Below are 262,443 nucleotides of genomic sequence, written 5' to 3'. Positions count from 1 at the left end.
TTTTTTGTCCTCGGTACAGTTGAAAAGCTTAAGATTCTGGAAATTGTGAGTTCCGATACTTTCACCTTTTAGATTATGTAATACAGCGCAATTTTTCAATAATTTAACTGCTAAAAACGGGCCGGTATAGACTTTCATCCATTTTGCTGACTCATCACTAATTGCCCTTCTTGCAGATTTATAGCGTTTGACGACTGTTTAGCATGACTTTTTAATTTTACCTCTACTTCAGGGTATCGGAAACGGTTTTCTATGGAATCTAACTCTTTGGGCCATGGGAACACTTTCCTATAGCTATCAACGGCAGAATAACTAAGAAAGCGTTCCGCAGGCGTACAGCCAATACTGGAACAATATGAATTGTTCAGAAGGTCCTGAATTTTAACTAAGTACTTGTGCCAAGTGGTTTGATCCTCATGACACCATAATCTAACTAATCTATTGAGTTCTTTATGGCTACGTTCTGTAACGCCGTTAGCCTGCGGGGAATAACTGGAAGTTTTCTTATGTTTAATTTTATATTTGTTACAAAAGTCCTGCCATAACTTAGATTGGAACTGTGGTCTTTTATCGGATAAGAATTCCTGTGGGTAAGGCAATGGATGAAAGTATCGTCTCTCTAATACTGTGATTATTTCCTTAGTATGAGCCTTTTTCAGTGGAAGGAAAGTAACGAAACGAGAATAAATATCTGTTAGAGATAAAATATAATAATATCCCTGACTGGGTGGCAATTTTCCAGTAAGGTCCACCCCCAGAGTCTCATGGGGTACGGTGGCTTGAATATGATATTCCTGCTTAGCTATAGCACGGTTTGTAAACTTTGTTTCGGCACATTCTATGCAATTTCGTATAAAGTTTTTAATCGTGGTTTTTTGATTCTTCCAATAAAATATAGCTCGACAAAAACGATAACACTTTTGAACTCCGAAGTGACCGGTAGAATGGACAACACTGATAATTTGGGGTATACAACTCTGCGGTATCACTAGGAGCCATTTCTGAATACGCAAAGGTTTAATATAAATTAACCCACAGTACATTGTTACTCTGTCCTGTCACGGTCGCCAAAAATTGAAAGAACACGTTAGTCCGTTGCCATAGAAACCGCCGTTTCCGGGGCAACAGTCCTGTCACGGTCGCCAATTTTGAAATAGAAAAGAAAGAACAGAAAGTAGAAGGGTAAAAGAAGGAGGTAGGAAAAGAAGAAAGAAAAGAAATAGGGTATTTTAATAAGAAACAGATTACTGGATAATTCCGGAAATATAGTAAAAGGTCGGGAAAGTCGTTGAAAGATGAATCATTCTAAATGTTATTAACGACTAATCAATTTTGGAATGCTTCGAAATAGACACATGTTCCCTCATACCACCCAGACCTAGCTCCAGGCACCACGATCGTGGGGTTGCCCAGACCTAGACCTGGAAATGAGAAAAGTGAAATTTAATTCTTTGTACTGTTATTCCAACCGGTAATTGATTACCATCCAGCATCTGGACTCTGTTTTCTAGGATCGACCACACATATGAATTAGCCAAGGGAAAAAAAAATCAGACTTATAAACTCAATATAAATTTATGTATCGTATCAACGAGAATTTTAACTTCCTGGAAGAAAGATGTCGTATTTAGGCTCATCCTGCTATTTTTGTTTCACTCCTAGAGCCGATTTAAACCATTAGTAGCGGTCCTTCATAACCTAGGTTATTTACCTTAACACATATATTAAAACATGACACATATGTTGCAGATGTTAATATGACAAATGACATCACTAAAATTACTTAAGTTAAATCTATCATGCATTCACTCGCTCACTCACTCAGGACAGTGTATATATGGTTAAAGGAAACCAACTAACTACAAAGATACAAATAATTTATTACATCCATAGTGAAAAGAAAAGACAAACAAATAATTATGAAGAAAATATTAAAAGCACAAGTTCTTGGTTATATATCAATAGAATACAAAGAGTTATATTTTAGTAAATTTTTATATATTCAATCATATTGACAAATGAAAAAGAAAGAAAAAATAATAATTACATGTATTATATCTTAGGCATGCTAAAGCAAAATTATGATTTGCGACATACGCAAAGAAGACACTTATTTCACTTAAAAAAATATGAACAAAGAGGAAAGAAAAAAAACTTTTAGGTGTATTAGAACTTATATGAGTCTCTACCTCACATTGGGTAATAAGATATTAATGATTTTGAGCGTTCAAATCACAAATCACGCACTACTCATAGTGTCCAAAACATTTCGCTCCATTTAACTTCGTTCGTGTTTATATATATCTCTATATGTATATATATATCTATTGGTTTACAAAACCATTCGTCGTCTATACTTGGTTTATAACTTTTAACAGTTTATATCTGCAATCGCACACTGCGACGCTTTATACCCATCCAGGGATTTCGAAAAATCACTATCGCTAGAGGATGTTTCTCCTCTTAGACGGTCCATTTCCAAACTTATTAATTGAATAGTTTCAAGTTATTTATGCAACACTGGGACACGTTATGAGGCCTTTCCTTAGGATCACTTTCGTATATATTTGTATATAATTCGGATTTTTTAAAACGATCTCCCGCAGATGTACGGAGTATGAAGGTTCAAATTGAGGATAAAAAAAACTGGTCAAGTCACAGGATACATATGCAGGTGAGAAGGATTCAAGGTACACTTTCCACAATGGTTTTTGGTTGGTAGTTCAGGGATAATATGCGTTATGAGGTGAGTTATGTTTAGACCTGCCGTTACTTTTCAGTACATGCCATTACATAATTACAGAGGTTATTAATTACATTTATTCAAAAGAAAAGGAAAATTACTTGAGTGGACGGCGGTATTCTTGACAAAATCTACATTCTTATATACGTCGGAAAACTTACTAGTAAGCTATAGCAACCAATACACGTTTAGGGGGACAGACACGAGCGCTCTTACATATATTCATAATACATTTAATATCATACTTTTACTTTAAAATAATATTCGTATACTAAGTACATATACATCTCGACGTATTCATTTCTCTATATATATATTTATATTCAATAAATGCGCACACATTTAAATTAATCACCCCAATAATAATATTTTTACAAGGTTGCAAACATTGTCCAAAACAAATGACTTCCGACATTACATATGAAAAAAGAAAATTGATTTTTTACTTGATACCGCGCATCTATAAATTTTCACTTTTATATAATCAGTTCGTGCTTAAATCATGAAGAAAAAAAAACTTTGGAAGGCAGGCACGTAACACAGAGCATTTCTAAAGATATAACTAGATAACCTGAAATACAATTTCTGGGCCCAGGTTAACTACAAAGTAATCGAAAACCAACACAGAAAAGGAAGTGACCAACGGATTACAAAAAAAAAAACTTAAGAGGAACGACGGTGAAAGAACGTAATCGAAGTGTCGTCAAATACTAAGTCTTTGTTCATTTCAGCGATAGGTCAAAATGTGATGGAGGACCCGATCATTATCTACTTTATCCATGAATCGTGTCTTGCAACGTCTCAGCTGGTAATTTCAGATCAGAGTTGTACGTTAAATAAATCGTAAGTAACAAGTTCAAAATCTTGGGGGGGGGGAAGGTTGAAAATTTGAAAAAAAACTTGAAGAAATGAAGACAGAGAGAGAGATAGAGAAGAAGGAAGACGAAGAATAGGGGCGCCAAAGACTTAAGTGAGAAATAACTAACGCTACAAAGATAGAAGTCGAATTTCGCTCTCAACAAAATCCATAGCCAAAATATTCTTAACATGCCAAAAAGGGTTCGGCTTACCAAATAAATAGCCGATAAAACTGTCTGCGAAGATGAGACAAGTCTGTGTCCACAATGGGATTTTCGGAAAGACAAAGGCTTTAGGGAAATCCCACCACTCACCGTATCCGGTCAACACCCTTGCAGACCCCGAAATCCTCCGGAAGGTTAGAGACGGCGTTAATTTAGGATTTCAAAAGGGAGAAAAAAATCATCCGACCTCTTGGAAACTAGAAGATTCCAGGATAGTAATGAAATTAGAGTAATAGTTAAGATATCCCTAATTAGTGATTTGCCAAAATAAAAAAAATTAAATAAACTGAATTTTGGATCGGTGATTTCTATGGCCAAACCTCACCGATAGCTACCCTGCGCAGACACGCCACAGTCTGGGATGTCGTTAATTTCCCTCATCTAATTAAACTAAGAAAAGAAATGAAAATACTTAAAGGGACTAGGGGTCGACATCCGGGTACGCTAATAAATTTCAATAATTAATTGTTTTGATTCTGTAACCCTATCAGAGCTGTCGCCTCCATGAACATTGTAAGCTAGCCCGAGTAGGTAACGTGAAGGAAAAAAAAATCTCACGGAGCAGGATATTCTATTTTAAAACCGACCAGAAGATATGATTCACTACAGCCCTGTTGTATAACTACTATTGTCTTTTCATAATTTATTATTCAATATGTCTAGTCAACGATTATATGATGCTACCCCTTCTATCAGATGGTTACTATGGTTGATTATTATTATAACACATTAAACTACAAAGTATTACCATAGTCCGACTATATATCGCCCTCCGGTCCGCGTGATATCATGGTGCAGGGGTCAGAACTTGAGATGTTTGTAGCTACACGTATTTGTTTAATATCTATATATCAACACACGGCGAAGTACTCACTGGGCTACTATATATTTAACTATATGGGTGTCCTATATTCTATATTCATTTATTACAATATTCATATACTTTATATTCATATTCACATTAATATTCATTTGCCACGACGCTATATTCTACAAACACCCTGTTTCCTCTATCTACGCCCAGCCTATATACACATTTCATCATAACACTTCAAAATCTATAGTCACTACAAACATTTCCCATTCCGATCACCGCACGACAACCTCACTCGAACTCAAGACTCTTTCATCCCACACACAATACTATGTAATACTCGGTAGCTTTATTAAGAAGAAAGAAAAAAAATCCTACGTATGTTCACTGAAAATAGAATTATCTGCGATAATGTTTAATGTTTATAAAATTCTGCAGCAACAATGTACTTCTGCAGCCACGAAGAAAAATGAACATCTAATATAATTCCAAAGCGAAGAACTAGCATCATATCGCCCGACTTCTGTTAAAAAGTTACGTATTGTTTATTTACTTAAATATCTCGATTTCTAGACTATACAGAATGTTGAAACTTTCAGAATACATTAATTTTGGGTCACTTGACCTAACTGTACATTCATATGGGCTGTGAATTATACCTTCTAGGTTTTATTTCGGAAAGAAAGGTCAATTTCATGGAAACTAAATCACTAAGCACCTCGACGGAAGAATGGCGGTTAGTACTAACTTTTGACACTAGGGCTAGCGACGATATAATCAACCCTTGAACAACGGAATGTGACCTTGTACACGGAATTATTATACCATATTACGTTCACTTAATGACGGAGTAATAAAAATTTCTCGCATAGTAAATACTACACTGTCCGTATGTAATTATCTCACACACTCTTTCATCACTTAACTACCACTACCACTGATACTACATTACAAATATACACATACTACTTAAACTACAAGACACATCATGCCAATACACACCAATTATCACTATCATTAATACATGTTGTACTGATAAATACACACAGAAAACCTTCATATTTTAACATTTTAAATCGGCTCTATGAAAGGAAAGGGGAAGAAAGGAAACAGGGCCAACTGGCCCTGTATTCACTAAATCACATTCTTGAGTGTTTAATTAATGCCCTGAGGGGACATATCGGAGTATTAGCTAACAATAGGACCCCTGCCCTGAAGGGGCAGGAACCCGGAAACAAACTAAATGTTCAACTCATCCCGCTGGAAGCCGTACTCCCAATTTGGGAGTCAGATAGGAGCCCTTACTGTAAATTTACACGTACATTGTGATCACTATTCTAACTACAACAAAATTAAATACCGCCATGTATGCTAAAAAAAATCACTCGCTACCTACATAAACAAATCTATATATGGACAGGTCTTACGTAACTCGAAAGGAAATAACTTTAAGGATAAAAATATTTTAAGGGGAAAACACTACTCTTCCGAAACTGACTGTGGATATTTAAGAACCACTAGCAAACTGATGCACTTCGTGGAGCCTGTCCATCACTATCTATATCTGCACCTCCTATTTCAGCTTTTTTTAAAACCAGTTTTACTATGGAATTTAAGAGTTCATGGCTCCTCGAGACTTCCAAAGGTTTTAGAGGTTAAAAAAAACTCCCAAATATTACCTTGTTTGTAGTTTCTCTCACTCCTTTCGACTTTTAAGTTAGACGAACAAAAACCAGTGTCTTCAGTAGCACTTTCCGGCGTGGAATGGAATAATTGCGCCCTAATATCATAGCGTGGGTTTATCAGCCAATCAAAACTAAGCATTTTGGCGGTGGGGCTTTGAAACGAATAAAATTTGGTAAAATCTGGATTAAACTAGATTTTAGAAGGACCTAGGTATCTAAAAGAGAGGTGAAGGGTGGTCCTGAGAATTCTGTCGAATTTTAGATTGGTTATTTGATCTGGAAAGTTCCGTCCAATAGTGGATCTATATTTTCGGATAGCACTGACACCGTAAGAATTGTAATAATCCATTTACATATACATATGCAAGACTTATAACTAATTTAAAATATAAATAAAGATATTGATTCCCAAAACTATAATTCCTAATAAATTTTTTACAGTTTTCCATGTTAATTTGAAATAGAATAATAAACAATATTACGAATTATATGAACAGCCAGAAATTTTTTGTTAAACGTCAGGTACAGTCGGTGCAAAAAATTTCGGGCACCCTCCTATTAAGAACATAATATCATTAGACTGTAATGGCATATTACACCCGTGTACGAGATAGAATTATTTAGTCTTTATTTTTCTCTCAAAAAATTGTCAAAATATTTAATTGGCTCCGATTTTACAGTTCTAACCGATTCTAAAGCGTTAGTTTCCATCTCTAGTACCGCTAAGTTTACAGCGAAACTCGCGCGATGGGTTTCATATATCAATTCTTTTACATTTACCATTAAACACATACGGGGCCTCAATAACTGTATAGCTGACTTATTGTCACGCTACCCCCAGCCTGTTACCCAGGAGACCCTTGACATGTTAGAGGAGGATGATAATCAATTTCAGCTCTTAACTTTGGATGCTAGCATCGACATTTCACGGTTGCAACGAGAGGACCCGTTTTTTGGAGAAATTATCCGCACACTCCAAGCACCAGACCTCAACCAACCTAGATATCACCAGTGGGAAAAGTATTATATGTTTATTAATGGAGTCTTGTATCGGAAAGTACCTCCCCGTGCAGCACCGCGCCAATTGTTGTGTATTCCCATCTCACTAAGAGATTCAATTTTTCACGAGCTGCACACACAATGCTTGACACACCCAGGTTATACAAAATTATTTTATCTCATCCGGCAGCGTTATTACATTCCAAGGCTGTCCAAGTGGTTATACAATCGTATACAGTCATGTGTTGAGTGCGCCATGTTCAAACGCGCATACTCTCCTACTAATGACCCAGTACAGTGCCATCCTCCGGCCACGCTCTTTTCCCATATTTCTATTGACTTATGTGGAAAATTGATGCCATCAGAAGACGATGGATTTTGTTGGGTTTATGTTGCAACAGACCATGTGAGCAGTTACGTCATAGCCCACCCCATTAAATCTCCCACTTCCGAAGAATTTATATCCTTCTTTATGGATCAAATTGTTCTTCGCCTTGGCACTCCTACTAAGGTATTTTTAGACGCCCAAAGCTCTCATACATCACAAAAAAGTAAAGATTTTTTACAGAGTCTAGGAATTCAAGTATCTTACGCTTTGCCACAAAATCACAAAACTTTAGGCCATGTTGAATCAAGGATTGGGAATTTACAGGTCGCTCTTAAGTTTTTATCACGCGATAACCATAGTCACTGGCCACGTTTTTTGCAAGAAGCTGTCGCTTCTCTAAATTTCACTCCTCTCTTTCATGGCTTTTCACCGCACCAAATTTTACACGGCGAGTCACCACGGTTACCTCTTGATCAGATATTTCGTACCCCGAGGGATCACTCTGACCTACATACACGGCTCGCCGCTGCAATAAAAATGCGTCAGCTTGTAGAACTTAAACGACAGGAAGTATTTTCCAATTTCAAACGGAAACAAGAGTCCAAACACCCTCCCATCTTTTTCCCCCAGGCCCTGACGTCATGGTCTCCAACTTATACGCTAAGCCTGGTCAGTGCCGTCCGTTGATGCCAAGCTATAATGGGCCATTTAAGGTCATTCGTCGACTTGATGACAACACGTACATTGTAGACATCCAAAACAAGCCTACGCCCATAGCACAATCGCGTCTCAAGTTATACATACCTCACACTCACACTGACGTCATGTTTCGTACCAAATACAAACGTTACATACAGAATCACAAATCATGATGTAACCCTACACCAAGTAGCAAGCTGGTTCCCCTTCCCCTCCTATCTCCTTGATCCCGCCCATAATTTTTCCCTTCAATTTTCCCTTTTCCCTTGTGCCTTACCAAAAAAACAGGTCTAGCTTCCATCCCATTTACATATCATTTTCCCCATGTTCTTTCGACGTTGTCTTTCGAACATGCTTGTAACTTCTCCGATCTTACTTCCGCCACTTCCTCTTCAGGCCCAGTATGCTAACTTTTAGATCCACCTATTTTTGGTTACAATTTTATGTATATTTTGAATATATATATATATATATATATATATATATATATATATATATATATATATATATATATATATATATATATATATATATCGGTGTCGGTTGTATTCTTTTTTTCCCATTTAAAAACACAACCATGTTTTTTTAATCTACCATTTATGTTATTTATTTTTTTTCTTTCTTACACTGTAGCGCATTTATATATATACATAAGTATCTCCCTTTTGAGAGTCACATAAAATTGCTGAACGAATTTTTTCATCACTAAAGCATTGGAGTTGCCTAATCGGAGCAAGGCTGAACATCCTCTTGTTTATCCCAGCCCCTCCTACACCCTGTATTAACCTTCCTTCCCGGCAACCTGGCACCTCGACGACATCTGCAGCACCGTTCCCGACGTCATGATGCTCATCATCGCAGTCTCGACTCTAGAGAGGATGGATGGTTTCAGAAGCAGGTTCCTGCACTCCCGAACTCAGTTATTCGGGTATGGACAGCAGATGCCCAGCGCTGTTTGTTTTTTTCGCCGACTTCAAACTATTCAGCTTCCAGTGTTTCAACGCCATAATTGACAATGTGTCTGGCAGTGTAGCATATGGACTCTCTCCTAGGCGGCTTCTAAGATATTGATCCCACGGTTCGTCATGGCGATCACACATGCTAAGTTTTATGGACCAGCCGCAGTGTAGGATAACCAATAGTGCATTATGTTCCACTATAGTGAGGTTATCTTCTATGTTAAGTGCAACGGCTCATTTTCCTCGTCTCTTTGGACATTAGAGACCGAAAGAAACAAGCTTTGGAGACACATGTCGTAGCTTTTTTTGAAGAGACATGCCATATTCCTTTTTTTTAATTTTTTAAACATACAGGTGGCAAAACCATTTCGAAGAGACATGCCATATTCTTTTTTTAATTTTTTAAACATACAGGTGGCAAAACCATTTTGAAGAGACATGCCATATTCTTTTTTTTTAATTTTTTAAACATACAGGTGGCAAAGCCATTTTGAAGAGACATGCCATATTCTTTTTTTAATTTTTTTAAACATACAGGTGGCAAAACCATTTTGAAGAGACATGCCATATTCTTTTTTAATTTTTTAAACATACAGGTGGCAAAACCATTTTGAAGAGACATGCCATATTCTTTTTTAATTTTTTAAACATACAGGTAGCAAAACCATTTTGAAGAGACATGCCATATTTTTTAATTTTTTTAAAAAACATACAGGTGGCAAGACCATTAATCTCTTTGGAGGATATGCTACATATATATATACATATTTTTTAACGCAGATGAAGAACAAAAACTTTTTTAAAATTAGTAGGATGCACGTATATGTCCCGCAAGTAATGTAGACATCAATAAGTAAAAGACTTGCACTCTTCCGACTACTACAGTTTTTTTTCTTTTGACAATATTTTTTTCTTGTTTTCAAAGTCACAGGATACTTATACCCACAATGGCTGTTAAACTTGCGTTCCACACTCCATGCATAAAGTTTTTATTATTATTATTTTTTTGTTGATGCGGACATTTTCAGTAGCCGCTCAATAAACCCCAGAGGGGAATTGTCATATAATACTCGGCACCTGGAAATGCATAAGTTTTTTTAATTGGAATTATATTTTAGTGTACATTTTCGTACACAGTAATTAGAAAGTGACAACATGGTCAAGGTTGTGTGAATAGGGAAACAAACTTTCTCATCGAAGACAACAGCCAGGTGACCTTTACATAAGCTTCTCGGCCCGTTACTTTTTCCAAAACAAACATCTCGTGACGTGATGGACTTTCCTAGAGAAAAATAAGAACAAAAATACTTACTGAAAACAATTTTTGGATTTTTCACCATCATACGTCACGAGATTCAATAATATAAAAAAGCACGGGCAAGAGGCAGAAGGGGAGAAAACTGATCCATCCTTCGTTCCATACAGTTTGGGTCAGAACGTCAAGAAGCAAACATCGAGCTTGGGACTTGTACCTAGTAAGTATCCTTTCTTTACTACAATATCCCTTTCCACTTTTGGAGAGGAGATTCAGCAAAAACTCGGCCATCTGGCTTGTAACGAATCATTTATCATTGTGGGAGTAAGTCGCATTCATGGACATAATAGTCTGCAATATATTTTTCTTGATCTTGTTTAGTTTTGCACCAGTTAGGAAATCCTGAAGACTCCTGTTTCATTTTTAAGAAGGAATTGACATAATCTTTAAATAGGTTATTTTCTGATCCAGATAATTTGAATTCCCAAATCTCGATAATTTGTAGAATTTTGTATCCGATATCTAAAGCTACATGAAGTTCAATAGTACAGTATGTACCAGTAAGGACACGCTCAGTATCATTATGAATGCAATTGTTGTCACTTTGTTCCATACACGTACGACATAACCCAAACAAAAGGCGTTCATTACAATTATATGATATAATTGGAAAATATAAGTCTTTGGGAGGTAAGATACTACATTTGACTAATCCATGAATACTTTTTACTTGTGGAAAGTCAGGCCCCTTGTATATTATAGGTTTACCTATAGGCAATGGCTTACGTGCCATTACCCAGGGGTAAAGACTAGTAACATCATAATATGCCACAAACTCTTCGCTGGTACATTCGTACAATGCATTAAAACATTCGGTACATCCACCATGAAAACTATCTTTAGGTACCAGATGATCAACAAGATCATGACACTGTGTCTGAATAAACTGCTGTAATTTTTTGTCATTTTTTACCATATGGTCCCATTCACACTCCCACATTTCAATGACATTAAGATTTAATTTTTTAATAAATGCTATTTTTATGGTGGTGTTTTCATACCAATCTTGTAGTGATGTACCCTGCTTAGAGGTGAAATTTAGGGACACGTGTCGTAGTGTAGGATAACAGTTTAAACACCCGTGATAGTAACATCCATGAAATTCGTAAACTGTATTTGTTTTACTTTCAAATCCATCAACCTTATACCTCCCAAATCAGTTTTCCAAGTCATGTCCAGAATGAAGAATTTTATTACCAGTAGTACGTTCTAAGTATCGCAGCCAGTACATTGCCTTTAGACTTTGACGATCACGATGCTCAAAGCCATAGAGTGGAATAATTGTTATAATTTCTTTGGGTAAATATAAGGTACGATACGTTAGTATTGCTAAACTAGCAATAGTTGACGCGACAATAAAACATTGGATACCATTTGTTTTGTCTTCAATTAAGTTTGAAAATTTAATAACAGCCTCTGCTAAAATTTTAACATCATTCCGGCAATATTCAATCATTTCCTTTTGGAGATTATACTCCTCATTACTTGCATCGCGTTCTTTGTGCCATATAATAAGTTGGTTTCCATCTTCAGTGCTCCTTGAATCAGGATCAAAATATTTTATCTCAGGAATTTTACCTATATAATTTTGGTTTTCTAATGTATTAAACAAGTATGGGAAATCTCCCTTTCGTAAATTTGCAGAAAGACCTAACGTCTTAGGTTATTTAGATAATTTAACTCCCATATACAAATATGTGTCACGTAAGTAAATCTTTTGTCCTAAACGCATTTCAACAATTTTTTGCCCCGACATTATTACTTCAGGTGTAAAATGATGGTTTATTATCAGTTTTAGCACAGAATTGCATATCATAATTACTGCCATTATGGGAAAGTACAATGATTTTTTTAAACATTGGTCGAGTTATTAATACATGATTAACAAGTTCATCAATGTTGTGGAAATCAAACGAACGGAATCCATTTTTATCGCCGCATACAAAGCATGTATCATCAAGTTTCATGTCCTTACACTTGTAGCAAGCATGAATACAATTTACGAAATTTACGTGATGTTCTTGTTCTCCCTGTTCATTTTTAGGAAGCAACATTGTTTCTACATCAAAGATAATGTACAAAAAGGTATCTACATGCTGCATCATAGCTGCTGAACAAAACAAATATGGTCATCGCTTACATATGTATAACATGTTTTACAGTAACGTTCACCACATTTATGTTCAGACTTGCGTGAACGCATGTCAACCATAGTACCACAATGGACACAAATTTTCTTTGTTTCGCATAAACTTTTCCCGCAAACATTTATCGTTTTATGATTAGCAAAACATTCTTTTGAAGAAAACAGTCTAGGACAATCAATGCACTCGACTTTAATATTATTATTATTACAAATATTGCGATACTTTTCACACATTGTGCATTTGAAGTTACACTTATGATTTTCTGTATGATGATAACCTTTCAAACAATACTGACAATATTTCCGTTTGTTTAATAGTGTTGTAATGTTGGTACTTAATTCGTAGTGTCCATCGCTGTACCAAATCAAAATTTTCTTTGTTGCATGTATTCCAGGATAAATTACAGTATAGTTTCGAGTCAAACCATTCTTTTCGTAAACAACAATTTGATATTGAGGCGCTAGCTTATTTTGAAACTTTTTACATCATTAATAGTACACCCATTACGGATTTCAATGTCAACTTTAGCACTGACACACAATTGCTTTGCTTGTTTCATCAATCGTTCAGGATGATTTTTAATTCATATACATAGTTATAACGATGATCAGCCCTACCCATTCCAAGAATAATACTCTTGGGGAGACAATACACATCCTTTTCTACAGGAATAGTACATTGTTCCAGGTGTGTTACAAGATCAACAAATTTTGATGAACCCCTAGTTCGTCCCCTACCTTTACGTGAATCAACAATATGAATTTTGACATTTACTTTATCACCTAATAAATAATTTTCATTAGTATTTAAAACATTTTCAATATTACGAAATAAAATGTCGGAGCTTAAATCCGACTTTTGACGCCACGAAATATATATTGGTTTATTAATCGTGGAAGCAGAACTTTCTATTGTTATACCAACATACATATCATCATCGGCATCATTTAACACATGGTCCTTTACAAATTCAAATAATAACTGAATATATTTTTCAGGATCATCAATTCCGCTAGTTTGCATACGTTCAATTGTAACTTCCTTTCCTGTAAGTCCAAAATAAGTATAATGTTTGGTTGTACTATTAACAATGCGAAAATATTCATTTGTTTTACCACTCCCATACAGAGTAGGTTGTGATACAGAATTTGTATTAGGACTTGGAAAGTTTATAAAATTTTCCATGAACAAGCTAAAGTCATCTGTAGTTAAATTATCAGCTTTACCTTTAGATACAAGTTCCATAAACTTTTCACGAGCTAAATTCCTTATATTATTTTGGTGAAAGAAGCCTATATGATATAAATCTATAATATCTTTTGCAGACTTACATTTTTTCAAAACAACATGAGGATCACAACCAAAATGCATAAATAACGCCTGCAATAGCTTGGAATAAGCTTCATTGCTTACCCTTGCACCCGTAGCATAACACTTCCCATGTAAATAAAACTTCATTTGGATTTTCATATCCACGTGCTTCTTGTGCTGACAACGTGGTACACATGACAGTGTCCTTCCATTGTATTAGTGACGCACAAAATATGTAATTGCTATTTGAATTATTGTTTCTTAAACAGTAAATATTTTACACAATGATGTACTATAAATAAATTAATAGTGTTAATTACTGTACACACAGAACTTTGATAATTGTTTTCGCAGTTTTCAAATAACAAGGTTTCGTAAGTAGACTTTTATGATATGATTTACAATGTGTTGACCAAAGATACACTTTTTAAGAATTTTTACACTTACCAGTAAATATAAATTACAATGTTCCGTATCTTTTTAAGTTTACCGACAGTACACTTGAAAGCTTGTCGGCAATTGCACTAACACTTGCCGTTAACTATAATAATAAAACTTCCCGTAACTTTTTTCAGTTTAGTATCGGTGCACTAACACTTGCCACACACTATATTTTTTTAGTTCACCGAAGATATACTTTTAAGTTTATCGGTTAATCCTTCAGTACTTTCTGGTAATTGTAATTTACAAATTGCCGTAATGAAATTGTTTTAGACTAATTGCACCATTCAATGTAAACTAGAAATGTGTTTAATTTTTCATTGATTGTTTATTATCAACACTAATAATTGGAAATTCCAAGAACTCCACACGAAGATTTCCGAAGATTGCCGAACTTTACCGAAGATTCCCGAAGTTTTCCGAAAATTGCCGAACTTAACCGAAGATGAACATAAGAGTTTATCCACAATTCCTGTACATGATGGTAAATGTACCACACGAATGGTTCCGAAAACTGCCGAACTTAACCGAAGATGTACATAAGAATGTATCAACAATTCCTGTACACGTTTAGTAAATGTAACTTCCAAAAGACTTGTAACTTTAAAGATCACCAAAGATATACTTCAAAGTTTATTAGATATATGTGTACTTTGCAATAATTGTAACTTGTAACGAAATTAATTGTAATATGAACACAGAGTGTAACGATAAACAGCTTTACTTTAACACTAGTAATTTTATAGTGCGCCGCGCGGCTTGTTGCGATGGATTTATACTTTTAAAATTTAATCTCGTACCCAAATGCATTTAGTTTGTAGTCTCGTACACAGGCGCTTCAATTTTTTTAAACCAGTAACACAAGAGAAGAGCATAGTATATACAAACAACTAAAATTGTTTGAAGTGTTACAAACATTAATACTACAATTACAAATTGTTCGAGTAAATTATAACACATTTTGCAATATTACTGTTACTAATTTAAAATATTGTATAAATATTGTATAAATATTTTAATATAAACTAAAAATGACAAAAAAATTACAGCAGTTTATTCAGACACAGTGTCATGATCTTGTTGATCATCTGGTACCTAAAGATAGTTTTCATGGTGCACGTACCGAATGTTTTAATGCATTGTACAAATGTACCAGCGAAGAGTTTGTGGCATATTATGATGTTACTAGTCTTTACCCCTGGGTAATGGCACGTAAGCCATTGCCTATAGGTAAACCTAGAATATACAAGGGGCCTGACTTTCCACAAGTAAAAAGTATTAACGGATTAGTCAAATGTAGTATCTTACCTCCCAAAGACTTATATTTTCCAATTTTACCATATAATTGTAATGAACGCCTTTTGTTTGGGTTATGTCGTACGTGTATGGAACAAAGTGACAACAATTGCATGCATAATGATACCGAGCGTGTCCTTACTGGTACATACTGTACTCCTGAACTTCATGTAGCTTTAGATATCGGATACAAAATTCTACAAATTATCGAGATTTGAGGATTCAAATTATCTGGATCAGAAAATAACCTATTTAAAGATTATGTCAATTCCTTCTTAAAAATGAAACAGGAGTCTTCAGGATTTCCTAACTGGTGCAAAACTAAACAAGATCAAGAAAAATATATTGCAGACTATTATGTCCATGAATGCATTCAGTTAACGGAAAATAACATTGAATCAAATCCTGGTCTAAGATATATTTCAAAAATATTCCTCAATTCCTTATACGGCAAATGGGGACAGCGAACAGATTTATCTCAATCTGTAATTGTAGATACTCCAGAAAAATTTTTAAGTTATCTATGGGCACCACAATATCAGGTACAAACTGTATTGCCTATTGGAGAGCAACATCTCATTGTATCATATAAAAACATTGAGAACAAAAACAAACCATGGAAATTTTCCAATGTTGTCCTTGCAGCATTCATCACCTCGTGGGCGCGTCTAAAACTTTACGAGTTACTAACAGCTGTACATCCTGATCGTGTATTGTACTGTGACACTGATAGTATTATGTTTGTACAACGACGTAATGAAAAGCCTCCACTTTCTTTGGGTTCATATTTGGGTCAACTAACTAATGAAGTTCCTGATTGCTGGGAAATTGATGCATTTATAGGCTTAGGGCCAAAAAATTATGCATATAGAATGAAACAAGTTCAAACAGGGAAAGTAGATTATGTATTTGAAATTAGAGGAATAACTTTAAATAATCGTACACGACAAGAAATTAACTTTGAACATTTTTATCAACTAGTTCGGGATAAAGCTGACAAAAAACAGTTACACAATCCAAGAAGAATTGTTCGTAAGCCAGGGTTTGTAATCGTATATAAGTCTGAAACTAAAACGCATCAAAAAGTTCAAAATAAAAGACGACGATTAAACCATAACAGTATTACTGACTATAGGACATTGCCATATGGTTATCAAAGTATTAAGTGTGTTAAATGATTCGTATTCTGTATATAGAAGTAAATATGTAAATAGTAGACTGTCTAAAGGTACCATGATGTCGTAACATAGTCATAATATCATCAAATATGTCCATAAGTTTTTCACAAGACATATCAGTTGGTACTTCTACGTATATATAATGTAAATATGGGAATAAGTTATTAAGAATATTCTAAGTATAGTAAATATCTTATTTAAATATAGAAACATATATGCCAATATTGGAAATAGAATATTGTAAACTATATAAATACAATAAAGCGTTACAATTTACGATAATATGTTTTATTCCTATGCCTATATCCAAACAAATATTGATATATTACGAAGTATGTGTATTCTATATAAGATAAAGGAAGAATACCTATGCTTCATATAAGGTTATTTATACCTATTTGGTCTAGGAATTAATTCGTGCGGGTGGACAAGAGATGGCGCAACGAACGGAGCGTCCCACAGTTCCGTGTATCCACACATGTGTTGCAAACCCCTGTCATCGCGAATCGTTCGTAGTATAGGGCAGTGAATTAAAGCGACAACAACACCAGTTTGTAGTTAAGTGAACATGGCGTAATTTGTGCCTGATAAAGTGTTTTTGCGGGGTGTCCTGCTGCATTACTTGAACATGCAGAAAAGTGCAACTGAAAGTCATCGTATTTTGGTGGAAGTGTATGGTGACCATGCTCTAGCTGAGCGAACGTGTCAGAAGTGGTTTGCACGGTTTAGAAGTGGTGATTTCGGCTTGGCAGACCAAGAGCGAGCTGGACAGCCAAAAAACTTTCAAGACGAAGAATTGACAGCATTGCTCGAGCAGGATTCGTGTCAAACGCAGGAACAACTTGCAGCAGCATTAGGCGTTGATCAAACAACAGTCTCCAAACGCTTGAAAGCCATGGGAATGATTCAAAAGATGTCACATTGGGTTCCATATAAATTGAAAGACAGAGACGTTGAAAGACGAAAAACCATTTGCGAATTGCTGCTTCAACGACAGAGCAGAAAGGGGTTTCTGCATCGAATTATTATGGGTGATGAAAAGTGGATCCATTACGAGAACCCTAAACGAAAAAAGGCCTGGGTGAAACCAGGTGAACCAGGTCCATCACAACCAAAACGAGATATTCACTGTGCAAAGGTTATGCTGTGCATATGGTGGGATATGAAAGGTGTGGTGTACTATGAGCTGCTGCAACCGGGTGAAACTATGAATGGAAAACATTATCGACGACAATTAATGCGTTTGAAGCAAGCTCTGGCCAGAACACGACCAGAATGGGAGAACAGACATGATAAACTTATTGTTCAACATGATAACGCTCGCCCACACGTCGCAAAACCGGTCAAAACCTATTTAGAAAATGTCGGATGGGAAGTTTTACCCCACCCGCCGTATTCACCAGACGTTGCTCCTTCGGACTACTACTTGTTCGATTGCATGAACAACGATTTGATTGGACAGCGGCTTACTTCTTCAGAAGATATCGAAACATGGGTCTCTGGATCGCTTCCAAGGATGAGGACTTCTTTCGCCACGGAATCCGTACATTGCCTGACAGATGGGAGAAAGTGGTGGCTAGCGATGGACAATATTTTTCTTAAGGTATTTGTGTATTTTGTGTTTGTACTACAGCTTCAATGTGTGCGTACCAACCGCACGAATTAATTCCTAGACCAAATATTTATAATACTTTATCTTCCTACAATAAATTATTTCTAAGTTGGAAACCATGTTCACGCCATAATGTCTTCTACAAGGTGAACAAGCATCTTAGAAGTAAGTAAAGGTACCAATATTTTCATTAGAATACTCTAGTTAAAAGATATCTATAAGTAAATGGCTTATACTACAGTGATATCCTTTGTGCTTCAAATACCACTAGGACATGTCTAACAAACCCCTACGTACGTAAAAGTCACAATATATATCCTAACATGCTATTCAAGGTAATCTAAAACACTTATATACATAACTAGTCACAATATATAAGTCTACAATACAAACACTTCAGGCGTTTGCATTCACCTAGCATATCACCAAAACAAGATATGCAAGCCTACATTACGTTAAATAAGGCTACATGCATAAAAAGTCACAATATATAAGCCTACAATCGAATCCAATATTAATACAATACAAACAGTTCAGGCGTTTGCATTCACCTAGCATATCACCAAAACAAGATATACAGCTCTACATTACGTTAAAATAAGGCTACATGCATAAAAAGTCACAATATATAACCCTACAATACAAACCAAAAGGTATGAGCTATCCATACTACCATAGCGCCTAAAGCTATGCAACGCAACAACAAATGCTTAAAACACTTACATGAAAACGAAAGATAATATGTCTACAATATGATACATATATTCCTGTCCACATATCAGAACCAATATACATACATACATGTGCCCACTTACAAACTAATCATATATTCATATATACATGTAATTTGTCATTCATCTAAGCTTCGTACACCATTAGACCCATACAGTATCCAAAAGATAATATTCTATGCTAAAATCCCATATCAGCTAATAAATGTACCATATCAATACATAAAATACGTTTCTTAGAGTTGTGTCCGTTTCCTCCCACAATATCTGATACATTTATATGCAATATGTACTACTCTATATTACATATACCCCAATATACCTCTAAATATACGAAAAACACGAAAAAATCATTCTTTCTTACCCCTTTCATTACCACCTCATTAATATTTATAAATAATTAATTCATTAATTTAGTTTTTAAAAATTAAACTAATTTATGCAAAAAATACCTTAAAGAAATCTTCTTTCAAGTCTTCTTCCAAAAGCAAAAAGGGAAAGTTGCCTTACGTAAAGATTTCATTCATGCTTTATTCCATTGAAACTCAGGTAAAAAGGGTCACTCTTTCTCTGCTTCTAGGTGTAACAAGTCACAACCCCAATTAAAAGAAGTTCACATTTCACCCCGACCACCTGGACCACCCAAAATACTAACAACTGCATGTCTTTCCTTTTCTTTACATGCCGTCTTACATTTCCTCAGCCTCCCACCAGTTAGCTATCATTCTCTGTCCTTTTAAACAATAGTGCATTTCTATACAACTATGTTGTTTCTAAATACATGTAACTAAGTTATGTGACATGTTCAAAATACTCTTTTCTGACTTCCAACAGTTAGAGTATTCACCAAAACCTATCTATCAGTTTCAAGTGTCATTATCTTGTATTGTATTAATGACACAATGATGAAAATTATGTGACAATTACATAATGCTTCTCTACAACGAATTCTAAGGTTCTTTGTCTCCCACCCCCCTATTTCCGGGACCCCTGGGGAAAATTTTGTTCTGATTTTCCTATATCCCTACTGTATTTCCCCCCCTCCTGTGCCCTTTCCCCTGTGGTTACCTCATCTTACGACCTCCCATTCTTTCATTATATGTGTCTTCTTCCTTAGAATTAGTTTTTTGAATACCAAGACCAACTGTGGTTATGATTAACAAAAAAAGACCTCTGTGGACATCTTCTGAAGTTCCTTCAGTTATTGTTCACCATTTGAGGGAAGAATAAGAAAGGAAGAAACAAGTTTCTTAAAGGTTTGGGGGAAAACGGTAAGTAATCAGCATAAATTGTATGAAAGCATCATAAATTGTATCAAAATATGTTATAGAACATATCAGAGGAAATTTACACCCATTTTCGTGAGAAATTTGCACTGTTGACCAATTCTTGTGACAATGAAGGAAACTTGTACCAGTTTTCGTGAGAATTTTGCACTATACATTAATTCTCGTAAAAAAATCAAGGAAATTTGCACCAATTTTCATAAGAAATAAGGGGAAATTACACCGATTCAAGTGAGAATTTTGCACTGTTCTCCAATTCTTGTGAGATATGGTCCGTATACTACTCAACGAGATTATGAAAGTGTTTGTTGCATTTGATGGACAAGAAGTACTGTTATTGGAGCGTATTGGTAGCAATAATGAATCATTATAATAATTACTCAAAGTATACATCGATGTTTCAGTTGTAATTAATTTAATCTGCAATAACTTGCAATTAAAAATTTGTGGGCCTTTATTCCAGACTACTGGGCCATAAATACGTACACGAAGACTTTCATTTGTGTTATTTTGTTCCTGTTGCGCGTGTTAAGCGGATATATATATGCATTTATTAACTCATAGGTTAGGTTAGTTTGGGTAGGTTTCAGTTGTTACATACATTAATCACAACGCAAATATTTGCCCCTTATACGCATACACAAAAATAAATCTCATATTTCATTTACTAGTACTTATTTATCCCACGCAACAATTACGGTTACAAGAGCTTCTGACATTTACAATCAGGGTGAGACACTAATAGGACTAGTTACGGGTAGTATTCACTACCATAGCATGTGCACATGAAATTGATGTCGAAAAATTCCAAACGTTCTGCTTGGACACCGTTCAATCCTATATCACTATATCCTTGATTAGTGATGGGCAGTGGGAATATTCCCGGTGGGAAGGAAAACAAACCAGTTGAGAATGCTCCAAGAGCATTGCCAAAACGAAGTTAAAAAGAATGGAAAGTTGGAGCGGAAAAGATAACTGTGATTGTTCCTAGATGTAAAAGTAAATCATTTTATCCGCACCTTCTCCTCTTTCTCGCAAAAAATCGCAAAATATCATCTCTCTTTGAGTTACAGTTCTCGAGATATGGCTGCTTAAATATCTAGAAATTCTAAATTTTTTGGCCAATATCTGGGGAACGGTGGCCAATTGCCCAGTAGACAGTTAATCAGTGGCCACCGGTTACTATTTGGTACCAAAATGTTCACCATCCTCTTAGGTATTGATCAACACTTAATGTGTTGATCTATGTGACTATGATCTCTTTGTTACTTACGTTTCCCGAGACTTGGCTCCTTAAATCTCCCGAAATCTTTTGGCCACTCTCACGGGAAAGGTAAGTCATAGAGAGATGATATTGGTGTTGATCAATACCTAAGGGGATGGTAAACATTTTGGTACCGATATTAATTGGTGGCCACTGGCCAACTGGCCATTGACCAAACCAGTGGCCAGTTAAACAGTGGCCACCGGTTACTGTTTGGTACCAAAATATTTACCATCCACTTAGATATTGATCAACACCAATATGATCTCTCTATGACTTACGGTTCCCGAGATATGGCTCCTTAAATCTCTGGAAATCGGCCATTGTTTGGCCAATATCTTGGGAACGGTAAGAGTGACGCAAAAATCACTTTTTCTGATAGTTTTTGATGCTCTATCGAATGCAGTGTTCAAAATTGAAAAAAATCGAAAATAACAGACAGACAGATACACAGACATAGAGAATTCAGTAAGGAACTTTTTAAGTTCGTTGAAAATGGGAATATTTCCGGGTTTTTTCCCTGGCATATAAATTCCCACTAAGGAATTTATTTCCATTTTTTGACTTTATCTTCCAAATTATAAGAACCATATAACTAATTACCTTATTTTCATTTATTGTGATTTACTTCTAGGTTTCAAATAATTTGGAGGTTAAAAAAAATAAAATTCGTTGAAATAGGTAGGAAGAAAGATCGTGTGTGGCAATGTTAGGTGCAAAATTATAAAGATAAGTCAGCATCTTGCAAATATTGAGAACATAAATATGTATGCGCAAATGTTGATAAACTGGTGAGACATGTCACGTCTGGCAGTTATCCAACATAACCTGTTTATAACATTTAAAAATTTAATATGTTTATAACATTAGTAATAGAGTCAAGTTTAGAAAACCCATTTACGTATAAATTTAAACTATATATCGGTGTAAAAGAGTGTGGACTTGATATACCATTTTTTCCCACATATTTACTTGCATAGCACATATTGCAATTAAATATACATTTATGCGTACTCTCTAAATATAATAAAATATTAATAAAATAACGTAATACCGTTCAGAATGTACAGTTTAAAGAATCCTCTGGAGACAACATTAATAATATACTGTGATTTGAAAAAAACGAATTTAACTTTGAAATCATAATATAGTCATAGAATGCAATTCTCTTTGTACATAAATTCCCGGAAAATTAATATTTTTGGGAATCTTCCCGGGAATATTCCCGAAAAATATATTCCCGGGAATTTGCCCATCACTATCCCTGATATTACGTGCCTTACAGGTTACATAAAATATTTTAGGGACATTTTAGGGTCATTTTGACACGCTAAGAAAAACTTCGACACTACTCTGAAAGTTACGATATAATTTTATTCTGCAAAAGCAGTAATGCTCAACAGTAATCCTTGCCCTAGCTATAAAACACAAAATCTTCCCGTTGAATGCAGTTCTTGCAAATGCAAGAACATATAGACGAAATGGTGTGGATCAGTAGATTTTGGTAGTCTTGCGGGAGAAATCGACACTTACTATGGGAGATGTCGACTCTATATAAACAATGAAATCCTTCACACCTTTGAAAACAGTGTCGTTTACAAAAAACATAAAACGCAGTGAAATTCTAGATGTAAGGTTTCTACTATCTACATATGACTTAGGAGAATTCGAGGCGGAACGGGCTAGCGGGGTGGAATGGGGTACTCCTCCTATTTCCCCGCTACGGTTCTGCAGCCTTGCAGAAGCAGCAGGAAACTGAATGTTGACTCCCAACCGGTGCGTGGAGGAAGAAGCGTCAGTGTTGAAGGCGTGTGGCACGTGCGAATCGTTTTATTGTTGTCGCTCTGGCTTTGGACGTCTGTTGTAACATCCAGAGAAACAAACCTCAAAGTAAGTCAAATAAGAATACGTAGAATGCTGAAGTCGTCATTATAGTTTGAGTATCATAGTTGTTGTATGTTTTAGTGGCTATAGTATGTACTCTTTCCCGCTCAGTTACCGCTGACACTATAAGAAGCATCAACATGTATATCGGGGCGAAACGGGGCAGGGACGGAATGGGCTACTGATATCACATTGCAACCAACAGAAGAAACCCAGAACAGCTATGAGAGTCTACAAACTGTTCCAGGAAGTTGTTCCCTTGCAGCACAGAAACCAGGACCTTCGACTTAATCCACAGAACCACATCTCCCAGACGCGATTACGGTTTCGGGAAGTTGACCTCTTGAACTGGTTCCAGGACCTTCGACGCCAACTAAAGGAACAGATATTTTGGCGTCAACATTTTTACACATGTCACCGAAGAATATTTTACCTTTCCTCAGAGTTAAGACTGGTGGCAGGTGACTGACCAGAAGACGAGGAAAACTGCAATATTTACATCATTGTCGTATAAAGCATCATTGGAATCAAGAGCCAAGGAAGAGGAAGCAAAAGGTGGAAGAAAGAAGAGAGAGCAACAACACAAAGAGAAGCTGGTGAAGAGGACACACCATGCACTTGAGTATTCAGGAGCGCTGACAGCAGCAATAAGAATGAAGTTGAGCGCTAGTTCATCAGAGAACGCTGCATGCCATTACTGCGCTGAGTTGTACTCCCAATCCGACGGATGGATTGCTTATATACTATGCAAACTATGGTCACATAATACGTGTGCAGGTGTAGATAGTGACAACGACGAAGACGTTTACGTTTGTAAGTACTGCCAGCCGTAATTCACTGTATCCCATTGTGCCCCGTGTGTTCAGGTGCATGCCCAAATTCATTACTTCCGATAAACAGGTGCGCGTCCTTAGATTTGGATACACATTAACCAACTACTGGCGCTTTTTGTACCTAAAACTTCAAATAACATATTAACTTCACTTTTAGCATTCTCTTGTCATTTTTATTACTTTTACATCGCCATTTATGTTAAGTACCCCATTCCGCCTCGCCTTCCCCTATTTGCAAACTTTGCTGCAGTTTATTACAACCTGAGTTGAAATACATTAATACTGAAACAATGTAAGCTTGTTAATAACAAACTGTTTTTAACCTGTTTTGCAACATATTGCTTTCAGTATTTCACTACGGATAATCATTAATAATCGAAAATCACAATTTAATACAATCATTTTTGGTACCCATATGCGAAGAATCCAACAGAGGATGATTTCTTCCAACTGAAACTGGCTTTCTCATAGTATTCTTTCACATTTTGCCAGGGTTCTTACGAAGAAAGTTGCCATAAGATAAGTTGAAATTGTTTTTCAAACTGCGGAAGAAAGATAAATTAAAGATTGACAATTTTGAGTACTGTGTAGTTGGGAAATAGCATTTCTATACCAGAATTAGGGGCTTTCTTAATACATCATGATCTTTGACATGTGTACTGTGCTCATCTAACACCAAACGTACTTTACCATTATTTGACTTATACTGGACTAAAGAAGGTGAGAAAGCGTGTTTGTTATGTAACCTAAACCTATGATGTATATATTAAGATGAATCAGACGGTAGTCCTTCTGTTTGATGACTTTTCTTATAACAAAGAAACTACATGTCGAAATCTCCCTACGATCTGTCAGTTTATCCCCTAAATGCACTGATCAACAAAAGCTGGCACGATTTGTCACTTTAAGAGGCAATGGTGTCGGCCTGACACATGCGTACAGAGGGTACAGCATGAGGTATACTCTACAGCATGCAGAGCATGAGGTATACTATATCATAATACCAATCCTTTGAATCCTTTCATCAACATATATTACCGCTATACCTTATTTTTGGCTTACTGAAACTTATATATATTTTTTCTTAAATAAAGCTTTATGTATCTATTTGAGATCCTTCTGCTTCCTTTACAAAAGGCAAAATTCACTTATCTGCACATGCAACTTGTCACTGAGAACCGACACTAACCTTCCACGTACTGAATGTTTTTTCTCGTGTGTTTTTTTGGTCACTAGCTTTGGCAGATCTTAAAAAGTGTCGAAATCTCCTGAGTGTCGATATCTTCCTAAATGCAGGGGTAAAAGTAAGAGGGACGCCGTCCCCCATCTCCAAAATATGTACGACGTCCCCAGTTCCTAAGGCAGGGGGGACGGGGGACGGCGTGACGTCATTCCGCTACATACCGTCCCGCTACCTTTTCAGATCCTCTTTTACCCCTGCCCAAATGACCCTATTCACAGAAGACTATCGGTAAACAGTATTGTGCTATGGAGGAATATTGGTTTTTGCTACCAATGGGGCAAATAACGAAGAGGCTCAAGAAGAGGGTAACAAGGACTTCCGGGAGCATCACTTACAATTCAACCGGCAACAAGTCATGGAAGACATTTTTCAGATGCTTCTGATCTCCTCTGATGTATACATCAATAGTTTTGAAAGGAAAATCATAGCACAACGAAGAGAAACTTTGCCTAAAGAAGTAATCCTAATGTTAGAAACGGCCTAAGAACCCCATACTCAGCGGAGTCAGCGATGATAGTGTTAGCGACATAGACGGATCCAGGGAGGTGAAGGATCGTTCGTCTTCCCTCCAGCGGCACAGACACAGTACTGCAAAAGCCTGGTGAGAGAGAAACTGAGAATCTTTCACCGTCCCCAGAAATTCGTCCCAGGTTTCATTTCAAACACTAAACTTCAATTTAAAATGCATAACTCTTTGTAGTGTTTTGTGATTACACAATATTTAATCATTATCGAGATGGCAATATTACTATTTCTTTCTGTCAATATCACTTACCGTAATTAGTAACAGAAAGTAGAAAGTAATGTTTCTAATTTTAAACTTGAATTTCCATATCATTTTGATTAACGAAACTTAATGCAGTATAATATATTACATTGACAAGAGTAATTTTAATAGTAATTACAGTAGTAATTTCATATTGTTCCAGGCTACCTGAGCTAATATTAACAAAAAGAATAACTTAGGTTTCATGTGAGTAATTTCTAGAAATTAACGTAAAAACTGTAGTTGTAAAAAATAGTGTACAATATATTTGTGAAGCTAGTGTGCAAAAAAGGAGGATGCGCACGAAAAGTTGCAGAGAAAGAGTATTAAGAAAGTGCATCCAGAAAGTCTTAACAGAAAACAAAGCTTCAAGTGAATCCTAGAAAATTGAAGTAAATGTGTTGTTATAAATTACGCTCTCGTATTTGCTGTAAGAATTAGATCATTTCTGTCACCGATGTAGACAAGCCTTGCTCTAAACCTACATCCATTATATGCTCCAAAAGAACTCATAAACATATTTCATCAATGGGAATGTGAACATTTTACAATGAAGCCCCAATTTATCTAAATTGATCATTAACGCTGGCTCCCTGACAATGGGGATTCATTCAGATGGATTTCTCCAGCATGTTTTGACAATGTTGACGGAAATGTGTGAATTTTATAGCAAAGGCACTTTTCGTATTATTTAGGGATTCATTGTGTCACGCCATATACCTGTGTCGAAACTCAAATAACACTTATCAGAATTCCAATTGAGTCTTTTATTAACACCGTAACTATCCGAGAGTACTTATATTGAATGAAAAAAGGAAATACAGGTTTTTCTTCAATGGCCCTGAAGACTTAGGTGAATTTCAACAAATAAGATCTCTTACGGCCCAATCTTCACAATTTCTGTTTCCCCTCAACCTTATATGGCTTGTAGGATTACAGTCGCAACGAGGATAGAGTGGATTTATGACTACCATAATGAGAAATTCGAGAAAGTGTCCAATCATATTTAGTATAGCTGTATTGCAGTTGATCAAAGCAGAAAATGAAATCAGTTGTGTTGTAGTGATTGAAGGAGGATTTCTTATTTATTATGTTCCGTGTACTTACGGAAATATTATTCAAAACTGTAGCAACTACACTAAGTGTTCACTGAATTACGACCACCTACCTAATACTTTGTTGGTCTACTTTTGCTCAGAGGACGGCCTGAACACGGCGTGGCATGGATTCTGACAGTTACTGATACGTTTCCATGGGGATCTGACACCATATATTCCTGCTGGCATTCCACAATGAGCCCACATATGCTGGTGCAAGAGTCATGATGCGAAGAGCTCGTTCCGCAACATCCCTTACATGTTCTATAGGATTAATACCCGGTGAGTTAGAGGATCAATTCATACGCTACAATTCCGTGAAATGTTCCTTAAACGAAGCAAGTGCAGTTCTGGCTTGGTGGCACCGTGCATTGCCGTCCTGGAACATGTCTTCGTGTGGATAGAAATGTTGCATTATAGAGTGTACGTGATTCTCTAACACCTGCAGATATACAACGAATGTCTCGCTATGGTCCATACACACGAACGGTCCCAGTCCGTGCCAACAGAAGTATCCCTAAACCATACAGCCGTTCCCATCTGCCCGTACAGTACGCACCATACACGAGGGATTCATAGCTTCGTACTGTTGGTGCCAAACATGCCACAAACCGCGATTTATCGGACCAACACACCTTTTTCCAATCATCCATGGTCCAATTAGCATGTTCCTGCGCTCGAGCGCGACGAAGTCTGGGGTGACGAGTTGTAAGGAGTGGGTGATGAGGTTTAGTCTGCTGTGGAGCTGCATTCCTGTCAGTGTACGCCATATAGTTGCATGGGATATGGGTGTTGTGCACCCATCATTGTATTTGTCACATAATTCCCAGACACAGATAATTCGTTTGGCTGTCACGAGCTGTTTGACGCGACGCTCGTCCCACGTTTTGAACTTCTGTACGCCCCTGCGGTTCTGTCTCTTGGAGACTATTACGCATTTTCTTCCCACTCCTTGTACACCTTCACTACACAGGAACGGACGCATTCGACAAGCATTGCTGTCTGGGTTATTGACGCATCTATTGCTTGGGTAACCACAATCATGACCTATTAAAATGCTTATAAATCCTGCCCACCTGCCATTATAACAGTGTGCTGTCTGTTAACATGTAGCCTCGAGTGTGTTCTTTCTCTGCAATACTACCAGTCGAACAGTGTTGCCAAAATGGTGGCACAAAAAATCGCTAAACAAGAAGTGAAATGACTCCGATTTTGAATGAAAAGTCGCTATAAAGTTATTCGTGAAATTCGTTGTTTATAAGCATTGTTTTAAAATTTTAGATATTAAATAAACAATGTGTATTACTCACATCTATGTCAACAGAATGCAACCAATCCTTGAATTCAGAGATCATATTTTGGAATCATAATTGTTCCGAAATAAGTAACACTATAGTACATGTGATATACTTTTTAAAAAAAAGGAAAAGTGCAGATAATTAAAAGATGACACTGGACATTTGCCACTATGACAAATACCTACTCCCCTTTTATTCACGCATCTATAAATAATCTCACTGCTATCGATAATGTTGTATTACTTGTTCCTCTCAACGGACATGAAGGTTGTAATAATTGTTATCCGTTAGAGGACAAGAATAACAGATAATGCAGAATAGTGGAGGAGTGCTGTATTTTCAAACTCATTATCACTTTAACTGATTAAACAAACAAACAGAAAAGAACACAATAACTGCTTAAACTAATATAATAATGCTTCTCTACGGATGGACAGGTTGTTTCCAGCAAAAAGTCGCTAGATTTACAGTATGAGTAAGTCGCTAAATCGTCATTTAAAAATCACCAAAAAAAAAAAAAAAAGTCGCCAATCAGGAAAAATATTTTTGTCGCTATCGTGGAGGTTGAATCCCCTAGAATAAGCGACATTTCTTTCAAATTAGCAACACTGCAGTCGGGGTGGTCACATTGCTGTTGGTCACACTTCCTTGTGTTGAGGGACGGTCGCAATTCAGTGAGCTCTCAGTGTACATTGTAAACATGTATAGAAGCAAGCTCGTACCCAGGGAGCGTATAGAGGGGGCATTGCCCCTAAATTATTTTTCTCCCCTCTGAAACGTTACGCTGAAGCGAATTTTCAAATTAACTCAAAACCAGTGAAATCCTTGCAATTATATTTACCAAATCAAATTCAACTTTGCGAATTCTACTCATTTCTGTGTAAAATTTCTTGCTAGATGCACAAACACTTTCCATTGTCTTTACCCATTTCAAGAATTTCAAACCGTATACTATTATTGTAACCATCACAAGCATCTAAGGATATCAGGTGCACTTCCAAACAACAGTATCATAGTCCACAACGTTAGTTGTGATGTGAATATAAATAAACTGTAGTGTCTCGTTTATTTTGGAAGGTAGAATATTGAATGGAAACGTTGAATAAAACATATTATTCATTTTGTATTGATATAATCTAAAGTTGCTGTAATATAATTTTGTTCTAATGTTTAAAAATTAAATACTTCAATTTTAATTAATATGAAATAAAGTAGCTCATAAAGAGCTTGTATTAAGCACACAAAAATGAAACAAAAAAAAATCGATTATACGTATATAATAATATTATTCTCTTAAGTTTTTTTCTATTAATAAAAGAAAGTGCTTTGGGCTCAGTATTTATATCTTATCATATTTAGGCGTTAATAGAACAAGCTGCAGTAAAGGCTTACGAGAAATTAATAATTTGTACAAAATAGCCCTTACCGCTAGTCTAGTGAATAGAGCTCGTGCCTTTGAACGTGATCTTGTGTTTGATAGCCGAGGAATTCTTGAAATTCGAGAGCATTGTGGTGGTTCGTATTCTACTTTAAAATGTAAGTGTCGCGTTTTTTATAGCCTCGGTGCTGAAAAAAAGATGCTAAATTTTAACAAAATAAGTTGGTCTACTACAAAATATGAAATAAAATAGTGTTTTAATGTAGATAGAGACATATTAAATCAGTTTTAATGAACATATAATTATGTAATAATACAGTAAAAGTTAATTGTTGAAAGTTTCATTGTGACAAAAAAAAAAAAAATAATAAAATAAAATAAAAACGTAAGACGTACCGGGTTACTTTGCACAAGATTTAAGGAACTTTAAAGAAAATCGCATGTAACTTAAAAACGTAATGATTTAGAACGCTGTATTTTAAATATATAATAGGTAGATATATAAGGAAAACATTTGTACAAGTGCATTAGTAAATATTCAGTATGACCATAGTTATTGCAATATAAACTTTGGTGCAAAGTAACTCCATAGGTGGGGTTACTTTGCACAACTTACAAAAAAGTATGTTGAACATACGAACATAACGTTTCTGTGCAATGTTTCCCTTCAGTATTTATACATTTTACTTCCTACACAAAACTGCAAGCAGTCTACAAGTATTTATATTAGAATGAGGGTACTGGTATCGATACTTAGTATGCATTACCAATATTTGTAAAGAAAATTATGTATTTTCAGGTACCGGCACAGGAACCACCTTCTAATAGTTTAGCATATGTCCTAAAAAATGCCGACTAAAGAACAGAAAACACAATCCCCGTGAACTGATTTGCCTTGGTTATTCCCTATGTCCAAAAATATCATCCCAACCGTAATCGGTGGAAGATTTACGGGGTTTGGTACTTTCAGGCTGAAGCCCACCCAAATTGCGTGATTTCTTTTTTTTAAAAAAAAAACAAATGTTAGTCATTCCTATACGTATAAGCTGCAAGCCCCCACACGCCAAAAAATCGAGTGATTTCTTAAAAAAAAAAAAAAAACCGAAGTCTTTGTGATTGAAGCCACTCTCAAACTATTTTTCTGGATCCGCCACTGTTCATAATTTATTTTCCAACAAGAAATTCATTCCGGCATCTACCTACATAGGAAATTTACCTTACTTTAGAATGCATGAGGTTCCAGTAGTAATAATTTCCTTTCTAAGGAGTAGTTTGGACCGGTGCAACGTAACCCCGAGTAGAGGCTGAAACCGCCTTCTCCCAGTTTTACTTTTTTATGACTATAAAACGTTTCACATTTCAATTTCAACTATTGCATCAAAGTCCCATTATACACAGTAGTATTCTACGAAACCGAATTAACATTGACGGATATCTTTCAAATTTTGGCTGTTTTCCATACCTCTGCAACAACAAATCCTCCCGGTAATTAGAACTGATGTTAACCGCCAACATTATGGCCAAAATACAGTTAGATGTTCTATCTTACTGTGGCAGTTGAAACTTTCTCTTTATAGTTCATGGTTTTACCAACAGAGAACTGTGAAACTCTTTTCATATTTTGTGCAAAGTAACCGCTGATGTGCAAAGTACGGTATATCAAAATATTATGTTTATAATATTTTGTTTTCTGCAAATGGAACAACCATGATTAATAGGACGTGTGCTCACTCTAACGTTCAGTTAATCAACTTTTGTTTAGTCTAAATGCGACTTAATGACGTTCCTCACCTACGTTTACCATAATACTATATTGCCCTGAGCACCTTAATTGTATATCATCCCGTTTTTTTTTCTTTAAAATCTTTGTATATTAATGATAATGTTCTTAATCTTGAATTTGTGTAATGTAATATTGTCAATATATGATATTATGTATAAAAGAAGCTATAGTTGTTACAGTTCTATAAATAATAAATAAATATACAATTTCACGATAAATATATGATATTATTATTGTCAATATATGATTGTCAATATTATTGTCAATATATAAATATTTATTCTTCGGTACTTTGTTCTCATAATGTTCGGCAGGTCTAAATCTTCTGCTTTCAAAGGCTCCAACCTGCCATGGTATGTCACTGTCTTGACGTACGGTACAGCATTCATGCCGTAATTTTTCATATAAACTTATGGACTGTGAGCTGTCTCTCCATACTCCTTGTTCGGTTGCTACATAAATTGATGCACCAATGATGTCTGTTTTTACTCCTAACCTCCTTTCTCCGCAATTACAGAAAGACTTCTTCTAGCTCTTTACTAGTGGGTAACGTTCCCATTATAGCCGACACGTTCCCACGTTGAATGGCTATGCTTATGCGTTGAATCAGGAAACTTTTTGCTCGATTATCTCCTGATTTAATTGATAGATGGTGGGCGATTTCTTTTATAAATTTGAGGCCTCCTTCTTCCCAAGAACTGCTAGACTCAATTGCTATTTCGACAAAGCAATAGTTATCGAGTAGGTTGCTATATTTATTCCTTTTTTCTTTCGCTCTTCGAGTAGCTACGAGTCCAGCTTGTACTGAGGCATATTGTAGGTTGGAGGGGGCATAGGTGTCTGAACATGTGAAGTCCCAAATCAATGCCTTTCCTTTCTTCCAAGGTACTACACTGAGAAAATGGAGGGTTTGCTAAGCCAGGGTTAAATGAAAACTCGTTTGACAGTAGCCGAATTTCTGTTAAAAATACTCTCATTGAAGAAATTCTCTGGGTTATTGTAACCTAGCAGTGTTCGGTTAAATCATACTTTGCTGTTTTAACCTAATTCTAGGCTACTAATTTTGAAAAATTACATCTAACTAATTTACTCGGCTACTTCAAATAAGGAGAGATCGGTAAACACGCAACGCATTTGATAATTACCGAGTACGTGTGGTATTTTAGACAATGAAATTGCCGTTGCAGGGAAATTGGCGCTCTGCTTTATGATAAAGAAAAAATAACATCGCTGTTCTGTCGCGGTTATCTGTAAGGCGGCATATGTGTATGCAATAGTGTAATCACAGAGGAAAGTGGTGTAATATTTCCGTTAAATCGATTAAGATGGAGGAAACAAGAACATTATTAACAACATGGAGATTGGAACAATATATACCATTATTCGAAGGTAAGTTTGTGTTGATCATGTAGGTATGTATCGTTACACCCGGCTCATAGACCTTCGAAAAATAGCAGTGTCTTGCTAGTTGTTAACATAAACTGAAACGTAGCTTTCACTTTACGTCTGTACGAGACACCTCACACATAAATTTGATGTGATAATGCTGTTGAATTGTGCGTACAGGTTTACTTTTGGCGCACCACTAGGAAGGATGGGTTAAGTTTAAAGGTTAAAAAAAAAAAAAAAAAAAAACAGGAGAGAAATTAAGTAAGAAATGGTGATTTGGAGTTCTTATGTGTTATTTATGTGTGTATTCTTGGCAGTAAAGTTATGTTTAATAGGCTAGAATACTAGAAAGTGGGTTTTGGCAAGGGTACGAATTTCATTAACACAGAGAAAATGCATGTAGAAGTTGATACTATCTGCAATACGAGGAATGTTCCGATGATCGAGGAGCATGATAATCGTATAGGATGGTTAATCGGTACGTTGAATATGATATTTCCGCTTTGACTTTTACAGAATTACACAAGAAAATAGAATCTATTATGAAGTGAAAACCAACTTTTGTGAAAAGCGGCTAAAGTCACAGTTCTAGTGTAAGTAAAGTATTACCGGGAACCCTAAACTAACCTAATCGAAGAATTATTAATGGTTTAACTGCATTTTTGAAGGTTTGAAACTGGACGTAAGCCGAAAGAATTGTTGCAAAAATTAAAATTCTTTCACTAGTTTTCTTCTTATTGTGTCCTAAAAGGATTCTACTGGGCAGTATAAAAATATTTCACGTGGCATAGATAAAATTAAAGGAGGCAAACAAAAAAGTTCTTAAAAAATTACAAGTTGTGCATAAATACGGCTTTCGGATGTGTAACGTAAAAACTATAGTGCACAAAACACAAACCAACTTATGATAGGCGGCCACTAAAAGCACGAATCGTATCTAACCGAGTGACGGAAGGGCGAAGCTGACTCGCCGTCCCATTAGCGCGGGTTGAATCCGAAGGGACGGCGCGTTGGCGATGGTGGGTATACGCGAAGGCAAGGGTAGCAGAAAGTGGGTTTAGGCCAGGATACAAGTTTCATTAAAGCTTGTCATGGTTTCATACTAGTATAATGCTCCACTTTTAAACATAACAGGATCTGTACACGGTGGAGAAATATGCAGCCGGTGGAAAATAGAAACTTCAATTATTTTATCGGTCGTAAAGAACTTGTAACGCTATTACACTTGTAAACCTGAAATATAGTCGTATTATTTTGTTTCATTCTGTAGCCTGCAGAAATTTCATCCTGATAAATGGGTCTTTTCATGGAAAGTATTAAAAATTTGCCTGTAAATCTTTCAAAATGTGGTGCTCCAAAACTACTACAGCACCGAATTTTGGCTTATTTTGTTGGCTTCATGACAGTGACGGCGAATATGGTATTTAATGCAGTATGTAATGCCGAAAGTCACGGCATGTTACAAACTGAATTTCCCTTTGATATCTATTTCATTTCTTTTATATACGATGTGTAAATGAATTTGATTACTGATAGTATTTGCAATGCCTATTTTTGTGTTTCTTTTATGTAGTAGATGTAGCTTAGTATTTCAATTTAATTGGTATATATGTTTATGAATCTTTTACCCTGACGAGTCTTCTTCACTAGCACAAATACGTGCAATATGCATGATTATAAAGACGAAAGAAAGTGAATGAATGAGTTTAACCAGAATAACAATTAATTGAGAAATAGTTGGTGTAACTGAATGACAAGATTTATAATTTGCAAAAGCAATGCAAGGGAGGTATCATAGTGTTGAAAAATCAAATGTATTAGCACAAGTGAGGCTGTTCGTGAAAACTAGCGAAATTTTTAAGATCCTTTTCGGCATTATTGAAATGAATTGAAATGTAATCTTTGTTTTACGTCCCACGATTATGCCGGTTAGGCTAAAGGAGACGGTGATGATGAGTAATGAATGAAATGGTGGAATGAAGAATGTGGGAGGAAACGGGAGAACCCCGAGAAAACCCACGCACATGGTGTTGTCCACCACAAAGTTTACTTTGGGGGGGCTGGGATCGAACCCAGGACCTCAAGCACCAGAGGTGAACGCTCTACCACTGAGCCACCGCGGCCCCTTCCGGCATTATTATTGAGTGACCCTTGAATTTGAAACTTCAAATTTTGACAGTACATATGATTTGTGGCGTAGGATACCGCTAAGGAAGAAATTTTGGAAATTTGACGGCGTAGGTGTGGAAAAGAGGGTGGAAATTATTTTAATAAGATGTCAATATCTCTGAATCCCTTAGGCTTAGAAACTTGAAGTTGTTTGTTTCGACTTCTTATTTAAAATAAGTTGACAAGTGTTTAATTGTTTTGATATTTTAGTGAAAAGGAGGAGAAAAGAGGCGGAAAGAACAAAATCTAGTCTATTTGAAGAGGCATTTAGCTATGCAAATTTACGAAAACCTTAAATATAGTTGATTTGATGAAGCTCTTTTGCCATTTTTTCCCTTTTTTGTTAGCCCTTAAATTAATTCTAAAAATACTGTTTCTTTGAAAATAAAGTGTAAACATAAAAAGAGAAGAATATTTGTCATTATATACAATCGCATTAATTGATTTCCCATGAAAGGGTGTTTTATTACGCAACAAACTCTTAATTTTTCTTCTTCTCTCTTCCTACCTACAGCTTTACAGGTACTTAACAATAATTGTCGACTGAGAAATAATTTTAATGTCGCTCCCGTAACGGTGAAGTGCTTTTAAATTATTTTAAATTTCGCATTTCATTGCAAGAATGAGAGTTTCCTCATACAAATTTATTAACTTTTTCGGTTCTTCATGCTACGGAGATTGTTTTAGTTTATTAAAGAAAACAAATAGGACTTCTAATTAGCTTGAAAACACTCAATGCAACCATGATGATTCGTGTGGGTCTGCGGAGAAATTATACTGTTGTAAGGACTATATCTGTCGAAAGAAATACTACTGAAAATTGGGAGAATGGCAGCCTACACAAAGAAAAAAAAATCTTTGAGTTTTACGACTCACAAATATGCCGCGCCGCATAGGTTAAAACTACTTGTTATGAGAAATGAATGAAATGGTGGAATCTAGAAAGTGGGAGGATACTGAGAAAACCCATGCACACGGTGTTTGTCCACCACAAACCCTACTTGGTACGAGCTAAGATCAAACCAGAGGCTACGCGCATGCTCTACCACTAAACCATGGCGCCCTCCAGCCTACACAACCAATACGCAATCCAACGACGGTGCATCCAGTTCCACACCTCTGCTAGCTGCGACGTCATCTATGATTTATTTATATTCGACTGATAATTCTGGCTGTCTACTTTCACAAAGTAATTTGTTATTGAGAGTCATATGTTACCTGTTAGTCTTCACTGAATAAAATTCAACATTTCAAATTTTACTATAAATTACTTTTAATCGCACACACAAAAATTCATTTAGAATCTATAATTTAGGTTAGCAGCTCAAAATCTAGTTATATATATATATATATATATATATATATATATATATATATATATATATATATATATATATATATATATTGCATAAAAAAGCTTACTTGTTAGGGCCATCTAGCCTTTTTTCTTCAGAGGTTGTTAGCAACACTGATGGTGAAAGGGGCTCTTCTGTTTGACGCAGCGAATCGAGTACGTTCAGCTAATATATATATCTTTGTGTTGTAAAGTGTCAATTTTGGTTAGGAGTTGTTTTATTCTTGCTTTTAATATGAAAAGAAAGCGAATATAGAAGAGGCCCATAATGTGAATCTGCTCGTTTACTGATAGAAAGTCTCAGGTTTTGTATTTTCTCCCCTTTTGCTTTGAGTCCTTTCCTCTCCTCCGTGTTTATTAAATAAAAATTAGTGTTAGTGTACGATGTTGCAGCTCTGATAATTAACCGTGTCCATGAAATGTTCAATAGCTTATGCATCTTTATGAGATTCTAGTAAGTGCAAGTGAAAAGTTGTTGTGACTTAAATATAAAATACCGGTAGTAAATCTACAATGAGTTAACCAGTGTATATGTTATCAAAAGTTGCATCCTCTCAGGTTCCAAGATGCTAAAACGCTACGACTGGACCGAGAGCGCGGAGAGTCTGAAGCTTTCTGTCAATAATCTATTTGCTTAGGTATAATGTGGGTATTGAAAAGAAATATAAATAAACAGAGAATGCGAAAGTAAAAGTAATGAAAATCAATAATATAAGTTACCTTCTCCAACGGTATAGATATAAAAATAATAAATATTGTAGAAATTGAATATGTTATTATGTGTTCTCCGCAGATTTTTAATTGGATATGATACATTCACGACTAGCCTCCATAGTAGCTGTTTCCTTTTATTAATATTAAAATTAAGGAATCAGTAAATAGCCGCAAAATTGTAATAACAGAGCTTTTACTACATGTATAATGAAGAGTCAAATCGCTGCGCAAAAAAAAAAATCTTTTGTAATGCTTACAATAATCATTTACAAAAATTTAAATAAAAGGTTTCATGTAACAAATTCAGTTTATACACCGATTTCTTCAAATGTTTTCTGATAGCTTAAAGAATGGTTGTTCAAAAACAAGATTTTCTAACGAATAACTCGCACTCGGAGGAGCAAAGAAGAAGGGAGTGGGGTGAGATCATGTGATAAAATTTGTTTCTTTGAATTTGTCCTACTTGTCTGCAGGGCAATGTTAGTCTTCTAATAATTTAATATTACTTTTCTTAAATCTTAATTGGAAGATCAACAAGTGTAAATTTAATCACAACTAAATTTTATCACAATTTGAATTTTTAATAAATGCTAAACGACATGAAGGTGAAAGTTGTCTTTAGAATCTAGTAATGTTAAATGTGTTAATACAATGTATTTTATTGTTATTTAACTATTATACGTACTATACGTCTCAAGATGGTAGAAATTAGGCATAAAGTCTTTCAGTAAGTCATACTATAGTTTTAGAGTGTGAATATTGAAAGTATCTTAAAAAAAAAAGATATTTTTGTTTTGTACTAAGGTCAAAGTGTTCAGTGCTGCATGCTCCTTTCAGATATTGAACTTACTCCGTATTTGATTTCCGGTATTTAAAAAAGTTAAATTTTAATAAGTGGAAGTTTAAATAGATTTTATTAAAATCTTGTTGTGGCTGTGTCTTAGTCAAAATAATAACCAGAGGACAAAGTTAATAGTGCAAGACCACAAGTCCCCACTGTGGTTCATTTGTTCGATGCTCGATAATGGTAGTTATTGGCTTTTGCTGTAAGTGCTTGAGACGCAGCACTCATGATAGTTATTGGCTTTTGCTGTAAGTGCTTGAGACGCAGCACTCATTACCAACGGAAGTAGTACAAATTCATAGCCTGCAACTTAGTTTATTCGATTTTGAAATTATTACAAATTTTAAGGCTGTGTACATACAATATTCTTTATAATGGAGAGTGATTTTTTAAGCGATTCCCTTATACTATATGGTGATACAATTACTTTATACGAAAGCTAATATTAATTTGGATTAAAACCAACCTCTTTTGAAGTATGGTGCCATCGTGCAATGGGTCAATATCAGATCTTTATGTATAAAATGCAAAATCTCGAGTGGCTGATTGAATGAATGACTGACCCTCGCACAAGCCAAACCGCTTAGGCTAGAAACTTGAAATTTGGTCAGTACATAGGGTTTGTGACGTAGGGTAGTACTAAAGAAGGATTTCTGGAAATTCGGCGGGTATGTGAGAAAGGGGGGTGGGAAATATTGTAAAGATGGCCGTATCTCCTAATTCTTTAAGGTTAGAAACTTGACGAATTGTATTTGGACTTCTGATTTAAACAGTTTGACACGTGTTTCAGTTTTTTATTATATTTTATAAAAAATGGGAAGAAAAAAAAGAAAATGAAGAGAGGTGTGTGTTTGTAAGTATTATAGTAAAATATCGATATGTCGAAACATTGAAGGTTAAAAACATGGAATTTGGGGTTTGGACTTCTCATTTAAAATAATTAGACACGTGCTTCGGGGTTTTTTGACATATTGCCTAGAAAAAAATAAAAGGATGGCAGGGGGAAAATGGGGTGGGAAATATTTTAATAAGATGGAAATTGCTTAACTTAGAAACTTGAAGGGACGTAGGATTCGTGACATAGAGTATCTCTAAGGAATGATTTATGGAAATTCGACGAGGAAGAGGGGAAAGTATTTTAATAAGATGGACATATCTCCCAATCATTAGCATTCTTCGGAATACCCTTTTGGGCCATTAAGTTAGAAATTTTGAAGTTGTGTATTTGGAATTCTGATTTTAAATAATTTGACACGTGTTTCAGTGGTTTTTGATATCTTAGTAAAAATGGGAATTTCGAAAATTCTGTTTACTAGGGTGGAATTGTTGGTCAGACGCAGCGAAGTGGGTATGTGAAGCTACTATTATATATAAGGTGAGGCATTTAAAACTCTATCTGGAAATATCTGAAAAACTAAGACAGAAAAGTTGAAATTTTGCACCATTCAAACATCGGCACAGATGATTAATAAACTTTATAATAAACACAAATACAGAAAATTTATAATAAATACAAATACAGAAAGCTTATTACAAAATAATTACAAATATTATTTAGAAAGTAGTTAAAAAGGAACCAGTACATGATAAGTCATCAAATATCCTTGAGTTCTTTCTTCTAGTCCTGCCTTAACCTAGATTTTTGGGTAATTCATATTCACACTTTAATTTCTATGGATGGCAACACTGAAAATTCTTCCGATTCATATTTCGGGTGTAGAATAACATTATCTATTATTGTGGTAAGTTACATTTCATTATCTCTTTCCACTTACGAGAAACAGGCAGAAGAAAATATGTTAGCTTTTGTATCATTTTTAGTAGTCTGCCCCCGTAATCACATCACACCTTGCAGTCTTATTTTGTCTTACAGAAGTGTAATTATTTAATATATTTTCCAGAGAATGAAATTACTAGCAACATAATGGCCATGCTCCAAGGCGAAGACATAAATTCTCTGTTTCCAAAAGTGGGACACAGAGCATTGTTCAGGAAACATTGGAACATGTGAAAGAAAGATATGCATCCACTAGTAGACTGTGATTCTGCGGTTAGTTGTATATTTTACTTATTCGTAGTTTTATCATTACTAACATATCTGAAGTATATAAATGACAAAGCTTCCGAAGTATTTAAAGGTATCGTATAGTTATATTACACTTCCAAACGATACTATGCATAAGTGTAAGAACAGAGTTCCTACTTCTCAGAGAGAACTGAGAGAAAATGTTGCAGTTCAGGGGAAAAGACTGGAAATCAGGGAAAGTCAGGGAAATTTTATAAAATATATTTTTCTAACATTAATTGTACACCAATTTCAGCTTAACCAACCATTATAATACCTATTTGGTTTTTATTTCTATTTTCTATTTACACCTGAGCTATTGAGATGTTTTAGAGCAGAAAAGCTCACCACTGCTGGAACATATAATGTTAGTATGTTAATTTAGAATGTGTTTTATACCTTTAATTACTTCTGATTTGAAATATAGTTAACTAATAACTCTGATTGCACAATACTATTCCATTTGTGATAAATTACCTAATACATATGTTCCAGTAGTGATGACCTGCGCACATAGGCTATTTTTGTCATAATAACTTTTACATAATGGCATTTTGGGATATTAAATTCCAACAAAGGTGTTTGTGACTAAATATAGGTTTAGAAATTATTATTGTAAACCTAATAAAATATAGTACCAGAGAGCAAGGAGCATACGTGCTACCCTAAAGATGTTCTCATTTCCCCGTTAATGATTGTTAGACGAGACATTCCCATTGGCGAATAACTGTTCCCTTTTAGTCGTAACAGCAGAAATCAAACAGGCTCCTTATATAAACAGTTACTTTGAAACAGAGTTGCATAAAATTCAGCTATGATACCTCCCGCTTCTCTGCCGATCACAGTATACAGTAAGCACAACAGAAAATAATAGCATAAATGACCACACACAGGGAAGCATAAATGACCACACGTCTTCCTTCTATTTGACATCCACGACAAACGGGATAAGTTGATATTAGAATACCTTGAGGTTTTTGGACTTATATTTAATATTGAATGTATTTAATGCCTTAAGATCTTAATTTTAAAAATGTAATAGAAAATGATGCATAAAAGAACATTTGTTAACAGAAGTAACCATACACTTTTCATTTGGTCTTGGAAATATATCAAGGTATTCTTGTCGTGTTATAACATCTACTTTCTGTTGTTCGCTATCAGTATTTCTCGCAGGATTGCTCATTGGAATAAATTTCATATCTATCTCATTTAGATTTTGGATGCATGCTTACTAACATCATTTATTAAATGTTTCTTATTGTCGAACTAGTAAATGTGGAAACATATACAATATTCACTCATTGGCAGGCCTTTTGTAAGCAAGAAAGAATCAAACATACTAGTATTCTGTATTTTAACGAAGTAGGCGTAATTTCTTCAGGCACGTTTCTTTAACTAGCTCAGGTACTGGCAGCGAAACACCGTAATGATAATATATCTTAATGTCTTTGTAAGTAATATTAATTTATATTGCAATTAGCTACTACAATAATGAAAATAATTACTTTTTTCTTTCCAGCTCCTTAAGGACTATGAGTACATGTACTCAGACAACACAATCAGCTTCTTTGAAACTTTCCCAGTATTAAAATCAAAACTTTTTGACGTTGCCACAAAAAAGAAGAAACCACGAAACTCTGATGGTCGACTGTTTCATTTCCTACAGTACAAGAACGGTACGTAACTTTTCCCTGTGTAAAAGTATGTAACAAAGCAGAACCTTTAAACAGTGACCCCAAAAAAGGGTATTACTATGCTTTGACAATTAACGTAAGTGTGCATCCAGAGTAAAATTAACTGATGAAATTGTTTCATTAATTCTATTGAAGTAAGTTCATGGAAATCCTGAAACGAATTGCTTAAGGAAAGAAAAGTTTCTACGCTAAAGATGAACTTTCTTTTTTACATATCATTTAGGAAAATATGAAAAAAGATTAGAAAAATATCTGTACTAACTAGAAAGCAAGTTCTATGGTTTAAACCAGGTTTTTAGGGTTGAAGTAAGTTTATATATATATATATAGAGAGAGAGAGAGTTTTAAAGTTTTTTTTTTTTTGTCTGTCACAGCAAAAACTGTGAGAATTATTGACAAACGGCTTTCTGAAATCGATTCAGCATCCAAAGAATTGGTTGCATCTCCTTCAACAACCATTCACTTATACCGAAAATGGTGGAAATGGACCATTTTTGGTTTCAATACTAATGGTCATAACTCAAAAATGGTAATGCCTAGCGACAAACGGTTTCCGGAAATCGATTAACGATTTCAAGAAAATAAACCATCTCTACTCTTGCGTTTATACTAAATCCGAAAACGGTAGAAATTCACTACTATTTCCGGTTTCAACATTAATGGTCATAAATAAGAAATGGTCAGTGGTATCGACAAGCGGCTTTTGGGAATTGATTTAGCATCGCAAGATTAGATCCCATTTCCTTGAACCAGAAGTGGTAGAAATCTACTACCTCCTGTTTCAACAGTAAGGACTACAACTCAAAAACGGTAATAGGTAGCTCAAACAGTTTTCGCAAATTGATTCAGGGTTTTACTATTGCATTTGTATATTTGAAGTATACTGTACCTTTAAATTGTGGAATAATACTTACTTGTTTACATTATGTAATTCGTCACTTCTGTCTCTGCTTGAAAAATATGGCTATAGATAACGTTGATATAAGAATTTAGAAGCTTCATTGGTGCAACTTCATTTTCATGTAACGTGATCTACGAGGGTCAGCTGAACATTTCGAGGCGTCAAGTGAAAGAATGTAATTGCGTCTTTGAAGTACTTTTATTTCTCAACGCATCTGCCACCCATGCGGCATTTGGGTAGGTCGAGCGTGGGAACGAACCCTAGTCTGCTCTGATCGCCCTCAGCTATTCCAGATAAATGCCTGGGTAGTACCTTATCTGAGGGCAGGCGAACTTCGTTCCTCCGTCTTAGCCTCACTTTAAGGGCTGATGAGACTTAGTAGTTGGATGCCCGAACCCCTCCTTATGTCCTTTCCTTGAATAAATAAATAAATAATAATAATAATAATATAATAATTTTACATATCAAGTAATGTGGTCTTCTTTAGCTACAATAAACACAATTCAGTCGGATCTCAATGCTTATATAATATCCAAAACATACGTCTAGAAAGTCCCGAAAAGCAGGAATCTTGTGTGGTTTTCCGATCATTAGCTGATTAAAATTCCTGTCCAGTAAGATTTTTTCCCTTTTAACTTTGGGAACAAGTTGACTGGAAGACATGGGAAAGAGTATTGTTCTTCAGTCGCGGTACGGCAAAAGTAGATCTGCTGGATAATCGTTTACTTCTCTGGTTCAAATTCCAGCAGTTCTATATGCTTTGTATTGGACAAGTATTTTGTGTATATCTGGTTTTGCTGAGTAACCAATTGTTTATTGATGGTGTGTATAGGTTTCTTCATGGTACTTCAATTTCCTCTTACTCTCCTTCCAGCAAGTCTATTATTATCATTCATCTGTTCTTTTCACTCAACCTACAGTCACAACAGCAGGAAATTAAACTAGATCAAGGCATCCAGTTCCTGCATGAGAAACATATTTCTTCAATAGCTATTATGCTATCTTTATTTCTGTCGACAGTGTCACTGTTCAATCCCTTGGTAAGATCTTCAGAAACAAGGTTTGTCTATAGATGTACCAAACAAATTATGGGACAATACCAGCAAAGATGGTTCAGAACGATACTTCCCAGCCCTGCTTTGCCTCTGCAGGGCAGACCTTTTAGTCATTGGGGTTTTAACTCTTAACTGGATAAATACTTATATAGTTGTATTTTCTTAAACAAAGTCCTTAAAAAAACTTTTTTTTTTTTAATTCATCTGATTTAAATCTCAACCCTGAACATAGCTAGAGCCCTCCCAAAAAGAACAATTTGATTCTAACTTGCTACCTACTTTCATGTTGTTAAAGGCCTTTACACATTCAATCCAAAACAATCATTTCTACGGTGAGCTGGGATGCGGGAAAAGGACATGGTTGGGGGGAAAACGTTGAACATTTCACAAAGTGTAGCATGTTCACATCTCGCTGATTTTTTGCTTTAAAAATGTCCTTCCGGTTAAAAGCGCTTGAAATATTATGGAAATTGCATTAGTTTTTTTTTTTCCATTCAGTCAACATGTTCTGCTCACAACTTATTTTGGACTTTTTCATTCTAAATTGAAATATGGTATTATATTCTGGGGATCTACTGCACTGCTAAATTCCATATTCGTTTTACAAAAGAGAGCTTTAAGGTTTATGACCGGAAGTAAACTTCGAACTTCTTGTAAACCTCTATTTAAATTTCTTGAAATCTTACCTCTTCCATGTTTATATATATATGAACTTCTAAAATTTGTAAGAAAAGATATACAGATAGATACAAGCAGCTTCCGGTTGAACACAGATATTCATAGAGTCATTCGTGACACGGCAATAATAAAGCCGAGTTATGCAGAGAATTCGTACAGTTTCAGTAGCTGAGTGTTATAGCGCTCACATTGGTGCGTGGAGTCACTAGTTTGATCCCACTCATGCTAAGTGAAACTTGTAGGGGACAAATACTGTGTGTGATGGTTTTGTCATTGTCGTCATCAAAGAATATTATATTTCTGCAATGGAACTAAATCTTATTTGTAAGAAATTCATTTATAAATTTATTTACTAGTACTTTTCAACTTTATTCCAGATTCGGAAGAAGTATCAACATTAGCCGCTTTTCTACCCATACCCTATCTTATGAACGTAAATAGCGTTCATGTGAAAACTTCGCAGAAGATTTGGAGACCAACTAAGGCCGAAGTATAAGAGGGCTTCATCTCAAGAATACAAACGTGTACAGAACTAAAAGACAGCATAAGTGCAAGGCAAGCGAAGTTCAAAGATCTGCATTTAACAGTACAGCCATACGTCATGGTTGTAGGAAGAGAACTGAATGAAGTAAGTGGCTTTCACGTAATAGTCGATGATGTGGTATATGCGTTACCAAATATAATAAGTGCCGTGGACTGCTGTTTTAAGATTATATGGTCCTTAAATGCTAGTTATTCGGTAGAATCTCATGATGTGTGGGCATTTCTTCAAAGATCATGTTACCATTTATCGTCAACTCACGACAAGGAATCAACAGCCATCAACACTCTCCTTAGTGACATTGGAGTAGCTTAATATACATGTTATATATTCTGACTTTTATCTTTTACGAAACAACAATTCTTAAATAATTACCATCCAAGTATATTTAGTTTCATAGCTTTTGTAATAATATGTATAAAAGTGTAACTTGAATGTAACAGTCATTAATTGTTATAATAACTTTTCAATATGAACGGTAAGCAATATGTGATACTTCGTTGTCACTTATAATTGTCTTCTTATTTCTCCTAGCCCAGGGATGGAAAACATGCGACCTCCACCCCTGGGCTGACAGAAATAAGAAGCTAATAAATTCAGTTCCTTTGAGTTTTCACTCCCCTTCAGCAACAAGGCTCTATGAGACGTGGACCTACAGCTTATCGTAGCATCCCGATGGAAATCGAACCCGGGTGTCCCGCGCCAAAGGCTCGTATACTATTTACTTAGCTATGAGGAAGATCTCAAAGTGCGGCCTTCAGTGTCTGTTATGAAAAATACTAAATTACAGTATGGCGTCGAAAATTCGAACTATTTGGGGCCACAGGTAGTTCGGATTTTCGAAAATTACCAGAAGAAAGTCATTTAGGCTTAAATATACTGTACGGTATGCACTTTTATCGATACAGTGTTATACAGTACATACAGTAATTACAATACCGTACGTAAGACTATTTACATTTAATGTTTCTGAAGAACCTGCTCGTACACTAAATTACACTGTTCTTGTAACACTCTTAAAATTATCTTTTATAGGCCTAAGGGAAAATAAAAATATGTATGCCAAATAATTACATATGAATGAGCTTTTGTAAAATCATTGACTTCAGACAAAGAAAACTCAATTAGTGTACTGTCACTAGCTTCTAGGGACCACGTTCTGATTTTTGACGTCCGGATTATCGACGTCCTACTTTATATAAAAATATGAAATACATGAGAAATTTAATTTTGAAGTTAAATATATCAAATAGTTTCATACAGTTTCATGTACATTATTAATGTAATTGAGTTCCCTCCATGGCTAAGCGGGTGACATATACGTCTTTTGAGTGGGAGACCCGAGTACGACTCCCGATGGGAGCTCATGTTGCTCGGATTCCAGGTTAAGCTGTAGGTCCGTGTCGCATGTAGTCTTGTTGCTGGTAACTCCAAATAAAATAAAATCAAGATCTATTCAAAATTATCATATGCGACAATTCGGGGAAATGGTGTTCTCAGTAAGGCTTTCAAAACAAATTCCCCAGCTCTTTTGAAATGTAATTTTGAAAATGAAGGGGAAACGTTGTACTTAAAAATAACATTATGTTAAAATGTGAAGTTCATAAAGACGAAACTGTCCATATTGTAGAAGTTAACATTTATCAGTTTTATGTGTGGGTAGTCACGTAAGAGACACGTCAGGAGATTTTTCTCGAGTGACTTTTCATTGAACGTGTTCAATAGTGCGTTTGAGAATTAATGTTCATTATTAGACAGTTGTTTTGTTTTACCTTTATATTCTTTAGGAAGACCTTCAAGTCTATATAAATGTTATGAATGTTATATTGATTTTTTTTATTATTAGGAAGTTTTCATATTTGGTAAACATGTTAATTATGATCGTACTCCGTAATTTTAGGTGTAAGTAAATAACTGTTCCAACTCTTTGTAATCGCTTGAAATGATGACATGTCTAGTTTAACGTCCCACGTTTCTGCATTGATGCTAAGGGAGACGGTGATAATGAGCAATGAATGAAATGGTAAAATAAAGAAAATGAGAGGAAAGGGATAACCCTGAAAGAATTCACAAACTTGGTGTTTGTCCACCAGAAAGCTCACTTGGCGCGAGTATGGATCGAACCACGGACCTCACGCTCTACCACTTAGCCAATGCCACCCAATTTGTACTCGCATTAAAAAAAACTATGCTAAAGGAAAGTAACTAGTTCAGTGCTCTCCTATGCCATTGAGCGTCTTTTTATTCTTGAGTCTAGAGCCAATACAGACCCTACTTGGTCCAGTGGCTAGAATCCTTACCCTCTGTGTGCGTGGTCCCTGATTCGATTACCGGTGGAGTACAGTTGAACGAAAAAGTGGTTCGTATTCATTTTAATCAATAAGTTCACGCCTCTTTTAGCCATCAAAGTACAAACGTAGGACGTCAAACTACAACCAATCTCGAATCAATGCGGCACAAAAAGAGAATAAGCTATAAGTGAGCATAGGTGGTCTGCAAAATTATTTACTTGCACTTACAAATTCGGCCTATATAAGATATATGTGTATGTTCAAATATTTTCTTTTTCTGTTAAAAGTTATAAGGGTACCAATGTAAATAATCAGGTACTTGTTTTGAAAGAGAGTATTGGCTACCTAAAAATAAGAAAGTAAGCTTTGAATTATCTGTATTTCTCTTACGAAGAGAGATTTGTTTTGTTGAATCTTATCTATGTCATAAATGTGCTTTCCTTTGTTTTCTTTCTTCTCTACTTAGTAGAATTCATGAAATAAAGTGTATTATATAGCATAAATAATTGATTTTCTTTCAATAAGTAATACGTATTTCCCTCTTGCAATATCTGAGTGTCAGAAATTCCTAGAGTTAGCTACGGTTATGTTCCGTAAATATCAGGAAGAAATTTTTCTACTCTTTTGCGTTTTTGTCATTTTTTGAACTGAAAATAGAACCGTAATCTTGTTTATTTCAGTTCAAATTAAATGTTTTCATATTTTGATTCCATATTTTATTTCATATTTGTTTTCATATTTTATTTCTTACGTCGCCTTACGTAAATGCGTATTGCTATTGACAGGAACTTCTGACAACATAGTGGCCGATCCAGAGCTTTTTTTTTTCCTTCTTTGGTTAGCGTTGCTAAGGTAGTTGGTATTTAAAACATCTCTGCTAGTTGATAACTGCTTATAAGGTAGTTGGTAAAATTATTATCTCTGCTACGATAATTCGTAAAATATTTTTCAGAACTATAACTCTTATCCGCACCATTCTAATCGCAAAAAGACGCGTTTCTCGACATAAATCTCCTTAAGGAAACAATCAAAACTTGAATTCACAATAATTTATGTACCTATCTTCTGTCAACAGATTTATGCTAAGAAACGTGTCTTTTGGAGATTAGAATGGCGCGGACAAGAGCTATAGATCTGGAAAATATTTTGAGAATTATCTTAGTGCAGAGGGCATTTTTACCAACTACCTTAATAACAGTAAACAACATGCTCAGTTAAATCAGCCGAGTTAGAAGGTTATTTCTACCAACTACCTTGGTAACAGTAACCAACATACTCAGTTAAATCAGCCGAGTTAGAAGGTTATTTTTACCAACTACCTTGGTAACAGTAACCAACATGCTCAGTTAAATCAGCCGAGTTAGAAGGTTATTTTTACCAACTACCTTGGTAACAGTAACTAACATGCTCAGTTAAATCAGCCGAGTTAGAAGGTTATTTTTACCAACTACCTTGGTAACAGTAACCAACATGCTCAGTTAAATCAGCCGAGTTAGAAGGTCATTTTTACCAACTACCTTGGCAACAGTAACCAACATACTCAGTTAAATCAGCCGAGCATAGACGGTTATTTTTACCAAGTACCTTGGCAAGAATAAATAATACCCGGTTAAGGCAGCCGAGTACAGGGGGTTATTTTTACCAAGTACATTTGCTACATTAACGAATTTTGCTCGGTTATTTTTACCCTGTACTACTTGGTTGATTACCCCCTCGGTTGAATTAGGCAACTACTCGGTTAAATGCACGACAGTTAATTAACCGAGTAGCACTCGGTTGCAGTAACCGAGCTCTGGGCATGCTCTATATTGACAAAGCAACTTGGTTACTGGCAACCTAATTTTGGCTAATTTAACCCCAAAAATTTTCTCAGTGTAATGTCATACCATCGGGTCTTTTTCCGTCAGATCGGCTGCATCCAATTGGTTCCCTCACTGCTGGGACTCCTGCTGATATTAATGCTCTTGATATTATATCATTTACACTTGAATGACGTGGGTGTCTGCCTGCGCTGCTTTTGCACGACAAACCGTGTAATACTTTTTTATCTACAAAGGTATTACAAATGGGGCAGTGGTGTGGTTCACATATATCTGCTTCCAACCGTAGTGCAACTGATACTCGGAAGCTCTCATTGGATAGGTGTAGGCCCAGAGATGGTGATGGTAGAGCTTGAAGCCATGCTCCGTTTTCTGGGGACATAACCGCTAAAAGTCTGGCTTTATCTTCAATGTTATTTGTAGTCTACAATAAAGAAGCTGCCTGGCAATTAACGATGGGTTCGTCCCAAGCCGACTGATTGTTACGATTTTCGAGAGCCGGAGGGTCTAACCCAACTAAATTTGTCCATTTAGCTATGCAGTCCATCACATCTGGATTGGTGATTTCGTCGTTATCCCATTGAAGAAGAGAACTAACTATTTGACTTGCACCGTAGAAAGATGCTAAAAAAAGACGGAATAGCCATATCTGTGGCGCGACGGATTCCAAGGCCTCCATTTTTGGCTGGTAAAGAAGCTTGTATCCAAGAGTTGTTATTAAGAGAACAATTGAGGATGGATTCCAGACCAGTTTTAAGAGTATCGTCATACTTTTCCAATAGGGCATCTTTTTTCCAAGATGGAGAGCATCGGAGGAAATAAAATAATCTCGGCATTCCAAATGAAGCCCTTAACAGGTAAAAAGCAGAATGGGCTGAAAGCTTGGAAAGTCGTGACAAAAAGAATTCTAGTTTTGAGGTTTTGTCTAGTAACATTTTGCTCCGTGCCTCGGTTGAGATAGCTGAACGTAAAAGCTCTGCATTACTTGGTGTAAGGAGCTGAATACCAGGTGCTGATTTATTAAATATATCATAGAGGTTCTTAATTTGTTCTTCTGTAGCACCGAGGAATCCTACTTCGCATTTGAAGCAATTTAGTTTGCAAGGTACGTCTTGCGACCTTGCTGATATTAGATTCAAATATAAATGATATAATTTAAATATTGCTCTATTTAATAATTGTGTTTAGTTATAAGTTAGAAATCCAGGCCTGGAGTATATTAATTTATTGATATATATTTATTCATTTATTTTATTATTATTAGTGTAAGGAAATATTTAATCAATTTATGTTGTATATTTATGTATATATATATATTAGAGCATCATCCCTATTATTTAAAATTATTCATATTTTATTTACAGTTTAGCTAGTGCTAAATCGTTACTTTTTCCATGCTAACTTTTTCTTTTAGAAGCCTGTCGAGGAGGCTAGCTGCTAAATCCATTGTATTTCAGTCTCCCTTACTGGGAATTTTCCATTTCGAGTAGTTGGCGCTAAAAAACTTTCTAAAGAATTTTGTTGCTATTTTTTTAGCAGGTCAAAACGTATAAAAAGGCTGTCTCCCCTATCTTCGTCGCTGTGCGTTTTGAGGATTCCTGAATGTAGGATCTTGGCCAGCCATTCCGCTGCACTGGAAGTGAATAGTGCAGTTTGGAGAGAGTCCCCTCTAGTTAGATACTATATGTAGAGAGAATAGTGATTCTACTACATTACAGATGCCCGCTTAAGCAATTGAGCTTTGGCCGTTAGATAGGATATTCAAATGATAGGGAGTTAGGAAATAAGTTGTTATGTTTAGATGCTTAATCCTACGCCTATAACAGAGGCTATTGGATTACTATTGCTTGTTTAGAATGGGAGTATATAAGCTTCCTAAGGGTCTATGGCGGAGGTGAGTGACGCACGTATAGACTTGAGGTTTTGGTTCCGTCCTAGTGGTGGAGGAACATTTATTTTGAAATCCAAAAGCGTTTTGGGTTCGATCCCTGCTTATGTAATTATAGCATATTTAGGTGCTGTAAGAGATTAGAGATTTCTCACTGCAACTTTCATTTAAGAGAGTGTTAGAGTGAGTATTTAACCAAATTCCTTTATTTCCTTGAGTGTAAGGAAATTTAGAGCCGTGAGTAAAGGCTGACAATCCTATCCCTAATACCAACCTATCCTATATAATTATTTGCTTAAGCTAGATAGAATCCTTTTGTGGACTTAACTTGGAGTCCCAGAGACAGGTTTAGGCCAGACAGTGACCTATGAGTCAAGGTCCCGTCTTTAAAAGTAAGGAGTACGGTCCAGGAATAACTGAATTCTGTAAACCGTATTTCCACAGGTCCCTGCTATAATAGAGAGTAATTTGATTAATAAGGAAATTAGGATTTCTAAAGTTTAGATTAAAATACTTCCTTTCTCCATTAGTTATTGGGGAAGGGTAAGAAGGAAGATAGAGTGCATATAGGGCGGAGTGGCGTCCTGAATTAAACTTAGTACACTACCTTTTAATTAGAGTATTCTATTTGTAAATAAACGATTAATCTCCTATTTAATTTCTCGATATTTCATTTAATATTCTTTGATATGAGCCAAAATACCCTAGACATTACGAGCAAGTACCTTGTAAGGACGTAGATAGAAAGTTATGAATATTTAGAAAGTTGTTAGTTGTTATCGCTAATTATACGGAATTGAAATGCATACTTGGAAGAGATATAGAGAAACGAGAAATCGAGTATACGTAAACGGAACGAGATAGGACTTTTTTTTTTCTTCCAAGCGATAAGCCAATTGATGATGCATGTGTACGAAATATATGGTTGTCAATATATGATATTATGTATAAAAGAAGCTATAGTTGTTACAGTTCTGTAAATAATAAATAAATATACAATTTCACGATAAATAAGTATACAATTTGATGTCTCTGTCATTGCCATCTTAGTATTCATTTCTGCTCCCCCTAAGAAATCAGGCTGGCTACGGGCCTGTCCAGAAGAAACAGCACTGTCGTTTTTGACGGTTATCGTGAAGATGGAACGTGTTAAAAGAAAGCTTTGACACGGTACCAAGTTCTAAGCCTTCTTCACCTGGTGATCTTCGTCTCGTTTCTCACAACTGTGAATACTCTTGCGCCAACTATACATAGAAATGTACCTGGAGGGTTAGATTGTTCCCCCAAGAGGTGGTGGATAAGGAACGGCCCCGATCTAAGTTAGGAATAATTTCCCAAACCAATATTGGCAATATTAATTATCAATAAAGCAAGTAAAAAACAAATTAATAAAATATAGTAAACAAAATTTGTAATAACCGTTATAAATAAAATATTAACTTATGTGCGTATTATAGAGGTAACCAAGAAATTTCTGTCGCTTTTTGTGGAGGTTTGTGTTCCATTGGCCCTCACACCGTGAGTTGAATGCTAATGGAGATAAGGCGAAGGTCAATTGTTGATGCAGATATATCCAACATACTACCTGGTTATGACAGTTCAGTTACACCGTGAACTTGCGTAAGGACAGAGTGAACATGGGACCTTCACATAGCGTCATAAGGGAGTGTATGCTGTACGAGTTCATACTGGGGTCAAACGCCGCTGCAGTGGGGCGAAAGATATGCCAGGTCTTTGGTGAGGATGTCGTGACTACGCGGACAGCGCAGCGGAAGTTTAACAAGTTTAAGAACTGTGACGAAACACACAAAGACGCACCACGTGCCGGAAGACCAACACATGTGCAAAATCAAGATCTTCAGGCAGCAACTGAGGTGACCAGTGGCCAGACATGTGAGGAACTGGGACTACAATTCAGTGTGAGTGGAGAAAACATTCGACACCACTTCCATCACGTTGGGAAACACTACAAGTTGGGTCGATGGGTCCCACATGATTTGACTCCGAGCTAGAAGGCACGCGAGCTGACACCTGTGTTTCTTTGCTGTCTCGTCTGGGGAAGGAGCCATTTCTGGACGGAGTGTTGACATGTGATGAGAAGTGGGTTCTATACGAAGCTCCACGGTACCGTCATCATTGGTTAGCATCCCATGAACCGGTTCCAAAACAGCCGAAACTAAAACTGCACCAGAAGAAGATCCTCCTGTGTGTTTGGTGGACTGCTCGCGGCATCAAGAATCGGCAGCTGCTACTAGTTGGTCAGAGCATCAATGCAAATGTTTACTGTCAGCAGTTGAGACGTGTTCTAGAAATCTCAAAACTCTGGAGCCAGCACTTCTGAATCGGAAAGGAGTCCTCCTGTTACGAGACAGTGCTAAGCTCCACGTGGCTAGGATGACCCGGGACACCATTCTACTCTTTGGATGGGAAACTATTGCATACGCCATACTCCCCGGACATTGCACCGTCCGATTATCGCCTGTTCCATTCCTTGGATAATCACCTTAGTGGACCGTCAGTTTAAATCTCTAGTAGAGGTGCAAAAATGCACTTGATACCTTCTTCACTACACGGACCTCCAAGTTCTACCGCAATGTATGTACGTTGGCAGAAGATCGTCGATGATGATGGAGGTTGTTTTTGATCTTCCAGGTACGTCTTAGGTGACATATCGATGTTCAAAGGTGGTGGGTGGAAAACGACAGAACTTTCTTGGTAACCTTTATAATAGTGTATATACATGTATAACTTATATTTTAAAGCTAAAAGTTATATTTCGTTCCGTTTGTCATATTTTCGTGGTATATTGGAAGGGTAAGAGTGCTGTTACTGAATTCGATTCTCTGAAAATATCTTATTCGAAAGGTATCGTGACCCCTTTCGAACTCACGACCCTTTTTATTTAAAGTATTACGTAGTAATGAAAGAAAAGTTGGAGACTGATTTTACGGTAAAAGAAAATCCTATCTCCCCGTGGTATTCCAGGGCTTTAGGAAAATAAGATCCCCTTAAACCGTGAGAGCAAGTGAAGATTTATTTTATTCCTGTAGCGCATCCGTATATGCACATGCTGCAATGCTGAAAACTAATTTTTCTCTAATTTCTGGTTTGTAGGGACGAACTAGACTGATTTTCACTTTCAAAAAATAAAAAAAAAAAATAAAAAATAAAAGAATTTTAAAAAGAAATAAAATACAAGTAAACAAATATCCTGAATTTAAAATTTTGACTGAAAGTCATGAAAATCAGTTCAATTCAGTCCATGGTAGACTGAATTGGAAAATTGTCTGCATTGCCTTATTATTTTAGCCTAACAAACCCTTTAAAAGAAATGTTATTCTTGAGGTCAGGGATAAAACTTGATCATAAAAGAAAAAGTTCACGAATTTAGGTTAACAGTACAGTAGAGCGTCGATTATCCGAAGTAATTGGGGGACATGTGTGTTCGGAAAACTGGTTTGTTCGGATAATCGAACTGTACTGCACTGCACTGTACTGTACTGGACTGTACTTCTACAGCCAGTGCCAAACCGACAGAAGTATGCTGATTGTTGAAACACAGCGACTGGCGGCTTGGCCGGTCAGCAGCACCTTATGAAGGCCCCATTAGAAGCAATGTTCCGCCAGCGGTGGCTCAGTGCGGCGACTACTGTGGGAAACTTGGTTTGGGAGTGAGGGAGATGATGGACGGTAGGGTGGGAGAGTAACAGGTGCGAGCGAGTACACAGTTCGGTTAAGCGGTCGTTCGGTTGACCAACGTTCGGATAATCGACGCTCTACTGTATAATAAAAAGCTTTAATAAGTAAAAAAATAAAAAATAAATGTTTTTAAAAAATCAAACATGACGAAAATTAACACTGAATCTGGAATTTATGATAAAGATGAGAAATAAGGCATAAGGCCTTACCACCAAAATTAATTTAAGTAAATTACATTTTGGTTTTCTTTCTTGACCTAAAGATTGACTAATTTTTTATAAGTGATCATACACATAAACAAAGTAATGAAATTGTTTTTCATAACCAGTCCTAGGTGAAATTTATGTTTGTTTATCCTTACATAATGAGCTTTCATAATCATGTACAATACAAAAAAATGGTTACTTCACAACATTACATTTGACAATAATTATTCACGAGAGATGGGTTGATAAACATATGATTAACGTTGATCATCAGCTGATACTTTATGATTAGTGACATTACCAAAATTATGAATTTAAGAACGGTATAGTTTTATGGACTCTGAATTTAAATACATACGATTTAGGCTGAGTGAAATTTAGAAAATAAGTGGAATAATCTAGAATACGTGGAATGAGATGAAAGGAGTCATGATTTCAATAGAGATTTAGTGAGAAATTTTGAAAGAAAATGGGCTGACCTAATGAAACTAAGTACGCCTATGGCTAGCTTCTAATTGTTTATAATTATAAACTAAGATTAGGAGATAATTACACCATTTATGAAATTTACCACTAACATGAACAACAAGAGTACATCATACATACATATATCGATGCGAGAGGTATTGTTATTTAACCAAATAATAAATATAGGCATGCATACATAGAAGACAATTAATACTGAAATATTCATATTAAATGCAAAGACGTCTTTTAAAAGATTTCTTTGACAAATGTACTTGTTTATTATGGTTTCCCTTATTATGGTTTATTATGGATGCAACAGTAATATATTAGCGTACTCGCCTATGGCTTGGGAGACCCGGGTTCGATTCCCGGCGGGAGCTCATATGGTTCGGATTCCACGTTAATCAGTAGGTCCACGTCTCATATAGTCTCGCTGCTGAACGGAACGTTACACTAAAAAACAAAAAAACAGTAATATATGTATATAGCAGTAGGTTGTCGTCATTATTGTGATCTATGCGCATAGAATTTGATCTCTTTATTGTTTAGAGGATCAGAATGATACATTGAATGCGGCTTTGCTTAGCCTACTTTCTGGTTTCTTGTCATTACGTATTCATCGGGACAAAATACAAAGTCTGTTCCGTCTTATCGACGGATTCCGTACCTCTAACAAAAATGACTGCTCATGAGATTACTTGTGTTTTCTAATCACTGATTAGCTTTAGATTACCATTGACAGTACACTGTCAAAAGTGTACACCCGTTCTTTCCCGCTGCCACTGTACTGACAGAGGCGAAAGGTCTACTTTGACCAGCGACACACCGGTTGAGAACCAACGTTTTTGTTTCCTTTCGCTATGGACTATCTCCTCATACAATAAGGCACATCATTTTAAAAAATAAGTGTGCTATTCCTACTTTTATCTAGTTTTAATAGCGATAAGAATTTAGGTTTGTGATTTTTAAAAAGAATGGCTTTTAAATTTTAAAAAAATCTGCGTTTCACAAGATTTTATAAATGTTTCGGAGGAAATATTATCATGGTAGTTCAATGTATACTGACTTCTTATTTTCCAAAGGAAAAGAACACTCTTCTTTTTTTCTTACCACAGCTAGGGGTGATGGCAAGAGGGTAGCGGGGAAGAGGGAATCAGGGAATCATGTTTTCCTGCTAGAGTAGACTAAACAAACGTCACGACAGAAGGTAATTTATGACCCCGAATAGGAAGTTGATTGTGTTATCGTCATTTTGTTTTAACAAGTGGGCGATATACACAATTGCCCTCGTACCCTCCACCCCTCAAAACCACGAGCCCAAACTGGGTTGTTTGTTTTCTTGTGTGAGTCATGTTCCGTTCTGTGATGTTAGCTGGAATGAAAAGTGTTCATTTACCTTTTGAGAAGATGACATCAGCAAGCTTTGCGAAGAAGCAATTCAACAAGCAAGCAGTGTGGCACGAGAGTCACAGAAGATGTAGATGATTTGGACGCTGTTGACAATGCCCAAGGGCAAAGGACCCCAAAATTTTAACCAGGGACTTTCCTTAAGAATATAAAAGTGATTTCATAACTTAGTCGCATTTCGTAACGTCAGAAAAAAATGTTTTCTGATGCACTGCAATGACATAAAGTTTACACATTTTTTTGGAATTTGCAAGGTGTCAGAAAATAATTTCATTGTAAGACCTCAACCAAAAAGATTTCCCATTCGGAAGGATGTACGTACATTTTCAATACAATTCTTTACAAACAAAATTGAAAAGAAGGGGGTTGGGGGGTGTTTTCACCCCAAATTTAGCATTTTTTCTAGATTTTTTTATTCTTGGCGCCTTGTGGCGCCCCCCTCGGTTTGTACCAAGTATGTCAAAAGACCCAAAAATTATACCAGGGACTTTCCTTAAGAATATAAAAGTGATTTCATAACTTATTCGCATTTCGTAACGTCAGAAAAAAGTGTTTTCTGATACACTGCAATGATATAAATTTTACACATTTTTTTGGAATTTGCAAGGTGTCAGAAAATAATTTCATTGTAAGACCTCAACCAAAAAGATTTCGCATTCGGAAGGATGTACGTACATTTTCAATACAATTCTTTACAAATAAAATTGAAAAGAAGGGGGTTGGGGGTGTTTTCACCCCCAAATTTAGCATTTTTTCTAGATTTTTTTATCTTTGGCGCCCCGTGGCGCCCCCTGAGTTTGTACCAAGTATGTCAAAGGACCTAAAAATTATACCAGGGACCTTCCTTAAGAATATAAAAGTAATTTCATAACTTAGTCGCATTTCGTAACGTCAGAAAAAAATGTTTTCTGATACACTGCAATGACATAAATTTTACACATTTTTTCGCATTTGCAAGGTCTCAGAAAATAATTTATAGAAACATTACTATTTCATTCTAAGATCTCAACCAAAAAGATTTCGCATTCGGAAGGATGTACGTACATTTTCAATACAATTCTTTACAAACAAAATTGAAACGAAGGTCGTTGGGGGTGTTTTCACCCCAAATTTAGCATTTTTTCTAGATTTTTTGATCTTTGGCGCCCCGTGGCGCTGCTCGGTTTGTACCAAGTATCTCAAATGACCCCCAAAATTATAGCAGAGACCTTTGGCAACAAAATGCTTTTTACTTTATGTCTCTATACGCAATAGTAGTTATTTTAGAAGCTTTTCTTTCATACACTACAAACTATTAAAAATCATTTAAATTTCCCGCGGTACGGAGAAGCGTACACCCTGCTGGCCGGCGGTAAAGTAAAGCTCTCCGCGTTAAATGCGTTTATTGGGACATTACTACAGATTATTCATTAAGCTCTTATTAGCATATTGATTGAAGTAGATTCATTAGGTTACCAACTCTTATTTGAATAACTTTATAAACATAGCTGTATTATACAATCCAGACAATACACTGAATGCACTTCTAGAAAATATATCAAGCTTTGATTTTAATTATTTTACATCCAAAGAGTGCCTGTCAATAGCATTGATGACGCACTTTCACTCCATGTAAATTTAATCATTTTAATTTAAATACTTTGATTGCCTTCTTTTATAAAGAAATTAACAATTTGAGCTACTAAAAGTCTGCATGTTATTTAGTTTACATCTAGTTTATCTTTCTTTATCCACAATTTTGAATCATATCTAACAAAAAGAAAAATTACTGGAATTAATATGTCTTTAATGAAAACGTTACGGTTATTAATATCACATAAACATTTAAATAGAATTGCTAGAGTGTCTCTATAGCTCAATACGATGAAATTACGTTTTTGAAATATCAGCTATTTTGATCATCACGGCCAAATTGCAAAGTCAAATGAAATTAATTTTGGAATATACAGGGTGGCCCAAAAGTAGGTACCGGTATCCAGTCCCGTACTGATTTGCTCACTGTATTTGATATTATTTCTTATTGTTATAAAACAGGGAGATCCAGCTTCTTTATTATTATATTCTTAATGTCTCTCTACTCATACCTTAAACCCGGAACAGCTGAAGCAAATAAACCCATAAGCTAGAATGTTATACTTGATCAATGCAGGTGTGTTTACCTACTTTTGAACCACCCTGTACTTAGGCCTTAATCCAAACTGCGATGTTATATTGCTTTCATTATAATACATATCCTAAGGAGGTAGAGAAGATCCGAATTTTTGCCAAAAAAAAAAAAAAACTATCTCGCAAACCATTAAATTTACGGAGCTGACATTCAGTGTATTAACTCTTTATTGAAAATAAACAGTATGTCTCCTAGCTTTTTCTTTTAATTCTCGTTTATGGGGGGCGGGGGAGTTTCTATACATGGAAAATTGGTAGTGAGTTGGTTTGTAAAAATAATCGAAAACGATCGATATTAGTTAAGAAAAAAATTCAGAAACAAAAAATACAGTGCTTCGCTTCATATATCCATTGCTTTCTACTATAATAATTGCTGAAGCTTATGTTTATTATATGGAGCGCTTACAGCATAGGGCAATCAACCTATAAAGTTGTGAGAAAAATAGACATACAATTTGTACTGTAAGCTTAATTACACGGTAGTTTGGATTGTACGCATAACTATATGGAAAATTTTATACTCCCCCCCTCCCCTTTGCGTTGGTCTACTTATCTTGATTTGGGACTTTCAAATTTTATCCTTTTTTCCACTGAAAAGTATAGATAATTCAACAAGGAAATAATTATACTATGATAATTTAATTGGAATTCATCGTAATTTGCCCCATGACAAACAACAGTGTGGTAATTGAAGGGGAAGAAGGAGAGAAATTTCAATTCACCTATGAACACTTCCCCGGAACCTCGTTCCCTTTTGCTTTCTAGGGGGGGAGGGAACTTGGTAATGACATAAAACCTTCATGTGTAATTACAAAAATTAAATTTATAAACAAATAAGAAATCACCAATTTATCAGGCTTTTATTGATATTTTTTTGCACAGGATTCCCTATCGAAGGTGTGGTAAATGAAGTTTCTGTTCTCCATGAGTCGACATTGCCAACTGACATGGTCGATATGGAAAAGACGTTGTATGGTGATAGAGAGGTGGTACTTCTTGCTGAGTATTTCAAAACTGACCGAGAAAAATCGTTATCAGACTTGAGTCTAACAAGCAGATTATCGACGAGGAGTTGCAGAAATTTCTACGTCGGGTAGACGTATTATCAATTTCCACGACAGAGTGCGGACGGGGATTTCCCCTTATGAATTTACAGATGACTGATATTAGAAATAGACTAAGTGCTCAAACATTGTCTAACTTGTTCACCAATATTAATGGCTCACCGCTAGACAAGCTCAAAGTAGACGAGCTAGTTATTTCTTGGCTGAAGGATGGACATCATTCCGCTGCGGTTGATTTACCACGAAAAAGTTCTGGAGGCCAACAGGAAATAAACCCGATTTCAGATTTGTTTTATGTTGGCAAATTACGAGTTATGAAAAATGTATACTTATATTACTAATGGCTTATTCAACTTTGTAACTAATTTTCAAATAAGTCTCTTCTTTGCTTTTATAAACCAGAAGGTAAACTATGTTGAATAAATATTCTTAATAATTGCAATTATGCATATTTGTAACTTAAATTTAACGTGGTGTTTTAGTGATTACACAAATTACAAGTATGAGCATACTTTATGGAGATGCTCTCACATAGGGTACCCGAGAGCACCTTTATACCCTATGAACAACTGATTTTTCAAGTCTTTTGTGAGAAAAATACTGTGAACTGATAAATCATAACCTTTTCCATATTGTACAGAGTTATTTTCCTGCGAATAGAAGTTTCTTTTGGAGTGCGTTGAGAAAATAACACTTGCAAGGATACTATCTTAGTACAAGTATATGTTAGGCACACACTAATTTCCCCCCACCTCAAAGTGCTTCAATTTCCTCACTGACATACACTTTACCATTTTATATCTTAAAGGTCAGATCCACCGTTATTGTAACAGAGTGGTGATTGAGCGATTGACCGTAGAAATTCAAACTCCGATTAGTGACAATTTTAGTCTTGTTTTATTACAAGTGTAAACTCTTTAGTCAGTAGAGAAGAAGCCGTGGATCATGTGTCAGAGTTGATGACGATGGATTTTGGTGAGACAGAGTAGGTCACAGTCGATGAGAGTGGTTCATGGTGGGTAGTGGGTCAGAGTGGGTCACTGTGGGTGGTGGGCCATGGTGGGTCATAGTGGGTCACGGTGGGTGGTGGGTCAGTGAGCCGCGGGTCACGATGGGTGGTGGGTCAGTGAGTCGCTGGTTAAGTTTTCATCGACCCACGCCAACTCTGGATGCAGGCACTGATGACGTCACAATAAAATATATGCCGCTATATCTCAAGAACTGTGTGACCAACCTTGGTCCCACTGCTCATCCCGCAAAGAGATCTCCGAGTTAGCAACACTGTAAACAGTGAATAGTCTGTGCATGGTGAAAAGAAAAACAAAGGTGCTGCTGGCAGAAACTCTATGTGCGAAGATGAAATAATTGGTTATCTGTACCAATCCGTCTTAGCAGTGCTTATACAAGCGCGATATAGTATTCTTTCAGTGACAAAGGTTATTAACATATATATTTTTACCATATTACTATACATTAGCAGTTTTAATTCTTGATGAATTCACGAAAACATATGGTGCCGTGAGTTGGTTCTCAGTGTAGCGTTGTATTTATCTGCTATCATCGGGTGTAATAAGTGATAATCCAAGACGCAAATGTGAATAGGCCTATATTGTACCTAACAGTTTATATTATACAAGTGATCTTATATATTACTTGGAATTGCAATAGTACAAGCGGATGGCTTACAGTATGTGTGATTGGCGAAAGGTCCCATTGTCATAGGCCAAGATACAAGTCATCCTGTACTCTAATTATTCTTATGTTATATTGCATAGTCTAAATATATTTAAATACGTTCCAGTGTATATCCTATGTTCTTTTATTAGCACTTATAATCTGTGTGCATGATTACGCTTATATGCGCGTTATCGCTACCAGGGCTCGTTTACTAAGTTTGTGTTGTGTACGATTACTAATCCTCACACACCACGTATACTGTTAAACGATCCACCTCTACAAGGTGAAATAATTACCGTTACAACTGTTTGCATATTAAAGTCAACCAACCAACTGTACTTCATCTAAATTAACCAACTATAATTCCTCTTTTAAATGTGAATGAAACGTTTCCCTCAGTGTAGTAATCACAGTTTCCCGTACCCCACGACACGACACCTCAGAACCTTAAAATAATACCCTAAGTTTTTAATAAAATTTGGTTTGGCGTTTGGGGTGTCAGTCAGTTTGACGTAACAGAAAAAGACTATAAAGGTATACCCCCCCCAAAAAAAAAAGTAAAAGTAGCTTGGAGAATTTGAACCTTCAAAAGAGTAGGCCTATGATGCTCTTTTAAAGAGTACAACTGGTCACCCCTGGAAAATTTGGAATGACGCTTCTGCTTGAGGGTACGATGAGAGCAGCGAAGAATACTCTTTTTTGAATAACAAAAATTAATTTCTTTACTATACTCGTGGCCAATCTAAGCTTGCAGTGACGTAAGCACTGGCCCACTCATAATTGGAAGGAAAGTATTGTATTCATGCGCCCGTTCAGGAGAGTTTTCTATAGCTGACAGCCAATATGTGACGTGATGCGTAGGAGTGGACATAAAGCTTCTGATTGACGATCACGTAGCAGTCAGTCACGTTCGAAGATCAGTTAACAAACAGTATAACAGAAACAGCCGAAATTTCTTTATCCGTGGGATCCTTGTTCCATTACACCAAAGTTTATATACTTTCTGACCCCAATCAGAAATAAGGGCTCTACCACTGACCCACCGTGCCCCATATAGAATAGAAGAGAATAAAACTTGCCTATAAATCTCAGATCTTGAAAAAAAAAAAACCCCTTCGTTAGTTTTCGTCAAAACAGCGCAACAATTGCATCTTAATTTGCGATAATAAGCATTGCAGTTATAACTGCTCATTGTCCTTTTACGTTGCGTTGTGATCAGCAAATTGTGTGATAAAACCTGTCTTTAATAGGCCTATATTTATGGGAAACCTCATGGTAAATAGGAACATTTTAAAGATGCGAATTACAATCGAAAATTGGATATCAATAAAGTACTATCCCTTGTGCTTCTGCTGTGTTTATATTTAAAAATGCATAGTTGTTTGGTTTGATCTGTGTTCCTTTCAGCACTGAGGGTAAATGATGCGTGGACCAACAACTTTACAGGGGTTCCCAAGAGGAAATCAAAGGTGCCTCTCCCACACTGAAAGCGCTAACTATATAATCAAGCAAGCTCAAGAACTTGCGTAGGTTTTAATATATTATTTCTGTCATTCACATTGAAGTTTGAGGAAAGAGGTAATGCAAATTGTATTCTAAAGTTTAATTTTTTTTTTTTAATCAGGATCACTGTAGATTCCAGCCGAAATTTAATTTCACTGTGGGAGCCTCGTTGCTTCCATTGCACCGAACTTTACGTACTTTCTGATGGACGACACGTTTCATAAAATCGTCCATTTATCAATCGTGTGCCTTTATTTTTCACCCCGTCTCTTGTCTTTCGGGTGTTGATACTTTCTCCTCTTCCAAGAACTCCTTATTCAACGAAAAAATCACGCACACTGACACCTGTCATATCAGCGGTAAAGCTAACATCAGTCACACACAGGGATCGGCACGTCGTAAATATGAATACACGTTTAAAACAATTTGCCTTACTCCGCTATTTAATGGACTGCCACATCTATATGTAATCAAACATCTATATGTAATCAAAAATAATACGCAGGTGAACAGACTCTCTGAATTTCCCTCGCACAGGACGCCATATTGCACCTGTACATCAGAAAAGAAGATATTTTATGCATATATATATATATATATATATATATATATATATATGAATTATTGTACTTCACAGATATGTTGTACTTCTTTCATGAAACCATAACTGCATAGTTTGTTCTACATAAAGGGTAATCTTTAAAATGTGGGATTATTTGTTTGCGTGCATCAATAAACCGCATTGCTTGCTACAGAAAATGCTCTCTGTTCGTTTCTATAACTTAAAACCATTGCGTATTCTCGAGTATGCATTATGTATATAGGCTATTAACAATTTGTTAGTTCAAAGTACTAATTTTAACTACGTCCAGTAAGTGCAAAAAATCTGGTTCTGTACTAGGAAACTCTTTGGAATTAGTTATGGTTAGTGATTTGGAGCTACTGAAACAGTAGCGCAACTAGAATTTTTCTCAGGGGGGGGGCAATGAAGGGCCCAAGAAAATTTTGAGGGGCCATCTCCAGTGAATGAATTTTTTTTCATATATATATATATATATATATATATATATATATATATATATATATATATATATATATATATATATATGTGTGTGTGTGTGTGTGTGTGTGTGTGTGTTTTCAAGATGGATGTTTTCATCTTTGTTGTTCATGATTTTACTCTTTTACGGTGAAAATGTATGAATTTATTACTTCAAACAACTAGGATACATTAATACAATTGATTTCCAATATAAGTAAGTAGTAATTTAATCGCTGCATTTAAAATATGTGTGGCTGGTAGATTTAAGTGGAAGCAGAGAAATACACTTTTACAGGTCAAGAAAATAACTTAGAGGTTCATGCCTCTACTTAAAAGAGGATTTTTCTATTCTTGTGGGCAGCAGCAAACTTATCAACAACTTCAAGATCTAACGATTTAGCAATTGTTTTCAATATTAAGTAATCCTAAGTTTTTCAACCTATCAGTCATTGAATTGCCTATATATATATTAATCTTTTCAAACATGAGAATGGCCTTTCACATGTAGCACTAGAAACTGAAATGGTCGCAGAGATTATATCTAACTTGTTGGTTTCTAGGAATGCGTTTTTGTAGACGCAAAGATCAACGAAATTCACCAAGGAATCAACTTTGGTTTTCTCTCATCTTCATAGAACTTAATTGTGTTTGGGAGGATTTTGAGTTTACATTTAAATATTTCCAGATCACTTTCATAATACTGGGCTATATGCTCCACAATGTTGTAATTTAGAAAGTTTTCACCTTTTGGATGTAGAGTGGTGATTGATCTAATGATTTTGTTACATGATCCAAAGCGTGTTTCCGTCTCAGTGATTGCCTTATCAATAGTAGGCAGAAAAATGTCTCTTAGTACATTATCTTTAGAAAATTCTTTTCTGCCTCCAATGAAGAAAGAGATTAATCCAAAATGAATTTGTGATATTTCGATGGGAATGTCTAATTCGTTTCCACGAGGAAGCCCTATAGCCTATCTGTTTCCGGCTCTGGAATTTCAGGACTATTTTCTATGCAGATCCACAAATATTCTTGATAAATTTGTTCGAATGTTGTTCGTTGAGAGTCATATTCTCCAGACCACATCTTCGACAGCGTTTGAACTAGTGAATCTACAAGAATTAAACCTTCCGACATGTCTGTATCTACTTAAAATAAGGCGAAGTTTAAAGTTAGAGCATGGCAGCAGTCATATTAAATTTTACCCGAAAACATTCCATCTCGTACAGATGACATTTATTTCCCGGATGGAATGATGGAAGTAAATAAATATCACAAGTTCCAGATTTGGTTTAATACCGCATAATAATATAAATAGTTGTTTGGTAGATAAACTGTATTATTAATAATAATAATAAAGTAAAATGTGATCTACGAGGACAAAAGTGCTTACGAGACAAACGTCACACAGAAACAGGAACTGAACTCTAATAGGGCAGTCATTTGCCGTTCCACCCCACCTTAAATTATAAGCCTTGCTCTTGAAGCTTAAGTTTCACTCTGAAGTAAACTGCCAATAATTATCATGTATTCTTAATATTTCAGAAAAATGTCAAAATTTCACGCTCTAAAAATGGTAGCCTAATCAGTGACGAAACTAGACATTTGGTGCCCAGGGCAAATTTTGCGATTAGTACCCCTTTCATCTACATCCACACCAATAAACACACATATTAGTTTGCTGGCGCCCGGGCAACTGCCCCGGTTCCAGGATCTTGTTTTGATCTGGCCGTAGTTCAATTACTTTTGGTTACTTTTACCCTTGAGCTCTAAAACTGAGTAATGAATGTGCCTTTACGTTATTAAAATGATGAAGTGAGCACTCTTTGAAGCAAAAAGAGGAAATGTGTTTTTCTTTCCCTAATATCAAACAGTGTTAGAACTAAAATATTAAAATATGCAGACGCAATACATTGTAAATAAGTAAACTGTGTTTCTTAAAAGTTAGGCTGTGCACTGCAACTTAAACCCATTCAAATTAAGTATCAGGGCTTAAAATGAAAACATGAAGCCCCATTTAAACTGCAATTTATTATGACTGAATTTATAATAATATAAAAATAAATCTTTAGAACTGTAATGTACAGTGGGTCGCTTGTCACAGGAGACCTATACCCACAATGATGAATGACTCTTTCTTTCTCTTCCAGATGGCAGGGTTTTGCTGAAGCTCCTCCCCAAAGTTGGAGAAGGTATACTATAGGAAAAGAGAGGGTACTTATATGGCAAACGTTCCAAACTCCATTGCGGTTACTGGTGATTCGATCCAGAGCATATGATTCGTTGATGTGAATTGTTATGCTCCATGTCTCTTGCCCGTGCTTTTTATATTCTTCAATTTCGTGACGTATCACGTAGAAAAATCCAAAAAATTGTTTTTCTATAAGTGTGCTGCTATTTTATTTTCTGGGAAGTTCATACGCTCGTCGTCAGATATGTTTATGTTTTGAAAAAAGCAACGGGCCGAGAAGCTTACGTAGAGGTCAACTGGCTGTTGTTATTCTTGATGGGAAAGTTTGTTTTCCTATTCACATAACTAACCTTGACCACATGTTGTCACTTTCTATTACTATTCTCACCTTCCGTGTACGAAAATATACACTAAAAATACGTTTCCAACAATTTCAGTTTTTATATTTAAAAAAAAAAAACCTTATGCATTATTATGTGCATATTTATTATATGACAGAACAGACATTTAAATCGGGACTCCTTACAGCAAAAGAAGTATACGTGGTCCTTTTCTTTCTTTCGTTTGTTTACCTTCACTACTTTTTAGAATTTGACGTGAATTCAAATACACAAACATTTCACACCCACACCGAATGGCCAAAGCTCAGCGGTAAAACATCAGTTTAAGATTCGGAAGATGGTGTGACTGATCCCTCGTGGATACATATTTCAACTGAGCAGATTACCAAGATTCTTCCTCGGTGGCCCTATTGACTAATTTCTCTTATTTCTATCCTCTGAGTCTCGGAAGTTTCAAAGCCTTAAAATAAATTCAAAGTAGTTGAAATAACGCTACTATCCTGTAGTCGATGCTAAATTAATATTGTAAGTTTTGAGATTAGATTTGAAGGAGGGGCATTAATTAGTATATCCTGTTGAAAATCCATGCCACCACTGATTTACTGTTCTGCATAATTCCTACAATGTAATTTTCTCAGAAATGCATATTTTGACGCAGAATTAATATAAATCTGTGATAAAAATTGGTATTCACTGACTGAACTTACTGAATGGAATATCTGTAGACCAGTCCCACAAACATCAGATAACAGGATGATACAACCTAAACATGGGAGTAACTACACTTTTACACAAAACAGCATTACTGCCGCGACCAAGTTGTATCATCTCGGTATCTTACCTAATGGTTAGTAATCAGGATATTGTAGCACTGGCTCTGTGATAAATTTCGGAATTTCTCTAGTAGTAGCAGTTTTGGGATTAATCTACAGTTAAAATAGCAGAGCAGAGAGAATGACAGAAATAATAAAACCTTCTGCTCTCTTCTTTTACTGTATATTAAACAAGACCTCTCGATATTATTTGATGATAATAATAATAATACCAAATTATTTAATGATGCTATGCATTTGTTCTATGTCGCCATAATCGATGGAAATTAATTACTTAGTGTACGAAGACTTCTTTCGTCCAACACGAGTGTAAAGTTTTACTGCAGTGCATGCTATTTGTAAGTGAGCATCTCTTATTTTAATATGACTTTCAACATTGAAGCAAATCAGAATGCAGACTGATTTTTTTTGTTTGTTTTTTGTTTTGTCGAAAACAAAGAAGACAACCAGATAAGGGACAGAGATTAAAAGGAACGTTCAGATGCTGAGGTCAATACATGCACCTTACAGATTTAGATAAATTAGATCTTGCTGAACTACAAACAAAAAGGAGCCTCAAGATTTGTGTTCGGAACGCAGACTATTGCAACATACGATATTCTGCAGTTGGTAACTTTGTTGTCGAGATATATTTCGGTAGTAGTTTAACTTGCGGCCACTATTAACTCACCGTTTGTCGACCTATAGCAGTATCACTCTGTGTGGGGGGGCCGCTAGGGGGGCCAAGATTTTGAGCAAGGGGACTTGGCCCCCCAGGCCCATCTTTGGCTCCGCCACTGTTCTGAAACTACGTCACTGAAAGCCTGTGTTGACCATGAGATTGTCTGTAATTCTACATAGGCTATTATATTTCTAAGCGTACAGAGCCACATAAATTACTATATTTCTAAACGTGCATCTCGAATATCTTCGGCGTTTCCCCTGTCTACGCCACTGATACAGATATCCATAAAGCATCTTTCAAGACAATTTTACGGGAACTCCTAGCACGCTTAGGCTCATAGAAAGAGCATGAGTAGATCTGCCTCGGTAGGAGTACTTTTATGTATTTAAACATTTCCAAGCGAAATTCGAAGAAAAAGAATCTTTGTGGTGGATTCCTCGCAAACATACAACAACAGTTAAAGACTACTTCTTCGCCTGAGCACGTGAGCGGATGATGATGATGCAATGACAGTACAGCGCTATCAGTTGCGATTAGGGGCTATTCACATACACCGTCAACTCACGACATTTCAAACGCCATCAAAATTCGCTTCAATGTATTTTAAATGAATACATCCACATATAGCCAGGGGTGGACTGGCTATGTAAAAAGGGCGCGGTCACATAATCTGGGAGGGCGCCGTCCATCCGAGGCTTTCGCTTGAATGGAATACCCCCTCCTAATAAAAGGAAGTGCCCGGGGGCTTCCCCCGGAAAATTAGTACACAAAAAAACAACAAAAGATTAAGTAGCTATTGCAGTTAATCACGATAGAATTATACAAATTCAATATTTTCATAAACAAACGAAGAAACTTTGAGTACTAAATATATTAGGCCTATATACATCTGCACACTTTAACTGAGACTAGAAAAATCACACCAGTTGTTTAAATCTTCGGCTACATTTGTTAACAGTCTAATTATAACTGAAGATTTGAGTTAAGTTTGGGGCTTATGCTATTTTTCATACTTCTGTCCTTTCAAAGGTATGATCATAATAACAGAAACTTATTTTTCATCTATTTTTAAAACCGTTTATAAAAAGTATACATGAAACATTTACTACAAATTAACAAAAGTAAATTTAGAATTATATACCTACCTAGCGAAAAAAGAAATTCGAAAACAAAACTGGAAAATGAAAGTAAAGTCACTGCTTTATGCTTGAAGGAGCCTTCGCATCTCCTTGCTTTTCTCACACATTTTGTCAATAATAAGACTGTTGTATATTTTGATCAGAATGTCTCTTTCTGAGTTCATCAAGAACAATGATTTCAGATGTTCATATGTAAGTCTTGAACGGAGTCTTGTTTTATGTATCAGAGCTTTGAAAATGCTCGTTCGGAGGATAGTTGTGTTGCCGGTAATGTAAGGAGATACTTATAAACTTTGAATAATTCTGTGTAGAGTCTTGAGTACATATTATACTGCAGAATCACATCGAAGGCGCACTTAAAGCAAGAATTACACTTCACTCCATCACATTTTATAGACCTTAAATCCACAATATCGTCAGTCGGCCCCAAATATTCCTCCTCATCCTCCATGAAATCTTCAGAAAACTTGTCCTATTCAATCAAATCTTCAATCGTACGAACCTCAACAACTTCTTGATTATTTTCTTGGTTCTCATAAGGGGAAAGAAGCTCTTCTTTAAGTTTTCCCTCTTCACAAACAGAAATTAATTCAGTGATTCTTTTCAGTGACAACAAAGCCAGACTTAAACTCTTGAACTTCTTAGGATCAAAACAATCTAAGCATAGGCTTTGATTTTCAACAAATCATCTCTGCATGCTGTTAGAAATTTGGTCTAGAACACAGTTGAAAACGGTTACTTCAAATCTGTATTTACTGTCTTCAATTACTTCATCAGAAGCTGATTCCCCTGTCATTTTCTTTCTTTTTCTACATCTTACCTCAGGCAATTCTGTTTCTATAATAACTTGTTCTATAGAGCGTCCAACTCTTAGATTGCAGTACAGAGTAAATGGAGCGCGCTGTTGCCACATTTCTTCCGCCGTATGTTTTCTTTCGAAGAAAGAACAAGAAAGACAGAAAGAGTGATAAGTCTGTAAATAAATCCTTCTTAAATTCATATATTTTCAACTCTTTTGTCATTCCAATCACGCAAATTCATTTAGAACGGCGAATTGGAGGGTACGAAATAACAGTCTAACAATTGTGTGTTAGAAGTTTTTTTTTTTTTTTTTAATGGTGGTTTATAAATCGTTGCAATGAAATTTTGATGGAAGCAATACGAAATCGAGAGAACAAATAAAACGAATAGAAAACATATGATTGAAATAAATGGCAGGCTAAACAGTTCTAAACATAAATTTCCTGCACTGATTGTGCGGCAAACCAAGGAACAGCAATGGTAAGATACTGCTACTGAAGTTGGATAAGAGTGAAAACTGGAGCACGGTGTTAGTGATAAGTGACGAGAAAATGTGACGTACGAGAACGCTCATTCGTCTGTGTACGCAAAATATTCGCTAATCCAATTCCGTTTGTCAAACAAGTTACATCATAAAGTATATTGTGAAGGCGGCTTCTCCCCACTTCCGATGTTTAAGACTGTATCATGAAGGACGTACTAGAAATATGGTGGCAGGAAAAAGAGGGAGGGGACGAAAAGACTACAATTACTGGACGATATCAAAATAGAAAAATCATGCGTGAAGACGAAAAAGTTAACCGAAGACCGTGGATCATGGAAGCTTCGGAGTTGCAGCAAGTGGTCTGCCAATAAAATATGATGATGATGATGACAAATGCAATGGTGAAGTGGGAACTGAACCTCCCTAGTTTCTATACTCACTTCTGACACCTCAGACACACAATATCAGTCTGGAAACAGAAGAATGAAAATAAACCCCATTATATCCGTTCTAAACAAACGCGCAAGTTGTGACTTTAAATCACGTATAGTGACAGCCAACAAGATACAAATCATTGGGCGAGGAAACAAAACCAAACAGAATTATCAAACTCTGCTTCCTAAAGAAGCATGGGGGGGGGGAGAATAAAGAGGCCTTTCATTCTGCTTTGTGAGCTCATAAAGTTATTTGTTATGAACGCTTTTGTCATTTTTATCTGTGTATTCAAAGTAAATAAGAGAAGTGGAATTGCAAACGAAACCAACTTTTATTGTCAAAATTGTCAGCATCTAAAACAGCATTAAGGACTACATGCGAACCATAAATGAATCAGTTACAAAACTAATAACTTTTTATCACCAGGAATGAGGAGATTTATTATTAATAAATATTTGTCATAATTATATATATATATGTCCGTGTAACGTGGGTTCCTGTCACCACGGCATGGCGCGTCCTCAGGTTGCGGATCGAGGAGAAGGCCTCTAGATATAGAGGTTAGCTGCGAATATACTGAATAAGCAGTCGCGGACAGCCGACTAGGAGTGGTCCTCCAGCTTGGGGGTTTGGGTAAGGCTAACACCCTCATCCTGTAAAAAAAGGTACTTGTTCAGAAACATTCACAAAAGCCTCGGACAAGGACTGATAACTTGGCACGACCTCGGCAAAAGAAAATGGACATGAGATTTGGAACATGGAATATTAGAAGTCTTTATAGGGCAGGCGCGTTAAAATCTGTTACGAGTGAGTTAGAGAAATACAGGATGGACGTAGTAGGAGTTCAGGAAGTTAGGTGGGAAGGAAATGGATCTGAGAATTCCGGAAATTTTACGTTCTTTTACGGGGAAGGAAATAAAAATCATCAGTTAGGAACAGGGTTTTTCGTTCACAAACGAATATTACCAGCAATTAAACGGGTTGAATTTGTTACTGACAGACTTTCTTTTATTACTCTCAAGGGACGGTGGTGTGATATTATTGTTTTAAATGTACATGCTCCAACTGAAGATAAGGGTGACGATATAAAGGATAGTTTTTACGAAGAAGTGGAACGGATATTTGATCAACTCCCGCGATACCATATGAAGATTCTATTAGGGATTTCAATGCGAAGGTAGGACGAGAGGATATTTTCAAACCGATTATAGGGAACGAAAGTTTGCATAAGGAAAGTAATGACAACGGTGTTAGACTCGTGAACTTTGCAACATCCAAAAACCTAATCGTGCAGAGTACAAAATTCCCACATCGCGACGTTCATAAATACACTTGGACATCACCAGACGGAAAAACTCATAATCAAATTGATCACGTTTTAGTAGATAGAAGAAGACAATCTAGCATAATTGACGTCCGGTCGTTTAGAGGGGCTGATTGTAACACTGATCACTACCTGGTAGTAGCGATAATACGGGAGAGATTATCGTTCAATAAAGGTAATATTCAATGTCCGAAAACGGAGAGATTTAATTTAAAGAAATTAGAAGAGAGCCATGTAAAAAAGGAATACCAGATTGAAGTTTCGAATAGATTCTCGGTTTTAGAAGACTCGGAATGCACTAGTGTTGAGGATACTTGGATTGAAATTAGAGATAGCATTAAAAGTTCAGCAATAGAAAAATTGGGACACGCGGAAATACGTAGGAACAAACCATGGTTCGACCAAGAATGCATTAAACTAGCAGAGAAGAGAAAACAGGCAAAATTACGGTGGCTACAAAATCCGAATGAAATAACTACACAAAACTTGGCAGATATCAGGCGGGAAACTTCCAAAACTTTTAGAACAAAGAAACGCGATTTTTTGAAAGCTAAAATTAAGGAACTTGAAGAAAATAGTAAAAATAAAAATATTCAGGACATGTATAAGGGGATAGGCGAATTTAAGAAAGGCTATCAACCTCGTGCTTATATATTAAAGAAAACTGACGGAACAGTTCTCACTGATACGGATAGCCTCTTAAATTGATGGAAAGATTTCTTTGACGATTTGCTGAACACGCAGCCAAAAACTAATGCGCGTGGAGAAAAGAAGATACACACCGCAGAACCGTATATTCCAGAACCCAATCGAATAGAAGTAGAAGCCGCTATAAAGAAATTAAAGAAACACAAATCTCCGGGTGTGGATGAAATTCCGGCTGAGTTAATTTTGGCTGGAGGCGAAAAATTGTGGAACAAGATACACAAACTCATTCTCCTTATCTGGAACAAGGAAGAATTTGCCACAAGAGTGGAAAGAATCAATCATTGATCCAATTCACAAGAAAGGCGACAAAACTGACTGTAATAATTATCGAGGCATTTCTCTTCTGTCAACATCCTATAAAATCCTTTCAAATATTCTATTAGCAAGACTGACCCCATACGCAGATGAAATTATTGGAGATTATCAGTGCGGATTTAGACGAAATCGATCAACTATCGACCAAATATTTACCATTCGCCAAATACTCGAAAAAAAGTGGGAATACAATATCCCGGTACATCAACTATTTATTGATTTTAGAAAGGCTTACGACTCGGTTAGGAGAGAAAGATTGTACAACGTTCTTACAGAACTTGGAATACCGAGAAAGCTAATTGGATTAATTAAGATATGCTTAAGTGAATCCCAAAGTAAAGTCCGGGTAGGAAAATTTTTGTCCACGAGCTTTCACGTCCAAAATGGCCTGAAACAAGGAGATGCGTTGTCGCCATTATTATTTAACTTTGTGCTGGAATACGCTATAAGGAAAATCAAAGATAGCAACCAGGGCCTAGAGTTGAACGGCATTCACCAGGTTATAGCATATGCTGATGATGTAAATTTAATAGGGGATGATAGGAGAACAGTAGAAATAAATGCAGAGATCTTATTAAACGCTTGCAGGGACATGGGTTTAGAAGTAAATGCAGAGAAAACTAAATACATGGAAGTGCGTCGGACCGTAATACTGCAAATTGTGGTGGCGTTAAAATATTAAATAATACTTTTGATAAAGTGTATACTTTCAAATATTTAGGATCAATATTAACAGATGAAAATCATACTCACGAAGAAATTAAATGTCGACTAAAAGTAGGGAATTCGTGTTACTATTCGGTTCAAAATCTCTTGTCGTCGCGAATTCTGTCGAAAAATTTGAAGCTTAAAATATATAAAACGATAATCATGCCTGTTGTTCTGTATGGTTGCGAAACATGGTCACTTACTCTGAGGGAAGAACATAGACTGAAAGTATTTGAGAACAGGGTCCTGAGAAGAATATTCGGACGCAAGAGGAACGAGAATGGGGAATGGCGGAAACTTCATAACGAGGAACTACATAGTTTATACGGTTTACCCAACATTGTTAGGGTCGTCAAGTCTAGGAGGCTTAGGTGGGCAGGTCATGTAGCTAGAATGGAAGAAAGTAGAAACGCTTTCAAAGCCTTGACTGGAAGACCCATAGGAAAACGACCATTAGGAAGACCTAGGCGCAGATGGGAGGATAATATTAAGATGGATCTCGCAGAGATAGGAATACAAAGTAGAAACTGGATGCAATTAGCTAAGGATAGAAGTCAGTGGAGAGCTTTTGTGAACGCGGCACTGAACCTGCGGGTTCCATAGGCCATAGAGTTAGTTAGTTAGTTAGTTATATATATATATATGTCTCTCTGTGTGTGTGTGTGTGTGTGTGTGTGTGTGTGTGTGTGTGTGTGTGTGCTTGCGTGCGTGCAACTCAAGGAAAACAAGCGAAGTAAGTAGTGGAACGTAAGATTGAGTGGAGTTGACACAATGTTTATCGTGGCTGAGGTCCAGGATTCGATTTTGCGAATATGCTTCCGTTAAGCAGTAGATTCGTGCTCGCATAGCATCAACAGTAAACACTCATCGGTATAGCACAATACTCTACATCAGTAACTTTAAAACAAACATTAAAAGGAAAATAGCATCGGCGAGATTTATCACTGCTTTTCTTCTGGTCAGATGCGCGCGCTTTGGAAAGTTGATGCTTAACACTAAAAGTCATAAAATCTAAATGAAGAAAGATATTGACCTGCGAATTGTTTTAAAAATAATTTCAATCTTTTCTCAATATTTTTCTCGCTTTGCACCCCCATCTAACCTGAAAAATAAAAAAGTTTCTCACTATCAACTTTTTAGATATTGCATTGGAATAGTATATGCACTTTCTTTTACACTTTATTTTTTATTTTAAAATTCAAAAAGTTTTTTTGAATGCAAACTTTTCCAACATTGGCACCAAATATGGTGTTAATAGCTGTATAAGTTTCAACGTTGTATCTCTTAGAGTTCCGAATTTATGACGTGATATATTTAACGCGACGTTAAAATTTGCCATTGGCAAGATTTCACTCTTTCAATTTATTTCAATACTTGAAAATTCTTCTCGATGTGAGAAAAACGGATTATTTGATAGAGAATACAATGTTCTACAATAATTTATTCATACCTAGTAAAATAAACTATTTCTAAAATTCAGGCTAAGTTTGGCAACAATGGGCATAAGGAAAAGCATTGCCATTTACTCCTGTACTGCAATCTAAGGGTGGGACGCTCTATAGACTAGGAACATCTGTAATGAGTCCTTCAATACTATTTGACATTTCTGTTGCAAAGTGTTCTGCTGCTTTGTAGACTTTGTCAAACTGGTCCCTAGCTTCTTTCAACTTATTTTGAGTTGAGGATATCAGGCGCCATGCTTGGACATAGTCTAAGTTTTTTGTTTGCAAGTAGTCTGATAAAGGTGTGGTATGCTGAAAAATCAATAAAAACATCATAGCAACAATGATAGTCTCAAAGTGCACAACTTTTGAAAGAGAGAAATTGCATCATGTCTGACTTTGGAATTGAATTCTAGCGAGTTGCCAATCACACTTAAAGCTGCTACGAGTTCCACATACACTGGTTTTGATTTTCTTGATCTGGCATCCTTTGAGTCGGGTGCCCAGTAATGAAGGTGTCCAAATATTTTTACAGCAGCGTTGCTTTTTCTTCTCCATCGAGTTATCCCAATAGCCTCAAGACGGACGCTTGGGTTTTGTTCCAAGTACACCTCAAGTCGTTTCTGGGATTCTTTCAAAAATATCTGAATTTCCTGGAGAAGCCCAAAGAAAGATATACAAACACCCAAACTCTGAACGGTGTCAGTTATCACCAACTTAAACACATGTGAATAGCACCATATGTGAATGTGTTTCGGGTTGATCTCTTTCAGCTTTGCTGTCACACCTTTATATAGTCCACTCATATTTGACGCTCCATCAAAAGCGTCTGCCACACATTTTTCGATAAGTATTTTTACTTCAGCCAAAGACTGTTCGAGGATTTGAAAGAGGTTCTCTCCTCTTGTTGAAATCACATGTTTGAGGGCAATAACTCTTTCCTGAACAAATCCATTGTACACATACCGAAACACTATGGAGCACTGTTCATATGAGGAGACATCTAGGGTCGTGTCCATCATGACAGAAAAAACTCCAGCTTGGTTAACTTCTTTGGCAATTGCTGTTTTGATTTCAAGTGCAATTAAGTTAACAATGTTCATCACAGTTGTTTTACTTAAGAAAGTAGTACTGCTTCCCCTTTCAAATTTCCTGTTACCACTTTCCTGCCTCTTCAACAGTAGTTCTTCGCTTTTTTCAGAGATTTTCTTTATGTGAGAATAAAGATTATTATTGTGCTGGGCTAATAATAACAGTATTGCTAGGAAATTTCCATGATTTAGTGTAGGATCATTCAAATTGTAAGCAGCTTCAGTTTTGTTCCTTAATGCCAATCCTTGTTCCCCATCAGTTTTATGACTTCAATCATAGCCATGACAACTGATCTCCTCTCTAATACTTCTGATTGTCTTTTACTCAATTGTGTTTGAAACAACAAGCATTCGACGGTCTTTTTCCTTTTGAATCTTAAAAATGAGTTTGCACAGTCACTATGAGATTTTGAATTTTCGTGTTCAATAATTCTTTGTGTTAAACGTCTCCATTCATTAAAACCTGTACAAAATACTGATTTTCCTGAAATGTTACTGAAACCTAGACAAACACTGTATTACAAACACTGATTTCCACGGTTCTACGACAACCATTGGCGACTGATATTTTCTCCTTCAATAAAAAAAATGTTTATTGAAAATGGAAAGTCTTTTAGAAGTAACTCGTCATCTGATGGGAGCACTGGATGATGAGAAAAATAGAAGCTTAAGTACTTTTAATTGGAGGTCTGAAGAAGTCAAAGTCACCAATATTAGGCCTCCCTAAAGAATCTTGATTATTACTTTCTGCACACATTTTATCAGATCGAGATTCCTCAGACACAGGCTGTACCACGTCCACAACGTTATCTAAAGAATCTTCATCCTGAATTTCGGTCAATATTTTTTTAGAACCATATTCCGATAGTTCAGGAACCGCCTCCAAGTGCAAACAGGATTTAGAAACAGAAACTTCCTTTTTCCCATCGTCACCGCTTTCTAAATCAGCATCAGGTTGAAATTCACGTTCCTCGAATGTATGAGATTGAGGTTCCTTCTCCAACGTATTTTCAGATTTTTGCCAAAAATGCAGTAATTTTAGTGCATGAAAGGACACATTCTTCACGCTTTTTAGCTGCTTTCATCAAACGATATTCATGGCCTGATTTTCTTTTCTTTGCTCCTAAGTTTTCTGAATTTCCTTTTTGGCTTTTATTTTTCATTTTTTTTAACTAGAAAAGGAGAGAAGATTGATTGACATCGTGCAATAATTTTGACATTTTTCGAAAATTTTTATTGTGATAATTTTTGAACTGCTCCAGATTTGAAATTTTGGGATGTGGAAAATGTTTTGATTTTAAAAACAACTTACAATAAATTTATAAGCTTTAAGTTATGTGATTTTACTCAAATACTCGTGTAAACCAATAAAACGAACATTTTAACCACAAAAAAATCTGAAACATTTGGATAAAACAACCAATTTGAAAAATGTTTCAAATGGAAAATTTATTCCTAGCTTCTTCCATGGCTAAAGCAGTTCAGAAGTATCACAATAGAAATCCACTGCCGATAAATTACTGAATAAAATTTCAAATAACTCAAAATAATATTAAGTCCTACAATTAATAATACAAACAAATTTACTTTGTATTTTTTTTTTATTTTTATGTGGGCCCGTTAATTACTTTATCTACGGTGCATTTATTGTGCGAAACTTATTTTATGACATTATAATAATTAATGTATTAAATAGATGTGCTTAACGCTAGCATTAGCAAGGGTATGGGTTGAGGGGGAAGCTCCGAGACCCAACAAATTTGTTTTGATTTTTTTTAAAAACTTTCCTAACAACTGACAAAAAATCTGAAAATATTGGTATTGTCAGGCTTCAACTCATTGATGATACAGCATACTTGGTTTATTTTTAATGTTTATTTTTTAATAATTATAAATTAAATAATGCTTAAAATGTGCCTTTTTAGTAGTAAAAGGCTATATACGGAAATATGTAAATGTTAGGGAGCTGAGCCCCACTTCCATCTTACCACAACTGAAATGTCGCAGGAAGGTGCCTTCGTGCATATAGTATACTATACTAAACTGCTTTTGACCTGTTTAGTTATTTTTTTAATAAAAAAGATAATAAAAAAGTTATAGTCAATGGCATTGATAAAAAAATCCGAGGAGGGCGCAAAGGCACTGATGCGAGGAGGGCGCAGCGGCCATCGGGCCGGTACTTATGGTCAGTCCACCCCTGCATATAGCCGCCTGTAATTCTGTCGGTTGCCAACAGTCAGGTATCGTGAGTGGATGAGTACGTGCTAAGAAATAAGGAAATCAATATTGATGGGTCTGACAATTTCCATGCATAGTAACCTAAGATAAAGTTGAATTTTTATAAATATTTCACCGTAGTATGATTGATAATGGACTTTTTACTGAAAATGTATTATTTTCGTTAATCTAACAGAACTAACTTATTATAAAATAACAATTGTTCCGTAATTTTAGTCAGAAGATATACATACGTAGTATCTTGTATCAACCTATGTAACATAAATATTTTTATTAACACGTTAAGTGCCGCGTGAGACCACGTTGGTCTCACACAAAATATTTCCTTACGGCCACGTGGTGCCATATTGGTTTTACATAACTTCTTGTTAGCTGATGTCCTGTGGTGACTTACTGATCTCACTTTTAGAATTAAAAGTAATTGCAGTGTATAGTAGTCGACCTGGTAGCAGGAGAAACAGCCTTATCTGTGGAGTTGTGAGTCCAATGTCCGGACACAATCGACTAAAATTTGTGTGGTGACATGTTAGTCTCACGCGGCCACTAAGCCTACTCCGAATGACGGTTTATCTGGGGCCACATGAGACCAACGTGTCACCACAAGAAAGAATCAACACTACATAGTACCGATACTACAGAATTACCTAAGATAAATAAGTTATTACTTAGAAGCATGGGCGGCGATTAGGGAGGGCAAAAGGGGGCAGTTGCTCCGCCAACTTTTTTGAAGTAGCCCATTAAGGTATATAGTTTCATTTGGAAATGTAAAGTTTTTGTATGTATTACTGGTTCATAGAAAAAATTGTCATATAGAATAATATTTGCCGTTGCGTGAGTACGTATTGGTTATCTTTATGTGGAGTTAAGAAAGCTACTGGAATTGGGTTTTAATTGCCACCTAAAATAACCCCAAAATTAACCTATTGGAGCACAACAACTCCAGCATACTTTCATTTCTTACAAGGGCTCAATATGTTAGTCAGCCGCTTTGAAACTAATTGAGAGAACATTTCGCAAAAAAGAAGTTTCTCACAAGTTCTTCTTTAATTGCACAAAAATTAACACTTCCTAAAATGTATTTTCTTCTTTCTAATAGCAAGGAATATTGATTGAACAAAGAGTAATATGAAACAACTTCTACCTTTTCCATTGTTTTGCAGTGTAACACATGAGTTAAGTGGTGTGTATAGGGGTTTACAAGTGTATATACAATTAAATTTAGTAAATTCAACATAATTCTAGGTTTTAGGATTTACATAACTGGGGTGTGGAGTGACGCTAAGTATTGTGTTTTGATGTGGTCCAAAAAAAGTGAAAACTGCACCTAATGACAACGAACATGTTTCGGGAAGCTACAAAAGTAAATATTTCTTTAAATGCAGCATATTCTTGCAGTATTCACTGTCTTTCATTTTCTAAGAGTAATGACATACATTTAATAGCATGTGTGAAATTAAAAATTAAGTTGTTCATTAACCCCAGTTTCAATGTAATTTCTACAAAAAAAGCCTCATTATTCATTACTATGATTAATATTATCCTTTCTATTTATTTGTTTCGTAAATTTGTTATTAAATAATCTGATCACACAATTTTCCAGACAGATATTCATGAGCAAGGAATCAAATCTCTTCTTACACCTTCGTTGTTTAAGAGTACAAAGGGCTAGTATCTACTTGCGTTGCTCTTGTCAATTTGCTTAATAAAATATGGAATACGATATACAGTATTTTAACTGAAAAAGATAGTATCCTATTAGTTTTACAACCTTTCGTCAAACAAAGTATTAGAAACAACCAGGGAAACTAAGATTGATTCACAAATATTTAAATCATGTTTTGCCTCCCCCCACTTTTAACGTCCAATCGCCGCCACTGCTTAGAAGGACACACAGAAACCAAAAATGAAGAAAACATACTTTGGCTATAGGAGATGTTCTGTTGCAATATAGGTGGCACTTAACCTGTTAAACAGAGATAGTAAATGAAATCATTCGGAAGGAATTGCTTGATGTATTAAAAATCCTGTTTTCCAGATTTGGAAGTGAGGAAGTAGTGTATAATTGTCTGGAAAAATATTAACATATCTTATCATAACAACATGCCTGAATTCATCATAACTAACTTTTGAAGCACGTGATTTCCACGTGATGATCTGCCGTTACTATTCTCCCATCCGTTCCAGTCCTCGAGCGTCCACTGCGTTGTTTGTCGTGAACAGATCCATAAATCTGTAAATTTCTGCAAAATTCCCAGCACTGTGGTATGTGGAATATTGTTCCGCTATGGATGCCGGACATTGAAGTCATTAGCGATGGCTTTAGCACTATGTTCTCCACTGATGAAAGCAATTTTAACCCTTTCTTGGCTAGTGAGAGCCATGTTATATCACAAAATGGTTCAAGAGAAGTTGATAAACTTAGTACATACTAAAGAATGTGTATATATGTTGCGCAGAGATTACTGTAATGAGCCACTAAACAGTAAAAATTTCGCAGAAGGTAGGACAAGATTGCCAGGTAACATTATTATCGTTGATAAGATCGAAAAATACTTGTATATCAAAGCACAAAGTATATATTGTATATATGTGATTCATAAGATACCTATTTTTAGTTTATAAAGAAACGAGCTTTCAGGTTTGGAGACGTAGTGGGTCAGGGTAAAGTCCTCATCTCTGGTGCGTGGAGTACCTTGTTCAATTCAAATTCATGGAGTGGGAGACCCAGATTCGATTCCGGCGGAAGCTCGTGATTCGGATTCCACGTGAATCAGTAGGTCCCGTCTCATATAGCCTCTCTACTGAAACGAACGTTAAACTCAAAATCAACTCAATTCAAATTTACGCCAAGTGAGGTTTCTGATGGACAAACACAGTGTGTGTGTGCTTTCTCGGAGTTTTCGGTTTCCTCACATTTTCTTCACTCCACCGGCCCCAGTAAAAACTGCGGGGGGCCAGCCAGAACCCAGACTATGATTGGTATATCATAACTTTACTAGGGGAGATTGCTCCAGTGCCGGACACCTAAGCATTTTCCATTATTTCTCAAAATTCTCTCAGAAAATAAAAAAACAAAACTTACATAAAGAATAAAATGAATCATAATATACTCTAAAATGAAGTTCAAGTCTGCTTTATTTCCTGAGTTATTTATGAATTTCCAAAGATGACTTTAATGATAACAAAAAAAAAAAAAAAAAATGCTGTTCCCAGTACCAGACCACATAATTCTTTGTGTAACAGCAGTAAGTAGGATAAAGTTAGCGAGTTCAGTTATTTCAGGAATACATTCTCAGTCATGGTTTCCAGTGTTCAAATACAAAATAAGCCACACTATCGCTATCAGCACATGTAATGTGAGCCCAACCAGACAGACGCAACATTGGACCCAGTCCTCTTCAAGTGTCTCCCCACATATAAGGCATGTAGTCTCCTTGGATTTGTTTTCTTTATTTTCGTATTTGTATTCTTCATTTTTGTCCTTTCCAATGCCATTTCGAAACTGAATTTTTCTTCTGAGAAATATCTGTGCTGTCCGGTACGCATATTTATTTTCGCGTTCGACTCTAGCCATGTGGTGATGTTAGATTTACAACTAAGTTGGACCACCCGAGGGTGACGTATTATCATGGGGGTCAAGGTGAGCAAAACGAGTCCTGAGGGTGCTTTTAATCCCCTTCGCTCGCTGACGCTCTCTCAGCTATGTTTCGTAACGTAAGTAAATCATCTTTTTTTTATCGATAAAGTTGTGTGTGCAAAGTCTTCTTCCCTCCTGGTGCCTCTGGCACCTCCCCCTCTCTATCTCCAAATTACCCCCAACAACCCCTTGATTGGCGAGGTTTCCATTTCGTACTTTCCTGTTGGTTTATAACGTCATTGTTTATAAGGGCTGTGTCCGGTACTGGGTACGCATATGCTGTCCGGCATTGGGACCACATCCAACATACGAAAAATAATGCACCTCTTAAAACCTAACAAACTATTCATTTAAATAACAGTGTTATTCTTCTGTCTACATGTACAGAATATTTACTAACAACAAGAAGCTTGTTTAACTTATTTCAATTAACCACACACAAGAATCCAAAATTAATTTTGTAACACACTAGTAGAGCAACAAAGACTATACAGCGACAAACTACGTACTGGTTTGAGCCAGTATGAACACGCCGTGCCAATTACGGTCTTTCGTCTCCCTCTTATTGTGGATGACCACCAAATGCTGGCAGATAGCGTCGGGATGTCCGGTACTGGGAACTTACACCTTATAGCCTAAATTAAATATTTCAGAATTTTTTTTTTTTTTTTTGTAGAGTTATGCGGGATTGCACTGGGACATTCTTGGTGATTTTGATGTTACGCAATGTAATTTATCTAAGATCCGGGAGAATAAGCTATTCTAAGAGTATACCTGAAGAGACCCTGCTCATAATAATTAAAAAAAAAAAAAAAACTTAGAAACATTTCTTTTAATGTATAATGTCTCTTGAAATACACCTGAAACGCAGAAAACATGCTATCACTTGTAAAGAGTATTTTTTTTTCTTCAATTCGTTCACAAAGTTTAAAAAGAAATAAAAAAATAAGCACACAGACAGTTATATTTATAGAATTTAGATACAGTTGCTTTTGTATTAGTTATCCGTCTCTCCATGGTCGTTACTAAAGGAAGCAAATGGGACGATTCATGTCCTTTCAAGCTGACGGTTGTTTTACATTTTTTTTTTTTTTTTACTTAAAATGAACAAATGTTTCATTTTCGTACTTTCAACTCAGAGCTATGCACTGCAGCGCCGTAACTTAATTTTTTTCTGGGGAAGGGGCAAGCATTAATATTTGGGCCCCCTAGAAAAAGTTGTATTGGACCCTCCCGCAAAATTTGAAAGTAGCCCCTTTTTCCCATCTTTCTTTTACTCTTTGTGGGCTCCTGGAGCCTGTGGGGCATCCCGCACACCTCTGAGCTCGTTCCATACATGACAAATTAATTAAGGGGACAATATTGACAAATCTCAAAGCCATACGAATAAATATTATTTCTAGGGCCTCAAATAGTAGACTTTTTTTTTTACTGAGATGGGCCCACGACTCATTTTTGTTTTATTTACCTTTTGTATGCTGTTTTGTTTATGTAATGTAGTGAACCTGTTTGATGCTTCATTTATGATTTCATGTTCGTATCTTATACGGAGTAAGAAAATTTTGTCTTTGTCTTAAATGTATTTTCATTTCCGTTCGTAATGGCAATTGTCCCCTCGACTTTCAGAAGTCCATACCTTTAAACAGTCGATGCTGCTGGTTAGTGTTCTTGATTCAGAATTGGGGTAGAATCGCGAGTCCGACAGTACTGATTGTAGGGTTGCCAACTGGCCGGTTTTTCGCCAGCCTGGCCGGAAATATTGCTGTTATTTTGATTAAAGCCGGTGACCGGTGCAAACGTCTTACCAGCCCATTTATGACCGGTTTTTCCAGACTTGTATCTAGTTTGAAGTACAAAAGTAACTTTCATTGTGTAAATCCAAAGCTGTCACCGGCTCCGTGGTAGAGCGTTCACCTCTGGTGCTTGGGGTCCCGGGTTCGATCCCAGCCTCCGCCAAGTGAACTTTGTGGTGGACAAAGACCGTGCTCGTGGGTTTTCTCGGGGTACTTCCGTTTCCTCACACTTTCTTCATTCCACCATTTCACTCATCTCTCATCATCACCGTCTCCTTTAGCCTAACCGGCATAACCGTGGGACGTAAAACTAGAGATTTCATTTCATTTCATTTCCAAAGCTGTCACCTTTCACCATCTATCAACAATTAATATATTTTGTTCATTTGTTTACATAATTTTAAAGAGGTGACAAGGACTGTATCACGGAAAATTTTAAATTTACTTGTAAGGAATTTTACACATTTATTGAGAGTAAAGAAGGACTTCTTAAAGCAATTTCCTGTAGTTGAAGTATAAGTTTAAAGAATAAAATTCATTTTCCAAATTCAAAATTGTTACTTAAAGATTAATTTGTTCTCTTTTTTTTTCTTTCTTTAATTTTAAAGAGGTGGTGATAAATACAATAAAATGATCAATGCCGATTTCAGTTTCTTATTTATAGTAGGGGTGGCCAATTCCGGAAAGTGAAATTCCGGAAGGATCTGCAGAATACAGGTGCTAATGCACTTTTGTTCACGATAGTATTTTCCTTCCCATGGGGGGGGTTCGAACAGAGATACTTCACACTTAGACCCATACCTTAGGCGATATTGAGGGGGCGCCGGTTTTTCTATTTTCCATAGTTGGCAACCCTAACTGATTGAGAATTCCTAATGATGATGATAATAAGTGATAATTACTCCAGATAATTACCTATTATTCTAAAAATGTTTCCTGTCCACCAACTAGTTTCTCCGTATTTACGAAATGCATATTTTAATATTTGAAAATTCTATTTTTATTTAATAGATTGTATTTGACCCAGGGGCATCATTTGGGAAGGGCAAGAGGGCAATAGTCCCCCAGAGTTTTTTCGGGTTGGACCCACTTGAAAAAAACCACCTTAAAACCCACCTGGGTTTTTGAGCTTTTCGTTAGTATATTACACTAGTTAACAAAGGTTTTGTTACATAAAAGGAAATACCTGTTCTTAAAGAAACTTTTTGCGCTGAATTCGAATATGCACTCGGTTTTTCTCCATCACGTACGATTTTCCCGTAACAGAGGGATTTTCGGGAAAACCCCTCAAAAATTTCCCTTTTCGTTTATTTTACACCCCAAGATCTTGTCCCCTTGCATATACTAACATAGAAATTATACCTAAGTATACTTTAATTTATATTTAACAAACCCTCCAAGTTTCGTAATAATCGCTTTATTCTTTCTAGAGAAATAAATATGTTTGTATGTATACTGTGTGTACTGTTTATTGCACCTTATAGTAATGCTTTCAGATCTCTTAAGTTGAGGTAAAACGTTTTGCTTTATTACCACAAACACATATATAAAATATAATACAATATAATTTACAAGTGTGACAATTTACAATAAACAATAATACAAATATACCAAAAGGTCATGAAAAGACAATCAAAACTATCACAATATATGAAACTTCCATTGGGTTACAAAAACGTACACTACTTCCTTCTTTTGTAAGAAATGTTGCATTCTCTAACAAGACCCCAACAATAGTCCCCCATCATTGAAGGATCCCATCGTCCCTGGTACCTTTTCTCCATTGCCATTATATCTTGGTGGAATCTTTCCCCCTGTTCGTCGCTGAGAGCACCTAGGTTAGCAGGAAAGAAGCTGAGGTGGGAATGCAAAAAGTGGATTTTTAAAGACATCCTACAACCCAACTCTTTGTATTTCTGTATCATGTCCTGTACGATTTCTGTGTAACTCTCAGCTTTGTTATTGCCCAGAAAGTTGCGCACAACACACTTAAATGCTGTCCAGGCAGCTAGCTCAGCACTGTTTAACTTGCTGTCAAAGCTATCATCAAGCATTAATTTCCTAATTTGGGGACCAATAAACACTCCCGCTGAAATCTTAACATCACTCAGGTTAGGGAACTTATCTCGCAAATACTTGAAACCTTCACCAGATGTGTCCATGGCTTTGACAAAGTTTTTCATAAGTCCTAACTTGATATGAAGTGGCGGTAGTAATATCTTATTAGGATCTACCAAAGGAGCGTATTTGACGCATTCCTTCACTTCATAATGTTTGTCATCAGCTCGGCTATCCCATAAACATAAAAAACATTGGTACTTCGTGTAACCGCACTGCAGTCCTAATAAAATACCAACTACCTTGAGATCACAACATATTTGCCAACAATGGTCCTTGTAATTTATAAGATTTAGCAAAGTTGACATGGTGTCATAGGATTCCTTAATCTTCACTGAGTGCGCAAGTGGTATAGAAGGTTTTTAATTTCCATTATGTAAAAGGACAGCTTTAAGGCTGACCTTTGACGCGTTGATAAATAACCTCCATTCTTCTGGAACGTAAGGAATTCCTAGCTCCGCCATCAACCCATTTATATCCGTACATACGCACACATTATATTGCATTGAGAAATAGCTTGAAAATTGAACATGTCTTTTCCTGTACACTGATATGTTCGTTTCTGCATCCAATAAGTTCCACTGCTGGAGCCTTGATCCCGGAAGTTCCGCCTCTTGTTTTGTCAGGTGCAAATCACGGACTAGGTCATTAAGTTCACATTGCCGGATGAAATGTGGCTCGCGAACACAGTCAGGGATGAACGTTGGATCCTTGGATGTACATGTTGATGTCGATGGTTCATCAAGGTCATGATCATCATCAGTCTTTTAGCCATATCTCTTCCCAGTTGGTAGGGGGCTCGGGAAGTGGAAGTTCATCCCCGTGCGGAATAGGTCTAATTGCGGATTTAACGTTGGGATAACTTATTGTGTATTTGCTTTTTTTAGAATGTCCCTTAACTACTGTGAGACAAAAATAACAATCATCCAGATGGTTGGTGGGTTCTCTCCACACCATTGGTACAGCAAATTTCATGAACCTCCGTTTCCCTTTGGCCCATGCAAGTAAAGTGACGTAGCACGACGCACAAATTATGTTGAGTGCCCAAGTTTTGTCCTGATCTCCCACACGACATCCGAAATATATATAATATGCTAGTTTCACCGATGGCGTAATGGATCTACACTGTCCTTTAACTACAAACTGGCCACACACATAACAAAAACTAACACACGAACGGTGAGTTAACACACGAACGCCGTCCTCTTGACGCCATTGTACTGATCACAAACTAAACTTCTGGTCTTAGTTAGGTATAATGCCGTTAAGATCAAACATGAAAGCACTCTTAGCAGCAAAGACAACTTTGAAAGTGAAGTAGTGTTAAACCACACGTCAATATAAAAATGTACAAAACTCCCTCACCAGGAGAAAGAAATGCGCGGGGGGAGGGGGGAAACGATACCGTAGTGGAAAATTCAGACTGCATTAGTTCATTGTTGTCAACAATGAGTCTGTATTCCATTCTTTCTTTCTTTTGCATTCTGTTACATTTGATAAAAAATATTGATAACCATTTCATGAACAAAACGAAAAAACTTGGAGAATTGTATATATATGTATTAAGATATACATATACTGTACGTTTAAAAAAAATATACGTTGGAAGTACATTCTATTTTTATACACGTTTCTAATTTACAGAGAGCAATACAAGTGTGTTGTTGACTATTGTAAATATTCATTTTTATGTCTGTGTTTGTAGTAATAAAGCAAATCGTTTTTACCCCAACTCAGGAGATCTGAAAGCATTACTATCAGGTGCAATAAACAGTGCACACAGTATACATACAAATATATTTATTTCTCTAGAAAGAACAAAGCGATTTTTACGAAACATTTACGGTTTATTAAATATAAATCAAGGTATACTTAGGTATAATTTCTATGTTACTATATGTAAGGGGACAGGAGCTAGGGGAATAAAATATCTGAAAAAGGGAAATTTTTGAGGGAATTTCCCGAAAATTCTTCTGTTACGGGAAAACTGTACGTGATGGAGAGAAACCGAGTGCATATTCGAATTCAGCGCAAAAAGTTCCTTTAAGATCAGGTGATTTTTCTCATGTAACAAACAAAAAGTTTAAATTTGTTAACTAGTGCTATTGGTGCAATTAAGGTGATCACATTGGAAGTGATTTTTAGTTTGCGTGTTACTTGCCACGGTGTTAGTTGCCACTATTGGAATTTCGTGTTACTTGCCACGGTTACCTTATCACATATTTATTTGTCTAATACAGCGTGTTCGTTGCCACGCACCTGCATCTAGATTTGACCTTGAGGGGGTGGGAGTAATTTCCCAAGCAATTTTCAAAGCAAGGCAATCACCTGAAACGCAAGAAACAAAGCAAATTTCTGATTTAAGAAATAGGAACCTTGTTACAGAAGCGTCATTTCAAATTTTGCTTGGGAGGTAAGATCCCTTGAAATAAGTAAAATTTCGCGTTTTTCACTGATTTGCTACTATTCGGTTGATAAAATCTATATAAATCTGAAACTTAGGGGGGCCAAATGCCCCTCCCTGCCCCCCTAAATGACGCCCCTGCCTTGTTACATTTATGCGTGTCACAAAACTCGCACGAAATACAAAAAACAAAACAAGATTCTGATGAAAGGAGTATTCTTGCAAATCTACACAAACAATTGAAGTTCTTCAGTAATTCGAGCGCTCATTTTGCCGCCTGAAAGCATGGACGAAACGCAGTGATTTATATATTACATCACATTCGATCCATACTCCTAGGTGGTTCCAATAGGAACCTCGTCACTTGCGCGTCGCACGTCATAATGATTATAAGTGGGGTTTGTGGTGGACAGACACCGTGTAGATGGGGTTTCCCATTTCCTCCCACTTTTTTCATCTTGCCATTTCATTCATTCTTATCATCGCCGTCTCCTTTAGCCTACCCGGCATAACCGTGGAACAAAACTCCAAGGTTTCATTTCATTTTCATTTCAAAATGTAATAGACTCCTGTGTAAATACCTGTGTTATTTTTTTCTTGGCTGGGAAGCTCATTCCAGTTTCTTACAATAGCGAAACACACTTTCTCCCACAATTTCTCCTCTCAATTTATATCTGAATATTCTTGCAAACTTTTCTTTTTATATAACGCTGGGTGTTTCTCTATTTCCTCAATTTTTCATTGTCTAGACATACATGTATTAGCTTCCATTGCGAACACTTCTTTTCATACTCTACACACGGAGCGAACTATTATGTGAAAAAACTTGTAGAAAACATCTATTTTTTTATCTCTCTGCTTGGATGTACCTCTGCAACTTTTCTGTCGCCTTCGCCGCAGTGAGCGGACTCCCGTAAGACTTAATGCATTTTTAGATGTTGCCCAACTGTTTCGTCGTCGGCTACCGCTCACTGGCAACATTTTGTCGGGCAACTATCTTGTTGCTCTGGCTAAATGCATTGAGTCTTATGGGAGTCCGCTCATTGAGACGACGGCGACAGAATATTTGCCGAGGTGTTGCTAAACAGGGTGACAGCAGGGCAACAGCTCGGCGACGGAACAGTTGCGCAACACCTAAAAATGCATTGAATCTTATGGGAGTCCGCTCACTGAGGCGACGGCAACAGAAAAGTTGCCGAGATATCTCCAAGTGGAAAGGTAAAAAATAAATGTTTTCTACAAGTTTTTTCACGTAACAGTTCGTTCCGTGTGTAACGCGTGAAAAGAAGTGTTCGCGATGGAAACTAACACATTCTTTGATTAGTGACTAGCATGTCTTTAATTAGTGATAAAGACTATGAAAAATTAATTGAGGAAATAGAGAAACGCCCAGCATTAAAGAAGAAATATATATAAAGAAGAAATTGTGGAAGGAAGTGTGTTTCGCTGTTATAAGAAACTAGAATGAGCTTTCCAGCCAAGATAAAACAACACAGTTAAATTACTCCCACCCCCTCAAGGTCAAATCTAGATGCAGATGCGTGGCAACGAACACGCTGTTATAGATAGATAAATATGCGATAAGGTAACCGTGGCAAGTAACACGAAATTCCAATAGTGGCAAGTAACACCGTGGCAAGTAACACGCAACGGATTTTTATCAGATTTTGGACTTACCTTGGGTGAATTAGGTGCTTTCACGTTAAGGTATACAACATTCAACGTAAGACCTTTATAAAGTTCTGAATGCACTGAATGCATAAAAAAAAAAGCCGTACCTTAGATTGAGATAATTATAGAACAAATTAATGTATGGATTGTGCTCATAGGCTATTTGAAGTAAAATATGCAATTTTATATTTTAAAAAACACTTTCCGTGACTAGTGTGCACGCCCACTCGGCGACGCCGAAGGACATTATCCCTCATACGTCTGATGGGTTTAGGGCCATAGGTGCTGGTACTACTAGTAAATATGTAGTGTATTAATAAAACTATTAGTATTATTTTTTGTTACCTTTGATGGCAACACAAGTATTCTTCAGTAGAGTTTGGTTTTCCAACAATAGTTTAGTTTAGTTATTTGTTGCTACTTTTCAAATAATCATTCTGTACAATCAACAATAGCAATAGCGTAAAAATTCTTGTCAAATTTAAGAATCTTAATGCTCGGAGTTTCGAAGAGTACGTAACGCTTACTATTTCAAGTTCTGAATTCAAACTTACGTACTAGTGGAAGTTTCGATGTACACTAAAGAAAGCTTGCATTTTCGGAAAATAATAATAATAATAACCTTCGTCGCGAAAGAAGTGCTCGGGAAATCTGCGCAATTAACACAAAGCATCGGAACTGAATACTTCAACAATAAAACTATTTGAAAAAAAAAAATGAAATGAAATCTTTTAGTTTTACGTCCCACGATTATGTCTGTTAGGCTAAAGGAGACGGTGATTATGAAAAATGAATGAAATGGTAGAATGAAGAAAGTGGTAGGAAACGGAAGAACCCCGAGAGTGTTTGTCCACCAAAAAGTCCACACGGCGCGAGCTGGGATCGAACCGGGTACCACAAGCACCGGAGGTGAACGCTCTACCACTGAGCCACAGTGCCCCTAATAAAAGTTATATATTTTACGCTGTAAGATATTTAGTTTCATTTAAGACATATTGAAACATTTACTTTATGAAATATAAATTATACAGGGTGTTTCAAAACAATACCGACAACGTTTAGGGAATGATTCCTGATACCAAGATAAGACCAAAAGGATAGACCAACCTGGGTGCACAAATGCTTATATCGGAGTTATAGGCTGCCTAAAATATGAAAATATGAACTTTAAAGGTCTATAGCGCCAAAACTATCGGACCTACCCTAGTCGGGTCGAGACTTCACTTAGGAACTCAGATGTGCACTATCCAAAAATACACGTTTTGAGAATCCTGCGGTACTCACGCAACAATTTTTATAGAGGGAGTTTTGCTACGGGCATGTAATTTGAAGTACTCACCAACTACCTCTATAAAAATTGTTGCGGAAGTACCACAGGATTCAGAAAAATGTATTTTCGGATAGCGCACATATTAGTTTCTAAGTGATCCGACTTTGATAGGTTCCATAGTTTTGAAGCTATGGACCTTTAAAGTTCATTTTTTCATGTTTTCGGCAGCTTATAACTCCGAAAGGAAACATTTGTTCACCCAGGTTGATCTATACTTTTTGTCTTATCTTGGTGTCAGGAATCACCTCCCAAACATTGTCGGTGTTGTTTTGAAACACCCTGCATATTTGTTAATTGTTTTAATTTTCTGGGAGAATGGTCTTGCAACAAGTGCTCGGGAAATTCCGGTAATTGAACACACAAAGTATCGGAAGTAAAGTTCAACAATAAAACCATTTGTATTACGCTTGAAAATATTTAATTTTATTTAAGACGTTTTGAAACGTTTATATTATAAAACGTGAGTTATAGATTGAGTTGTTCTAAATTAAATTAATATATTTGGAGTTCATATTTGGCGAATGTCACTGAGGGTATTGGGATGATTCAATCTACATTTGTTTGTTCGTCTGCCTGTACCACACATACTACAGGGTATCACTTTCCGTCTTTTAAGTTTAAATTTTCAGGGTAGAAGCACGAGACACACTAAATTTGCTGTACAGATTTTGGCGGCTTATCAACGTAAAATTTCAAAATGGCGGCGATTTTTTCAAAGTAGCGGGTATCCACGCCGCAATTTTCGTTTTTTTTTTTTTAAGTTGAAATTTTCAGAGTAGAAGCACAAGACACTCTAAACTAGATGTGTATATTTTGGCGGCGATCCAACGTAAAATTTCAAAATAACTGCCATTTTTCAAAACAGCAGTGAATAGAAAATTGTTGCAAAATGAAATTTCTGAGTTTTACGTCCCACGGTTATGCCGGTTAGGCTAAAGGAGACGGTGATGATGAGTAATGAATGAAATGGTGGAATGAAGAAAGTGGGAGGAAACGGGAGAACCCCGAGAAAACCCACGCACACGGTGTTCCTCCACCACAAAGTTCACTTGGCGGGAGCAAAATTGTTGCAAGTTGTGACAATGATTATCTTGAAATATAAATCAGATTTTAATACTTTTTCCCCAAAGGCATTGAAATATTTCGAAAAAACCCAATTAAACCCGAAAAAACCCAATTAAACCCGAAAATACCCGAAAAAAACATATGAGCCCAGGTGGGTTTGGTTTTTTTCAAAAAAGCCCGGAATTTTTCAAACCCTGTCTGAAACCCATACTTTTTAATCGATTGTATGCTAATATTGTAATAAAAATCCGAAACTCTTTATGCCGTTGGAGCACATTGCTCCTCCTGACATAATCTGAAATGGCACCCCTGATTTAACCTTATCATAACGTTAATAATAATACAAAATGTCAACTTGTTTATAGTGTATATTTTTATTCCTGATTATTATTCTGTCATGAAATCAATAGCATTTTACATTTTCCCAGAGGGAGCAAGATTGTGCACTGACAAAGACTTTCACTTTTTTTAATCAGTATATTAATATACAATTTTTAGAAAGCATATGTTTCTCAAACCCATGCGGGCTATTGCCCTCTCCTATCCCCAAATGACGCCCCTCCCAAAATGACGTTCAAGTGAGTAACTCTGAGCGCTCGCTCTCGCTGGAGAGAGAAAACACCCGTGATAATTTAAGAAAAGATACAACCCATCAGAATCAGCTTACAAGTTAGTTTATAGAAATATGGCGAAATGTAATATTTTACGATCGGCAATGTTGTCGGTGCATTTGCCTAGTCCCTAACGTTGCTGTCCGTAAAAGCGGGAAAATCCCGACGAGAGCTGCAAAGGAAACAGTCGCACCATGCAACTCCGAAGTAACTGCTGACTGAATGGTCATTATCAGACTTTCAGCGCCACGTAGCGGAGCAGAGGAGACTGGATTGCAAGAGCAAGTGATGACTAACATTTCAAGGACGTGACTCATTGTTCCTCATATCAGGAACAAAAGTGGACTAGAATTAAAAGATAGTATTTAAATTTATTTTGTGTCTGTGTGTGTTTTCTCCAAACAGCATCTGATCAGGAAAGAGCCACTGTTATTCTGGTAAGTTTTGTCTTTTGTTGTTTTGTAACCATATCAAATTTTCACATTCTGTTGGATCATTAAAAACGAACGATCTTTCTTTCTTTCTTTCTTCTTGTTTTGCTTTCCTTTCTCTTCTTATACTGTTTCTTCTTCTTCTTTGAAGGGAAGGGATAAGATGGGAAGAAAAGGAGAGAGAAAGTGAAAGAGAGAAAGAAGGAAAGTTATTTTTCTTTTATCTTTTTTTATTTTTGTTTTTTAGAGAGAAAAGAAGAGAAAAATAAAATAGAAAAAGAAAAAGTACTCAGAGCCGCCAGTAAATTTATGTTTCCATTTGGGGTTGCGATTTGTCTCGAATTAAGTGGTTCATCCCTTACCTTTTGGAATCTGGAGTTAGGCCTACGTCTTAAGAGGGATACATTATATAAGAGGACTCCAAATTGTCTAAAACACTTACAAAATATGCCACAGAAATTTTTAATAACATTTGTAATTTTCTACATCAGTACTTATGCAGTAGCGGATGTAGAAGGTAGCAACTGGGGGGGGGGGCAACCAGACCCCACACTATGATCGGTATATCATGAGTTTACTATGAACTTCCAAAAACATATACATAATAGCTTAAATTACTTTTGTCACTCAGAAAACTGGGGGCTTAAGCCCAGTGTTTCTTCGACCCATGTTTTTGGGGGACACTGACCCCTCGGAGCTCTGAGAGTGTCCCCCTTAGGACACCAAAATAATACGTATATAATATAATAATAAGTAGAACAGTACCGTCCGCTCTCCAAATACTAACTTATTCCCCCCCCCGGAACATTTTTTCTGAAAGAAACAATGGCTAGGCCCCCGGTCTCAGGCTATATCTCCCTCTGTACCTATGACTAATCAAGTTATTTATATGGTACTATCCAGTGAAGGCAGCAACTTTATTATCTTGGGGAGGTGGAGGGTAAAGAAATTTTTTTTTTGGGGGGAGAGGTTTTGTTTGTGTATGTATGTGTGTATATGTACCGAAAATAATACATTGATGTTACTTGACCAAATACAACATTCAGTTAGAGGCGGACGATGCCACTCTAGGGGTGCTAGACCCGTGTCCGCCCTGTAGCCTCGTCAGTGGTTCTATCGCAAAAATTTTTCATGTTTGCAGAAGTAAAATCACCGACAGTTATGTTCTTTGTTTAGACTAGTGATCTTCACATGCGTGATAACTGCATCCACCTTTAGCCTTATTAAACGGTGACAACCCAATTCTCACCTCAAATTATTACAATTATTATTATTATTAGCAACACAACAGTTACGAAGAATTAAGTGGACCAATATGAGATGAAATATGAACGTCATATACGTAGTTCATGCTTCTGTATAGTTTCTTTGAGACACGATGGCTTAGTAGTAGAATGCTTATCTGTAATGGAGGAGTCTCTGGTTCAATTCTAAGCCATGGGTTTGCCAATCGCATTCCAAGCCAAGAGTTCGTGGTGGCCAACATCCTGTTTTGTGTGTTCTCTGGGTTCTGCCGTTTCCTTCACTCCCAATTTGCCAATTGTTTCATAATCGTGTATTTACAATAATCAAACGCCTTCTTTAGTCTACACGGCATATGCGTCAGACGTCAAACTAATGACTAGAACAACCCATATTATGCTTTATTTATTTTTTTTTTCAAATTTTGCTTTAGTATGCTTTATTGTTAATTTCAGTTATTGTTTTACATAAATCGTGTATAATGTATCATATTTACTATACATTAAATATTCTAAATATCTTAATCTATTTTTTAATATTTTATGCAACGAGTTCCTTTCATATTTAATGCACTGTAAAAAGATATACAATGCTTTACTCGAGTCAGTTTTTTCTATCACTTGTGTGAGCCTTAGAGGTACATACTGTATATGCCGAAATCAAGGTGACCAGAACTTTTACTTTCAAAAACGGGACGCATACGAATCTGCTAGGGGGGGGGGGTTACTTCCACATTACATTTTGGGACTCAGCAGGGTTTTCAATTTACAAAATACACAAGTAAGAATGATAACACAGCGTTTCTAACTTAAGTACTACCCAACAATAGTTTTAATTACTTCAACACTCAGAATTCCGACTCAATTCCCACTTGAAGCACAGAACACTGAATTCTCATTAGTGTTGCCACGAGACGAGACGAGACGAGACTTCAGGTTGTCTCGTCTCGTCTCGTGCAAAGCGTGTCCCGTCTCATGTCTCGTCTCGAAAAAATGTGCTCGTCCCGTCTCGTGTCTCGTCTCGAGAGGTTCTGTCTCGTCCCGTCTCGTTTGTCTCGTTTTGTCTCGTCTTGTCTCGTAAAAAATATAGCAGCATACCATGGGAACGAAAGTAAAATATAGCAGACTGCACTATGCTAATCAAGATACAACTAAGTTACAAGTATTACCCAGACCACACAAGACAAGAAATGTCACGCCTTCACCTCTGGTCTATGCGGTAGTCGGTTCGATCTCGGTTAGTGCCATGTCAGCTTTATGATGGACAAACATTGAATGTGTGTGGGGACCTCGGGGGCTCAGTGGTAGAGCGTTCACCTCTGGTGCTTGGGGTCTCGGGTTCGATCCCAGCCCCGCCAAGTGAACTTTGTGGTGGACAAACACCGTGTGCGTGGGTTTTCTCGGGATTCTCCCGTTTCCTCTCTTCATTCCACCATTTCATTCATTACTCATCATCACTGTCTCCTTTAGCCTAACCGGCATAACCGTGGGACGTAAAACTCAAATATTTCATTTCATTTCATTTCATTTTTCAAATGTGTGTGTTTTCTCGAAGTTGCCTAGTATCCTAAAACTTTCTTCATTCCACTAATTTCCCCATCATCATCCATTCGGCCAAAGTTGCCTAAAGGTCTTAAAAATAAATTCAAATAAGCTCACAAGGCAAGGACAAATAGTTTACAAGATAATACATCTCTGCTGTTAGTTATCTGAGGCTTCTCGATCCTGGCTTTTTTTTTTTTTTTTTTTTTTTACTATTCTGAAACATTGAAATTTGTTTCACCAGTTTCAATACACGAATATACAGCAAATTGCTCATAAGTACGTCGAAGATGAAGACACTAATGTCAAATAATGTTTACACGACAAGGAAAGTTCGATGTAAAAGTGTCACTATCCCCGACACTATCGTATACTATCAGCCCACTTGCTTTATGTGTACACTTTGATTTCATATATTCCAGCCTTTAGGTTTCACAGTGTTAACCCATAACAATCCAAAAACTACTTTCCATTTTAGCATGTTTAGATTTGTTGCAATTATTATTTTTTTTTTTTTAAGAAAAGCTCGGAACCAAATAATTTTATTGAGTAATGGAAAGTATTTGATTGAAATTTTATATGTTACTGCACAGTAACCTCTACTTAAAGTGCCATAGTAATGGGAGCTGAACGACACATCGGACGAAACAATGCTTGGGGCCAGTCTTCACCTCCATGGTTCAAATCTGTTCCCATAACCGCGGGGTGTGTGCTACTATGTGGTGGTTGCCCCGTTTGTGTAACAAACTCATGTCAGTACACCCAGATTAGCTAGTGGCTAAAAAAAAGTTGATTTTTGGCTGGCCATTTTGGATTAAAGTTTCTTATATTGTCGTGATCTATTCGCAATCATACAACGTACCTCTTCATATCAAGCCGAGCGGTCTGCGGCGATAGACCATGGCTTGAAGGCCCCGGGTTGAGTCCTGGAAGGGTCATGTGTATGGATTTTAACAGCATTTGTTTTTTCGTTTTGTGTCAGGGGGCGAAATCATACGGGATAAAAGGATTTCAGTCTGAAAAAATTGGAGAGAATATCCTCCCCAGGATACTTTCATGGGAGTAAGGAATTAGTAAAAATATAATATATACATTTTATAGCAGGTTTTAAAATATGGTTTGGGTATCCTATTTTTTTTCTGTTAATTATGTTCTCCCATGTTCGAATTTTGATCATTCTCATGATATTTTCTGCTTTCAACGGAGTTCCATGAATATTATACCAAATGTTCTTTAAACTTATCAAGTTCGAGAGGTTTTATATGCCTGTAAGAAACAATTTCTGAAGATAATTCAGGTCCTAATGATTATTATTCACTTTAAAGGGAAGTATTCCCCTCCTCTCAACATGGAAGCAAAGGACAATTCCGCACTCTGGTCAGATCAAACATTTCCGCGTAACAAAACGAAGGTCCCCCTGTAAAACCCTTCACCTGGAGTGTTATTGTTAGTATCATAAATTTGCTGAAAGCAAACAATTTGAAGAGTTCGTCGATAATATCTTTGCTTTCTTTGTCCTTCGCCTGCAAACGAAGAGGTGAATTTTACAACATGACTGCTGTATAATAAGCGAGCGATTGGTAAAATGGTAAAAGTATGTTTTATTTGTATGTGTGTGTGTGTGTTTGTGTGTGTGTGAGAGAGAGAGAGAGAGAGAGAGAGAGAAGACAAAATTTTAGTTGCAAGATGACATATTTCAATTGCCGTTTTCGGTTCATATTGCAAAAAGAATACCGCCACCAGAGAATAAAGACAAGTGTGGTCTGTTCTGTTATCTTCCACCATCTCAGCCAGAACTTTCAACTACAGCCTGTAATGAGTGTAGACCTTACCCAGTTTTCAAATTGAATAGATGGTGGTGGTAGTTCGGTTTCTTGATCTTGTAAAAATCTTCCCTGTCTTTGATTTTCTTTGTCATCATTCCAGCCAGAAATAAAAAAAGAGAGAATTCCTCAGTTTACAGCAAGGGGAATTGGGGACAAGACATTAAGGATGATATCCCTGGAAGCTCATGTATCACGATTGTTTCATTCAATAGACAGAGGACACTTTTCTATCAAGGCTTTTCAACATGTTTTCTCACAAAGGGGATTTTCTTTTTGCAATCTATATGACCACTGGCAATTTTAATCTTGGTCATTTCCGCCAGCGTTTTCATTTTCGAGACACGAGACGAGACGAGACATTTCACGAGACGTCCCGTCTCTCTCGTGTCTCGTCTCGTTTTCGAGACGGGACAAGTAGTCTGTCTCGTCTCGAGTCTCGTCTAAAAGGGTTCTGTCCCGTCTCGTGTCTCGTCTCGTTTACGAGACGAGACGAGACACGAGAAATGTCTCGTCTCGTGGCAACACTAATTCTCATTTTAATATTCAGAAGTTCTAGGCACGGCTGAACCTTTCCAATCCGTGTTGGTACGGAAGAGTGTAGAATTAGCATTGACCATTTATATTTTGAATCATAATTACGGGACACCTGGGTCATGTTTGCTTAAAAACGGGACATTTAGGCGTCCCGTTTGAGAATCAGAAAAAGACGGGACAACGGTTAAAAATAAGGGACTATCCCGGCTAAAACGGGACGTCTGGTCACCTTGGCCGAAAGGGAAAGCAAAAAATGCCACCAAAAAGTACAGAAAATGCTCAAGTTCAAGAGTACGCATAATAATATAGTGTGGAGTTCTTGTGAACTATTCAAACTTTTCTTCTTCTTTTCTTTTTTTCTTTTCTCCATATCAAAGGAATACACCGAAAAGTTTACAATTATAAAAATAAGCTTTTCATTGTTACATTGTTATGTTCTCAATGATTTTGCATTGTAAATATTGGTTTTAAAAAATATTAATACAGTAAGTTAAACTTGCAGTTAAACAGAATTTTCCTGTGCTATATATTATAAATTATGCTTTATGCTTTATTTTCTAAAATTATGCTTTATTATGCTTTTAAAATTAGTTTCTTCTGGACTCTTAAACATCCACAACCATGTTCAAGGTAGCAACCACATGTGTAAATTGCTGTTATGCTTGTTATGCTTTATATGCTTTTGGGTTGCCCTACTAATAAATCACTCAATTTCGTTGATACTTCATTAGTAACCTAATGTTTGGAATAAGTTAATCATAGTTTCAAAATCCACAAGAGGTGGTTTACTTTTTGGGTTAGCTTTTTTCGAAATAAAATTTTCCGTAAATGCCTTATAGCCAATTTGTTCGTATTTCAGTAGTAATTGCAGCATAACATGACTAGTTGAAAAAAAAATGAAGCAAAAGGCTTCTTAGCCAGGGGCTGCTTTACGATTTTAATTTTGGGTAGGCTTGTTCCTTCGCGTATGGATACATAAACACATTTGATTGATTAATGACAATAGGTATTTACTTTTACGGTAGTGGTTGATGCTGTTTATTAAATAATTATTTACCATTAATATAAAAAGTGGAAAATATATTTACTCTTTATTGCATCTTTTAGTGTTTATATTTTTTTTTTATAATTTTTGAGTATGCCCGTGCCTACTCGGCCTACCCGCTAAAACCGCCACTGACGGTAGCCCGTGGGTACCAGTTGAGTAATATTTAGGCGTGGTAGGCCGTAGCTTTTATTTTCTCTTTGCTAGAGATTGTGAATGGGGTGAGAAACACTAAAGATGTCAGTTTTAATTTCTAAAGGGGCAGATTTTTTATTTTACTTTTGTACACTGAAAATAATTTTATATTATGTGACGTACCGTACCTAACCTTACAATATTACATGTCGGGGGAGGCAAATAATTCCACCTCTTGCATGGCCGCCGGTGGTGCATAACAGTCGAAGTTACTGGTTGGATCGTATGTTTAAACATAGAAATGAAGTAAAATCCTTCAATTGAACGTCCCATAATTATGCCCTTTAGCCTAAGGGAGAAGATATTTAAGGCAAGTGAATGGTGATGGAAAAATTGGTGGAATGAAAATGTGCGACAACTCCAAGAAAACCCATGACACGATTTTGTCGAACTTAATTGGCTTAGGACCGAACCAGGACTCCATACACCAGAGACAATTACTCTACCACTGAGCCACCGTGCTTCTTGTTTCAACATGACGGTTAATGTATTTGAGCACTTATAAATGTTGAACCATGCAAAAAGATTAGGGATACGGCAAACCACTAGTTCACCCAATACTTAGGTATGAATTACTGTAGTTATTTTCCAAACTTCAAATAATATTGTCACGTTAATCACCCCGCATATAAGTTATCAGTGGGGATTTCACCCCAAGCCCTCCAGGATTTCGCACCTCGTTGGTGACGACACTCGAGGAGGTCCTTGGAACTGATCATGTAAATAATAGATTTGATTCATAAGTTTCCAGTACAGTATCACCAAATCCATCCTGGCTAGTATAGCCAGCACCAAACCCGGTCCAGCTAATACAGCCCACAAAGAATAGGACATACTGTACGTAAAAAAAATAATGAGCCGAACATATCCGCTTTGTTTTCTTTCTTAGCGATAGGAAGTAATTGTGCGATAGATGGCTCTGGCATTCTCATTTGTGAAGGATGACTATTAAAGGAATTTCATATGCAAGAGTTTTTGTTTCTCTTATTGGTGGAAATACAATGGAGCGGAATACAGGAAATGTGTGAGCAAACTGAAACTCGTAACTAAGTGACCTTCGCCGAATACACGTGACGTTATCGGGTAAGCACATCCGAACAGAGCCAAACGCGCTTATACAGTACATGTTTCATTACAAGATGCTAATAAATTATAGTTCAATAGATCAACTGAACTCTTTCCCATGGAAGACTTAAGCATACTATTGCATAGAGATACATTCCGGTGTAAACTGGCATTCAGTTGCAATTAGAATTATGTTTGTAAATGAATGATTAAAAATTGCATGTAAATAGCCAGGGGCGGTTTTAGGGTTTTAATTTGGGTAGGCCTGCTCTCTCACATAAATACATATACACATTTGATTGATTAATGACAGTAGGAAATTACTTTTACAGTAATGGTTGCTGCTATTTGTTAAATAATCATTTACCATTAATATAAATAGTGAAAAATATATTTACTCTTTATTGTATGTTTTAGCTTTTGTATATTTTTCAAAATTTTTGGGTAGGCCCGTGTCTACCAGGCCTACCCGCTAAAGCCGCCACTGTAAATAGCGCACAGCCTAAAGTAGTAAAATCTCGCACATATTCCCCCTTTTGAACCTCTGCTGACATATAATGAATCGGTATCTACGGCATGATTAAAAAGCTACCGTATTATAAATATTATACTTGAGTGCCTAAGGCCTAGTTTTTTTTTTTCGAAACCGACTAATTATTTTTCTTACTTTTTTCTAAAATATAGATATCTTTTCCTTTCTGTTTCTTTTAAAATGAAATGAATCTTATTTTCTCTGTGGTAATACGTAGAGTACCTGAGCATCGTGTGCTAAGTACGGTTGAAAAGTTTACTATAGGCTATAAACTAAGACCGTCTGAACATGCTAAATTATGTAAAATATTTTAACAAATATTAAATGATTATATATTTCTAATATTTCACGTGACTTGTAATCGAAAGTCTACTTTTTCTGTTTTTGTGTTGCAATAATTGGAAAAAGAAACATTTTTGAATTCAAAGAACAATTTCATACTCAGTAAAACAAAACAAAACAAAACCAAAAAACAAAAAAATCAAACAAATTACCCTTATTCTAATTGCACATTCAGGCTTTCGTTATAGCAGTTATGTAGTTCTCCTCTCAAGCACTTCTGATTTGAATATAGGGTTATCGGAGGAGACGAAAATTCTTGGGATCTGAATCGATCGCAAAAATCCTCATTTTGTTATCTCTAATTGTTTTTACTTTATGAAAATCTGATTCTCGCCGGGAGCTCATGCGGTTCGGACTGCACGTTAATCAGTAGGTCCCGTCTCATATAGCCTCGCTGCTGAAAGGGTTACTGAATCAACTCAACTCGATGGAAATCAGTATTGAAACCGGAAATAGTGGTAAATTTCAAACAGTTCCAGTTTCGGTAAAGCATTGCTCGTTGTGATGATATATTCTCCTGAGACCCTAAATCGATTGCTTAAAACCACTTCTTGCTATTATTATATTTGTTCTATGGTGATAGATGTTTAAACCGGAAATGCTTCATTTTATCCTCTTCTGGTTACAATAGTAGGCTGGCGGAGGAGGTGAAACATATTCTTGGGAAGCTGAATCGATTGCAAGAATCCGCATCTCCACATCTCTGACCTTTTTTGCTCTATCCTTTTAAGATTTTATGGTACAATTTGTACCATGCGGGTGTTTTATGGTACTTTGCGTTATAACTAGGGTAGGGTGACCAAATCGTCAACTAGAAAAAACGGGACACCTTTTATTTCTGGATAGGTTGCTCCCCTAAACATATTAGCCTCTCCATTCTCTCTCTCTCTCTCTCTCTCTCTCTCTGTATCTCTCACAAAAAGGTACAAATTTACACTTTTTCTTTTTAAACCTATTGAAAAAGTTGTGGAATTAATTAGATAACAAGTAACTATCAGCAGCTAACAATACATGAAATATTTGAAAACATTACTAAAAATATATGAGCGCTCAAATCTGTCACCCACAGGATTTATAATTACTGTTAGCATCTGATTCCAACTCCTTATATTTGCATTTTCTTACTTTTAAACATTTTTTCACTTACAACGAGTTTTCTTTTTTACTTTCACTTTTATAGTTCTGTACCTTTGTTCCCCTTTCGTAATGTGTTACACAGCGGCACAAAGCTGTCTTCAACATTGCGGGGGGAGGGGGGGTAGTTCCCACAATCTTTTTTTTTTTTCTTAAGCGATGTTCAACAATGCTGTGGAGGATCAGGAGAGCAGTTGTCTTCAACATTGGGAGGCGGGCAAATTTGAGGTTTATTCTGGGGGACATCAATTTCATCTCACTTTCCTTTGTGGCAATCGGACACAAGTCATCACATTAAAAAAAAATCTAATCTAATTATTGGGGGTGACGTCCCCCTAATCCCCCCGGGTTTTGCGGCAGTAAATCACGGAAACATTGTACTGTACTGGTGACAGCGCCTCAACCTTCCACCGCCCGAAACAGAGAGTAAAAACAGTTTGTTTTTATGAGACTTTCAGCCCCTTGCACTGTCGTCTGCGAAGTGGGAGTCTTAGAAGGGGAGGCCTAGGAGGGAAAACAGTGCAGCCACCACATCCAATATCGCAAACGTTGTAATGACGTTGGTCAGTAATTAGACATATTCCAATATAATCACATAGCTTAGAAAATAATAATATAAATTAGGAAATTTTAGCGATTCGAAAGCTTTTTCGTACCCAATGTATGTAAATACGAGACATTTCGGAACACCGGGAATGGTAGTGAAAAAACGGGACAATCTCGTTTTTACGGAACGGTTGGTCACTCTAAACTAGGGCAACCCAAAAGCATATAAAGCATGAAAAGCATAACAGCAATTTACACATGTAGTTGGTACCCTGAACATGGTTGTGGTTGTCTGATGGTCCAGAAGAAACTAATTTTAAAACATAATAAAGCAACATTTTAGAAAATAAAGTATGAAGCATAACTTAAATGTATAGCACAATTCTTGGAAAATTCTGTTTAACTGCAAGTTTAACTTACTGTATTAATATTTTTTAAAACCAATATTTACAATGCAAAATCATTGAGAACATAACAATGTAACAATGAAAAGCTTATTTTTATATCTGTAAACTTTTCGGTGTAATCCTTTGATATGGGGAAAAGAAAAAAGGAAAAGAAGAAGAAAACTTTGAATAGTTTACAAGAACTCCACACTATATTGTTATGCGTACTCTTGAACTTGAGCATTTTCTGTACTTTTTGCTGGCATCTTTTACTTTCCCTTTCGGCATATATTTACCTCTAAGGCGCACACAAATGATAGAAAAACTGACTCGAGTAAAGCATATATATCTCTTTACAGTGCATTAAGTAGAAAATTCATTAAATATGAAAGAAACTCGCAATAAAGCATAATAAAGCATAATTTGGAAAAAATAAAGTATAGTTAAAAAAATAAAGCATAATGTGGGTTGCTCTAGTTATAACTCTCCTATTTGAGCTTTTTCGTCCGTTTTTTTCTTTTTTCAAGTCTAGAGGCATTGTAGGACACGTTACATATTGCTTCACGCTTTCCTGCGTCGAGACATACGAGGTGATGTATTTTTGTTTGTTAGGCTTATTTTCATTATTTTTTGACGGGCTTACTTTTGCACCTAGAAGATTGAAATTTTGCACAAATATTCAGTCCATCGAGTAGTATTTATCAGAATTTTTTTCCAGATCTCTGCGTTAGCACACGGGGTGTTCAGAGGGTAAGGGGAGGTTTTTAAAAAGGTATATTTTGTTACCAAAAAATACCTTTTTCGCTATTTCTACGCCTCAGATACATAATGGAGACATGGGAATGGTACCGTCTGAAAGGCAGTTTTATTCTGAAGACAATGGTGGTTGAACCATGATCCTAGGGTAATTAGGGATGTCTCAGGAAATTTTGAACAAAAATCCTTCCTTATACGGGAATTTGGGGTATTGTGGGTGTATATATATATATATATATATATATATATATATATATATATATATATATATATATATATATATATATATATATATATTTGGCGGGCTTACTTTTGCACCTAGAAAATTGATTTTTTTTTTTTACAAACATTCAGTCCACTCAGTAGTACTTATCAGGTTCTTTTTCAGATCTCTGCGTTAAAACAGGGGAGGTTCAGAGGGGCAGAAAGTTTAAAAAGCGATATTATTTTTTAACCAAAAAATTCCTTTCTTCGTGATTTTCCCGCCTCAGATACATGATGGAAACATGTGAATGGTACTGTCTGAAAGGCAGTTCTATTCTAAAGATAATGATGGACGAACCATGATTCTAGGATGAATATGGATGTCTCAGGATTTTTTTTTAAATCTGAGATCAGGGTCTTTTGCGGTAATATGGGACATTGTGGGGATTATTGATACAATTTTTTTCCACCCTTACTATTCAAGATAAAAGCTTGAAATTTGGTACACACATTTAGTCTATCGAGTAGTATTTTTCAGATTTTTTTTTAGATCTCTGCGTTCACACAGGGTCGTTCCAGAGTGGACCAAAGTGTGACAAAAAAAAATTCCGGATATGTCCCCTTTTCCCTCAATTCTTCCCTCTCCTGGTATATGGTATGGGCATGTATGTGGTACCATTTGAAAGCCTGCTCTATTCTGAAGAGAATGAGGTATGAATCATGATCTTAGGATAAATAGTAACGATGCAGTAGCTGCTTGACTGAAAGTCTAAAAAATGCCCCCAAAACCCAAGATCTTAAAAGGGCTATAGAAATCAGTAAACTATTGAGACCGTAAGTAGTAGTAAATTCCAATCACTTACAGTGTTGCTAGATTGATGCGGGTTGTGATGATGTGTTCTCCTGAGACCTCGAATTGATTGCAGAAAACTGTTTGTCACTATCTATTACCGGTACCGGTACCAATTTCGGTCTATGGCGAGAAGTGTTGGAACCGGAAATTTATAATTCAATAGAATGGAATGTAACGTCGGAAATATAACCTATTCTTGAGGCGCCGAATCTATTGCAAGAAACCACATCTCAGTATCTCTTACCATTTTGAGTTCGTGAAAATCAGCATTAAAACTGAAAGTAATAGTAAATTTGAATCATTTACGGTACTGGTAGAATGTTGCAATTGTCCACGATATGTTGGCTCGAGACGTTCAATCGTTTGCAGTAAACTGCTTCTCGCCGTCTGTTACCATTTTTCTTTGACGATAAATGTTGAAACCGGAAATGGTTAATTCGAACCACTTTCGGTTTTAATGAAGCTGTAGCGTAGGAGATGAAATATCCTTGGGATGCTTAAAAGTTCTTTCATATCTTTTACTGTTTTTGCTCAATTAAGACCATTATTGAAACTGGAAGTAAAAGTAAATTGCAACCACTTCCGGTTTCAGAAGTGTATTGTGGATAGTCATGTCATGTTATCGTGAATCATTTGCAAGAAAGCTTTTCCTCTATTACCGTTTCGTTCTATGACGAAAGAAAACTTGAAACCGGAAGTGGTTATTTGAACCACTTCCGGGTTGAGTGGAGAGCGAACGAAGCAAGTGAAACTTATTCTTGTGGTGCTCAATCGATTGTAAAATAGTATCTAGATGTCTCTTACCGGTTTTTGCTCTATGAAAACCAGTATTGAAACCGGAAATACTAGTAAATTTGAAGCACTTCCGCTTTTAGTAGGGTGATGCGTATTGTCATGGTATGTTACCTTGAGACGCTGAATCGTTTTTAGAAAACTGCTTCTCGCTGTCTTTTACCGTTTTCGTTCTATGCTGATAAACGTTGAAACCGTAAATGTTAATTTGAACCATTTCTGATTTGAATGTAGATTTAACGGAGGAAATCGGATCAATTTTTGGGACGCTGAATCGATGCAACAAAACCGCTACTCGATATATTTTAGGATTTTTATTTCTGATACCTGTCGACAGACGAACAGACGGACAGATCCATTCTATAAAGCTAAGCGCACACTGCGTATTTTTTCGACGTAATCATAAAATTTTACACGGTAGTTTTGTTAGCCTCTGTCTATACGTTCGTGTACGGGACCCGTCGTAATTTTACATACTGAAATTTTATATGGTAGAAAAGTTTGGCTGGTTTTAACTTTGGGCGTAGAAACCGTGCGTAAAAGCGACTCAGATGAAAGAGTTTTCGAGCCTTTTCACGGCCTTCTACCCGGTTTGATCTTACTGTTTTTAGAAGAGAAAACCTATTCTTGAGTTGTGTCCTCGCCAATCGTTGTATTTTTATGAGGTTTGCTGGTGGACTCGCCAGGAATCGTCATTCCAATCCAGTGTCAGTCTTTCTTGCAACACAGACTCTCGGCTAAATTAATGTTTTCTATGGCACTAAACGATACATTATTTCTCGAATTAAAATTCGTTAATAATTTACATTGCATGGAGAAAAAAATACACAAATCTGATACTTCCTGATCAGAATTCACAAATAATGAGAGCTTCTCCGTGGCTATATGGTCAGGGTACGCGTCTTTGGCGCGAAACACCCTATTCGATTCTCGGCAGGAGCTCATGTGGTTCGGATCCCACTTCTCATATAACCACATCGCTTAAGGGGTTGTTAAACCCAATCCAATCGAACCTAACGTTGCCCCTGTTGTGATATTAAAGAAAGAAGTTCGTGACATGACTTTTTAATAATGTGATCAGTTTCCGCCAAATTGAAAATGATCTACATTATTTACCAAAGAAAGGGAGAGAGAGAGAGAGAGAAAAGGAGAATAAGGTTAGGGCAACCAGCAGCAATGTTTCTTCCAGCCATAATTCCAGGGTATTGGTTCCATCCGGCCGAATATGAATAAATATGACCCTAAGTAAAGATAAATTACATTTCATTCTTGTGCAGGACACTCCTGTAAGACATAATGTTCAAGTGCAGCTCCCTCATATTTTATTTTGTCCCACGCTTCTCGGATAAAATTTTTGGAAGACAACATCACCAGCATTGAGGCGTGTTGCCACGTTTGGCCTAATCCTCGTTTCGCCTAACCAATTATTTGACACTTTTATGACAGATAAATGATAAAATTTGTGTCCACCATTTTAGGCGAAAAAAGGATCCTATCCTTGTTACGCGTAAAATGGCGGACAATAAGAAAAAATCGTGGAAATTCAACTAGAGGGAAATTATATAAGAGAAAATTCCCTAGTATATAAAGAATTACGAAATGCAAAATATATAGATTAATATTATATTAACTATTTTCGAGGAGTTAGGATTACCAAAACTCCTTTATGTATTTACTAGGACCATAGATATATACGAATATATGAGTAGGCGAATAGCAAAACCCGTTAAATTCACATTTTAAAATTTGTGACAAATCGAGAAAAACGGTTTAAACACGTCATAATTGTAAAATAACATTAGCAACTTGAGAACATTAAAAAATTAAGAATAATGTAAGTGTTGGTCTGTCGAAAGCTGTATAATCACACTAGTCTGTGAATTGCGTTATTGAAGAAAATAGTTTGGATTTAACAGGTTTTGCGTATGTAAATGGAAACAACAGCTTTTGCATCCTTTTGCGGCCTTTTTTGTTGAGGCTCAAGATACAAAACCTATCAAAAAGAAAGGGAGTCAGAATCAGAAATCAGTATTATGCCTACTAAAATATTGGGGGGGGGGGATGTATTATCAACTATACATTGCACAAGGTTGGCACAAATGAATATATCTACATAAATGCTATATTAATTTTGTTCTAAATTGAAAACAATGGATCCAAATGTGCAAAAAATTGAATTATGTAACCTCCTCTCCATCATCATCTACTAAATGGAAATCCATATCGTCGTCGTCCTCTGATGCATCACCATTTTCTCGGTTTTCTATTCCTCAAAAACCTCTTTGTAAAACGTGAGCTTTGAGCTGCTTTCAATCGTCAAACCCTTCGTAACTACAAGCGGAGTTAATTATACCTATCCGTATACATTCCTAAACTGAATGACTATATTTTGGAAGAGTTTGTAACCTTTTATGGACTAACATAGGGTGAATATTAATTTGCCAATTATCCCAATATATGAATTTGAAATATAGCAAAACAAAATGTGCAAATGTTGAGTTTGAGCAAAACAGTGGCAGAAAGAGAATCAGAAATGGTAAATAAGTGGCCAAATTTTTTAACATGTTGTACCAGAAGCATGTTATAATTTTGAATGATAATTGACACGAGACATTTTAAGAAAGAGTAGGGATGGTACCGAGACCGAGACCAGTCTCGGTCTCGTCTCGGTCTCGTCTCGAATTATCGAGACGAGACCGAGACCGAGACGGACTTTTTTACACCGAGACCGAGACGGACTTTTAAAAACCGAGACGAGACCGAGACCGAGACAAACCTCTATAAATCGAGACGAGACCGAGACGAGACTTAGGTCAGTCTCGAAAGTCTCGGTCTCGTCTCGAATATTGATATTGATAGATACTAAAATTGCCTTCACTTAAAATTTGTTTCGTTGCTGTGTTAGATAATATGAGAGCGGTTGATTGATGTACATTGGCGTATTTAGGGGGTGGTTATCGGGCTCAAACCCCCTCCCGAAATAAATTTGTGATAATTTTTTGCATTGCACGTACAACGCAAATGTTTCTTACTGGTTCCTCAAGCCTTTCCATAAACTAAATCCACTGCTGATGCAAATAGAATTCTCTCTCACTCTCTCTCTCTCTCTCTCTCTCTCTCTCTCTCTCTCTCTCTCTATATATATATATATATATATATATATATATATATATATATATATATATATATATATGGTCGCGGTGCCACCCAGGTGCGCCCTGCATAGGTTCCCGGGGCCCAACTTTAATTTTAAATAGAAGCCAGGGGTGAGTGGTACCTCATTCGATAGATCTTGAAAAACTAAAAAGCGTTGTGGCAAAAGATCTTTCATATCGGGCACTGTATTCAAAATGGGCGACAAGACATGTTGCCTCTATCAGATACAGTTAAAACGTGCAGTACCACTAATATGAAAACGGTTGAACATAAATGAACCGAACAAAAACTCAAATAGAAAATGTCATGTGGCACATCGATTGATTTTGTCGCGGAGGCTTCCAGGGCCACACTTTATGGGGGCCCAGGGCGCAACCTCAAAATTGTAAATGGAAACATGGGGTGAGTGATACCTCGTTCAACATATCTTTAAAAACTGAATAGAGCTGTTGCAAAAGATTGTTCATATGGGTCACCGTTTTCAAAATGACCACCAAGACATGGTACCTGCATCAGGTAAAACGTCCAGTATCACTAATATGAAAACACCAGAACAAATATTCGAATAGGAAATCACAGAGGGTATTTATCATTCTATAGCTCAGGAATGTTGCAACAGTCGAAAAGATGATTAGAGTGAAAGTGCCATAATGGAAAGGAAGAAATTTAACTCCTAGAAATTTATCCTAACCTCACTCCGTAAGTGAGTGAAGCGGGAAGGATCGGTGAAATTGCAAATGAGAGCCTTAGTTTTTACAAATTGTATCTACGAAACAAAGTTATTTGAAATGTGTTTTAATAAGAGATAAATGTCTCTGTAATGGGATAAAGTATGTAAAATTCTTGTTAAATGGTACCTTCCATTTTGATTGCAGGCAATAGTTTAATGCAAAAATGAATCAACTGAAATGCGAAACCAATTTGTCGAACAATGCAATTTTAGAACAATGTTTACAAACGTTGGTTTTGTTCAACAGTCGTCTGCATGATATTGGTTCGCTTCTTTTCCTTCATGTCTTCTTGCATGTGATAGCAGGGCCTAAAATTCAACGAAATCACAGCTCCACACTGGTAAAAATTTTATATAGTATAGAAAAACTAGTTTATTCAGCATTTGTTTAGACATATAATCAGTGTTCTGCCCAGTACATCATGTTTACCTGCGACCAAAAAAAAAAAAATATTATTATTATTATTATTATTATTATTATTATTATTATTATTATTATTATTATTATTATATTATATTATTATTATTATTATTATTATTATTATTATTATTATTATTATTATTATTATTATTATTATTATTATTATTATTATTATTATTATTTAGGAAAATTTTGGCATCCAGAGCAAACAAAATTAAAGGCACATTAGGATACATATTTAATTGTGTTGTATTAAACCATAAAATCCAGGAAAAAAACCGGTAAGAAAAATAGTCACAATGGAAGAAAAAAAGTCACTTTTTCTTACATAAGAATTTCACTGTCATTTTTCCGTGACCATCACACTGTCTCAGTCTGTTTTCTGCCAAGGCAAATACACCGTCATACCAGGGCTGTTCCTTTGACTCCCTACCAACTTCAAAACGCCTTTTCTTTCTGACCAGTCATTTCATAATAGCAGGGGTTGAGATCTTCCAACGAACCCATATTTATATTAACGTGAAGGTAATTTTTCACAGTAGTGGGAGCTAAAGACAGTCTGCTATCTGTTTTCAATATGTTGTAGTCACTTATAAGTCTTTCAACATCGGAAGAAGACTGTTTCGAAGCAACAACTCGGGCTAGACTTGTTGACGGAGCATGAAATGACTGATTTCCACAGATTTTTATGAGAAGGCTTTTAGCGTCCAGACCTTTCAACATACTGCACGATGATGCCTCTGTATATTGCATTGCGAACTGCAGAAGATCTGTATCAAGACAAATAACTTTGTGGCATTCGCTTAGGGCATCATCAGTTACATACTCTTGCAAAACACGCAAAGGCTCCAAAGCAACAATACTGTCTTCATGCAGCAAACGCTGACTAACAAAGTTAATTATGGAATCCAGGACTTCGTAGCCTACTACAGTAAAATCTCTTTTCTCCCTGACATATTTGTTATGGGATTTATTGCGACGTGTGTTACGATGAAGTTGAATACCATGTAATGAGTACTGTATTTCTCCGTTGACGTTCTCTTGCACACGTTCGTTTAAAAACTTTTTTCCCCACCCGTCTAACAGGGGTTTCTCTTTCATACTCTCCAATTGTGCTATAGTTCTATTTTTATTTGTTATTATGTCCAAAAGAAACATTTCATCACTCTCAAACTTCTGCTGGCAGTTCTTGAAAACATATAGAGCGTCTGTCACTCTGTCACAAGACACAGAAGATGAAGGCGATCTACTTCTATCCATTTACGCAGATGACCATTGGCTTCATTACATACATGGCTTTCCGTTTACAAGTAAAGGCAGCTTGGATACCAATTTTTTTAGGAGAGTAATGAGCATACTGAATGAAAATTTTGTCCACCTGACGTCAAAATATTCTGGGTAGTGCAAAACTTCTAAATTATTTTCTAAAGCTACCATCGTTAAACCTTTCGTTCGCTGCCCTGAAGAGTGATGGAAAGCACACAGTTCAGATGCTGCTTGTATGAGAGATGAAACTTCTTGGACATTCTTGGTGACATCTTTCCATGCTAAATTAATGAGATGGACAGCACACCAAAGTTTTAACAGGCAACGTTTCTCCTGAAGCACTCTTTCATCAGTTAACAATTTCCACATTCCTTTGTGTTCTCCTGTATTCATGTTTTCACTATCAGTAACTATCGAAGTCACTCTGGGAAACATTACTCATTCTACTGATTTTCGTAACGCTGTGCTTCGGCTAAATTTTTGGCGGTTATTGATGTATGTTATCTCTGGTAGTACATATTTCTATAACGGGTTGTAAGGATCGTGTAATTTTTATCTACAAAACATTGGAAAAGTGTAATGTCCTATTGAAACAACAGATAAACGTGTAGTTAGTTGCATATTTTAAAACTATATGAATGCAACCGAAAACGTTTGAAAACTAAGTTAAAAAGTTCCTTCACGTCAAAATTGGCAATGGTTTTCCCTGCCATCTAGGAGACACCTATACGTATTAACTCTGGCTTAATGTCATATACTGGCAGTTATATGGAATTGAGTAACCCTCATTGCATAATGAATGTATTGAATCAGTAAGACTTAGTTTGACACACTAAACGCGTTTAAATGCATAATCCGAGAACAGTAAGGTACTCCACATTTACTCCACATTAATACCACTCCACACTTTAAGAATTATAGTTCCACACTCCTTTTCTACAGTTCCACAAAGTGTGGAGTGCTCCACTCAATTTTAGGCCCTGTGTGATAGAATATGAGTTTCACTGAGATGTCCACAGTTACATACCGAATAACTTTCAACGGTAATTTCAGTTGTGATCCTTAGTAACGAAACGGTACATACTGATGCAGATATGTCCCAAAAATCTTGCACGCATTGCGTTAAATTATCAGGGGCGAAGGGGCGGGCAAAATGTTGTTAAACTTGAATTTCGCCTTATTTTTTTTTCACCTTATTTCACTTTATTTTTATTCATTATAGTACCAGTCATTTGTACACACAAGTGCTTCAGACAAACCATATCTATTGCAAATAAAAGTGAGGTTCTCATTTGAGATTTTACCATTCATTCCCGCTTCACCCACTTACGGACAGAGATCGGAAAGATAATTTTCTATCATTTCCTCTTTTGCATAATGTTAATTATACTTTAATAATCTTTTTCTCCGTTGCATTATATTCGAGCCGTGGAATAATAAATACCCTCTGTGCTTTCCTATACGAGTTTTATTCTGTTCATTTATCTCCAACTATTTTCATATTAGGGAGGTTGTGGTACTGGACGTTTTATCTGATACAGGCACCATGTCTTGGCGGCCATTTTGAAAACGCTGACCCATATGAAAAATCTTTTGATACAATACTGTTTAGTGTTTCAAAATTTATCCAACAACGTATCACTTGACCCATATTTCGGTTCAAAATTTCTAAGCTTGGCCCCCTTGAAAGGCAGCCGTGGAGCACTGCGAGAACATTAATCGACGCGCCCCATGCCTTTCCTCTTTCACTTTCTGATTGTTCGTTTACCTGCAACTGTTTTCATATTAGTGGTACTGGACGTTTTATCAGATACAGGCACCATATCATGGCGGCCATCTTGAATACGGTGACCAATATGAAAAATCTTTTGCCACAACGCTTTTTACTTTTTAAAGATCTAAGGAACGAGGTATTACTCGCCCCATGTTTCCATTTAAAATTTTAAAGTTTGGCCCTGGTACCCCATGAAGAGTGGCCCCGGGAGGCGCCGCGACAACACCATTCGGTGTGCCCCATGGCATTTCCTATTTGAGTTTTTCTTCGGTTCATTTATGTTCAACCGTTTTCGAGATATCTCCGTGGAAAGATTAAATATATACATATATCCGTGGACGCAGTATATGATCAAGGGAAGGGCTAAACCATGGTTTGCCGCTTTATCCATTGTAAAGAAAGTAGGATTGAAACTCATTTTATACAGTGTATACCTGAGCGTTAAGGGGGGCTATAGTCCCTATAGCCCTCCCGTATGATCTGCGAAAGATATATATATTTAAAATGCTGAAATTTTGTACCAAGTTGGGAAATTCTTCTAGATACTCTGCAATATCACTAGATAAACAATGTTGCTAAAAGCAAAATAAAGTTGTATTTTCTCAAATTGCGCTACATAAAGTATTACATATTTCTAATTTAGTTATTTAACAAAACCACAATAGCCCATACATTATTTAGTGTAACAAAGGACAACACAGTATCATTAACATCAACATTTTGGAAATCTCTAATAACTCAAATGGCATGGACGGTGCAATGCGCATGAACTGTATCTTAGCTTCAAATACTGTGATCATGGTATAATATATTTCGAATGAATGAGGGAACAAAGTTACAAGAAACGAAAAATTTAGATGTTTCTAAAGACTTTACTTCGAAAACGCGCTGACATATCACGTCTCATCATGCAGATGCTTCCAAAAGACTTAAATGCTTATAACGCCATTTACAACAACTGTTATTTCACATCGTTTCAGAGATACCAAACACTTTGGTAGTGATTGTTATACTGCTTAAAATGACGTATTTGTATTAAATTTTTATAATGATTATTGCTTTCCTTTGCTTCTATAACATTACAACAATATTTTTTGGTGGTTTTAATTACAACAAGCCGCAGCGTTGCCCACTTAAATAAATTGCTAAATATTATTCTAAATATGTACAAATAACGTAGATGAACTGCAAGATATTTTAAAATTACTCGTAGTTTGTTTTATGGTGCAAGAATGCTTTCAAGCGGAGACGTTTTTCATAGTCTTTGGGCTACTTATAATGTTGATATTTAAGTCTTCGTTCCAGCAATACATGTAAATGCAAATTGTAACTGAAATTAAATGTAACTGATACATTTTCAGTAACACTAGTTGTTCCCCCTAAGCCTTAGGCCTGGTGTACACTTCAGATTAAGACAGTGTTTAATTAAAAGTTCTAATTACACACTAATTACATTTCACTTGCTTTAGTTTGACCACCGATCACATCAAACTCGACCCATACCACATAGCTATATGCAATTATTCAAGGACTTACAGTTAGTAATACACAGTGTTCACTTTTGTTTTGTTTTGTTTTAGTTTAACGTCCCACAGTTATGCTAGGGCGGCTAAAGGAGACGTGGAGCTAATGATTATAAGTGGAATCCGAACCACTTCGGTCGTTCAACTTTACCCCTACCGGAAATCGAACTCGAGACCACGCGAACCGAAATCAAGAGTGCTAGACACTAGACCAAATGGGGGTTCTCACATTATGTTGATTTAAATCATTCAGTCAGTGTTGCCAGATTCGAAGATTAAAAAGTAGCGTGTCTGTACTCCGAAAGTAGCGAATTCGAACTATTTGTAGCCCAAATATATAGAAATGAATATTGATTATGCTAATGAAATAATTTAATATGAGCTGGAAAATGTGCTGGACGTATTGCAAGAAGAAATTATGATCGACGGACGAAAACAATTCTAGACTGGACACCACAAGACAAAAACAGCCTAGGAAACCCCCACATACAAGAAGGTGTGACGAAATCAAGAGCCACTGAGGAGTAGCCTGGAAAAGAATTGCCCAAGTTAGATAGTTGTGAAGACTTGGAAAGACCTTCATCCAGCAATGGATTGATAATGGTTGATTATGATGGTGGTGATGATTTTATTATATCTAAACCTTGGAGGTAAACTAAACCAAGTCATAATTTCGTAATTTTACAGAAGCGAAAAACTGGTTCCTCAACTAAGACTACAGTTGTATACATAACTTTTACTAGGTAAGGTAGGGTAAAAATGGATCCAAAATTTAATGAAAGTCGTAGAACGAAAAAAGTATTTTTGACTATTCAATCCATCATGTTGCAGCAAAACTACGAAAATTAACACAAAAGAAAACTAAAAAGTTAAGAATCACTTGTTTCGGCGAGTGAGAAAAAAATAGATACAGATAACTCGAATTACCTATATACTTATATAATATGTATGTCCATGTTTCGCAAGTAATTTTTAATCAATATAAAATTTCAACTTAAGGAAAGCAAGATTAGTTTTCTCGAATAAAGATTGCATGCACCGTTGAGAGCTCAGGAATAAGATTATTCTATGTTACGGCACTGGATATGTGCTTACGTAATGCATTACGACCTTATGGACTTGTATAATAAACAGAATGCACTTAAAATGAGACGCGAATTATGCGAAACATCGGACTTTGAATCTAACTTGTTTTGTGATCCAACTCGAAACCTCACATAGCAAAGATGGGTGTAGTAGCTCTCACCACAAGGTTCAGGACGTTCGTGTTATAAAGTGTCAATTAAACACGGAGATGTGAAATGATAATAAAGCATTTCATCAATTTCAAACAAAATACGTATATTGTAGTAATAATTTACCCTATTTGTTAAGATAATGAACGTTATATTCTGTTTCTAAAATGACAGTCAAAGCAGAATGTATTGAATAATAAATGAGAAATTGTAAAGCTTCAATTTCGATACGATTAAATACATTCGTGCTGCTATGTGTTACGTTATTCGTTAGGAGGTATTGAACAATTCTGATTCAAAGGAAGGAAATAAACTACTGTATAGTACTGGAGTTAATTTAATAGAGTTTAATTGTATAGGCAGTTCTGAGGCTTTATGAGACAGTCTATTGCTGAAAGTGAAACATGGGTTCTATTAGGGTTTTAGGGTGATATACCCACTGATCATTGAACCTGGAATACGCGCATGGAAAGCATTAGCACTAGCAAATTAGCTATGAAGAGGTACACCATATCATAATTCTAAGTCAAAATGAAAGGAAAAAATAAGGAAAGGAACGACAGACTGTACGAGAATAATACTTTCACTATTTTAATTTCATACTATTTATTTCGAGACTTTCGAGACTTTCGAGACGAGACCGAGACTTGGTACTTGAGACCGAGACCGAGATCGAGACAAGCATCTGTTGACCGAGACGAGACCGAGACCGAGACGGTGATTTTTTACTCGAGACGAGACCGAGACCGAGACCATTATTTATCAACCGAGACGAGACCGAGACTGTACAAAGTCTCGCCTCGTCTCGTCTCGATACCATCCCTAAGAAAGAGGTTCTGCTGAAGCTGAAGAGACCGTTTAGAGAAGAACTTAATCCAACAATGTTCTGTTCAAAGTAAAGAGTTACCCTGAAACACAAAACAAACGACTTTTAACCATAGATAGTCCACTCACCTTGTCTTGTTGGCTACATTTCGTTTCCAGTTTTTCATGTGTCTTGTACGTTTTCTAGACAATTTTGGTGTTGTCTGATAACAAAATTATGATCATCGCTGCTTAGAGTATCGTTTTCTTTCGATTTTGCGTGCATTTGTCTAGTAATTATTGAAAAAAAAAAAGCAAATAAGCACAGAAAAGTTTCACGAACAGTTAGGTTAAGATGTATAGTGTCTCCATTTTTAGTTCAGGGTGCGCGGTGGCTCAGTAGTAGAGCGTTCATCTCCGGTGCTTGGGGTCCCCGATCCCAGCTCGCGCCATGTGGACTTTGTGGTGGACAAACACCGTGCTCGTGGGTTTTCTCGGGGTTCTCCCGTTTCCTCCCACTTTCTTCATTTCATTCATTTCTCATCATCACCGTCTCCTTTAGCCTAACCGGCATAACCGTGGGACGTAAAACTAAAGATTTCATTTTCTTTTTTTTAATTTTCAGCCCAAAAATAAAAAAATAATGAAAGCATACACTTCAAATTCTGCCAAATAAAATTTCGAATGATTTACGAAGAGTTGCAATAAATATTCAGATTACTAAACTAATCCTATACAGTATGAAACCTCAAATTGTTTGAAATATGGAATTAACCGGGTTTGATTCTGCTTTTCTCATGAGGTTATTTGCAGGTTTGGGATTTAACAGTTTATGAAACTGAATATGGAAGAGGGATTTAACTGGTTTTGCATCTGTTGCATGATGGATTTAACAAGTTTTGGTAATTGGCACATATTTCAATCTCAATTTTCAACTAGTTAAAATGGCTTTTTCTACTGAATACTATTTGGAAATAACAGCTTTCCAACCAAGGTTTCCAGAGCAACCACTATCTCATTTTTTTAAAAAAGTGAATTTAACAGGTTTTGCCATTGGCCTACTCATATATCGTATATATATCGACACGTTCTCTAACGATCCAAACGATTTATGGTATGGATTCCAAATCTTAAGAATATATTTCATCCCAGCTTGAGTCTTCTATTAAAGTAAGAACTAGTACAACTTTCGGTTTCAATATTGATTCCTAAATATTAAAAATCGTAAGAGATAATGAGAAATCGTTTTTGATGAGAATTCAGTTTCCGATAAACAGGTTGCATGTCTCACATTATCACTCTATTCCTGCCGTAAGTTATAGATATATTTCCGGTTTCAATATTGAATCTGCATAATTTGGAAATCTACAGTAATTTAACAATGTAAAAAGAAACTCACATGTAAGGGAACAAGGTATAAATGTTTTCATAACTTTGCTTACTGCACCGAACAGCAGTAAACCTTAGCCAAGACGGACACCCAAGGGTGAACTGAATAAGGGGTTCAGCCGGATAGTTAGTAGACAACGTTCGCTTCATCGTATGGACTTTAGAAGCCGATAACCCACGAGGTTACTACTTGTCATTATATGTCACTACGGTTAATGTTTTACACTGGCAACAGCAACAGAATGCCGTGACTGGATCATAAAAATGAGTAGCATGGTGCTGATGCAGGGTTGGCAAAAACCATGTTTAAAAAAATAAATAAACCCGCTTTAATTTGTTTAAACCCGGTATTTTTTTGAGTTTAAACCAGTTTTTTTTTGTTTAAATAATTTGCTGTATGTATTTATATCACATATGGAGAGAAATAAGTTTGTTTCATCTTGGTGTTATTATGCAACAACCGAGTTATGCTGGAAGAAGTCACATAAGCTTAAAGCGAAATCAAACCGCTTCTCGGCTTACATACGAGAGAAATTGTCCTCCATTTGAACTCGAAACCGGGACAAATTGACCACAAATGCGATATGTCTGCCGACTCACTCATGAAGGACTCCTGACAAAAATACGTTGTGCTGATCTTTAGGTACTTGTTAATGTAACTGTCAAGAGTCATTTCAGAAGGACAAAAAGATAACCAGTTGCACAAGTGAAACCATTATACAGAATTACATATGGACAATTTCCAATGCTGCAGAGTACAGAAGAACTAATTTCGTCCAAGTTAGTTCATTACGACTTTTATTAGTCCAAGATAGAGAAATACAACGAGAAGAAGAAGAAATAGACTTAATTTGCATATCTGTAAGAAAAGTGAATAAAGATACAAATTATTTGAGTCCACTTTGGCTCTGACCCATTCATACATAAATAAATAACGAAGATACTTCTGATTTCAATAAATGCCTCTAGTGTGATTTGTATGAATCTTCCTCTCCCCAAAAAACTACAGCATTTCGATGTATTTTATCAATAGGAAAGATTATTAAAACGAAACAATATTTATAATTTTTCTTTGATTGAAATTGCATAACAATAATAACAAACTATTTAAAAAATCACAAAAGAAGCATTCATAAACTTATAAAAAAAATACAAAAGTTGCTTTTGTAGTATAATCTTTTTGAATAATGAATGGGAAATTTAGGTCTGAATATAATACGAATAATATACGGGAGTGAAACGTGATAACCCATAAATGTGTGTTCATCAAGATTTTACGAACACTTACACTTTTACGAACATTTTTCGTTTTCTGGTTTAAACCAGTTTTTTTTTTTTTTTTTTTTTTGAACAGCTGGTTTAAACCAGCAAACCCTGGTGCGATGAGTCTCGATTTCAATCTCATTACGCCGATAGTGATCTATAATTTGATGCCAGCCCAACGAAATCATGTCAGGTTGGAATTGTACAAGATAACGGAGACTATCTATGTTGATTTATAATGTTTTTCTGTAAGCAATGTTTTGGACCTTTGGTACCTACTATTCACCCGTATTGTATCAAAGTACGAAGATCACCAGAGTCAACTATATTTCTGTCATACGAGTGGAAATGGAGTGTACCAGCAGGACAACCACCCTCGTAACAAATCCCGGTTGGCCACCATCTGTTTGGAGGAGCATTCAACTTCTTCCTGCTGAAACAACCGCCGAGGAGCCCAGATTTCAATCTCATTGTGCATCTGAGACTTATGCTATGGACATTCCCGGTAGTATGTGAAACGAGTGGAAAATCAACTCAAAAGTTGTAATTTCAAAAGTAATAATAAGAGATGAAATATATTTTTCTTCTTTCTTTGTCAGTAACACATTGAGATGTTTGAATTGTGGAATTATCCAAAGAGCAATTTGTCAGCGGAGCGATTTGTCACAAATCACTCATTGCAATCACAATTGTCTATTGTTAAGTTATGAGCAAATTTAGGGATCTTTTGTCAGATCTAGCTCGAAATAGTTACAAATTTCATACGAATTGTAATTACAATAGGATCACAATCGGATCTCTTATAATGCATTAACAGTTTCAAAAAAGGGTTGAAACTGGAATGAAATCGTATGAAAGATCAGCAAAACCTACAATAAAATAACTTTTGCACCTACATAAGAAGAAACACACAAACTATATTTCCTTTAACGTACCGATTAGCAGTACCATTTGACAATATCAGATATTTGGAAACAAACTGCAAACTAAAAGTTACTTTTGAACAGCACTCACCTTTAAACAAAATTAATAACAGGTGTAACTTTTTGTGTTTCTCTCATCTCAAATGTAGTCACTATATACCCTATGGGGGCATTATATTCTCAAAATGGAACGGAAAAGTAACTGTACAATTGTCGAAACATTTTTCGAAAGCAAATAGTCCTATTACAAATTAGTTATGGGAAAACTAATTTGTATTTCTCAGTTCTTCACATAGTAGGGAATATTTTTTTTTTCCGAAAAATTTCCCTCCAGTTTTATCTCCACGATTTTTTTTATAGTCCACCATTTTAGGCAAAACGAGGATTAGGCCAAACGAGTATCCTTATTTCGCCTAAAATGGCGGACATAAAGCTTATCTTTTATCTGTCATAAAAGTGTCAGATAATTGGTTAGGCGAAACGAGGATTAGGCCAAACGATGCAAGATCGCATTGAGGCTATGGGTACCTACTAGGTAGGTTTCACAATAAAGTAATAATCCGACCTTGAACAAGATACTATCCTAATACCTACCTGATAAAACTAAGCAAAGAAATTGCGTTTGAGTATCGAAATTCACTTATACTTAACACCTATTTTGACAATCTATTGGTTGTTATTTTAAGTATCTTTCCAATTTTAAAAAGAATTTGTAGCAAAATAGGTTCAGAAAGTTACTATTTCTTTTTCATGCGATCTTGACGTTACTCGTGACAAATAAAATACGATAAACCACAATAGATAACGTTTCTTTCTTCCTGTATTATTCCAAACCTCAGATTGTGCACATATTTAAATCTAATAATAGTCTTATTTCCCTTGTTCACCATATATGTTCTATTTCACCATTAATGAATGCCAGTGTTGCGACACTTAGTACAATTGTACCAAATTCAGCCCTTTTTGTCATTCATCGGCCCATTGGTACCACGCAGGCATTTTCAGCCCCTTTTGTGAAAAAGTTGGTACCAAATTTCACATAAGTAAATCCCCACGCTAAGCGGGTTTGCATATCCAGGCTCCTAACTATGAAAATATTTACGATCACTCCAACCCCAATCATTTCACAGATTCAACCTGTTGTATATAAGTTATTAGGACGTAAAATTGAATGTAATTTATACGAAAAACCCTTTTATGCATTGCAAGACCTGTAACGTCCAAATATTCACCACAAACTTATAGTTGTATCGACATAAACAAACAAAAAAAAAAAAAGTGTGGAGCACGAAACCACTTTACACAAAAGTCAAAAGAGGTCATTGAAGACATAACAACTGGTCGAGCGGTTTGTGTCACTAGTCTATCAATCAGAAGTTTCTGTGTTCAAACCCTGTAGAAAATATTCGTTTTTTTTTTCTGAAAAGTGTGTTCCTATTTTCATCAGAGAACTGAGAACATTTCTTTGAATAAATCTTTGGAAACTACTTTTCTCTCAAATTCGATTAGAAGCGAACATTATATGAATTGAAAATCTAACATCCACAGCTGAGAACAAAATATTAAGTATGTTCAATATGTCATTATTATCCTTTGATTTGTAGTGAAAAACTAATTATAAGCATTGACAATTTCAGAAGATTCTCCCCCGGTAATGGTCAATATATGAATGAGAAAAAACTGATAAAACATTATTAGTCCATTTGAGCATGATCGAAGATAACTTATGGCCATGAAGGGGAAATTTATGTCGACAGGGTCTCAAATTCTCCGACGGGTCATGACCTGAAATTATCATTGTTTGAAAGATTTCCTTAACAAATAGAATATTATATTTATTTCTCGTTCTACGTTTTGAAATGGAAAAATCATAATTTTAAATAGAATTATAATACGATAAGCATAAAGATTTATACAACTAATGAAGTAAATATCCTTGTGTAAGTTATCGATTTCTATTCGGATTAAAACTCGAATACTCGTTTGCATCACACTTTAAAGTAATTCCTCTCTCTATATATATTTCCTACTGGAAAGCATGTTTAACTCCAATTACTTAATCAATATTTTTAATAATATATTTTTATTGTAATACTCTTACTATTCAATGTTGTATGCACTTAATTTCTCAAAGCAAAACCTCACAAATGTATAATTGACTAGTAAATATTATCAAATAAATTATCATTTAGTTTACGTAAATATTGCATCGCCTGATTTGAAACTTCGTATTTTAAATAATAATAATAATAATAATAATAATAATAGTAGTAGTAGTAGTAGTAATAAAATCATAGCCATATCTTTATCAGAATTTCAGGCTTAGTCAATAAATGAATTCAACATAGTCTCTATTCGAAGCTCTATTTAATCGAATCAGATAGAAATACGAAGAGGAACTTCGAGAACAGGTAAAAAAATGTCACTTTGGTGGGTTTGGAAGTAACTTTTAAGAGGTTTTTTTTTTTTTTTTTTTTTTTTTTTTACAGACAAATGCCTTGAACACTTTTTTCTTTTCTTTAAGTTAACTGATTCACCGAACGTATCTGACATATGAGTAACTTGTCTCTATTTTCTACTCGGTTATACACTCTTTTCCATTAACCTTGAACGACAAGAACACGAACACAAAAACATCCACATAGGTATGACAGTTAAAATTCCTAACTTCCCCCACGGGGAATCGAACCCGGGACCACATACACCTGAGGCACACGTGCTAGCCACTAGACCAGCGGGAAGAGCAAATGAAATGTATTTTGTAGTGTCTGAAGTTTATAGCTATTTCACCCTGTTGTAGTATGTCTATTGATTTTTTAATGTTTACCGTATTCGTTACTTTGAGGAATGATATATATTATTGATATAGGTTTTATTACATATTTGGCCATAAATATATAAATTATCAGAATTATTCATGATCTTCCATGGAAATTCACTGGTGTATGCGCAGTAGAAACAGAAGAACACAACTTTCTGATGTTGGTCAGAACACAAATTTCTAACAGGATGTCTGAATTCCTTGGTGGAAAGCAGTAGTTCCCAACCTAGGGACCCGCAGCTTCCTCCTGAGTAAGCATGAAGAGCGAGTAAGGTGGCGAAAGCTACTGGCATAAAAGAATTGTGCAATAAATAAATAAAGCACTACTTATTATGACTTTCAAATTCAGCTTGACAATTTTATAATTGCTGTTTTACAAAAACATATTGCACTAGGAGGGTATGCAAAAGTCTTGCTGGAAATAAATATAAATTCCTGGGATTATTATTATTATTATTATTATTATTATTATTATTATTATTATTATTATTATTATTATTATTATTATTATTATTATTATTATTATTATTATTGGTCTCCTACTTCTTGGCCAAGATGTGAAATATTCACTACCTTCTTCATACCGCTAAATCAATTTCTTCACTGTTTTCTCGTCACAGCTCATACCCCTAGCTATCTGAATGGCAATTTGTCTAATTGTTGCTCGACCTATGATTTTCCCTCGCATAGTAACAGATAGTTTTCTACAGCTTTTAGAGCGAGGTATTTTGACAACCTGTAGAAATTTGCATTGTGATTCGTATTAGCAATGACAGTAAAGTGGATATTTCTGTTCCTACTGTGCATAATCAGTATCATTATATCAGAAGTATTCCGCCATTACCAGCGGGTCACTTACCGCAGCTGAGAAGCTGCCATGCTCCACGATCCTCTGTTAACCTCTCCATCTTCACATACGATTTTTCTGTTTTGATATCGCCAATAGCCTAATTCTGTTTCTATATAGTCTAATTCGTCCTCTCCCTCTCTTCCCTGCCACCATACCCTCTAGCACATCCGTCATGATACAGTTCCTTCTTAACAGTTTCTACAGTTTCGTCCATGTTTATGTCCTATAAATACAGTAAAATACAGTAAACGAAGCCTTTTATGAGTCTTTTTCTTTACAACTCTATTCGTGGTCCCCTCAAAATACTATTTCCTCCATCCTAAAGGCTCTTTTCGCCATTTCTATCCTTGCTTTTATTTCACGTTCGCATGTCATATCATCACTAGTAATAGTACTCAGATATCGAAAACTAATCACTTGTTGTTTTTTCCCGCTCCTACTTCTATATTTCACACCGATCGCTTCGTTTCAATCACCATGGATTTTGTCTTTCTAACATTTATTTTCATCCCATATTCTTCACAAGCCTTTCTCAAGCTTTCTACATCTTATTAATTTTCTTTTTAGATTCTGCAACAACAACCATATCAACCCCAAACCGTATACACCTCACCATTCTATCTTCTACGGAAATTCCATCTTCATTATGTAGACTCGTTTTCGTTATCTCTTCTAAATAGTTATTAAATAAAATATAATCGGCGGAATATATAATCTCTGTTGAACTCATCTTCCAATTACACTGTCTGTCTACTGTGCATGCACCAGTGAATTTCCATGGAAGATCATGAATAATTCTGATAATTTATATAATATTTATGGCCGAATATGTAATAAAGCCTATATCAATAATATATATCATTCCTCAAAGTAACGAATACGGTAAACATTAAAAAATCAATAGACATACTACAACAGGGTGAAATAGCTATAAACTTCAGACACTACAAAATACATTTCATTTGCTCTTCCCGCTGGTCTAGTGGCTAGCACGTGTGCCTCAGGTGTATGTGGTCCCGGGTTCGATTCCCCGTGGGGGTAGTTAGGAATTTTAACTGTCATACCTATGTGGATGTTTTTGTGTTCGTATTCTTGTCGTTCAAGGTTAATGGAAAAACGTGTATAACCGAGTAGAAAATAGAGAAAAGTTACTCATATGTCAGATACGTTCGGTGAATCAGTTAACTTAAAGAAAAGAAAAAAGTGTCCAAGGCATTTGTCTGTAAAAAAAAAAAAAAAAAAACCTCTTAAAAGTTACTTCCAAACCCACCAAAGTGACATTTTTTTTTTACCTGTTCTCGAAGTTCCTCTTCGTATTTCTATCTGATTCGATTAAATAGAGCTTCGAATAGAGACTATGTTGAATTCATTTATTGACTAAGCCTGAAATTCTGATAAAGATATGGCTATGATTTTATTACTACTACTACTACTACTACTACTACTACTACTACTACTACTACTATTATTATTATTATTATTATTATTATTATTATTATTATTATTATCATTATTATTATTATTATTTAAAATACGAAGTTTCAAATCAGGCGATGCAATATTTACGTAAACTAAATGATAATTTATTTGATAATATTTACTAGTCAATTATACATTTGTGAGGTTTTGCTTTGAGAAATTAAGTGCATACAACATTGAATAGTAAGAGTATTACAATAAAAATATATTATTAAAAATATTGATTAAGTAATTGGAGTTAAACATGCTTTCCAGTAGGAAATATATATAGAGAGAGGAATTACTTTAAAGTGTGATGCAAACGAGTATTCGAGTTTTAATCCGAATAGAAATCGATAACTTACACAAGGATATTTACTTCATTAGTTGTATAAATCTTTATGCTTATCGTATTATAATTCTATTTAAAATTATGATTTTTCCATTTCAAAACGTAGAACGAGAAATAAATATAATATTCTATTTGTTAAGGAAACCTTTCAAACAATGATAATTTCAGGTCATGACCCGTCGGAGAATTTGAGACCCTGTCGACATAAATTTCCCCTTCGTGGCCATAAGTTATTTTCGATCATGCTCAAATGGACTAATAATGTTTTATCAGTTTTTTCTCATTCATATATTGACCATTACCGGGGAGAATCTTCTGAAATCGTCAATGCTTATAATTAGTTTTTAATTACAAATCAAATGATAATAATGACATATTGAACATACTTAATATTTTGTTCTCAGCTGTGGATTTTAGATTAGCAATTCATATAATGTTCGCTTCTAACCGAATTTGAGAGAAAAGTAGTTTCCAAAGATTTATTCAAAGAAATGTTCTCAGTTCTCTGATGAAAATAGGAACACACTTTTCAGAAAAAAAAAAACTAATATTTTCTACAGGGTTTGAACACAGAAACTTCTGATTGATAGACTAGTGACACAAACCGCTCGACCAGGTGCTATGTCTTCAATGACCTCTTTTGACTTTTGTGTAAAGTGGTTTCGTGCTCCACACTTTTTTTTTTTTTTTTGTTTGTTTATGTCGATACAACTTTAAGTTTGTGGTGAATATTTGGACGTTACAGGTCTTGCAATGCATAAAAGGGTTTTTCGTATAAATTACATTCAATTTTACGTCCTAATAACTTATATACAACAGGTTGAATCTGTGAAATGATTGGGGTTGGAGTGATCGTAAATATTTTCATAGTTAGGAGCCTGGATATGCAAACCCGCTTAGCGTGGGGATTTACTTATGTGAAATTTGGTACAATTCTACCCAATTCAGCACCATTTAACAAATACTTGTCACATTTTCAAAAGTGTCAGTAAGACTTTTCCTACATCTCACGTTACTCATACTGTGTGTTGGACTCTTAAAAAATGCTGGTGAACATTTATTTCTGTGGCGTTGCACAGCATAACGCTACGAACTTTGTGTAGAAAATTCGTAATTCGAACTATACCGGAAAACAAATGACGCTAGATGAGCGCATTCGCGCCGCGCATGGAGACGAGAAAGAAGTAATGTAGTAGAAATTTTAGTCGTCCTATTTGGATGTTTTTTTAAAAATTATTAAAAAAAAACACTTTCTTGAATTAAACTCTTGGAAAAGGGGGGGGGGTGTTATAGAACTCTTACCTCCTGAGTGTAATACATGGCTCTATAACATGAAAGTAACAGAGGTAAAGTGGATCTGAAAAAGTAGGAGGATGCATGACGTCACGCCGTTCCCCGTGCCTATCTTTGCCCATTGTAATTTTTTAGAAGGGGGGGACGCCACAGATATTTTCTGAAAGTTGAGAGACGGCGTCCCCCCACGTTCTCCGACACTTTTCCTCCGATGGTATAAAATAAAGAATTCAGCCCTTTTTCTTTCAATTTGGTACTATATTTCAACCCACTCCAGAGCTAGAACTGTGGCAACACCGATGAATGCTCACATACTAAATCTAAATAGCACAATCGTTGTACCATTCGTTTTTGTGTGTTCGCTTTCATTCGTTCTGGTTTAATCAGGGGTACCGGCTATGCTGAATATTTTTCAACATTTTATTATATCTAATCATAATGGGGACATGTTTAAGGCTGTACCACATTTACGTGAAAAGCAAATATAGACCCAAAAACAGATCATAACTAACACTAAAATTGAAAATTACACCCATTTACAGGAAATAGGAACATACACTCCTGATAATTCATACTAACTTATTAAATATATTAAATATATTAAAATTATATATTTTGGCGGCATAAAATTTCAAAATAGCGTCCATTATTCAAAATAGCGGGTATCCGTGTTACAGGGTGCAATTTTCGGACTTTTAACTATTAAAGTTGAAATTTTGAGGGTAAAAGCAGAAGACATTCTAAATTTGCTGTATAATTTTTTTGGGTTATCCAATATAAAATTTCAAAATGGCGGCCACTTTTCCAAAACAGCAGTGAATAGAACATTGTTGCAAGTTGTGACAATGACAATTTTGAAATGTAAATCATATTTTAACATTTTTACCCCAGACATTGAAATATTTCAAAAAAAATTAAACCCGAAAATACCCGAAAAAACCAACATGGGCCAAGATGGGTTGGTTTTCTTCAAAAATACCCGGGTTTTTTCAAACCTCGCTTTACTTAGCTGTGTTACGCGCCACACTGCAAACCGGCCGAGCAGGAAATTTGTTCACGTGTTCTTAAGTTTACACGCAAGATTCATCACAGTGAAAAACGTTCGTACCAGAACTTAACTTCACAGCAAGAATATTAGTATCATTTAATTGGAACACTATGCTCTAATTATTAGTTTTCTCTACTTTGTTACTAGTTATCATACTTTTTAAAATATAAATATTTTCCAAATTACCGAAAATGTTATAGTAAGCTGAGAAATTGCTGCGCAGATTTTAATTTCTTCAACAGTTTACTAACAAAAAATAAAATCTGAATAAAATGATGATATTTTTTATGTATAATTTATCATATGATGTGGTTTTCCTTATTAGGTACACAATGGCGGATTCTGAACCTGTAATAGGAATTGACCTGGGAACGACTTATTCCTGTGTTGCAATATTTGAGCATGGAAGAGTAGAAATTATAGCAAATGACCAGGGAAACCGAACTACGCCGAGCTATGTAGCATTCACAGATAGTGAGCGTTTGATAGGAGAAGCTGCCAAGAACCAAGCAGCAATAAATCCAGAAAACACTGTGTTTGGTAAGTATATTTTCTCTGGAACTTAATACCTTTTATGATAAATACATAATACGTAATATTGATTACTAATACTATGTAGTTGAGTTTTTATCCCGTATACTTACAGGATGTGTAATTGATTTTATTGATAGCTTATTCAGTGTGCACTCGTAAGAATTAGCACTTAACAATAAAGTCGATTTAAATGATCTGGGAAGTGAATTGTTGAGCACTTACATGATACAGGGTTAACATTAATGATTCGTTCATTTAGAAAAGGCTACATTTTCAAAAATATTACACATACTCACATGAAAGATATATGAAAAGAACCAGAAATTCATCACATTTATACATTCTCTACAGTGCTTCTTTGATGATACGACACACATCTAGACGATACTCGAGTTCATTCTATACATTTTGTAGCATAGGCCTGTCAATTTTCTGCACTGCAGCACTGATACGTTCTTTGAGCTCGACTAAGGATTGCGGTAGTAGGGGTACGTAAACAAGGTCCTTAACATACCACAGGAAGAAGTCGCAGAGTGTTAAATCAGGAGATTTGGGAGACAAGGGGAACAAAGCTAGGTCATTCTCAGCAATAAGCCCAATCCAGCCTTTGGCGTGGAAGACCCGGGTTCGATTCCCAGCGGGGGCTCATGTGATTCGGATTCCACATTAATCAGTAGGCTCACGTCTCATATAGCCTCGCTGCTGAAAGGGACGTTAAATTCAAAATCAACTCGACTCAACTCAACGCCCAATCCAGCGATGCGGGATATGCAAATGAGAAGGTGCCCCGTCTTGTGCTTCCTCCTCGTGCTGCCACCTGGAATACACAGTAAAAACTTCGCGAGTTTGTGGTTCTTTTCATATATCTTTCATGTGTGTACGTGTAATACTTTTTAAAACATAGCCAGGGGCGGACCAAGTGTTCGGGCAACCTGGGCGACTGCCCGGGGCGCAACAGTCAGGGGGCGTCAAAACGAGCCTCAAAAAGTAAATTTTATAACATGTTTTCTACTGACATTTTTGGTATATATTTTTGTAAAGTAGTGTCAATTACATAATCTTTTTCCATTCTATCATGAAACAAGAGAGTTTCATACTAGGGGGGACTGTATTGACAAATGGAGACATGGCATATAGAAGAGTGGATGGGGAGTTGGTATTGTTTATAGCGAGCCATGTTCTTGGTGAACTTTTCCCAGGCAATGAATGTTATTGGATTTTATATATGTTACGCTTTCAAAGTGGTAGTAGAGGGGTATACAACACTTCTGATTTCTTAGAAATGACATCGCTGCGTCAAACTGTCGGCCTTAGTTGAAAGTAGTGTCTAGGATATGTTATTGTTTCGTTATGTATAGCTCGTGTCAAATAATTCGTTTCGACAATGTTTGTGAAATCGAATATAGACCTACCAATCTGCAAAAATATAGGAGGAGTTAGAAAAAAATATCAGGACTACCTTTGAATCCTTTTTCCCGCCACGTAAAATATGTTCAACATATCTGAAATGTATTTATTGGTATTTTACGTTATTAGAATAGATTGTTACATAGTCGGATATATGGTAGAATGACTCCTGATGTTAATGATATAACAAAACAATTTACAATATAGCAATAATCATGTCACCATTAGTAGTATTCAATAACTGCTGTTCCATATTGCTTTTGTTTATACAATCGATACATAAATAATAATAGTAATAATAAAAAAACACAATGTAATTGGTACCATATGTATATTTTTAACTACTAAATATATCTATATCATGTATTTGAGTATTAATTTTTTCGTAGAGATGCAAGGACTCGGAAAAAAACCGTTTTTTTAAAACGGGTTTTTCTGCTTCGCTTTTTTGCTTGAGAAATTTTGGTCTTTTTCCAAAATTTTGCTTTAAATTGATAAAACATACTTTGTTTCGCTTCTCTACAGCACAAGAAGTCATTTGATTAGTGGTTGATGTAGATAATAATATAGAACCTCTAAAATAAACCATGAATTTCGAAAAGATTTTTTAAAATTCTTAACATATTTACATTATGAATTCCAAAGGATTAACCAATATATATATATAATAATTTTTTAACTTCTTATACACAAAAATAAGTATCTTTTTTTAAAAAGAAAGATACACAAATAACTAGCAAAATTGTATGTAGTATTTTTACTTCAAAATATCACACACCCTCTTTTTGAAACAAAAAATAAAACATGAGATAAATACATTTATATGATAATCTTAAAAGCTGCACATCAAGAGCTTGGTTTCGGGTGGTTCTGTACAGTCTTGAAATTTTTAAGTTTTTTTTTTTTTTTTTTTTTACTTTCATATACATTGTATGAATATTTCGAACAAATTTTTCGTTCATTGATCACATACGTAATAATGTTACCACCTATCAGGTGCTTGGAATCTGCAAAATCGGTAAAATTCTGAATTTTATAATGCGCTGACTGTTTCTTAAGCTTGTTCAGAATCGGGAAAGTACCAAATTTTCTGTTAATGGATCATATGCGTAATAGACTGTTAATCTGATTGTACGGTTTCCTAGACTTATAACCACCATCACGGTTTACCCAGTCCTGAAGGTTTCTGAATTTTTAACGACAGGAATTCAACATATCATTACAAAACTTAAAAAAAAAAAAGAAAAGAGAGAGAGAGAGAGAGAGAAAACTATGGAATACATTTAAGAAGAGTGGAAAGAATCAATCACTATTCCAATTCACAAGAAAGGCCACAAAACTGAATGTAATAATTATCGAGGTATTTCTCTTAACATTCTATTAACAAGATTGATTTCATACGCAGATGAAATTATTGGAGATTATCAGTGTGGATTTAGGGAAATCGATCAACTATCGACCAGATATTTACTATTCGATGAATACTGGAAAAGAAATGGGAATATATTACCCATTACATCAGCTGTTTATTGGTTTTAAAAAGGCTTACGGCTCGGATAGGAGGGAAACATTGTTACATTCTTACAGAATTCGGAATACCGAAAAAGCTAGTTAGATTAATTAAAATGTGTTTAAATGAATCCCAAAGTAAAGCGCGAGCAGAAAAAATCTTGTTTATGAGCTTCCACGTCGAGAATGGCCTGAAACAAGGAGATGCGTTATCGCCATTATTGTTCAGCTTTGTTTCGGAGTACGCTATAAGGAAAATTAAAGATAGCAACCAAGCCGTAGAGCTGAATTGTATTCACAAGGTTACGGCGTATGCTGACGATGTAAATTTAATAGGGCATAATAGGAGAATAATAAAAAGAAATGCAGAGTCCTTATTAAACGCTTGCAGCGACATTGGTTTAGAAGTAAATGCAGAGAAAACTAAATACACGGAAGTTCACCGGGATCGTAATATGGCAAATTATGAATGCGTTAAAATATCAAATAATACTTTTGACAAAGTGGATACTTTCAAATATTTGGGATCAATATCACCAGACCAAAATCATATCCACAAAGAAATTAAATGTCGACTGAAATTAGGAAATGTGTGTTATTATTCAGTTCAAAGTATTTTGTCGTCACGAATTCTGTCGAGGAATTTAAAGATTAAAATATATAAAACGATAATAATCATGCTTGTTGTGTTTTATGGTTGTGAAACATGGTCGCTTGAGGGAAGAACGCAGACTGAAAGTATTTGAAAATAAAATCCTGAGACGAATATTCGGACCCAAGAGGAACGGGAATGGGAAAACTTCATAACGAAGAACTGCATAATTTGTACGGTTTACCAAACATCGTTACGGTCATGAAGTCTAGGAGACTCAGGTGGGCAGGTCATGCAGCCAGAATGGAAGAAGCTAGGAACGCTTTCAAACTTTTAACTGGAAATCCAATCGGAAAACATCCATTAGGAAGACTTAGGCGCAGATAGGAAGACAATATTAAGATGGATTTCGCAGAAATAGGAATACAAAGTAAAAACTGGATCCAGTTGGCTAAGGATTGAAGTCAGTGGAGAGCTTTTGTGAACGCGGCATTGAACCATCGGATTCATAGGCCATAGAGAGAGAATATACATATTTAAGTTAAGCACAACTGCACAACAACCATGAGTGAGTGGTTAGCTTTTGCGCTTATGTCGGGAAGTCCGGGATTCAACCCCGCATTCGACCATTTTGACAAATTTTTTTCTTAATTGTATCTGTGAATGTAGAGATAATGCGTGTACTGTGAGTTCTGGCCGATTTCCTTTCTTATCGTTTTTAAATCGTTGTTATTACTAATTACCAGCAGTGACGGATTTGCGAAGGGGGTTAGGGTAGGGATGTTTTACGGGTGAAGCTTGTACCCCGAAATTACAGAATTTCTAAAACAAACGAAATATTTGTTATTATGCCTTTACTCATAAACTTTAAGCTCTTTTCAAATAAAAATTAGGTATTGTTAGAAAAACTACATATTAATAAGAAAAACCCCTCCCAAAATACTTTTCTAAATCCGCCACTGATTATCAGTATAAAATGGTCTTCAAGGTTGTATCCGGAAGGTTATTGCTGAATATACAAACAAAACGAAATATTAGTTATGCTTGTACTCATAAACTCCCAAATAAAAATTAGGAAATTTTAGAAAAAAAAAACAAACACTAAGCAGAGAAACACCTCCCAAAATACTTTTCTGAACCCGCTACTGATTATTTGTATAAAATGATATTCAAGTTTGTATCCGGAAGATTATTGCTAATAAATCATTGCACAGCTACCGTATAAAAAGAATGTGTAAGTACGCTTTGATAGATATACTGACAAACGTACGCTCTGACGGATATATTCAAAAACAAAAGTTTAACTTATGTGCTAAAAGCTAGAGTAGGCCTTTTAATCTCTAGGAAATGAAACACGGATGACTAAAAAGAAATTATGTAGAAAAGAAAAAATGTCGATAACTCAGAAGTTAAAATAAAGTTAAATAATTATCTTCTACAGTTGCCCTCAAATACTACGTACTTTATGTTTACTTTAATTCATAAAACATTAAATATAAACTAATTATTTGTTGAGCAAAACTATATATTTTTTCATTAAAATTCAACACGTATTACAGTTTCGCCAACTAACTCTTTGGCTTAATCAGTGATAGAGGATGTGATACGTGTTGAATTTTAATGAAAAAAAAAATATAGTTTTGCTCAGCAAATAATTAGTTTATATTTAATTATAACAAAGCAAAGCTTCTATTTATGGGAAATATCATAAAACATGTGTTCCATCCATCATGATGGTGAATTCCAGATCGAAATATAGCATTTAGGTCATGAAATCTTATTTAACTTTAGAGTATACTATAAGCAGCCCTGCCCACGGCGAGCAGATAGTGGAAACTCTCCTCGTGAACGCTCACGAGCATTCTACGAGCAAATACCATTGTTCGTGCTTCGTGGATCTTCGGGTTTTGTCCTTAGAGGAGCGGAAGTGTTGTCAACCTTGGCGGTAATCACTAGCTTACCAAAAAAAAAAGTATGTATGGTAACTGATTGCCATTTAGTGTAAAGTGTTTTTTTACAATGTGGTAACCGTTAACTATAGACAATACAAACTTGTAACAGCAATCAAATGATAAACTATGTACGTTCCTTTTCTTCTTTTTTCTTTCCTTTTGTTAAAGAGGGATGTGGGTTTGTTATATCCGAGTGTGGGTTTGTTATATTATGTTGTTTCGCTTTTTAGGAAAAGAGATAATCTGTTGATAAGAAAAAACTGTAGCACTTGTTTGTAATTATCTAAGTATATCTCCAGAAAATTAGCTTATGCATGTATGTGTGTACGAATAGGCTTAGCAAGGGGTTGGTTGTGGAGATTAGAAGCCACTATTACACTATCAATAGGAAGAATAGTATTTCTTACTCCACTTTTAAAGTTACTTTGATCGCAAAGAATCAAACAAAATATTAAGAGAGCCAAAGAGATTTTCCATTTTTAAGTGTGACCGTTAGTGACTGCAATTAGTTTTTTTTTTTTTTTTTTTTTTTTTAACAATGAGTGTCTTTTTAATAAGGAAAAATGTATTGTCCCTGGCTGGTTGCTTGCCGGTGGCTTGTTAAAAGTGAAAAAGAATGTTAAATCATTTCAACGACTGAAGCTACACGCTTGTCTTTCTTCGATAAGTTACTGACTGATTTTGAAAGTCGCAATGTTGTAGGCCTACTGTAATAGCGTAGGCCTACTGTAATAGCGTAGGTCTACTGTAATAGCGTAAATTCGAAAGGAAACGTTCCAACTGAATGATACGAACAATTATTCCCAATGTCTTGAACATGAAACGTGGGTTGCACGGATAACGCTTAAAGTAGGCTGGACTGCACTGGAATTTCCTTCCGGAAAATTAGTGTTTGGTCGAAACTCGGTTCTTCTGTGTAATTGTCTCTTAACAACATTTGAACATTTCTTTTAGATAATAATAACTAACTAACTCTATGGTCTATGGAACCCGAAGGTTCAATGCCGCGTTTACAAAATATTTCCACTAACTTATGTCCTTAGCCAACTGGATCCAGTTTCTACTCTGTACTCTTATTTCTGCAAGATCTATCTTAATATTGTCTTCCCATCTACGCCTAGGTCTTCCTAGTGGTCTTCTTCCAATTGGGTTTTCAGTTAAAATTATGAAAGCGTTTCTAATTTCTTCCATTCTGGCTACATGGCCTGCCCACCTGAGCCTTCTACACTTCATAACCCTAATAATGTTAGGTGAGCAGTATAAACTATGCAATTCCTCGTTATGAATTTCCTCCAATCCCCATTTTCATCCCTCTTTGGTCCGAATAATAATAATAATAATAATAATAATAATAATAATAATAATAATAATAATAATAATAATAATAATAATAATAATAATAATAATAATAATAATAATGCGTATTATTATTATTATTATTATTATTATTATTATTATTATTATTATTATTATTATTATTATTATTATTATTATTATTATTATTTTCAACCTCCCGTCGTTCTCCTATCAATCTAGCAACGAAAGGCGTTTACAACTTAGCAAATGTGAAGCGAATGACAAATTACAGACCGAGTGCTAATGTAATACAACGTCACGAATTGTGTAAGCAAGCTAAAAAGGTCTGAAACAATTCGTTTCCGATTTTTGCAGTCGTTTTTACGTCTGTAAGATGACATGTTTAATATTAGTTTCTTTCTTTCTTTCTTTCTTGTTCATTTGTTAGTTACTTCAACGCTAACTGTAACCTCTATCATGCGTCTTCCTCAACCAAAAAACGTACCAATTTTATTTCCTGCAGTGTTTTCGCGTCACTGCTTTCGAAATGGGGAGGGGGAGAGCACACCTGCACATTTCACGCTTGCGTCTGCTCAATGCTTATCATCGTGCGAATTTCTGGCCAGGCTTGGTCATAGGTTTTTTGCCATCATGTGTGGTTGGCAACACTTATCGGATGCAGTGGAAGAAGCGAAGCTAGCAGCACCTGTGCTCACCTGTTCTTATCTTCGCTCGTGCCCGCTCACGCTTTGGCTCCGGGAGCCAATTCATGGACAGGCCTGCTATAAGGAAGCTATTTAAATAGAAAAATCATGAAAATGAAAAAAGCCAAAATTTCCAAAATTGTCGTTTTTTCCCCAAAAAAGCCGTCATTTTATGTGCAAAAAACCATCGATTCAAAAAAGCCGACTTTTTTTGCATCTCTATTTTTTGGTTTTGAAAAATAGTATTAAAATATTAAAATCAGTGTAGTAAAATGTAAAATATAGGCTAGGACTAGAGGGCGCTAAAAAGTCACCTTGCCCGGATGAAAATTTTCCCTTGGTGCGCCCCCGAATACAGCCTTTTCAAAACGAATGAGTCATTTATGCTAACCCAGCCCACTGATTTATATGGGAAATTATTTTTCTCTGTGAAGTGAAATGGAGTTGAGTTGATTGTGAGTTCAACGTCCCTTTCAGCAGCGAGGCTATATGAAACGGGACCTACTGATTAACGTAGAATCCGAACTACATGAGTTCCCGCCGAGAATCGAACCTGGGTTTCCCACGCCAAAGGCGCGTATGCTAACCGCGTAGCCACGAAGGAGCTTAAAGAAGTGAAATGGAATTGAAATGTTAATAGTGATTTTGTTAATTTGTCTTTCGGTTAAGTATCATTTGTTAAATATTAAAATTATCTCACAATATTTATTTTTCATGAACTAACGAACATTCCTTTTTTTTTTAAAAAAAGAGTTAAATCAAAACATTAAATTTCCAGCTTAACTTGAAAGAAATTAGAAAGAAAAAAATATACCATATAAATCGATGGACTGTCTAACACAAATATGGTACTCTGGAATGCCTGGAGCAATTACAACCAGACTTGGTAGACGTATGACTTAAAATATTAAAAAAAAAAAAAAAAAAATGGGAGTAAGACATCCAAGAGTGGAAGTTTTAAGGGGTGACACATAAAAATAGCAATAAACGATCGATATTAGAATGCAATCCATATTTGTCGGAGTTCTCTGAAGTGAATACTGATGCTGATTATGTTGATTACGTTCAGCCCCATCAACAGAAGGGAGGGGGAGGAGGGGAAAATTATGATGTCAAAAATGACTGAGATTAAGTCTTGAATTCATAGATTTCGGAGTCGGGAAAACGGCTGACCCGTTTCAGATATCTTCTGGAACGAGTTTTTTTGATCATATGAGTTTGATTAAAAGGCGTATTCTGTGAGAGTAGGGTGTTTTAAAACTTACGCAAAGGTCATAGTACGTACCTTCTCTATTTTTATCATTACATGTTCTGTGAGATGCTTAACCTAAGGGGAAAGGGGGATTTAAATATTTTCAAAAACCTATCCTTCCCGTGGAAGAACTGATATGTCAGCTAATCTTCTTTGTACAACAATGGATGAATATGTGTATGTCCAGCATAATTCTGCAATGCCTGGAGCAATTACGACCCAATGTGGTACACGTATTACTTATAGTCTGAAAAATCGTATTATGGGGGTAAGACCCCCTAAGCATCTAGATTGGAGAGTGGGAAGGAAGACATAAAAATGATTTAAGTCTATCAATATTAGTGTCAAATCCATTGTTTTTCGGGTCTATGAGGTGATTAGTGACAGTTTCGTGCCGTCGACCTTTAAGTTCGGCGCACAGTCGGGGTAAGACCCACACACAATAATATCAATGTAGGTATCATCACAAGCAGAAAGACAAAATTCACTTGTCACATATTCTTTCGGGGAAATCTTAAACCTCTGAATGCCTTCAATATACATTTTATGGCAAACTGAAATTTCACGGGAAGTTTCATGACAACCGAAATAAGTTATCCAATTAACTCGACATTCAGCAGTTTTTAACATGATGTTTGTGATTGAAATTTCACGATACGGTTCATGATTTTTTTTTTTTTTTCAAAGAGCTCGAGTGCAGTCGTATCATATAACTAGTGCTTTTCAAGAAAAGTTTCAAGACTTTGATTCCACTTAATGGATTTGAGAAACAATGGAGTATACACTTATTGTTTCTAACACACAAGTTGCGCTTATTTTTTTGTCCAATTCTCACTATCACAGTACATGATCATTACTTGATTAAAATAAACATTTAAATTGATTAAAGGAAAATTAATCAATCTATGAAAATAAAAAAAAATAGTGTAGGTTCACTATATGTCCGCATATTTCCCATAGCCTTTCTCAAACAATATTTTCACTAAAGTAGGTCTGTAGTCAAAGTCCTATACAAGATCCCGGAAATGTTCGATGAAGTTCCACATAATTACAAACTGATATCCGTGCTTTCTTCTATATATTTCTAATAATTCCTCACGCACTTCAGCTTTTATTGTTGTATCTATCGCTTTTCGTTCAAGAGATTCCGTATCCCAAAAAATAAAGTCATACTTCATTGACTAGCATCCCCAAAACCACAAACGAAGCAAATATATCCGTCGTTCGGTTTCCAGTACACTAGACAGTCTTAGTACAATCCAATAATGAACATTCAACTGCACACTCACTCAGTAAATTCAAAAATTCTTCCAGTTCCCAGTTCTGAACCGGGGAATTACTGTTGGTGAGGGTGTCTGGGATATTTTTCTATTTCATGATTTGTATCTCGCCCTCTTCTTTCCTCAAAAAATTAGATATCGGGAAAAACTGCTCCAGGTACCAGAGGATGCTTGCTTATCGCTAGCGAAGATAAATCCTGTATCCCCGGAAAAAATTCTGTTTCAAATAGCTGCGATTCAGTTTCTTCCAATTTGGGTGGAGAAAACTATGTTCCGTTAGCGGAGGTTGCATACTCGCCATCGGCAAGGCTGAAGACTGTTTCCGACAAAGATATTATGGGTTGTCTCCCACACTCTCAATTCACAAATTATTTTTTCGCCATTGACTTGTCTTAATCATAGGTTCCCCTTAATCTGAGAGACATAATCGTAGGACGTTAAACTGAAATATTTCATATTTTGTGTGTGTCTATGTACGTATTTTCCAGTATTCATCTGGAACGCTGGAGCAAATTAAACCGAATTTACAATGTAAGAAAACATGCTGTGGGAGTGAGAGACTTTAATCATTCCTAGGGGTGCATGTGGGAAGGGTTGACATATAAACATAATCGAAAACGATAGATAGTAATGTCGAATCCATAGTTGACTGGGTCGCTGAAATGAATAGTTACACACCCGATGCCATTCAAGTATAGGTTCAGCCCGCAGGGTAAATACCTCTAGGGGGGATGGTAAAGGACTGACGTCTAAACAAAACCGTAAACGACCGATGTTAGTGTGGAATATATAGTTTTCGTTATATGCTGTTAACTACGAGATTCTACCTACTCCTGTTAAGTAGTAGGAGGAGTAAGTTAAATATTGCAATCATCCATCGTACATTGCAATTTAGAGTTTATATAAAGGATAAATATTCATTATACATTTTAACAAACTATCATAGAGTATTACTCTTATGGTTATGTTTATACTTCCAGATGCTAAGCGACTAATTGGAAGAAAATATACAGACCCATCAGTCCAAGAAGACATTATACATTGGCCGTTTAAGGTTGTGCCGTGTAACGAGGGCACAAATATCGAAGTCAAATATAAGAATCAAACCAGACAATTTTATCCTGCAGAAATTAGCGCAATGGTGCTCGAGAAAATGAAGGAGACGGCCGAAGCCTATCTAGGGAAAAATGTTCACAAAGCAGTTGTTACTGTTCCTGCCTATTTCAACGATGCCCAAAGATCTGCAACTCAAATGACGGGGAAATTATGTGGTCTTCACATCCTACAGATCATAAACGAACCTACTGCAGCTGCCATCGCTTATGGATTTGATAAAAAGGTAAAGTTTCAGTAGATAATAAGAAATATGTATATATAGGTGGTTATCAAAATAATAGGAACCTTATGTAGTTTGCAGTAGAAGTCTGAGTTTGTAACACTGAGAATGCATATGCTCCACCTGGCTGTTGCTAGTGATGTGTTAGTTGATCTGTGTTGTCCGTCACGCAGGCTAGAACAAAGTCGTGTTGAAACAGACGGCAAACGGTGGTGATGTTCTGTTTCAAAAGGTGAAATTGTGGGTGCGTGGTTAGTTAACATCAGTATGTCTAAGATACTCAAGAATAGCATCCAAAGTAATTACTGCCTACGGTAAAACATCGGCAAGAAGTAATAGTGGACTCTAAAAGATACCTTAATGATAGGAATTGCCGACCTTTTAAGAGCATTGTCACCTGGGACTGTAGAGTGAATGCGGCAGACGAAGCTGTTAAACTCAATAAATATCTAAACACCTATTGCGACAATCACGATCTGATGTGAATTGCTTAGTTTGAACAACCAAGGTCGGGATGCAATATAAAAACCGCTGATAATTCCCAGCAACACTTTAGTGCGACAAAATGGTATGTAGAGTACAAACTGACAGAGTGGGCTACCGATTTGATTGGAAACGCATAATATGGTCCAATAAGTTCTCTTACACCTTGTTTGCAACAACAGGTCATATTTTCATATGGCGGCTATTGAAAGATCCTAATTCTCCGATCTTGTTCCTCTACCGTGAAACATGGCTGTGGCTTCTCTAGTATTCCATAAATCCTGAGATTTAAGTTCACGACATTCATTACTGCCAGTGACTGTGTGGACACGTTACTGCTAATGACCGTGTTACCTGCTAATGGCTTCTTGTTTTCCAGGATGACAATACACCAATTCACAGTGCTGAAGCTCTTGAAGTGTGGTTTCATAAACAACTGAATGAACTACAACACCCTCTGCGCCCAGACCTCAACATTTTATGGAAGTGAATACTACACTACATGAAGAATGATACAATATTACTCTGTAGACCATCCATGGCCTACATACCTCAGTTGTACAACGAATCAGAGCTGTTCTTGAGGCGATCGATTGCCCGCCCATGCCGTATTTATCATTAAGTTGCATTTTCTGCAGGCGTTTATATCATTTTGATAACCACCTGTATGTCTGTGACTGTCTTTAGAAAAGTCAATTAGTATTAACTTGGTTTTCAATTATTTTAAGAATGTGTTCTTGATCGCTTCAGGCGAGCGGTAGCTCAATGGTATAGCGTTTACTTCTAATGCAGTCTTACCTGATTCTGTTGTTGGTCATGTATTAGTGGTGGACAACATTGTATTCACGTGTTTTATCTGCGTTTTGCCACTTCCTTCCACTACCTTTATCCCCTCAAAATTGCTTATCGTCCGCCTCCCCTACTAAAAAGGCATAATGGATTATGTTAAACTAACAATTTCATTTTTCTATTTGAGTATACATATTTTTCTTATAATGGCTTTAAATATTCAGAATCAATTCCCACAATTAAAATAAAATAAAAACTTTCTTAAAAATAATTAACTCAGTAGCTGGGCATAAACTACGGTCTATAAATCACACAACCACTTTCAATAGCGGGGAAATCGGTTCTGGCCATCCATTCCCTGCCGAATTAAAAACCAATGCCTCTGCCCATGCTAATCAAGTTTCGTAACTTGAGAAGGCGTTATTGCGATCACTGATCACACTATAAATATCATCCATGTACCACATTGTTTTTAGTGTTGATTTTATAGGTGCCACTTGATAGTTCATTCTGATTTTGCTAATAAACGGAAAATGGATTAATAGTTTCACCTAGTGCGTACGCAAGCAGAATCAGGGTTATAAATCCAATCTTGAGCAAGATAATATGCAACAATAAACATTTACCATATTGAAATTTATATACAAACACCTGAAATTATGTGAACTTTGGAGCTTGACCTCCTTTGACGACCTTCTGCGTACGCCAGTGTTTTCATCACAGTTGCCCACAATTGTCATGTAGTAGGGAGGACTTGATTTCAAATTTACATCTCATTTAAGTAGGCGCTTGTATATTATTCATTATAGCTTTGGAAATATTCGACAGTATTAATAAAACTGACCAAAGTACTAAATACAAGGATAAGTAAATAATTATCCGCAATTTTGAAATAACTCTTCTTACATTGTTCAGAACTCTGTCCTCATTTTTAATGTTATAATGTTGTGGTCATGCTATGAAAGTCTGATCCTAATTCCTCTATTTTTCTTCCTTTGGTTGCAGATAGATCATGGACACTCCCTTAGAAGTTTGCACCAAAGAGGAACAACTAGCAGTAATCCGGTATTTGTTGTTGGAAGGTGTATTAGGAACCATGACTAATTTCCAGACGATGTGCCACTTCATTAATAGTCACTCGTTTGTCTAGCAGAACCATGTCACGTGTACGCTCAATGGGCGACCATTTTGGAATATTTCAATCCATTCGTGGACACTCTGTTGCGGCAAGACACTGTTCCCGTATTGTGGCGAAAATCTTTGATGAATTACGGCCCCTGATACACCTTTGGAGCATAAAAACCGGATCACTGCTCGTTGTTCCTCTTTGGTGCAAACTTCTATGCACATGCAGCGGCCATGATCTATTTGTAACAAAGCAAGACAAATGAAGGAATTTGGATCAAACTTTCATAGCATGACCACAACAGCATAAGAATAAAATAAACGAGGACACAGATCAGTATGAACAATGTACGAAAAGTTATGTCACAATTACGGATAATTTTTGACTTACCGTCGTATATGTATTAATAACACTTATGTAACAGTTTCGGCAATGTGCCATCGCGTTTGTTACATTGTCGAAACTATTACACGAGTGTTAATACTATATTTCACAGATGTTATTAATATAGAAGGGGATTGATTGAAACTTTTCAACAACCTTTTATAACAGAACAATTCAAGCAGTAACGGGTACAAAGCTATCCATTATAATTCATACCAGCGGTAGGTTAGATGCCTACTACCAGGGTTGGCCAAAACCATGGTTTTTATTGAAAAAAAAAAACAAAAAAACTTTTTTTTTGTTTAAACCAGTTTTTTTTTTGGTTTAAACCAGGTTTATTTCGTTTAAATAATTTGCTCTATATATTCATATCATATATGGACAGAAATAAGTTTGTTTCGCCTTGGTGTTATTATGCAACAGCCGGGTTATGCTGGAAGGGGTTAAGCTTAAAGCGGAATAAAAACTCCTTCTCGAGTTACATCCGAGAGAAATTATCCTCCATTTGCACTCGGAACCAGGACTAATTGGCCACAAATGCGATACGTCTGCCGACTCACTCACGAAGGAATCCTGATAAAAATACGTTGTACTGATCTTTACATCTTCTTAATATAGCTGTCAAGAGTCATTTCAGAAGGACAAAAAGATAAACAGTTGCACAAGTGAAACCATTATACTGAATTACATATGGACAATTTCAAAGTACTACGGAGTACAGAAGAACTAATTTAATTCAAGTTAGTTAACAACGACTTTTATTGGTCCAAATTAAAGAAATACAACGACTTAATTTGCATATCACAAAGATACGAATTATTTGAGTCCACTTTGGCTCAGACTCATTTATACATAAATGGATATCGAAGATACTTCTCACTTCACTAAATGCCTCTCGTGGGATCTGTATGACCCTTCCCCCCACACACACAAAGTACAGCACTTCGATGTATTTTATCAATAGTAAACATTGAAACAAAACAATATTTAGAATGTTTCTTTGATTGCAATTACATAACAATAATAACTACAAAAAAATCACAAAACAAACATTTATAAACTTACATAAAAAAGTTGCTTTTGTAGGGTAATCTTTTTGAATAATGAATGGGAAATTTAGGTCTGAATATAATACGAATAATATACGGGAGTGAAACGTGATAACCCATAAATATGTGTTCATCAAGATTTTACAAACACTTACACTTTTACGAACATTTTCGTTTTTTGGTTTAAACCAGCCAACCCTGCTACTACTACTGCAATTAGAGTACTACTGCAATTTTTTGCAAAACAATCTGCGAGCAGCTGTAAGACGAAAACGACGTCACTTCCTGACGAACCCACCCATCATTCAGCATGACAATGCAAGGGCACATTCAGCAGGTGCGGTCACTGATTTGTTGCATCGTTGGGACTGGGAAGTGCTGTATTACCTCCCCCCCCCATATTCTCCAGATTTAAGTCTGCGGTACGACCTCTTCCCAAAGATGAAGGAACCACTTCGTGGGATACGCTTCCGTACAGTTGATAATCTTCTCCGGGCGACCGATCGCTCCATCCGCACTATCCAGAGATTAGGGACTGCCAACGGCATCCAGCGGTTTCCACATCGCTGAGAACGCCTGAGTCACAATGCTGGTGATTATATCGAGGGTCTGTAAAACTTCGAACCTTGTAAGTACTCTACTTCTGAAGATATATCGTTGTTACCATTACTAAAAATCCAACCCTTGTATATTTAAATGTACCTTTTTTCCCTTTCTAAAATTATTTTTATTTTGTTCTATTTATCTCGTACAAAATAGAATTCTGTCCATCAATCGAATCAAAAGCACATACATGAAAGAAACAAATATATAGTCAAAGTGTCTAGACTTTGTTAGTCATTTGTCTTTCATTGATCTTTCTTAGTTTGGTTTTTCCTTATATTTTTGATATCTTTCTATTTCTTTTCTGCTTTTCCTTTGGTTCTCATCTTTCAGATATTTCTGTTTCTGGTTTCTCTTTATAATTTATCAGTGTGGTTTCTTCCCGTATGAATGGGTATTCTCATACACATTATGTAAAGCTTACTTCCTCTTTGGTTTTCACGGGGGCCGCATTGGCTCAGTGGTAGAGCGTTCACCTCTCGTGCGTAAGGTCCATGGTTCGCGATTCCAGCTCGAAGCAAGTGAGCTTTCTGGTGGACAAACAGCGTGTGCGTGGGTTTTTTCGGTGTTCTCCCGTTTCTTCCTACTTTCTTCATTCCACTTTTATTCATTTCTCATCATCACCGTCTCCTTTAGTCTAGCCGGCATATCCGTAAGACGTAAAACTAAAAGATTTCACTCCATTTTTCTTTGGTTTTTACTTGTTTCTGTTTAAGTTAACTGCTTTAAAAACATATTTACACTATTCACGTTTTACTTCAAGATTATTCACTATATTTTGCCCGTAGGTTTTCACCTTCTATTTTTTTTTTTTTTTTAAATATTTTATTATTTTGCTGCCACCATTTACACATTTAACGCTGTTACTTGTTATGCTTTTCACACATTGTCATTATACATTTTTAACTAATTTCCTATTTGCTTTTGGTTTTTCACCAAATTATTGGAAAGATTTACAACCACTTTTTATCTCTCACACATAAACCCAAAACTAAGCGTTATTGATCTTAAAATACACACACTGAATTCAAACAAAGTACTATTTACTACACAAACACTAATATTAACACTTAAAGAGAAAGTATTCATCCGGTTCTTAGTTATTATCAGAATTGTTTTAATTTTATTCTGAAACTTGCTTTTTATTGAATTTTCTTAGTAGCCAATTTTAAATTTGTGTATACTTTTCCCTTTTGTATCATGCTCTTCTAAATATATGGTTAAATATTTTTCCAAGTCCGTCAATATTTTCTGGGTGTTAGAGTAGGGAAGGAAATGACAGGAGAGTGCAATCGGAAGAAGAGTTCGACAGGTATATTGTATCTCTCCAACATTATTTAATATCTATCTAAAAGAAACTGAAAAAGAGCCTATATAATGAAGACGGCATTTCGGTAGGAGGTACAATGATTAGGTGTATACGATTTGCACATGATATGGCGCTTATCACAGAATCTGAAAAGAAAATTAATAACCCGTTAGGAAACTTGAGGAAGTGTTGTGAAGAATAGGGGATGACAATAAATGTTAGAAAGATAAAAGCCCTAGTGATTGGAAAGAAACGGCCGCTGTCAAATGTAGAAATAAGAAGATAGAATATAGAACAGGTGACTTAAGTTTTCGGCACCTGAATAGTATCATTAGTGACAATATGAAGTGTGAACGTGAAATAAAGGCAAGGATAGGAATGGCGAAAGAAGCGTTTAGCAGAAAGAAAAGTCTGTTTTGTGGATCTTCGAATAGAGTTGAGAAGAACTTATGTAATGCTTTACATGCAGTATTGTACTGTATCATACAGAAACATGAACATTACACAAAAGTGATTAAAAACGACTGGAAGCTTTCGAAATGTGGGAATGGAGAGAATTAGCTGGTTCGAGCAGAAAGGAAATTGATGTGTGTTAGAAATTGTGAGGAAGAAAATACAATTTTAGATGTAATGGAAAAGAGGAAGATAAACTGGTTGAGACATTGGGTAAAAGGTACTGCATCATGAGGGACTTATTAGAGCGTATGGTGGTAAGAAAAAGAGTGAGGAGGCGAAGGAAGCTACAGTTGATGGACGGCATCAGAATAGAAAAACCGTACGTGAAAACGAAGAAGTTAGCTGAAACCCGTGAAGTTTGGAATTACAGTACTTTATAAGCTATAAGTGTAACAAGTTTTGTTGGAATTCCTCCAGGCGTTCCAGAGCTATGCTGGAACATTTATACATATAATATGAGAAGTTGTTATTCATTGTATTGATTATCTTAGTAGACTCTTGTCTTAAACTTTAAATTCATATTTACGTACTACTAATTCTATTGATTATAACATCTATTGCTATGTATGGCTTAAGACAAAAAAAAAAAAATAGTATTATTATTATTACTCATCTACACACACAAAACGCATCTATATTGACTATCTCGCGCAGTGAAATTGAGGAGGAAAGATCAAACGTCTCTCCTTGGCGACAATATAACATTCCACGATCATACCCGTTAGGCTAAGGGAGACGATGGTTGAGGCAATAAATGATTATGGGAAAATTGGTGGAATGAGAAAGTGGAAGAAAACGGGAGTACCACGAGAAAACGCACGATCACGTCACGATGTTGTCCACCACAAACTTATTTGGCCTGAGATTGAACCAGGGACCCCACGCACCAGAGGTAAGCGCTCTACCACTGAGCCACGTGACCCCCAAGTAGACTACTGAAAACGACTTTATACAAATAAGTCATCGAGTCTAAAAATTCAAAAAAGTGTTAGTGTAGGAACTTCGGTCGTGTCTAAGGTACACACAAGATACTGACTGGTATGAGCTGAATACAGAATGAAATGAACCTAATGAGACGAAGACAATGAGTTCGAAGACGAGTACCTCAATTTATATGATTGAAACGGAAGGTAAGTGTGTGCCACTAACGAATTTCGGTGCATACGTTGCTATAGAGACAACAAATGAAACTGAGAATCTTGGGCATCTACTATTGCAATATCATGCGGCCAATATTTTTTAGTTTGTAAACTGTCGTAAGATGTGCTTTCTTTATTCCAGCTATATCAATATTACTTCCTCTTAGAAGCCATATTCCCGTCTCGGGTAAACAGTAGTAGGTTAGCACTCAGAAACAAATAGAAATTATTTCAATTGGTCTAACTTAAAACTATTTGACTCCGGGTAACGTTATTTCAAGTGATACCCAGTATTATTTATTTTTTAGGCGTAAGACATATAAATAATTTTCATCTGCATTTTAAGTTATTCTCATTAAGTTCATAATCGTCACGAATATCACCACAAGATAAGTGCCAGAATCAATTTAAAACTTACTCCGATCAAGAGTAGAATTCCACAATACATTACATCTCAACGTTTAGAACACAATCCTGACCGGCGCATATAAGGATACAGTGTATATGCTGGTTTATTGAAGATCTGCGATTCCATTAAAATTGAAACTTACGATCTGTTTTAAAATATATTTACGTAGCAATGTTGTTAATATCGCTGATATGAATGTGTGTATGAATCTGTATCGCCCTGTACCCATATGATGAAACTGATTCCATTACATTTTCGTTCCGTTTCAGCTTAAAAACGAAAGTAAAATTCTGGTTTTTGACTTCGGTGGAGGAACACTAGACGTATCCATTCTCACAATCAATGATGGTACTTTTCGAGTAAAGGCAACTGCTGGGAATACGCATCTTGGCGGAGAGGACGTGGATAATAAAATAGTGAAAATTTTTGTTGACGAGTTCAAGAGAAAACACAAGAAAGACATAACTCAAAACAAACGAGCTATGTGGCGACTTCGCTCAGCTTGTGAAAAAGCTAAACGTAACCTATCCAAAAATAAACTCGCCAATATTCATATCGATTCCTTGTTTGAAGGCATAGATTTCAGCTCCTCGTTATCTCTTGCGCGGTTTGAAGATATTATCGCTGATTTCCTTCCTCAGATTTTGGAACCTGTCAAGAAAGCTCTGGCCGACGCTAAGATGGATAAAACAGAAATTAATGAAATAATTCTTGTGGGTGGATCTACTCGCATTGTAAAAGTTCAAGAAACGTTGAAGAAATTCTTCAATGGAAAAGAACTCAATAAATCAATAAATCCTGATGAAGCTGTTGCATACGGAGCGGCTATACAAGCAGCCATCCGTGGTGGTAACAAATCAGTCGAAATTAAGGACATGGTTTTACTTGATATTACTCCCCTTTCGCTGGGCATGGAAACTTCTGGTGGCCTCATGACGGTATTTATCAAGCGTAACACTCCAATACCCACAAAGGAAACCCGATACCTCAGCACATTTACTGATAATCAGTCCACAGTAGAGATTAAAGTGTACGAAGGTGAACGTTCTATGGTACAGGACAACAATTTACTGGGCACGTTCGAACTTTCTGATATCCCTCCAGCACCACGACGAGTGCCTAAAATCGAAGTCACCTTTAGTATTGATATAAACGGAATTCTGAATGTAAGAGCAGTTGAAAAGTCAACAGGCAAAGAAGGTTATATTATTCTGACCAACGACAAGGGTCGTCTGAGCGATGAAGAAATTTTACGTTTGATCGCAGATGCAGAGAAGTTCAGAGTAGAGGATGAGAGACGCAGAGAGAGGGTTGAAGCAAGAAATTCTCTGGAGTCCTATTGTTACAATATGAAAAGTACCGTTGAGAATGCATCAATCAGGCATCATGTTTCGGCCACAGACAGAAGAACTATTGTAGATAAGTGTAACGAGGTTCTTCGCTGGATTGATGTCGATCAGTTTGCCACTAAGAACGACTATGACCATAAATTAAAGGAGCTAGAGAAGATTTGCAATCCTATTATGAAGAAAGTATATGAACGTACTGGTAGGAGAGCTGAATGCTACAGGAACCTCGAAGATATCGACTAATTGCTATGAAAAAGAATGAAGAACATACTGCAATAGGTAACAAGATTGAGAAAATTAAATTAAAGCAGGAGTATGAAGCTGTTTGAAAAGACCAATTTTAGGTGCATTTTAATTAGTATAAGTTACTTAACAGTACAGTAAGGGATTGAAATAAAACATTAAACGCACCACAACTGTAGGTGACCAAAAAGTTGTTCTCTGCCAATCTTGGTCAGTATCAGCTCTGTAATAATACGTAACTAATGAATATGACTGACTACACGAAAATAAAGTAGCTGCTTTCGATATATTTTTCCATGGAATTACGTGAAATAAGACATACACCTGACTTTGGATGTTTAGAAGAGTAACAATATCTAACGATGGAAATGAAAAATAACGGAAAATATTCAAAAGCCACAAAACATGTGTAAGGTGAGACAGTTTAAGTATTATAGGCTTTGACGTGAGGAACGGTTCTCTAACTTTACCGAATCGAAACAATAAAGTGGTGTTCAATAGTTTTTTCACTGCACTTTCCCCTTTCGCGTGACAACTACGGCAGAAATTTGGTTATAATTAAGTTTTTGTGTAGTTTCTTCTTCCTTCGTTTGAAAAGGAAATAACGTGATTTTTCGTACTATGACAATGAAATATGACTTGGAGAAAAACAATAAATAAATATCCTTTTCTATCATTTAGGGAAAAATCGCGCAAAGATTTTTTTTTAAAAAAAAAAGCTGTCCAAAAATTCATATTATTATTAAAATATTTTTTCTGAAAAAATATCAATATCTAGATAGAAAATAAGCACATTTTTGAAACGATACCGGAAACTCACAGTTTGTTCAAACATTGCGAACACTCACAAATTGCTAGAAATCTTTCAGTTTAACATCCGTACTGATTATGGCCGTTGGGCAAAGAGGGGCGGATGATATAGGTAAGTGAATGATGATGGAAGCATTGACGGAATGAAAATGTGGGAATGAAGGGGAAACTGGAGTACCACGAGCAAATTCACAAACATAATGTTGTCTTCCGCAATTTTTTTTGTCCAAGGATCAAACCAGGGACCCCCACATGCCAGAGGTAATCGTCGTACCACTGAGACACCGTTCCCCTACAAATCGCTAGAACCCCGTATAAAAACATACTTTGTATCTGAAATGAAAACAGTAAAATTATCTTATTTTAGACATGTTCTTTTCTGAAGTTTTATGAAACTTTTCGTTTATATATATATATATATATATATATATATATATATATATATATATATATATATATATATATATATATATATATATATATATATATATATAATCTTTAGCATTTGTTACTCTTCTCATGTCCTATGTTCGGTGTATACTTGTGTTGCTCGGAGAAATGTATCAAAGGGTGGCAGTTTACGAATTGAGCGCAGCTACAATATGTTAGTATTTAGATTTGTGCGTTTGCGATTAAGTTATAATTCTGTTTGTGAACAACGATACTACCGCACTTCGGAATAAACAAATTGTCCTAATGTAATTGCAAAAGAGAGGTAATTTCATAGAATTACTTTACTGGAGTAACCATAAAATATTACATTCTCTACTGAAAAATCACATTGTCATTGTAATTTTACTTGGCTGTACATACATCTTCATATATATATCTTCTATTAACAGGTTATGAGAGCATATATTAGAACATATTCATACGTATCATTGGTATTAAAATAGCGTCAAAAAAGACTCATTATGTCATTAATAAATCAAGGTTATTAACTGCGATTTGTGGTGCCATACTTATTGTTGTGATTGAGTGAAAAGATTGTACTTACCTGTGATTGTTTTAATAGCTGGTTATAAAGAATGAATATTATTTACATTCATATGTTTCTGTAAAGGTACCGTATATTCTTTGTAACTATTTCTTGTGAAGAATGAATTTTCGTTTAATAAAATTTGATAAAGATCAAAAGTGAGTTTGTAGATTAATAAACAAGAATATATATCTGTTTTTTTCATATATGGGATGCATCCTTGTATTTTCCAAATTCTCCATATATGTATTACCGCCAGCAGTTTGTACCAAAAACAAGTAAAGAGCAATATATGTTATATGTAGGCCTATATAAAATTTTGTTTTAACTTTTACTACAAACAATACGAAAACTGAGCAAAAATAGGTTCAATATGAAATTCATACCCGCAGCGTTCGGAGGAACAGCTGTTTTGAGATTTAATAGGCAAATATTTTAGATCTTCCTGCTCACCTAGATAATATACTAATATTGCTCTACCACTGAGATGGTGCTTCTAATATGGTATTCTTTCTGGACTTCAAACTCACTGGACTTCTAACTCAATACTTCATTATTTTAAATAGGGATTTTATTTGTGTTTCAGTGTTTTATTTCATGTATTTATTTAGTAATCGTAAGATTGAAAACCAATAAGGTCCTCTCTTACACAGTAAAACGTATAATACATAATTTGCATATATCAGTGCATGAAATACTCAGAGAATAACCTGTATTCTATATAGATATACACATGTACGGACTGAGTATTTAATGAAAATATTTATTTTTAGCAGAAACTAAACTTTTTCATGTCTTGTAAATTATTTTCCTAATTTATTTTTTTCCTCTAACTAGTTATTGCGCTCGAGCCTTCAGCCCGCTATACTCTATGGACCCTAGGTTAAAATCTTGCTTAATTAGAAGCTCTAATTGTTTAAAATTAGCTTCTTTTAAAAAAAAATTGCCCCTCCAACAAGCATGCGGTTACACAAATATTAATGGCCATATCTAAGCAGGGCCGTCGCGTGGGTTGTAAGCGCCCGGGGCGAGAATTCGAAGGCGCCCCCCCCCCAGTGTGTTATGAGAAAAAAAATATGTCTATTACCTAAGCATTTATTGGACGGAATAGGAATAAAGAAATGCTATTGAATTTTACTGAAGTTTCTTCAGTTTGTACCAAACTGTCTTACGGATCAGAAGTAAGTAATAGCAGATCTCGATCATTTTTCCGAAGGTTGGAGAGAGTTCCAGTTGAATAATCCTAGACGATGTTTTACATTACCGGTAATTTTAGTTCGCCATTGCCTGATTATTAATAAAATATCTGAATTAACATTAATTTAAAAAAAAAAATCATTTACCAAGATGACAGAAGAATCTGAATTACTTGAATTTTGTTTGTCAAGGGCCTGCCCGAGGCCCACGCGAGGGCCCTGTATCTAAAGACTATCCAGTGTTTTAAATTTGTATTTAAATCAATACAATAATTTTTAACTAACAAATTCCCTCTGCACTTACGACATCTATTGGTGTCAGACAGCGAAACATTTGCGTGACTGTTTACAATTAGGAATTAGCACAATACATATACCGAAAAGTTTCCTTTTTGTAGCGTACCACATACGCGACTTGCCTAATACGAATTGGACATGTAAATGCAAACGTCATAAGAAAGAAAAAACTCGTAAAACTTAAAATTTCAACATTACTAATATATATCTATTATCTTGCTTCTAAAAACTTATTTAAGAAAATTACACGATTACTCAAGAAACAATAAAAAAAATCTTCAGTTACAACCAATAGTGCTATTCAGATGGTATGCCCGAACCGGTTAAAATTTCTCATGTTCCAGAATCGGCTAAAATTGTCTTTTGACTACTATCATATGTACCTAGGTATTTTGTACTTTCCAGCTTTTAAGATGACAATTAAGACATAGTACCTTAATTTTCTACAACGTCTCGTCAATCGAAATGTAATTCTGCAATGGATAGGCACAGTTTGTTTCTGTAACAAATTTTGCACTGACGTTTACCGACAGTAAGTACAATCCAGTTCCTTATGATTTTGTGTTTTACCAAAATTAGACAGGTGTCGCTGCTATGTTCCAGTATCAATTTTAGTCGGCGTTTTATTTTTGATCTAATATGAAAATTGTGGTAGTTTCGGACCGGGAGAATTTGCTGTTACGAAACTGACAAAACCATGGCATAGTTGTTACTAGATATTGTCATAATTAAATATAATCATATATTTTTTTCCCTAGTAATATAGAATGAAATGCAGAGGTCTTATTAAATGCTTGCAGTGAATTGGGTTTAGAAGTAAATGCAGAAAAAACTAAACACATGGAAGCGCGTCGGGACCGTAACACGCCCCCGACGTGGATGCGTTAAAATATTAAATAATACTTTTGATAAAGTGGATAGTTTCAAATATCTGGGATCAATATTAACAGACGAAAATCATATTCACGAAGAAATTAAATGTCGACTAAAAGCAGAAAATTCCTGTTATTATTCAGTTCAAAATCTCTTGTCGTCGCGAATTCTATCGAGGAATGTGAAGCTTAAAATTTATAAAACGATAATCATGCCTGTTCTGTATGGTTGCGAAACATGGTCGCTTACTCTGAGGGAAGAACATAGACTGAAAGTATTTGAGAACAAGATCCTGAGGCGAATATTCGGACCCAAGAGGAACGGGAATGGGGAATGGCGGAAACTTCATAACGAGAAACTACAAATTTATGCGGTTTACCAAACATTGTTAGGGTCATCAAGTCTAGAAGGGTTAGGTGGGCAGGTCATGTAGCTAGGATGGAAGAAAGTAGAAACGCTTTCAAAGTCTTGACTGGAAGACCAAACGGAAAACGACCATTAGGAAGCTCTAGGCGCAGATGGGAGCACAATATTAAGATAGATCTCGCAGAATACAAAGTAGAAAGTGGATCCAATTGGCTAAGGATAGAAGTCATTGGAGAGCTTTTGTGAACGCGGCATTGAACCTCCGGGTTCCATAGGCCATAGAGTTAGTTAGTTAGTTACTTAATCATATAGTAATAGCACCAAGTCATCTTACGATACTGATCATAGAACCAATCGGTCGTGCGAGCGAAGTTCCTATTTACTCGACTTAGGCGTTCGTTTATCCGGATACTCCTCCGATACGCCTGAACCATTCTTCACCAAATGTGACATGGTGAGTCGAGTGAGCGCGCTGAATGTCGTATGAGATTATATGTCCCGATCGAATGTACTAATGAGTAATAATCACTAGGGATGGCCAGAACCGGTTCCTGGTGGAACCGGTTCCTGGTGGAACCGGTTTTCGGGTTTGAACGGATCCGGTTCTAGAAGATCCGGTTCCGGAACCGGTTTTTCGGATCCAGGTCTGGAACCGGTTTTTCGGATCCGGGTCTAGAACCGGTTCTTCGGATCCAGGTTGTGAACGTCACATTATCTGTGTTATAAGATGATTTGCATATTTAAATTTTTCGTGAAATTATGAATAATATTTCAATTAATTAGGAATTTGCATATAAAGAATTTTGAGATTTAAATAATTACCAGCGGGAGCATATAACTTTTATTAATATTTCTATGTATAGTTATGGTTTATTGTGTTATGTAAATGAATAGTAATGAACAACAGGGCAGGACTTAAGCGAGAAGCAATGAGAATTTGATATTAATTAATATTAACGTCTAAGAAGATGGCGAATTTTGTATTTTGGTATGTTAGTTTGCATGGATATAGGCAGAGAAAGCTTCCCAGAAAAAAAAAACTCAAAGAAAGCATGTGTACTTAACGGAGCGTTGGACACCCAAGTTGAGAAGATTCTTGAAATCAATATAACCATATGAATAAGGATAGAAAATCTATGAGATTCAGATTTTGCTTAGATGTATTGCTAGTTGAATTTCTTAGTGTTGTTATAGGGAGTAGCATACACTATCACTACCCAGACACAAATCCTAGGGAGACAATACTTGAAAAATCATAAAATTTTTAGCATGTCTATGAGAGAAATCCGAATACAAAGAGGTGTTATTTTTTTTAAACACGCCCATTTTTAGCGTGTTCGACTTGTGAAGCGTCGTTTTGCCAACGGAACATTCTCAGAAAAGGGAAGTTGACTATTTTAAAATTATTGACGAGTCCACTTGAACTAGAGGGGAAACTGTCTAGAACGTTGTTTGTAATGGTTCCATGACATCCGCTAGATGTCTCTGTAAAAATATAGTTATCGTCTGCACCGCTGATATGATTTGAATGATAATATGTGTTATGTTATGTAAATAAACTTTCTGGGTGTTCCCGTAGTATTAGACATATGTAGTTCGATATATATATATTTTGTTTTGTCAAATTGGCTTGTACTAATACCAGTTTAGGCCGAGTTTGTGGTCGTGGAAGGTATGCAGGGAGACTAACACATACCTTTTTTTTTAAATATAACCGAGAAGGCAATACTGTTGCAAAGGAAAAGCGACCTTCCAATCAGTAATATTATGTTGTTTATCATGTGTCAGGCTACTTCAGCCTTATCTAAAGTCATTTTAATTTGGTAGCATTTTGCATAGTTCATTTAATTTGTTTAATTAACATCATTAATTTGTTCAGAAACCAAATCCTTCAATGCATCCGTTTCTGTAATTCATCATATTCAATGTCACTTGTTCAAGCAGTTCCTGGTGTCGCCGATAGGTGGTGTCACCTGACAAAGGTGTTTAAGTAAACATGTCAAGTGACAGAGTTTAAATAATGTTGGTGTTTGTGTTAATATTTCTCGTAATTACGGCACAGTGTGTGCGTAACAGATACTAAATTGAAGCTTGATTATTAAGCAAGTTAACAAACATAGTGACAGACAACGATGCCATTGAAGTGATCGACAAAGTGGAAAAGAACATGAAAAAGTGTGTTTTTTTAAAGTTATTTAGGTCACTGGAAACTCGCAGGTGAGGGATGCACCTTCACCCCTATTCCAGTGGAGCGGGCTACTTTGGTTCGGCCCAACCCAGCAGTTGAAAGAAACAATGAAACTGCAAAGGAATATAACAGTACTGGGGACAACCAAAGAGTTAGTTATTGCTAAATCGCGAGACGGTGCAGATCAAAGCACTGCAAGTCGTAATAGTGTTGACCGTCAGCTATTTGGTACTCTTATCATTCAGAGATGTGTGTACAAGAATAGTGCGTGAGTTACACACTGATATTCTGTGCGTGTGTGCTGTAGAATGGGCAATCATAGATAGTTTACTTCCAGTATTTCCTCGTTTTTCTCCGGACTAACATTCTTGTGGTGGAATGGGAGAGTAGGAGATACCGATTATATATATATATAAAAGTGTGTTTTCTCAAAAGTGATATGAGACAAAGTGCGACATATATCACCATTTACTAGTGAGAAGAGACAAAGCTTTACATCATATTTCGTAAAGTGCTTCGCACCGGTATCAATTTTGTGCCATGTTTACGTCACACGCTATATCACTTGTTCACGCTACTAACAGTGAAATCGAAAGCGAGTAACATTCTGAGTGAAGAAAAAGCATTGCCGTGTTCAGTAGGAAATCCCCAATGCTATCGTATAGTATAGTTTAATTAAAACCCATTCAATACAAGAACTGAGCTATATTTTGCTTGTATTAAGTAGGCGGGTTTTGTGCAAGAGAACGTCATGAGAACTTTCGTCAAATAACAAATGTATTTTATAGTTGTATCACAACAAGGACTACCCAGTTGAACCGCCTCTGGTGTTTACTGAAATTCCATGGCAGAGGAAACCTGACGGTTAGCAGAACCTAGGAAGAGGATGGTCCACAACTTTGGAAGAAACTCGACCCGGAAGCGCAGTCAATCGTGAAACTAGAGACACTTCAAGAAAGAAGAGTGCGGCGTGATGAAAACAAAAGTGCACAAACAGTAATAATTGCGAGCTCAAAGTGTGAGAAAGAAATATTAAAAGAAATATTTTTTTTTCTTTTCATTTGCTCAGGTCTCTTAGCAAGACCACGCGCGCGAGTGCTTTTTGTAAATATAATTTCTGTGTGCTCTGGAATTACGGAAGTGGTGCATTAAAGCAGGATTACCACTGGAATGTTGACTTCTTTTATTGTTGCAGTTGGCCGCAAGGTAATGTGTTACCCTTTTTGTCTTTCTTGTTTGCTTTTCAGGCCGGAAGCTGGGTCTATCAATGGATCGTAATTGCGATGAGCATATTGTGGGTATCTTTCGCATACAGGATGGGTGTTAAAACCATATTAACCTGTAAATTAGAGTGTCATGCTTAGTAGGAATCTTATTTACTTCTTTTCAAAATTTTAACTTTTATTCATTCTAAGACTCTACCGACTGACTAAATTCACTAAATTAACTTTGTGGCAGGAGGTTACAGTAATTTAAAGTAAATATCAGTTTAAATATTAAGATTCCTCCCACATTTGCATATTGAATATAAATGATTTTGGTAATTTATTCAGATTATGCAAACTCACAGTCCTCCGCTCACAAAGAACTTGGCTGCCTTACGCGTGGGGCACGACACACACACCATCCTGGATGTTTGTTTTGTTTTTAGAGATGTCCCTTGCTAAATTTTGCTTTTAATATTAAATTGTGGCAAGAGAATTAAAGTAAAGTCTTGTTTTCTTTTTCATTTTCTGGTCAGGAAAGAATGTTGCCACAAGAAATGAAAGATACCCAACGTTTTTACGATATTTAGTGCAAGCCAGACGCGGGTAGCAGTAGATGTGTTTTTCTTTCAGGTTGTCGCGCTGCCATCCAGAAAGTTTATTATTTCTGTGTGTATTATTGTTGTGTTATATGCATTTATTTTGTTGAAGTGTGTTACAAAATTTTAAACCTTTTGGAGGGGAATAACATTTAGCGAATCAAGTTTAGGCATATTAGAGAACCTAGTTACTTATTTAGAGTTCATAATCACTTGATGGTAGTAACGCGAAGTCAAGCTAGAGCGATGGAAGGCTTTGTAGGCGACAACATTATTGACGATCAATTTGCGCAAGTAATGGAATTTCCATCGGAGTCTCAGGACACCGGAAGCGATTCAGTAGGAAATGTAAACACCTCTCTCCAGGAAGTAGTTCCGCCTGGAGAAGGTACAGTTAGTAATGAGAGGGCTAATGAATCGGAGCAGGTTAGGGAACCGGTTCCTAGCACCTCAGCGCAAGTCACATCGGTAGCTGACCCGTGTCTCGCGTCATTAGTAAATATGATAAGGGAAATGGCTGAAAAACAAGAAAGAACGTTATTAGAGATTTCAGAAAAACAAGAGAAATCATTAAATGACATTTCGAATAAGTTGGAAACTCAAGAAAAGAAGCAGGATAAATCACTTTTAGAGATTGCGAATAAGCTTGAAAACCAGGAAAAGAATCACGAAAAGTCACTTTTAGAAATTTCAAGTAAATTAGAATCTCAAGAAAAGAGGCATGAAAAAACGTTTTCGGAATTAGCAAGTAGGCAGGAGAACGCTAGCAGAACCATGCTAGATAAGTTAGAGGCTGTTGAAAAACAGATCACTGACAGTTTCCGGCGTGAAATGATGCAAAACGTGACAGAGCTAGAAGCAAGGATCGATTCCTCAGCGGAAGCTCTGGAATCCAAGATAACAGCATCCTGCCAGGAACTAAAATCATCAGTTGAGGCAACAGAGAATAAAATTAGTGAATTAGAGGCTCACACTGAAAGCAGGATAGGCGAGATATCTGAGGTCCTTGGTTCGGATCTCGCTCAGGTCTCTCGTGATGTCAACCATCTACGTGGTGACATGGAGAGAGTGGGGGAAAATGTAGCCGCCGTTTCTACTGAAATAGATAGAGTAAAAGCAACAGTAGATAGTTCTGTGGGCCACTTACAATCTAAGTTGCGTAGAGCAGAACTGAGATGGGAGGAACAGCTGGAACTGTTAAAGGAGTCGGTGCGAGAAAACAGTTCCAGTTGTCAAAACACAGCCTCTGTCTCGCATGAGAGAATCGAAACGCCGGTCGCTGGACCGAACCATGCGGGACAATTCCCTGAGCTTCCCAGGCGTGAGAACTCAGACGAGCAGGCTGCCCCTCCCCTTCAAAACATAAACAACGTCAGCAGTAGCAATAGTAGTGTTGCGAATTGCCAGGTAGCGTCAGCCTTAGGGCTGTTACATCGAGATTTGTCACTTCCTGTTTTTACAGGAGTTGAATCAGAAATACAGGCCCATAATTTTCTAGTAGAGCTAGATAATTATTTTGATTTAACGGGTGTACCAGAAGAGAGACGGTTGGCCTTTTCCTCCCACTGCTTCCGTGGCATCTCACGCCAGTGGATGCAGGTGACTTTGAAGAAATGCACTAATTACCAAGATCTCGTTAGACATTTCAAGAACGCCTATCTTAGCGAGGAGAAACTTGCTAATCTCCGTGCCTCTATTTTGACGTCACGCTTCGAGACACGGGGAAGCAAGAAACCGACAGAATACTTGTTGGAATTACTGCATACCAACAGTATTCTCGACCCCCCGTTACCGCCCCAGGTACTTTTGCGAGTTCTTCCACGGCAATTGCCATTCTCAATCTATAGATGTATTGTGTCATCTAAACCACGATCTATAGATGAATTGTTGAACATTGTTGGTGAGCTGCAGTCCACCTATCAGCCACCAAGTAACAACAACAGTAGGAGGGGAATAAATTCACTTACTGTAGAGGAAGAAGAAGAAGATGTAGGACGATCTTCCCCCCCCACGAAACAGTAGGCCGAGTAACCCCACCAGAGACAGGAGGTTCCACAGGGACAATGGGCCTTATTATAATAGGGGTTCACGAAGAGGCAATGTAAACAGAAATGGAAATAATAATGGCAATTGGCGTTCGAGAAATTCCAGTGGTCAGGAGCGTGACACTGGAGATTCTCGAACGAGAAATCAGGGAAATCGAGGACAACGACGTGGAAGGAATAGGGGTCGTGCACAAACTCGTAATAATAATAATAGAAATAGTGACTATGCTGCGGAGGTTAATGAGCTCCGTGTTCATAACGATAGGACTGAACAGTCCTCGAGACAAGTCTCGTCTCGTGGGAATTCACGTTCGAATAGCCCTGGAACTAGTCAACGCCACTGAGAACTGTCCGCATGTTCTCAGAGCGGTTACTTGAATACTGGAGTACTGAATATTCAGGATAAACCGGCGAAATGTATTTCTGAGGATATGCGTAATTGTGTTATTGCATGCAACAATGTTGTAGAAGAAGAAAAAGAAGAAAGTAGTGAGACATTTGTAAAGACTTTAGAGACACTTGAGAATGGGGATTGTGAAACCTGTAGACGTATAATTAGCACGACACATTTCGATCGTGAAGGAAATAACGACATTCGTCAGCCCGAAATTATGCTTTTACAGAGAAATGGGGACAAAATTAAAATAAACAAAAAGTTGTTTGAAGAGACGAATGCGATTTTTAGGAACCTTTTAGATAGTTCGACCGAAAAGCTACCCAATAACAATTTGGTTACACTTCCGGAGGTAGAAGTAGGTCTATTTAATAGCAAAATTCTGGCATTATTGGACAGTGGCGCGAGCATCTCGGCTATTTCACTGCAATGTTGGGAAGAAATACGTAAGCGAGACCCCCCACCAGCGTTCATTAAGTCAGCGAACATTAGAGTCAGTTCAGCGTTCGGTCGCGCCGTCGCTTCGATCATCGGCCAAGTATTGTTAGAATTAGTGATTGCAGAAAAGGAGTACTATACTTCGGCAATAGTAGTGAAAGGGCTGAACCGTGAACTCATTTTGGGTTCACAGTTCTTTGTAGAAAGTAGAGCGATCCTAGATTATGAGAGAAACGTCCTTTCGCTTAACCATCCCCACCATATAGAAGTTTCTTTTCGAGACATCGAAATAGAGGAAGAAGACCTTTTCATAAGAAAATTATCCTGGGAGTTCGAAGAGGATGTGGTCGATTGTGAGAATCCCACACTTAGTAGTATGTGCGTGTCGAGGAGAGGACCGCTGACTACAGAGCAGTTCGCGCGAGCGTCAGCAGGCGGAGGCCACCAGGGAGAGTTGGCTACCCTGCGCAGCCAGTTGGACGATGGGAAGTTCCCAACTGCAGCCGAACTTGCAAACGTCGTTTACTCGCCACAGGAATGGGCGAAGGTTCGAACCCAGGCTACCCCAGAAGAAATAAGAGATCATGTCGAAAAGTATACTGATTTGAGTGGGGAGGAAAAGCAAAAGTTGTACGACGTGCTCTACAAACATCGAAGCATATTTGACGAGAAGCCCGGTACCATTAGGGATTACCAGCATTCCATTGAGGTGACCGATGATCGAACCATGAAGACGAGGATGTATCTTTACCTTCTGTGACCTAGATCCGCCGCTAATAATACGTTTAGTTGATGGATGACGTGGGGATTAGTACAGAAGAATACCACTTCGTTTAAGAGTCCGCTTGTTGAGTGCGAAAGTAGAATGAATTATTGCACCACTGTAATAGAAGAAATTAGCCAGTAAAAATTAAGTTTCCTTGCACGATAGCATAGCGTAGAAAATTGAAGAAATCGTTAAGAGCTTGAAGCCGTGGTGAGCTTCGCTCGTGTGTGTGCCTCTCAACCATCCTGGTTGATGAGAAAAGAAAGTGTCAATAAAATATATCGGAAAATTAAGTCTTAGTAGCTCCTCACAAATGAATATCATTAACGCATTTTCGTCGGTTATGCGCAAAGTTCAGTACGCAGTATTCGAGAAAGCATTGCTGTAAGATAAACGATCCTGAGTTGAGAGAAATAATGATGAAGAGAAACGTGTTCCACCTGAAGAAATACGTTCAGCGTGAAGCCACGCCTCCTCAGGACACAGCTGACCTGATGACGTAGGAAAGGCAGGAAATAAACACAGCACGTCATACAGGATGGAGAGCTGAAGAAGAAAGAATCACTCCCAGACGCACCTCTTTACGTCTGGCCTTCAGAGAGTTGTTGCGCGGAGTGTTATACAACAGCTGAATCAGGATATTACAAAAGAGATGAATTTTGTATAGAATTATGATGATAAAGTGATTATGACATGTTAGGGATTATTTTTATGTGTTATTAGTGTTTAGTTTATTATCTTATGATTGTTAGGACATGTTGATGTGTTTAGGGAAATCTTGTATAAAGTTAGTATATACGGAATATGTATGTGATGTACGTAAAGTAGATTAGTACAACTTCTGAGAAAATGCAACGATTAAGCGATTAACGGTTGCATTTCCTTAAGAGGGGAATAAATGTGAACGTCACATTATCTGTGTTATAAGATGATTTGCATATTTAAATTTTTCGTGAAATTATGAATAATATTTCAATTAATTAGGAATTTGCATATAAAGAATTTTGAGATTTAAATAATTACCAGCGGGAGCATATAACTTTTATTAATATTTCTATGTATAGTTATGGTTTATTGTGTTATGTAAATGAATAGTAATGAACAACAGGGCAGGACTTAAGCGAGAAGCAATGAGAATTTGATATTAATTAATATTAACGTCTAAGAAGATGGCGAATTTTGTATTTTGGTATGTTAGTTTGCATGGATATAGGCAGAGAAAGCTTCCCAGAAAAAAAAAACTCAAAGAAAGCATGTGTACTTAACGGAGCGTTGGACACCCAAGTTGAGAAGATTCTTGAAATCAATATAACCATATGAATAAGGATAGAAAATCTATGAGATTCAGATTTTGCTTAGATGTATTGCTAGTTGAATTTCTTAGTGTTGTTATAGGGAGTAGCATACACTATCACTACCCAGACACAAATCCTAGGGAGACAATACTTGAAAAATCATAAAATTTTTAGCATGTCTATGAGAGAAATCCGAATACAAAGAGGTGTTATTTTTTTTAAACACGCCCATTTTTAGCGTGTTCGACTTGTGAAGCGTCGTTTTGCCAACGGAACATTCTCAGAAAAGGGAAGTTGACTATTTTAAAATTATTGACGAGTCCACTTGAACTAGAGGGGAAACTGTCTAGAACGTTGTTTGTAATGGTTCCATGACATCCGCTAGATGTCTCTGTAAAAATATAGTTATCGTCTGCACCGCTGATATGATTTGAATGATAATATGTGTTATGTTATGTAAATAAACTTTCTGGGTGTTCCCGTAGTATTAGACATATGTAGTTCGATATATATATATTTTGTTTTGTCAAATTGGCTTGTACTAATACCAGTTTAGGCCGAGTTTGTGGTCGTGGAAGGTATGCAGGGAGACTAACACATACCTTTTTTTTTTTAAATATAACCGAGAAGGCAATACTGTTGCAAAGGAAAAGCGACCTTCCAATCAGTAATATTATGTTGTTTATCATGTGTCAGGCTACTTCAGCCTTATCTAAAGTCATTTTAATTTGGTAGCATTTTGCATAGTTCATTTAATTTGTTTAATTAACATCATTAATTTGTTCAGAAACCAAATCCTTCAATGCATCCGTTTCTGTAATTCATCATATTCAATGTCACTTGTTCAAGCAGTTCCTGGTGTCGCCGATAGGTGGTGTCACCTGACAAAGGTGTTTAAGTAAACATGTCAAGTGACAGAGTTTAAATAATGTTGGTGTTTGTGTTAATATTTCTCGTAATTACGGCACAGTGTGTGTGCGTAACAGATACTAAATTGAAGCTTGATTATTAAGCAAGTTAACAAACATAGTGACAGACAACGATGCCATTGAAGTGATCGACAAAGTGGAAAAGAACATGAAAAAGTGTGTTTTTTTAAAGTTATTTAGGTCACTGGAAACTCGCAGGTGAGGGATGCACCTTCACCCCTATTCCAGTGGAGCGGGCTACTTTGGTTCGGCCCAACCCAGCAGTTGAAAGAAACAATGAAACTGCAAAGGAATATAACAGTACTGGGGACAACCAAAGAGTTAGTTATTGCTAAATCGCGAGACGGTGCAGATCAAAGCACTGCAAGTCGTAATAGTGTTGACCGTCAGCTATTTGGTACTCTTATCATTCAGAGATGTGTGTACAAGAATAGTGCGTGAGTTACACACTGATATTCTGTGCGTGTGTGCTGTAGAATGGGCAATCATAGATAGTTTACTTTCAGTATTTCCTCGTTTTTCTCCGGACTAACATTCTTGTGGTGGAATGGGAGAGTAGGAGATACCGATTATATATATATATAAAAGTGTGTTTTCTCAAAAGTGATATGAGACAAAGTGCGACATATATCACCATTTACTAGTGAGAAGAGACAAAGCTTTACATCATATTTCGTAAAGTGCTTCGCACCGGTATCAATTTTGTGCCATGTTTACGTCACACGCTATATCACTTGTTCACGCTACTAACAGTGAAATCGAAAGCGAGTAACATTCTGAGTGAAGAAAAAGCATTGCCGTGTTCAGTAGGAAATCCCCAATGCTATCGTATAGTATAGTTTAATTAAAACCCATTCAATACAAGAACTGAGCTATATTTTGCTTGTATTAAGTAGGCGGGTTTTGTGCAAGAGAACGTCATGAGAACTTTCGTCAAATAACAAATGTATTTTATAGTTGTATCACAACAAGGACTACCCAGTTGAACCGCCTCTGGTGTTTACTGAAATTCCATGGCAGAGGAAACCTGACGGTTAGCAGAACCTAGGAAGAGGATGGTCCACAACTTTGGAAGAAACTCGACCCGGAAGCGCAGTCAATCGTGAAACTAGAGACACTTCAAGAAAGAAGAGTGCGGCGTGATGAAAACAAAAGTGCACAAACAGTAATAATTGCGAGCTCAAAGTGTGAGAAAGAAATATTAAAAGAAATATTTTTTTTTCTTTTCATTTGCTCAGGTCTCTTAGCAAGACCACGCGCGCGAGTGCTTTTTGTAAATATAATTTCTGTGTGCTCTGGAATTACGGAAGTGGTGCATTAAAGCAGGATTACCACTGGAATGTTGACTTCTTTTATTGTTGCAGTTGGCCGCAAGGTAATGTGTTACCCTTTTTGTCTTTCTTGTTTGCTTTTCAGGCCGGAAGCTGGGTCTATCAATGGATCGTAATTGCGATGAGCATATTGTGGGTATCTTTCGCATACAGGATGGGTGTTAAAACCATATTAACCTGTAAATTAGAGTGTCATGCTTAGTAGGAATCTTATTTACTTCTTTTCAAAATTTTAACTTTTATTCATTCTAAGACTCTACCGACTGACTAAATTCACTAAATTAACTTTGTGGCAGGAGGTTACAGTAATTTAAAGTAAATATCAGTTTAAATATTAAGATTCCTCCCACATTTGCATATTGAATATAAATGATTTTGGTAATTTATTCAGATTATGCAAACTCACAGTCCTCCGCTCACAAGGTCTAGAACCGGTTCTTCGGATCCAGGTCTGGAACCGAAACTTTGTGACCATCCCTACGCTAAACCCGAGCAGGCTGTGAACAGTGCGCTAGATGAAATAGTGGAAGCGACAGGCAGGCGCCCAGGCGGGTCTGGGCGGGGAAGGCACAAGCGCATGGTCCTCTTTGCATTTTTTTTGAAGGTGAACTTTGTGCCTCCTTTACGGGCCTTTGGGGGCTTTCGGGTCCAGGTCTGGAACCGGTTCCTAAGATCCGTTTCTGGAACCGGGTTTTCGGATCCAGGTCTGGAACCGGTTCTGAAAACCGGATCTCCAAGAACCGGTTCCTCGCGGAACCGGTTCCATCGGTACCGGAACTTTGTGGCCATCCCTAATAATCACCAAAAAATGGATGCCCATAGACTTAACATTGGAAAAGTATTTCACTCGGGAATTTTCATTGTAAACAACGGAAAATAGAATTTTCAGCTATAGAAATAGAGCGAAGCCCTTTTCGTTTTGTTCTGTGAACACAATTTCTCAAAGCAGTTATGCTTTTCGCTGACTCCCAAATTCAACTATTTACGTGTCATGTTCGTTCACGAAAACAATTGATGCACTAAAAACAATTCTTCGAATAATTAATAAAGGTCGACAGTTTTACTCCAAATTTGCAATTATTGCATACCTAGTTAAATGACTTGAATGACACCACTGATTACAATATTTGAAATTCGTATTTTATGGATATTTGCAGGACGTATTTATTAGGTAGGATCGTGTTGAGTCTAGTGATAGAGCTCTGAGGGTCCCAGGCTCTGGTGTGAAGGGCCCTTGGTTCAATTCTAGGACGTAAATTTTTGTGGACAACATGTCTGTGGGTTTCCTCGAATTCTTCCATTTCCTACCACATTTTCATTTCACCAAACTTTCATTAATCATTCATGAACAACTATTTGACTTCTTTGGTCACGCATAAACATTATTTAATTTCTTTCACTGTTAACTTAAATCCGGTGACTTGGTAGGAGAACAGATCATTCAGAAAAACTACCTTCCACAGAAGAAATCCTTTTCCACCTTAACGAAATTGATTGGATTCATCTCGACTCTTGGATGTATATTCAGCTTGTAATGTACGAATATTGGGATGTACAGCATGTAGACACTATTAATTTTTTTAGCATCTTACAACTTACATATATGGGTGTGTATAATTTTAGAATATAACGTAGTCAGAACAAAATATTAAAGGAAACTAAGTATTAATGCAGAACACAAAACATTTCTCCGGAAGCAGATACAGAATATCCACAGAATCAAAGAGTGTGAGCTGTTACAAACGTGATAATAGAATATGGGAGATAAATGCAAGTTGCTCACAAAGAAAGCATAATGACCCTTTGGCATTTTCTTCCGATTAATTAAAATACACCTTAAATGTAAAGGCACGCATAAGGGATATGGAAGACTGAGATCCGCATAAACTGAATAAGCAAATATGAGAAGGCCCCTCGCTTTACCTGCATCTCAATACATTATTTCGATATTTTAAGGAACGGTGAACCTCAAACTAAAGAGCAAGTTCTCTAGTATTGTGGTACAGAAAGAGGATTTTCGTCAACTCGTGTTCTCCAGTTTATGTAACCGTCACCGCTACTTTTTCAAAGAGTTTCCACATATGTTGGGTCTATGCGAAAAGGTATGAACCTCTAATTCATCGGTAATATATGCCAAAACTTCACAGTTTCTTTGCGCGCAATTCACGTTCATCTACTACCACATTTCATTACAAAATGGTAAGACTTCAGGGTTGAGAGAATAATTTTGTGGATTAATCGTAGTATGTATATTAATGCGTTTTCGTGTATCAAAGATATGCATTATATTTTTATTGATTCGTTGGGGATACGGTAGCTCAGTGCTAGAGCGTACCACGTCTCTGGTTCGATCATCGCCAAGTAAGTTTGTGGAGGATAACATCGAGTCCGTGAGGTTTTTCGAGATACTCCCGTTTCCTTCCATATTCTCATTCCACCAATTCTTAATTCATCATTCACTTGCCTTAATCATCTATCTCCCTTAGCCTAAAGGATATAATCGTAGGACGTTAAACTGAGATATTTCATTTTTCATTGATTTTTGCTGTATTCACGTGTAACAAAAAAAAAAGTAAATTCACGTTATATATCATGCTTTAACGTGAGTTCGTTTTTCGTTGCAGTTAACTCGTGAAACTACTGTTCTGGTTTTCGACTTTGGAGGAGGAACGTTTGATGTTTCTATTCTCAACATTAAAGATGGTGAATTTCGTGTCATATCAACGGCTGGAGATACTCATCTTGGTGGTGAAGATATGGATAACAGAATGGTGATACATTTCGTTGATTATATAAAGAAGAAGTACAATAAAGATGTAAGTCAAAATTTTCGTATATTACGTCGTCTTCGCAATGCATGTGAAAAAGCAAAACGATTACTTTCCAGTGCCACCGTAGCCTCGGTTGAAGTAGAATCATTATTTGGTGGAATTGATTTCTCTTCAACTATCACCCGTGCTCGTTTTGAAGATCTGAACTTCGATCTATTTCATAGGACTCTTAATATTGTTGAAAGAGCTTTACAAGATGCCAAATTAAACAAATCCCAAATTGATGAAGTTGTTCTTGTTGGTGGATCCACACGTATCCCAAAAGTTCAAGCTATGCTCCAAGAATTCTTTGATGGAAAAAGACTCAATAAATCTATCAACCCTGACGAAGCAGTTGCATACGGGGCAGCTCTACGAGCTGCAACGCTCAGTGGAGATCAGTCTGATGAAATCAAAGACCTAGTACTTATTGATGTGACTCCGCTATCGTTAGGTATTGAAATTAACGGCGGTATTATGAGTACAATTGTCGAAAGAAATACAACAATTCCCGTGAGGAAAACAGGAAATATATATGTGACAGTATATGATAATCAAACAGGCGCACAAATCAGAGTATATGAAGGCGAACGCCCTCTAATAAAGGATAATAATTTGTTAGGCGAATTTAGTCTGACTGGCATCCCACCATCTCCCAGAGGTCAACAGCAAATTGATGTTACTTTTCACATTGATGCTAATGGGATTTTGAATGTGAGTGCTGTAGTAAAATCAACAGGCCAGCAGAAGGCAATTACCATCGTTAATGAGAAAGGGCGGCTTTCCACAGAAGAAATCGAGAGACTGGTTGACGAAGCAGAAAGATTTAGAATTGATGATAGGAGAGCAAAAGAAACTATTGAAGCTAGAAATACTTTAGAAAATTATTGTTTGGACAATAAGAGAGATATTGAAAATTATTCTGACCGTGGGTTTCGAAAATCACGATTATTGGCCAAATATAATGAAGTTCTTCGTTGGTTAGAATTCAATCGTCATGCCTCGAAGGAAGTGTTTGAACAGAAGTTAGCAGAATTACAGCAAATGAACAACGCGGATTCCAGAAGAGAGAGAAGAAATGGAAGTTCTTTTCGAAGTCGTAGTAATTACACACATGTTTATGACGTTGATTAGTGATTTCGTTTTCTGTATTTTGTAATGTCAAATACACACTTTGGAATTTTGAATGTTACTATGATTTATATAAAATGGAAGTAGCAACCTATTCAGCGGGCAAATACTGTATTCAAATAAGTTGATATTGGATTAATAATTATTAATGATTGTATATGTAATATACGTCTCAGTTTTTTTTTTTTTTTTGTTTTGAGTTTTAATCGTTGAGTTGGTGGTGTGAGATGTGAAACAGCAACATACAAGTTTATAATTAATATTTCTTTATTAGGTCCTATATTTATGGTAGGTGTAATCCTCTAATATTTGATCAAGTAACGTAATAAAAAATATCTTAACATAAAAGTTTAAATATTGATTCACACACAAGATAATAAAAAACGAAATAGTACTTGTTTTTATATCTCTATAGAGGGATTGCATAAGATTTACATACATTTGTACAGGAAGCAACTTACAAGCTTATGACTTAAATATATATGTGAGAATGGCAAAACACGATATGATATTTTCGCTCTGGTAGTTGGTCACACAAACTAGCTTAATTAACAATTTTCTATATAGCAGCATATATTTCGTTTCACCAGTTCACTTTAAGTATTTTAAATTTAATTCGTAAGACAGTAATTTGCTTGCTTCTACGTACAGTCACGAACATTAATAAATGGAAGCTGAAGCCATTATTTCTTATGGCTCCAACCTACATTTATTAATGTTCGTGACTGTACAAATATACATATATTTTACCACCCTCTGATTCAAATATTGTTTAGTGTATTTGAGAGTAGTGCTGTTGTATACAATTTGAATCAATCAATTCTAATATTTCCTGTACTTACTTACTTTTGTAAACGGACGACTACTATTGTATAATTGTCTATATTAGTGGAGATAATAAAAACTACTTTTCAAAGCTAAACTGAAAATACACTTATTTATTTATTAATTAGAACAAATAGTAGTATCTTCAATTACAGTATATTTACGCCAGCGTTGTGAAGGAGGTATCGAACATCGCAATTTCAGAAATTTGTGGTGAAGAGTAGTATCCTTCTAGAATGTCGTTGTGAATATAACTTTTGTTCTCTATTGTGTCTAATTGGTTTACAACCTTGTAGGAGCTCGTAACAAGCTATACATTAATGTTCACTTGCACCAATTGAGGGGTAATCTGTGGATAGGGCTAAAACTAAAGTTCATCGTCGAACTGAGGATAATGTGTTGCACCAACACTGATCTGAAGATTATCTCCACAATCATCAGATTAAGATAAACCGTCGAAAATGGGAGAGAAAACTGTGATTAGCGTTTTGTAGGGAACCACAGCTATATTAGTTGTTACTGTGATTATTTCAATTGTCCCTAAAGGAAGAAAGAATGATATTTCTTTTAATAATCTATCATTAACCGTAATAAAATTATTAATATAACACATTTGCACTATTTTTTATATTTATTTTATCAATTAGTTTATGTGTTTACTGATGTTTGTGAATTGAAGAAATTAGGTTTTGGTGGCCACCTAGTACAGGAGGACATAGTACTTCTGTTATATTCAAGCTGATTATCTTTAAGAGATTCCACCCTACTGCATGCCACCCTCTTGAGTTCAATTATGTATCATATCCATTCATTCATTTAACAGACATGTTGACATTTTAAATCTTTATAATTTTGCTTTATTGGAGCTGAATATGCCCTTGTATGTTAAATACTACAGTACGAAGCGCCAAAATAAATAAATAATTTCGAGAAGTAAATCTGAACGGCTAACTCTGTATGCCATAAAATAGAATTACTCCCATTCTTACACTAAATTTGATGGAGCCTTCTACAAATGTTACCCAGATTCTAGAATAAAAACTATTGCTCGCTGCTGGACTGTCAATTAAAAACAGAAAACTGTATATTACCATGCTTCAAAAAGGAGAAAGCAGTAACCTTTTGAAAACTACCATGTGTAATTACTTGTGTAAAGCGGGGGAATGCCGATTGGTGAGGTAATTTCGATCATTGAATTATTCAAAAGTGACATGACCTGCTAACCCAGACTATTGTTACGCCTGTAGCAGGAGTCATAAAGTACTATTGAAAAGGAAGAAAGACCTTCGTTCAGTTGTTGTGTGCAAGTGATTTGGACATTTGTGTTTTCTTGCTTTTCTTTGTAAATTTTGGTCTCGCTATTTTGGGATGTAAGTATTTGTTATTTTTCTAAGTCTCATAAGCCCTCAACGGATTATCTTATCTGATTTTAACCCTTGATTGGTACAACTGAGCATAAGTGTAATTGCCTTATGAGGGTATAATACACTTGGTTATACTTTACCGCTATTGAGTTGATTTTGGGTTATATAGAAAGAGTATTACTAAATGCTGCTTTCATTTCATCTTTTGGTAGCGTTGGGAGGTTATATCAGATTGAGAGTGATGGGTAATACATACATGAATAAAAGATTGGATGGCTGAGGTCAATAGACGCACACAGACCTGGGGCGACATAACCCTTAAGGGATCTTGGCTTTTTGGGCTATTTTTTAGACTTTCAGTCAAGCAACTACTGCATCGTCACTATTTATCCTAGAATCATGGTTCATACCTCATTCTCTTCAGAATAGAGCTGGCTTTCAAGTGGTACCACTTGCATGTTCATACTAGGGATGGCCAAAAATTTTCGGATCCGGATATCCCGGATCCAGTGAGATCCTAATCCGGATCTTGCCGGATCCGGACCTAGATCCGGATCTCGGATCCGTAACTCAGATCCGGATCTCGGATCCGAAACTCAGATCCGGATCTCGGATCCGAACCTAGATCCGGATCTCGGATCCGAATCTCAGATCCGGATCTCGGATCCGGATCCGAAATTCGGATCTCGGATCTGGATCCGAAATTCGGATCTCGGATCTGGATCCGAAATTCGGATCTCGGATCTGGATCCGAAACTCGGATCTCGGATCTGGATCCGAAATTCGGATCTCGGATCTGGATCCGGATCTCGGATCTCGGATCTGGATCCGGAACTCGGATCTCGGATCTGGATCCGAAACTCGGATCTCGGATCTGGATCCGAAATTCGGATCTCGGATCTGGATCCGAATCTCAGATATTGATTCGTATCCAAACCTACATCTGAAATTGTGATGATAAAATTGAATATCTAAAATTCGTCAAAACTTTTTTCGGATTCACTAATATAGTAGGATGCTGTGCTTTTAAATGTTTCCATAACACGTTTGTGCTACCTTTGTTCTTTATGTTATTTTAACCTTGCAATATTTACTTTCTTATATAAACTTTCTTATTTTCTCATATACAAATGAAGGGTAAGGGGAAAAAACAAGGAATGTCCATGTGTGTTCTTTAACGGTTGCTTTGTCCTGTCTGTTGGTGACTGTTGGTACTATTTGACTGTATATGCATGCATGCGTAGATGTAGAAATGTCCATGTAAAACGGGGAAAAGATTTGACTAACCCTATTCATTTTATACAGCTTTTCAATATTAAAGTGCCGTTTTCTCGAAAATGTAGTTTTGTGACATTCCTTCTTTTTTTCCCTTACCCTTCGACCCTTCTAATCGCAGGAATACTGGACAAAACAAACTCTTTATTAATAGTAGTTTCTGACTCACTAGAGTCCAACCATCAACAAATCTTTCACTTCGAAGGTACAACAAAAAATATAGACTGGTTGGCGTGGAACAACAGTAGATCTTTAAACATACACACGAGAATTTCAGGAGAGCGATATGGTTGTGTAGTATTATTAGTATTAATAAAAGTGTTCGTTGTAGGACTTTATTACCTAACTTATGGCTTGCCCTTCTGAGGTCAGGAGTTTGTTGAAGGAGTAAATATAAAAGAGATTTCTGTTATTTCTTCTTCACCCTCCAGGTTTCTTTAATCATACATTGCAGGACGTAACCAAAACATATCCATGCATTGAAGCGTTTTGTGTTTTGTATATTAGTGTTCAAAAATATTTAACATATTCGCATTTGTTCATGTGATCTCAGGTTCAATTCTCGGTGGAACATACATGAGATAATTGAAAGCTGAAACAATATGAAAATAGTATTTAAAAGTCAGGAAATTAATATTAAAACTTTAGCTATCTATTGGGACTGTAAGGCTATAGTTAAATTAACCCACACGTTTCGTGAAGATATATTAAGTCGTTATTGTTTATTTACTATAAGCTACCAGATACATCCTCAGAGGCCACTTTACACTGTAATAATCAACAGATGAAAACATTGGGAAAGGAATGGAAGGAAGGTCTCCAGAGCCTTAGATCAAGGTACTAACCTAGCATTTGCCCAGTATAACTGAGGAACAACCCTGGAAAATCCTGTCAGGATAGCTGGTCTCCGAATTCGAACTCGGTATAATCCAATTGCGAAGCAAGAATCCTAACAAGTAGCCTGAGCTCACTCCGTATTATTATTATTATTTAATTAACGTAATGTTCTAAAATTAGTGCAAATTAAACCCTACTTTCTTTATTGCTGATGATATAGTTAATAAGCCTACGTGAGACATCAGTCTCCCATTACATAGGCCTTGCTCAAGAAAGAATACCAGAACTGGAATTCAGGAAGCGGGGGTGAAGAGATTAATGAGGATGAGGAAACTATGTGCGATGCAAAAACTGAGAAATTATGACTTCATCACAGATATATTCACTTACATACGTCAATTAATATTTCTCTGATACAGGGCACTCTACTTTCTATAGTGACAGGGAAATGGCCCGCTTTTGTAAACGAACACATTAAGCACGTGCATATAGGCACAATATCCGTGCAAAGAAAAATAGGTAAAACTAGAAAAAAAATAGGGAAAGCGAGGGGAAAGTGATAAAACGCCATTCAGCTTAAAAAAAAAAAGCTGAAAATAACTTAGAGCTACGAAAGACGCGAGGCGAATTTTATTGAAATGATTGTTTTTCCTTAGTGATTAGCTGTGCTAACTATGAACATGAATTAAAAAGAAAACAAGTAGCTAGCTCTGAGTTTCGCAAACTGGTTGAAAAGAAAATATTGGATAAAATTTAATAATAAAGAAGGCATTTATGATAATTAAAACAAATTAAATTCTTGGCACGACAGTCCTTTGGTTCCTACCATTGGGCTTACGTTCATTTGAAGCGGGATTTGAATGCAAGACATTTACAGTAAAAGGATCCACAGCCTAATGCCGCAGACCACTCGACTATGGCTGTCGGGTTTTCTCGGCTAATCCGTAGCACATTTACAGTAACTGATTATTTTAAAAGTTGCTCCTAAATACTGACAATCTAAGTTTTATGTATCAAATATTTCCTGCGATAATACCATACACTCTCCGACTTCTATAGACGAAAAGCTATAGTTACCCACATTATCTAATACAGAAATAAGTTCTGATTCTCTAATAGCTGCTGATGGTGTTAGTCAAGGTTCACCGAAGCATGATCCCAAACCCAAACTGAGATATTGATGTCACTGGAACGCCTGAAAAGTCATTGTGGGTAAGTGAATTGCCCACTTGTCAGGATGAAGGGCGATGGTGATGTGAAGTGCAGGGCTGTCAGAGGTGCTACTTATAATAATTGGATTTGTAATATTCTATGTTGCCGTAAACCCTCTTCAAGAAGATAACTGTTAATTTTAGCTTTGAAAATGTTACACAAAGAGTTTTATTCCTATCATTAGGTTGCATATAAATCTCTTTATTCCGGAATTATCGGATTTATTTTACCGCTTAACTTTCACATCTCTTCTGATTTACGAATATTTAAATCACGATTATCCCCTTAAGGTCAATTAGTGATATTTTAACTTATTTCGAACCAACTATGTATATGGCTAGTCTTGTTATATGGGAATAATTGAGACTAGAAGCAGTCTACAGGCTACGTTCAAAAGAATCTTGTCCGACCTCCTGATAAACCACGTCTTTCAGCAAGGTGAATTGTGGCAATCCGATACTAACATGAGGAAATCTTCCGGTTCAAGTGAAAGCTTCCATAAGAATCAGCACCCTAATCAGTGGTATGTGCCTTGCTAATTTTTCTCCAATGTGAAAGTACCTAATTTTATTGTTAAAAATGAAAAGGTTTTTATTTCAAACAAGTTGTCATTACAGTTTTCATATTTGAACACAACACTCATGAAAAGTCATGTTAAAGCGCGACTTACTCCTGAAAAAGAATATTTATCTGTTTTTAATTTCTCGTTTTCCTCAAACTACATGCGGAATTAGTGCAAGTGCCTTCCGCTCGCATTACCTAGGTACAAACGCAATGGCGTATTTAGGGGAGAGGCTTCCGGGCTTAAGCCCCCCCCCCGAAATCTTACTTACTATAGTAAACTATATGAAATATCTTGCAGAATTTTCACATTTTCAGGCAAAGCCTCCCCCCGAAACAAAATCGTAAATACGCCACTGTACAAACGGCTACGATCTTGGTACTAGCACATGTTTCGGTTTCCAGATCTCAAATATTTATATTTCAGCCTGATTCTATGTATGAATCCGAAATTTCAAATCTAGATAAGAGGCACCAAAATTCATAGTTTATTCTCGGTGCTCATATTGTGATTTACTAAATAATTATTAAATCTAATTGTAGGGTATACATTTGATATTTTGAGCAGACTGAGCAAGATAAATTTACGTAAAAAGTAGTCAATACTTGTCTTAACTGTTTATGTTTTCTTAACTGTCAATGAAATAGGTGCATTGAGGAATTTTAAATATTCATCTCGGTCCTGCAACCGAGTGGAACTAGATTCGACATTTGAACTCTCATCCGGATCATTTTTTTTTCTTAAGTAAGCCAAACATTTGATCTTTAGAGTAGAATGAAGGAAACAAATAGACTTGTCAATATTCGTCTTAATTTTCTGTTCTCTTCTTCACTGTCAGGACTTCGTGAAATTACTTTCGGCGAATTTTAGATATACATGTTTATCATAATTTGGATGGGATGTGGGTTTGGATAAGAATCAAGATCCGAGATCCGGATTTCGGATCCAGATCCGAATTTCGAACCCAGATCCAAGATCCAGATCCGAGATTCGAGATCCGGATCCAGATCCGAGATCCGAGATCCGGATCCAGATCCGAAATCCGAGATCCGGATCCAGATCCGAAATCCGAGATCCAGATCCGAAATCCGAGATCCGGATCCAGATCCGAAATCCGAGATCCAGATCCGAAATCCGAGATCCGGATCCAGATCCGAGATCCGGACCCAGATCCGAGATCCGGATCCAGATCCGAGATCCGGATCCAGATCCGAAATCCGAGATCCGGATCCAGATCCGAGATCCGGATCCACAGGATCCGGATCTTCGGATCCGGCCAGATCCGGATCCGGCCATCCCTAGCTCATACCATATACCAAAAGCGGGAAAAATGTCAAAGTGAAAATTTCGGAGGGAAAAATTTTTTCCTCGAATTTTGGCCCCCCTGGACCCCCCTGTGTGAACGTAGCCATCTAAAAAAATTGATAAATAGTACTTGGTATACTGAATTTGTGTGCCAAATTTCAAGTTTCTATCTTGAATAGTAAGGGCGGGAGAAATTTTATCAAAAATTCCCACAATGCCCCAAATTACCACAAAACACTATGATCTCAGGGGAAAATTTCCTCAGACATCCCTAATTACCCTAGAGACATGTGTCGCCCATATTCTCTTCAGAATGGAACTGCCTTTCAGACGGTATGCCTCACGTGTCTCCATCATGTATGGCAGGCGGGAAAATCATGAAAAACGGGATTTTTTGTCTAAAAATCCCTTTTTTAAATTTTTCCCCTTCTGGACCCCCCCTGTTTTAATGCAGAGATCTGAAAAAAATCTGAGAAATACTACTAGGTGGGCTGAATGTTTGTGCAAAATTTCAATCTTCTACGTGCAAAAATAAGCCCGCCAAAAAAAATTCAGAAAATTCCCCATGTTACCCTATACAGAAGTATATTTTGAAAAAATTCACTGAGACGTAACTAATTACCCTAGAATAATAATTCGACCGTCATTCTCTTCAGAATGGAACTGCCTTTCAGACGGTATGACTCACGTGTCCCCATCATGTATGTGAGGCGGTAAAATCCTGAAAAACGGGATTTTTTGGATAAAAATATCCCTTTTTTCAACCCTTTGCCCCTCTGGTTCTCCCCCCTGTTTTAGCACTGACATCGGAACAAAAAATCTGGTAAATACTGCTTGGTGGACTGAATGTTTGTGCAAAATTTCAATCTTCTACGTAGAAAAATAAGCCCGCCAAAAAATAATGAACATAGGCTTCATAAGGGAAAATTTCTATTTCAAAATTATGACGTCATCACCTCCTATGTCTGGACGCAGGACGGTCTGAAACCATACGTAATGTCTTCTACAATGTATCTGGACTTGAAACACAAAACAAAAAAAAAAAAAAAAAAAAAAAAACCGGACGAAAAAGCTCAAATAGAAGAGAAATAACGCAATGTACGATGAAAAATGCGTATCGTACAAAATGTACGATAAGATCCCCAAAGGGATAATGCTGTATTGGAAATTACCATATGCTTTATTGCTTTCCGGTTTTCTAAGAGAACTCGAGACATAGTGGTTCGAATTGAAATATTTATTGTTAGAAATGGTATTCAAAATTCCGCGATGTCCTTTATTATCATATCTTTGCACTCTTGAATAGCTATTGGTACTTGTTACTACAAGCCTTCCTTCTTGTTGTTAAAAGAAGTATGAGAGGAAATTATAAAATGTGTTTTTAATATATCATTTCTCAAGCCTCTTTTCTGTATTGGGCTATTGAAATATTACCAATAAAAGCAGTGTCTTTTACAAAATCCTTTTCTTGTAAACTTCTCAACGTTTTGTAAATGTTAGATACCAAACACTGAAGTTTTGTAATTGTAAATATACTATGAAAGTTATTAATATGAATTTAAAACTTCACTCCTATAGCGTTTACATGGGAAAGTGGCAACTTTGAAAACATACTTGTGCTTTAACGTTGAATATTTTTTCATAATGGACAATATTAATACAAACGTTAGTTATTTGAAAATTTCCGTAATTTTGCTTGGAGTGTAAAAGCCAATCACTATAGTTTCAGTTTGTTTATATTATAATTATTTTTCACACCTAACGATATATCTGTGTTCGTGTCCCTGTCGCTCAAGGTTACTGGAAATAACTAAAACGAGTAGACCCTATAATCGAGTAGAAAATAGAGACAAGTTAATCAGATACTTTCGGTAAATCAGAAAAACAAAAAACAAAGATGGTCTGAGGAACCAGATTCCAAGTACCAATTAAGGGTGTGAATCCTCTTACGGCGATTTTTTTCCTTCATGTTCATGCGTGTTTGTGTGTTTTTTTGTTTGTTTTTAAATTTAAATTTGAATTATCTGGGCTACAGGTTATACATAACACTAAAGTATTTTATCATAACCGAAATCAGAGTGTTTCATGATTATTAAAACATTGGATTCATAACCGTGTGCAATTTGGTAAATACACTTAACATCGAGTTTTTTTCCCTTTTGGTTAATAGTGGAGTTTTAGTGGCTTAAATATCAGTTTCGTAAGTTGGGGTCCTAGGTTCGATTTCCGCTGAAATCATTAAGGAATATTTATCATTTGCAATATTGATTCTTCTGTTGTATGGTATAATAATAATGAAAAATATTCAATTTCTCTCGGTCATAGAGTTGAAAAGACTTTGTACACAGGAGAAATACTAATAATATGTTTAGAAAATGATGTCATCCGTATCTTCCTTGATTCGTACTGTCTGAAGAACGTGACGTGCTTTGCAAACAATTGATGAATACATAAGGCTCACCCTTAGTATGGGTCAAAATTTGACTGATCAAAAACAAAAGTTATTGTTTTCTAGCAATTGTGGAATTGTTCCTAACTTTCTACTTCAACTATTACTATTAGAAATAATAACAACAATAATATTTTCGTTCGTCCTTTCAAACACGTTCCATATATCTGTTCAACCAAAATTTGTAAATATGATCAATTCGTTACTATATTCGTATGTACATTTTGTTAAAATATCACTATAACGTATAATTAACCCTAAAGGGCGTTATTACGTATCGTGATGAAGACAACAAATCCTATTTTGTTTCTGTTAAGGATCAGAAGTTGCAATCTTCATATCGTCCAGGAGCTGCCACCTTCTCTTCCTCTTTCTCCTTTCAGACACTAATCCTGGCTCCAAACAAATTTCTTTTTCTTTTTACTATCAACTTCAGTATTCTTTCTTCATTCACCCTTCTCGGAACTTCTTTACGTCTTATTTTCTCTTTTCAACTGATGTTTTCATCCTTCTCCATACCTACATTTCGAACCTTATTATAATATATACAGTTGTAGTAAAACATGTGTGAAAGTACAGTACTGTGAGTATGATTGTGAGTACAACAGACTCCGTTCTTTAGCCATCTTTTCCACAGGTACACCTTGTCTCAAAAAGGTTGAGCGCATTCTTTATTGCTGTTTCGAGGCAAAAATTTTCTAAGTCGAACTTCGGGTATCTTCGGGAAAAAGTAAACCAGGTTCGAACCTCGAAGCCAACCTTTGCAATCGGGAAAAATCTTGCAGATGTGTTTTTCTTCTTTTAAATATAATAAAACTTGTTACCAATTATATATAAAAGAGCAACATTGATTGAAATACTTAATGATACAATATTTCGAAACTGTATTAATGCCAGCACATGCTTGTTTGTCATTTTGCTCTCCATACATAATGGAATATTTAGATACGTAAACGAATCTTTCCATATGTAAAAGAATGGTGAAAGTTAAGACATAGAACATTATTCTCTCCTGAGTACTAAAATAAAAGTCAAAGTAGAACAAAAACAGCGTTTGCAGTGGATATGAATGTAATTATTATCTTAAATACCGCTATATATCGCTAGAAGTATTATTCGAGGAGTGCTTGTGTTAGCTCAGTGGTACGCCGTTGGATTTCAAATTGTAAGGTCGAGGGTTCGAATCCCATCTGAATCAGTATTTTTTTATGAAATTCTATTTTCCGCAATGCATGAAAAATTATATAAAATAATTACATTAAAATACGTCAGTTGTATATATATATAACATATAATCATTGCAGAACATAGTGATTATTATGTTTAAAATATAACAGGTGTTCAGAGTACGTTGGTATTCTATGATATATGTGAATGTTAAATACAAATTAAGAAAATAATATCATGGCAATAAATAAATTATGTAGTGTATTTATTTGCAGCTATTTGTCATATAGGGGTTACTTCTGAACATTCGTATTACAGCATGTCATTGATATTCTTGAAAAATTATCCGAGGCATAAAAAGAGGGTATAAACAGAGAATCCAAAGTCGGAACGTTCGCAAGAAATTCATGAACCCCAAAGGTCACGTGAGCAGACTGGAATTGTCCTTATGAAGCATGCCACAGCAGAAGGTCTTTACATAGATTTTCAATTCAATACCTGATATATATGCTTTTGCAATGTGGAAGTGGTGATGCCTTTGGTCGCTCTCTCTCACTTTCTCGCTCGTTCACTCTGTATTTATATATATGAAAGTGGATGTATGTGTGTGTTTCGACATAATTCTGATATGTCTAGAGCAATTTTAACCATATTTCTTACAATCTGGAAAAGAGTACTGTCGGGATATATATCAAAAATGCTAGAAAAAGATCGATATTAGTATCGAATCCATAGTTTCGTGGTCGCTTAGGTAAACAGTTCTACTTTCAATTCAAGTCCAATTAACCTCCCATTAGCACCCAGGGTGGTTACGTAGCGACAAAAAAATATCGAAATCAACCAATATTAGAGTCGCAGCGTAAGTTTTCCGTGCCGCATTTCCCATTAGTCCAACTAGGCCCGTGCCTAGAGGGCAACATATTTGAAGAGCGCAAAGTTTAAAATTTTAATTTTTTTCGTATGAAAAAGTTAAAAAAAATCGAGAGCAAATGTACTATTTCATGAGCAATCCTCTTTTACTATTCTAATATATTTAATGATAGCGTAAGAAATCTGAAAATAATTCAGAACATGTTTCCCATTTATTTTTTGTTACGTAATTGTAGCTGTAGCATCTAGTGAGTGGTATTTAACTGCAATAAATTCACTAATTAAGCATGTTCGAATTAAGTTTTATTTGTAAGTTAGGGATCAAGGGACGGAGAAATGTGTAGTTATTGGGGGCGCCGAGAGCAAAAGTGCGTAGGGACGCCGAGCTTCTAAATGCAGCACTGTTCGCTAAATTAATTGGTAGAAATTTTAATGCCATTTAAGACCAAATTTAGTCCTAGCAGTGGCAGTATCCGTTTGCTGTCCTAGGAGGAATGAAAGGGACTGACATCAAAATTATAAAAAAAAGACCTACATTAGTGTCGAATCTATAATTTGGGGGTCTCTTAGGTAAAGATTGGAACTTCAGATGCCATGTAAGTTAAGCCCTCATTAACACAATGAAGGAGTTTGTGAAATTTGTGACATGTAGAAATAATTAAAAATAACCAATGTTAGTATATAACCCATATCTTTCGTGGTCGCCAAGTTCATTGGGAGCAGTTCTGATGACCTTTAAGTTTAAGTTCAACTTCCAGTAAGAGTAAGATCCCCCAGCACATCTAATAAGGAGAGCGTAGTTCTGGAATGTCTGGGACAACCTTTACCAAACTTGGGGGACATATTACTTTCAATTTAAGAAGAAAATATTGTAGTAGTATGAAGTTATGGAAGTTGGGAGGTGTGACATGTAAAAATAATGTAAAACAACTGATCTTAGTGTTTTATCCATAATTTTCTCGGTCGTTGAGATGGATAGTGATGTTTCCCAATGGAGATTACATCCAAATTCATCCCCATCTTCACAGGATGATGGCCTGGGAGAGCTAAAATTAAAATCTCAAAAATTACTTAAATATTTGTCGAATTCATAGTTTTGCGGGGTGAGAAAGCGTTTCTAATAACTTTGGAAGGTAATTTGTACCCACGTCAAGATTTGCTTTTTAATCATATCAATTTCTCACCTTAAGAAGAAATTACCATTACAATTATGATATTAAGCCAACTTTCGCAATCGATGAAAAATTATGTGGATGTATGTTTCGTCTTTTAAATGAAACAAGACATGTTAAAATCAAAGATGGAGTGGGTCAGTGGGTCGGTTGGTAAGTAGGTGAAATGGGTCAAGATTTGTGAGTGGATCAGTGGATCGTGGGTCAAAAGGACGTGACTTACTGCGAAACACCACCGTGACTCACACTGGCCCACCCGGTGGCCACCCTTTTAGTCCAAAGATATTTCGTCCAAAGAACATTTCGTCCAGAGACATATAATCCAAAGACATTTGGTCCAAAGGACAATTCGTCCAAATGACATTTCGTCCAAAATACAATTGGTCCAAAGGACATTTCGTCCAAAGGAGAATTGGTCCAAAGGACATTTCGTCCAGGGATGTTTAGTTCAAAGCACATTTCGTCCAAAGAACATTTGGTCCGGTAACGCTTGGGGGTCAAGGGTTTGTTTCTATTAGAAGAGTAAAAGTGATTCATATAACTTTATGACTCAGTAGCTTCTTATTTCTAAAGGAAATTTGAAATAGAGATTTATTCCGCAATTTTCATTTTGATAGAACAAATAATGCTGAGATATTCAGAAAAACGTAAACGCCTGAAAACAACATGGCCGAACAACAGGAGTGAGGGAAAGGTTGTAGTGTGAAGTATGTTGCTGTAATAACTGCTAACATGACATCTAAAATTTTCATGTTGTGAATGAAATAGTTCTAAAATAAGTACCGGTAACTAAAATTAATGGAGTTTAAATTTGAGTAAGTTAAATATTAGGTATTCAAACCCTTGTGTTAGAAAAGTGAAAAATTATGTGTCAAGTATATTTGAAGAAATACTGAGAATAGAAAAATACACATGTGTGAAATATATTCTTAGTGTCCAAAGATAATACTCTTAAACAGTCACATTGTTGGCTGCAACATTGTGAAAAGTGATTGACAAATATAAGATGAAAGTTGGAACATTTCGTGTAGAATATACGTATCTTTTCAGGTTAACCACAAGTCTGGTTTCTATTTGTAGACTATTGATAGTGTGTAACTTCGGCAGACGTTTCTACATAATTAGTGAGTTGTATGACAAACCAGAATTGTTAACTTGTCTTGTATTTTTATTTCAGTGTTACTCCTTATGTAAATATAGTATATACTTTTGCTTTCATATTAATTTTCTCGGTACAGCACAGTACATTTAAGATATCCATTGCAAAGTCTCAAACCAAATACAAGATTCACATGACCATGCGGAGGCAATGTTGTCCGCAAATGAAGAGGGAGTATGCTCTTCAAAGGGTTGTTTATCATTTTGGGAGGTGAATTCCTTAACCAACGAAGCTACAACTGTATTTCTGCGAAGCTAAAACTGTATTTTTGTAAAATTATTAATGAAAGCAAAGAAAGGTGGGCATTTAGTTTTCAGGCGTTTACGTCTTTTCTGAATATCTCAACATATATTTGTTTTATCGAAAAGAAAATTGCGGAATAAATCTCTATTTCAAAATTTCCTTTAGAAATAAGAAGCTACATAAGTAACACTTCCCAAGTGTAACACTCCAATTTTGATAAAAATTTGGCAGGCAGATACTACACATAAAATAAGTAAATACGTGTTTTCTTATTTTGTGCGGAAAAACGGTTTTAGGGGGCAACAGCCCCCACCTAAAATTTTGAAAGTTGTCGCCCGAAAGACAAGAAGAAGTGGACCGAAATGAATGAAATCGTGCACAAATATTGTAGACGAAAAATGAGGGAATACGGGTTTCGTGTTTTTCTAGAAAGAATGGTTGGGTGGGGCGCGGACCCCTCCAAACCTTGGCTCATGAAATATCAAAAGTGCTAGTAACAGTATGTCAGAAGTGCCTAAATTTACATGAAGAATTGCAACGAAACTTTGTGTATGGACAATATGCAAAAAATATATGAACACGGGTTTTTTATTTTCTGCGAAAAAAGAGTTATAGGGTGCAGAAACTCCCACCCAAAGTTTTAAAAGTTGAAGCCCGAAAGCCAAGAAGAAGTGGACCGAAGTGAATGAAATTGTATATATATATTGGATACGGAAAATAAGGCCTTTTGTGTTTCACAAGTGTCTCCATCTGATTTCTTCAAATTTGGCAGATCAACAACAAGCACAAACAGTATAGTGTATTTTATAGCATTTCAGGAGGCACCTTTAACCCTTACAATGTTTTTCCGCATAAACATAAACACTTGTCGATTAATTTCCTGTTTGCTGTTGATGTGCCAAATTTGAAGCAAAACGGATAGGGATACTTCAGAAACACGAAAGACCTTATGTCCTTTGGACGAAATGTCCCTGGACCAAATGTGTTTGGACTAAATGTCTCTGGACGAAAATCCTTTGGACGAAATGTTCTTTGGACCAATTGGCTTTTGGACGAAATGTCCTTTGGACCAATTGGCTTTTGGACGAAATGTCCTTTGGACGAAATGTTCTTTAAACCAATTGTGTTTTGGACGAAATGTCCTTTGGACCAAATGTCTTTTGGACGAAATGTCCTTTGGAACAATTGTCTTTTGGACAAAATGTTCTTTGGAGAAATTGCCCTTTGGACCAAATGTCTCTGGACCAAATGTGTTTGGGCTAAATGTCTCTGGACGAAAATCCTTTGGACGAAATATCTTTGGACGAAACGACCCCCAACTACCCACCGTCCCATTCTGTTCTGCGCATTGTAGACAGCATCTTCTGAACACTGGTGAGCTTGTCTACGTTTTACTTTCAATATCTCCATTTTTCTTCTTCTGAATCTCCATTTCTAATGAAAAAAGCTCAGGCATTTTTGGATTTTGATATTTGCAATTGTAAGAGTGGCAATAGCAATAGGAGTTCAATTTTAAGATACAGCTTGTGAGCTTTTAGAGGAGCTAACTGCTGGAAAAAAATTTTGAATCACCTGTAATATATGAATTATTATACCTAGTATAAAAAACTGAAAGTAACTATGTCTGCGTGATTATCACGGTCAAATTGCAAAGTCAAATAAAATGACATTTGGTATATAATCAGGCCCCAATCCCAACTGGGAAGTTATCATACGCATATCACTTTCATTATAACACATATCCTTAGTGGTGAGTAGGTGTCCGAATTTTTGCGAAAAACTGAGTATCTTACAAGCCGTTCAACTTAGAGAGCTTAAATTCAGTATATAACTCTTTACTAAAAATAAACAGAACGTGTCCGGGCATTTTTAAAAATGTGTTTTATGAGCTGGGCGGGGATTTTCTATGTATTGGAAATTGGTAGTGGGTTGATTTGTAAAAATTATCGAAAACGATTGATATTAGTTGAGAAACTAATTGAGGAATGAAAACTACAGTCCTTTGCATTTTATACCCACTGCTTTCTAATATAATAATTGCTGAAGCTGATGTTTAATATATGGATCGTTCAGAGCATAAGGCAATCAAACCATAAAGTTGTGAGAAAAATAGACATAACATTTGTATTCCAAGCTTAATTTCATGAGCATTTTAAATTAGTACGGCATGCTTAATTGTATGGAAAACTAGTTTTTCTTTCTTTTCTTCTTACGTTGGTCTACTTTATCTTGATTTGATACTTTCAAATTTCATCCTGTTTTCTACTGAAATGTATATGTAAACCAAGAAAGAAATAATTATATATGATAAATTTAAATTCATCTTAATTTGGAAGACGAGAAACACTTTACCATTGTATATCGTAAAGGTCAGATCCACCGGTATTGTAAGAGAGCGGTGCTTGAGCGATTAACGGTAGGAATTCAAACTCCGATAAGTGAAAATTTCACAGTCTTGTTTTATTTCAAGTGTAACCTCTTTAGTCAATGGAGAGAAGGACGTGGATCATGGGTCAGAGTTGATTACGTTGGTGGGTCGGAGTTGGTCACAATGGATCAGAGTGGTTCATAGTTGGTTGTGGGTCAATTCTGTATTCTAGCATTAATTTCATAATTCGCAATCGCCCTGTCCTTTAGCTTAAAGACACAATCGTGGAACGTAGAATTTAATATTAGTGATGTAATAAACCCATAATGGGTCGCTTCTTGTTTTACCTTGGTGCATTATACTTTTGCAATGGTAAGACAAGTGTTTACCTCTTCTGGATAGTTTCACAGTTTCACATTTGTAGAGGTGGTCAAGGAGTTTTCAATGAAGGATTTATTACCATCTTGAACGCTCGCTATTTTGCACAAGTTAGCATAAAGACTCGGGACTATTACCATTTTTTTTTTAAATTTTAGTAATACTTTTAAATGACATACTACTTGATTCCCCTTACCATTTTCAAATTTTGAGTTGCACCCCTCCTGAGACCCACCGGGGAACCTTGGGGCAAATCTTTTTCCTCGACACGGGGTACCTTTGAAATTATAAAATACACGTTTTCCGGTGTTGACATCTGTTTCATCGTTTCAGACTTTTATTAGTGTCAACGGGCTTCATGGATACCATGCTTCTTTATTCTCTTAGTTTTCAGATACAAGCCCCCATGTCATAAGCGTCAGTGGACCACCGATGCGCAACTGGCGACATTTCGCCAAAAGTTGGTGATCCCGCAGCTACGATCCGTGGTGGCCCCACTTCGGTTTTGAAAATTATACCACCAGCGGCAGAGACTCAACGAAACGCCAACGAACCACAAAATTTCTCCCCCAAAATATGTTAAATCGCCCATATGCTTGATTTGTTTATATTCAGGTGAGTATAAAAACACTAGGGGAAAAAAGCAAGTATCCCAAGGTGGGCGCGAACCTTCAACCTTAAGTTTACTTGCCGCATATTCTTCTGACTTCGCCACGGAAACGATGAAGAAAATCTCGCTTGTAGAAGGATAAATTATTGAGGTCTTAATTTAGCCAATCAAACAAATCCCTCTATCTCAAGTTCTGTGAGATGGTACTGTGAACCGTTTCGAGATTTATTGCTTTCTGGTGGGGTACTATCTATATGCAAAATTTGAGAAAATCGCCGACGTGCACCTTCGGAAACTCTCCTCTTTAGTGCAATGTTGACAAGAGATGGTGTGGGTCAATGAAATCTTGATCCACAAAATACTGACCCACCACACATCGTGACCCACAATGACTCAACACCCAACGTGACCCATTCACCCACCATGACCCACTCTGACCCACCACCAACTATAAACAACTCTGAACCATTGTGACCAACTCCGACCCACTAAAATACATCATCATTAAGTTTGATCCATTATCCACGCCATCCTCTCTACTGACTTAAGAGGTTATATTTGTAATAAACCAATTTTTTCCAGTAGTTAGCTCCTCTAAAAACTCATAGCCTGCATCTCAAAAGCCAAGCGGTAAGTCCTATTGCCATTGTTACAACTGGAAATATCAAAATCCAAAAGAGCCTGAACTTCTTTCTTCATTACAACCAAATGAAAAAGAGAAGAAAAATGGAGGTCTTGAAAGTAAAACGTAGACAAAGTTGCCAGTGTTCAGAAAATGCTATCTAGAAGGCACTGAGCAGAATGGGTTGGTGGGTCAATGGGTCAGTGTGAGTCACAGTGATGGTGTTTCGCAGTGGGTCACGCCTTGCTGACCTACGATCCACTGATCCACTCATAAATTTTGACCCATTTGACCCACCGACCAAGTCAATCTCTGATTTTACATTTAGTATATCATTTAAAAGACGAAACATACATCTACACAATTTTTTCTCGATTGCGAAGGCTAGCTTGATACATATACTAGTTGAGATGGTAATTTCTTCTTAAGGTGAGAAATTGATATGATTAAAGAGCCCATCTTGAAGTGGTTACAAACTACATTCCAAAGTTATTAGAAACGCTTTCGCGACCCCAGAAAACTATTACTTCGACAAATATTTAAGTAAGTTTTTACATTTTATTAATCATATCTCCAAGCCCCTCATCCTGTAAAGATGGGGATGAATTTGGATATAACGCCATTGAGTGCCTCACTACTCATCTCAACGACCGAGAAAACAATGGATAACACTCTACAATCAGTCATTTTACACTATTTTTACATGTCACTCTTCCCAACTTCAATCCCTTGAGGTATCTGAATTCCACAATATTTTTTCCCCTTAGATTGAAAGTAATATGTCTCCCATGTAAGGTAAAAGTTGCTCCAGACATTCCGGAGTTTCGCTGGAATATACACGTATACATACATCAAAACATTTAGAGCTGTGTGAGCAATGCTTTTAATGTTGCTCCTGTAAATTCAAAATCCAGGAGGCATAGTCGCTCATACCAAAAGGTGGCATTAAATGGCATTGTGTTTGTAACAGTGTCACGAACTCAAACTATGGATTTGACACTAATCTCAGTCACTTGAGACATTTTATTTTTCATCCTTTATCGCCCGCCATAATAATGGGTTTTGAATCAATTGAATTGATTTTGAGTTTAACGTCCCGTCAGCAGTGAGGCTATATGAGACGTAGACCTACTAACTAACGCGAACTACATGAGTTCTCGCTGGGGGCCGAATCTGGGTCTCCCACGCCGAAAGCGTGTACGCTATACGCTTAACCACAAAGGAGCTTTACGATGAGAGTTAAATTTGGACTTTAACTCTTTCGGAGTTGTAATTATTAATTTCTGCAACAACGAGAACTATGGATTCGACACTAATATCGATCGCTTTTACTTTATATATATTGGCGGAGAGGAAGGGACCACATCCATATACAAAAGCCTTGCAGATTATTGAACTGAAATCCTTTGGAAAGAAATCCTATTCTGCCTTCTTTCTCGAGTATAAATAAGTCTCTTAGACATGACTTCGTGTTCGTAAATTTCCTGTTTACATAGTTTTGGGGATCGGGAGTTTTGTGTCTGTAACGAAGATTGGAGTTTGTATAATAATTTCTGTTTATACCCGAATAGTCTCTTTACCTTTCAGAAAGCGTAAATCACTTACTGTAATGAGAAAATTCAGAAGTAACTTCCGATGACAAATAGTTCCAAATAAATACATTACATAATTTATTCATTGCGATGATATTATTTTCTTAATTTGTATTTAACATTCACATATATCATAGAATACCAACGTACTCTGAACACCTGTTATATTTTAAACATAATAATCACTATGTTCTGCAATGATTGTATGTTATATATATATACAACTGACGTATTTTAATGTAATTATTTTATATAATTTTTCATGCATTGCGGAAAATAGAATTTCATAAAAAAATACTGATTCAGATGGGATTCGAACCCTCGACCTTACGATTGAAATCCAACGGCGTACCACTGAGCTAACACAAGCACTCCTCGAATAATACTTCTAGCGATATATAGCGGTATTTAAGATAATAATTACATTCATATCCACTGCAAACGCTGTTTTTGTTCTACTTTGACTTTTATTTTAGTACTCAGGAGAAAATAATGTTCTATGTCTTAACTTTCACCATTCTTTTACATATGGAAAGATTCGTTTACGTATCTAAATATTCCATTAAGTATGGAGAGTAAAATGACAAACAAGCATGTGCTGGCATTAATACAGTTTCGAAATATTGTATCATTAAGTATTTCAATCAATGTTGCTTTTTTATATATAATTGGTAACAAGTTTTATTATATTTAAAAGACGAAAAACACATCTGCAAGATTTTTCCCGATTGCAAAGGTTGGCTTCGAGGTTCGAACCTGGTTTACTTTTTCCCGAAGGTACCCGAAGTTCGACTTAGAAAATTTTTGCCTCGAAACAGCAATAAAGAATGCGCTCAACCTTTTTGAGACAAGGTGTACCATTTACTAAATATGTAGTGATAACTGTGTGAATATTTACTTTTCATTACATTAATGATGATTATTGCATTTACGATTTTAAAAGGAAACGTTTGCTGTGGGTCGTGTTTCGCCCTATTAGTTCTCACTCTACCGCGGAAGAAATTATTTCAGAGCGGGACTGCCTGGCGCGTATATCATACAATATTTACAACTTTACGAAAAGGTTAATTTTATTTTTCCATTCCTTAACACAACCACTCCAGACAAGTAATATTTCGATTCTATAAGGTTGCTTGCTAGAATGGTTTAATAATATATATCTGTCAGTTCTTCAGTTTCCATTATCCATCTTCAAGAAAGAGTGAGTGAAAGTTGCGAATCTCAAGTTAAAAGACCTTTTAATTTTTTTCTTTTTCATGGCAGACATTCTTTTCGAAAAGACAGCAGCTGATAATTGCTGACTGAATGTCGGATGATCAGTTTACATTTTTAACGGTTGTTTCAAATTTTTCATTCGCACGTTACACCACAGCACAGATCTATTATTTTGGGAAATTTCGTACCCATTTTTATTAGCAAATTACCAAATATTTTTACGTTATATAGGACGATTATTTACTAAAAGCGAAAAGAATATGTAAATTCTTCATAAAACTCTTCGTTTTACAGTAAGTGATGGATAATTATATTCGTGGTGTTAAAGAAAATAACGTTATCTTCATTGCAATGAGTTTACTTTATCTAAAATACAATTGTTTAGTATTACTTGCCGAACAGTGTGGGAACAAAGCTGTGTATGCCAGCTGTTGTTTCTTTGGAAAATATCTCCGATCATGCTATACGGGTAGCAATACGAGGAGTCATGTATGTTAGGAAGCTTTCTGAGGCCAGCAAAACGAAACAAGAGGCATGTAGAACAAGCGAATAAGAAATTTATTAACAAACATATTATTCAAGTAATGGCGTAATTACTCTCACTTTAATTATTGCAATTTTCCCTGAAATATACATGTACTTTTTTGTTTTATTGTTGACATAGTTTTGAGAAAAATCTGCGGTTATTATGTGTGTGCGTACCAAGCCGTATCTACTTCTGTTATTTTTATGTGAATAACTTATCATTAAGAAATAAAATAATTGTATAATTGTTTACTTTGTCAGAATTGTATTTTAATTGTTATCAAATACATCTACGATAGAAATGTATTTTACCATATATAAAATTAGTTCGATGTATAAATTTCTAATTACATGCTTATTTCTATTTACTTCAGTTTAATTTCACACCCATACAAGTGTCACTGATTATCCTAGAGATTTTGAACCACAAAGTCATATAAGTATTTGTTTTTGAACTAAAAGATTAAAAAATGGAATATAGGCAATAAACACCAATTTTAATACCGAACCATTAAACTTGTAATTTACATGTAAAAGTTATTACAGTTATAATTATTTCATCACATCTTCATGTTAAAAAAAAATAAACAAAACACCTGGGACCCAGTTTCAAATTCTCGATCAAGTTTTACAACTTCTTTACGAAGACAGCGCCTCAACACACTTGGCTAGCGTCCGCAAAACTGTATATTCTTTTTTTCTTGAGATTCATTCTCATCTGAGAATAGGCAGGCCGTGGAGGGCAATACCTTTTCTGTGACCGGAGACATTTTAAAGTTTATGAAGTGTTTAATGTGTAGAAAGGTTGAAGACTGTATTATATTATGAGCTGAAGTAGGGACACATGTAGATTGTGTAGATCTTGCAGCTAGAGTCTATATAAAGATCGGAGGGAAAATGCAATTCCCATAGGTATGCGGGAATTGTGATGGATCTAGGCTCACCTTTTTTGGACTTAACCTAGTTTTCAAGTCTCTTAACGAGTTTCCAAGTTAATGTGAACTGGAGTGTACACATTTTGCTAATATCAGCAAGTTAGATATTGCTCAAATATTTTATTTGTATATAGAATATTGCAAATTATACTTCTACACAAATTAAAATAATAGTCCACTAATAATGTGTTTACTTAATATTAGTTCTGTTGAGTAATTACAAACTGAGATTTTTCGGGATTCGGGACGTTGAGAATATATATTTTTTCCTGTGTATTGTTCATATGTTGTCATATATTTATATTATATTAAAAGTTTCTTGACATGTAAAACCCTCAAAGCGTTTAATTACAATACAGCATTGTTCTTGTATAAACATCCATGTGTTTCATTTTCTTCTGATTTAATAAAACATACTAATTACTTATTTGTTTCCCCAAGTTCTAGACATGCAAACAAACACATTACTTGAATTGATGGTGGTCAATTACAGTTACAATTCATTTTGTATGTTTAATATTAGAGTTAAATTATTTGTTAAAGAAAAAAATTAATACCGATGTCAAAGACCATGTAATTTCTGGTGTTAGTGTTTCGTGTATACAGAATTTGTAGTAATGGAAAACTGATATCTTTAAGTTCAGACATGTGTTAATAATGTTGGAACAGTTTTTTTTTACTTACTCACAAATGGCAATTTGATTTTAAAACTAAAGTAACGTATAAGGTAGGTACAAAATCAACTACTGATATATGAGATATTTCCAATATTACATGTGATACCTACCGTCTATCGAGACAATTTGAAAATGAAAATATTACCTTGTGAATACCAAATGGAATACATTCTTAACATGTATAAATCTTACCAATATAAGGAGATTTTTAGATGTATCAAAAATAAGAATAATAAACATGTAAGAAATCCATACAGTCGGAATGTTTAAGTAAAACAGTTTATCTCTCGATTTTATTACAATACTAATGAGAAGACTTTCGAACTTACAACGACTCACCAAAGGTAGTCATCAACCCTGGTTCGGCTAATAATATAAGTATATCTTTTAGTGACAGTAATTGTTTACACCTTAAAGTATCTTCCGTAATTATATTCACTAGTATTATCACCTTTTTTAATGAAATTACAAGTCCATGATAAGTGTTAGATAATTTATTCGTTGATTCTCTTTTAACGTATATTCACACAAACTGTCTTGCAATCATACCTGTTAATTATGTATCCATAAACAACTACATAGCAACCAAATATATAATAATGTATATTTCTTACATATATTAAAACATTCTTCTTTTGTTATTTTTAAGTAACATTATATCAGGTATAGTGCTTGTGTAGAAGCACTTTCTGCCCAAAATACAAGTAATTATCAACTGATACAAAATATCTCGTTGTACAAAATGTCGCCCGATGATGGGACTGAATATAAAAGTTACAAGCAAGCTTGGCTTTTATATTTAAGAACTACTGGTCCGTTTATAATGATGGTATTCTATTAATTGTGTCCTTTACATTTTGATCACCCCTCGTATATAACTTTATTAAGTTTCTTTCATGTAAATACATTTATAATAAGTCTTTTATTTCATTAATATTTATCTTTTATTATAAAAAAACGTCGTCACTTATTAATATAATCAACGAAGGGTGCGAAGTCAAAAACGTAAGAAATAATTTCATTTTAAAACACATTACAATGATCAACAGTTTCAATTATCATTAAGAACGGTGATGTAAACAATGTTTGATCTTTCTAGGGCGCGTTATATAGTAATTACTTTAGATGATATTTTAAAATATACATTATATCAATAAGGCGTCATAATACAGAAGAATCTTATTCGAATAACATATAAGGTGGCGCATGTAGACAGTCGTCGAATAACTAGCTTAATAGAATGAACCTTATACTTAACATAATCCTTGATAATTAAATTTCAACACAAATCAATATAATATAAATAACCTTTGCTTTTAATCAATTATGAATCGAATTATAATTCTTCGCGTTAACGAGAAAGAATTAAAAATCATTTGAAAATTATCATTTATGGAAACAAACGTGATAAAGTATCTGAAAGTCATAAGGGTTGTTTTCATTATTGACATTAACACATAAATTTGAAGATAAATGTTCATAAGAATCTATAACTGATATGGGTTTAACTCTTACTTCATCAACTGCAATCAGTTTAAATTCGTACTTGCATATGATTCTAATAAAGTACATTGTACTGCACAATCGTGATTATGTTCCGCATTATTTTGTACATGAATTGCATCATGAATTTGATTTTGTTACAAAGTGCCATCTCTTGAACTACGGTTATGTCTATCCATAGGATTTATAGCATTTCTAGAATTTCGCCATGTATTTCGACTGTTTTTGAGTCTACTTCGATTAAGTGATCTGACATAATTATTGTCACGATTGGTTAGGTTAGGCGGATTCCCATCATATCTTTGCCTATTTTGATCGTTCTGATTATTTAAATTTGCTCGACTTAGGTTATGTTCGGTATTGTTCACATTACGGATATTTAGATTACGAACAGGTACAAGGTGATCTGAATTGTTTTTAATTTTACCTACTCCCGCTTGATGATTCAGTGCTTGATATTGAGTTTCATAACATTGGACAAGCATTAATCGGTGATTAAAACTCATGCATTGCGTAGAAAACAGGATCTGTTGTAGTTTAAACGGTAGTAAATTTCGAATAGATGCAATCACTCTAGATTCCGATTGCAGTGGATTTACGACTTTTAATTCGTTATACGTATTTACAACAAAATCAACAACAGATTTATGCAAGCGAGGATTAAAAGGTTGGTTTCTAATCGTGGCATCTCTGTTCGCAAGTAAAAAGTCGTTTTCGTAATTTGCAATCAGCGTTGCTTTGAATTCCTCATATGTATTGACGTGATCTCGTACTGCTTTAAACCATAAAGAACAGGGTGGAAGTAATAAATGAGGGATTAGTTTCATATATTGGGATTTATCTACACACATTATACTGCACTCATCCTGAAATTTTTCTAGGAAAGAGGTAGCATTTTCATTACATTTACCACTAAACTTACTCATAGCACGTATTTCGCTCATCTTTACACTTAACTTTACCTTCCTTTCACCATTTCGTGTTCGTGTTGAGTGACAATTTCTACCTACTGCGTTACGTGTGGTTCCACCATCTCTTTTCCGCCCATCTGTATTCCTTGGATGAATTCTTTCCAAAATAATGTCCTCATCGGATGGATTACTTGAAGAAGAGATAACGTAAGGTCCACGTTGATCTGCTGCGGGTGAATGCGAGGTCATCTCTTGTGAACAAGGGAACTCCAAACGATCATTAACCATGTTGTTGTGATATGCGTTGTCCTTAATCTATAACGTCCTAATTTTCTCTTTTAAGGTAGATATCAATTGAGTATTTGCACGTATTTGGTTAGAATTATCTGTGACCTGAATCTTTTGCTGGCGAACAGAAGATTCTATTACTTCCAAATCCTTTTTTACACAATTGACTTCTTGGATTACATGGTTGTAATTATCCTGGCAATCTTCAGATAATCTTTTTAGCTTTTCATCAAACTGTAATGTGATGTCTCTCACCGCCTGGATAACAGATTGTTTCGTCTCTTCTGATTTTTGATCTATTTGCTCTAATCCTTTACTCAATTCTTCTGACTTTTGATCTATGCGCTCCAATCGTCTACTCAATTCTTCATATTGTCTACTGGATTCCTCGGACTTCTGCTGTATCGTCTGTTTTAATTCGTTGGACATCTGAGCCAAATTTTGCTTCATGGTTTCTAAATCGTCTTTTCGGCTTTGTTCCTGTCGCTGTAATGCCATTAAAATTTTGTCTTCCAATGTCAACATTTCGGGTGTAATGGGAGCTATATTTTGCTCGTTGTTAACACTGTCAACAGTTTCATTTTCTACTATCTCACCGATCATAATTTTTCTTGTGATTACTCTGCCACTTCTGAGGATAGTTGAGTTCGTATTCATGAACCTTTTTACTGAGGTAAATTCACCCTTACTTTAGACTTCGGGATATGAATTTACAAGAATCCCGGGTGAGGTAAACCAAAAATTTTACAACGACTCACCAAAGGTAGTCATCAACCCTGGTTCGGTTAATAATATAAGTATATCTTTTAGTGACAGTAATTGTTTACACCTTAAAGTATCTTCCGTAATTATATTCACTAGTATTATCACCTTTTTTAATGAAATTACAAGTCCATGATAAGTGTTAGATAATTTATTCGTTGATTCTCTTTTAACGTATATTCACACAAACTGTCTTGCAATCATACCTGTTAATTATGTATCCATAAACAACTACATAGCAACCAAATATATAATAATGTATATTTCTTACATATATTAAAACATTCTTCTTTTGTTATTTTTAAGTAACATTATATCAGGTATAGTGCTTGTGTAGAAGCACTTTCTGCCCAAAATACAAGTAATTATCAACTGATACAAAATATCTCGTTGTAAACTCTTACATGTAGGCTTAAGTATATTTATTAACAATATATAAGAGAATGCAGTCACGTCATTTTCAACAACTCGTTTACGTTTTTATTGACTTCACAGTGTGTTTTTCTCTCTCTACAGCTGAAGATCCGGAACTCCTGACACTAATTTATAGAAAGTTAAAATTAATTTTCTAAGATGACCTATCGTTTAGTCTTATTCTCCTAATGTTTAGCATATGCCGAAATTCCCTTTGGGGATTTTTAAGCCTCATAGCGTAGTTTTTGAGTCCTAATCGTATAAAGGTTGTAAACTCCCAGCTTTCTGGTGTTTCATGTGTGAGATTACACAAACAGTTTCCGAGCGTAAGAAAGGTTCCTTATCTTTTCTCTGTAGGTACATAATATTGTCAATGTCACAGTATTTTGATCTGTCAGGTCCTACAGGCGTCAGTAGTTCGTACAATAGGTCTAGCCCACGAAGTAATAAATGCGGCTAGTATCACATTGCATAACTCTAACGGAACGTTTTCAGTTTCAATGTCTCTGTAATTTATAATTAGATGATCATCATCAATTGGGAACACACTTTGAATTTCATACTGTGCTGATGTTAAACACCTAAGAAACGTTTCATCAGTAACGATTACACTCTGTGACATATCTGTACATTGCCCCCGCTTACCATATAATGAATTAAGGTACAATTTCGAAGATTGCCTCAATCCCGGGTTAATCCTAATATTTCATAATTTAACTGTATGCAAGGGCGCCCATGTTGTGGTTTCCAAGGGGGGGCAAGTATAAGAGACGTTTCAAGTATAGCTTCAAATTTTGCTGTAATTTATGTAAAATTTCTGTTGGGTTTTCGATATTCTGAAGTACAATTTCCTCTAGAGGGGCGAGCGCTCCACCTTGCCCCCTCTGATGGCCGCCCTTGACAGTATGCCTTAATGGACATAATATTCTTCTATATGTTTTCTGTCTTCAGTTTTCAATTAGCGGGAAAACAAGACGAATCCAGGGACGTAGCATCCATTAAAGTTATAAGACTTGGCCTATCCATCTATTTATATATCAGCTTGAAAAGTTGTTTTTACACATTGATACAATGAGTTTTATTAAAATGGACGTATTTTATAATAGGCTGTTTAAACATCAAGAGAGTAATAATAGATTTTGAAGTGAAACAAGAACGCATTATAAACTATGGTCTGCTAGCCTTCCGCCTGTCTCGTGGAATATTGAGAATAGATCAGTGACAATCACTTTCCCATCACCCTAAGCAGACGAAAACTATTTAAGCAATACACAAATTCAACACGATGAAACGAAAATACACGAGCTGACTAAGGCTAGCCTTTCGGGTGTTTGGGGAAACAAGAAAAAGGACGGTCTTCTAAGAAAGTACAAAATAAAGAGACTATGAAAAATTTAGGAGCTCGCATTCAGTAACAAATTCTGAAAAAGAGATATAGACTAAAATGTTATTATGAATGTATGTCATGGCTAAAATTTCGACCAAACTTTTTGCGGTGTTTTTGCAAACACCCTGTACTCCACGACAAAGTTCTCCCTTGTATAACCTACGAGAATTTGTTTAAATCAATTGTTATGTGAGTATCACCCAGATTTATTCTCAAGCTTCTTCACTTACGAATCCAGCGGAACAACTTTATTTCTTAAAACTCTAGTGAAGACGATAGATGTCTGTCCAGACACCCTTCCCAATTCTAGCGACCAACTACGAGACGATAAGATTATTTTTTTCTCTCTCTCTTTTCCCCTTTTGAAACAACTTCTCTGTTTTCCGGTGAATCATCAGTCTGATATTAATGTTACCAAACCCTCTTAGAGTCTTAGTTCTGATATGACTCCGTATTCTATATTTAGCGCTGACTTCATACTTTCGCAGCTGCTAGAATGACCTTTGAACCGAGCACTTGTAAGAGGTTTGTTTCACCCCTTTCTGGTATAAAGTTGTGTAATTTTAACTGGGTTTAGTTGGAACCCATGTCTGTATTTTTTTCTTTTCTTTGTGAAGGTGTGTGCGTTTTGGAAACTCTATAAGATATCAGAAATGTCGCGCGCCTATCATAAGTAGTATGAGATCACCTCTAGCCAATCAGAATTCACCAAGTGTTCCGAACCATTACATCATTTACATCCAACCAGATTCTAAAGAATTCTTTCTAACGATTGCACAATCTGGCGTAAGATTGAGACACCCTAGCTTGACACATAAAACCTCGGGGATGATCTCTCGAGTTGTTAATTACCACCGAACAGCCGAGGAGCCCATAATCCGTGCTTCTCTCTCTCCCCTCGTCGGGGGGGGGGCCGTCCTCTGCACTCCTTGCAGAGACATAGAAACTCTTTTAGTGGCAATCAAATATTTCTGGACATTCGTGTTATATAGTGAAATTCTTTGAATAGTGAAGTTATAAAAGACTAAACAGTGCTGTATCGAGTATCCGGCGTGACGACCGTTTCCACGCCAACCTTTTGGAATTGATATTGTGTTTTGGGAGTAAGTATTTTTTCTTCACTAGCTCTCCCAGAGAGCCATCGTACACTTACTCAACATTTGAATTCTTCTGTAGACTAAAATAATTACTTGGCCCTACTTTGAGGGAACTGTTTCCTAATAGCTCCAGTCCAACACGCCACACCTACCAACTAAACATCATGTATTTGTAAACATGTGATTTTAACTTCAATCTTAATTAGTGACCCTACAGGATTCTTTTAATGTTTGATATTATGGTCTGTAAATAAACTGAACTCTCTGACAATAAATAACTCGCAACACAATCATAATGCTTCTACATTATTATTACTATAACAGACCAAATGAAACTCCCAATCTCTCTTAGCTATCGAGAGACGCCTCCGCTAAGATCACGCACTGCGATTAAGTGGTAAGTCACCTTACAGTGGATCGTCGTGAGAGTGAATCTACTAGTATTCTAGATCATAGTCCTGTCAGTTCCTGGGGACTCCCGTCGCCCTTTCAAGGGACTACCATTGGCCTGGTAAGTCAAGATCCTGTCTCGACAGAGATGCCAGTTGCCGACCTCCTCTCTGCATCCATCCACAGGTAAGAGTAACATCTTTTTAGCCAATCCGCTCGGGCTATCAACTACCGCTACTAGTTTGCCAACTCCAAGGGATTACTGTAGTGAATGAGTTAATTACGTCATCTGTGATTAAATTGTGTAATTTGATTTGCAGTAGTGTTGTGTGTCGCCAGTGCATAGTGTAAGAGGGCTTTGGTAGGAAAGTGCCTCTTAGTGTACATCATGTGTTCCTTATTCGTTTGTTCATCTCAACGAACCGACTTCCCTTCCTTGCGGCTTTTCAATATGTTAATTGTAATGTAGTAATTCATTTAACCAAGGGGAGTCGCTTCTTCAATTGGCTTAATACTTAGTACATAAATGAATATTCTTAAGCCCTAGTAAATTACTTAATTGAATTAAAATGATCATTGGTTCTAACCGTTTGGTCGTTCAACTAATCTACTTGCTGTAACTGCCCATTTGCTTGAACCCTATCAATACTAATGAGGCGCCCTTTTTATTTTATTGTTTAGTCCGCCCCTCGTGATGTCATCATTGATATGGGGATGTGTTTGCCTGCCCTCTCTTTTGATGCACAAAAGCCTGGAAGTGTTTCTAATAGCCACGAGTGTGGCCCCGCTTTAATTATAGATATTATTATGTATTTCATTAACTATTAATGTGTTTAAGTAAACATCACGGCGGACAGTTAAATACTAAGTATCTTTCTGTAATATTGTAATATAACCTGTGTCGGGTTAATGAGTTATTGCGCTACTCTTAGGTTGAACGACCCCTTCTCGTGCTGAGGCCGTCGTCTCAGGCTTAATATCATAAATCACACCGCTCCCTGTTCAGACCACTGCTATCGGTGTGATCCAGAGAACCATTATTTATTCGTATTAATCGTGTTTATTGCTTTGACACTGTCTCAGGAACCTCGTAATATTTTGTGAGATTGAGGAAGCGACTATTTGACGAGCTTTTGTCTTTTCGCAAGGATAGGAGTAGCTTTATTAAGATCAGAACGTTATCCGAAAAGTCCTACCGGTGGTTTCGCTTGAACTCGAACCCCTTACGGGTTCTCGCGGCACCACATAAAATGGTGGCAGCTGTGGGAATCGATTATTAGCTCGTAATCTAATAATGTGTTAATTGGTATTTGTTTATATAATTCTATGTTGCGTTTGTAAATGACAAAGCAGGAGTTATTTATATTATTACTTTCATTTGTGTTACGTAGTTTGCTTAGGGTCACATTTCTATTCTAAATGAGTTTCGTATAATTTAATGCTCAATTGTGTTAATTGAAATGACAGGTTTCCTATTAATTTGCTTGAAATTTAAATCTAAAAGTAAACATTTTGTGTTGATGTGTTGCGTTGGGCAAATGCCCTTTTCTACCCTGAAAGCTTAGCTATCATTTTGCTTGTTTTCTCGAGAAGTCATGAGGGAAGGAAAAAGAAACAGTCCATATATCAAAAGAATAGTTTGTTCCTTTTTCTTCAACACAGAGAAAACATTTGTTCTCTGTTAGTTTCCCCAGCTGGGCAAAACAAAACAAAACCAAAGAAAATCTTTTTTAAAAAAAACAAAGAAAGAGCGAGAAAAAGGAAGTGTGTTGGTTAGCGTTCCTCGGTTGTGTAATGCCTTAGTATTCTAAAAACTGTAGGGAGAAATATCAACACAATACCCTGAGAAGGTTTATGGCGCCAAATATGGAACTGATACTTTCTTCTCCACCTATCGAGATGAAAGCTATTCCGTTCTGTATTCAAAGCTTCTCAACGTATTCTGAGTTCGATTCTTGCAATGGATTTTCGCGAAGTTCATTTCAAGAATCACCAGTCATAAGGCTGGTGTAGGAACTCCAAGTATTCAAAATTCTGCTTGTGTAATTAATGAACAAGTCAGTCAAAACAAACATCATTGAAATTTTGAAATTTATTTTGAAATTTTCATCCTGTGAGTCCTTATACTCACACGTTGTTAGTTCTTTGATTGTGGGTAAATTCTTGATCTTTCCCCGCCTGGCTTCTCAGCGTTAGTGGTAAATGAAATATTATGTTAGGTGTTAAAGAGATTCCTTACACGAACTATAGCCTTAATATGTTTCGTTTCTCAGCAAAAGTTCATAATGAGATTCATTATTGTGATTTTGAAGTTTTCAAATTATTTTAAAATCTTCTTGGAGGCCAATTTAATTTTATTGTTTATGAGTGGACGTGCTTTTTGTTAATTATGAGAGAATTAAGTATACCAAGATTTAAAGTTTAAAAGGGCAATAAATTCAGTCTAGTAATTTGTTTTAGGTAGAGACCGTTCTTAATAAGTTGTTGTAATATTAAGCCTAACTCGTTATTTTATTATTTTAAGTCGTGTTTGAATAAAGACAACACTAATGTGGGACACCCCTGAATTATAGTACCCTGTATTCTAAGACCGCGAAGTCCCTTGTATTTTGATTGAATGAAAAGAGCGCACAGTATTGATATACGCGTTATTGCTTTTTGAAGTCCATGGCATCAAAGTTTTGTAATTTTAATAAAGCTCTTGTAAATTTTAATTGCCAGTGTAAGGCTGTTTTTATAAGGAAAGAATACGTGAACTTAATGTAGTAGACAGACTAATCCTAACAATTCCGTTTGTGCTTAGCTATTGTTATTAATTAAGGAGACGTTTAAATAATTTATTAGTAGTCATTATTAATCAATGAATCTTTTCTTATTCATTATGTTAGGAGTTGTATTATCTATAAATTTATTACTTTCCGGTCACGATAAATTCGACCGTAGGTAGTCATTGTGTTAATAATTTCATTTGTTCAGGACATAAAACCGTGCTCTGTAGTATTGTTATTAATTTTGCTATCCCTTGCCGAGCGCTAATGCCTCGAGTCGTATAATTATCTTGTAAGTTTTAGCGAGCTATCTATTTCGGAACGTGTCGTTGGGAGACACACTGTCAGAAAATGTTGAGACAGTGACCATACCTCTCCCTTGTTCCAGTAGTAATTCATGGAGTCTATATGAGGTTAGGATGCGTCAATTCCCTTTCCTAAAAAGAGTACCAATTCCATCAAACGTGATAATTAACTATGATAATTATCAGCCCCAAAGCGTAAATTGGTCGTTCCAGAGAATTGCCGCCTGTTTCTATCGCTTGTATTAGCTGAGAATCGCGCAATCTCTGATGTTGATCCTCTGTTGTACCGACCTTATTGTATAATGGTGCGTCCGCGTAATTGTAAGGATGTTAAGCCGGATCTTTGAGAAGGTTTACCCCTTAAAGGTACGGGACCCTCCTATTACACTCCAGGTCGCTATGGACCCCCCTAGGTCCCGAAGCTGTTTATTATCGGTCTGTTTACTAACGAACGACCGAAGAATGTTTGGTTCTTTCGGAAGGAAGCCAAGTGTTTCGTTCGAAAGACACCCTATGGTGTTAAAGTGTTAATTATGTGCTATTCGAGATGGTAATGATATGTATGGAAGCTAATATAGTATTTGTTAATGGTCATAAATGTTCTTGCTCGCGAGTGCCTAATCTAATCAAAGGTGCGTTTGTGTAGACCTAATCCTTCTGAGCACTCTTGCTCCCTAATGAGTCCAGACACGAGTCCTTAAAAGTATAAGGTTGTCCGAAGAAATAATTAAATTCGCTTGTTCAATGTATCAAGTATTGTTATGTTTTCTAGCTTCCGAGTAAATTAGTGATGTTATAATATCATGAGTAAAAGAAATGTTTTTGCAAGTCCAGGAATCGAGTTATTTTCTAGAATAAAATCCCTATCTGGCCTAAATGTCAGATACAGCCGCCCTGTTTAGTAAATAAGTGCATTATTGATCATTTTGTAATTGCATATAAACTCTTCCTTGTCTCCTCCTTGAAATGATAAATCGTTCTTTTGTGCATCTAGATATCCCAAAAGGTTTCTAAAATGTAAATACGCGGCTAAATTCCTCAAAGTTAAAGTTATGAATAAATGCGAAGTAAATGTAAGTCCCAGGGTCGTATGAGTTAATATTAGAAGATAAGCTAAAAGTAATCCTTATTATATCTCTCTTGCCTCCTGCCGTCCGAGTGCCAACTTAATTTATATCTAAAAGTCGACATCATGTCTCCTGTAAGGAATTCGCGTTGAATTGTATTAATTGTTCTTAAATGTATTTAAGTAATTATGGTCTATTCCAGCTCAATTGTATTTCTATAAGGTTGTGGCACATTCTATTTTTATGATTTGAAAGTACTGATTATTGTATTTACTAGGAATAGACATGTTAAGCTGTAATTCTAATAATATTCTAACGTGAATATACATTATAATAAATATGATAATGGCATTTGATATATATTATGCGTTATAATGCACATGATAATTGTATTTGATATCTACTATATGTTATAATTACTATGAATTTTTGGTGAATATCCATTTGAAATTAAGATCTACCAATTGAATGATATCGATATTTTACTGTAAAAAGTAGTTGTTATCATAGTAAGGCAGCAAGATAATTGCCTGAAGTTATATTTAAACTCATTGTTAATTTCTAAACGTCAGTACTTCAGTTATATTGGTTCCTTGTTAATAAAATGACGTAAAAGCGAAGTACATCTGTGCGAATTTGTACAATTAAATATATGTTGATTTAAAATTCTATATTGTAACTCTACCTCTCTTATTGATTAATTAGTTGTGGAAGTTCCTTCTATAAATTGAGATGATTTATTTGATTGAGTTTACTGTTAAGCGTCTGTTCAACTGCGTGACAATAGTCACTAAACAATAATATTGAACCACGCATTAATTGGCGTAATGTTAAATGAAAATGTTGAGAGTTTAGATAATAATTGATCTTGTATATTGATCGTTTGCGTCCTATTGTAATTCAGGTATTTTTAGACGTAACTGTAAATTTGCCATCTAGTTTATGAACACCCTGTATTGAGTCGTGTTCTATATAAATGCTATCTAAAAAGGGTTCATTTTGAAACGTATCATACACTGTTCCGTACTGAAATTCTAATTGTTTAAAGTATGAATGTTATAAAGTGTTTTAAGAATATATATGCGAATTTATTCCTTTCGCGCTAAAAGAATTCAGTCTTCGTTTCATTTAACAGCTTGTATGAAAACATAGAAATTCTTCTTTTGGCCGTTCTTTAGTTAAAGAAAAACCAGACCCTTACCAGACAGGGCTGTAGTATAATTTCTTTTCTTCACACCACCCTGACCTCAGCGTGGAGTGTAGTAGCAAAACGAAAAACATCTGAGCGTCAGTTCCCAACTACCATTCGGTAGTGGATAACCTTTCGACCTCAGGGAGTCCCAGTAACCCAATTTTGGTAAAGACTCGAAGAACATAAAAACAAACTGGCTCCCTTTCTTATCGTATAATTAATGATTTGTTTTGAGAATTTTGGAGTCTGTGATAATGTGTTAATTTTTAACTAAGGTATCCAAAAACAAAACGTAGAGAAAAAGAAAATTCACATATAATAATAATAATGAAAAAAAAAGAATTAAATACTTCATTAACTAATGTAGTTATACTCTGTATACGGTAGTCTTGCGATTCTATGTAGTGTTTATAATCCCTAGAATTTTAAGTAGTTGATTCTTGCACTTTTTAATAATATAGAAGTCATTCAAATCTTTTGTTAAATTTAGTAATTCTGTATATATACCTAGTGGAAATTTCGTTTAGGAAATGTGCAGTTCCTTGAATGTCTAGAGAGGTTAAGAATACAATTATCGTGAATGATTGTAGATTAGTAAAAAAAATGCGTGTAAATATTTATTATCTATTGAAACAGTACGGACTACCAACATTACTAAATTTGATTAAAATGAAACACATGATTCTAATAATATTGAGTGGTAGCAATGAGAACGTTAAAGGAATAGATGGTAGAGCTAGGATTTGCAACTTAAATTTAGAACAGTCTCACCCTAATATGAAGCTGAAGGCGTTGACTTGTAGATCGAGGCGTCTTGAAGATCTCTATGATGACTTGTCCGACAATCGACCAAGGCATCGAATGCCGAACCGAAGGTACGGTGACGAAAGACCAAGTAACGAAGGTCCCAATGAGCAATCCCCAAATGACCAAGATCGAGCTTTCTCAAGTGTATTTGTCTCGACTGTCTCTCTGACGTCATGAAGGAAGCAATGGTAGTGACACTCTCTCTCGATGACATGCACATTCAATTCCCCAAATTGACACAGCCAAAGTACGTATCGATGACACAACATAAAGCAGCTATACTTCCTACTAGGCTGCTAACGTCGTCAGGATCACATAGACTAAAACTAGGAAGAGAGAGACTTCCGAGAGTCGAAGTATTTACTAGTCAACAACAATATTTCCTTATTGTTCCAATGTTTACCAGGTCGATGGTCGAAGCGAGCATTGATTCGTCGTAGGTGCATGACAATGAGAGTCCAGTAAAAACAAACACATTGAGAAAGCATCTGATCTAAACAAAACTGAATTCCAGTTAACGCGTGTGAGACTGTTTGGTAGGCAAAAGGTAATAGGAAGTCACTACCAGTGTTTATTACATATCATTTACAAATACAAGGACTTCCTTGTAGAAGAGCAGACATAACGTAATCAATTAATTATTTCCTTGTTGAAAATCTGTTGTCAGCTGGTGATGTCGAAGTGAGTAACATCTAACAGGCGATGAACTTCCTCTAAACAATACATGTTCGTTTATAATGGATAATGACAGGTTCCAAACTCCAATAAAGAATATGGTCCTTGGTTCGAGCCATGCAGCACTATATATACTTCATTTGTAGTTATAATTGATTTGTATAGCATAATTGCATGTTCCTTGGGTTTAATATCTGATTATATTATTTTAGTATGGGTCATCCATTTCCTTTACATATATGTATATCCTTTGTATATATAGGAACTCGTATCATAATTATAATAACTTTAAAAACTGAGTAAAAAAACTATTTTACATGTGTACTGTACATAATTGAGGTCATTTGTGTTATCCCTCGCTATAGTGTTTTAATAGGTATAATGTATTTATATAAAATCATGTTGTATTGGCCTTGTTAATCTTTGTATATCTTTATAGACAAAGCTTAGTTTTGTAAATATGTAAATTAGTAGGGAATTCTTTGTATTATACGTATATAACCATTTGTAGAGCCATGTAGTAATTTCTTAAGTTGGTGATTCACTCACAATCGAGATTTTATATCTAAATAATTGTCGTAGATAGTAAGTGTATATTATAATCGTACCCGATATTAATCTTGTAAAATTGCTATATTGGTACACTATTATTGTAGCCATTTTAATATATATAGTTGTCATTTGAGGTAGTCACTAATGATAAATTTTACTGTGTATGTGTTTTGTAATTGATGGGTCTAACTACATATATATATATATATATATATATATATATATATATATATATATATACATATAGTTTAAATTTTTAGTTGATATTGATAATATGTGTATCGTAGTGTGATATTGTGAGTTCACTCTGACCTTTTATACATCTTTTACCTAGTATAAATTTGTATATATACTTTAGCTTAGATAAGTGTTTTAAAAGTTATTCTTATCATCATATCTATTTATGTATTAGTTACGTAAGTGTTTTACTCGAAGTTGTAATCATGATCCTAATCTTATGAAATTTTGTATTTAGCAGTGTTGCAAACCCCTTTCAACAATTTCTTACTATTTTTACATTACTGATTATTTCAAGGAAGTGTTGCCAACCCTGCATATAGTTTAATAGTAGTTAACAGTGTTTCCAACTCACTTTAAAAATTTTCTTTCCTCTATTCCAATCCAAATATGACTCTGTAACGAAATTTTGTTAACTTCAATCTAACCTTAAGTACAAAATTTCCTTCCCAAGGGGCGTCGAATGTCGTGGCTAAAATTTCGACCAAACTTTTTGCGGTGTTTTTGCAAACACCCTGTACTCCACGACAAAGTTCTCCCTTGTATAACCTACGAGAATTTGTTTAAATCAATTGTTATGTGAGTATCACCCAGATTTATTCTCAAGCTTCTTCACTTACGAATCCAGCGGAACAACTTTATTTCTTAAAACTCTAGTGAAGACGATAGATGTCTGTCCAGACACCCTTCCCAATTCTAGCGACCAACTACGAGACGATAAGATTATTTTTTTCTCTCTCTCTTTTCCCCTTTTGAAACAACTTCTCTGTTTTCCGGTGAATCATCAGTCTGATATTAATGTTACCAAACCCTCTTAGAGTCTTAGTTCTGATATGACTCCGTATTCTATATTTAGCGCTGACTTCGTACTTTCGCAGCTGCTAGAATGACCTTTGAACCGAGCACTTGTAAGAGGTTTGTTTCACCCCTTTCTGGTATAAAGTTGTGTAATTTTAACTGGGTTTAGTTGGAACCCATGTCTGTATTTTTTTCTTTTCTTTGTGAAGGTGTGTGCGTTTTGGAAACTCTATAAGATATCAGAAATGTCGCGCGCCTATCATAAGTAGTATGAGATCACCTCTAGCCAATCAGAATTCACCAAGTGTTCCGAACCATTACATCATTTACATCCAACCAGATTCTAAAGAATTCTTTCTAACGATTGCACAATCTGGCGTAAGATTGAGACACCCTAGCTTGACACATAAAACCTCGGGGATGATCTCTCGAGTTGTTAATTACCACCGAACAGCCGAGGAGCCCATAATCCGTGCTTCTCTCTCTCCCCTCGTCGGGGGGGGGGGGCCGTCCTCTGCACTCCTTGCAGAGACATAGAAACTCTTTTAGTGGCAATCAAATATTTCTGGACATTCGTGTTATATAGTGAAATTCTTTGAATAGTGAAGTTATAAAAGACTAAACAGTGCTGTATCGAGTATCCGGCGTGACGACCGTTTCCACGCCAACCTTTTGGAATTGATATTGTGTTTTGGGAGTAAGTATTTTTTCTTCACTAGCTCTCCCAGAGAGCCATCGTACACTTACTCAACATTTGAATTCTTCTGTAGACTAAAATAATTACTTGGCCCTACTTTGAGGGAACTGTTTCCTAATAGCTCCAGTCCAACACGCCACACCTACCAACTAAACATCATGTATTTGTAAACATGTGATTTTAACTTCAATCTTAATTAGTGACCCTACAGGATTCTTTTAATGTTTGATATTATGGTCTGTAAATGAACTGAACTCTCTGACAATAAATAACTCGCAACACAATCATAATGCTTCTACATTATTATTACTATAACAGACCAAATGAAACTCCCAATCTCTCTTAGCTATCGAGAGACGCCTCCGCTAAGATCACGCACTGCGATTAAGTGGTAAGTCACCTTACAGTGGATCGTCGTGAGAGTGAATCTACTAGTATTCTAGATCATAGTCCTGTCAGTTCCTGGGGACTCCCGTCGCCCTTTCAAGGACTACCATTGGCCTGGTAAGTCAAGATCCTGTCTCGACAGAGATGCCAGTTGCCGACCTCCTCTCTGCATCCATCCACAGGTAAGAGTAACATCTTTTTAGCCAATCCGCTCGGGCTATCAACTACCGCTACTAGTTTGCCAACTCCAAGGGATTACTGTAGTGAATGAGTTAATTACGTCATCTGTGATTAAATTGTGTAATTTGATTTGCAGTAGTGTTGTGTGTCGCCAGTGCATAGTGTAAGAGGGCTTTGGTAGGAAAGTGCCTCTTAGTGTACATCATGTGTTCCTTATTCGTTTGTTCATCTCAACGAACCGACTTCCCTTCCTTGCGGCTTTTCAATATGTTAATTGTAATGTAGTAATTCATTTAACCAAGGGGAGTCGCTTCTTCAATTGGCTTAATACTTAGTACATAAATGAATATTCTTAAGCCCTAGTAAATTACTTAATTGAATTAAAATGATCATTGGTTCTAACCGTTTGGTCGTTCAACTAATCTACTTGCTGTAACTGCCCATTTGCTTGAACCCTATCAATACTAATGAGGCGCCCTTTTTATTTTATTGTTTAGTCCGCCCCTCGTGATGTCATCATTGATATGGGGATGTGTTTGCCTGCCCTCTCTTTTGATGCACAAAAGCCTGGAAGTGTTTCTAATAGCCACGAGTGTGGCCCCGCTTTAATTATAGATATTATTATGTATTTCATTAACTATTAATGTGTTTAAGTAAACATCACGGCGGACAGTTAAATACTAAGTATCTTTCTGTAATATTGTAATATAACCTGTGTCGGGTTAATGAGTTATTGCGCTACTCTTAGGTTGAACGACCCCTTCTCGTGCTGAGGCCGTCGTCTCAGGCTTAATATCATAAATCACACCGCTCCCTGTTCAGACCACTGCTATCGGTGTGATCCAGAGAACCATTATTTATTCGTATTAATCGTGTTTATTGCTTTGACACTGTCTCAGGAACCTCGTAATATTTTGTGAGATTGAGGAAGCGACTATTTGACGAGCTTTTGTCTTTTCGCAAGGATAGGAGTAGCTTTATTAAGATCAGAACGTTATCCGAAAAGTCCTACCGGTGGTTTCGCTTGAACTCGAACCCCTTACGGGTTCTCGCGGCACCACATAAAATGGTGGCAGCTGTGGGAATCGATTATTAGCTCGTAATCTAATAATGTGTTAATTGGTATTTGTTTATATAATTCTATGTTGCGTTTGTAAATGACAAAGCAGGAGTTATTTATATTATTACTTTCATTTGTGTTACGTAGTTTGCTTAGGGTCACATTTCTATTCTAAATGAGTTTCGTATAATTTAATGCTCAATTGTGTTAATTGAAATGACAGGTTTCCTATTAATTTGCTTGAAATTTAAATCTAAAAGTAAACATTTTGTGTTGATGTGTTGCGTTGGGCAAATGCCCTTTTCTACCCTGAAAGCTTAGCTATCATTTTGCTTGTTTTCTCGAGAAGTCATGAGGGAAGGAAAAAGAAACAGTCCATATATCAAAAGAATAGTTTGTTCCTTTTTCTTCAACACAGAGAAAACATTTGTTCTCTGTTAGTTTCCCCAGCTGGGCAAAACAAAACAAAACCAAAGAAAATCTTTTTTTAAAAAAAACAAAGAAAGAGCGAGAAAAAGGAAGTGTGTTGGTTAGCGTTCCTCGGTTGTGTAATGCCTTAGTATTCTAAAAACTGTAGGGAGAAATATCAACACAATACCCTGAGAAGGTTTATGGCGCCAAATATGGAACTGATACTTTCTTCTCCACCTATCGAGATGAAAGCTATTCCGTTCTGTATTCAAAGCTTCTCAACGTATTCTGAGTTCGATTCTTGCAATGGATTTTCGCGAAGTTCATTTCAAGAATCACCAGTCGTAAGGCTGGTGTAGGAACTCCAAGTATTCAAAATTCTGCTTGTGTAATTAATGAACAAGTCAGTCAAAACAAACATCATTGAAATTTTGAAATTTATTTTGAAATTTTCATCCTGTGAGTCCTTATACTCACACGTTGTTAGTTCTTTGATTGTGGGTAAATTCTTGATCTTTCCCCGCCTGGCTTCTCAGCGTTAGTGGTAAATGAAATATTATGTTAGGTGTTAAAGAGATTCCTTACACGAACTATAGCCTTAATATGTTTCGTTTCTCAGCAAAAGTTCATAATGAGATTCATTATTGTGATTTTGAAGTTTTCAAATTATTTTAAAATCTTCTTGGAGGCCAATTTAATTTTATTGTTTATGAGTGGACGTGCTTTTTGTTAATTATGAGAGAATTAAGTATACCAAGATTTAAAGTTTAAAAGGGCAATAAATTCAGTCTAGTAATTTGTTTTAGGTAGAGACCGTTCTTAATAAGTTGTTGTAATATTAAGCCTAACTCGTTATTTTATTATTTTAAGTCGTGTTTGAATAAAGACAACACTAATGTGGGACACCCCTGAATTATAGTACCCTGTATTCTAAGACCGCGAAGTCCCTTGTATTTTGATTGAATGAAAAGAGCGCACAGTATTGATATACGCGTTATTGCTTTTTGAAGTCCATGGCATCAAAGTTTTGTAATTTTAATAAAGCTCTTGTAAATTTTAATTGCCAGTGTAAGGCTGTTTTTATAAGGAAAGAATACGTGAACTTAATGTAGTAGACAGACTAATCCTAACAATTCCGTTTGTGCTTAGCTATTGTTATTAATTAAGGAGACGTTTAAATAATTTATTAGTAGTCATTATTAATCAATGAATCTTTTCTTATTCATTACGTTAGGAGTTGTATTATCTATAAATTTATTACTTTCCGGTCACGATAAATTCGACCGTAGGTAGTCATTGTGTTAATAATTTCATTTGTTCAGGACATAAAACCGTGCTCTGTAGTATTGTTATTAATTTTGCTATCCCTTGCCGAGCGCTAATGCCTCGAGTCGTATAATTATCTTGTAAGTTTTAGCGAGCTATCTATTTCGGAACGTGTCGTTGGGAGACACACTGTCAGAAAATGTTGAGACAGTGACCATACCTCTCCCTTGTTCCAGTAGTAATTCATGGAGTCTATATGAGGTTAGGATGCGTCAATTCCCTTTCCTAAAAAGAGTACCAATTCCATCAAACGTGATAATTAACTATGATAATTATCAGCCCCAAAGCGTAAATTGGTCGTTCCAGAGAATTGCCGCCTGTTTCTATCGCTTGTATTAGCTGAGAATCGCGCAATCTCTGATGTTGATCCTCTGTTGTACCGACCTTATTGTATAATGGTGCGTCCGCGTAATTGTAAGGATGTTAAGCCGGATCTTTGAGAAGGTTTACCCCTTAAAGGTACGGGACCCTCTTATTACACTCCAGGTCGCTATGGACCCCCCTAAGTCCCGAAGCTGTTTATTATCGGTCTGTTTACTAACGAACGACCGAAGAATGTTTGGTTCTTTCGGAAGGAAGCCAAGTGTTTCGTTCGAAAGACACCCTATGGTGTTAAAGTGTTAATTATGTGCTATTCGAGATGGTAATGATATGTATGGAAGCTAATATAGTATTTGTTAATGGTCATAAATGTTCTTGCTCGCGAGTGCCTAATCTAATCAAAGGTGCGTTTGTGTAGACCTAATCCTTCTGAGCACTCTTGCTCCCTAATGAGTCCAGACACGAGTCCTTAAAAGTCTAAGGTTGTCCGAAGAAATAATTAAATTCGCTTGTTCAATGTATCAAGTATTGTTATGTTTTCTAGCTTCCGAGTAAATTAGTGATGTTATAATATCATGAGTAAAAGAAATGTTTTTGCAAGTCCAGGAATCGAGTTATTTTCTAGAATAAAATCCCTATCTGGCCTAAATGTCAGATACAGCCGCCCTGTTTAGTAAATAAGTGCATTATTGATCATTTTGAAATTGCATATAAACTCTTCCTTGTCTCCTCCTTGAAATGATAAATCGTTCTTTTGTGCATCTAGATATCCCAAAAGGTTTCTAAAATGTAAATATGCGGCTAAATTCCTCAAAGTTAAAGTTATGAATAAATGCGAAGTAAATGTAAGTCCCAGGGTCGTATGAGTTAATATTAGAAGATAAGCTAAAAGTAATCCTTATTATATCTCTCTTGCCTCCTGCCGTCCGAGTGCCAACTTAATTTATATCTAAAAGTCGACATCATGTCTCCTGTAAGGAATTCGCGTTGAATTGTATTAATTGTTCTTAAATGTATTTAAGTAATTATGGTCTATTCCAGCTCAATTGTATTTCTATAAGGTTGTGGCACATTCTATTTTTATGATTTGAAAGTACTGATTATTGTATTTACTAGGAATAGACATGTTAAGCTGTAATTCTAATAATATTCTAACGTGAATATACATTATAATAAATATGATAATGGCATTTGATATATATTATGCGTTATAATGCACATGATAATTGTATTTGATATCTACTATATGTTATAATTACTATGAATTTTTGGTGAATATCCATTTGAAATTAAGATCTGCCAATTGAATGATATCGATATTTTACTGTAAAAAGTAGTTGTTATCATAGTAAGGCAGCAAGATAATTGCCTGAAGTTATATTTAAACTCATTGTTAATTTCTAAACGTCAGTACTTCAGTTATATTGGTTCCTTGTTAATAAAATGACGTAAAAGCGAAGTACATCTGTGCGAATTTGTACAATTAAATATATGTTGATTTAAAATTCTATATTGTAACTCTATCTCTCTTATTGATTAATTAGTTGTGGAAGTTCCTTCTATAAATTGAGATGATTTATTTGATTGAGTTTACTGTTAAGCGTCTGTTCAACTGCGTGACAATAGTCACTAAACAATAATATTGAACCACGCATTAATTGGCGTAATGTTAAATGAAAATGTTGAGAGTTTAGATAATAATTGATCTTGTATATTGATCGTTTGCGTCCTATTGTAATTCAGGTATTTTTAGACGTAACTGTAAATTTGCCATCTAGTTTATGAACACCCTGTATTGAGTCGTGTTCTATATAAATGCTATCTAAAAAGGGTTCATTTTGAAACGTATCATACACTGTTCCGTACTGAAATTCTAATTGTTTAAAGTATGAATGTTATAAAGTGTTTTAAGAATATATATGCGAATTTATTCCTTTCGCGCTAAAAGAATTCAGTCTTCGTTTCATTTAACAGCTTGTATGAAAACATAGAAATTCTTCTTTTGGCCGTTCTTTAGTTAAAGAAAAACCAGACCCTTACCAGACAGGGCTGTAGTATAATTTCTTTTCTTCACACCACCCTGACCTCAGCGTGGAGTGTAGTAGCAAAACGAAAAACATCTGAGCGTCAGTTCCCAACTACCATTCGGTAGTGGATAACCTTTCGACCTCAGGGAGTCCCAGTAACCCAATTTTGGTAAAGACTCGAAGAACATAAAAACAAACTGGCTCCCTTTCTTATCGTATAATTAATGATTTGTTTTGAGAATTTTGGAGTCTGTGATAATGTGTAAATTTTTAACTAAGGTATCCAAAAACAAAACGTAGAGAAAAAGAAAATTCACATATAATAATAATAATGAAAAAAAAAGAATTAAATACTTCATTAACTAATGTAGTTATACTCTGTATACGGTAGTCTTGCGATTCTATGTAGTGTTTATAATCCCTAGAATTTTAAGTAGTTGATTCTTGCACTTTTTAATAATATAGAAGTCATTCAAATCTTTTGTTAAATTTAGTAATTCTGTATATATACCTAGTGGAAATTTCGTTTAGGAAATGTGCAGTTCCTTGAATGTCTAGAGAGGTTAAGAATACAATTATCGTGAATGATTGTAGATTAGTAAAAAAATGCGTGTAAATATTTATTATCTATTGAAACAGTACGGACTACCAACATTACTAAATTTGATTAAAATGAAACACATGATTCTAATAATATTGAGTGGTAGCAATGAGAACGTTAAAGGAATAGATGGTAGAGCTAGGATTTGCAACCTAAATTTAGAACAGTCTCACCCTAATATGAAGCTGAAGGCGTTGACTTGTAGATCGAGGCGTCTTGAAGATCTCCATGATGACTTGTCCGACAATCGACCAAGGCATCGAATGCCGGACCGAAGGTACGGTGACGAAAGACCAAGTAACGAAGGTCCCAATGAGCAATCCCCAAATGACCAAGATCGAGCTTTCTCAAGTGTATTTGTCTCGACTGTCTCTCTGACGTCATGAAGGAAGCAATGGTAGTGACACTCTCGATGACATGCACATTCAATTCCCCAAATTGACACAGCCAAAGTACGTATCGATGACACAACATAAAGCAGCTATACTTCCTACTAGGCTGCTAACGTCGTCAGGATCACATAGACTAAAACTAGGAAGAGAGAGACTTCCGAGAGTCGAAGTATTTACTAGTCAACAACAATATTTCCTTATTGTTCCAATGTTTACCAGGTCGATGGTCGAAGCGAGCATTGATTCGTCGTAGGTGCATGACAATGAGAGTCCAGTAAAAACAAACACATTGAGAAAGCATCTGATCTAAACAAAACTGAATTCCAGTTAACGCGTGTGAGACTGTTTGGTAGGCAAAAGGTAATAGGAAGTCACTACCAGTGTTTATTACATATCATTTACAAATACAAGGACTTCCTTGTAGAAGAGCAGACATAACGTAATCAATTAATTATTTCATTGTTGAAAATCTGTTGTCAGCTGGTGATGTCGAAGTGAGTAACATCTAACAGGCGATGAACTTCCTCCAAACAATACATGTTCGTTTATAATGGATAATGACAGGTTCCAAACTCCAATAAAGAATATGGTCCTTGGTTCGAGCCATGCAGCACTATATATACTTCATTTGTAGTTATAATTGATTTGTATAGCATAATTGCATGTTCCTTGGGTTTAATATCTGATTATATTATTTTAGTATGGGTCATCCATTTCCTTTACATATATGTATATCCTTTGTATATATAGGAACTCGTATCATAATTATAATAACTTTAAAAACTGAGTAAAAAAACTATTTTACATGTGTACTGTACATAATTGAGGTCATTTGTGTTATCCCTCGCTATAGTGTTTTAATAGGTATAATGTATTTATATAAAATCATGTTGTATTGGCCTTGTTAATCTTTGTATATCTTTATAGACAAAGCTTAGTTTTGTAAATATGTAAATTAGTAGGGAATTCTTTGTATTATACGTATATAACCATTTGTAGAGCCATGTAGTAATTTCTTAAGTTGGTGATTCACTCACAATCGAGATTTTATATCTAAATAATTGTCGTAGATAGTAAGTGTATATTATAATCGTACCCGATATTAATCTTGTAAAATTGCTATATTGGTACACTATTATTGTAGCCATTTTAATATATATAGTTGTCATTTGAGGTAGTCACTAATGATAAATTTTACTGTGTATGTGTTTTGTAATTGATGGGTCTAACTACATATATATATATATATATATATATATATATATATATATATATATATATATATATATACATATAGTTTAAATTTTTAGTTGATATTGATAATATGTGTATCGTAGTGTGATATTGTGAGTTCACTCTGACCTTTTATACATCTTTTACCTAGTATAAATTTGTATATATACTTTAGCTTAGATAAGTGTTTTAAAAGTTATTCTTATCATCATATCTATTTATGTATTAGTTACGTAAGTGTTTTACTCGAAGTTGTAATCATGATCCTAATCTTATGAAATTTTGTATTTAGCAGTGTTGCAAACCCCTTTCAACAATTTCTTACTATTTTTACATTACTGATTATTTCAAGGAAGTGTTGCCAACCCTGCATATAGTTTAATAGTAGTTAACAGTGTTTCCAACTCACTTTAAAAATTTTCTTTCCTCTATTCCAATCCAAATATGACTCTGTAACGAAATTTTGTTAACTTCACTCTAACCTTAAGTACAAAATTTCCTTCCCAAGGGGCGTCGAATGTCGTGGCTAAAATTTCGACCAAACTTTTTGCGGTGTTTTTGCAAACACCCTGTACTCCACGACAAAGTTCTCCCTTGTATAACCTACGAGAATTTGTTTAAATCAATTGTTATGTGAGTATCACCCAGATTTATTCTCAAGCTTCTTCACTTACGAATCCAGCGGAACAACTTTATTTCTTAAAACTCTAGTGAAGACGATAGATGTCTGTCGCATTCTGCTCCAGACACCCTTCCCAATTCTAGCGACCAACTACGAGACGATAAGATTATTTTTCTCTCTCTCTCTTTTCCCCTTTTGAAACAACTTCTCTGTTTTCCGGTGAATCATCAGTCTGATATTAATGTTACCAAACCCTCTTAGAGTCTTAGTTCTGATATGACTCCGTATTCTATATTTAGCGCTGACTTCGTACTTTCGCAGCTGCTAGAATGACCTTTGAACCGAGCACTTGTAAGAGGTTTGTTTCACCCCTTTCTGGTATAAAGTTGTGTAATTTTAACTGGGTTTAGTTGGAACCCATGTCTGTATTTTTTTCTTTTCTTTGTGAAGGTGTGTGCGTTTTGGAAACTCTATAAGATATCAGAAATGTCGCGCGCCTATCATAAGTAGTATGAGATCACCTCTAGCCAATCAGAATTCACCAAGTGTTCCGAACCATTACATCATTTACATCCAACCAGATTCTAAAGAATTCTTTCTAACGATTGCACAATCTGGCGTAAGATTGAGACACCCTAGCTTGACACATAAAACCTCGGGGATGATCTCTCGAGTTGTTAATTACCACCGAACAGCCGAGGAGCCCATAATCCGTGCTTCTCTCTCTCCCCTCGTCGGGGGGGGGCGTCCTCTGCACTCCTTGCAGAGACATAGAAACTCTTTTAGTGGCAATCAAATATTTCTGGACATTCGTGTTATATAGTGAAATTCGTTGAATAGTGAAGTTATAAAAGACTAAACAGTGCTGTATCGAGTATCCGGCGTGACGACCGTTTCCACGCCAACCTTTTGGAATTGATATTGTGTTTTGGGAGTAAGTATTTTTTTCTTCACTAGCTCTCCCAGAGAGCCATCGTACACTTACTCAACATTTGAATTCTTCTGTAGACTAAAATAATTACTTGGCCCTACTTTGAGGGAACTGTTTCCTAATAGCTCCAGTCCAACACGCCACACCTACCAACTAAACATCATGTATTTGTAAACATGTGATTTTAACTTCAATCTTAATTAGTGACCCTACAGGATTCTTTTAATGTTTGATATTATGGTCTGTAAATGAACTGAACTCTCTGACAATAAATAACTCGCAACACAATCATAATGCTTCTACATTATTATTACTATAACAGACCAAATGAAACTCCCAATCTCTCTTAGCTATCGAGAGACGCCTCCGCTAAGATCACGCACTGCGATTAAGTGGTAAGTCACCTTACAGTGGATCGTCGTGAGAGTGAATCTACTAGTATTCTAGATCATAGTCCTGTCAGTTCCTGGGGACTCCCGTCGCCCTTTCAAGGACTACCATTGGCCTGGTAAGTCAAGATCCTGTCTCGACAGAGATGCCAGTTGCCGACCTCCTCTCTGCATCCATCCACAGGTAAGAGTAACATCTTTTTAGCCAATCCGCTCGGGCTATCAACTACCGCTACTAGTTTGCCAACTCCAAGGGATTACTGTAGTGAATGAGTTAATTACGTCATCTGTGATTAAATTGTGTAATTTGATTTGCAGTAGTGTTGTGTGTCGCCAGTGCATAGTGTAAGAGGGCTTTGGTAGGAAAGTGCCTCTTAGTGTACATCATGTGTTCCTTATTCGTTTGTTCATCTCAACGAACCGACTTCCCTTCCTTGCGGCTTTTCAATATGTTAATTGTAATGTAGTAATTCATTTAACCAAGGGGAGTCGCTTCTTCAATTGGCTTAATACTTAGTACATAAATGAATATTCTTAAGCCCTAGTAAATTACTTAATTGAATTAAAATGATCATTGGTTCTAACCGTTTGGTCGTTCAACTAATCTACTTGCTGTAACTGCCCATTTGCTTGAACCCTATCAATACTAATGAGGCGCCCTTTTTATTTTATTGTTTAGTCCGCCCCTCGTGATGTCATCATTGATATCGGGATGTGCTTGCCTGCCCTCTCTTTTGATGCACAAAAGCCTGGAAGTGTTTCTAATAGCCACGAGTGTGGCCCCGCTTTAATTATAGATATTATTATGTATTTCATTAACTATTAATGTGTTTAAGTAAACATCACGGCGGACAGTTAAATACTAAGTATCTTTCTGTAATATTGTAATATAACCTCTGTCGGGTTAATGAGTTATTGCGCTACTCTTAGGTTGAACGACCCCTTCTCGTGCTGAGGCCGTCGTCTCAGGCTTAATATCATAAATCACACCGCTCCCTGTTCAGACCACTGCTATCGGTGTGATCCAGAGAACCATTATTTATTCGTATTAATCGTGTTTATTGCTTTGACACTGTCCCAGGAACCTCGTAATATTTTGTGAGATTGAGGAAGCGACTATTTGACGAGCTTTTGTCTTTTCGCAAGGATAGGAGTAGCTTTATTAAGATCAGAACGTTATCCGAAAAGACCTACCGGTGGTTTCGCTTGAACTCGAACCCCTTACGGGTTCTCGCGGCACTACAAGTAGTAATACAAAAGAGACCTTATTGCGTACTAGTTTGCGATATCACAGCATAAAATTTGCATTTTGGTTTGCGGTAATTGGCATAGAAGTTATAATTGCTTTTGTATTTTCTTGTGTTGCGTTGCGATCCACAACTTTTCCGAAGATCGATGCTGAATGAGGCCTCAGATGAGGTATAGTTTTATTCATACTTTCGCTTAAAATAGTTTTTTCTATAAGAAGCATCAATTTCCTGTGAGTTGCATTTTTGTGTGCCATTATTATGCTGATATGTGTTGTTGTAGGTGAAATGGCTAAGTTCAGAGACTTGATCGTTTTGGGGGGCGGGATCGTTTATTTTGGGGGAAGGGGGTAACTTGAATTCACTTTACATTCATATACATAAACCATTGCAAGTTTCAGGGGACTGGGCCTCTCCTAGACACCTTCGTGCTGCGAATCTAATTTCAGCCTACCCATTTCAAAACTTCACGCTACGTTACTAGAGGCATCCTGCTTCATCCGAAGGAAGAAGTTCACATAAGTTTCGAATAGACCATTTGAATTCCCCTCTTCTCGATACATGAGTTCGAATTCCCATATTTCGTGTATATCCAGTATTTTATAACCTTTCTCAAGTGCAAGGTGTAACTCTGGTGTTCAAATGTTCTTTCGAGACCACGCTCACTATGAGTACAATTGTTTGATATTCCCTTCCATACATTTCCCGCAAAGACCGAAAAGTAATCGGCCTCCCGCAACATACGGAAGAATCGGAAAATACATGGAGGATGGAGCCAAAATAGTGCATTTCTATACCATGTATCCTTCCCACATCTGCAATGTCCGGCCCCGTATGTATTTTAGGTAAATTAACAGGTATAGGTTTACCTCACGTAACCCATGGGTACAGCGAGATTACATCGGCATAGGAAATTCGTTCATCGCTCCCATATTTCACGTAGGAACGAAAGATCTCCGTATGGGTGCAAGTCTTGGGAATAAGAAAATCGGGAATATTTGTAGAGCGTTCTTAAAAAAACTTTTCTACATCTTTATCCGTTTTTATCTTTTCATCCCAAGAACATTTCCACATTTCCTATAAGTTTATAGCGAAAATTTTAAGGAACCTATGACGTGCCATTCTTTGTTCATATCGTTCTTCCATCGTGTTGTAGGAGTCATGAGCGTCGTGAAGAATGGCGTCAGGGTTGAAAGAGTAACAAGATTTACATGCACGCAAGTAGCACCCGAGGAACTCGAAGGCAGAGCTGAGTTCTTCGTGCCATTCATCGACCTGTACATACCAATATATTTTCCCCGCCTCTTTCTCCATGCTGAATTTCAACCCTAATTGGTTTCCCATATACATAAAATATTGCATAGCTTTAGCACTATATTTGGTCTTATGATGGAAACCAAACGCTGGGATTACGGGTATAGTATTCTCCGGTAAGTGCAAGGACGATATGTTTACATCGCAAGACGCAATGGTGAATGAGGTGATAAAGCATTGTAAACCCTCCGTTTTCTCTTCAATAATGTCGCTAAATTTGATAACCGCTACTGTGACAATTTAACATTATTTTCACAATAAGACAGCATTTCCTTCTGCAGGTTGAACTGCTCGCCACTTGCCGCACTTCTTGGTGCCAAGCTTACAATCGCTGTTGTTCTTCCGCTGATCACGAGTCAGGGTCATAGTATTCAATTGGCGGACATAGACCAACATAATTTCAATTTTCTTCCGCATTAAATATATATGGCAAATCTTTCTTTAAATTTTCACTAAGGCCTAAAGTTTTGGATAATTTCGACGGCTTAACCCCCAAAAATAGATACGGGTCGCGGAATTTATTCTATTCGCAATAGACATATTAAAACTCGTTTTATCCTGGATAAGGACATTAGGAAAAAATATAGTCCTTTTCTATTAGCTTCCTGACACAAGAGGGTATAAAGGCGACTCGCATTATTGGCTAAAGTCACGAGCCACTATACATTCCGTCATCGTCTTAAAAGAAAACGAATGATTTCCTACATTATCATCGTAAGTTTTACAAGCATCATTAATGCCTTTCTGTATAAATTCATAGCAAATAAGATGACAACATACCAACACAACCTCACGTTCTTTTTCAGCGCGGTCATTCAGCGACTTCAACATCGTTTCCACATTATAGGCAATGTACATAAACATTCGTATGTACAGGTTTCTGAATCTCTGAGAAAAACATGTGTGGTTAATATCAACATGTACACGGCGCGTTGAAGGGAAATATACATCACACACGTCATCAGATTTTCGACGTCTGTTATCAAAGATGACACCACAATTGATGCAGACCTTAACATTATCGTATACAGACTTACTCGCTTTTTTGCGTTCCAAATGATTTTCATAACATACATTTTCAGCAAACATTTATTGCATGCATTACATTTAACTTTCCACGCAGTGCAATCACGTTCATATTCATCCTCGCAAAGAAACAAAGTTTCACACTTATTTTTATGAGACCTCTTACCATAAGCTTTCAAACAATTATAGCAATAATTCCCTGCACTAAGCAAAGATGTAATATTACGAATTGGTTCGAAATGCCAACATTGTTACATTTTTATAGTAATTAAAAATCTTATTTTCCGCCGCTTCTCCTGAGTAACGAACTATATAATTTCGGTCCCTGCTTTCATCTTCTTTATAAGTTACAATTTGATACTGCCCTTTCAAATAAGATTTAAAAGCATCAACATATTTGAAGTGACAGCCTCCCTTACCTTGAAGGTTAACACCTGCCGTAAGGACTTCCACTTTTGGAAGCCTAATATCACGGTCTCTTCTTTTTAAAAATTATTCAAATCATCTTTACTACCGTGGAACTTTACTAGGTCTCATACTATGGCAAGGGGAAGGTAATACATGTTCTTGTTTTCTATGCGTATTAAACGCTTTTCCAAAAATGTTTGATAATTTACATGTTTCTCAACAACGCTGGTTTTACTTCTTCCACTACCAAAAAAACATCAACTTTGTGGAATCGAAGCCATATTTCTTGGTCCAAAAGAAATATTTCATTCGAATTGAGTAAATTTTCGATTGTGAGGACTGTTGCAGAGAAATTGCCGCTTCTTCATGGAATATATACGGGCCTGTTTTTATTGTTACTACTATCTATGTATAGAATGACTTAATCAGAAAGGACATTTTCCAATGCCTCTGGATTATCTATTTCTAAGCTGCCAAGAGGTCTCATGATGATTTCATGGCCCGTAAGATGAAATTTGCAAGACCTTTTTCTTCCTCGTACAATTTCGAAGTTACTATTCTTTGTATTTTGGGTATCAGTATTACAGCTGCTACTACTACTACTACCATATCTAAGCATTGGTGGCACACACGCATTTGAGGAGGAAAAATTCGTTACCATAGTCATGATTGTCCTGTACACAGTGTTCAAGGGCATTGCATACAGGATTTTCTCCCAGGATTCTTTGCGTACATTCAACTACAGCTGTATGCAAATCTTGAACCGTTCTCATTTCTTCAACTGGTATATCAACGAAATTTAGATTGCCAGCCCTTCTAATTCATATAAAATGCTAAATCTTCAGCAGTTAACTCACTTGTATTGTTACTCAAGTTATAATTTTCTTGAGGGGCATTGACTATGAGATTAGTTTCAGATGAGGGTACGCATTCTTCCGAAATAGACCCTGTGCAAAATAAAAAAACAGGTCTCTTTTATCCTGTCTACCTGAAATTTCCAACAACTCAATAAATACATGAACTTTTTCTGAGCCTTTCATAACTTTCATGTGTACGGAGAAATCCATACTCAAACAAATCGACAATGTCATCACTCGAGACGCAGTGTAAAGTAAGAGAATCGTTACCATCAAATTCGCGAAGAACGCGTAGTAATACATCAGATCTCTCCGACCCTCGGCGTCCAGACCGCTGCCACTCCATGACACCCCTTGCCATGTGCTAAAGACCTTCAGATAGTCATTCAAATCCCACACGAGCTCCTGAGGGAATAGTTCATTTAGGAAGTTTAATTCCTCGGATACGCAGAAGGAATTCATCTAAATCAGATAAAAAAAGGAACAATTATTTTGAGATATAAAGTTCAATGTATAACAATCTTTATAATAAGTTTTAATACAATCAATATTTCTCAGTTTATATATAAATTGTTTTCACGCTTCACAATTAATTCAGTTAAATAATATGCAAAAGGTATGAATCAATAGAACTAATCTATGAAGAAAGAATAAACATTCAGATTATACCAGGTTCCAAACTATTCATTTTCAATGTGCACAAAAAACTCTTTTAATGAATTTCTTTGTTCAATAATAACAAGTTTCAAACTGTTACAAATCGAACAAACTACAATACTTTTTTCTCTCTCTTTTAATGTCTTTTCTCTTTTTTAAAATACAGTAACTACAAGAAAAGAAAATACCTAACTCGTAATCCTTAATTAATCTTTAGCACGGCTCTAAAAATATATGTCCACCTCGCCACTGAAGGGGTACAAAGATGATAACCTCTCTTCTTTCTTTAAAGATCCTTTTTTCTGCAATGCTGATACTCCTTCACTGCACACTAGCCGGTTTATATATATATATGCCGCTGCAATATAATAGGCTGCAATTAATGATGTTGAAAATCGTATACACATTAATATTCTTGAAAATTTTATATACTTTAATTAAAAATGCTTAGCAAGCAATAACTTTTCTTCGATCTATTATGTACGGCGACGTGAAATCAAATGATGAAGACATGAGTGTAATAATCAATATATCAAGTCTTATCATGCATTCCGACACCTGCTATCTAGCAGCAGAATTCTGAACTAAACAATAGTTTAATGTTAGGAGTTCTTCAGTGTACATGCAGTATTCCGTATAATTTTGTATGTAAGGTGAGCATATTATTTTTTTTATTTCAATAAATAGTATATTCATTTATTGCAGACATTACATGTTTCCATTGCATGACAAAGCGTCAGTACACATTTCCTATTTCAGTGATTAATCTAAATGCAAACCAATAATCATACATTTCATTCTTTTCTTTATCAACGATTTTTACTAAGAAAACACATCTGCAATCCTGAAATAAGCGAGGTACGTTTCTTCCCACAATTCGTGAGGGTGCCCTGCGATTCCAATACGAACAGGCAAGGCAACCTGAAATAAGCGGGTGGCGTTTCTTCCTGCAAGCCGGGAGCTAGCCCCGTGAGTCACCAATACAACCGTCGGGATATTTCCAAAATAAAAGAGAGCGTTTCTTTCGAGTCTAAGTCGGGAAGGGTCCCCGCGAGTCGGGATCTAGTCAGGAGCGAAGGAGGCATCCCACCATGTAGCCGTAACAAACATTTTCTGTATGCTCCCGAAGTTCTCCTGTCAAATCCACGTGGATAGATATAACCTGTACTCCCACAGTATAGCCCGCAGATCTCAAGGCGCAATGTTTCAAACAGCTCTAACAACTTGCTTTCAAGGACTTCTTCCACTTCATTATTTTCTATGTCCACTCTAACACTTTTCCGGTCTTTTACAAACAAATAATATAAAACTTTTAAATATACTTCTATTTAACATCGACTATTTAATAAGGAGTTTTTATTATAAACAGAATCATTTTTTAGAGCTTATAAACAACGTTTCTCTTTAGCTTTCACAAGAAAACGATCCAAGTAATTATTATTCCGAGTAACAACATTACGAAACGATAAAAGATACAAAAGAATGAAAAACAGAAATCGAACGAACTAAAGTTATCGTGTCAAAACAGTTCTTTTATATACTGTTAACATTACGAATCAATTAATAATAATAATAATAATAATAATAATAATAATAATAATAATAATAATACGTGGCGTTAAAAAGATACGAAACTATTACAAATACTCTTTTACAGGGATTAAGTAAAATAAAATGGAAAATTTATCGCCCGCGTTCAGGTTTGAACACGCTTCCTTCAGTACAAAATTCCTATATGCTATCCACTACGCTACGAGAGGCTATGTGCCAGATGCACTCCATTCGCATCACATATGCTGCGTTTCCCGTAACAGAATACAACACGCTAAATGAACAAGAAAACTTGTTTCTTTCTCTTACAATTCACGTAATAAGTTATATATGTGCCCACATTAATAAGAATCCATTCTACATTCTATGTATTCAATAATTAATAAGGTGCTAATGTGATATGAAAACAAGCAAAAGAAGTTAGCATGTACATATATTACACACCACCATATGCATAGCATTCTATCATAAGGTACTACTACACACTTTATTTAATAACAAATGAAGGAAAATACTACAAAGATTAGCTTCTTTTAACATATGCCTATATCGCGTTTCATTATTTTTTTCTTTGGAGGGTTTCTGGAATATACGATACGATATTCTAATACGCTAAGCCTCCTCCTCCAGTTCAACTACTTACAATTGCACCTAACAGATAGCACATCTTGCCTATTCTAGCTTCTATCAGCAACGTTTACGAAACTAATTTCTAACAGCAACACGTGGGAACTGAAAGGGGACTTACAATATTAATCAAATCAAAGTTTAAAGTCTCTACCACCATTCGCATATATTAATATTCCCCAGAAAAGCATTTCATATGAATTTAAGCGTCATGCAATCACGAAACGGCAAAACAATTAGCTTACGTTCTGCAATTAGTTGCCTATATTTTCAAATATAATTTTTATTGCTTCCTCTTCAGATTTCCCCACAAATAGATCAAACCAAAGTTAACGACAACTAACAATGTTAGGAGGTCTTGTTATTCATAAAACACAAGTGTTCTTCCAGTAAATCATTATAAGATAAAATACAAAAAATTAAAAACGAACTGCTTCGTAGCTAAGAAAATTTCGCTTGGAAGACCTGGGTTCGATTCCTGATTGGCGTTTGTGTATATAATACAATATTATTCAGATAATATGAGCATTCTAAATAATAATATGAACGTCCATGTCTCATGTAGCCTTGCTGCTCAAAGAGATGCTAAATATTTTCCATCTCATATCTTTCGCCAAACTAAAAATCTTAACTCAGTCGGGAATCCAATCACTTCCATATGAAACTAAGACTAATCACTAAGATACTCTGATATCACTATGATACAGGATGTCCTTAAAATTTTCTTCATAATTTCCAATTGTAAATAATTCACGGAAGTCCTATGAACACACGCCGGCACACTAACAAATGTAAGTAAAATTTTCAAATTAGGAAGATTTCAGTATATATTCAATAACATTGTGTAAATGATAGGAAAGGTACAAAATTAGGGATATTTAACTATTTACACATACATTCTATAAAAATAAAGATTCATTTTCGCATTTCCTGTATAAAATGGTACGTCAATCGCTTACGCCCACACAAAAAGGGAGGGCATCACGTTTCCAAATCATACCATACAAAGGTATAAAACAGACATCGTATTTGTAACTACAATGTCCTTCAACTACATAAAAGTATTCTAATGGGTTCTTCATGCAATCGATTTCAAAGTATCTAAGAAATTCAAAATTTATCAATTTCTTGACAGACATTAACAGAGTGCAAGTTCTTATACATGACAAGGTGAGAAAATGTCTACGTTTTCACCCTCAAAATAATCCAGCTCTTGACGGGAGCTTACTAAGTCTAGACAATTTCACCTAGATAGATAACTCTGTTGTCTCCCCAAAATATGTTTCGTACAATGTATGTATATAAGCAACATATGCATTTACCAATATTTAAGTTAAATGATATCACAACAACGTAGACGGTGAATAACCCTTTCAATAATGCAGAAAATGAATCTCCAAGTTATGTGCCGAAAGCCAAGCGGTAGAAACAAAGGAGTAAAGCCATTTCAAAGGAGGAAAAACACTGTAACGTTTCTAGAAGCAAAGGTCACAGATACGAGGGAGCGCCACATACTTTCTCCTGTCTGAGACAGCGTGTACGCAGAAGTCCATCCTTCGCCTAGCTCGCTTCTCACTCGTCAACTGCATACACATCTACTTTCTCCTTCCTAAGAGGAGCATAATGAGAGCACACGTTCTCCAAACAGCAACTTCAGCGGTCTCGAGTAGCATAGCAAGAACACTGCTCTCCATCTTCCATCTTACATGCTCCAGCATATGTGTTTCAGCATACTAGTATGAAATAAATTAATGAATAAAGACCTTTTCCTAGTTTTTACCTTAGCACATCCAATAAATAAAAAGTTTCTACACAAGTTTTACCCCAACATGCAGTGTTCTGAATTTGCAAAGCAGATGATCCAGTAAAATTGTTCTGGGTATAAGTTATTACAATATATTTAAAAAGATGCAAATCGAATGAATAAATAAACGTCCAGGACCCATGTGGACCCCCGAGGACCACCACGACATTTTTAAACCTATTCTTAATATTCCATCACAATTTTAATGTTCCCAACAATTATTTGATGCATCACACTAAAAGTGAACATCCAGTAATTTATTACGAAACATTAAAACACGATTCAGTAAATAAACACACGAGAAGCTGTACACTATACATGAAGCATGTACGCCATGAGGCATGAACCAAACACTCTCCAATCAGTCGCTTTTATCAGATTACACCATAACTGCTCTAGGGAGTATGCATTGCAAACAAACTGCGAAATATTTATTCAGTCACAATTTTAATATGTTCCCCAACAACTATTTGATGCATCTTACTGTTCGTGTTCAAAGATTCAAGTTTCAAATGATCCAATTAAAATAATGTGTACGGGAAGCTGTGTGCCCTGGGGACCATGATAAAAGGTTTTACGGGAGCCATGGGCAAGAATCGATCTTAGGAACTACCATCCAAGCATTACAACCACCAAACAAGTATCATTTACCTCAACAAAGATTCTTTTAACCACCAATCAAAACCACATGCCTCAGAACCCGTTAAAACAAGAGGAGGGGAAGGGTCTATAGCTATCTGTCATAATGCTATATGAAGGAATTAAGAAACAGTTAACTATACAAGAGGGACATCACCTTGTTGACGGACGGTTCGTCATAGTCTACTCTAAACTTGATGACCTTAAGAATGTTTGGTAAACGGTATAAATTAAACGGTATCAAACTAAAGTTACCGACAACTAACAATGTTAGGAGCTCTTATTATTCATAAAACATAAGTGTTCTTCCAGTATATTATTACAAGATAAAATACAAAAAATTAAAAAAGGAACTCCTTCGTAGCTAAGAGAATTGCATACGCCCTTTTTCTCGTGGAAGATCTGGGTTCGATTCCTGATTGGAGTTCATGTATATAATACAATATTATTCAAATAATATGACCATTCCAAATAATAATATGAACGTCCAAGTCTCATATAGCCTTGCTGCTCAAAGAGATGCTAAATATTTTCCATCTCACATCTTTCTCCAAACTAAAAATCCTTAACTCAGTCGGAAATCGAATCACTCCCATATGAAACTAAGACTAATCGCTAAGATACTCTGATATCACTATGACACAAGATGTCCTTAGGATTTTCTTCATAATTTCCAATCGTAAATAATTCACAGAAGTCCTATGAACACACACTGGCACACTAACAAATGTAAATAAGGTTTTCAAATGGGTGAGATTTCAGTATTTATTTAATAGCATTGTGTAAATGATAGGAAAGGTACAAAATTAGGGATATTTATCTTTATTTACACATACATTTTATAAAAATAAAGATTCATTTTCGCATTACCTGTATAAAATGGTGCGTCAATCGCTTACGCCCACACAAAAAGGGAGGACATCACGTTTCCAAATCATACCATACAAAGGTATAAAACAGACATCGTATTTGTAACTACAATGTCCTTCATCTACATAAAAGTATTCTAATGGGTTCTTCATATAATCGATTTCAAAGTGTCTAAGAAATTCAGAATTTATCAATTTCTTGACGGACATTAACAGAGTACAAGTCCTTATACATGACAAGGTGAAACAATCTCTACGTTTTCACCCTCAAAACAATCCAGCTCTTGACGGGAGCTTACTAAGTCTAAACAATTTCACCTAGATAGATAACTCTGTTGTCTCCCCAAAATATGTTTCGTACAATGTATGTATATAAGCAACATATGCATTTACCAATATTTAAGTTAAATGACATCACAACAACGTAGACGGTGAATAACCCTTTCAATAATGCAGAAAATGAATCTCCAAGTTATGCACCGTAAGCCAAGGGTTAGAAACAAAGAAGTAAAGCCATTTCAAAGGAGAAAAACACTGTAACGTTTCTAGAAGCAAAGGTCACAGACACGAGGGAGCGCCACATACTTTCTCCTGTCTAGGATAGCGTGTACGCAGAAATCCATCCTTCGCCTAGCTCGCTTCTCATTCGTCAACTGCATACACATCTACTTTCTCCTTCCTAAGAGGAGCATAATGAGAGCATACGTTCTACAAACAGCAACCTCAGCGCTCTCGAGTAACATAGCAAGAACACTGCTGTCCATCTTCCATGCTTCAGCATATGTGTTTCAGCATACGAGTATGAAATAAATGAAAGAATAAAGACCTTTTCCTTTGTTTTTACCTTAGCACATCCAATAAATGAAAAGTTTCTACACAAGTTTTACCCCAACACGCAGTGTTCTGAATTTGCAAAGCAGATGATCCAGTAAAATTGTTCTGGGTATAAGTTATTACAATATATTTAAAAAGATGCAAATCGAATGAATAAATAAACGTCCAGGACCCATGTGGATCCTCGAGGACCACCACTACATTTTTAAACCTAGTCTTAATATTCCATCACAATTTTAATGTTCCCAACAATTACACTGATCGGCAAAATGAAGCTTTTTTTCCGAACGAAAATAGGTGATTCATGTACGTTTCGAGCTCCAGAGTTGGAATCCGTAACCCGTTTTTCCAGGTTGTACAACTTTTTAGGGAGTAGGGGGTGTTTAAATATCTGCCCAAAGATGCTATTCTCCACCCATAATAATTTGCACGTTATAATTTAAATATCAAACTAAATTATGCAGATAAAATAGCATAAAAAGTTAAACACTTACGTGTCACTTGATTTTCCTACTCCGTTTGTAATTACTACAGGGTGTCTCGCGTGTCACATTCCAACAGAAGTCTGCCAACATATTCACACTCCATTTACTACTGTATCGCCTCTCCATGGTAGTTATTTGCTGGTAAAACCTTTCTCCGTGTTCATCAGAGACCTCCCCCAAGCTGTACATTTCAGGGAAGAAGTCCAGGTGGCAATGCAGGAAGTGTGACTTTAGGGAAAAATACATCCCATGTTACGAAATGAAGTAATTAACCCGACACAATGTCTGTAATCAGGTGACTTATGATTCCCTAGAAAGTTACTGCACACTTCTCGAAAGGCTTCTCAAGCGTCACTTTCCACTTCATTAAGCTTAGAAGAAAATGTAGTATCCTTAAAAACGTCTCTGATTTGAGGTCTCGTAAAAACACCTTCTTTCACCTTGGCCCCGCTGAGTCTTGGGAATAGTTTTCTGAGATGATTAAATGCTTCACCATCTCGGTTCAGGGCCTTGACGAAGACCTTCATGAGCCCTAATTTGATATGAAGAGGTGGTAAGAATATTTTCTCCGGATCCACAAGACGTTCATTAGCCACGTTCATCTCCCCTGGGACCAGTTGCTTCCTTGGCAGCCATTTTGTGATGGTGTACTGATCTTTGGCTCGACTATCCCAATGACACAAGAAGCAGCAGTGCTTTGTGTAATCTCCTTGTAAACCGGTGAGGATGGCAATAACCTTAAGGTCAGCGCATACAGACCACTGGAACTGTTCGTACTTTATTTTCTGCAATAGGTTTCGCATGTTCTCCTATGTTTCTTTCATATGTACAGCATGAGCAATAGGGTTGGCTGGCTTTTCATTGCCATTGTGTAGTAACACTGCATTGAGACTTATCCTAAAGGAATCTACGAATAGCCTCTAATCTTCAGTGTTGTAGTTCAACTTCAGTTGTCCCATAAGCGATGGAATATCACTGCAATTTACCAAATAATCATCCTTTGTAAAATTAGGAACTAGGCTCACCTCTCTTTTCCTATACATCGATATATTCACATCTTGGTTTAGTAGATTCCATTGTTGAAGTCGTGATGCAAGCAACAGGGCCTTAGACTCGGGAAGGTTTAAGTCTCTGACCAGATCATTCAGCTCTTCCTGACTTATCACATGTGGTTCATTAGTGTCAGGCACTGGAGCGTAATTGGAATCTGACTGTGTACTCGAAGATAGTGCAACATCCTCACAAGCAGTAGGTTCTTCATCGGATGAAACACTGCACAGGGTGTATGAGTCTGGTGATAGGGGTACAGGCAGACAAACATCATGTTTCACAGGTCTCCTCCGGAGTCCAAGTTAGGGTACTGTATTTTATGCCTCATGTTTTTGAGAAACCTTTTATATTAGTCAGGTAGAAGTAAGTCTGAAACATGATCACGGGGCTTGCGCCAAACAATAGGTACGGTGAAAGGCATCGATTTACGTGTACCTTTCAACCATCCTGTGAGAGTACGCTCACATGAGTTTCAACTTTGTTTCGGAGCCCAAACGCGATCCTGGTCGCCGATTTTACACCCGAAGTACAGATGGTAAGCTGTCTTCAGGAACGGTGACAATGGCCTTATTTGTCCCTTGAAAATAACTTCCTCACATATGTAGCAGAATGAATCTGTCGAATTGTTGCAAGTTCTCGGTATGTTCGTTTAACACAAACGTCAATATTTCACGCAGAAGTATTTTTCATCTACGTTATGCACAGACACAGCGTAACACCCCCTTCTTACATGAAGATCAACTCGAAACTGAAATGTTTGTTTCACGCGACAACATGGTGTATGTCTTAGCGCCCTTTTTCAACAATCTGCCTGTCGTCTAGACAAAAGGGGGCCGATAAATGATCGCAAGTTGATTACGAAACCTTTTTCCGTTAATAACGCTTAGGTTTCAGTGTATGCAGTGTGGAATGACAACAAATCTTTGCAATCCAAGGGGATGGGGTACGTTTCCGAGGGGTCATGAGCTAGAGAAGAGAATGTTCCTGGGATATAGCCTAGTACAGCTCTTGGATTAAGTTTAAAATTCAGAATTATGCACTCCAAACACGGAAAAGACATATTAAATACAAAAAATACGATTTTCCTGCCAGTTGTGGAAACAGCACCCCGCCAAAAAAACCTTACGTGCTAGAACTTTCTGGATGAGATATTCGTAATCAGCGTCTCGAAATCTATCCGGTACACCCTTTCACCCTCGTGGGAGGATTTTCATGTCGACCAGTGTTATTTGATGCATCATACTTAAAGTGATCATCCAGTAATTTATTACGAAACATTAAGACACGATTCAGTAAATAAACACACGAGAAGCTGTATACTATACAGGAAGCATGTACGCCATGAGGCATGAACCAAACACTCTCCAATCAGTCGCTTTTATCAGATCACACCATAACTGCTCTAGGGAGTATGCATTGCAAACAAACTGCAAAATATTTATTCAGTCACAATTTTAATGTCCCCAAAAACTATTTGATGCATCTTACTGTTCGTGTTCAAAGATTCAAGTTTCAAATGATCCAATTAAAATAATGTGTACGGGAAGCTATGGGCCCTGGGGACCATGATAAAAGGTTTTACGGGAGCCATGGGCAAGGATCGATCTTAGGAACTACCATCCAAGCATTACAGCCACCAAACAAGTATCATTTACCTCAACAAAGGTTCTTTCAACCACCAATCAAAACCACATGCCTCAGAACCCGTTAAAACAAGGGGAGGGGAAGGGTCTATAGCTATCTGTCATAATGATACATGAAGCAATTAAGAAACAGTTAACTATACAAGAGGGACATCACCTTGTTGACGGACGGTTCGTCATAGTCTACTCTAAACTTGATGACATTAACAATGTTTGGTAAACGGTATAAATTATCCACTTCCTCGTAATGAAGTTTCCGCCGTTCCCCATTCCCGTTCCCCTTGGGGTATGATTATTTGTCTCAGAACCTTTTCTCAAATACCTTCAGTCTAAGTTTTCCCCTCAGAATAAGCGACCATGTTTCGCAACCTGTAACGTCCATGTCCACCTAGTCTCACCAATTCGAGTTCTCTACCGAGAGCTTTCAAAATAAAAAAATAAGAAAAAAAAACCTCTCGATTTGGATTCACTAAGATAACACCGGGCAGAATGGACTGGCTGGCAGGGCTCCTTCTACGAAGCAACACAACGAGAGATAGCGACCGTTTAATCTAATATTTCTTTATGTAAACCAAACAACACAAACAAGTTAAACAAATTAAACACAATTTTCAGATAACAATTTTTATTGAATAACGATAAAGTGGTTGTGTATATCCGCTAAAACGTTAGAATAACGCATGTACACAAATGCAAATTAATAATAGTATAAATATATAATAAATAAATATATTGAATTTAATCTGAAGAAATCTGAAAGCTCGTGAGTATTAATTTTCTTAAGCTTCGAAATAAAGTTATTACGTATGTTCTCAGTCCAATCCCAAAAAATAACAAATTCAAATGCTTGATTTAAATCTTAATTCGAACAGAATTTTTCAACAAGCAATCAAATTTAATCTGAAAAATATCTGAATCTCAAATTATAGCTCCAAGTTACTAAATCTAAATCTCTGAATCTTAATTTACAAAATCTCTCATATTCAAAAATATTCTGTAATTTCAAAAAAAAAAAAAACTAAATCAGGATAATGTCGAAAATATTCTAATCAATTCAAATTCAGACTATTAAAATTATTCAAACTATACATTCCTCGTAAAGATTGCTATCAATCGAAATTCTGAATTCTCTAATCAAACCTAAAAGAATTTTCAATTTAAATTCAAAGTCAATTGTAAGTTTTAACAACAGGAGCTGGAGTGAAAGAATAAGCTTATAAAGCAATTTCTGATCGAACGCAATACTCCCAAAGTATTCCAACTATAAAGAAAAATACAAATTTATAAAGAAATACTGGATTTTTGACGCCAGGAAAGAAAATAATTATTTACTTCGAATCCCGATTCAACCGATCGCTACAAAATATTGGAGGGCAAATATACTACATCCAAAGGTAAAATTAATGGGATCAACTGAATTCTATTCCACAGAAGAAAAAGAATCTAATATCACAACCAGACAACCGAAAATAGTTACGCAACGGAAAAACGTGACACAACTACTTATTTAATTAATAAGGATATAAACTCACCACGTTGCAAATAAATTGTTTTACCTCGATCCTGTAGTCCTATTTGAAAAATCTGACTTACTTTATCCTGGACTTCATTAGGAAAAGTTATCGGTTTTGTGCCAGTTGAGATTCCATTCAAACTCGGTTAAACTGGTTACTCCAGTATATGAATGGAACAGAATGAGAGGCCAATAAACATATGGAAATATTTCACTGCTTGCTGGGAAAATACCACGAAATCCAGCAAGAATGCCATTCGTAAGAAATTAGACATTTTTCACAAAAGTAATATTTTTCGGAAAATTTATCGAAAGAAAACGACGCTTATAGATCGTGAAAATAATCAATGCAATGGCTAAAAAACAAAGCTTAAACACGATAATCACCAAATCTTGAAAATAACACTGCAAAATCACAGGTTTCTTGTACCTCAACTCTGGGCACTTTTGACCTCCCGGTCCTGGACCTTTTTCTCAATCTTAGACCATCCACTATTTTTCCTATTATTTCACTCGTAATCACTATACATTGATACACACCGGTAATATCTTTCATATCGCTCCATTTACTGATGGTAATTTGTATAAATTCACACTGGCACGAAACTTCAAACTCTCCTAGTGCTGACTCGTTTAACATTACACACAACAGCCACTACACAGTCTCGAAGCAAAGCCAAGGAAGAGAGCCAAACCGCCAGGGAGAACAACAAGGAACTAGACAACGTAACCAGAGGTTACGCTGTCTCGTAACAAATCGTGAAGTAGTCCACGCCCCCTTTTTCGCGCAACTGCTATTTTTTATCTCTCACTCCTGTTGTCAACAGTCTACAGTTTTTAAGTCCATTCGTTACTAATATTTCGTTCCTACTTTTTTCCTCTTTCCTTACGGAATGATCTCGATTTAGAATTACAATCAATTAATAACAAAACAATTATTTTTTTGTTTTATACGCTATTTTACATTACTTTATTTTTTATTTTTCTTCTTTTATTTTTTTTATTAATGTCGTCTTCTTTTGGAACAAATCCATTCTTCAGAAATAAAAATCTCTCGACGAGATGATTCTCGTTCTAAATGTTTTAAGCTTGAAATGCCTCGACAAAATTTGCGACGAATAATAATAACACGAAATCCCTGCTTACAGTAGGCATAAATTTCTTGGTGATTATGACTTTGGTCTGTTAATAATGATCCTAGATATTTGAAAGTATCCACTTTGTCAAAAGTATTATTTGATATTTTAACGCATCCGTAATTTGCAGTATTCCGATCTCGATGATCTTCCATGTATATAGTTTTCTCTGCATTTACTTTCAACCCCATATCCCCGCAAGCGTTAATTAAGATTTCTGCATTTCTTTCTATTGTTCTATCATCTCCTATTACATTTACATCAACAGCATATACCATAACCTGGTAAATATAATTTAACTCTAGGACCTGATTGCTGTCTTTGATTTTATTTATAGCGTACTCCAGAACCAAGTTGAATAATAATGGTGACAACGTATCTACTTGTTTCAGATCATCTTTAACGTGAAAGCTTGTGAACAAGAATTTCCCTACTCGGACGTACTTTAAAATTAATTTAAATATATCTTAATTAATCTAACTTTTTCGGTATTCCAAAAGAATAAGCTTTTCTAAAATTAATAAATAATTGATGTGTCTGGATATTGTATTCCCATTACTTTTTGAGTATTTGTCGAATGTAAATATCTGATCGATATTTGATCGATTTCACCTAAGTTCGCACAGTAATCTCCAATAATTTCATCTGGGTATGGAGTCGTTCTTGCTAATAGAATGTATAAGAGTATTTATAAGATGTTGACAGAAGAGAAATGCCTTGATAATTATTACAGTCAGTTTTGTTACTTTTCTTGTGAATTGGAACAATGATTGATTCTTTCCACTCTTGTGGCAATTCCTCCTTGTTCCAGAGAAGGAGTATGAGTTTGTATATTTTGATCCTCTCCAGCTAAAATTACGCCAGCCAGAAATCTGTGTTTCTTTAATTTTTATAGTGTTTTCTATTTCTGTTTGGTTAGGTTCTGGAATATACGGTTATGCTGTATGCATTGCACTTGGTCTATTAACATTGGATTTTGGTTGGGTGTTAAACAAACCGTCAAAGAAATGTTTCCATCCATTCAAGATGCTATCTGTATAAGTGATATTGTTCCGTCGGCTTTCTTTAATATGTAAGCACGAGATTGAGCATTTCTTGAATTCGTTTAAGCTCTTGTAGATATCCAGAATATTTTTGTTTTTACTATTATCTTCAAGTTTATTAATTGAAGTATGTCGATGCGTTTTCGTCTATCAAAGATATGTATTGTATTTTATTGATTCCTGGAGGAACGGTGACTCAATGATAGAGCGCTTACCCCTGGTGCGGGAGGTTTCTGGTTCGATCCCGAGCCAAGTAAGTATGTGGCAGACAACATCGTATCTGTCGGTTTTTCAAAGGTACTCCCGTTTCCTTCCATATTCTTATTCCACTGACTCTTCCATTACTATTCACATGCCTTAGTCATCCGCCTCCCTTATCCTAAAATACATACTCATAGGACGTTAAACTGAAATACTTAATTTTTCATTGATTTCTGTTACATTCACGTGTTACTAAAAATAAATGCAAGTTTTACATCCTGCTTTAACATGAGTTCGTTTCTCCTTGCAGTTAACTCGTGAGACTACTATTCTGGTTTTCGACTTCGGAGGAGGGACGCTTGATGTTTCTATTCTAAAGATGGTGTATTTCGTGTCATATCAACAGCTGGAGATACTCATCTCGGTAGTGAAGATATGGATACTAAAATGGTGATATATTTCGTTGATTATATAAAGAAGAAGTACAATAAAGATATAAGTCAAAATCTCCGTGCATTACATCGTCTCCGCGCTGCATGTGAAAAACCAAAACGATTACTTTCTACTGCTACCTTAGTCTCAGTTGAAGTAGACTCATTATTTGACGGGACAGATTTATCTTCATCTATCACCCTTGGCGTCTTCATCGTTTTGAAGACCTGAACTTCGATCTATTTCAGAGGACTCTTAATATTGTTGAAAGAGCTTTACAAGATGTCAAATTAAACAAATCCCAAATTGATGAAGTTGTTCTTGTTGGGGGATCCACACTGTCCCAAAAGTTCAAGCTATGCTCCAAGAATTTTTTGATGGAAAAAGACTCAACAAATCTATCAATCCTAACAAAGCAGTTCCATACGGGGCGGCTCTACGAGCTACAACGCTCAATGGAGATCAGTCAGACAAAATCGAAGATTTTGTGCTTATTGATGTGATTCCCCTATCATTAGGTATTGGAGTTGAAGGGGGTATTATGAGTACAATTGTGGAAAGAAATACAACAATTCCCGTGCCGTGAGGAAAACAGATATATATTGTACATCACAGGATAGTCAAACAGGAGGAAATATATGTGTCTATGAAGGTGAGCGAGCACTGGCAAAGGATAATAATTTGTTAGGTGAGTTTTATCTGACTGGCATCCCACCAGCTCCCAGAGGTCAACAGCAAATTGATGTTACTTTTGACATTGATGCTAATGGAATTTTGAATGTGAGTGCTGTAGTAAAATCAACAGGCCAGCAGAAGGCAATTACCATCGTTAATGAGAAAGGGCGACTTTCCACAGAAGAAATCGAGAGACTGGTTGACGAAGCAGAAAGATTTAGAATTGGTGACAGAAGAATGAAAGAAACTATTAAAGCTCGAAATAATTTAGAAAATTATTGTTTGGACAATAAGAGATATATTGAAAATGATTCTGATTGTGGATTTCGACAATCATGATTACTAGACAAATGTAACGAATTTAGAATTTAAGCGTCATGCATCGAAGAAGGTGTTTGAACAGAAATTAGCAGAACGACAGCAAATGAACTTCTCCGATTCCAGGAGCGAGAGAAGAAATTAGAATTCTTTTCGAAGTTGTAGTAACTACAGATATGTTTTTAGTTATAAACGACGTTGATTTGTGATTTCGTTTTTTTCTATTTTATAATGTCGAAATCGTACTTTCCAATTCTGAATGGTATCATGTTTTATATAAAACGAAAGTAGCAACTTATTCAGTGGATAAATATTCATATGACTTGAAATTGGATTGGTAATTGTTAATGATTATCTATGTAATATGTCTCTATTTTTTTCAGTTTTAATCGTTGAGTTGATAATGTGAGAGCTGAAATGATAACTAACGTACAATTTTATAATTAGCATGCTTTTATTTGATCAAGTAACGTAGTGAGAAAAATCGTAACATAAGAGTTAAGTTCATCACGGCTAAATTAAAATTCCCCTAATTTTGCAGTAATTATGTGATATCTTCAAATTGATAAAAAGATGATCAAAAAGTGGAACAAGAGCTTCCTAGACAATATTATTTTACATGAGATACCGTTATCACGACTCACTTATCTGCTTTCGATTCCCAGCTATTTAGAAACTCGGCATTTATTTTCGCGTTCCTACATGGCTGCAAACGGAAAGCTATTAGGTGACTCTTGATAACGGTACCTTATGCAAAATAATATTGTCTAAGGGGCTCTTGCTCCACATTTCGATTATCTTTTATCTGTTTGAAGATATCACATAATTACTGTAAAATTAGCCCTATTTTAATTTCGTAATGATTAGACCTCTAAAGATATTAATTCATATAATAAAACAATGAAAATAATTGTTTTCATAACTCTGTACGGGGATGGCAAAAGATATGTGAATTTGTACAGCAAGAAATTATAACCTTATGAATTAAATTATGTGAGAATGGCAAAACACAATATGTCACTTTGTGGCCCTTTTAACTCCAGTAGAGTTTATTTTATTTTATTTTATTTTATTATTTTTTTTACACATATCTATATACTCGAAAAAGTTGATACTGAGTTAATTAACAATTTCCTATTTAGCAGCTTCGCTAAATAGGAAATTGTTAATTAACCCTCCAGAGGGCGCATGTCGGTTGAAAAGACCAAATTGCGCCATTTTGGTCATTGCTAGTAGGAGATTCCCCCTCTCAGATACTCCTCAGGGAGGGGGTGAGCCAAGGAATGCAGGTGGTGGGGAGGAGTTAGTTCCAAAGTGCCCGTCACAGTGATAACAAAAACCCAAGGTCGGTCATTTCCACCGAAGCGCCCAATAGGTCAAAAAGACCGATGCGCCCATTCGTGCCCGTATGACCGATGCGCCCTCTCGAGGGTTAACTCAGTATATTTCGCTTCACCAGTTCATTTTAAGTGTTTTAATTTTAACTCATAAGAGAACTTGCTTCTACATACAAATGTACATATATTTTGCTATCCCCGTATACAACTATTGTTTAGTGTATTTGAGAGTAATAGTACCGTTGTATGCAATTTGAATTAATCTATTTTAATATTTCCTATACTTGATGTTGTAATGGGCAATGCTACTATTTTACAACCTTCTGTTTTCGTGGCGATAATAAAAACTAATTTTCAAAGTTAGACTGAAAATATATTTATTTATTTATTAGCTATTTATTAGCTAGTAATATTTTCAATTACAGTATGACGTGGGAGACTCGGGTTCGATTCCCGGCAGAAGGGAATCATGTACTTCGGATCCTATGTTAACCTGTAAGTCTCCGTCTCATCTAGCCTCGCTGCTGAAAAGGGACGCTAAACTGAAAAATCAAATCAAATCAAATTACAGTATGTTAACGCCAGCGTTATGAAGGAATATACCGGGCATCGCAACTCCAGATCTGGTGGTACGAATATGAGTGTTTTGAAAGGAGTTGTAGAATGTTCGAAAAATACTGGAAAGAAGTCAAAGAATATTGGATTTTATATATAGTACTTATAATTAACATAACTAAGATCTAAGGAAGTATCAAGGAAAGTGTAGTATTGTTCATAAAACAAAGGTTATAAGAATTAAGTTAGGGTTAGTATTCGCAGTAAGGACGGTATGTAGATGAATGTTCTTTTGATGGTTTATTTGTATTGAGAACCAAGTTACAAGCCACATTATCTAAACTCAATGAAGAAGTAACTTAGTTTGTAGTGTAGCTTTTCTCCATCTTTCTGATGTCATGGGCCCTTTGTAGTAACTAGTAAGTTTTCGCGGCCCCCATGATGTCATAGTTTTTTTTAGTATGTTTTACATATCATAGAAATAAAATGTTAAATTACAATTTTACAACACTAAACGTATCATTTATGACAATGCAATTTTGTTATAAAAAGAGATATAGAAAAAATACAATCCTCCAGTTGGGCCTAATATTATAAATTCGACACTCGCCTAATGTGATGGGTGATGCTGTTTCTGAGACGTCAAGTTCCGTATATCTGGATCAAAACTGGATATTTTCAGATGTAGATTTGGCTCCACCTTATGTATGTTTCTGTTCCTGCCCCTATTTGTTTTTCATACCTACGAGCATAGATTCCTACTTTTAAATTTCTCAATGGGTGTTTAGGCTTTCGTACTAACGTCCCATATTCTTTTTATTGTTGTTTTTAGTAGATTCAATAGACCAGTGGTTTCTAATTCTTCGTATCAAGACCTGCTGAAATAAGATGCGTCGTCAAATATTTTTAAATTCCAAAAACAACAATAATAATAATAATAATAATAATAATAATAATAATAATAATAATAATAATAATAATAATAATAATAATAATAATAATAATATATTTTAGCTCGATTTCCTAATCTTTATATCCAGCAAAATTCCGAACCTTTAACATTTTGTTTGTGAATTTCAAACGTGTATAGCAAGGATGGTAAATGTAAGGAGACAGAAAGTAGTAAAATAATAATGATTACCATCAAACTTGCAGAACATTTGAGCATAATTTGAATGAAATAGAAACGGGCTTGTAACTTACGTAAAAACATAAAATAACAACATCAAACTCCAAGTTCTTTAATGAAATAGTTATACAAAACTACACTCGCTTGTGAATGTGAATTATTATTGTCGTTGTAAAGCTATATCGATCGATCCTCGATACCCCATAAACTTGCATCCTTATCTGAAATTTACCCTGGTGTCATATCCATTATAGTTTATTATTATTAATAATAATATTAATATTATTTATTTATTTATTCATGCGTGAAAATGTAATTTCGAAATTAATTCAAACGCAAAAACTTAATGGGTTCTCAGTATACATTAAAAACCTCCAATGGGTGCTTGAGCTTTGGAGCACCCATTTAGTCGGCCCTATGTGTACAAAATGTGAAAATATTGGATCGCATAGATCTGTCTTTGTGAATGGCAGCAGATATCTTAGAACCATTTTGGGTATTTCAGACTTGAATCAAACACCAGTAACGATAACAAACGAAACATAATTTTGTATATCGAACCACAGAATATCTTGATAATTTGTTTTTCTTCTTCCGAGTTTGGTTTTCATCAGATTGTTTATTTTTTTTCTTCAAATAATTGGCAAAATGGAGACGTAGTTGAGATACAAATGACCTCAAATGTTGAACCATATTTTCAGTAACATCACCAAAAAGGGGTTGTTCATTGAAATCAATGAAATTACTGAGTAAAAAAAGGAATCGTATTTTGCTTTCCCCAAAAAGTTGCATCACAAATTTAATCTCGTGATTCTTGCCTGTATTATGTATTGTACTGAAAACACGGTAACAGATATACTTTGAAGGTTTGGGTTAAGAGTATTCTAGATGTTAAGAGTGTCCACCAATTAAGCAAGAGAGGAGAGATGTAAGTATTCATTTAAATTGTGTGGTAACTGAAATTAGAATTAATGAGGAACAACTTTATTTCGTCACGAAACTCAAACAACCGCGTCAGAACCTTACTTCGGGACTCCCAGCGAATTTCAATGTGTAATGATACGTGTATCTGGTCACTTCCCATTTCATTACAAAGAGCAAAAATAAAATACTATTAAGATGATGGATCCTAATAAAATTGACCAATTGCTATTGCCTCGTCAATAACAGTTTTCGTTTTTGGAGGGCATACTTGTGCAGCTAGTCTGGTTTATGGATCTGAATCAATAGGTCAACCAGATACTTAATAGCTTAAGTTCTTGATGTTGAGATGTGTTTTTCATATATTTTCCAGTCTTGACTTGTAATTTTGTCATTTCTTCTTTTATCTCTTCGTATTCCATTCTTCTCAATTTTTTGAAACCTGGGGAATGTACATTACAAGAATCACAAGTATGAGCAACATAAGAGAAACTTGAATAAAAATAAAATGCCCCACAGACCGTCTTTAAATTTCCAGAGGGTTCGCTGACCACATATTGGAAACACTGTCCTAGTGCATTGTCTCTCTCTTTCCATACATTTTCTCTGTCACCTTTTCTGAAGATCGAGAACCTTGTGATCATTTTAAGTTTTTCAGTTCCATTGTAGAAGGCAGAGTCCTTCTCCTTCATCTGCATATCAAAATGTAGATGAGGGGCACATTTACATATTATTATGTAAATATATTAATTTGTGATAAAATTAATTGCTTTGAAATGAGTGTGCATATTAAATATTATCTTGTTATTATGAATATATATGAGAAACACCGAGCGTAGTACGGAAATATTAATACAATATTGATGTATATTGTATTTAATCATGTATGTTATTTCCTTTATAGGCTTATGAGATTTTATTTAATGCGTGCATCTCATTACTGGGACATTGTTTTGTACATACTACATATGGAAATGAAGTAAGATAGTTATTATACTATACTACATTTGATTAATTAAAGAAGAAATAAAAGCATAGTCTATGGATTCATGCATTGAAGTTGGAACTCGGGGAGACGGAGCTTCGTTGACAGAGAATTTTTTTTCTGGCGACTCTTCGCCGCCTGGAGAACTGCATGTGAGGTCCATGACAACTCACACTGGCAGAAATCACTAAATGAGCAAGAGAATATGACTCATTACATATAGGAAGGATCCTGTTCACTTCTTCTAGTAAAGCAAAGCTGAATTGGATACATTGCTGACTGACGCTCAACATCCTTTCTTGAAAATGTTGTAAAAATTATAGCGTCAACATGGTAGATTTTAAATTTGTATAGGTGTGATTTCTTTGCGTTTTTCAAGAATTTCTCGAGTAGCGAGCTCATTGCGTTATTCCACCCCCCCTCACCAATGTTCGGTACTCCGTCAGCGAACGGGCCTAGAAGTTTTTCCAGGGATGCACAGCAGTTTTGAAAATTTGTACTTTATTTTGATTCATTTTATATGTAAAATATTAATATTAACGTATTACGCTCACTAGTTCTTGGAAATACCGTTCTAAATTCATGACTATTTTTTGTCAACGTGTTTCCCTTGCGTTCAAGACATTTGGCTCTTGTATTTTTCAAAATTAACAGTAACCAAAGATGTTTTCTTCTCTCTCTCTCCTACCAACATGGCTGCGGATTGGTAGCAGACAGTTTGAAGGGAAGCCAAAGGAAAATAGACTTCCTTCAAATACTACGAGAGATGACAGTTCATTACAATAATATAAATGTATTCTGTGTATATTTTTCTTTAATTTTGTATATAATATCATGTATTTCTATTATGCTAAGTGTTCGTTCCGAGTGAAAATAGTTATGTTTATGTGGAAATGCTATGAACTTCTGTTTTGATCAGAAGCTTTTAAATGTTAGCGCCATTGCAACATGATGGCAGCACTTACCAAAGGATTCTGGTGAACGATGCAGCTAGAAGCAAGTTTCCGGGGTCTGTTTGCAGAAGACCACCCAGTAGTTATAGCCGGCGGCAGTAAACTCTTTGTTGGAAGACTCAAAGAAGAGCGAGTCCTGCTGTTCTTAGTATTGGCATGGTTTAATATACTTGTTCAGTGGCTGAACAAGGGTAGTTGTTTCATAGCTCGAAGAGAGTACACGTCTTACAATTGTGTTGGGAAGTCTGCTATACTTCCCAAGTACCGGGCAGTTTTACCCAGGAAAAAGTGTGAGAAATCGTTTCTCCCGTGGAATTCCTGTGAATATACATATAACGACATGTATCGGGCATTAATTTGTTTTAGTGACCTGTGCTACGACTCACCAATTTATTTGTGACTTATATCAAGTGTTTTCAACAGTGCTAACCTTTAAAATCTTGAAAACTGAGTCATACTCAATTACGACGTATGATCATGAAAGTTACCATTAGAATTTTATCTATAGCTCCTTGCTATCTGTTAGGCAACCGCCCTAGATAGACGTTATTTGTCTAGAAACTTTCTCTTTAGCACAGAAGTGCAGTTAACAACTTCTGGTATGGAAGTAGTAGAATAATATATATAAAATCTCTATCTGAGAGATTTCAGGCCTGTCAAGCTATTAAGGCAGTGCCTCCTTGGACTATAGTACAAGGACACAAGCATTAGTTAAATTGCTTGTTTTACTGATATTTAGTATGTCAGCTTCAGCATAGTTTATCGTCCAGCCGATCAAAATCATCAGAAACATTTCTTGGTTTCAGTGGAATGATAATGTGGAACACACCCGTGGTAATTTTCAGCAGGAACTGTGTGTCACATCTGATAAAGGAACAGTGCAACGAATGTATATAAATATTGATCAATTTCTTTTATTTTATTTTTATATAAAGTGTGTATTAATATATTTGTGATATTACGATCCTCCTCTCTGAGAGACAGTCAGAGACATTGAACTCAAAAATAATGAGGAGCTCATATTTAATATAGAATATCCACTAATTACCGAGATCAAACAGATCTCCTGTGTAATTCAAGTTCAACATATCCTCTTTTATTTTATTCTTTTTATTTAAAAGCTAATAGTGGCAATGTTGTGTGGAAATTTAACTTCAGAGTGTGTGTGAGTGGTGCACCATAAAAAGGAGATTTTCAATATCTTTGTATAAAATGAAGTGTTAAACGTGTGTCAACATTCACCAAATGGTCTACCAAGACAGAAATAAACCGCCATCTATCCAAAGTATTTCTAGAGGTCTGGTTTTCCTGCAGGGTGAGTACCTGATACTAATTCCAATGTTTTGTTTTCAGGAGGGTGAGACAAGGAAACATTTCTCCTTGTCTTAGTACAACTGACCATCTCCCTGAATGGGGCCCAGGGAGAATTACGCCCATAGAACAAAAAGAACAGTCATGAGTATAGTGAGTAATTAAACAGGCTGCTACCTGTTTGTTTAAAGTAGATTTTTTTTTCTTAACCTATCGTTATTGCGGAAAACTCACTATAAGTAGCTTCCAGACCATGACTGTCGTACAGAGTACCCTGAGATCTGTTGTTCATATTAAGTAATTTTTCATATGCTCTACCGACTTTTACATGTGGCAGTGGCGGCTGCTACAGAAGATCAACTTTATCTCCAAGCAGGGAATTAGGTATGCAGATGCATTTAATTTACATTTTATGTAAATTTTGTCCTTAGTTTGAATATTCCCAGCCACTCCACCTTTTTTTAGTAATTTTATTGTGGTGGTGTTTTTCTGGTATCCTTAGTTTTGGCTCTGGCTACCTGCACCTCACACCATGCTACTGGCGTCTTGGTACACTATGAAAAATACTTTTTTAACAAGAGTTTGAAACTCTCATTAATAAGAAATGAAGAAAAATAGATGAGGTTGTATAAAGCGGAACGAGAAAATACTCTTGTTACTTTACTTATGAATGAGAATTACCAAATCTAATTTCTAAGAAAATGTTGTCTTGGTGCACAAATAAGAAACGGTTTCTCAAATTTAAGAAATTATTTTTAACAGTGTACTCATATACTTATGACCTTAGAACGTTATTCTGAACTGGAGGTGATTGCACCAAGATTTTTAATAGAAATAATAACAAGGAATCTTCTTGGGTCGTATTTTGATTTAGTTTTACAATAATAATTGTGACTACACAGCAATAACTGATCTTACTATATCAATCCCGATATTTCTTATAATGTTGGTATGTGTATAATCGGCAAAGACATATATTTGGTAAATTTCATGTCAAAAGAGCAGTACGTAAGAACAATATAACGAAAAACAACCTTTCTTGTCCATTTAGTAACATTTTGTTTTCTTCATTCTAATTTTCGTATTTGTAATTCTTTTCCTATAAAATTTACCTCAAATATACATTTCCCGATTATACACATAGTAACAGTATTAACCCACAAACGCCCAAGACCAGTTTTATTCGGTAGCAACTGCCTTGAACAATACCGTCTTACATCGAAAACCTGAGAAGAAAACTGAACGAAATTCGTACAACAAGAGAACGGGTAGTGTGCCTGAAGTGGAACAACAGGGGTTTGGCTAAATGAATGATATAGCCCATGTAACGTAGTGAAAAATAAAGTGGGTCACTGGTGGCACAAGGAGCGTTTGTGGGTTAAAAGTATCCTGCAAAATCATTATCAAATTATACTTCCACAACAAGACAGTTATAGATATGCGACAATCATTTTGGGCATGACTGTACAATTTGACCGGCTGCCATTTTGCACAGGGTAATTTTAGAGAGTCGAGACTTGTTCTGTCTTCTTTCATTTCCCAACAGCTTTCCAATGATATGCTGCTTGATCCCCTTACCATTTGTAATTTTTCAGTTGGATCCCGACTGGGACCCTGTGGGTGACCCTGGGACAACACTTTTTACTTTGATGCGTTGTATTTTTGAAATAATGACAAACGTGTTTTCCTGTTTTGGCATCTGTCTTACCGTTTTGCGATTTCTAGGGCTGGCAACGAACTTTCTAGATATCCTGTATATTCATATAACTCGTACTGTATATGCATTCGGAAAATTTTTATTGCAGTTTCGTAATAGGTTGTCATTAGTTCTTTCGATTGGTGTATGGACCATCTTCCACTTCGATATATAATCTCCCTCTCTTCCCTTGTAAGTAGAGAAGAAGATGGAATACATGATTTTGGCGCCAAGTTATTCACGTCTAAAAGAAGGAGTATTGAATTAAAAGTTGAAACATTAACAAGAATCATGTAACACAACTTGTGAAGGGTTTTGTTGTTCGACACCATAAGAAGTCAGAGTTCCTTATATCAAGGAATATTAATTGACATCTGCACTGACTGACTGTCATCAGTTATAATAATTAGATAGTTCTTGTCTGCGTGGTATTTTTAATCCTAATTCTAATTTATCCCTCTACTCCAGCTCCTTAGTGTTTCAGTATTTTTATATAAATCATTTTAAACCAAAGAGAAAATCTCCTGCTTTACAAGCTTAATACCCTTACCCCCTACCTACTACAGATGGATAGGTTAGATTGAGCGTTGAGATAGAACAAAATATAACATGCTGTTACTTACTTCATTTATCCATTAGTCTTTTTTCAAATATAGAGATTTATTATAAATTCGTTATTATTAAATGGCGCAGTATAACATTGTACCTATTCTTATTAAAGACAGACTCACATACTGAAATTATTTATATGAGAATACAAAAAAAAATTGTAACATTTTGCTTTTTCATATCCTGGTTACTGATGCGAAATATTAGTAAATGTAAAGAACATTTTCTAGACATTCTGCTACGAACAAAAACAGATCCTTGTGAAAAGTGAAAAGCTGATGGTTTCTCATTGCGAACGTCATGTACGGAACTACCTGCATTAGAAGTTTCCCAGGAAGTGAATCAGGCGCCAGGCGCCAGTGAGCTAGCCACTACGCTCTCTGTATATCAAGCAACGCCTCCTCGGTTCACTTACCTGCCTGTTCATTCTTTTCAAAAACCATTGCCTCCCGCGTGAACGCTTGTTTTCTAATTTCGACGCTAGAATGCAGCACGTACTGCCCATTTGTTGTAAGTAAATCTTTATGGTTTGCATAGGAATGGCCACACTTTTCCAATAGTTTAGAAAAGAAAATGGTCTTATATTGTTGGGTATCATTCTGCAAAGCAAGAAAAGGCAAGTTGGAATACAATGGAGTGTTATTTCATGAAATACCATCCGATAATGAACTACGTAAGAACATTAATAGGGGTATACATGAGGGATACTAGATTTTCCGTTTTTTCCTCAAGCCTTTGGCAGTTGCATATACGAAACTCTCTAAGTCAATAAACTAACTGTATACTCCACATTTGATGAGTTCAACAATGGGGTATATTGACGAGGAGTTATAAAATGAAAAAAAAAAAAATCTCCAGTATTAGACTTCCAAACTATACTATGTATAAGTGTTGGCAATCATATAGAATGGCTATGTCCTTCGGTTGACAGGTATCAGAGCAAAAACAGCAAGAGCTACCGTCATGCAGTTTTCGGGAATCGATTCAGTGACCCAGGAATATTTTCCATCTCCTTGGACTACCTTCTACTTAAGTCGGAATGGTTGAAATCGACCACTTCCGGTTTCAACAGTAAAGGTTATAACTCAAAACGGTGATAGATAGCCACATACTGTTTTCGGAAATTGATTTATGGTCTCAGGAAAATAACCCATCTTCACCCCTATATTTTAGTAAAACTGGAAGTTGAAGAAATTCAGTACTACGTCCAATTTCAATGTTGATTTTCATTTAGCAAAAACGGTAAGAGATTTTGCGAAAGGTTTCTCAGTAATCGATTCAATTCCAAGAATGTACTCCATGTCTTCAATATAGTACTCAATTTGCATAGCCTGTAAGTCTACTGTAGTTTCACTGTCTGAAACGATACTCAATTGTATATTTTGAATATTGTTGCTCTCGAGATTTAAGCTATTTCATCTCAAGAAGCTGTTGCTATATTGTAAGACAGCTTTGTCATCTCGTTTCTCACAGACAGTTGCTGTTTCGTATCGTGGGCAACACTAAATTTAATACTAAAACAATGTACAATTTGGCTTAGAGTAAGAACTATCTCTATAACATGTTGTGGTGTGGTTTGTGATAGCCCAAAGTCGGGAAAATGTATTAGAAAAGGTACAATTCTTTGTGTTTCACATTTGTATTAGTAATGACTAGTATTGGGGTTTAAACTTCCTTATTATTATATATATGGTGGTCCAAAAGTAGGTATACAGTTACTTACTGACCAACCCATTGCTTTCTATATGATTTCTTATTGCTATCCATAAGGTAGACTTAGTTTCTTTATTATTTATTGTTAATGTCTTTGTACTTATATCTTAAGCTCGGAACAGCCGAAACAAATGAACCTATAAGTTAGAATGATATACCTGATCGATGCAGGGGTGCAGGCGTATACCTACTTTTGTGCCAACCTGTATAATTACAATTATAGTTAATGGGGCCGATTTCTCAGTAAATTTGGGAGGGGAGCATTCAGATGCAGAATACATATATGAGGATTTTAAGACAAATTGCATTCAAATTATACCAAATATCGCATATTCATAAGTACAATGCGGGGGGCCAGGGCCACCGCCCCCCAGGATCGGCACCCTTTCTTATAGCATCACAGTTCCTTCACACGAGAACATAAAATTATATAGGCTATATTCTATTTAGGCCAATATATTATTGTGCGTATTCTTTCATTTGTGTGCCTTAGCCGTAACATCAACAAATGTGTTTCTATTTGAACATTTTTTTTGTTTTTGTACTTCTTCAATGACTATCGCATATTATATTCTTTACGCAAACCATTTAGATTTCTTTACATTCTTTCTATTAACATGTATTGTATACGTACAAATGTCAAACTGCAACGCTACAGGATTGACTGTCAAACGGTAGGATGCCATGGTAGGACCTGCCATCTAGTGGCTAATTCGTGATGAAAGGTACACGCATTTTTTGGCTGATTGAGCAGGCAGTTAGAGGGAGCGGACGGATGTAGAAGGCAGTGGTATCAAGCAACTGGATTTCTACCTGTAGGGTCATCTACCTTGAAGCCATGGTGTACACCACCAAGGTCCCAAGTTTACAGCATTTGGTGCTTTGAATGAAGGATGCACGTGCTGCCGTAAGTGCAGAGACATTACTAGAGGCCGTGAATGGGAAATGAAAGAGGCGTATGGCATTCACTATTGTTGTAGAAGGGAACATATTTCGAGTGTATGTTAAGGGGATCAACAAAAGAAACACAGTGAACGATTAGTGACAAAACAAAATAGTCCAGCAGTGTTGCACTCCTGCGAGAATACTGAACATAAAACCTGTATCGCTTGCCGATCCTCATATTAAAAATAATTAAAATGATATTTAAGATGACATTCAAACTGTTCTAACAAGTCTCGGTTCCAGTGGATCCAACCAGTCTATCGGTTTTAAGGACTAAATGGGTAATAGGGGCCAAACGGTTCAAAGCTCGCATTCGATTGGGTAAAACCGAATCCATCGGGAGACGGGCGGGTACACGTTTACTCAAAAATTCCGAGCCAGTAATTCCAAGTTATAATGAAGCTATAAAGGTAACCAAGAAAGTTCTGTCACATTTGTGGAGGTCTGTGTTCCATTGGTCCTCACACTGTGTGTTGAATGCGAATGGAGATAAAGCGAAGCTCAGTTGTTGGTGTGGGTATATCCAACATACTACCTGGTTGTGGCAATTCAATTACATTGTGAACTTACGTAAGGACAGAGTGAACATGGGACCTTCACAAAGAGTCATAAGGGCGTGTATGCTGTACGAGTTCAAACTGGGATCAAACGCAGCTGCAGCGGGGGGAAGATATGCTAGGCCTTTTGTGAGAGTGTCATGACTACGCGGACAGTGTGAGTGCAGCGGTGGTTTAACAAGTTCAAGAACAGTGAAGGAACACTCGAAGACGCACCACATGCCGGAAGACCAACACATGTACAAAATGAAGATCTTCAGGCAGCAATTGAGGCAAACAGTGGCCATACATGTGAGTAACTGGAACTACAATTCCGTGTGAGTGGAGAAACCATTCAGCAGCACCTCCGTCACCTTGGGAAGCACTACAAGTTGGGTCCCACATGATTTGACTCCGGGACGAAAGGCAGCGCGAGCAAACACCTGTGTTCCTTTGCTGTCTCGTCTGAGGAAGGAGCCATTTCTGGATAGGGTATTGACATATGATGAGAAGTGGGTCCTGTACGAAACTTCATGGCGCCGTCATCATTGGTTCGCATCCCATTAACTGATTTCTAAACAGTCGAAACCAGCACTGCACCAGAAGAAGATCCTCCTGTATGTTTGGTGGACTGTGCGCGACATAGTGCATCGGAAACTACTACCGGCTGGTCAGAGCATAAATGCAAGTATGTACTGTCAGCAGTTGAGCCGCGTTCAAGAAAAGCTCGAAACTCTGGAGTCAGCACTTCTGAATCGCAATCTGAATCTTGTCACAGGACTGCGCTCTTCCCCATGTGGCTAGGATGACCCGGGACACCGTTCTATGCCTTGGATGGGAAACACTATAGCATCCGCCATGCTCCCCGGACATTGCACCATCCGATTATCACCTGTTCCATTCCTTGGACAATCACCTTATTGGATGCCAGTTCAAATCCCTAGTAGAGATGCAAAATTTCCTTGATACCTTCTTAACTTCATGGCCCACGAAGGTTTACCGCGATAGAATCCATGGCTTTCAGAACGTTGGCAGAAGGTCGTCTATGCTGCTGGAGACTATTTTTGATCTTCTAAGTACGTCTTAGGTGACATATCGATGTTCGAAGGTGATGGGTGAAAAAGTGACAGAACCGTTTTGGTCGCCTTTTTAATTCGGCGTAGATTTATTTCTTCATCATGGGTAACCTAGGTGAGTGCTGTACCGCATAAAGAGTGGTCCAGCATTCTTATGGAAATATTTGCAAATTTATGGCTCGTTTTCGCGAGGAATACATGTTGTATTAGGTACTAAACTCATAGCATTCATTGAAAAGAAAAGTATTATTTTGATAGCCATCTCTCTATATAGTTGTTTTGTGGCAGAAAAACAACATAAAAATTTAAGACTTATGTAGCATTGTTTTGACAAGAAATAGGACACTCCTAGCTCCAATACTAACAACATACATATTTCTATATGGGTCTATATTTTCGTGCGCTCTATCCAAGCGAAACGTGCGTTGCAATTACAATATTGCGTGTAATGTATGGCAGTAACATTTATCAAACTTTTGTTCATATATAGATCAATTTCTGTCCTCTTTGTTATTCACATCGGCATGACAACTAATAAGGGTATTGAAAATAAGAAATTTATTAAACACATGCGCGTGAGCACCTTTCGTGTCCTTTCGGGAAAGTCCCGATCAGGTTGCCAGATGAAGCGAAAACTTGATAAGACCACTTTATTTTGTATTTAACGTCCAAAATGAAGTACACTTAAAGATACTTTGCTATTAGTATCCAATATAATTTAGGACCTGAAATGAAAAACATACCAAGCCCACTTTTTTCGTATTTTCTGTTTCTTTCATTATTTTATTCGTCGGGAGAAATGACCCCAATAAATTCCTTCAAATTGGGATCATTGGTTCTCCAAATGAAGAGTTTTAATGACATGGTGATATAACTTACGTGATTTATAGGGTACATCTGTAAGTTTTTGTGGTACAACTTCAGATGTTCTATGTGTGATCCTTTAGTTACACGGGAAACATCTAGTCTGTAGTCCAATTCTTCTCAAACACGCATCAAAGTCTGACTGTCCATCAATGCAACACTATCTTATAACAATGATTCGTTCAGTTGCGTCAGACTCTGAGGGAGGGGGAGCATATACTTTATCTTTTATGAAACCCCACAGAAAGTGATCACACGGTGTGAGGTCTGGACTTTGTGATGGCCATTGAGTCATAGATATGTTCTCATCAGTTCGTCAAGGTAACCCCTTACATCGGAATGCCACTGTTGTGGGGCTCCATCCTGCACAAATATGAAATTCAAGTTGTTCAAGTTGCGTCATCAACCAAAGTTGCAACATGTCAGGTACGTTCTTTCAGTAACAGTTTCTTCCTGTAAAAAGAACGGTCAATGCACCTTTTTGGGCAATACAGCACAAAACACGTTAACCTCTGGGGAGTCCCTAATATGCTCCACAATCTAGTGAGGGTTTTCAGTTCCCCTTATACGCACGTTATGTTTGTTTACGACACCAGTAATGTGAAAGGTTGATTAGTCCTGAAATGTAAGCAGCTGAAGGAAGTCATATTTTTCCTTACAAAGATTTTGCATGAACACACAAAACTCTAAACGTTATTGTTTGTAACTTTCACTGAGACTTTGCAGTAATTGCAATCGATATGGATAGAACTTGAGACGTTTGCGTAGAATGTTCCAGACAGTCTTTTGAGGGATATCACGTTCATTTCCTGCACGTGTAGTTGATTTGCTCGGGCTGCGAGCGTAGCTCGCACGAACGCGATCAACTGTTTCATTTGACACTGGACGTCTTCCCGTGGATTTCTTATTACAGAGACAACCTGTTTCTTCAAATTTATGCACCCAGTCATAAATGGACTGCCGTGTGTGTGGGTGTTTCCCATACTTAGTCCTAAAATGACGTTGCACTACAGTAACTGAATTTGTCTTGGCATATTCCAGAACACAGAATGTCTTCTCAACTTGACTCGCCATATTCCTCCAAGCCATGCCAAGGTCAAGTTCGAAGTCAAGGCCGCTTACGTCACACAACCGTCACTGAAACAAAAGAAAAATTGTCAGCCGCAAAACTTCAAGTATGTACGCATGTATCACAGGTAAATTCTTTTTGCTCAAAAAATATATATAATATTTTATACATAGTTCAACTTATCTACTTCTTTCAGGCTAACCGTGTATTTAATATTGTACTGGCGATATTCTGCATTCCAAAATACGATAAGTAACTGTTAAGTACTGCTACCTATATTCTCAGGAAAAAAATAGAACTAGATTATTATTATACCTGAGAAAAGGAAGAGTATAGATGAAGTGGAAGAACAAATCAGGGGCGGATCCAGGGGGGTGATCGGGGCGATCCCTTCCCCCCCAGAAGAGGAAACTTTCTTATTTTATATATATAAATAAAACTCATCTCAAAGTTTGGAGCCCTTAAAAGTCTCCTCTATGACAACAACCAGTATGACAACCCACCGCCCCCCCCAGAAGTTTGTCCTGGATCCGCCCTTGGAACAAATCTTCCAGTTATGTCAATCATTTCTCTGCAAGTATAGTTTTATTGAGAAAATTTAGAAATTCATGTCAAGTTACGAAGTACTTTTCTGTGAGGCCGGACCCAGTAGGCGTACAGAATGTTGATTTCCAATATAAAACCTAAGAACTAGCGATATAACAAGCTACCTAAAATTCGATCCCTGCTCTTGCAAAGTGGACTTTGTAGTGGGTGAACACCGTGTATATGGATTTCTTCTGGATTCTTTCGTTATATATTGAACGGCAATCAAGGAAACACCAACTGCTTATTACTTTGTATCGAAAACGAATTTGTATGTCTATAAATCATGATGATTTTTCTATTAAACTGTACCATATTTGTATATTATTTATACGAAAAAAAACGTAGAATAAAATTTTTATAGCACATACTTTCGCACATGCATTTTAATCCATATTAAAGTAATATATATATATATGAGACTTTTCCTTATAGTATTTGTATAGCACAATTACTGAATTTTTACATCTGGCAACCCTGGAGAATTCGTTTTTTTAATTTCTATACACGCTACCATGTCATTACCATTCATCCAAACAATTTATTTATCAATACATTTTCTTTCCCTGCATTTTGTTGCTGACTGTAATGGTGCATAGATACATTACATTCTTTTGCTTAAATACAAGGTTGAACAATTAAATAAGTGTGTGTACAACTGAGTTCTATATAAGGTTTATAGTACAAGGTTTAAGGACTTCTACTATAAAATTAGACGGAAGTAAGAAATACGTGTTGTGTCCTGAAAAATCATTGTAGTAAGAACCGAAAACTTCAGTGCAGAATTCTAGATGTACAGAAAACGTGGACTTCTGTAAGAAACGTCTAATTACTTTGTGCATATTTGCTCCAAGGTAAGAGTGTTAAGATACCGATAATATGCAACGACAAAAATCCTGAGATTTGTAGTTGTTTGGATTGAAAAGAACGCTAAGGTTCAATCCAACAAACTACATACTCTCAGAATATTTGTCTTCTATCATATCTTTATTCTTATGAATTGGTTATGCTCCAATTAACTTAGTATAGAAATCTTACACGACGCTAGCTTGTGCGGTTAGTATTAATACGGTTTTCGCATACAATATTTTTGATCTGCATCGAAATCGTGCATTTTTCTCAATTCAATTCCATCTTCTACTCTTCTCATCGTGTATAGTTTTAAAGGACTTTATGTGCAAGACACTAGCTGTAGAAAAAAACTTCTAACTTCACTCTATGAGGGAGATCACTGAAGTATGAATTATTCCAAAAAGAAGAAGCTCATTGATTATGGCTATTTCGAGCTAAAAATTTTCAGTCTAGCTTCTAGTATTTTCGGAAATAGTAAACAAAAGAAGCCAGATTCGAGCCCCTTTCTCAATCGGGAAAAAATGTGCAATGTTTTTTTTCTTCTTTTAAGTGTCATTGCGGGTATGGAATACGGTGTCTCAGTGGTAGAGTGCTTACCTCTGCTGCGTGGGGTCTCTAGTTCGATCCCCACCAAGTCAGTTTGTGATGGACAACATTGTGTCCGTGGGTATTCTCGGAGTACTCCCGTTTCCTCCCACTTTCTCATTCCACCATTGCTTCCAACATCATTCTCTCTCACTTTGATAATTCATCTCCCTTAGCCTAAAGAGCACAAACGTGCGACGTTAAACTGAAAGATTTTATTTCATTTTCAACGTCATTGTCTTTGGAATTAAGTTATATTTCTTCAGAAAAAGTTCTGCAGCATTGTTAGTGTTAGTTCAGCGGTAAAGCACGGGACTTCTAATTGTAAAGTCGTCAAATATTTTGGTATTTAATGATATATTCCGCAACGCATAAATAGTTACATAAAATATAATAAATCGGTTGTATATATATTCATACATTCATTTCAATACACAAATAATTATTCATATTAGCATGTTTAAAATATAACAACTGAGTTGTGGTGTGCGTTGACAGAAAGCCGAATATTATATGCGAACGTTAAATAAAAATTAAATTGCATTATTATTATTTATTTGTTTATTTATTTCGTATTTTGTCTTTGCGAAACCACATTTCTGACAAAATGCATCTATATGATATTTTATTTAATGCCTCTCTTTAAAAAAAAACAATTGGGGGTCGCTGTGCCTCAACGGTAGAGCGTTCATCTCTGATGTGTGGGGTCCCTGGTTCCCTCCCAGCTCACGAAGAGTGAACTTTGTGGTCGACAAACACCTTATTTCTCGGGGTTATCTCGTTTCCTCCCATTTTTATTCATTCCATCATTGCATTCATTTCTCATCATCACCGTCTCCTTTAGCCTAGTCGGCATAACCGTGGGACGTAAAACTTCATTTCATTTTTTGTTGTTGTTAGTTAAATAATCATAAGAAAAATCTAATTTAGTATAGGAAAGGTGCTGAATATCGGATACTGTTTGAAAAATGGAATAAAAACTTTACCAACGTATATTTCATTGATATAGCCTCTTCTAAATGTTCTGTTATCTTTGTAGATTATAATTTGAAAGTTTCGAATCAATAAGAAAATCTTAATAGAAAGATGCATAGACTTTGTTATAAAGTGGCATTTTTCTCAGTTCGGAAAAAGGCTGCCCAATATCGGATAGTAAGGGGTCTTAATATCAGACGGAAATTAAATGAGAAAGATTTAAGGAAAACCTGGAGAAGACTACGGATTATTTTAATCATATTACATGGTGTAAACATATAGAGGTACAAAACGTAAAGTTGCAAAAACTAAACGTTGTTCCACAAAATAGATTCTTTCTAAATATGTACATAGGGGTATATGTAAATCTGTAACTAAACATTATTCTACAAAATCGTAAACGTTTTCAACATGTAGATTTACTTTTAACTAAACATTTTTCTATTAAACAAATAACTTTCTAAATATGAAGATATTCTGGTACTTAAACATTGCTCAACAAAAGAAGCTACATTCTAATTATTTAGATTTATTTGTAAGTAACGTTGTTCTATTCATCTGTAGTAGGATTTACCAAGAAGTTAAATTACTGATAAAAAATCGCACACAAAGGATTTCCACGATTTTGGGTCAGTGCCTGCACATACCTCGTGTGCCCGTTTCAGACATTGGATACGTTGTATCCATCGTTCACCACATTTGCCAAGTTTATAAGGCTGTGAACGAAACACACGTTCCTCATCCACACTACCTTCTGAATCGGTTGAGAGAAGAGAACTTAACGAATCGTCTGAAGAAGACGTTTCATCTATGACTTTTTTTTTTTTTTTTTTTTTTGAAAGAACGCTTGCTCAAGATCTGTGTTACAGCAACAGCCTGGAGCATAGCCTCAGGATCCCACATCTTCTTCGAACGATTACTGTCATCTGTTTTAATCGAAGAATGACATCAGTAATACGTTCTCTAATATTTGATATCCGATAATTGAATCTCTATACTAACCGCTATTTGGCAACGTAGGTCGTGTGGGAACTTTTAACTACATACATCACGTAAGCAGAAACGAACTACCAAAACAACATGTAATTTAAAACTACTCTTCTTATCCTATATTACAAGTATAGTATAATATGATTAGGTTACCTTTATGGACGATATAATGCAATAAACTGCAGTGTTAAAAAATATTTCACAAGGTCAAAATCCCAAAACAGTTCACCACACAAGTAAACATGTTCCGAGAGATATCGTAACTCAGGCACCTAATGGCCCACCGATTGGTGTACAGATACGATAACGGCCGCTAGGCTGCAGCACCTTACACTGAATATTTCTTGGTATCCGATATTGGGAAACCATCCTATATTTGGCATCTTGACCCTATACGTTCTTAGGTCCTTGTAAATCAGTTATGAATTGTTTAAATGTCGCTTTTAATTTTTTACAGTAGTTTCAGACACACAGACAACCCTTTCGACAATTAACAAAAATGTAATTATTAACAAACAACTTTTAAAACGAACAGTTGTGGGTATTATCGAAAGAGAACAGAGCAGTATTCATATTTATAGTGCTTCTACATTATCAATATATTTTCAATTGGAATGTTATATTTTATGTATGTCGTTTCTCTGAGTTCTGTTTCAATTGTTCACATAATTTTCTTTAACGGTCACTCAGAAAGACGGGTATATAATTTTGTATACTCAACATATTTTAATAACACGCGTACATGCACACTAAGATATATATATAGGGTGTTTCGAAACAACACCGACAACGTTTGGGAGGTGATTCCTGACACCAAGATAAGACGAAAAGTATAGACCAACCTGGGTGGACAAATGCTTCCTTTCAGAGTTACAGGATGCCGAAAACATGAAAAAATGAACTTTAAATGTCCATAGCTCCAAAAGTATGGGATCTGCCGTAGGCGGGTCAAGACTTTATTTACAAACTAGTATGTGCTCTATCCAAACAGCCATGTTTCAGAATCCTGCAGCGTTTCCGCAACAATTTTTCCAAAGGTAGTTGGCGAGTTCTCCAAATTATATGCTCGTACACAAACTGCCTTTATAAGAATTGTTGTGTGAGTACCTTAGGATTCTGAAACATCGATTTTTGGATAGAGCACATATTAGTTCTTAAGTGAAGCCTTGACCCAACTACGGTGGGTCCCATAGTCATGGGCGGCGATTAGGGTAAGGGAAGAGAGGGCAGTTGCCCCCCCACTTTTTTGAAGTGACGCCCTAATTTATATAATTTCATTTGGAAATGTAAACAGGGTGTCCATACAATTTGGAAAAAAGATCTCTGACTTTTCCTTGACTTTCCATGACGAAAGTTCCAGATTTCTCTGACCCCTGAACAACTTAAAAATATAGAAAAAAGAAAGAAACCCCAGCCTCTACACTCCCCATAATTGGCCTTGTTTTCTTCTGCTTCTATTTCTTCCTTTTTTCAATTTTCTTTCCAAAGGAATGTAAATTTACAAACATGTGCATTAGGCCGATATTGATTAGGCCTACATATTACACAAAATGTAAAGTTACAAACGAAAGTGTGCAGTATACAAAGTACTTAAGATATGAAAAAAAAATATATATTATACACTTACACATTATAATACCAATTACACAGCATAGTAATAAACAGTTCTTACATGATTTTACTGACTATTAAAAAAAACACACACACACATTATGTAACACATACTTTTGCTGGTGAAGTTGTTATATGCAACCCATTTAAAAATTTGTTTTCATCCTTTCTCGCATTGTTTTCTTCTCATTGATCTGAATATGCTTGTTGTTGTCTTCGCAGTTTAATTTTCTTCTCTTCTTCCTCCAGCTCCTTTAGTTGTTGCTGAATCTTCCGTTTCTCTCTCCTCTTCTCGTCTCCAGGATTTATTTCTCTTCTTTTCCAATTACACCTGATATTGTCTTATTGAATTTCTCACTGAATTTATCATACCTCTGGTGATTATTAATCCTGATGATCCACCTATTCTTGTCACAGAACCATATATGATCAGTTGAGCCACCAGAGATTCTTCTTGTAAGTTGTTAACAATGAGAATTTTATTTATTGTGAAACCACTTTCAAAAAATGCATTTCCGTGAAAGAAGGTAGAACACAATTTCATAACTGACCATAAGTCAACGAAGTTCTTCCCATTTCCTAAGACTAAGCAAAAAAAAAAAAAAACTCATCAAGGTCAATACCATCTCCATCATTGGCTATGAATTCATTCGAGTGTTCCTTAAATTCTTCAGTCTGAGCTTTCACTGTGAGCTGGAGATACTATTTCTTCGCGTTCTCAGCCACTTGTCTAGATATCCTCTTGGCACCATGCAATTCTTTTAGAACAGCGTCTACCCTTTTGAGCAAATATGCCAGGATGCAATTAGATGTGTTTTTCGCAGAAAATTAGTTTCAACAACTATATCAGAGAACACTGACTCCATCAATATCATCATGGAGAACACCATATTTTGCATCCAGTAACGGTAAAGAAATCAACCCTATTTCATAAATTCAGTAATTGAAAAATGGACCTAAATCGATTTTCCCTGACTTTCACTGACCAATCT

The 262,443-nt window shown here is 36.0% G+C and overlaps 3 protein-coding genes across 5 annotated transcripts; all 3 read left to right on the top strand.

Annotated features, from left to right (window-relative positions):
• Positions 1-33,065: 33,065 nt before the first annotated feature.
• LOC145690333 (uncharacterized) lies at positions 33,066-48,301 on the top strand. Of its 2 annotated transcripts, XM_081765122.1 has the most exons (4): positions 33,066-33,561; positions 40,544-40,692; positions 42,230-42,386; positions 45,416-48,301. In XM_081765122.1, the coding sequence occupies exons 2-4, from the start codon at positions 40,663-40,665 to the stop codon at positions 45,532-45,534; spliced, it is 306 nt and encodes a 101-aa protein (XP_081621248.1). In that variant the 5' UTR covers positions 33,066-33,561; positions 40,544-40,662; the 3' UTR covers positions 45,535-48,301. The 2 variants fall into 2 exon arrangements, with proteins under 2 accessions (XP_081621248.1, XP_081621249.1); XM_081765123.1 differs by lacking the exon at positions 40,544-40,692.
• Positions 48,302-94,374: 46,073 nt separating this feature from the next.
• LOC145690332 (heat shock 70 kDa protein cognate 4-like) lies at positions 94,375-171,662 on the top strand. 2 transcript variants are annotated; one of them, XM_081765121.1, is made up of 4 exons: positions 94,375-94,587; positions 130,206-130,420; positions 141,387-141,745; positions 169,417-171,662. In XM_081765121.1, exons 2-4 carry the CDS (start codon positions 130,213-130,215, stop codon positions 170,734-170,736), a joined length of 1,887 nt encoding a protein of 628 aa, XP_081621247.1. In that variant the 5' UTR covers positions 94,375-94,587; positions 130,206-130,212; the 3' UTR covers positions 170,737-171,662. The 2 variants fall into 2 exon arrangements, with proteins under 2 accessions (XP_081621247.1, XP_081621246.1); XM_081765120.1 differs by lacking the exon at positions 169,417-171,662 and adding an exon at positions 149,759-152,316 and having other exon boundaries at positions 94,377-94,587.
• A 44,775-nt stretch (positions 171,663-216,437) lies between these two features.
• On the top strand, positions 216,438-240,811 carry LOC145689281 (heat shock 70 kDa protein cognate 4-like). Its single transcript, XM_081763421.1, is given in 6 exon segments — positions 216,438-216,611; positions 239,040-239,103; positions 239,106-239,374; positions 239,377-239,497; positions 239,500-239,741; positions 239,744-240,811. Coding segments are annotated over 6 exon segments (1,302 nt in total). The 3' UTR covers positions 240,176-240,811.
• The last annotated feature ends 21,632 nt before the right edge of the window (positions 240,812-262,443 follow it).

The sequence above is a fragment of the Thermobia domestica genome, chromosome 7 (genome assembly GCF_964235325.1).
Source record: "Thermobia domestica chromosome 7, izTheDome1.hap1.1, whole genome shotgun sequence".
Lineage (NCBI taxonomy): Eukaryota > Metazoa > Arthropoda > Insecta > Zygentoma > Lepismatidae > Thermobia > Thermobia domestica.
Note: the sequence above shows the minus strand (reverse complement) of the source record. Positions and strands in the feature narration are given on the sequence as shown.

Bases quoted from the DNA above. Each gene is read 5' to 3' on its own strand.
- LOC145690333 (XM_081765122.1), top strand. From the start codon at position 40,663: ATGCATCCACTAGTAGACTGTGATTCTGCG. The intron at 40,693-42,229 runs GTTAGTTGTATA...TTTTCTTTCCAG, and splicing joins TAGTAGACTGTGATTCTGCG to CTCCTTAAGGACTATGAGTA. The intron at 42,387-45,415 runs GTACGTAACTTT...ACTTTATTCCAG, and splicing joins TTTCCTACAGTACAAGAACG to ATTCGGAAGAAGTATCAACA.
- LOC145690332 (XM_081765120.1), top strand. From the start codon at position 130,213: ATGGCGGATTCTGAACCTGTAATAGGAATTGACCTGGGAACGACTTAT. The intron at 130,421-141,386 runs GTAAGTATATTT...TTATACTTCCAG, and splicing joins TCCAGAAAACACTGTGTTTG to ATGCTAAGCGACTAATTGGA. The intron at 141,746-149,758 runs GTAAAGTTTCAG...GTTCCGTTTCAG, and splicing joins CTTATGGATTTGATAAAAAG to CTTAAAAACGAAAGTAAAAT.